This window comes from Aphelocoma coerulescens, chromosome 5, assembly GCF_041296385.1.
Source record: "Aphelocoma coerulescens isolate FSJ_1873_10779 chromosome 5, UR_Acoe_1.0, whole genome shotgun sequence".
NCBI lineage: Eukaryota > Metazoa > Chordata > Aves > Passeriformes > Corvidae > Aphelocoma > Aphelocoma coerulescens.
In genome coordinates, this window is record NC_091019.1 from 20,728,985 (window position 1) to 20,961,663 (window position 232,679).

General features: G+C 40.7%; 2 protein-coding genes and 1 long non-coding RNA gene across 9 annotated transcripts; all 3 read right to left on the reverse strand.

Annotated features, from left to right (window-relative positions):
- Positions 1 to 20,254: 20,254 nt before the first annotated feature.
- Positions 20,255 to 60,440, reverse strand: LOC138111369 (uncharacterized). Of its 4 annotated transcripts, none has more exons than XR_011151351.1 (4): positions 60,209 to 60,440; positions 44,520 to 44,605; positions 42,042 to 42,106; positions 20,255 to 21,685 (listed from the first exon to the last, which is right to left on the reverse strand). It is a non-coding gene; the product is annotated as an uncharacterized lncRNA (long non-coding RNA). The 4 variants fall into 4 exon arrangements; XR_011151352.1 differs by having other exon boundaries at positions 44,520 to 44,609; XR_011151353.1 differs by lacking the exon at positions 20,255 to 21,685 and adding an exon at positions 34,916 to 38,201.
- Positions 60,441 to 71,339: 10,899 nt separating this feature from the next.
- Positions 71,340 to 117,461, reverse strand: LOC138111368 (mucin-5B). 4 transcript variants are annotated; one of them, XM_069016988.1, is made up of 51 exons: positions 117,294 to 117,461; positions 115,921 to 116,071; positions 113,642 to 113,734; positions 113,200 to 113,398; positions 111,293 to 111,548; positions 109,781 to 109,895; positions 108,368 to 108,455; positions 107,351 to 107,484; positions 106,715 to 106,940; positions 105,782 to 105,907; positions 104,960 to 105,077; positions 103,625 to 103,763; positions 102,929 to 103,030; positions 102,660 to 102,729; positions 102,289 to 102,426; positions 101,565 to 101,729; positions 100,619 to 100,713; positions 98,991 to 99,117; positions 95,709 to 95,961; positions 94,673 to 94,725; positions 94,187 to 94,287; positions 93,733 to 93,884; positions 91,852 to 91,990; positions 91,082 to 91,192; positions 90,465 to 90,644; positions 89,861 to 90,097; positions 88,840 to 88,996; positions 88,498 to 88,626; positions 87,984 to 88,068; positions 87,740 to 87,777; positions 86,491 to 86,646; positions 85,578 to 85,643; positions 85,163 to 85,255; positions 84,289 to 84,530; positions 83,600 to 83,777; positions 83,055 to 83,305; positions 82,445 to 82,628; positions 81,729 to 81,921; positions 80,897 to 81,075; positions 79,912 to 79,981; positions 79,638 to 79,759; positions 79,231 to 79,262; positions 78,606 to 78,783; positions 77,895 to 77,999; positions 77,210 to 77,250; positions 76,482 to 76,604; positions 75,467 to 75,562; positions 74,083 to 74,211; positions 73,066 to 73,105; positions 72,268 to 72,391; positions 71,340 to 71,705 (listed from the first exon to the last, which is right to left on the reverse strand). In XM_069016988.1, exons 4-51 carry the CDS (start codon positions 113,279 to 113,281, stop codon positions 71,531 to 71,533), a joined length of 6,393 nt encoding a protein of 2,130 aa, XP_068873089.1. In that variant the 5' UTR covers positions 113,282 to 113,398; positions 113,642 to 113,734; positions 115,921 to 116,071; positions 117,294 to 117,461; the 3' UTR covers positions 71,340 to 71,530. The 4 variants fall into 4 exon arrangements, with proteins under 4 accessions (XP_068873089.1, XP_068873086.1, XP_068873087.1 ...); XM_069016985.1 differs by having other exon boundaries at positions 115,921 to 116,088; XM_069016986.1 differs by lacking the exon at positions 113,642 to 113,734 and having other exon boundaries at positions 115,921 to 116,088.
- A 5,101-nt stretch (positions 117,462 to 122,562) lies between these two features.
- MUC2 (mucin 2, oligomeric mucus/gel-forming) lies at positions 122,563 to 192,988 on the reverse strand. The gene is made up of 70 exons (XM_069018733.1): positions 192,919 to 192,988; positions 191,030 to 191,294; positions 188,449 to 188,563; positions 188,216 to 188,306; positions 187,729 to 187,838; positions 187,282 to 187,498; positions 186,719 to 186,844; positions 185,918 to 186,035; positions 185,457 to 185,595; positions 184,823 to 184,933; positions 183,746 to 183,815; positions 183,249 to 183,386; positions 182,545 to 182,709; positions 181,887 to 181,981; positions 180,860 to 180,990; positions 179,937 to 180,188; positions 179,019 to 179,071; positions 178,637 to 178,746; positions 178,087 to 178,238; positions 177,517 to 177,655; positions 176,862 to 176,972; positions 176,382 to 176,561; positions 175,164 to 175,403; positions 173,780 to 173,936; positions 172,482 to 172,610; positions 170,548 to 170,698; positions 169,768 to 169,811; positions 168,990 to 169,205; positions 168,616 to 168,645; positions 167,832 to 168,256; positions 164,055 to 164,352; positions 163,686 to 163,746; positions 162,674 to 162,990; positions 160,980 to 161,667; positions 159,820 to 159,996; positions 158,444 to 158,739; positions 156,803 to 157,417; positions 155,936 to 156,154; positions 154,462 to 154,599; positions 153,160 to 153,312; positions 151,356 to 152,013; positions 150,532 to 150,750; positions 148,915 to 149,195; positions 147,690 to 147,908; positions 146,216 to 146,353; positions 144,730 to 145,066; positions 143,452 to 143,750; positions 141,811 to 142,425; positions 140,985 to 141,161; positions 139,768 to 139,905; positions 138,453 to 138,638; positions 137,223 to 137,405; positions 134,856 to 136,159; positions 133,570 to 133,744; positions 132,764 to 133,011; positions 131,420 to 131,603; positions 131,093 to 131,297; positions 130,269 to 130,453; positions 129,575 to 129,641; positions 129,154 to 129,254; positions 128,958 to 128,989; positions 128,610 to 128,784; positions 127,891 to 127,995; positions 127,252 to 127,292; positions 126,503 to 126,625; positions 125,950 to 126,048; positions 125,159 to 125,287; positions 124,444 to 124,483; positions 124,035 to 124,164; positions 122,563 to 122,938 (listed from the first exon to the last, which is right to left on the reverse strand). The coding sequence occupies exons 1-70, from the start codon at positions 192,986 to 192,988 to the stop codon at positions 122,764 to 122,766; spliced, it is 14,280 nt and encodes a 4,759-aa protein (XP_068874834.1). The 3' UTR covers positions 122,563 to 122,763.
- Positions 192,989 to 232,679: the final 39,691 nt, after the last annotated feature.

Genomic DNA, 232,679 nt, shown 5'->3' on the forward strand with positions numbered 1-232,679 from the left:
TCAAGAAGTGAGCAAGAAGAATTTTTGCTTAGGTTTAGTCTTCCCAAATTCTTGTTTATTGTGGGATAAATACAGTTTAAGAGACTTCTGGGTGACTTTTGAACAGGAAGTTTGAGTGAATTACTTCACTTTTTAAAATTTTTCTCCCTAGGGCAAGTTATAATAATTAGCTTCTCAAAAAAAAAAACCTCAAAGAAGTTCCACCTGACAATTTTTTTTAATGAGTTTGCACCTGCCTATGTAACTACTTTGTTTGTGAAAATGGAGAAATCAAATGCTGTTCAAGGTTAGCATTTATCCCACTGGCCAGGCACAAGACAGGTATACACAATGAAAATCCTTCCATGTTGGCAAATCAGTAACATGGCCCTTTACTTGAGGGACTCCTCTTCTCAAATGGGCAATTTTAGGGTTATTTCAGCTGTTTCCCTTCTGAGTAAACATGATTTCAGCATTAAAATTAGTTGGATTCTACCTATGATGGAAAAAAATCCATGTGATTTCTAACCCTAGAGGCATTAAAAGACAGATATGCAAGAATATTCTTTGGAATATTCCTTATCTTAGGAGCAATGAGAGAGTGAAGAATGCTTTTTGAGTATATTGAAATAGCTATTTACAGCTATATTACTTTGGGGTATTAACCTTTTATAGTGTTTTATCTCGAGGTGTAGAGAAACACAGCCTTTCAGTAAGAGAGCAGATCCCATAATCCCACATGTGGTCAAACAGTTCCTGCAAGGGAGAAGATACTGGGATTGTTTCCTTATTCTTTGGAGTCATAACTATGTTTAAAATGGAATGAAGTTTAGTCATTAGAGAGGGACATTAGAGGAACATTGAAAGGATAGTGAAATACTTGTATAGGTTGCCTAGGAACACTGTCCAATTTCCATCACTAGTGGTTTATAAGAACAGGTTAGTAAAACACCTACATGAGAATGATCTGAGTGCTGTTGACAGTGCCCTGGGGCAAGGGAACAGACTAAATGTCTATTTGAAATTCTCTCAAATATAATTTTCTATTATGTTTTATGAAAAATTATCATGGAATCATAGAATCCTAGAATGGTTTGTGTTGGGAGGAACCTTAAAGATTACCCAGTTCCAACCTCCCTGCCATGGACAGGGACACCTTCCAGTAGACCAGGTTGCTCAGAGCCCCATCAAACCTGGTCTTGGAGCATCCACAACATCTCTGGGCAACCTGTTCCAGTATCTCACTCACCTCACAGAAAGGAATTTCTTCCTAATATCTAATAAAAACCTACTGGTAGGTTTGAGGAAGTAACTTCAACACTAAGAGAGAAATGAAAGGCACCTTTTTTTTTTTTTTGTAAGCAGCCAAAAAAAAGCAAGAAAATATGCTGGTTGTCCTGAACATTTTAAAAGTACAACTATTTAAATAAAGGTGACATAACAAAGCTAAACTGGAAGTTTTGAGAAAAGTGATTGTTTAGTTTTAGTCATGAGTTATACCTCTGGCAACTTCATTGATGTGCAAGTCTGTAGAATTTACCTTAGCATTATTTAACAAGGAAAGAAGGTGTCTACAAGATACTTGCATATACAGAAATATATGCAGTGAAAATTTAAGGAAGTACCATTGTCTCTAACGGTTATTATCAAAGTTCCAGGATGAAGATCTAGAAAAAATAAAAAATTTTAATGGATTTAAATGGTACATAATTGAAGTACTGATAGTATGGTAAACTCAGGTGGGTAACACACATAAGCTTATTATGAGATTATATTGGCGAGAAGAAAAATATACTTTATGAATCATCATATTGCTTACCACTAAAAATCAATTCACATGAACAGTTGCTATGCTGTGGTTTCATATACATTTCCTGCAACTGTGATCTCTGAGACATCCCAGTCTAAGGTTTACAGTTCAGTTTAACCCCTTTAACTGAGGTTTAGGGCACCATCAGAAGTGGTTCTCTATATCTCTATTTGTGACTGAAATTTTCAAATTTCATGTATGTCCTAATAAATTATCCTTACACTACTAAGTGGTTAATTCATTGACTAATTCTCTTGCCTTACTAAATTTATTATCTTGTGTTATTTCTTCTCAGAAATTGCTGTAAAATGTGTCAAAATGTATGAGTCTTGCAAAAATAATCTCAAATATTTATGATAGATTGATGTAGTAATATTATTAATTGTTCAAATAAATAATTCCCCTTCAGATTGTATTTTGCCTCCACTCACTGAATAGACATACACAGGTGACAGGGGAGAGAGTATTTTTTAAAAATGAGTTGGGAGTAACATGTCTGATTTTTGTACCTACTTATGATCAAATCCATACATTTGACTGCATAAACAGAAATATTAGTATGTTAGAAGAGTTTATGGATGTACCTATTTTTGACTTTTTTAACACAAAATAAAAGATTTTGCCATTGCCTTTGATCTGAAAACCCTGACATTTCTTTCTATAGCTTCTTTTCCTTTTTCACAGGATGATATTCCTACTCTCTGCATCTGCAATATTAAATTGAATGAAATATTTCAGTAAAAGAGTTGTTAGCATTTTCAGATCCATTCTTTTTAACCCTCTGTGATCAAATGCTACATGGTGGTGATGTTATTTACACGTCTTACTCATGATTTCTGAATCTCGTTCTTCTTAAGATAAAATGAGACCATCATATCTTATCTTCATTAGATTCTCACTGTAGGATGCAAATAAAATGTCAAAGCAAATTTGGTTAACTTTTGGGTGCAATAATGACTGAAATCAGTGTCTCCATTTATAGTTAAAAAAGACAGAATGGTGAACTCATAGAGACATGTAAAAGACTGTCTAGTCCACCTGGTGCCATACTGGAGTAGGGAGTATTCACTTCAAGGGAAGGATGAAAAACTGTGGAATTGACAGGAATTACAGCACTTCCTCTGTGTCAGTGCTAAAATGCAAGTTAACAAGGAGCTGTCTGCTGGACTCTTCTCTGGCTGGTCATTTGGCCACTTCTGAAGCCACGTTTAAGCTCCAGAACGATGCTGGGACACTTGGCATTGAATTCAGCTGAAGTACCATTCTGATTGCCCCTAAATTTTGACCTGTGCCAATTAAAATGCAGGATTTTTATCTGAAAGCTCCTATGGAAAAGTGAGGCAACTGATCAATTTCAGCTTAAAAGCTGTTCATTAACATTACAGGTGTCCTCTTAATTATGTGAAGATGAACTACATTTCAAACAGCTGCAGTAAGTGTTTCATAGTATGATACAATATAGTCTATCTAAAGTAAAGCTATAGTTAAAGACTAAAATAGGGATACAAATCCTTTAATGTTCTTTACTAGATCTTAGACAAATACAGAGCCATTGATTCATTCCTTTACTTCTAAATGCTTAGATAAAACTCACTGATTGAAAATCAAGTCACATTAATAACTGAGATTTTAAGCCATTTCATTACTATGAGTAGTTTTCCTTCTGTCTTTTAGCGTGTACATTGCCCAGGACCAACACATAATGTTTTAACCTCCAATGCAATCTTCTATGTTTCAGTATAAAACAAGTAATATGTAACATGATTAGTTACAGTCATTTAGAAGAACCCAAGGAAAGCATAACATTTTAAATCAGGCATTGGAGACTGACTAGCTGCAACACAAGAGGCTGGTTAACACTAATGTGACTAGGAAGTAAAAGATATTGAGTACAATATCTCTCATTTTATTTAACCATTATCCTCTGGGAAGCAAATCAGTCAGAGAACAACTAAGGGTACTGTATTAAGACATGCCACCTATGGAAAGTTAGTAAAGATACTGTGGAGATTAGTAAAGAGAAAAACAAAGTGCACCCTGTACCACGACAAGTACGAACATGGGGGCCAGAGAAGGGTTTCCATGTTGTCTAAACACATCCTGGATATTTCTATGTATAAAGGGGATAAACACTTAAGCCTCTTTACAGTTTGTAAACACAGACACCACAACCGTGCATGCCAATATTTGCAAGTGGTATTACAGACTAAAAAATAGATGTACACACACATACTTGAGGACGTATTTACATTGTGCAGTGGTGCGTGTTGCAGAGATCCCTCTGCTAGCAGCAGCCAAGGTAAATTCATAATAGGAAATAGTGTCACTGCACTGACATGAAGTTGCACCCAAGAGAATTTGCTTTTCTCTGAGGCACTGACACTGCAACATTGCGTTTGGGATCAGAGCCTTACCTAGAGCTATACCATGCCACAGGGTCATAGCAGCACTGTATAAAGCCAGCTGAAAGTTGGGGTCTGTTGTGTAGTGCCTTAGTGACCCAAATAAAAAAATCAGTCTGTAGAAGCGATTGGTGTTTGCAGGCTCTGAGAAATAAAAGGTATAACTAGTCAAAAAGTGGGTGAAATGGAGGTCTATGCTGAGCAGTATCTATAAACCCCCAAAGGAACCTGTTGGTGATGCACAACCTCAAAAAAATCTGTGCTAGTATCCTCTGGTGGACACAATTCTGCTGAATAACACTTTGTTTGTTTGTTTGCTTGCTTGTAATAATATAAACTACAGACTGTGTATAAGTGGAGACAGATATACATATATATACTATTACTACTAATGAGTTTTGTCAGAAGTTCTATTATTAGTGGAAGATGTATGGTTCTTTCTCCAACGGACCATTGAGAATATACCCTTACCTTAAATCTGCAGCAGACTTTCTTATTCCAAAAAAATGCATGGAGGAGATAATTAAATGCACACAAGGAAGGACAAACATGGAAAAAGAAACAAAATCCTTTGGTCCGTGTATTAGTCAAGATTCAGAGAAATTAACTAAATTTATAGCAGTGGTATAAAAGTTAGCAGAGACCTCTTTAGTATTTCAGTTCAAATATTGCCATTCACATTAATAATGTAATATTCTGTTCTGTCATCCTCCTTGAAGGGAGAACATGTTGCATGGGGGTATCTCTGGATGTGTGTTCAATCTCTATTGTAAAGTAACTTTTAAAAGTTCCTCTTCTATATTTAGCATTTCAGCTCATGAACTTGGATAATGGTACAGCATAAAAACTTAAAACTAATGGAAGATGTTGAACAAATGCAGGGAGGCACAAATTAGCCACAAATTGATTTCATTTGGAAATTTGAATAAGGTTTATAAACATCAAAGGACTGCTATAATTTCTTTAAGACCTTATTGCAGTGGCAGGGACAATAATCATAATCACTCTGGAGACAAACCTGATGCCCACTTATGTAGTTATTAATATGAGGCTTTATTGTGTTCATATTTTGTACCTATAGTTTTATTTTTATTTTAGAAAATTTTATGCCAAGCTTATATTTATTTTCGTAAAGTGTTATTAAGTTTTCAATGTCAAAGCACTAGGAGGTATTGATGTTAAGACCATCAGTGCAGTTCCATGAGATAGTTTTAAATGACATGGATGAAATATTAGGTTTCTTAGAGGGTTCTTGCTTTTTTTAATCAGAGCTTAGATAATGTCTTTTCAGTCATTTGTTCAATTATTTTTACCTATGTGTCCTAACACTTTGTTACTGTATGTTATTCAATCCTCGCTGAATACAGAGTCAGCAATTTCCTCAGTCACTTTCCTGTGGTGCCCATCACTGGAGTCCCTGAGAAGTTCATCACTAGTAGTGTATTGCTTTTGAAAATATGTTTTTAAGTACTTGGGACATAATATCTTTGTTGTACATATTGCTAAATAAGGCATGGTAATTTTGGGGGCAAACGGTCTAACACCCCTAGGACTAATTTTCAAAATACTGAACTTTATTTTGGTAGTTGCATGTTTAGCATGTGGTCTTCAGATAGAACTGTGAAGGTCCTACGGTTCTGCAGCTGAGATGTTGAAGTGTCCAGCATAGCATCTAGAAGAAAACAAATCACCAGGTGTAAAAATCCCAGTTTAAACAGATATGCACAGTATCAAAAAAGTACTATTGAAAATAAGGGAGAATCTGAATCCATTTCTACATGGTGCCATCTGTGTGCCATTTTCACTCAGAAGTGGTCAAATTCTCCAGATAGCGAGAGAGGACTGTGGACAACCATCATGCTCCCAGTGTGCTCTCACTGAACCTTGAATCCGGGTTCACCTACCTGCAGCAGGTGCCTGATGTGCACACAGTCCAGTGGAGAGCAGCAGGATCCAATCACAGACTCGGGGTTGTGTAATACTGCATACGCACAAAGATGGCACATTGCGACTTCTGATAGCCTGCACTCCCTGCTCACGTAAGTAACCCTTCCTCTGTCAGTCCGAGTAGGGAGAGGAGAACTACTCATGAGAAATTCTCATGGGCTCTGTGTTGTAAATTATCACAGACCATGGGTTTTAGATATATTCTCTAAATATGCATCATGGAGGTGACTAATTGGTCTTGCATGGTTTGCTAAGCTGAGCTGTCAGCCTCCTTATCACTTTGCAATGCTGAAGTATGATATAAAACAAGAATGCTGTCAAACTTGAGCAGCTAGACTTGTACTGTATTGAACACTCAGTACGTCAGTGGATGAATTGTCTGTTGATCTCTTTTATAGTCAGTTTTCGGCTTTATTGATCTGAGAACTATGAAAATCCTTATCTGCTTTGGTCCGTTGCTGCAAATGGCTGAAAACTGGTGTTGCATGTTCATGTTTTGAAAATAAGAATTGTATGGACTGAAATTTCTTACCATGAATGGAAATGTCTTGCAGTTAGGGATTCTGCCTTTTTCTGTTGCCATCACCAAGCAAACTTTATCCATGGTAGTCTGACCGTCAGTTTTCAGTAGGAGATTGATGTTGTAAGCTAGTAGTGATTGTTGCAGCTGTTCTCTAATTTTGAGTGTACATCTTCCAACTCTTCACCTCCTTCGAGTGTTAACAATATTTCTGATGAAATGGAGAGTCTGAATTATTAGTAATAAATTGAACAGAGAAAATCACATGTATATATCATATCTGAAACTGATTTTTGTGAGCTGCTGAAGTAAGAACACTGTCTATAATCATGCCAGATGTGTGTGTTAGTTCTAGTACGTGCTTATGGGCTGATGTCTTTATACAAGTATGGAGTACAAGAGCTATGAATCCTTTTATACAAAACAATAAGGCATAGTTATCTCTTGTTTATATTGCTCTTAATAAATTAGGAATGTTGTTAAAGTTTCTGGAAAGAGTTTTGGACACTGCACTAGATCAATTAAAATATGCAGTAATGAATGCATCAAATGCAGATCTGAACTGACAAGCTTATAATCTCTATGCAGTGGACGCTGAAGAGATTTGAAGAAAGCTTGTCCATTGTTGAACTAATTACATGACCATGAAAATGGATGGCAAAAATATTTCTGTAAAAAGCTGACTCCTGGAAATTGAAGGTGAAATAGAGTGACTTACTGAAATTGATCTCAGATTAATATTTTACACAAAGGGCTGTTTTCCACTATTAGCCTTATCAATGCAATAACATTTTTGATAGAGAAAATATTTTCATGAAATGAGGAGACTTTTTTCCTGTTTTCACAAGAATAAACAAATAAATTAGTCTCTACAATCGAAGAAAGAAATAGAAGAGTTTGACATATGTTTCATAGCAGGTAGTGGGCTCTTAAGCAAACACAAGTCTTCTGAAACAAACACAATCCAGAAGGCGGTTCATCTCATTTTGTGTTTCTGTCCAACAAGAACAGAAACAGGAAAAGTAAGTTTGCTTTTATGGTGTGGATCCTGAAGTTTTGGAACTCCTTTGTATGCTCATTTGTTCTCTCTGAATCATTCTTGCAAACAGGTGGGGAGCGCTTTCTTTTCTTGCAGGTTTTGGATTGAATTCAAGGCTCCAGGAAACCCAAGTCTCTTATGCCGGTATAATTTCAAAGCACTTCAGCATAACTCAGTTGGGCTGGACAGAAGGAAACCTGCATGTGAGTCCCATGCTTTGTCAATGATATTCCAAACACCACATTTCTTGACTCAAAGACTTAAAGCCATCAAGTGATTATTTTTGTTGAATCAGATTCCTCTATATCGCAGACTATGCTCTCACACACATTTTATCCCATACTTTCTTCACGTAACTTACCAATTTACATTTAGGGCAAATCATTTAGGCAAACATCCTTTCTTGGCTCAGACATTCCCAATGACAGAGTATTGCCTGCATCTGTTGAAAAGCTGTTTTAGTTGTTATATACTCAACACTGCTAAATGACAGTCTTACTTTCTAAGAGAAGACTCTAGGGGGGAAAGCCTACACTACATGCATCGGCAGCTGAAGCATTTCCCAGCTGAACACTAGGTTGGTTTGCTGAAAGATTTATGTCAAAAATTAGTTAGAATCAGTTTGACAGCCTTGTTTTTCATGCAGAATTTCAGTTCCCAGAAAATCAGTCCTGTTTCATCCCACACAAGTTAAGGTAGATCAGATTAAGAAAGAATACTGACTATAGGTAAAAAAAGTGAGAGAAGCCTTTCACTGTGTTAGGAATTGTTTGGGCTGCATGTAGCCAAAGTGTCTTGACCACATTGGAGCTGTAAAACAGTCACTTCAGCCTGTTCTCTAGTCTTTGTGGTGTATTTCAACTTTGCTGTAACTGCTGCATATCAAAAGGCTTCAATGATTTTTTTCTTTTACAATTTCTATAACACTTAGTAATTACCAAGCTGTTTATGCACATCATAGCTTGAAGCTCCATCAAGCTAGACCCTCGTCTGAACCAGCTTGTCATGGCTCACATTAATTCATTACATTTATACTGATTAGGGAGGCTGAGGAAATACAAGATGTTTCCTTAGCGCAATCACGTTCCCTTCTAGTGGTTCCAAGCTGAATTGTAAGTATCACTAGGAGTTCATAATACAAATTTTGTACATTTTCTCTCATGTAACATTGTAATATCGTAGATTCTTACATAGTAAAAAGAGGTTCCACTGTATCTGACCTATAAAATCTTGATATTCAATTAAACTTTTTCCACTGAAGGATTCCTTTGCAGATAATCACAAAACTTTTTATGCTGTTCTAAAAGCAAGGCCTTTTGTCAGTATACTCTCAACTCTTATGGAAGTAATGATTATCTCTGTGTTGTGCAATCCACTAAATTCAGTGGTCCTGGGAGATGATCCACCTTGATAAGCAATGTACTTTGACAATCTACTTTTACAGAAGCTAGGGGAAAATTCCTTGGGCTCAGAATGTGCATTTTTTTTAACTTCTAAAATGAGGAAAGCAGGCTTGGGGTTACTTTCCCTTTTTTCTTTCTTTTTTTTTCATGTGTGTGTTTTAAGTAAAAATGGGTATGTCTTAAGGTCCTAGCTTAGAAGTTTAAAAATCAGAGAAATTGAAGGGATGATGGTTAGTGCTGGTTCCCACCTTCGTAAATAAAGGGATAGAGTAGAAATGCCTGAAAAAGCTGGTCAGAGCCAGAATGGTACATGAGTAGGTAAATAAATGGGTCTAAGGATGCTTTCCCTGTATAAAGAGCACTGGCTGTTTTACACTGTGCAGTTACAACATATAAGATTAGCCAGGACAAATCCTATTAAAATCTTAAATACACAACAAGCCTAGCCACTGTCTAGGGCAGTGTACAACAGAGCTCAGTATTTAATAACAATGTCAGGTTAAGTGCAAAGAAAGGGTGGAGGCCAGAGCTATGGCATTGGTGAGGATTTTAAGTGCCCACACTCTGTGCATGAGTTCAATCACTCCTGCCTCAGCCATTCCCTGAAAACAAGTCATTTAAAACTCAGAGCCACATTTCATAGTGTCAAGACAGTATTTGTTGAAACACTGAAAGTCAGAAACAATGCTTTTGTTGGCAGCCTTCTTGTTGTGTGCTTATTCAAAGCAGGGAAGAAATGGTGTGATACAGAGTATTGGAGAAACAGCTCCAGGCAGATCTCCCCTGCATTACCTTTTCTCTTCATTCCAATAACTACAAAGAATAAAACTACTCATGATGGAACTGACACGACACTGTGTCCTGGTGGGTGTGCAGTGAATCTTCTTGTCCCCCTCCATGGGAATGTTGGGAGATTAAGGAGGAGAAGTGGAAGGAATGGTAGTTGTTGGTAGTATCCTGTACACTGGTAATGCTGCATCTTAAACTCGGCCACAATCCCAAACCAGATTTGCTTACAGCACACCGTTTCTTGAAGGCATTGCAACTCTGGTTAAGGTGAGCTAAAAGAGAACCATCTGGAAATGGAAGTGAGAGGGGCTGAGCTGAACAGGAGGTGTTATGGACAGACTGCTTCCTTCATGTGTCCCTACCCTCACCTGCAAGATCATTGAGCTTAAGGAGAAGGTTTACCCTCTACAATTAATAATGTATTTAGAGAGTTTTTCAGCTATCCAGATTAGTGCCAATTGGTCCTTACATCCTCAACATCTGGAGTCTGACTAGCATATCCTTGGCTGCATTATTTGAGAACAGCCATAAGTCTTTTTCTACTGCTAGCAGGAAATGTAACCATCGTAAGAGCCACTGGTAGTTACAAATTGAAGTCTGATTTAAGAATCTCTCTTATAAGGATGAAACTGCAGTAAAAATTCCTGGCAGCTGGCATGTGAAAGAATGTGCAGCAATGCTCTGGAAGCATAAGACCTGCAAGCCTACCTCATGTTAAACAGAAAGTTAAAGGATGCTGGTTTACAGGCCTGCTAACTGGATATTACAGCAAACTGTGTGCCACTTGCCTGGCTGGCTTCTGGCATCTAGTTTCCTCTGTAACTTCTCAATACTTGTTGCCCATCCAAGGTTGATATTATCAAGAAGTGGTATTATTAAAATCATGAACGAAACATTGAATGGATTTATGTCCACAACAGATACTGATTTCTATGTTTACACAAAGAACTACCATGATTTGGGATATTAGTATAATATATAATAATTACTTGCTATATTAATTTAATAAACTATTAATTTATAGAATTCTTATCTTAGAAGTTTCCCATTCTGTTAGGTATTAGTGCAAAATCTGTGCTGTTAGAATGTCAGTATTTTCTATTAGAGTGGAGAGCAGATTTTTATCATGACAGTATTTTTAAACAAAATACCGAGAAGTACACAGCCACAGAGAATACACAACATTGCCAAAAAGTTGTTCTGTCTGGCACCAAAACACTAAATTAACTTCAAGTCAAGCATCTGTGGAAACAAAGAATAGTCTGTTCAAACCATTCTCTAGGAGAACAAGAACTACAGCAAAGAATACCATGTTGTAGTTGGTTTCCACCCAGAAGTACATGCATAATACTAAGTTGTGCTCTGCAGAAAGGTGTCTGAAGGAAAATTTGTCATGTGCAGTAAGAACAAAGTAGAGAGCTCCCACTTTATTTTATCTGAGATTAATTCACAGCTTTCTCCTTATAGTAACCATACCACCCATAACCATACAGGTCCCAAATTTGGAATTCTTGTTCAGCCAAAATGTCTCATATGAAGACCTACAAGGTTAAATACATTTGTTTCCGCAATGACTGCAAAATACAAAATTTCACTTTCACCCGGAGAGGTCTCCTGGTTCATCTAATGTGGATAGAAGAGTCATTTTTTCCTGGTGGGTGTTGTTGTGTACTAAGGAGTTTAAAGATACTGAGCTGAGCACTAGCCTGCACGTATGAGGAGCATGCCAGTTTACACAGGTTTTCTGCAGATGTCAGACAGCACATTTTCCACAATGGAAGAGACAAATATTACTGTATCTGTTACAGGTCCTTGGAAACAACCCTGAATACCAAGAGCATCACTCTTGGCTGACTAAACAGGGAGCAACACACCTGAAAGGGCATGTTCTTATTGAGAGCTATGGTGCAGCAACAGCAGGAAATAAGCAGAGTCCTCAGAAATCTGTGTTGCCCTGCATGTCCCAGGTTTTTCCATACTTACATTCACTAAGATCAACACATTTCAGTCAGGAAATTTAAATCTATTTTAAACAAAACCACTAACGTCAGATTAAAACCTGGATTCTGAAGTATACTCTGTCTTTATCTGTAGCAGAACCTTCAACGGAACTAATGAAATATATTGACCCTACAGTCCCTGTAATTATTTATATCAAACATCTGCGCAATTAATCTGTGGCTTCTGATTGTTTGCTTGGTTGTTTGAGATCATGGATACCTGCAGTGTGTGACATCCTGTTGACAAGATCATTTTCATATCTTGGAAATGTAGTACTTTAAATTATGAAAATGTTCAAATTCCTTATTTGGCAGGGATTTGGTTGATGACTCCTGACTATGCCTGATAGCAGGGCTACAGGGAGGCAACAAGACTCCACAGCTGAGGAAAGGCAGAGTCTCTCTTTAGCTCTTTTTCTGTGCTGGCAAGTAGTGAAGTAGAGATTCAAGGAGCAAAGCTAATGTGAGAATGGAGAGAGGATGCTGAGGCAGTTTGGATGAAAGACTCCTTTGGGGCACAGAGAGGGAAAAGGCCATTTTTCTAGTTAGTTGAGTCAGAAAATAAGGGAGGAAGATTTTGACCCTTCTCATAATTAATCATAATTAATTATTTGCAAATACCAGTTAAAGAGGAAATTCTGCATTTGCATGAACTTAATAACTGATGGTTGTGGTTAGATGTACTTATTCTGACAATTATTTGTTTCAATCAAAAGCTTCCAGATCACATGTTTGTATCTGCCATTTTTGGGATTATACAATATGTCTACTTTTATTTCCCGGAATCACAGAATCAATTAGATTGGAAAAGACCTCTGAGATCACTGAGTCCAAGCTGCTTGTTTGTTTTTCCATATTTGTTCAAGGTGCCAGCTGGGAAGTGGCTTCTGGTAAGTTTAGAATGTAACACCTACCCTACCGTAGGAAAAACATTATGTTACATTTCTAACATGATCCTTACATTGGGGAAATGATTGAAAGGGATGGTTTTCACACTATGATGCTGTTTTGGGATTATGTAGGATAGTCAGGCTTAATGCTGTTCAAGAGGAAAACAGGACTCATCAGTTCAAGATCCAACCCAAAAGAAAACTAGGAGTCCAGCAGAGATTTCCAAGTCAAAAGGCGAATTGCCTGAAAATGCTATGTATGTCCACTCAGTTAAGGACAGGAATGCTGGAGTACTTCGTGTTTCACCTCTGTCTCTTGCTTTGTGTAGCAACAAGTAGTGCAAAGCATTGGAAGGAGAGCTCTAATCACCCAAATGTGAGGCAACAAGAAAAACTGCCTCAAGGTACATCAGCCCTGCCGATCTGTTGCTGAAGGAGAAAAAAACCCATCTGGGTCTCAAATAAGATTAACAGAGTATCAAACCTTAGATAAATGCTGTTTTCATATGAAAGCATAGAAATGCAATTTTTCATATGAATGGTGGGAAGAAAGTAGTTTTTTTTCATAACTCTTAAGATTTCTCATTTCATCTGCTCTTTGATTGTCTAGGTGAAGTAAAGAAAGCAGCGTCTTGGACCAGCTAATACTGCCTTTTTCTGCCAGGTCAGACCCTCTGGCTCCCTGTGAAGTTGTTTCCTGAGACATTTGCTGATTTCACTTAATATATCTTTTGATAACCAGATTTCCAGAGATATCTGACCACTGCAGTAGCTCTTCAGCCACCCAGACAACAGAGAGTAACCTTTGCAAAGCTGCTGCCTCTGAAGCCATCACTGGATTTTTACAGAGAGTGACTTAGAGGAAATTCTGTTGCCAGTATTTAATTTGTTTTTATATTATGTAATAATGTAAGACTTAAAAATAAGATGAAGATATTAATAACATACATGAATCCTTTGGGAAGACTGAAAAAGTCTTTTTTAAAGGAAAAAAAAAATTAAGTAAGTCAAACTAGGATCTAAGGTAAAGTTCAGTTAAACTTCAGTTAAAACTAAAGTGAGTTAGACCTGGTGGAGTAATTATTAGCCAGCTCAGTTTTTTTATAAATTGGTATAAACCTACTGACTTTGATTTACAAGCACATAGCATTAGGTTTGCATTCAGCCTGTTCTGTAGAAGGGAATGCTCATTATATCACTGTGTAGACCATTTTTAAACTAGATATAATGCTGTAAGTTGGACAGGAATCCTTTATCCCAAACTCAGTGTATGTGAACATCCAGCTAATAAAAGATCTGTATTTCTAGTAAATGAGATCCTTAAACGGGGGATCAAATTGGTCCCTTAAATGACATTTCAGAACCGAGGTTTTGCTACACTTCAGTCTCCAACTCTCTAAATACTTAAGTTAAAGCAAGGATTCTAGCTGGGTATCTATTCTTTCTTATCTATCCATGAAAATTTAGTTTAGGCTAATGAGAATAACATCTGTTACTCGAACACCCTTGACAGTCCTACAGTCTTCTAATACTGTTCTGGTACAAACTCTCCCTAAACCCCCAAAAATTTGACATAAATTTAAATAAATATTTGCATCAAATGTCACATGGGAAGCCATTGTTTGGATACACCTAACTGGAAAATTTCTATTCTGCTACAAAAAATTAACAGAAGTAAATACTTGGGTACTGTGAGCCAGCCCTCTTCCACTTACTTCAATGTAGCTCTCTTGACTGAATTATGATTTGGGTTCATGACGTGCTATAAGAGAGGAGCACAAGCCACTGGTGCTACCCTGGAAAAGAGATGTTAAACTGGAATTCTCTGCCCTCCACTGGGGTGACTCAGATGTACACTTGAACATTAACACTGAAACCATAATTTACATCATCCAAACACCTGAGAAAGTTTGGATCTGGATCACACTCTTTTCTCTTGCTTCTGGTTATGAACTGGGCTTTGCCTGTCCCACATTGCTGGCAGGCAAAGGTCTGTTAATTTATAATACATGGCTCAGACCATATGGCTAGTAAAAATGAAATGTTGGGAATTTAGGGGAGATGGTCCAGTACAGGAACAATGACTTAAGAAAAATAAAGGAGTTGGATGACCTAAAGCCAGTCTTGAGAAGGTTGCTGTGGAAGGTGGTATGAAGTCATGAACATATAAAGAGAAGCTGAACTGCTGACCTTATATATATTTCTAAGTACAAATATCTTGGTCTCAGACCAAACCTCTGCTCTGCTAGGTGTGTGATTTTGGGGCAAAATATTTCCACAGTGGTCTGCAACAAAAGAACAAAACAACACACAGTAAAACAGGCACACAAGTAATAATGTATAGGAAAAAAGTAAAAAGTGTGGAAGCAGGATATAGTGCAACATGCACAGAGTGCAACTCTTTGAGTAAATATTAGCAAAGAATTACTGCAGATATTCATCCAGGTCAAGGAAAGTGGATATGTGTGTGAAATCAGCTGATCTGTTCAGCCACTACACACCTGTTCTCTTAGAGACATTCCATGGACTGGAAGGACCAAGTGCAAGACTGAAATGCCAGAACACCCTGCCACAGCCCGTTCTGCTGGGCTCACAGCATTGCATAAGGCGATCATAAAAGGAGAACTTCATGAAACTGTGTGCAAGATGGAAATACCCTGCAGGAAAAACGTCTGCCCCCTCTGAACATTTACCTTCAAGATGTTACAGTTAAGGCTGGGACTAGGTCAAGGAAGGAAATGAGCTGCATTTTAAACCTCTGTACCCTCCAGTTATTTGTGTTCAGTCAGTCACCCACAGCTAATGTTTCTCCTTCTTTTATCTCTGTTATGACAGACCTGAGCAACACAAGACATATCATTTGTAGAAACAGCTCTTTAGGGCATGAGGAGGTCCATGAGAACCTCCTTCAAGATGTATCCACTGTATGGTGGAGCTGATGGCAGAGGCTCTCAGTCACTGCTTACACTGACAGCCACCATATATTGCTACTTCAGCAGTCATGGCAACAGAAAGCAGTGTTCATAGCAGAGAATGGTCTTGATAATGACCCTTTTAAATTATTTTTTTCCAACAATGCTCTTAAGAGCAGATTTGACAGTGCCACACACAGATCACCAGTTCTCAACCAGTTTGCAGAACCAATAGGAAAGAGGAGATTTGCAGCAGAAAACAATCACATCATAAACACTGCTGGTCTTCTCACTGTAGTCTGGGAAGTTTACCCCAGGCTTCCATGCATTTATGTTGTGTTTTGAGGATGAGAGCAGTGGGAAGAGTGTTGGGCTGAGGGGGAGACAGCCAGGGGGTGAGAGTGAGGAAGGAAGAAGTGACTGGGCTGGTAGGAGCAAGAGGAAAGAGAAGAACATGGTAGCAATGAAAAAGGCTGGAAACTAGCTGGTTTTATATTGGGGTGGAAAAGGAGACGTTCACCAGTGACCAGTCATCTCTGATAAAACCTTTTGATAGTAAAGACTGATTACAAGAATGGCTCATAAAGAAATAACTCGTCTCCACCTGTATACAGAGATACAGGCAGAGGTCACCTTTAAGTGTATGGGATCCTTGTTCTGCTCGGTGGCATTCTGAAATAATATATCAGTTCTAGGATTAAATAAGGATCCCTGTTCCATGTCAACACAGGTCTTTATTTTGCTATTAATCCTGTGTGCATGCAGATGGGTGATGGACCGCACACATCTCTGGGAGGAAGCTGAGATGGTTTACCTCTTTGGAATCTGCAGCAATCCCCAAGTAATGCTCCCAGGAACAAAAAGATGCTAGACCGTAACAGATGTAACACTCTCCAGTTAATTACTTCTGAAGTCCTTGGGATTTCATAGCTGGAAAACTAGAAGAGTTTCTCAGAGTTAAGAGTCTCATAGCCAGCAGCTCCTCCCAAAATTCAGATCCGGAGCCTAAAGCTATTGGACAAACCAGTTTTACCTTCCTGAGCATGCAGAGCTGTGTTGTATTTCTGTGTGTGCTGTGCAGAGGAGCAGAAGAAACACTTCAGCCCATTACCTGACACAGCATCCAGTGACAGGTTCCTGCCATCCTGGAGGTTGTGGAGCTCACCCATAACAGCTCCCCATCTGGGCAAAGTTTGGATTTTATGCATGCACCCAGTGAGGAGGGAAAGCTGCATCAAAAAGCTGCAGCCAAAACCAGAAGAGTTATGATGCCAGAGCAGCATGGACACCTCATAGATAATTATAATGGGATGAGGAATAGAGGAAAAAAGGGTAATCTATTTCTCAGAAACTGGTAAACCATTTTTAACATCTAATAAATCAAAAGCAAACCCATTTACTCTTCCCTCCGACACAATAATGTGTGAGCTCATATTCTCTATCTGGCCAATAAAAATATTACTAGTGCGTAGAAGGTTAAAGAGTAGTACTTCCCTTTAAAGAGAACATAGAAACAATATAAAAAAAGTAGAATACACATATATGAAACCCATAAATGTCACAATAAAGGGCTTGAGATAGGTATATGTATATCAGGAGAAATCAAGCAAGAAGCTCCTAAAAAAGGGGGACTTAAAAGAAGGAGGAGGAAAAAAATGTCAGGCACTAGCTGAGAAAACATCAAGCACAAAATTGCCTCTTTTTAAATAAATTAGAAAGAGAAATTCATAATTTTTAAAGGAAAAATGCACACTGTGGAAGGAAAAAGGGTAAAAAGAGAAGTAATATAGTTTAATTTGAAATAAATTCCTTTGGGAACAAGCCTAATGGAGGTGGTTTGTGAAAGACATTATTTTCATGCTAACAGGAAGCACAGAAATACTAGAAGCAAATATATAAAATAATGTTCAGGAGTAAATTTGATAGTTAAAATTATGATTCTTTTTCCTTTACAGACCTTCAAAATCCCTCGTTCCTCCAACCCTTTGAGCTGATTAACTTTGAAGTACATAGCTGTTTGAGGTTTGGAGTGTTTTTAAGATTCAATGCTATTATAATTTAGTGCAAGTACATGACAGTGATATGAATGCCCACTCCTGGTAGCTCTAACTGTAGTACTGTGTAACATTAAAAATGGACTTCAACACCCACTTGGAACTTAAATTCTCAACCTGCTGCTCATTTCATGTGCCTTGTAAGAGCAAAATCCCTTGGCTTTACTTTTGAGTTTGAACATGCGTTGTTCAAGGAAGCTTTTAGTTTGAGAGCATCTCTGGAAGTCCACTTTGTAGGTTGAAAAGAATGAATATTCTCTGTCAAGTCCAACTTGAGTTTCCCTCCTCATCAGTGGAACATACTATTCCTGCACTAGGATATGAACACAAAAACTTACTTCCTTTCAGTCAGGAAACCTCACCATTTTCTGTCTGAGCTGAACACTGAACAAGGAACTTCAAAAGAACCTAAACTCTCCCAGTGACTGGAACACCCTGATGTAATGATTCAACAGAGTCTTGGCTTCCATGACAGCTTAATAAGGTAAGTGCTTTAGATTATTTTTCAGGTATGATAGAAAAATGTACAATCCTTTGTTCACCTCTGTAACACTTTCCCCCTTATTCACTTTGAAGTAGGAACCACTGCTGCAAGAAAATTCATACAGTGAGCAGAAAACCACCTTTCCACCAGATATGTAGCAAAGATACGTAAGGGGTGTCAAATTAACATTTTCAGTACATTCTCCTCCCTGATCTTTTAGATGTTTATGAAAATGAGAATGGAAAGAAAAAAGTATTTTTTCTTGAGGTTTTTTCTTTTCATTTCCTTTGGAGTTGTGTTTTTTGAAAGTGCATTCACATTAGCTCACAAAGGCATTTTTATCTTTAAAACTGTTTCAGATGGGAAATCTTTTGATTGTTATTGCATAGTAAACTAAAAAAAAAGTAAGAGAAGCAGAATCTTTTCTTGCCCTGCATTTATTTCATGTCTTTTTATCTTGTCTCTGTCCTGGTGATGATATTACTCTGAAACCTGTGGTAAAATGCCAGGGTGAGAAAGAAGCTTAGCTCTTTGAAATGATTGTGGTTAAATTTGTGTTAAGCCCTCTGTGATCTGATAATGACAAATCTAACATGTAAACCTTTGCAGAGACATATACATTCAGGTAATCCATGTATTCGCAGACTTGAACAAATATTGACAGAAGTAACTTCATACTTCTGTGAGTAATGACCCACCACAGTGATGACAGATCACAGCCCTAACTAGAACTTGTGCATGAAAACACTGGATGTACAGAGCTTGGCTCCACTTCTCCAGCAGTATAATGCATTTTCCTCTTTTGCATTAAAATTGATCAAGACAAAGGAATGACACTGATCTTCCTGGGTCAGGTGTCAGAAGCTACTTCTGAATGCTGCTTTTTAATGGTGTTTGCTACAGAATGGTGTAACTTCAGGTGGAGCTCTGATACATGTTCCAGTCAGATTCTAGGTGGGCTGAATGATGTTCTGGGGGTGCCTCTCTCCACTCTCAGTAGAGGAGGACCATGAAACTCAGTGCTGGATTTAAGACACCCAGTTAAGTGCATTTCACACTCTGAGTTTTTCACCACCTTGGATTCTATTTTGGCTAGGATGCTACAGGCTGTGTGAGAGGTTTTGTTGGATCAGTGTAAACCAGCATGCCCACCTAAAAACTGCTTTTTGCAAAATAAGCCATCCAGTTTTATAGATGCTAGATATGAGGTGAGGTGAATAGTAGAGATATACTACATTGTGGAATTACTATTATTGCATTTTTGCTATACAGAGAAGTTTAAAAATGTAGCAGTTATATTTTTGTAATAGCAATGGTCTGAAGATATTTGTAATGCAAATCTTTTGGGTAATGACCTTAAAGTATAAAAACTCTTAGGTTTAATAGGTTACTCTTTAGCTGGTAGCAGTTTGGATACTTGCAGGTTCCTAAATTGCTTATAATATCACCCTGCTTTCAATCTGACTTTTCATTCTAGAGTTTGATGTTGAGTCCAAGATAAACCATATCATCATGGTTCAACAGAGGAAAAGAAAGGGAAACTGTTTTGTTATTTTTAGAAGAGAAACTGCCCTGCTACATGCTCACCAAGTACTCCTCCCTCAGTACATTTTGCGTGCCTGCTCGATGAGGAACCACAGGCTTTAGTGTTATCTGACTCTCCAAAGAGTGTATTTTGTAGGTGTGATGCCAATGTGCAGCTGTGCACATCTCAAAGCACGGGCCTTCTTGGTATATTCTGATCAATACAAGGGTTGCTACTGGAAGAACTGGACAGGAATATTATGCCAGGATAAATTTGCTAAAAAGATCTTCCTAGTGACCAGTCAGCTCCAAAAAAGAGCCATCTCTCCACCTCTATCTCTTCCCCCCAGTGAAAGAAGCAGCTTTCCATCTACTTCCTTGGCAGGCTCATTTGTGGCCTGCAAAGGACCTTAATGTCAAAACCAGTAAGGAAAGACACTGCAGGTTGATTTTCTCCCTTTTATATTTTCTCTTTCTTTTCACATCCAGATATTGGGTGAACATCTCCTCCAGGTGCATATTACCCTTTCCTTCTAAAAATAGAGAAGATATGCCTCGTTTTAATACATCTCTAATTATATTCCATAGCTTGCTAAAGCAAAGTTATAACTTTCATGATGACAGTGAATCAATTTCTCTACCCCGTGCAGGGTGGATATGAAGGCTAATGTCCTACCTATGCCATTGACTCAGGGTTGCTAAAGGAAGTCTTATGAAGGAAAGTATTCTCTTATCACTTGGCATTTCTGTCTTGCTAATCTGATTTCAAAGAAAAATTGTTTATAGGAGTTCCTGGTTCAGATCCTCCTCCTTGCTAAAGCTGATGTCAAAGCATGTGCAACAGTAACTGGATGAGCAAGTCAAGCTTGTTGAGTTCAGATCCAGAAATGCTAACAATTTACTGATTTAGCAGCTCTCAGATGCCAGTTAATAACCAGAGAAATAGGAACCCATTCAAAGTTATTGGGTCAGACAATCTGACTTCTTCCTGTACTGGTGCCAAAACCCAAGACTGGATGATGTCTCAACTCAACAAATCTCTGGGTCAGTTATTATTTTTATTTTATGTCCTTGGCTACATGAACTAATAAACAAACAGCCTGCATTTTCTCCCTGTTCAAACCCTCCCTTTACTTCCCATTGCTACTTACATGATTTTACTACCCACCCTGTGTCTCTTGCAGCATAGTCTGACCAAGCAGGTGCTATGGTGAACGAGGAATGCCACTCAGGTTACTTTTTGTGTGCCCATTCAGCCCCTTCCAGATAGGTGAGTATCAGCAGTGATAGCCTGTAATCAAACACATCATACTCTCTTGGCAAAATCATGGGAGTGAGCACAAGCTACCTGGTACCCTTCACATGATCAAATGACAGAGAAGGTGCTGAACCCACCACACTGAACATAATCGTTTGCATTTTTCAGATGTTTTCCTTGTGCCCCAAATCAAGCTTCCAGTTCAGGTTTTAAAAGTTTGTATTCCTGACAACATATAAAATGTAGTACAGGAACTGTGGTCACAAAATAAAAGACAGATGTTTTCATGTGTTTTCTGTTTTCTGGATATGTCTTTTAACCAGCTGTATAAAGTCATCTCTCTGACGTGTTGAGTCAACTTGTTCAAGTATTGACTTGGTGAAGTCAGTAATTAAGAGCCCATTCTTATTTAGTCCTAAGTAGCAAAGGCTTCTCTCTCATGATACTTTTAGAGACTCTACTGGTGATCCACCTGGGCATGCCCACCAACAGAAAGTTCCCATCACTCCAGGTTCGCAGAGAGGGGGACATGTTTTGGGAGACCACAAGATTCAATTCTGCATGGCTGGTGTCAGCACTCAGAGCCCATGGGGTCAGTTGTTCAGCTTGTCTGCACCCATGGCCAGTGGCAAACCAACATTCCTCAATGGTAGCATGGACTGCACATCAGTTCTCTGGAAAAAAAAAAAAAAAGAAAGGTGTCCACAGAGGTGGGCCACTTGCATCCTGTTGGCACAGTCCACATTCAAGGTTGTTCCTATTTGGCTCCATTCCCTTGAAGAGACGAGGAGCAGCTGTGCAGGAAGTAAGTGATAGCCATACCACCTAATGCTTAATGTACAAACAAGGGGTGAGCTGCACAGCCTAGATAAAGGCAGGCATGATAGTGCTGGAGTCAATTTACATCACTTGCATGACCCCATAACCCAAGTAAGGGCTGCCACAACTGGAAGGCAAGCTGGAGATGTCCCATAGCTGGGATCTATCTCCACAGCAGCCAATATTGCAGAGGTTTGTGAATGAAAACTCAAAACATCCATCTCTTAGGCAGCCGCCCTGCAGATTAAAAAATAAAAGGGGGCTGTTCTTGTCTGAAAAAAGAGGTATTCCAGTTTTCTACCAAAATATTAAAATATTTAACTTCCCTTAATTTCATTATAAAAAGTTTTTAAGCCCTTTTCCACTGATTAGTCTAAAAGAATTACATATGGGGTTGCTTATTGATTTTTCCATTTTCTGCTTATCAAAGACTGGAACACTGACTTTTATTATTTTATTGGTATAAGAGAAAGGAAAAGGTATTGCTTGTCAGCTTGCTTTCTGTGAATATTTATAATTTCATTTTACAAGCCTTGTTGATGTAGATGTAATTTATTTATGTTTTCATGGGATAAATATAGAAGACCATGGATACTATTGCAGTTCTGTCAAGGGCTACAGAAGGAGTTTCTCAGACTGTACAAGAAGTGGGCTTGTACTTGTGATGAGAATTAAAGCTCAGTGAGTGTGAGCCATTCACATACCTGCCCAACTCAAAGGGGATTTCAAAGCCCATGGAAACTCAACTGTTTCATGAACAGAGCAGATGTCTCACTTATGAGACATGAGTAGCTCTCTGTCATGAGCTCATGGTCTCACTGAACTGATGTTCCTCAGCATTTTATCTTCTTGCATCTGGAAGCAATGGGGACTCCCAGGCACAGCCTGATTTTGGATGTCCTTCTTTAGACCTCAGATGCAGGATTTAGTTACTTGAACACAGAGCAAATGAAAAAGACTTGTGCCCCTTTAAATGTTCTGGGATACTTGAGTGTCATGAACAGAGAATTTGTGTCCTTCTAGCTGCATCCCCAGGGGAGAATAGCAGGATGCCAAGTTTGATGCTGTAAATATTCCCCAGGAGGAGCTTGATTCCTTGCATTAACTTCAGAGGGAATATGGTCCTTCACCACAGATGTCTGTGTGGAACTCTGAAGCTGACTTTTGTGACCTTCACTGCTGCTGCAGAACAGGCCAGCCGGGAGAAGGCAGCTAGACTAGAACCTGGTGATGGCTACAACTGTGCAACTGAGCCAGACTCAACACTGCTAAGGCCTTCAGCAATGGTTTTACCCCTGCAAGGATTATTAACACAGGCTTCTGGTCAGGCAATGAGCTCGGAATTTACCTAAAATTCTCCAAAACCACACCCCTTGCTTTCCTGCTGGCATAAAGATGCTATCAAAAAAATCTGTGGGTTGAGTACCTCTCCAGTGGAATCTTCTGCATACAGCTTGAGTAACTTACCTAAAACATCTAGCTGCATTCACCTCCTTGCAAACCTGGGAATTAGGTCATTCTACGTGACTATCAAGAGCTGCCTTTCTGGAAGGAAATGTTGTGGTTTGATGGCAGTTGTCCAATAGGAAGCCACTGAACTGCAGCACAGGTTGAATAGTACTCCACAGCAGCTAGGAGATGGTGAGTTGCAGACAGTGGAGCTAAGGCTCGGATTTGCCTCAGTGTTGGAAGAAATAAGACTTTACATTTCAATATCAATTGTCTACGGTATTCACTATCTGCCCTTCATTACCAGGATAAACCCACGTAACCAGAGATTATCCAATTCTCATTTGGAAAACACACTGTATTTATTATCCCATATACATCAACTAAGTAAACTAATCTTCTTTAAAATTTATTACTACACTGGTCTTTAGTAGACAAAGTTACTCTGGTACAATGAACTCCTGTGCATATAGATACATCATGAAAACACAGCATCAATTTCCAGCTTTGCTTAAGTACCTTTGTAAGGTCAGCAAAGCTTTCAAATCTAAGAAGCAACATTCAAATTAAACTTTCAGCTTCTTAGTTGAGTAACCCTTTTTTTTATTGCACACAACCTTTCGAATCAGTAATGTCGGTGCTCATTTGAGCAGTGCTCTACTACCTGATCTCTTGAGGGCAGTATGCACAGAATGGGTCTAGCAGCAGTGAGGTGATAGTTGGGATTTTTTCTTGTCTAGGAGGGTAGAAATTTGTTCAGTGTTACCTTAAGCTGTTCAAACTCAGTAGCAGGAAGATCTTTGTTTCTCCTTCTCCTAAGACTATTTAGATTCTCTGATAATACAATTATGGATCTGAGGCACCTATGTTAAGTGTGAAAGCTTTCTTTGCAGCCTATTAGCTCCAGGGTATGGGATGGTCTTTTGCAGTTTTTCACCTTATTTGAAGCTAAAGCTTCACATCATTTTGTAAGGTACATTGGAAGGATTTTTTTCTTGCAAAATTTCAATGGACATAATTTGTTTAATATTTAAGATTTATTAATTTCCCATGTGAAATTATGCTTCCTGTTCTTCTGGTCATTCTTGTTGCAATACTGCTCAGAAGCATTTTCCAGCTACAGTTGCTCTTTTGTTGCTATCAGAATGAAGTAATTTCTCTGTCAGACATAATGTTTAATGCTTTCTCCATCGGGCATAATGTTTAATGCCATTTCTGGCATAGGACAAAACACCGCACTTGATGCAGCTGACCAGAGTATTGTGTTAAGTAACTAAGAGGGAAGAAAGGTGAGAGAAGCCACAGTCTCAGCACGCCTGGTAAACCAACTACTGATGGTTTGCAACAGGGCAGTGAAGCTGAGTCTCTGTGTGCTCTGTGGGCCAGGGATGCTGTACAGTGAAACCCAGCACACCTTAACAACAAACTGGGCACTTCTCCCCTCCAGGTTGAAATTCAAACCTGAAGGATGAGCATCCAAATACCACTACTACTGCATTAGACACCGATAAGTTGGACTTGGTGATCCCTACGGGTCCCTTCCAACTTCAGCTATTCCATAGGAAAAATGCCCTTTCTTTCTGCCTTCTACATTTGATTAATTCTATGTTTAAAAGCATTACTAGCAACTTGAAATTAAACAAAATATTTCTAAGATGTACACAAGATGCTTTGATCAGCTTAAAAGTTTTTGGTTTGGTTTAAAAACTAATTTCAGAAACAAATTTTTTTCCATGCTGAGCTCATGATCAGCTCTTTTAATAGAGTGCATTGTTTTCTGGGGCTTAAAACATTAGCAACAGGATGAGGGCACTAGTATGGAAGGATTTTTCAGGAATGGACTGTGCTAGGATTCTCCTAAGAGTTAGCCAAATTCCTTGGGTTTGTTTATGGATTCATTTTCTCTTAATTTATAGGAAAAGAAGGAAAAATAAAGAAAGTTAAGAAGGCACTGGTTTTCATGCAAGACTACAACACTGAAGAGTTAGGTACCTAAGAGTGGAAGAAAATCAAAGCTAAAGGCTTGCCAAAAGTTGTACAAGAATTCAGGTGTGAATCCTGGAATCATCACAGAGATCTCCAAAACAAGAAATCCACTTCTGACTGGCAGCTATTCTTAAGGTAAAAATTTTGTAAAACTGCAAAACACACAACTCAAAGTGTTCATTTTTCTTTACTTAATATGAGTTCATTGCCAGCTTAACTACACAGAGCTCAGTGCTCAGAGAATGCATTCCACTTAGCTAAATTAAAATCTTAGTTAGGGCAATTGAAAATGAAAAATTGGGCCCTCAGTTCAAAACCTCCCACAGCATTGCCAAGGCAACAATATCAAACCATGATAAGCAGAATTAGTCTGAACAGTAGGCACAGCTTAAAATGAGGTTACAACAGCTTTTTCTGAAGGTTGAAGGAAGACACAACACTTAGTAGTTGCCTGTAAGTAAACAGACCCTACACTACCTGCAATATCTTTAGCCTCTATAATGCATACCATGGCCTTTGTGCTAGATATCCTATTGACTCTGTGTGACTCACTTTTTATGACCTCACCAATGAGATAACACCCTCATTCGATAAAAGACTGTATCAATTAAGAAAAGCCCTACTGCCTGATAACCTGATTAAGAGCTGAGTACTCAGGGTGGTGGTGGTCTAATCAATTCTGGCTTCTTGTTGAGCAGCTTTATGGAATTATCCAGCCTTTGACAAACTTTTGTATGATGCTTACTGCATCTAAAGATAAATTACTCTTTATTTGTTCAATTTGCTGCAAGGTGGGGCCCATCTGCTTGTAGGAATCAGTTCTCTTAAGACTTGGTGTCAGAGAGTTCATTTTTCATTTGAGTGTCCCTAGGGCTTTCGTATTTTTACCATTTTTAGAAGCCAAAAAAAGAAAAAAAAAAAGAAGTAATGGAGATACTTCACTTTCAAGATCACAGATGTACGTGCTGGTTTATAAGTTCTCTGACCAGCAACATCAGTTATTTATATAAAATTTGAGAAAAATCCCCAAATCCGGGCTGGAGGCAAAGTTTTCCTTGTCTACATAATCCCGTAACAGTAGATCATAAAATACATGCATTCAATATTACCACAACATGGCCAAACCCTTCCTTCCCTCTGTGTAACTACTGTCACACATCACTATCACAAAGTAATGGAAAACTTGATACTGTTAGGGCTTACATTCCCTTTTCCATGGGTGGAAACACCTATGGGAAAATGCCATGTAGTTTACTTTATAGTTTGGTTCTCCTTTTGTTGCTCCCCTTTGGATTCTAATCTTTCACTAAGAGGGCCGTTAACAAAGTGCTGGGTAGGAAGGAGATGTGTCCCTTTCTTCTGTTTCAGTTTGAACAAGAAAAATGTCTGATAGTGCTGGTGTAGATAGCAGTGAGGTCTTGCTCCTTGGTAACCAGCAATGTTTTCTGCTGGCAGCAGGAGCTCCAGGCAGTGCTGGGAGCCCTTGGTGGAGCACTGGGGTGCAGGGTAAGTCTGCCTCCACCCTGTCTAGCATGCAGACAAACCAGAAAGCACTGTGTTATTCTTTTTTCATTTGTTTGTTTTGGCAGTTTGGGGTTTTCTTAGAGATTCAAGCCCATCAGTTTAAGACCTGTTGCTCAGCTGTTAGAGGTGACTTTTACCATTAGGATGACTACAGTTTTACTTCATGAGCTGAGATGAAGTTTCCTCTGGTAGCAACCTTTCACAACTTTAGATCTAGGTGATTCTCCCACTCTATTCTCATGAGACCCTACATGGAGTTCTGTGTCCAGGTTTGGGGACCTCAGCTCAAGAAAGACAAGGACCTGTTGGAACGAGTCCAGAGCAGAGCCACTAAGTTGATCACAGGATTGGAACACCTCTCCTAGGAACACAGGCTGAGAGAGACGGGGCTGTTCAGCCTGGAGAAGAGAAGGCTTTGGGAAGAGCGAAGAGCACCTTCCAGTACTTTAATGGGGCATACAAGAAAGCTGGAGAGGGACTTTCTATACAAGCAGATAATTGCAGGACAAGGACAATGGTTTTAAACTAAAAGAGGGCAGGTTTAGGTTAGATGTTAGGGGGAAATTCTTTACTCAGAGAGTGGTGAAGTACAGGAACAGGTTGCCCAGAGAGGTTGGGGTGCCCCATCCCTGGAAGTGTTCAAGACCGGTCAGATGGGACTTGGAGCAACCTGGTCTAGTGAGTGGTATCTCTGCCCATGGCTGTAACTAGATGATCTTTAAGGTCCCTTCCAATCAAACACATTCTATGATTCTATATTTTATTCCTCTGGGACATCTCAGCCATGCCTTACAATTAGCAGTTTAGAAACTTTCTGGAACATGAAAGACAGCAAGTAAATAAATCAATCATTAGGTATTTATGCACCAGACTATGCATAGGACCTGGGGGAAATGCCATAATGATGTGCCCTGCCCAGGATTGTACCAGGATGCAAGGACATATGGCAAGGAGACAATCCCATGCAGTTAGGACCAGGCATCTTGGAGATTATACTGATCATATCACATCATACCATATCATATCTAATAGACATATGTAATTATAGTCACATATATGGAAGGGCATGGAGGAATGTACTGGGAAGTACTGTAAAGAGGAAGACTTCCCCAATTAGCATGGTTACACTGATAAATTTATAGTCTGTTAGTGGTGGGAAGTCCTTCAGGTGTATCACAGTTCTGCATGAATCACAAGCTGCTTAATAGTGCATTGAAATGCAGTCCTGAGCCATGACTGGTAGAAGATGTGCTATCTGATTTATCCTGGGCAAAATGTCCAGGGGGGTGGTAGCACATTAAGTTAGATGAGCCATCCAGGGCATACCTTTCACTTGTTATCAGCTGTGTGTGATAAACTAACCCCTGAGACATTCCACTGTAAACTGAACTAGAATCATTCCAGACATAAAGACTTTCTTTTTGCAAGAAGTAAGTATCAGGGAAGAGTTGACATAGGACCTTGTTAGCAAGCAATGAGGGTCAATGTACATTTATAGGGAAAGCAGCAAACGGAAATCACAGACAACAGAGGCCTTTTTATTGGCTCTGAAATTAAGCAGTAGGGAAATGTTAATCAAAACTAGAGTTTTTGGAGTCCAGAAGCTGTGGAGATCACTACAAAACTATACACACTCTGTTCTTACCCTGCAGTTTTTTTCTCCTAGAAATGCTTTCACTTTTTTTTTCTTCCTCTGAAGTAATATGCCAGCTGTGCAAATGTTTGACCCTGTGAACATTCAAAAATTGATTTTGCTTTCTGGCTTTGCTGAGGACAAGCCAATTCCTGTCTGCAGAAACAGTGTTTTCCAGAAGTAGCAGTGAGTACACACAGACGTGCTCTTTGCTAAGGGCACTTGTCAAAGCCTTGTGAATGTATCCAGGAAAGAAATATTCCTGGTCAGTCAAAACACTCAAACCTTTACCATTAGGAGTTAGTAGAAAAGATCCATTCTTTAAATAATTACCATATCCCTTAGTTATATAGTTATGCAGTATATATTTAGCACTATATATAGTGCGTTCCCTAGAGTAAACATCTGCCTGTTCCCCAGAATGCTTTCTGGATCTTTGGCCAATTTCAATCAAACCTGGCAGATGAATAGATGTCTCAAGTTTATGTACGTTTCTGTAAAGCTAGAGAAATTAGTCAGCCAGGTAAAAGAAAGAAACTTTATTAGGATATCTCTGTTAAAGTCCTTCCACTTCAGGAAAAGCTTCAATATTAATTTACCCCTTATTGCACAGGGAACCAGCATGTGAGCTGAACATTAAAATGTTTATATGCTGGAAACAAGGCTTCATTGCCCCACACATACTAAAACATCTGACCTGATGGGTGGGTTTTGTGATGCCTAGTAAGAAGAATATACTGACTGAAATCTGGCACGTTCATAATTCCTTAGCTTGAAGGAATAACATTAGCATAGTTCAATTAAAATTCCATTTAGTGTAATTCAGTTAAAGTTTCAGTGGACCAAGAAGACAAAACCCTCTGGGAAATGAGTTTTTACTAGGTCCAATGCTTGTGGAACTACTGTTCCAAAATTTTTTTGCTCTGGAACTGAATGAATCCACTGTGGTTATCCCTCGTAGCACATTACTGGTCTGAGAGGGATGAATGACTCCCCTTTTAGCTGTAAAATTAGAGGTACTTTTTTAGAGAAGGTTGGAAAAAACCTCTAACATCAGCAAGTCCAACTGTCAACGCACCACCACGTTCACCACTAAACCGTGTCCTCCAGTGCCATATTCACAAGTTTTTTGAACACTTCCAGAGATGTTGACTCCACCACTTCCCTGGGCATCCTGTTCCTATGCTTGACAACCCTTGCTGTGAAGAAACTTTCCCTAATATCTAATCTAAACATCCCCTGGCGCAGCTTGAGGCCATTTCCTCTCCTCCTTTTATGTAATCATGTACTTTCCAATTGCTGTGAGTCATGAAGGCATTTTCAGCTCTACTGCCCTTTCTTCCCCATTCTTTGTTACCTCTGAGCCTGAGAGCATCCTGGTTGTCTGAAGTGGCTCTTTTTCTCTCTTTTGCCAACTGTGCACACCAGGATAATATTTTTGCTTGTCTGACTTTGAGAGCTTTGCTCACCTTCCTACTTTCAGGTCTTTTTCCTGGTACTTTTGCTGAACTGCTATTCCTCCTTTGTAAATTCTGCCTGGACTTTATGTTTTTCTCTATTTTTTGGCTAACTGTTGTTAATTCTTAATTTCAAAATTGTTTCTTCAGTGTTCAGTAAGTTCTTCTGCAGTTTTCTCTTTGGGTCACGAGGTTGGGACCTTTGCACAGAAGTTTGGTCTTTATTTGTGCAAGTCTCGATGCTTGTGGTAGAGGAGGAACAGCACAGAGGTTCTTTCAGCCCCTGCTGATCTCCTAGGCAGCTTGTCTCAGGTAAATCCATGAGCATAACTACCACGACCTTCATCCAAGCAAAAACCTGCCCAACACAGTGCTGTTCACAAAGGTCTCGCATCAGCCCTCCTTGTCTTTCTGCAAACTTGGGGTCTCCCTTCCTTCCCGGAGTTGTCTACAGCCATCCAGACAGTATTTTGTCTTTGTCACATGCTCACAGCCCAATCCCATGGGTGATCTCTGGTCAGTCTTTAGCCTTGTACACGTTACTGCCTGAAAGTCACATTGACCAGCATTTTCAGGAAATAGGGACAGCTCTGTCTTCCTCCTAGTGTACCGGAAATTATATTCCTCTCTGTCTGGAGTTTAGGCTTGAATGCCTGTAGGCAAAGAGGATTTACTTCCTCAGTCAAATTTTTGATGGAGAGTGGGCAGGAAGCAAGCACTTCTGTCTGCATGGCAGGTGGAAAAGGCAGCAAACAGACACACCTTCTCAAATGCACCATTTCCCTGGAGAAACTGGGAAAGCAGGCTGGGGAATTTTAGATTTTCATGCAATACTCTTTTCATTTGTGTTGTTCCTGGTATGACACCTACATTTCCCCCTTTACTCTCCTTTCCTTAATCCACATGCAAAGGTGAAAGAAAATCTGTTCATGAATGATTTATCAAAGTGCTACACAAGACTCAGTTCTTCTGGTGGATTTGTCAAGTAATGTGACACGTTGTATTATACTACATGAGTTATTGATCTTTGTCCAGTGCTCCTGGGGGGGGGCAGGGAGGGGGTGTTGGGTTGCTCTACCAGCAGTGTAAGTTTTACTGTACACTGACATGGGGATTCAAGAGTCTCTTCCTGGTTCTGCAAAGCTGTGCATTTGTAAAGGACACCTTCACCTTCAGAAGCCAAGAAGGAAGCCTCTAGTTGTGTTTCATTCACAACAAAAGGGGAAATAATGCAATTTATTTGTTTTCATTTAGCTGGGGGACTATTTCAATTCTGCAACTTCAGCATGGGTGATATCAGCTCTATCTCCTTCAGTTCTCTTCTGAGTCTCCAGTAAACTTACTAGTGTTCCAGGAGATCTTTCCAGATATGGTGTCCTGATTTTCTTTCAGAACCAGAGCTCCCTTGTCATTAGCACAGTAGAGAGCATACAGTCTGACAGCCTGTGGTGTTCAGAGGAGGGAAGGGGCAAATTGGGGGAATGGCCAGGGGTTGTTGGTCTTCCTGCTTTAGGAGAAAAGGCATGGAACAAAGCTTGCTGGGGAACACCTAACTGAGGACAAATAGGGAAATTCAGAGGCAGCTCAAAAGTTAAGAAAGCTGTTTCAAAACAGATTTGAATTGAAAGAAAAGGCCAAAACCTGGAGTGTCTGGATTGTGTCTTTCTCTTCCCAGAGCAGCTTCAAAATTCTGAAGTTTACAGTTTCAAAGAATGAGTCACAGGTCCCTCTACACACTTGGCTTCTTAAAATTGATCATGTTTCCTTCCATTTTCCTTTTTTTTTGGATTTTTTATAAGCTATGGCCTTTGTGAAAAAGGGTTTTTTCCTAAAAAAAGGATTGAGAAAGGTAAGCGAAAGTGTTAGTCTGGCCTTTCAAAAAAAGGACTGTCTACTTATCAAAAAATTAGGAAAGCTAATAGTGAAATGAGTTTTACTTTACGTAAAAGAGTTTCTGGTAGGAGGTGATTAATGCCATTTATCTTCTTAATGTAGTGAAGCCCAAGATTGTATTTGTCTCACTGACTTATACATAGCTGATGCCTCCCTGCTTTTGCATTCCAGGTGACTCACTTATTAAATAGTAATGTCCTTATTTATATTACTCCTCTCAACCTTTTATTTATCTGGAAGTTCGTTTAAGTGGGCAGCACATGCAAGTTACTAAGCAGAAAATAAGTTCAACAAATGAAAACTGCAAAAATTACAATCAAGAAGTAAAAAGAAAGAAAGATATATAAAACAGGAGTTAATATCCAGCATGCCTATGTGGATGCAATTCTGTAGCCTTTATCCAGTTGTCCTCTGACTTCATTTGCTTTGCCACAGTGAAATATGGGTTTCCTTGGTACATAGGAATCCTTGAGGTCCTTCCAGGCCTATATGGCCTTGCTACCTCATTCCTGTCTAAAAGGCAGACAAAATGGGCACGTCTTGAAGGAGGCACCTGAACAGGATATAGCTGTGATTGTTGTCAGCAACCCTCATTTTCACTAGGCTTACCTTGATTTTTAGTTAATGGAGGATATGGTCCACTAACTCCCTGATTTTAAATGTTTCACGGAGATATGCTCCATGTCAAAGTTTAACTCCCCACTGAGAGGTTTTGTCAGGGTTTGCTGCTGATGGAGAAACTATGTAATAGGAAAGTACAACCTCTTTCCTGGTTCTAAGACTATTAAGGTAAGTTTTAACCATGGCAATAAGAGGAAGAGATGTACAGGATCTAGAAAATATTGCATCTGTCTTAGAAGTTGTCTTGACTAAAGAGAAAGTCTGTAACACTGAGACAAGCAAGGGGAGTAACTCTGCCATCTACCCCTGCCATCAAATGTGCTCACAAGGCCATGCAGTTAAAGCATGTTGAAGTGCTACTGGACTATGTCTAGATGGGCAGAAAGAGACCAACTATTTATATTGGAACTTGGGAATACAAGCATCCCTGAAGAAACATTAGGAAGGTAGAATTTAAGGTAAATATAGGGGGAAAAGGAGAAATGTAAATGAGATTTCCTACCCATATTCCAAAAAATATGAAGATTTCAATGGACTGGATTTTTTTTGTTAGACTATTTTTTCAGGATGGATTTTCATTTTCTCACTATTTTTTTTCTTTTTAATCTCAGTGTCTTGATAGACTTGGATCTGTGTTTGTAATAAGCTCTATCCACAAAGATCCTATATGTTAGTTTGCATACTACATTAATTTCAGTCTATATGGCTTTGATCTGCATATTTTTAAGGCAATAGATTATGAAAGGGAATAATTTTTATCCATTAGCTCTCTAAATAAGGCATTGCTCAGATTTAAAGAAAACTGCTAGTGTCTCAAGGAGAAAGGAACCCTGAACTGAATCCAGAGTTAATTTTGGAGCTCACAGAGATTTCCTTCTTCACAGGGATTCAGTCTTCTACAGACTGGAATGGCCTGTCTCTCCTACCTACACTCTGACCTCCCTGGATCTTCTTCCCTCTCTGCACAGTTCATTCCTCTAGGGTACAAAATAACCTCTCCTCTTGGAATAAGAGGAGTTGGTGTTGGCAGACTCCACATACAGTTTTCTCAAGTGCTGGCAGTCCAGGAAACCCTGGATTAGCAATTTTTTGGGAGTTGCTGTGAAGCAGTTTTGGTAGGAGAACATTAAGAACACAATTACAAAGAGGTGCATCATACTAATTCCGGCAGCCAAGCCTGAAAATCCTGTAAGTTGTCTTTGGCAGCAAAAGGTCAAGTAGTGCCTTCCAAGGAAAGTGCAAGAAACCTCACAACAAACGACAGAAAGGAATATCTCACCATATTGTGGATATAGCTGGCACACAGCTGACCTATGTAAAGGAGCTTCAGTGACTTTCCAAACAGAGGAAAATACATAGATTTGAAGAAAATCCAAATGAGCAGTAGAGACACAGCGGTGACGAGCTTGCAGCAGGGGTTGGTAATTCTGGGGAAGGTCAGGATGAGGAGTGAGGGATGGAAGTGCAGCATGCTCTGCATAAACCTCTGTTTGTACCTCTAATGAACCAAGGGGACCCCTGATATTTTACCGAGGGCCTAGACTGAGCTAGCTTTGTCAGTCTCAGAAATAATTCTGCACTGTAGGGAACTAAACCTCTAGACTGGGACTAATACCTCATAATACTAATACTTTCCTGTAAGTAAACACGTTGGGTCAAAAGCACAGATATGCTACTGTCCATGTAAATGACATTTTATCAGCTTGCTTAAGTGCTGACTTTGCTTATAAAACACTTGAATTTATTGTATAATACAGTCAACTTTGAGAAACAGCTTGTAAATAAATGTTTCTGATGAAGACTGATAAGTCACTGAGCCACAAAATCATTTCTGTTTGCCAGTTAAGATTCAGTGGCCTGAAGAAAAAGTAGATAAGGAAAGATATTTGTTCTCTACAAATAGCTTCTTTTTACTATTGGTAGTTCACACATGTTTAAGATAAATGCCAGATAAACAGGGATAGTTTTTAATTTTTTCTACATAGTGCCCAAGGAAGGCAAACAATGACTTTAAGATTTTATGCTGCGTTTTTAACTGTATCACTTACATAAGAAAATGTTCCTGATGTGCAGAAACCGAAGCTTTTTTCTTTTTAATGCAAGATCTGAGAATCTCAGAAGAAGCCTTGAACATGATGATTTTCATTATGTAGTGCCTAGCTTGTTCATGGCTTTATTTTCAGTTGTTCTTATTACTCAGAAAGAACATTATAAATGAGAAAACAAGTAGTGCATTGAAGTAGGATCCAACAGTGTACACACAGTGGTACCCAGCCTACAATCAGCACATTCATTGTCGAGACATCAGGGTTCTCAACGTCTTGCATGAATCACCGGATAAACTGACATCCGTTTCCCTAGAGGCATGTCTACCCTGCTGTCACTCCAGCAGCAGCAAAGTGCAGGCATACCACAAAACCTGTGCCAAATGAATCTCAAATAGCCCATGCTGCTGCAGCTGATTTATGAAAGTATCTATTTTATTTTTTACGTAAGATAAAATCTCTAAGGATACGTGCTGTCACACTTAGACTCACTAAGCTGAGCCATCTGAAGACATTTCTGGCCTTATGGTTTCATGTATATCTCCTTTAGTCCAGAGAGGAAGATGGGCAGCTCTAGAAAATCATTCCCCTCTCTTGGGGTGAGCTGGACAGAGGAAGTGAGGTATTTATGAAGTCTTATATGCTCAAACTTCAGATCCCCAAAGTCAGGTAAAAAGACCCTTCCACAATGTGGTTGCTCTGCGTTTCTATCCATTTACTGTGCACTCACACATCACTCCAAATCAGGACTAAATTGGTTTTTCATGTGACATGAGCCCAAAAGGGCCCCCTTTGGTGTCCTCACTGAAGATCCTATAACAGTTCTGCAAAGAATAAATTCTGATGCAATGTTGAAGGCATGCACATCTGAAAGAAGAACTGTATCACACTCTAATACATCAGTACATGAATGTGGAAGGCAGTCAGCTGGTCTTGGAGAGGTATTTATTCACTGTATTAAACTTCTAAGTCTAATGGCCATAGAGCTGTGCAAACAGAAACCAGTAAGTGTTCAGGAGGCCTTGCTAAGAGCTGCACAATTGCTCAAACAGACAAAAGAAGGTGTGAGCCTTGAACGTGAGAATAAAATAAGTATACTGTGGTTTACCTTAATATCAGAACAGTCACATGGCTGCCTTTCAAGGAATAATACAGGAAATTAATCTTGCAGTACATTCATGTGGTAAGATTGAAATCTTTATAAATTGCACAGCAAAGATATTTTAGGATCAAATATCCTTTTAAGTCCAGCAGTATTTTTCAAGACACTCACAAAGTTAATATTTGACATTATGTTTCTAGTGATATTAGTACTATAAGTGGTGTAATTATAATGTTAACCAATAAAATACAGAACCAGTACAAACCCCTACAACACAACTAATCAAATAATTCTTTTCCCATACCTGCTATTCTTGCTTCTCTTAAGCAAAAAACATTGAATATGAGCAGAAAAAAGGTTGTGACATGATGTTACTACTGAAAGATTCTAGAGTATGAGAAATGCTTTAAATAGTTCCTATTACACTGTAATAAATATTGTGATTATATTGAAATATTATTTTAAAAACTGTTCTTTAACTCACCCATCATTAACATCACATAAATATATTTCTGTATCATTGACTTTAAATAGCTTGTATAGTCTGAAAGTTTAATTGAAATATGTAGATTTTACTCCACATTTCCCATGTTGATAATCTCTGATTTTTGCTAAAGTCAAGCCTTCCTGATCTCCCTAATTTTCAGTATGTACTGACACTGTGACCTTTAGCATGCACTTTAACATATGTGGGCTTTCATGACAATTGTTATTGGCCGTGTGCAGGTAAAATGTTTAACTTGGGAAGTTTAACATGTATAACTTTGTTTTTTGAGAAACTCATGATCAAGAATTCCAATCCAGAAATAAACTCTGACCATTTTAAAATAAATAGAATAGTATATTGTTTTCATGTAAATCTGAAACCCTTTGAAGGGATCCATCAGTGCCAGAGAACTGGCTAGGGAAATCCTGCTCCAGGTTTAGAAGCCCGAAAGTTGCTAAGTGAAAATAGCACTCTTGGATGTCATTTTAGTGAGTTACTGTGGCATCCTGGGAAAAGACTACTATTTTAAAAACATCATGTGCTAGCTTAAAAACTAAAGTTTTCCTGGCATTCTCAACTTTTTCTTCTTTTGATCAATTTGGTCAAAAGCTTTCATTTCATTCTTCATTAGCATTAACAGCTACACTGCAATTACTGGACCGATGTAATTCTGTATTTTCAGTACCTGGAGGTCTTAAATCTGTAACTAGGTGTATATATAGTATATAACAATTTGAAGTATTTGGGTTCTGGTGACAGCCATAGGCAAATATTCCTAGTTTCATTATATTTGTCGAAAACCAGACAGAAAGGAGCAAAGCAGTGAACAATATTATTCAAAGTTATTACACAGACTACCTACACTTGAAAGAAAATATAGACCTGCTGCTGTCACATTCTATCATTCTATATGCTGATCCTTTCCCTGCAGTCCTCCTTTTGGATACAAATTTTGGAGTTGTACGACCTAAGAAACAGAGCCATGCTGTCCATGTGGTCATTTCCTTCCTTTTGTTACCACTGGATGGAAGTCCAAGGAAAATTTTTATTGCTGTGTCAGCAGTGACCACCAGTTCCCAGTGAGATGCATTCCTAATGTTAGCAAAGTGACCACTTGTAATGTTCAAAATGCTCACATGGACATAGAAAAAAAAAAAAAAGACACTCGGCAATTGCACAAGATCTTTTTTTGTCTTACTAGAAAGGCTGTTATGTATTGACCAGAAAAACTCATTCCTCCCTTTCTATTAATTGTAATCTAACACCCCAGCAATACATGTCCTTAGGCAATAGGTTCAGCACCTCTGCAAGAACTTCATCCTTGAGACCTGCTACAATTCTTTTAAGTCAAAATCCCAAATCAAGGCAATGATAAGACAGTTTTAAAATAATATTACTTCTGTACTCTAGAGTTATGAAGCACTGGCAGGATAAAGCTGTAGCTTTTATTTAAACAACCTAAATACTTCTAATTGATTTTCAATTGAAACAGTCCCAGACAGCAGAACATGAAATGGCATCAGCTTGCAGCTCCCACATGAAAGGTGCTTTGCCTTCTACATCACCAAAACAAATGAGGAATGGAAAGTATTTGTTGAAGAAGGGATGAGGAGAGTGTGTTTCATCTGTGGGTCACGTTTGCTTGTCACACGAGGCTGAAGTGGATGCTGGGAGGGAGATGTCATATTACAGACAAAATATAGCCGTTAATCATTGTCACTGTGAGTCAAGGTACTGTCTGGAAACAAGGAGAGTCTGGAACAGATGCACCCACCAGGTGTACAAAGCACACGGCACAGAGCTGACTGCAGGCATCCTTTACTGGGCAGTCTCATTCCTTCTCTCTCCAGGAAGGGGTTTTGCACCATTCCTTTGTGCTACAAGCCAATTGATCCTGCAGGGATGGGGAAGCTCACTTGGTCATCTTCCAGGTAAGAAGACCCTTTGTATAGGTCAATGAAATTCATTGCCCAAGAGTGTACAAAGAGCTGGTGTTGGAGAAAAGCTTGTGGTTCCATCTTACACAGGCAAAGCAAAAACCTTCCATTGCTATCTTGCTTCCCTGCTCCTCACCCCTGCTGCTCTGTATGAGAGCCTTAAGCTTGCTGAGAAAACTGGGCATCAGCACCACACCTCACTGCTCAGCAGCTGCCACCCCTGTCTTGCTGCAGAACCTGCTGGAAAATACAGATTGCTGAAAGCCACAGGGCCCTTCTGGAGATTCAGCTGCACTATGGGCACTTTTGCTTCTCTACCTCTAAGGTCTTTTCCTACCCCACGTTGTGGTTTTCCATTTCACTTATGTACTGGGCTTGGGAACAGAAGGAGGAACAGAAAAGCAGAATACTGGACAAATGTACATTTAACTGAGTGTAAAACCCCACTGATTTCAACTGTCTACTGTATTGAATAACTTTTTTTCTTATTGCTTCAGGTTTTTATGTTGCAGTTAAGGGCATCCAGTGATGTACCATGGATCTATCTGCCTATTCATCTGCTGCTCCCAGACAACACTTGTAGCTGGTAGATGATTTCCATGGAATCTGGCAGGCATGTGATCCCAGAGGCCCCAGATTCCTGCAATCCCATGAAGCAACATTGTTTCTATTAAAAGAATGGCTAATACTGATCTGTAAGCTCAACCCTTGCTATCTATCAGAGAAGCCAGGTCTTCTTACTCCACATCTTACGGAACATGTTGGTTTTTCCCTCATGACCTTGCTTATTTTACTGAATTTTACATATATGTATTTTACATGGGTTTGATTGCTTGGTTTTGCTTCATGTTTGCTTTGTCTGTACATAGAAGTCACACACTTTTACCCGAACAGAAAATGTAGCATGGTTACAATGTGGGTGTTATACACGTAGAGTGTTCATGGTGTTTATTAAGGTGTTTATATAAGGGGAGCTACTCACAACAGAATGCAGTGCCTCCATCCTGCTGTAATCATGGTCACACTGGGGACTGTACTAATGCAGGAAAGACAAACCATGCCACAGGAGAATATGGCCCATTAGTTTTCTTAACTGAAGTGATGAGTATTTCTCTACGTGAACAGGCCCACAAGCCAGATAAACTGATTATTTATAAAAAGGGAAAATTATTTTACATACTTATGAATAATCAATTTTCACTTATGTAGATATTGCAGTAAAGTTTACTTGGGCAGTCACCATCTGTATATCTTGGATTTTTATCTGTATTGTATCTTTAATATTTACTTTTTATTGTGTGAACATATTTCCCATAATCCAAGAAAATCCTGAAAACACCATCAGTGTAGTCTGTGTTTCAGATTCCATGTGATGAAGCCATAATCACATTATAGACTTTTGGATATTTGTCAAAAATTCTTCATACTGGACTGATTTAATATGGAGCTTTACCAATTACTCTGTGCTGTTGGAAACCAAATGAGCCGTATTCAGACCTGGTGATCCATTGAGCTGGAAGTGCAGAAGGGAAATACAGCTTCTCCCTTGCTTCTCTGGCCAAGCATGACATTTAAAGGTTGTCATGCAGAGAGACTATCTTCCCTTTGGCACAGTGTTTATGCTCTTGACTCCCTCGTACCAAGAGACATTGTACCCATGCATGGAGGAACAAAATCATGAGGCTAAAAGTGCCTTAAAAAAAGGCAGGGGGTGAATGTGTAGATCTTTATCTTTAGTAATCATAACAAAGCTCCCTACATTGTGTTGCGTATTTTTATGTATTGAATGAAAAGGGTATGACGTAAAGAAGCACCTCCCAAAAGATCTGCAACTATGATAACAGTCTATGGATATGGCTAATATTTCTAGAACGCAATTAATTAGACAAAGCAAAAGAGGTGAACTTCATTTTATGCCCTGTTTGATATCTGCAGTGTTTGTATCAGATGCCCATGCTTCCTTTTGCAATGCCTGATCAGAAACAGGCTCTCTCAGAGTATTATTCACACAAATGATTCATAGCATTGTACTGAAAGGAAGGTGGATGTACTATATCATAGAAGTTGTGGTCTCAGGCCTCATGGAAAAGAGGTTCTGTACAGAGTGTAGTACTGCCAGACCCTCTCAAAGATTATACAATCTCATTAGACTTTTGTCCTGTTTCTATACAATCCAAGAAACTGGAATGAGCTGAAGCAGATAATTTATATGGAATTACCTAGTTTTTTTCTGATGATTTCTATTTCTTTTTTGATGATTAACCATATACACTAAAATATTATTTTCACAATAGGTAGAATCAAGCTTCCTCAGTGTTTGTGGACATACTCACATCTCCTTATATTTTTGACTAATTGAATTAAATCTTTATCATACTTTTGAGATTATCTCCAAAGGGGCTTAAACTGCTACTTCTTCAAACAGCAGTTTCTCCAGGGTAGTAGCCTTCTCTGGGTGTGTTTCAGACGCCTGGATTTCATCTAGGTCTTCACAGATGTTGATCAAAATTGACAGAAGAGAGAAACTCCTCTAACATAGATAATACTTCAGCATTCATTAACTTTAAAAAAAGAAACTTGTCTATTTGAATCCCTTTCTATCTTCCTGATACACAGCTAACAGGTCAATCTGTGTATAAATGTAGAGAGAGCAGCTGTTGGCTCCTTCTGGTTTAGTAACATATTAAAGGCACTGATCAATAAATAGCTGTGTAGCCAACAAATCAGCCAGGTGCAATCAGTTCACTGAGGTCAATGCACAGTAACTGGTTTTGGAGAAGGTGCCACTCAAGTAACTAAAGGTCTGAGGAACTGGGATATACAAATATATCTCCCTTGGGCCAAACACGAGCAGGCACAAAATTAATAGTGAAAACAGATCAGCATGGTTGTAAAGGAGGTTGCATCCAGTTACTTTTATCTGAGAAATAAAAATGAACAGACAAAAACCCCCAAACAAGAAAAGATCTTCCAAATTGAGGCAAATAAATAGATAGATAGATAAATAAAACAATGATAGGAGTAATTTGCCGAGGTGAAATAGGAACTGGTTGTTGTAAGATCTCAAACCAGTAAAAGATAGCCCTTATGGATGTAAATCTAATGGGATGTCCCCATAAAGCACTCAGAAGTGTACCAGACATGTATCAAAACCTGTTGAGCCACTCCAGTACAGTCACGTAAAGCTCATTTACAGTATCTCATCTGTGATTAGATTATGGTATGTCAATGTTTCCATGAATCTTGTTGTCTAGGTAAAAACAGTGAACCAGCAGCAAGGCCTCAGTAAATACTCATAGAGATTATATGGCAGTGTGTGTCGGTCAAAATGAATGCCAGTAATAGAGATTACGAAAAGGTCTTTAGAATGTAGTTTTGACCATATTGCTCTTTTTTCTTCCGGGGTCTCTAAGGTTTAATTACTTAATATAGTGAGGTAATATCTTTTATCTTCAAGATTATCTCTACATTCCTAGGTATACTTTTACTGTGTTGGTGGTACTTTAAAAATCTGGAACATTACTGCAGACTCTTAAGAGTAATTTGCCACGTAGCTGGTGGGTTTTTTCTAGTAAATAAGCAGATAAAATATGAGGAGTTTTGACTTTTAAACTAGCAAAAATCAGACAAGCAAGACAGAAGTGACCATTGGCTCATATCAGCTGAAAAATCAGCAATGTGCGTACAAAATCATGTACTTTCTCATTTGTTCCCATGGAAAATACAGCAAAAATCTTAGGCATGGCAATAGTCTTGATAAAAATGTCAATAAAATCAGTGGAAACACGCCACTTCACCTCACCGTGTTTTCAATCTGAGCCACTATGATAACTTTAAACCCACAAGGTTATTGAAGGGATTCTGCAGGTACAGAAACTTGAGAGCAAGACTTGAATATAGCAAAGATTTCTGATATTTTCCTTCTTTAGTTTCCAATGCCGGTGAGTACAACATCTGTGCATCCTTTACTTACCGGATACAGTCTTGTAGTACAAGCTTGGCCATTTTGCATGTTAATGACATCTTTCAGAGACCCTAAATGTGTGGCATAAACAATTCAGTAGATGACTTACCCACCTTTTATCCCAGCATAGACCACTGTTTCCCATCCATCATGCATAAAACTAGAAGATAGCCTTTTCCTGAAAGAAAAATTGTACAAATAAAAATTGATGATCAGAGGTAAATTCAGAAAGGAGAATTAGAACCACCACTAATCCTATGGTGGTCTGATTACAGCTTGGAGGAATGTTCATGGCCAGAAATCTTGCTTTAAATTTTCAACTAAACAGAGTACATCAATTATCCTCTGTTCTGAGTGTTTCTCTGTGCTCTGCTTTCCTATAGATGGAAATCACCTGTCCACACTGGATTCATAAAACAGCTTGTGAAGTTGCAGTGCATAAAAGGCCCTGAATGACTGGGCTGGTGTTATTACTGAGGAGGTGTCCTTGCTGGAAATGCAGAGAATGATGCAAGCTAGAGAGCTGATACTTTTATTTCAGTAGTTTTCGTTCTCATTCTGGTTCATTTTTACCCTAGCTGTCTAGCATTACAAATTAGCAAGATTAAGGGAGTGAAAAACCAGCATTTTTTTCTCTGTCTGTGTCAACAGTACAGGTTATTACCTGGGAAAAATTTCTGGAGGAAGACAGCACCTTGCTGCTTTGCCTAAACCTTAATCACTGCAAATACTGGGGTGACCCACTGAAAGCATTCAGTGAAGAATCTGTGTACGTGTGCTCTTACAGTTTTGCATAGTTTTGCTCTGTCAGTAAGGCTGCAGCTGTAGTTGAAGTTACGCTGTCCTTAATGTTGGCCTTGGGCCCCTATCTGCCTTTCATCTCAACACTGAGGTTTTTTACTTGACCCCACAGTGCAGCCTGACTGTGATGGGAGATCTGGTCACCTCTGGGTACCAGACTGACCCGTCTGCTGCTGACTTTCCAGCCAGTGTCTGTGTAGTTGGAGTCAGCCCACGTGTACAACTGAACAGAGAAAGCTGGTGGACAGGAATTGCACAGTTCCTTGTTCCTGGTTCCTGATCTCCCAGCATACCCTCTCTCACATTCTATGTGGAGTGGAGAAACATCTGGAGGAGGAGAACCAAGCACCTGCAGAGATCAGAAATGGATATGAGATGTCAAGGAGAGGCCCCTTTGGCATCGCCTGGCCCTTGGCAGGAATCTTTGGTACTGACATAAAAAATGCACAGATGTGCATTTCAGTGCAGGACACAGGATAGATACAGGATACAGAATATGGGATACAGGACCTGATGTAAAGGTGGGAGGGTGGCTGGTAGAAGGCAAAACAAACCAGCTCTGAACATCAGCAGAGACAACTTCTAAGTGATCTTCACTCTTTGACAATTGCAAAAAGGCTGCGCATTGAAGTCAGGTTCTAATCTACTTCCAAAATAGGACTGAATAGTTCTGGCACACAGATTGTTTGGAGTCTTGTGTTCATAAATCAGTGCATGCATCCTTAAAGAACGTAGTAAAAAAAACCAACTCTAGGGCACATAAGGTCTTTCCAAACATGTGACAGAGGAAGCAGCATCCTGTTGTCAGTGGTGCAAAATGAGAGAATTTGGTGAGCAGCAGCTCCTGGAGTTGATGGAAATGTGGCCTGCTGGAAGCTATGTTACCAAGAAAGCTGTGGAGGTACATGGAAAATTTAAAACAAAACTGATGAAGGTAGTGGAAAGACTCCTTGGGAATGTGATAGGTTTTGAAAGAAGACAACAAACAGTTTCTTTCATTATGTCCCTTCTTTTTTTTTCTAAAAAACCAGAGTGGAGTAGGTGGGGGCACTTACAGATTTTGCCTGTCTTTTCCAGTATTCCTTGCTTTTAACTCCCGGGCTCCCTGAATTCCTATTGTTCTAGACTCAAACCAGGCCTGCAACAGTATTAGCTTATGCCCTGCATTTTGATGAATCAGCCAGGCTATTCAAACATCTGCTCATGTAACTCGTAATCCAAAGTTACAAGTGATATTGCCACAAGTTAAATTTTGCATTTGGATAATGCCTTTCATCCAAAAGGATTCCTAAGAGAATTTTCCAGTACATGTCTGCCAGTAACATCATCGTTCCAACAGAACGAGGCCAGAGCAGCACATCAGATAATTTCTCATGCCTTGGGCAGAAATATGCAGAGATGCAAACTGCATGGCTCAGAAACCTCTCGAGAATTTCCATCTACCTAAAATTTCATAGCAGGGGAGATATCACAGCCAAAATGGTGCTTAAAGGGAAGTAAAAACTTAAAGGACATATTGACAGCTGATGTCCTCATCAAGATTAACCATCTGTATTTAGCCACTGTTACTGCTGCAAATAAGTTTTGTGCTTATCAGCTTGACCGCAAAGGTTAATTAAACTTCTTTCTGGATTTGATACCTTTCCAAAAACATGCAGAAAATGATTTGTAGAGGCTAGCCAGTTTGCTACAGGTAATGCTCCTATGCATTAAAAAAAAAGACAAATCAATCAGAGCACAGTGAATCTATCAGAAATCTGTCTAGAAAACAGGGAATAGGTTCCACTTACATAAAATTTCCTCATGTCAGAGACTATATGCTTGAAGTCGGGCTTGGCATCACTATTTCATGACAAGCCTCAGAGTCCTCTGGTGCCTGTCTTAAAGCAAACATAGCTGATGTTGAAAGAGCACACAAAAATCCCAACTTTCCATTCAATGCAGTGATAGCAGGATAAAGCTCTGAAGTTAATATGGAGCTGTCAATAAAATAAAGAGTGCTATGTAGTCAGAAGACCTCGTGGAAATGTTGGAGCAGATGTCTGCTTGTCACTACTGCTGCATAAGGGAGATGGCATAAATTCCAAATGTCACTGTGCCCTACTGTATTTTATTTCCTGAAAACAGTTACCTTGCCTCTTGAATATCCCATTAAAGGCAAAAATCTGAAATACTGCTTTCCTAGAGGAAACTCACCTGGAGGTCATAAATCAAGAAAACATTAAAAACCCAGCCTAGACAGAGCCTATCTCTTTTAAAGACATCCTATAATGAGAAACCGAGCAAAGGATACAGAAAAGGATGGGATATAGGTTTTCTGTGTACATCAACTTTGCTGAATCACACCAGTATCACCCCAATTCCAATTCAAATCTTTTTTTATACAAAGAAGTGTCACAACACCCTCTGAATCTTTGGCTAAATAAGTTATCCTCTTTTAACTTACTTAAATTAACTACTTCATAATTCTGACTTGAGTAACAGATATTCAAGAAAAGTCACATGCTAAAATACATGTATTTTACAGAAAAATATAGGAAGATTGAGCAGATCAGACAAGTCAAAGACCAGTGAAAAAAACATTCACTTATTGTATGTGTACAAGTGCATTTATGCACAAATTTGGTTTTCTCTTCATATACACAGAGATTTTGCACAAGGGACTGTCTCTATCTCTTATTATACAGAAAAACTATGAACATGATGTTTTAGTACAAGAAGGAATTACGTACATTTATAATGTTAGAAGATACTCAATATCACTGTCTAGATTGTCACTTCCCTTCAGTAATTTTTGTCCAGAGAGGTGCAGCAAGACATTTCTGATTTCATGTGTAGTCAGAAAACACCTACATGAGGTAAACCAATCTTTTTTTCTTTCTGAAAAATGACTGAAAATCAGAAATTTTGCTGGTTGTCTTCACATCAATGGCATTAACTGAGAGCACTTGAGAGCATGTGGGGATTTCTTTGGGGGTTTTTTTTGTTGTTTGTTTTTTTGTGGTTTGTTTGTTTCTGTCTTAACCTACACCAAAGCCATGAGTGTTTATTTCTGACTTTTGACTCTGGGTAGTTTTTGTGTATTTGTTTTGTTCATGTGTCAGTGCAATAAGCCAAATGCAACTGAACACTTCCACTTCCAAAGTGACTGAAATCCAGATCTGATTTACTTTATTACTTGAGCTCTTCCTTATCTTGTTGCAGGCAGCAGCTGGAGAGTTAGCTCTCTGATGAGACACTGCAGCAAACATTCAGTGTTTTACATAGATTCTCCCTGATTTATCCTTTGGTTTCCGTGGAGATCTATACGATCCTCATAGCTACCAAGTCTAGTTCTCTTCAGTGTGTGTAGGACAGACCTACAGGTTAACCCACGCAACTTCTATCCATTCAGCTGTATGCATATTAGGGAGAGTAAAACAAATCAAGGCACAAAATAAATATTAATTTAAAACATTTGTACTTTTTGGGTGAGATGTTCAAAGATGATGTCCACACGTCAGGTAGCTTCCTCGTAAAAACGGGAAGCTACAGAACACCACTAAGCTCTGTTACTCACTCTGCTGTACCTGGACAATCAGATAATGAGTTACTTGTTTTTCTAACATGAAAAGTTATTTTGTTACCTTGTTAAGTTAAAAGAATGTCTTTTTTAGATATAAACCATTTATTTTTCACACTGGGAGTCATAATGGTATTCTGCTTTTTACCAGGTACCATTGCAGAAGATCTAGTAGAAATTTGGAGCAAATGTGGTATTTAGTAGTAGCATAGTTTTAACCAAACTACTCAGTAAATAAAGAATACTAAAGGCAAAATCACTCAAAGGTCATGAACTGAGCTAATATCGAAAACGTTAATGAACATGCAATTGAAGCATTTTTTGTCTTGAAAAGGAAAAAAAAGGGAAATACTTTGCAAGACCATGTTAAATAAAATTACATTTTGAATCAAGAAAAGAAATATTTCAACAAGGTAAAAATACCACTTAGAGCAACAAAACATAGTATATTTTTGTGTCTCTAAGCTGTTATTTTTACTTGCTGAAGCATTTTAAATTGTTATAATTAACGTAAGTATTGCAATAATAACTGCATGTAAGTTATAATGGAATTATAACTAATGCAAGTTAGAGCACTTTTAGTAGCGCTAACACATTAATTTTTAGTTATGTTTTATGTTACGGAGAAATATTTATAAAAATATATAAGAACTATATTTAATACTAAGAGTAACATGTGCATGTTTGTATGCTTGCATTTGAGGGCATTTAAATAAATTGAAACTATCATACTATAACACATAAAGTGAAAACTGAGAAAACTACCCTTCTCCCACATCAAAGAACTTATTTTAAATCCACCTGGATGTTGCATATCCAGCTTATATTATGTTGGACTCTCAGCAGCAAAACTTGTCAGCAGTGCTGCTTATAAACTTTCATGGTTCAGAAGGTGTTGACAAAAGACAAATTACTGAAGAGGGACTCTGTTCATTTGTCAAGGAAAACTGAAGGATGAAGATACAAGTCTTTATCTGAAACCAAGTGAATAATACTCTGCATAGACAGCTGTTTTAGTAATTTGATTTTATGGCAAGCAAACAGTGCTTTCTTTAATGGGATTTATTAAGATTTATTTAACACAGCCTACCTTCTGCTTCCATGGAAGTGTCAATATTGCTAAAGCCTAATATTGTACAGACTTTACTACTCTCTTAACTGGCACTTTCCTGATCTTTGGTATTCACATATCCTGATAAGGCACCACTGAGGCATGGAACTTTCTGTAAATGCTTTATCTTTTCTCTCTTGTAATCTTGCTATGTTTGAGATAGATTCTGAAACTTGTTTATTGGTTTCATACAAATTTGCTATTTGCTCTTTGCTGCAATAAAAAACATCTGTGTTTTCCTGTTGGAAACTCAAGGAAAACCTTCTTGCGCAGTTATTGCGTTTCTGAGAGCACTAACGGGAATGCACAGGCATTTGGTAATTTCCTAAATGGGTTATTTTTCCTACATGATCAAGGTCATCATATTTTTTGCCAGATCTTTAATATCAATTTATTGCTTAGATTTTGTCTGTCCCATTTTCCCCCCAGTGCAAAGTGCACACACACACATACACAGGCAGAGTGGTCTTACCCTTCAGGTAAACTACACTGCCTTTCAGACTAATCAGCATCCCCTCAATGTTTTTGAATTAAATCTGCAAAATACAGTATCATCCAGAAATTTAACCTTTTCAGATTTTGTTCAATTCTATGCACTCCTTAACATCTGTAGGACTTGAACTTTTAACCCATTTATTTCAACTCATTCATTAACCCATTCACACATTTATGTTATCCGTTCTTTCAGCCCATTCATAACCCATTTACTTCACATAGCCTTCCAGCAGATCTTAGGGTACCTTTTCTTTTGTATTGCTACCTTCTATGAACTTCAATAGAAAACAGGATTGTGCCCGTTAGATAAAGAGAGATACTCTGGATACAGTTTTCAGCTACTCTGTAATGAGGGTTTTGCTGTTTTACCTTCCCCATCTTTGTGGAGTTGCTAGTCCTGCTCCATAGTGATGCTGTGACAGCTCCAGCACAAATTGAGACTGATATGAAGTAAGAAGCACCTTAGCCTTTAGGTTAATGGTTTTATAAAAATATTTGGAGAAATAATTTGCAACTAAATGGGCATTATTATCATGAGGAATGAGCATCTCAGTTCGCCTTAGCTAGCTCATCTGTCCCTGTTAAGCCATTGATATAATGGGCTTTCAAATTGCTTCCATGACAAGTCTCATTTGGCTGTAAACTGGATTGTTTTGAATCTAAGGAAGAGAACCTGTAAACATAAAATCAATGACTGCTGGCCATTCCAGTGGTGTCACATTTTTGTCAGGAGCCTGTTTATATCAGATTTTTAACCATCCTGACAAAAAATAAGTATGATTTATGGTCCTTTAACCCTGAGACTTGTCACGTAAGTAGCCACTGTGAAGCAAACAAAATGCTGTGCGCATTTTAACTACTTAGGCTTTGGGGAAGGGTTCCCTCCGGGAAAATGCAGCCTCCTCAAGCTACAATAGATCACGTTTCCTTCACTCCTGTTTCTCTAAAGCACGTGTCTGATGGATATTGATATAACAGTTGACCATTGTCCCTATTCTTACTCATCTCTAATCACTCTGGATCTGTTTCATCGATTTAGTCAAAGCAGACAGTTTAACACAGACTTGAGCAAATTTGTCTTACATAGGTGGCAGTGTCTCAGCAAAGGAAATCTTCTTGTCAAAGTACAGCTATGCAAACATACAACCATTGTTCACTACCGTGGAAATGTTATCTGACTATTCCCTTTTATTTATCTATGACTTCATCTCCCCCTAAGTAAAGTGATTTATATTTACCAGTGTGCATTTAATTTAGCATAACAATTTGGGGAACACGTAAAACTATACCAGCATTTTCTTAAGTTCTTCTTAATCAGGATGTCTTTAATCTAAGAAACAAAGTCAAGCAAAGAAGTGCTCTTCTGAAATAGTGGCTGAAAAAAAATCAACAAAATCCTAACATGTAAAGATGGTGGGTTATATATTGTTTTAGAAGTCCAACAGTTTAGTAGTACCCTATACTAATATTTCCCAAAGTTGATAGGAAAATCTGAACCATAAAGAATGGTTTCATTTCCCTGGATCTCATAATACTTAAAGGCTTTGTGAAAGGCTGGGAAACAGGTAGAGGATAAAAAAAAAGTAGGATAAAAATCCAGCAGCTGAATTTGGTGGGTGGATCATATATTTTAAAATAGGATTAGCCTCCATTAAGGGACACTTCATAGAGTAGCATGAAATACAGTATGAAGATACTTAACGTCCAGGCAACACCAACAAAGTAACCTAGGAAGTATAAGCTTAAGATGATGAATGGGATGGAGAGAGAGTTGGGAAGGAAATTCACAATGCAAAGTTCTTCATGGGATACAAGGAGGCTGGATGAACTGATGATAACCCCTGACATTTTGCAAAAATAAATATTCTTTATAATTAATTTCAGTCATAATACAGGAAGTTCCTATGTGTTTACAAGCACTTCCACTGTTCACCAGTCATGGTTAAGTGCCAACATGGAGGAATTTGGTCTTTATCATACTGAGGAATATGCGGCTCTCTGCTGCTGAGCTATTCTTGCAGTTCTGCTGAAGAAGGTCCTTTGACTTCCTACAGCCCCTGAACAGGTTTCCCTCCTGGTACCCTGCATTACATGTAACTACAACATGACTGTGGAGTCAGCTGATACACAAAATCACCAGAGGCAGTGAAGATGACAGAAGGGATCCTAATCCAGCTGTAGTCAGTGACGATCTTCCCCTTGACTCCGCCCTTGAAGTCCGAGGCTTTGTATTGAATGGACTGCTTCACTCAGGATGCTGAAACCACCCCCAGATACTGAAATATGGTCCTTCCTGGAAGCTCATGTCTGCTGGTTTGAGCCGTCTCCCATGAAATGCCACTGATCGCAAGAGCACACATGACAAGGGTGGTGCTAGGACTGAGCAGCTTTGCAGGGCTAAGAGTTGGAATCAGTTACTGCCTTCAGAAATCAAAGTAATATTTAACTTGACATTTGATGGCAGCACAACTGAACTCTGCTTCCCCAAGGTTATGGAAAGTTTCCTTGATCATGAAGTTACTAGCAGTTTTATGCTGTTGTTCCAATCATCCCTGAGAGTCCATAACCTCCAAGCAGACCAATCACAGGATTTGCTATATTTGATGGAATGTAACTGTAGGTTAGGCTGTGAGCTTTGCAGACAAGAGGGTTTACAAAGCATTCAGGTTCTCCAAGGAGCACACTGAAGGACTTTCAAAGTATCTGGAGAATAAATTGCAGGATAAAGACTGGTCAAATCTGGGGCATATTCCTGATGGGATCTCTCTCCATATCAGACCACCAACAGATTTTTAATGGGTTACAGGTAGGGAGGCTGAGAAACACTTTGTGCTCAAAGGCTGGAGCCCTGATAAGTATCTTTAAATGAGTATTCACGGCAAATTCTAGTTTTAATGGGTGTCAAAAGATTACCTGCCAATAAAACATGAAGCCCCTAAATGCATTCAGTCTGATGTGGTTACCAAAGTGAAATACTAAATTTAGAACCGGAGTCAGTGGAGAATAACACAAGGAGATTTGTGTCTCTAATTGGCTGAACTGCCTTGGTGGGGTATTGACTTGGTGGGCAACTAAAGACCTTAACTTGCTAATGCACTTAAATGGATGGAATTAGATAGTATAAGCCCAAAGTGACATTTGGGGTATTCAGGGTGTGACCTCATCTATACAGACTAAAACTTAAAGAGGATCCTTGGAACCAAAATCTAATTTGATGACCTGCTGCCTCTCCATCATACAGTGTAGTGCTACACCAACCAATCCTGTGCCCCAGCTCTTCCTCTTAGGTACCCACCTCATGTAAAAGTAGGAGAAAATGGAGCAAGAATCTACCTGTTAAAATACACCTGGCTCCACAAAATTTGTGACTGATGTCGGTATTATGTCAACCTATGATTACATAAGGTAGGCCAAGCAGCACGTTGTATTTTCTCATTAAATGAAGTTAAAATAGTGTTTCTGTGGAACTGAACTGCCAAGTACCTTCATGAAGAATGCAAGTACTTAGAAATAATCTTAGGTACCTTTGGGAAGAAGCAGTCATCTAGGGAAGACAAGGCAGGGGGTGGGAAAGAAAAGAGACTGAGAATGAGATCTTCCGATCCATAAGCACATGAAGACACTGTCATGTATTGTTTCCCACTGGGAAATCTGCATAACACTTCTACTGGTGATATTTCTTATTTCTGGACTCATCTCTTATTCTAGAGGTTGAGTTCTTCTCACAGATAGTTCTGCATAGCAGCTAACATTGTACAGACCAACTGGATAACAACTTTGTCAGAAGAAGGATTTAACAGGATAATACAGTGAATAACCATTTTTAGTGATTCGCTGTTAAGATTGCTTTTTCTATGTGTAATTCAAGGTGCTTTGGTTACCCTTCCTGACACTCACCCCTTTCAGCTTTGGTCAGTCACAGCCTACTGTCCTCCAGAGTTAGCAGAGCAGGAGGACTCAAGCTTATACATATCCATCCATCCAGCACACTTCTCTCTTCCCATTGCTACAGCTCCAGGATCAGGTGTTAAAATACCACAACTCCAGTCACAAGTGTTAAGTCTTCCCTGAATGGTACATCAGGAGGAAGACTAAATAACCTGGGAAGTTTCAGTTTACTTGGAATTGTTTGGAGTAAATTGCTAAGAATTTTTTTCTAAAGGTGTGACCAGGTTCTACCAATCCCAACTGCCTATAGCAGGAAAGGTTTTGACTTTCTTTTCTGTGTACGAACCATTAATCCAGAAAACAATGTCTCGATTCTTAACATCTCTCCCTCCTCTCAAGTTGCCTGTTACCATTTACTCTTCATTAACTCTTCCAGCTCTACAAATGCCGTAATCCTGGGGCTGTAACATTTCTGCTGTGAGCATGGGCTGTGAGGCCACGTGCTGCTCCTGCAATTGCATCACAAGCACATGATATAGGAAAGAATGAGTAGAGGAATGAAGATAAGCAGTGGGAGAGGCAATTCAAAAGGAGTTTAGGTTCTGCAATGCAAAGCCACATCCTCCTATTTTCTCTTTTAGACAAGTTCAGAATGCAGAATTTGAATGCCTTAAAGTTTGATTAGGTTTGGTTCCAGCATCTGGCTTGAAAAACACCTGAAGTCCTTCTGGTTTGCTTGAGAGAACAGGCTCTGGCCTTAGGCATAAGGAACAGTTTGTATGCACCTAGGACCTGTGTTTATTTAGTAACTGAAGATGGTGTGCAGTGAAAGCTATTCTAATTATTCTCCCTTTGAACTTCACGAGTTTTAAATCTTCTCCTTCACTTTCCTAGAGGTAAATCCCAGATGATATGAAAAACCAGTATCTGTCTCGTTCCAGAATCCTTATTCTTTTGCAAAAATGGAAGGGACCAAAATAAAAACAGGAATAGCCACTAGAGAATCGTAATCTGGGGGGAACGGGTGTGTCTTACATCATGTAAGGGTAACAACCATGCATGAAGTTAGTTAGGAAGGGCACTGGACCCTGACGAGCCTTTCACTTACAGTGTAGTTCTAAACATCCTTGCATGGGCCTTATTACACCAAAGATGAACAGGTCCCAACCAGGGCAGGGTCTTAATTCAAGAAGCAAATTTTAGCATCTCTTTCAATTTAGGACTAAATTCCACTGACATCACATAAAGGCTCATTCAACTGAGAACCACAAAAGTGATGTTTCAAGCTTTTTGTTTTCTCCATTTATATTTCAGTGACTCTGCTGTTTTTGCTCTGGTTTTCCTTTGAAAAGAATGTTACAGAAAATGGCAGCTCTGGTTATCAGCTGTGCTGATGCTGTTCTTGGCAATGAATGCAGGGAGACTGGAAAATGATTTTGTTGATGGAATTTCCTCAATACCTTTGGCATTAGACACAATGGAGTGAACATGACTTTGACGTAATAAATTCACTGGGATATTTGTTTAAGACCAACCCTCCATGACTCGAGCAAACCTCAATCAAGACGGTATGGGCTAGAAGCTCAGTAATTACCTTTTTTAAAGGAAAAATCTTGGGTTTTTTTCTGAAATTTACTTGGCTTTAGAATCTATAAAGGGAACACTGACAAAGGGTTTTTAATTATTAGGACAGACATGGTCCATCAAACACTCAATAGTTCTGATACAGTAACAGCAAAAATGTAATCAGCTTCCTGGTACCATGTGTTTTGAAGTCACAGACCTGCATGCTGTGACCCTTTCAGAAATGGAGAAACTCCTCTGTAAACCCAACATGAGGGTTTTTGTTTGGATTTAAATATCTCTCTATGTCCTCCTCTTACCTCCTGCTGCTTGCACTAAGCAGGAAAAGCAGCTACAATTCTCATTTCAAGAGATCAGCATAAAGAACTATCAGCTAGCAACTGGTCCAAGATCAGACTAAACGATGACTAAAATTTAATGATAACCAATTTTCACTTACTTTCCTTTTCCTGAAAATGGCTAGAGTTTGGAGCAGTGGAATTTTCCAAAAGCAGAACAAAAATCCCCCAAATGTGTGTGAGCGGTCTTACAATACTGAATGTCTGAGGATAGCAAAAGGAGCAAGAGCAAGTAAATTCTGTCCATTCAGAAGCCTCAATCAAGCTCAAATAAAATTTATTTGGAGGGCAGTGTGTCAATGATTAAAAGATCAGCTGCAGTAAAAATCCTGTACTTGCTGCAGTGAAGAGGCACAACCTTTAGTTCCCAAAGAAGCTGGACTTAGATGACACCCCAGAAAGACTGGCCAGACCTGTCCAGGTCCCATAGGGCCCACAGCATCCCACCACACATGTGCCCCCTCAAACTGGAATACCACGTCCCTGCCTCTCTGTTCTTCCCTACTCCGGCCTCCTCATGTTGCTTGATCCACACCTCTCTAAGGAAGAAGAAACCTGTTTAGACAGGAGAAATTCCCCAAGTTTCTCAGTGGCCACAAGTCCCACAAGATGTGAGCCAGTGTACAGCCAGCAGGTCCATGCCTTAGCTGCAGCTGTTCCACAGCAATTTCTATCTGCAGGCACCTGGGCTGGGGGACACACAAAGTACCAAATAAAAAAAAGGTGGGGGATGAGTCTCCATGCATGTTGTGAAGCTGGTAGCCAGATGTAATTTGGTGAGGGATAGAGATGGCCTACAGGACTCCCAGAACGTTAGCACTCCAAGTAATGCTGCTACTTGTACTGTTTACACCTGGAGCTGCCAGAAATTAATCCACGGCCTGAAAGAAGGTCCTCGGAAAATATTAAACAGTTTTCAGCTTCCACTTCCTTCCCTTCCTCTCCACTAAACACTCCTGCCTCATGCAAACAAGGCAGCTGGGATGCAGGAATCATTCTCAGAGTGCTCCCAACTGGCCAGGGAAAGGAGATCAGGCAATCTATGTAGGCTTTTGCAAAATCATTCAGGGTGCACTCCCCTCCCCTCCTCCCACCACGTTGATTTTTGTGCTATTTAAAGACAAAATGTGTTGACAAGTCTTAGCAAAACTGACTGGGATATCTGTAAATCCAGAGCACCCATTGGGCTGGAGATCCTGCAGAGCAGATGGTGATGCTGGTGGTGGTGATGAAAAAGCAGTGGTGGAGCTCTTTTGACTCCTTCTGGGAGAGAGGATGTGCCAAGAACATGTAATTGAGGGACAAAGGATAAAGCTAGTAATAACATCTCCATCTACCTGGGAAGTTTAGGGGCAAATGCACTCAGCATAGGGCCCAGATGCATCAGGCTGGGCACGACCTATTTCCCTGATAGGTGCACTCAGTGAAAACACTGGGCTGCATTTTTTTTTTTTTTTTTACTTGCAGCAAGTAAAAAATTTAACCAGATGCAGTAGAACGGAAAAAATGCCAACACTGCTTTAAAAGGCTGTAGGACATGGAATAAAGGGGGTTTCCCCTTGGCACACATGTGTTAGGAGCATTATGTAACCTTGTTTTGTAAGAAGCACCCTGATCTCCTGGCACTGAAAAAGACCCACATATGTTGACTGCAAAAACAGGAGAGTCAGGAATGTATTTATAAAGGAATGAGTCTTGGCAAAGTAAGCAAAGTGCAAACATCCCACACTTCCCAAATTATCTTTCTTTCCTACTTAATGCACTGTAAATGAAATTCAGTTGGACTTTGACATTGTGGACTGGATTCAATCCCATTTATATCGTGCATAGATAGGAACTGATGATAAAATTGTATTGTTTGAACAAATAGCTCACTTCCTTTGCAATAATTCTTACAATTGTTAACATATTAATAATTATAATAATGTGTTGCATTTATAATAGAGCCTTTCTTCACCAAGAATCCTAATGGTCTTATGAAATAAAAGGATTGTACTGTGTGTACGCTATCTTAACTGAAAACATATCTGACATCACAGTTCTGCCTGTAAATCATGCTTTAAAACATAAGGAGATTAACTTTCCTACCAATCTATCGCATTTTCAGTGCTTTTTTATTGTTAAACATGGTTCTGCTCGTTCCTCCACAGATGCTTTCCACCAAAATGAATGTGTGAGAAATCTGCAGCATTAGGCAACCTTCCCAGGGGAACACTACAATTGTTTTCACTGCTGCAGGCATTCTGGTTAATTTTGATTACCCTCGATTTTCAAGATAACAAGTAAAAAATCAGTGGTGAAAAAGAGACTCCTTAATGAACAAAATTAGTATTTCATTGGTTCTCTTCAGCCATTACTGCTGACAATCTTGGTGTGCAGAAATACAAGGTAAGGCCTCATTGCCCAGTCTTGAGTGAAGCAGGAAGGTGCATGCTGGTTTTAGTCAAGAAACATATGTGAGGTCAACCCTGAGAAAAACACTCTTAAAAGCAGATGCTGCTGCTTAATATTATTAGACTATAAATCCTGGAAACTTAGGTCAGATATCTCAATTTAAAAAAAAACCAACAAAAAAACCTTACATCTTCATGTAGATGAACTAATGAAAGTCCTTTTAATTCTTGATTCAATGGTTCAATAAACTCAGACAGCCTTGCAAGGCTCATATCAATACAAATGTAATATGAATGACTCCTCTTTCTCTTACTGCTGAAGCATCAAACACAGGCGCTTTGGAGGAATTTGTTGGACACTGGAAAGCAAAATGCTTTCCACCATGTATGGCCTATAGTCACTGAAATAGAGTGTTCCTTCACTGCCTTCACTGCCTCAGCTTTTCTGAGTGACGGGAATAAGAACACAGGATCAGTACTACCCTGAGAATGCTGAGAAATTATTAATCTTTTTCTCTCATAGGATCTTTGAGTCTGTTATTATTATTAATATTGCATTTAGCCAATACAGATAGTAGAAGTAGTCAATATTGGCACTGCTCACAAGCCCAGTGTCAAGATTTAATCAATTTCTAGTCTTATTGGTGTAGATTTTTTTTCTGGTCTAAGAGTTAAGTTTGCTAGTTGTACCTAGTTGTACCTACTGACCATTTTAATCATATGTAAAGATCAGAAAATGGGAAAAAGAGGAAGAATGTCAACCACTCATGCTGAAAAAAATGTCAGAGGAAGAAGTCAAACTGCATTTCTAAAAAAAACCCAGTCTGGAAACTGTTTTTCCAGTAAAAATAAAACAAACAAAACCAAAACCAAACCCAAACCTCGTGTTGGCCAAGAATGGAAAATGACCATTCCTTAGGTAAATGTTTGAATAGTAAAAAGAATGAGGGAAAGATGGTGACAACTAAAATGTTTTGTGCATGTGTGATACAACACGCTTTCTTTACAAGACAGGTGTAATAGCAGTGCAAGCTGTAGGAATGCCCTGCCCTGTGAGTCAACAGGCTGACAACATGGCATTTATTTGCCAGTTTAGAACAAGAAGCAGCAAATGGTTTGGCTACAGGAGATGGAACTACAGGGCTAAACAAACTAGAAGTGTGCATGCTGGAATTGATCCAGGGTGCCGGGGTGTTAGCATTTTGAGCTCTATGAAAAATACTATAAATACTGTATTGGTCACAAATTAGGCAGAATTTTAAATGTTGTCTAAGACTGCAAATTACTCACAGGCCTATACAGACCTAACAGCAGCAAACACTGTTTCAATTATTATCAGCTCTTGTAGGTTATCAGAAAGGATGTGGGTTTGTGATTGACGCTCTGTAGGGCCAATTGCACAACCCTAGCCTTCCAACCCTTCCTGCCTCTTTCGAACACCTCATTCCAGGACTTACACCCCGTCTGACTCTAATCCCAGTACTTTGCAGATGAAGGCAAATATGGGAAAAAAAGCTTACTGAAGCTGTAAAGACTGTCTTATTCTGAATTGGTTTTGTCTACAGACCTCTCACTTCCCAGATAAGAACAATTATCAGGAAGCCAATCAATGAGAAGCAGCACAGTTTAAATTTATACACACACCCTTAATCCAAATTCACTTCCATAAGCAGATAAGCTTTCCCTAAGTTCACTAATCAACCAGCACAAGTGGAGACAGCAAAATAGGAGGTGTGGTTTCACTTATTATTAAATTTAGTTTATTTTCAAGGATTTACATTTAATTTAAGTCAAAAGAAGAGTGAGAGAATTGCTCCCATGTTAATTTACATCAGAAATATTTCTTTTTTAACAGGCCAATGTTTGCTGATAAGGTCAGTCAAAAAAATAAACTAACAACCAAGGCATAAAATGGCTGCAAAATTATCATATACTTGTACCGCTCAGGACACTGGGTGATGTGCAATACATTTGATATTCTCAGAGCTAAACTCTGCAGTGCCTGCTGTAACGCTTGCCTCTGCAGAGACTCACCCTTGGTGAGTTATCAAAAGAAGCTAAATTCTTCTGAAAAACCAAGGAATCTTTAGTAACATCAGGATGAAAAAACATGACTGCAGCTAGTTTTAGCCTATATCTTAGGAGGTTTGTTGCACAGGAGCATTTCTGGGTTGTGAACCTGAGTTACAATTTAAGAAGGAGGAGATGGGTCCATTGTCTTTGCAACTAAGTTGCTTCCTTAATTCTGGGTCATTTTTACAGGAAAAGTCTACCCTAGGAGACCTGGGTTTGTCTCATTACTGCTTTATTATCATCTCCAATGAACGCACTGAAAGCCTTTTGCAGCCCTACCTTTTTGCAGTGCTGGCCCCTGTGATCTCCCACCATATGTGCTTTGAGCAACAGGCTGCAGGACTTCTCCAGACCCCATTTCCAGATGTAGATCATCTGCTGCTCCCCAGGTAGCTCCTGTCACACTAACATTGTGAATTTACCAAACTCATACATTTGTTCATGTTTGTCATGGAACTCACTGGTATGTGATGAAAAAGACTCAGGGCTGGACATGTAAAGGAAGAATGAAGATTCTAGTGCCTTTGAAGCTCTTCAAAAGCACTTGCTCAGTCACAGAACATGTAAATTTTGTCAAGTACTGCTTTGTCCTGCTTTCAGAAATGCAGTGACTTTAAATTGTAGCTGCTTCCTTGTAATTAACTAGGCACAAAAGCTGAACCCATGGAAATTGTACAGTAAACACTACTGCTTACTGGCATATGGGAAAGAACAATGAGGGCTCAGACTCCCAAGCTACAACATAAGAGCAGCACAATATATTGTATTTTGGGGTGATTCCATTGTGCTGGCATGTGATTTAGGGAGAAATATTTGCTTTTGCCAACACAGAAACAAATTTTCTCCTGCCATTATGTTAGGGCCCCTTTTCACCTCTCCTGTGTGGAGTATTTGCTGAAGTCTGTCTGGCCAGTTAAACAGGAGGTTGGCTGTGCTGCAGCACACTTGTGGAAAGCAATTAAATGATTTATTACCTCTATTGAAAATGGGTTTTGGAAAGCAAACATTGTTCAGTGCAGTATCACCACTAGTGACACACAGCAGTTTGCTTCTCTAATGTTTTCCTTTACGACCTCACGAAACATGGCAGAATACCACTGGAGTAACACTTGGTCCCACAGGATGTGTAATCCTGAGGAGAAAATGTGACTGAGATAGGACAAAGGAGGTGCAGTCAACTTTTCTGCAGTATGAACACCAAAGAGAGTCTGAATTTGTGACAGTGAATTTCAACCATGTGATTCACAAAACAGACAGTCTTACAAGCCTCCACAGCTCCCTGCCAGGCACAGCAATAAAAGCCAGGTTGATTTAACTTCAAGCTTTGAGACTGGCACATTCGTGATGAAGAAGGAGTCACAGATACAAAAAGGGGACATTCAGCAACATTACTGTAATTATAATAGAAATTATAAAGCTAGTGCTAAAAAGACAGTGTGGGAGCTGAGTAGGAAACACTAGTTGGGGACAGAAACTATGTTAAGTGCTCAGTCTGGCAAAGGTCCTGAACATGCCACTGCAGTTGTGATTTATGTCAAATCATGTACTGAAAGCAAGAGGACGAAGTTTAATTTGGCTCTCTGGACAGAAATACACCAACGGTCAGGAACAAGTTGTTCAAACAGGCAATATGGACTTCAGTGTGCACTGAAAGTATCAAGGTGGCCTCTTGACTCATGCCACTAAAACTCATGCATCTGGTTTACACATGAAATTTAGTATGACTCTCCAAGTGGAAAAGAGTTCTGAGATCACCAGATTCCCTTCTGATATCCAGAAACAATCATATCAGGTAATCTCTCATAAATTTATTGACCTCTAGGTTAAACCAAATAGGTTTTTTGCCTGTGCCATTTCCTAAGAAAAAATGTTACAGGCCCTTACACATTTGATGGCTTAAATAATATGCCTTATTTCACTTTAAGGAATACAAAGCAAATAGTTCTATAAAACCTGTTGATTGTTCTACCATTCTGGTATTGACTTTCTGGATATAGACGATATGTGCACAAAAATATGCAAATGGACTGCTTACCTTTCATCTGAGAAAGCTGTCAGCATCAGATCTATTTGGTTCTCTATAAACATTCAGTTTTACAGGCACATCACAGAAGGACTATGGTTGTAAGTAGGGATTAGGAGCACTATAATACAAAACACATGAAATAACAGGATTGATATACAATCAAACAGATGTTGTACTAATAAATCTAAAGCTTTACTGTAAACAGAAGAATAACTCTCTCTTCCCTCCATCTATTGTCTCACTAGAGTTCTGCTAACTTCAGTGCATTTTGTTCTGCCTTATATTGGCTTAAGTAAAAGCAGTAACACCTGCAACAACAACACAGGATTGTTTCAAATTGACTTAAAGGGTAACACAATCAGCAGTGCTTGATGAGGGATACTTTCTATATATGTATGTTACGCTAAAACTGATGGAAAGCTATCCAAAATAAGATGTTCAATAACTGATGATGTAAATGTATTGACAGAATATCATACCAATGTGAGGGCAATAGATTGGTGCAAGCAGACAGGGGGAAATGATTCTCAAAATACATTTAGGAAATCATAAATTCTATCTACAGATATAAAAGACCATTTAAGAATAGTTAATTTTATCCATAGTGATCATAAATAAAAGTCTCATAATGCTAAACATTCTGATATTTAATGAAATGGAAGACCATCATGTTATCTTCAGAACTGGCTTTAAAAAGAATTTTTTCCCATGTTTCCCTTGAATCCAAAAATAATCTCCAGTCAATCAGGAAAATGTTAACCTAGGATTGACATATGGTCAAACTGTGGTGCTTTTTTCTTAAAATGCAGTCTTTGTGGATGCAGTTTAGTCTAATATTCTATCAAAACATGAGAAAACATCTCAGTACTTTTAGGTGTAAGATAGACTTTTGACTTTTAATTTGTTCTGTTAATAGCTTCATTGTTTTAATTCTGATCTTTAGATATTGCAAAGGAAAGATTAAGACCTACCAGAGTGAATGAACTGGCACTTTATAAAGTTTCATTTCTGGAATGCTTACAATATTCTTGGTATTCGTCAAAAGCCAGAGCACAAAAAGTATTTTGAATACAGCATCATAGCAATCTAAGTTAAAGAATTTTTGAAAAATCATTTAATGGGTTTTTTCACCTTGCCAATTTGTCGTATTTTAAAATACTGCAAAGATTTCAGACCAAGGTTACTTTCTGACACAGTATTGCAAACCTATGCCCAAAGAAATCCAGGATTTATGTAAGAAGGAAAAAAAAAAGAAAAAAAAGATGCCGTGCTCAGTGTTTGTAGTGGGCCCTGGAGTAACAACATCACTGGATGAGAAAGACAGACTTGCAAAATGGTTTCTGTTCCAGTGATGTAATTATGCACAAGAATTTATAACAGCAGAAATTACTATAACTTGCGGTTACTTTGCTAATATTTTGTGGCACAAAAGCCTAGGGTATGGCTCTGCAAAAAGGCTGAGACCAGCTGCAAGGTAAACAACTAGAAAGCGAGTTTGTGTGTCCTGGCAGGTTAGAGCCACAAGCCCAGAAAACAAGCAAGGAGGATTTTTGGTGGTGGCAGGAGGTATGGAGTAGCTTCCTCAGCCTAAAAGGGGCGCAGAACACTGCCATGTTTTTCACTGATGTTTGCATTTATTAAAAAACAAACAAACAAAAAATCAAAGAAACTATTACAGATTTTCAGTTGGGTGAAAATAACTGCTGTTTGTTGTTTGATAAAGAGTGTGTCTCTGGAGAGGAGAAAACACGTAGAATCATACATTCATAGAGTGGCTTGGGTTGAAGGGACCTTCAAAGATGATCTAGTCCAACTCCCCTGTAAGGGCATCTTTCACTACACCAGGTGGCTCAAAGTGCTGTCTAACCTGACACTGCTGGTGATGGGGCATCCACAACTTCCTCAGGTAACTTGTTTTGATGTCTCACCACTGCTACTAAAAAAAAATTATTCTTTATCCCCAATTTAAACCTAATCTCTTTCAATTTAAAATTGTTGTCCCTTACCATGTCACTACAGTACCTGGTAAAAAGTCTTTCTATACCTTTCTTATCAGCCTCCTTTATATACTGAAAGGTTGCCATAAGGTCTCCCTGGAGCCTTCTCCAGGCCAAACAAACTCACCTGTCAGCCTCTCTTCATAGGAGAGGTGCTCCAGCCCTCTGGAACTAATAGGTCTGTGTCTTTCTTGTGCTGGGGACTCCAAAGCAGGATGCAGCACTCCAGGTGGGCTCTCACCAGAGTGGATGGAGTAGTGGGGGAGAATCACCTCCCTCAGCCTGCTGGTCACACCTCTTTTGATGCAGCCCAGGATGCAGTTGGCTGGCTGGGCTGCAAGGGCACATTGCCAGCTCACTTCCAAGTTTACATCCTCCAGTATCATTGAGTCCTTCTCTGCAGGGATAACTCACCATTAATTAACCACACAGTTTTCACAGATACCAGGAACTGCCCAGTACTTGTTGCAGCCTGAAGTAATCCCTCTCAAGGAAGGGGAGATGGCTCCTTTCCTGAGAGTGAATGCACAGATTTATCTGGGGGAAGATGTGGGAGGGCAAATGTGTACGGAGAGGGTATGAAAGACAGGAGCTGAGCCTGCAACAGGAGTGTAGACTGGGAGAGAAGGAGCAGGGCTTCCCTGCATCTGAGGGCAGACTCAAAGCCAGATCTGAGAGGTGAGAGAGAGAAGGAGCCTTCCCAGGGACCCTGAAGAGACCTGGTAATGCAGAGGTGCTGGCAGGGGCTGGACTGGGGGAAAGCACCTACTCTTCATAGCACAGCTGACAGGAGACCTATTTAAGCAAACCTTTTAAAATCAGATTCGCCCCAGAGCTCTGCACTCCCTCTCAGGGTCATCCTGCTGCAGATTATTATTCTGCACTCTAGTAAAATCCAGTTGGAAGATCTCTGGTGGGGTTTTTACTGCTTTTTTTTTTTTGGCAAGGGAGAGCCCTTTCTTCTTTAAAAACATTCCACTTCAGTGAACTGGCTGCCTAGGGATCCTGTCACACCACGTTTCTGTCACATCATAACACCACTTTCAATGTTTTCTTGTATCAAATGACAGGATGGGATTTTCAGAGGAAGCGAAGGCTTTTCTCACTTTTAGATTCTGCTGGTGTAAGCATATATTCTACTCTAAAGGACAGTACTGACCCATCTCAGGGCTCGAGCTGTAGTGCAGACGGGATACATAACTAATTTAGTTTTCTTTCAAAGAAAGCTGTGCACATGAAGCAGGACCTGCTGGTCCAGTCAGAATTCATTAGCAACAAAGATTACATGTTTCAATGTTTGCTCCCTTGTTTTGACTGCGGGAACAAGGAGAAACAGTTCTTAATTACTAATAATCCCTTGCATGTATTATTAACAGACTATTTTGTTCAAATAGTTGGAGCCTGCAGCGCTTTACAAGCTCCATGTACAGAGTAATTCATCTTTGCTGATGATAATGAAAAACTTTGTTATTTTTTATTTTGTTAGAAGAATCTTTCTCAGGCAAGGCAGCCCACTTTATGAGGGAAATAAAAACAAAAAATGTAGTTCAGTTTTAAAGCTGCAATAAAAAGCTGTGGTAAAAAAAAAAAGAGTCCTGAATTATCACATATTTATAAAATATAAGGTAGAAGAGAATCAGGCCCAAAGCTATTAGAAACTAGGGAATTCAAAGCGATAAAGTAGAATTGAAATAGAACTGTATTATGGAATCTTTCAGTATCTACAAGCAAGGATGATATTACACGACACTGTAGAACTGTTCATCAGATAAAATAACAACTCATTTGTATAGAACAGACAATTTTGTTATCAGAAGTGCTATGCCGTCCCACAACAAATATCAGTCAGGTAGCCCCAGGACAGAGTGCTAACCCTCATGCCCATGGTGCAAAGAAGCTCCTTTCAGTGAGTCATATTCTGCAGGGAAAAATCAACATCAAAAGCAAGCAGCTTAATTCATTAGTTATTAATAAAAACATGTCAGGAGAGTTGAGCACACTAGTGAGCATTGCTCTGAAAGCAAAACATGAGACTGCTGGGAAACCTTTGTTTGCTTTTTTCAACTTGATTGGGGTTTATTTTTCAGATGTTTTTCAAGTCATTGAGCTTGAGGGAAAGGTGAACTAATAGGCATAGCTTCTCCTTCTGGCAGAAATCTTTGCATGACCAGTAACTGAATAGTTATTCCATTAGGAAAGTGTAGATGTAGGATGAGAATGTGTTTGAAACTGATTTTCCTTTTATAATGGCTATAAGGATAATTATTATGATTTACTATCAACAGCACAACATAGGACACAAAAATGTCACCTAATCAACTACTTGCTCCTGGAAAGGCACAGGTGTCTCTAGGAAGATGTCCAGGCCAATTCTTTGGTGATGGAGAAGAAAAAACATCCACAGGAGCTACAAGAGCTATCCTGGTTCTCAGTAAACATACTCCAGACAAGAACTTCACCATACAGACCAGAATTGCAGGCTATAAAAATTCTTCAAAGGATTTTCCAAACTACTTATTTAGGAATAGTGTGATGAATTACAGCATTCCCTTAAAATTATCCTGGATCAACACCAAAGAAAGAGGGATTTATAGCATATATCACATACCCAGGAAATCTTTTCCATACCTAACCTGAAGTCTGAAAAAACAGAAAACATCTTCAAGAGCAAACAGGAAGTTTAAGTAGGCACGCTAGAACTAAACTGGGGTGCTTGGGGATGTTAAAGTTTGTGCACTGGTCCTTGAGAGAAACAGCCCTTGGGGAAAGGCTAATTCCAGGCCGTAAAGTAGCAGCTGGTATGCTTACAGTGCACTTTAGTAGCCTTTTGTTTATAGAACAATGCTCACTGCAGGTCAGATTAAACTCTGGTTTTAAGCCAGGTTTTTACGGCATTACAGGAAATAGATCAGTCAATACAGAATAATGTCCAGGTATGTAAAGAACTGAAGTCAAGATGCTGTAAAGGAGTGGAAATGGACTTGCCTCAAGATTCTCTTTGAATAGTAGTGTAGGGAGAGGTGGTGACATGAAACAAACCATTTCAGAGCTGGAACACGAAAGGGTTTAGGCACTTCTTCAGACACCTTCATACACTGAAGCTGAATTTAACTTATAAAACACATAGGAATGGCACCAAATTCACTGCTAATTTAGCCCAATTTTAAGCTCCCTTTGATTTGCTGGAGTCATGCCAAGGGACATTAATGTAGGTCAAAATATCACTCATTCAGTGTCAGAGTTGAGAATGAGATCAGTTACTAAAGACTACATTCAAAACACCAAAAAAAGAGCAAAGGGAAAATTCAGAATATGATGATAAATGTTAAAAGCAAGTGAGATTAAGCCCTTTACAAAGAAGCTATTATAAGCTATGGAACTATTCTCAGCATTAGTCTTAGCAAAAATCAGGGTGAAAGAGTTTTTCACTGGATGTACTGGTGGTTGAGATGTTCAAAGTAGGATATATAGTAGGCAGAATTTGCAGTAAATAGCTGGTTCTTCCTGTTAGAAATATATAACATTGGCATTTGGAATCAAATCCTTACATTGCTTAAAGGATTTAGATGAGGTAGGGCTGTATTTACCTCAGACTAGGAAGTCAAAAGAAGGAGAGGTAGGGAGACTTCCAGAGGAGGGCTGGGCTGAGGTAAGATGCACAGCAATTTTCAGTAACTACACAGCAAGAGTACAGCGCTTCAAGTCCTGATTTATACAGACTTCTTAGGTAAATGAGATGAACCTGCCCACTCAGTCTTTCTTGGTTTCTGGACTGGATGCTCTGGAGAATCTGTAGTTAAATAATTTTCTTTCCAACAAGAAGGATAGTTTAAAAACAGGCCTTTGCAGAAATCAAGCTCGAGTGAAACAGGGATATCTGTGACCTGAAGTGTAAATCCACGGTTACAGGAAGCCACTGGACAGACTGCATTTGAAATTTAAAACAATCATGAAATTAAAGGCAGGGAGTATCAATTAAACTGCTTTACAGACTACTGATGAAACTGGGCCTCCACATTTTTTAGACAAAAGTAAAGAGCTTAGGAAATTTCAACGTTATTGTGGCTCCGTAATCAGACTCTGGCCTACTCCTGACAGAAAGCCAATTACCCAGGCAGGCCTCCAATCATGTTGCTTTCCTGAGAGAGGCATTTTGATTGTCAAAGGATTAAATGGATGTGAGAATGGCCTTGTACAACGTAAACTGAGACTCTATTGTTGCCCTAAAGATACTGAATAATCAAATCCTTTGAAGTGTAAAAACAAGAAAGATTTTCACAACAGATACCTTTGTCTTGGTGTCTCTGGAAAATTGTCACAGTTCTTTCTCCTAAAGGATGTTTGGGATGCCAGATAGGTAGCAAATACCATGTTGTATATCACTGCAGGAAGGCTTTATGAACTTAAATGTTACAACCATATAAAAGAAACAATCATATAAAAGAAACAAAAGTCCTGCCTTTGTCGTTACCTTAGATCAGGAGGGAAATATAAACAAGGCCAAGAACATGTCTTTGAACATGTGAATCTGTAGAAGCATCAGGCACAGCTCTCAGACCACTCAATCCATATTCTCCCCCTGTACCTAAAAGATGATCCATCGAATTTGCCTGATTCTTTTCTTTTCTGGTTCATTACTAATCAGATAACTTTCCTGAGTGATATTTAGACAATTTTTTTTCATGTCTACCTTGCAACTTTCTAATTGTTAAGCCAGTACACTGAAACAAAGTAGGTGCAGCATTCTTTTAAACAATCCCTGCTGTATCAGAGGGCATTTACAGTTCACAGTCTTTGTTCTCAGCTCGAGATTCCAGATATCAGAATAGATTGATATTGATAAAGCACGCCATAGATAACACTACAGTTCAGATTCCACAGCCAGAGGATTGCTCAGTGGAGAACTAGGTCACAGAATAGCACCTCTTCCCAAATAAAAATTCAGAGTACAACCTGAATTTTCTTCTCCTCCTGGCAAATGCCAATAACTGATAACAAAAGCAAAAAAAAAAAAAAAGGTATTTAGCTAGACTGTATCAAAGCAGTGTTGTGAACTGGTCTTTTCAAGCCTCAAACCAATAGGCAAGTCAGAGTTCGTCTTACAATGGTAACTCAGACTCAGGGAACACCAGTAAAATGATAGTGTCTTAGGACTTGTTCACCTGACATGAGGCAGTATCTCTGACAAATATTTATTTTAGCAATATGTGATAGTACTTCCTGGTGTGTTGGCTCAGAACTGTTCAGCAAGTTGGGAGTACCATCCTGGCATGATAAGGAAAGAATGGCTACAGGCTGAAACCAGCTGAGCCCTGGCCCAACTGGCTCAGCTGAGCACTGGTTCTCCTGGGGTTACCCTACTGAAGTTTATGCTGGTTTAAAGAATTCATGCAAAAGGAAGAAACAGTACTTGGAGTCATGCCACTGATTTTTCTTGAGTTACGCCAGGGAAATGTTTGACTTGCAGAGACCAGTCAGTAACTGGAAGAGATGGCCTTGGGCTACAGAGGAAGGCTTGACCCTGCACACGTGAGAAGCAGCCACACAGCAACATCAGCAGGATCATGGTCAAATCAAGCTCTCACAGGCACGGTCACCTGTGTTTAGCTTTGCCCATTCTTGTAGGGAGCTTGTGGCAACAGCCTAAAGAAGGACACACAGACTTTAGCTGCAGACCAGTTTGCTCTGTGCAAGCAGCAGTGCTGCTGCTGCATGCAGACGCACAGGCACTGAGCAAGGAGGGCCAGCTTGTGAGCGGCTTGATCAAGCAGCCTCCATGCTGATTTTTGGTATGGTGGTGGGTGGGGAGATGTTTGAGCCATTGACTTGAGTGTTGTGTGTAGTTCTGGTCACCACAATATAAGGAAGATATTAAGCTATTAGAGAGGTGTGACGAGCCAATTTACTTTTTATTTGTCTCAACACTGATTATCAGAGACGTGTGGGGGATGGGTTTGCACATGTACCATGTCCACGAGGCAGCTAGGAGGAAAGCCTTGTCTCCGGGGGGGCTTTGCCTGCCAACCAGTCCATGTCACACAGGGGACAGACAGTCCGTAAGGGAGCTCCGTACCGGAGCCACCGTACCCTCCAGAGAGGCTTCTCCAATCAGATGGCGAAAGGCCTCCACCAATGGGCTGCCATGGAAGGTTGGACTGGGCCAATGGTCTCTTGTGAGCAGGCGGACTTTGGGAGGGACCGGGGGGCATAAAAAGTAACTGCGTCACAGGCCCCGGGGGATTTCGGGGCTTTTGGGCCTTCTATTTTTTTGACTCGGTGGCTTTTCGAACTTGCTTTTTGAGTGTGGGCTTTTGGCCTGGGGCTTTTTTGAGACTGTACTACTGCTTTGGCTCCATCCTGCTGAGGTTTGCTTTTTTTCCTAGTCCCAGCCTGCCTTTTGGCTCTCCTACCCTCGCTGGCTCTTGCTCGCCCTGTCCTGTCTCCCTGTATCCCTGACCGACGCCCTGCCTGCTTCGTCTCTGCGTCCTTGCCTGAGCCACTTGCGTCTAACCCTGTCTGCCTCCGAGCCAGCCCACCTCTGCCACCCTCACCGCGACCCTGTCCAGGTCTGCGGACCTCGTGCCCGAGCGCCTCCTCACCTCGTGTCCGGCCGCCCGTCGCCGCGGGAGCCGTCCCCAGGCAGGCAGCGTGCACAGCCCCCGCCTCGCGAACGTCAGCGGCACTCCCTGACCTCCTGTGGTAACGCTCTCCTGTCTCCCTCCCTCCCATCGTTTCCCATTTTCCTTAGTCTTGCTTTGTCTTTTCTAGCCCTCTTTAGTAGGGTAACTACTTTTTATTTTGTTTTTTTCATTACCAATAAACCGTTCTCACATACAATGTTTGTCTGTCACTTGACTTAATTTCGTTCCTGACCATCTATTTTTAAAAGAACTCCTCGCAGTTCCCCACGGTGGAACGGGACAAGAGGGTTCAAAGGAGGACAACAAAGGTGGTGAAAGGCCTTGAGAGGAAGCTGTATGAGGAGTGGCTGAGAGCACTTGGTCTGTTCAGCCTGGAGGAGACTGAGGGGAGACCTCCTTGCAGTTACAGCTTCCTCGTGAGGGGAAGAGGAGGGGCAGACTCTGATCTCTTCTCTGACCAGTGGCAGAACCCAAGGGAATGGCCTGAAGTTATGTCAGGGGAAGTTAAGGTTGGGGATTAGAAAAAATTCTTCACCCAGAGGGTGGCTGGGCACTGGAACAGGCTCCCCAGGGAAGTGTTCACAGCACTGAGCCTGACAGAGTCCTAGAAGTGTTTGGACAATGCTCTCGGACACATGGTGCGACTCCTGGGGATGTCCTGTACGTGGCCAGGAGCTGGATTCCATGATCCTTGTGGGTCCCTTCCAACTCAGCATATTCTGTGATTCTCTAATATTTTCTGACTGTCTTTTAGCTGAAGAAGCTGAAGTTCTCATTAAATAGGCTTTACCTTACTGGCAGCTAAGTAAAACTCCACACCTGGAAACAGAGGACCAAGGAGTTCTCTTTAAAACCTGGCCATAAGGGCTCTTAAGTAGTATCACATAGGCCAGTTAGATGCTGGACTGAGTAAATGGAGTGCCAGGTGTAACTGGGAATGAAGAAGGAGCAAGTGAGATTTCACATGATCAAAAGCATCCTGGAGATGGATATATGCCTTTGGTTCGAGCATTTCACTTGCCTGAAAAGCAAAATGCATTCCAAAAATGAGCAAGAAAGCATGCCTTTAAATCGATGCCATTCTCAGCTTCTGTATAAAGTCTCATCATCACTACAAGAGACAGGAGAATAGAAATCTCAAGACAGCTGGTATGATTAGATCATAGTTTATTTCCTTCTCCCACCTGAAGATAATGCACAGATGCAAAAGGTTTCTGATCCTGTTCCTGCTAAGTCATCTTGCTGACAGTTATTGATTTGCAGGGTTGGTTGACAGGTTGATTTGCATGAGTGTGTATATGACTGCTTACAGAGTCTGCTTACTATTCTGATGACAAAAGCACTCAACAATGACCTCTTCCCCATTAGGAAAACACAAGGAGGAAAGAAAGGAATGTGCTTTTTTTTTTGTGCACTGTTCTTGCATTGGAAAAGCATTTGTGCACTTGATTTGTATCAATAAAAACAGTTTTCTGGACTAAGGTGAAATTTATATGTGAGCCTCAGTGAAGCAATTGTGCCTTCCAAGGGAGCTACATTGCACTGACAGTTAACTGAATTATGTGGAGGTTCCTATAACTTACAATCAAAGTCAAGGATCCCCACAATTTTAAGATCAGTAACACCATAATGAAACAGTACATATCAAAGTAACCTGACATCTGCTGAAAGGATTTATTATGAAAAAGAAGCAAAGATTCCTTGGGGCTAAAGAGCTATAACACCTTAAAAACGGAAAGCTAAAGTATAATGCATTTCATGTCTACTTGGTCAGTTCCAAAGCATTTCCTTCAAAACAATTCCCAAAAAGCTTCCACAGCAGGCTGCAGGACACTAAGAAAGTCACAGTCTTCAGTTCTCTTTCAGGTCACAAAAAACAAATTGCTCAAATAACAGAACCCTCTGCCTTCCTTGTGTACTCTCAAGGTATTGTTGGATCATTTTGATCTGTGTCCACATGAAATACTGTCACCAATACCACTGGACATGGCAGCTGGGAGTCAATTACTTGTAACACGAACCACAGTCATGTAACCAGTAGTGAGACTGAACACAAAAACCCCAGTGAGATAAGGACTCCCAATAAGGGTGCAAATATATTAATTTTGTAGAGTACATGTAAGAACCATGTTTTTACACTCCCTGATACAGTGCTCACTGTGAAGAAGGAAAAAAAGTACCTTGACTTCCTCCAGTGACCCAGAGTCACAACCAAAGTAGATTCAGGACCACTGGGGAGAAGAACAGAAATGTGGCCCTGAGCCAAGTCCTGCCTTTGCCTGAACCGCAGCTGTGGAAGTGATTACTGTTTCTCTTCTAAGGGAAATGAAGTGATACATGTGGTTATGGTTTAAAAATGTGCACTTTCTTCAGGCAGGACTTTTGAAAGGCATCAGTTGTCTCTAGAGTGTCTTGTAATAACCTTGGTTTATACACCAGTGTGGGATTAAAGACATCAGCCACTTTGCCCCTTTAGCAGCATCACTGAAACAAGAGAGCAAGTCCTCTTTGAAATGCAGTTTATTCTACAAACATTTAGAGTAAAATCTTAGCTAATTTCCATAACTGCATATAATACCAGAAAGAAAAAGCGCTACTATGGTCATTTGAAGGTTACTCACAGCTATTTTCTGAACTACTCACTTGCTAGGGAAGGATTAAATGGGAGATGAAATGTTTCCTTTAGTTTATACTCATGTTATCCTTTTTGGGCATTTTGTTTCCACGCATCCACATTCATCTACGTACACATAGGTGAACTGGACTGTTTTATGGTCCGAGCAAACCAGTTCCACCTTCACTTTGTGACTTCTTTTTTCATGGCAGCAAGTGCATTTGTGTTCCATTTCACTGGCCTCAAAAGAATACCTATAGAAATGAGATTTTTCGTATCAGTCTGCTGCCTGTTGTCTTCCCAACCTGATCCATATTTGTGGCTCCAAATGCATGTACTACTAAGAAACAAAATTTCCTATCTATTTTTATGCTTATTCATAACAGCCTTTCCTCAGGATGCTATTGGCTATGCAGGGCCAGATCCTTTGACACCAGTGGGGAAAATCCCAGTAACTTCAGTGGATTTTGGATTAGGCCCATTCTAGCAAGACAGAGAAGAGCAATTCATGCAGAGAACAAAGGGGAGGAAAAAACTCCAGTAAACACCAGAGCGGTTCAAAAACCATACAAGGACATGTTTAATAGCATGTTTAATAAATTTAGCTGATGTCTTTCCCAAGGGATCTATTTTCCTGACTAAGATAAGGCACTCTATGAGGCTGAAGCCATTCCTAATGAGTGCTCTTTTGCACACACAGTTTCCCAACTGGGTCCTTTCAAACAGCAGGAAGGGGACAAACAGCTGCAGGCCACTGGTGACAAGAACCCAAGAAGACAAGGCACAGAGGAGGACAGAGAAAGGCTTCCTACTTACACAGAGTAGGTACTGCACATCCCTTCACAAAAGGGCACTGGGACAGGAGCAGCTGACTTGCAGTTGTCATGGATGATGTACTGCTCCTTCACATTGCGTTTGCATTTGTGTGGCAGGTCAATACCTGGCAGAAGAACACTTCTGTTAGACTTCTTCACACTGGGGAACAAATGTTTTGAAAGGTATTTGCTAGTAAACCAAGGATAGTTCATCCTAGTAAAACTTTTCACAGTTCAAATGCACAACCAAAACCACAAATGAGAGTGCAAAGAGGCATTAATTCAGCCAAACGATTCCCCACTGGTCAATGTGCTTTTCCATTTGTGGACTAGCTTTCGCAGGTAAAGATACTGTTGAATCAAGACCTAAAGGAGACATGAAGGTTTTAGGTTTTTCTAAAATGGCTATAAATCACATTTGTGGCTCTATAACAATATAGGATTTCTGAGTAGATGCTACAGAAAAAAAACCCCCAAACTTTTGTTTCTGTGCAATTTTGCAGGTGCAATAATACATAGAATGTTTTCTATAAGTTTTCTTATCAGGAGTATAGTTCAAGCTAACTGTACTTCGGTTATTTAAAAGCACAGAAAAGGAAATTTAAAAATGTTAGTGTTCCCATTGAAGAATGAGGCAGATTTTTAGTCTTGACTGTGAGGTACAGAACAGTTCTGCTACTGTAAAACTGTCTTTCAGTCTGTGGAAACTGCACGCTCTCAGTGCATGCAGAAACAGGGCTACAAGCAGGGAAGGACCAAACAGTATTGGAATAGAGAATCAGTGATTTAATGCACTCACATGTCTTACAACAGCCATCTGAAGACACCTCAACTGTCCCCTGTATTGAAAGTAACCAGAACAGTCAGTTCAGATGCATATAGTGCTAAGCAGAGAGTAGCAATGATGAGAGTTCAGTTACAGTCCCTCATTTCTAATCCACCCAAATTCCTCATCAGACCTATTTGTGTACCAATTATATATAAAGCTCCTTGGGGAAAAAAAAAAACAAAAAAAAAAAAAAAAAAAAAAAAAAAACAAAAAAAAAAAAAAAAACAAAAAAAAAAAAACACACACACAAAAAAAAAAAACCAACCAAACAAACAAATAATCTAGCAAGGAAGGGAGTGAATTTTCTTAGAATTATATATCATTCACAAGCCAGGTAAGATGCCCTGGAATACATGCCTAATCTTGTTTAGTTCCTATTGAAGCCAGCATAAAAACCCCAGTCTCAGAGAATCACAGCTGCCCCTGGAATTGAACAGCCTGACCTGTGCAGAGCCTGCCCCAGAGCTAATTCAAGTACATGGCTGTCCTAGTCCCTGCTTTGATCTGCTGTGAAGTCCCAAAATGCTTCTGAAAGTTACTGAAAACCACCAATAGCTGAAAGCCCAGATATGAATGTTACCCCTTGCTCATTCATGTTCCACTTCCTCACTTAATGGTACACCATATGTCAGAAGACACTTTGTTCATCAGTCCCCCAAGGATTCATGGTGAATTACCACTTGTTTAATGGCATTTTATAATGCTGATGTTTCTCAAGTGATAAAAGAGTCCCCTTCGCTGTTGCCCCAATACCCTTCTCTTTCAAGTTCTAGTGCTTATCCCACAACAGTGTAAATTGTGTGGGCTTGTTTGCAAATATTTTTGCTTTACTTCCACGTGACACATGGCTGAAAAAGCACATTTCCTTCAAACAAGGATGATCATACCAGAAAGATCAAGAAATACTCATTCAAAACAGCAAAGATAACTCCCAGGCCAGCATCAGGGCTTGTTCCAGAAGCCTTTTTCTGGCTGTAAAATACTTACTGGCACACAGTTTGCTTCTTCAAATGGTAGGCAGACCTTTATTGTACTAGTCAAGGAAAACTGGCCTGCTGATTCAGTGCATGTGTACTGAGTACAGTTGTCATATGGATCTTTATAACTCTTTCCAACCTGATAAAAACAGGGGGAAAAAAGAAAAGGGGAAAAAAAAGACAGTGGAGTATAGCAATAAAATTAGAAAAATGAAACAGTAATAAAGTCAATGAACTGTCAAAGACTGGGTTGTTCACACCACTCTGAAAGGGCTGAGATGCCTGCAACTCACATCTACAAATTATGTACCAAGCTCACCCACTACCAGTCTATGCAAAATCACTTCTGTGGCCACCCAGGGGGAAGGAATGAAAGAATGCCAGAATGAGCATAAAGGTATTAACAGAAATGCCAGAAGGTAGGTGTGTTAATGTTTGTGGGCTAAAATATATACAAAAGAAAAATAACTCTTTCAAAGGGTTTCAACAGTTTTCTTTTTTAATAGATGGAAGAAAATTAAAAAGAGTGAAAGAGAACAAAAGTCTTTGCAATAGAGGTTAATGGATAACTGCAAAGCCTACTCATGGAGAGATAAAAATTATATATTGGAATAGGAAAATATAGCTTGTAAGATAAATCATCAAGGAATGAAAGGATGAAATAAAAAAGATGAACACAAGAGCTGTCAGAGAAGCAATAGCATGTAAGGCAAGTCACTGGTTGAAACAGTATCATTAACCATACCCAGGAGTAGCAGGCTGTAGTAAAGCCAGAGAGTTAGAATCATGGAATCATAGAATCATTAAGGGTGGAAAAGACCTCCAAGATCATCAAGCCCTTCCTTTAAAGGCTCAGCTCATGTCTACACAATGCTATATTCACAGGACATGATGTATTAGCTGTGTGTGTTACCAAGTCACACTACACTCCAGCAGCTGTATCACTTGATTTCTGCCTCAGCAAATACAGAACCACTGGCAGCACAGTTATATCAGCTTGCTCACACTGTGTATCTCTGTATCTTCAGGGCAAAATAATGAAACTGCTTCAGATGGGAGCAGTGTGATGTGAAGCCAGCACATGTATCTCTGCAAGAGCAGCGTTATACAATGTCACCATCCCTTCCAAAGTCTTTCTTGCTATTTCATGTCAGGAGAAGTGGAGGTAACATGATTTTCATTCCTGCCAGAGAATATAATTGTCAACATAGTAGTACCTGTGAGATGCACACAGCAGGGAACAGCTACAGGGAGCATCTACATTTACTTTGGAAACACAGATATTTTACATCTCCTTGAGGTCCTCCCAGACTTGAAATGCATTACACTGGTTGAAAAGATGCTGAGGCCTTTTTGATAATTCAGGCTTGAGTGCACAGCAAGGGAATGCTTACCTCAATGGTCACATTGCCAAATGGAAAATTTGCCACACATGCCACTTGCTGGCACTGGCTGCAGCATTGACCCTTCTCTTCCACATAGCGAAAACCCTGTAGGAATAAGGTTTCCATTTATCCATGTTAACCAATGTCTTGTCCCTGAAGCATCTTTGGATCAAAGATACACTGAAGATGGCAGAGGAAATGAGCCAACCTTCTGGTTTCAATTCTGTTGCCTTTAGAAATCTGTTGGAACCATTTTATGCCTGACAATCAAAGCTGGTAATTTTTCTGCCTTATTGAATAGTGACTTCTGGGTACTTCAGTTGCCACGAAGACCCTTTCACTGACTATTCTTCTTCAGGCTAACACACAAAACAGGTCAAATAAATTAATTTAGCACATGATTACTTGCACAGTCTGGCACCACCGCTTGGTCTGATATCGTTATCTGCAAGAACTGTTGCTGTCAGACCTGTGAAGATTTTCTGTGCTGTGTTTTAGGTATCCATTGGTCTCCTGGTGAGTGTGGCTGGCTTCAGGATAAAGTGTAATGAAAGGTTTTGTCCATTTTTAACATTGGTTGTGCATTTGACTTTATCTGGGCATGAATGGAAAGGCAACCACCCTCCTTATATTCAGGAACAGATTGAACAACTTGAATGCTGATTCTCACAAGTACTGAGAAGTAGCTGAGTACTCCCCACCCACAAGTCCTGAAAGTGTCTGGAAACATATAAACCACTGTGCAGTTTCCTCACAATCTTCATTTTTGAGCTGACAATGGGCAATACCAACGGAGTGACACAAACATCTTTCAGCAGTCAGACTTTAACAGGTTTGCAATAATTTCCCCTCAGGGCACCTTTCCAAGAGTGACCTCTTAAATTTGCTAGAGCAAAAATAACCAGCACCCTAAAAAGGACTTACAAAACAATTAATAGAAGAGTCTGCTATGTTGCACTGAGAAAGCAGTTACTGTCCCTGTTTCCACTCAACAGCCATTGTCTGTGGTCAAGGAGGTGCTGACCTGCTGACAGGTGGTTTGGCATTGCACTGGAAGGCACTGGATGCGGTTGGTCTGTGTCACAGGATCCTGCTCATCCATGCACACGCAGTTCTCGCAAGAGCTTTTAGGCACCATTGCCCCTGGCTGGAAATATAGAGGAGAGAGAAAACCACGACAAGAATTCAGAGGGTTCAGAAATAAATGTCCCCCTGGCCTGTCAAAAAAATTAATGTCTATGAGATTTATTTTTGGAAGAATTTCCTGAAATTATTGTACTTCCAGACCTTTAAAACCTTACCATCAGCATCACAAAATGAACACAAGGCTGACACTCCCAAGTGTATCAATGATGTTAAATGATCTTTTAAATAAATTCTAAGCATCTATTTTTGCTCAGTTTGACCAAGCAATAATCTTATAACATTCAAAGAGATTTGTGTTCAATCACAGTTTTGACCCATCAACTCTAAAGCATAGGCAAGATCTCTTTTAGTAAGCAAGTTACTGGTCTCTAGCATTACCTATTCACTAACCTATTCCAGAATCACAGATTGCTTGGGGTTGGGAGGGACCTCTGCAAATCACCTAGTCCAATGCCCATTTCCAGTAGTATATAAGACTACTGGCAGGGAAGAATTACAGGCCATTCTAATCCTGCTTTTTGTATGAGTGTTGACAACAAGAACTTCAGAGAATTCTGACTCAGGCAGCATTAACTCATAGGAAGAAGTGTCTGTAAGAAGACCTACCTTAAATTCAACTCCTTCAGAAATACATACTCCTTTTGGTACTGTAAGAAAAAATATTGTAAAGGTTGTGCTAGGAATGATGCAGTTACTGTACTCATCTCTGAATTGTGAGTGATTTAGAGAAGTCAAAGAGTAGAGCTGAACTTAATAGCCCACATGAAAAGGGAAAAAAAAGCAGCTAGTACTGGTACTAGTTGTTATTCAGAAGCTCACATGTAGCATTTGCTTAGATGTTTTGTTTCAAGTGGGGATAATTCTACACGCTGGTATTTTTCATAAGGTAAAATTTATTTATCTCATGTTTTTTTTACCCATACTTGAAATTACTTGACCTTTTCTTTATTGTTAACCACTGTGCTGGTAACAAAGCCAATGGGCTTATGTGTGTGAATCTGGAAATATAATTTGGCAGCAGAGCTTCTGGATGGGTTCAGTTTAACCATTATTCTGTATGTGGTCAATAACTTACACTCACTGAATACTGGCTACAGAAAACCTGCACCAGTTACTCCAATTCCAAAAAAAAAAAAAAAAAAAAAAAAAAAAAAAAAAAAAAAAAAAGGAAAAAAAAAAAGCTGAATTGTAAAGGCTGAGAAAGGAAGAAGCTACCACCTCTGATTTTACCTCATTTAGAAAAATCAAATACTTCAAGGAATAAAACACCTTAAGGAAATGAAGTACTTACTACAGGAGAAGATAGGGCAACAACCATCCTCAGACATAGCAACCACTGGCTGGAAACCTAAGTCACATCCTGTTTTGTTGATAATGCAGGTTTTTATATCACATTCTGCAATAGACAGCAGAGATAAAATAAGCCAAAGCATCCCATCCAGCAGCATTACCTGCAGACAAAGCTTGAAAAAAACCATCCTATCACCATCACCAGGGTCCCCTATCCTTTGTCTTGAAATAGATACTGGGAATGGCCAGGGTTAGGAGCAGGCTACTCCTGTGCTATGGTGGGCATTTGGGACTGAGAGGGTGGAAATGCAAAGTTGAGAGCAAACATATATCAGGAACCTCCACAGGAAGCCTTAGGGAAGCCTGGAAGATGAACACATCCTCTCTTATTGGGTGGATCTCTGTGGAGAGATCACCCTCCTATCTCAGAAAGACAAGAGCCAAAGAATCCTGTGGAGCCACCTAGTGATCCCAGTGATCCATAGGGGATTTTCCAGTGTAAGTATCTGCCAGGTCATGGCACTCATTTAGAGTACAAATTACACCAGAGGAATTCTCTTCTGATAGCAAGAGGTCCTGGCATGTAGATGGAAGAAATTACCACTCCAGTGTACCTATGTGAATCTGGTACCTGTGGGGCACCACATCTCCCTTGGGGATTACTGCTGAAGGCACATGATGCCACATGATGACATGTGAATGATCCACTCACCACAGACTGTCTCTGTGCAGCACGGGTCTTCCAGCCGTGGTTTTATTTTGCGTACAAAGCCTTCTTTTGTGCAGTTGATAGGTGGAGATTTAGCACAAGGGCGGGGGAAGCAAGAGATGTTCAAGGTCGCTTCATCACAAGTACAGTATTGACAGTCATGCTCCCAAGCCTCCCTAGGCTGTAAAAATAAGAGGGATAGCAGTTCAGTGAGCAAAACCTGGAAGCATTATATCAATGAATGCCTGCTGCAAGACAGTGTAGGGCTGAGTAGACCTAATTTATTGTGTAGGAAAATTGCAGTTCAAATCCCAGAGGGAGAAGAAGGGAACAGTAAGAAAAAATTCCATTATTTGCCACCTTCCTTTGCAGGTTTATGTATTTCCAGGAGGAAAGCCTGATGGTTCTACCAGGAAACTGATTCCCAACAACTACTCCTTCTGTTTCTGTGCCTCAAGTGATTAAACACGTTCTGGAGTTAATAAAATCTTCTTGATTTTCTCCCCACTGTCATTGCAGTTCACTGGTTTTTAAGCTTAGAATTAAAAGAAACAACTCATGTGGTCATTTTTGTAGGAGGTCACAGAACCCAGATACAGTATAAAGACAGGGTTTTCCTTTCTTTTACCTGTTTCACTGAGCCATCTTGTGCAGTGCAACCTATAAAATGAATTAGATGTTATTTTAAAGGTAACTGAATCAGGGGAAACAACAGAAGCAGGAAAACAGGAACAGAATGAAAGTATTGAAATCTGAGAATCAGCCACAAAGAAAAAGAGAAATTCAGAGTGCAAAGTCACAGGATGTAAACCCAAAAACATCTTAAACATGCTACTCTTTGTTCTTTTGAAAGTTGCACCTTCTGCATGTAAGTGCAGGCAGAAACTCTCAATCGGGAATGCTTCCAGCCTCACTAGAACAGGTCAGTAACAAGGTCTCCCCCATTTCCTCTGTACCCAAAACAACCCCCTTAACTGCACTTCTAGTCAGGCTCTTAACCCCACTCCCCATAGCACCATTTATACTATTTCTTACCACAAACAGACACACAAATGCCATCATGATCATTCAGCAGAATTTTTCCATCAGGACAGTAGCATCCTTCAACAAACAGCGATGTGATATTTTGGGAGGGAAGGGTGTCCATAACAACTCCTCTACAGAATTAGGATATAAATGAGAATGAATGAGAGGCAAAACTGTAGCCCAGGGCAATCAAGACACCTAAATCCCAAGAGAATGTCAACTTCAAACTTCCCTGCCAGTTTTCACATTATGGACTTGAAAAACGCCTTAGGAAATGACCCACCTGCTGAAGCAAGTGTTTCTTTTTGCTTCCCCGCATGGCTTGTACACCTGATCCTGAGGACAGCTGGCCTCTGTGGAGCATTGCAACATACAAGTTAAAAAGCCCAGACCCATGTGTACCCTCCGATGCAGGGACACGAAGGGACAAAGCGTCCAGGCTACCACAGCAACCTCCCGGGTGTGCACAGCCGGGCAAGGGGGTCCCTGCAGCTCCAGCAAGAGGGGCGATGGGGCCAGCAACATGCAAGTGACAAGACCAGCAGTGCTCACTCCGACTCGTGGGGTGCCCCGAGCAGGGCAAAGCAGGCAGAGAGAAGCAGTGGGTTGCCATCTAGTGTCCAAGCGCTGGGGAACACACGGGACTCCTCGGCTGAGCTACTGTGGGCCTGGTTCCCTCTTGTTTTGCCCTAGTTCTGGACTGGATCAACCTCTTTGGTTTGTTCCTGCTTTTTCTCAGGTCCAGAGCAGAAGGTGAGGACAGAGCAGACCAGACTTGCTTCACGCTAGGGGGTGTTTTCCAGGCTCACCACACTGCCCTTTCCCAGGCTCACCACATTCCCATTCCCAGGCTCACTCGTCTCCCCAGGCTCACCGCAGTCCCATTCCCAGGCTCACTGCACTCTCATTCCCAGGCTCACCACAGTCCCATTCCCAGGCTCACCGCAGCCCCATTCCCAGGCTCACCGCAGCCCCATTCCCAGGCTCACCGCACTGCCCATTCCCAGGCTCACTGCACTCCCATTCCCAGGCTCATTGCACTCCCATTCCCAGGCTCACTGCAGTCCCATTCCCAGGCTCACTGCAGCCCCATTCCCAGGCTCACCGCACTGCCCATTCCCAGGCTCACCGCACTGCCCATTCCCAGGCTCACTGCACTCTCATTCCCAGGCTCACCACAGTCCCATTCCCAGGCTCACCGCAGCCGCATTCCCAGGCTCACTGCAGCCCCATTCCCAGGCTCACTGCACTCCCATTCCCAGGCTCACCACACTGCCCGCTCGCCAGCCTCCTCCAGTCCACGCAGACCCCGTGGAGCCCGCACAGGGACGCGTAGGTCTGCATGCTCTGGCACTCCGTGCTGGGGTGCTCCTCCGAGCACCCGCTGGCCACACATGCCTCGTAGTAGGGCTGAGGGGGGACCACACCATGGCACTCTGTCAGGGTCCTTTACAAAACAAGAAGAAAAACCTTGGGCTACTTCCAAGGAAGAATTCAACTCCGAGCCAAACCATCCCCCCTGCCCCAGGCAAAGCCTCAAGGTACAACTACAAAGTGTTCTCAGAGGCAATACACCCACACAGCTTAATAAAATATGAGTGTTACCTGCCATTCTTTACAATGCTTTGAAAGGAAACAATATTATGTTGGACTGCTACTTGCAAAGGCTCCTACACAGCTCATAGCTATAAGTCTATATGCTGATATTTTTATGTTAGCATGTTTGAAAATCCTGCTTTAAACCACAAAATTATTTTAAAAACAGACACACACATTTTCTAACTATATTTTGACTGCATTCCATATCATTCAGAGCTTTCAGGTACTGAATTATAGCTAGTTCCCACTTGGCCTCTCTAGAACTGACAGGCAGAGGGAGTGCCAAGAAGCAGACTCTATTAAAGGAGAACTGATTTTGCTGATGCAGCTGAAAAATATCTGCCAAGCTTAAGAACACACACATCAGTTCACTGCACCCAGTTTTACAAGGTATGCAAGACTTTATATTTTCTTCATATCCTAGAATCAGTTCACCCAAGACATTTAGTGAAGCACAAAATTATCTTGTGAACTTATTTTTACTTTTGGGAGTTGTCTTACCAGATGATTTTACACAGATTAGAAGGCACACAATGCTGATGATACTCAATTTTTGATGGTCGTGAGACACCAGGATTACAGAATCTGTTGGTAGGATATGGGACTTTCCAATCTAATGCCATCTCTTTGAAGGACTTGACAACCTCACCATTCCTCTTCATAGCATCATCAGACTTCTGGTTGGTGCAGGTACCTGATAGCAATATAAAAGTGACAGTTCAAGGACAATTGATGCTGATGAAGCTTCTTTTAGAGAAAGCCTGGGGGGAAGTTCTCCTCCTTGTGCAAAGGGAGCAACATGTGGGATCCTGGTAAGTTCACAAGAATAGTTTCTAGGAAGAGAAGGCTCAAAGAAACAGTTTGCCAGCTACTCATGAAAACCAGAATTGATGTGTTGGTTGATAGATTTCTCCTGGCGGTCAGAGTAACTGAGATGCACAGGACTCTCCAGATTTCCTACATTTCTATATGAAGTAGATATGATGAAAAGGAAGGGCTTAGAAAAATTCTGTGTCCATCCACCAACAGACTGTGAACAGAATGAAAGGATATGACTTAAAACTCCATTTCCTGATAGTGTCTTTCCATTAAATAAATTTATTAACATTTGTGAGAAATAGTGAAGTTGCAAGCATTTAGAGATTTTACAAGGTAATGAGAGAAAGAAGGAGGAAAATTCACTGCATTAATTTTTGTCAGCTGATGAAGACACTCACCACAGAGTCCCACGGTATTGTTATAAAACTTGCTGAAAGGGAGTTTTATGTAAAATGCAAGTCGACTGTAGGAGATGTAAACCTCTAATTGAGGTATTTCAATTATGGTGTAAAGGCCAGAACTGGTTATCCTGATACCATTCTTGGAAATGTCTGGGACAACTTTCTTATCATCAAACAAAATCTAAAAAGAAAAGAAACAAAAGGTTTTTATGGACACTCCTTCATTGAGTAAGGTACATGATAAGTGCAACTGGAAAGCAGGGCAGCAGAAATTCTGACCTTAGGTGAACCAAATCATGTCTATCACCGGCAGTCTATTAAGCAGTTGTCTAATATTGCTTTTTAATATGTTGCAATTTGTATTTGGATACTCATATCAGGACAAAACCCACAATTTTCAGTTATGTGATAATTTCCCAGAATTTTAGTATATACAGAGTTTTATTGACACAAAGCAAAAAAGAAAGAGAAGAAGCAAAGTAATTGCATTTCTTACCCATTCCATATTTTACAAGCTTAATTCTTTGTTGTGACAGGGCATTTAACAGTACAGTAATATAACTACAGCAAAATAATATTGAGAATTCATTCTAGCACAATACTTTACCAAGTTTGTTTCTTTTCCATGTTCCATTGCCTGTGTCAGAGTAACAACAGAGTTGGAGTAAAAAATGATAAGGGACATTGAACAAATTGCTCCACGAGTGGCAGCACAGTAGTAGTTGTCTATGTGAATCCAGAAGTTGTGAGAGTCAGGATGAATTGACTTCACAAGCACATAGGTGCAGTTTTCTTTAAAATGGTAGTATGCTCCATCAAAAGTCACATAATGCTCATTTCCCCATCCACTGCAAATACCTAGAAGACAGAATGACAGGCTTCAAGTTTGACTTTACTGAGCTTCCTGTAAGTACAAGCTGGTTTTAACCTTTTTACTCGCTTCCAGTCAGAGATGAAATATCCAGCTTGATACAGAAAAATTACCCTAGCAAGGACATCTGCTTTCAACAGCTGAAATTTCAGATGGCATTTCTGTTACATTGTATCTTACTGAATTGATATGAACATAATATAGGTGTTGACCAGATAGACTTATCTTTTTGAGGCCCTGCTGAACATAACATAAATTTCAGGAATTCTCCTGCAACTTACACTGACACTCAGAGACTTCACAGCAACCAGTTTCATCAGAGTGATTTGTGAATGGGAAACCATTGACACAGAATTTCAGTTGCTGAGGTGGGCAAGTCATGACAGACAATTTGACATTGTTTCCTTCTCCCAGGCAAGTGGCAGTATGGCAGTTTCCAAAATTCCATGTTTCATTAAACTATCAATGAAAAAAAAAAAAAAAAAAGAGGAGAGGCAAGTAACAAAGTAATGTAATAAAATCTTTAAAATCACACACAGCAACACATTCCATCCAGTTAATTGTCTAGCATGGCAATATTTGGTGTCTACTCTGGCTCTGGAAACCAGGCAATATGAACCATATAGGAATCAACAGAGCCTTGATATCTACTTTTTTTGGTATATATATTAAGGTCCTGACCACTTCTGGTGGTGGGACACTGCAAGATGTGGCTTCCTAGTCTTTGTTCAGCTTAGGTACCTCTGCCAACATACAGTCATTTAGGTGTTTCAGGTGAACAGAAGAATCTTCAACTTATTCTTTCAGTGGTGGTTTCTGCCATACTTCTAAATCATCTAATGCAGTCACACTAGTCCAGCTGTGGTGCTGGATACCAGCATCAGAGGAGAACACCAAATCTTGGCCTGCAGGCAATGCATGAATTGTGGAATGATGAATGATGAAACACATATTCTTCAAAAGCTCTCACCTTTCTGGGAGGGATGAGTGCAAGACAGTCACTCTCAGAAGTCCTTGTGGGAGCAGGAACTTGGTTTGTTACACCAGGAGCAGGTGTTGGTAGACAGGCTTCAGAATGTGGATCACATATCTTGAGGGTCTGAGAATGACCAGTTTTACACTCTGCCCAAATTAATTCAATCTGACATGATTTATTGCAGACAGAGTAAGCACAACGACCTGATACATTCACTGGCAGAGAAACATTTTCTCCTGCAAGGGCAAAACCCAAGTGTTAGTCCAAGGCCTGATCACAGAGCAGCTGCATACTCAGCCCTGCATTTTACTATCTGGGTCTGTACCCAAAAGCCATGCTCAGGGGACTGTCTGTGTGCAGCTCCTGGCATTCAGGGGCTGAACTGGAGAGCAGTTAATCCAAATGGCTGAAGACTAATCTGAAATTCTGCTCTTAGATACATTAGAAGGAATTGAAAATGAGTACAAGAAGAGACAATACTGAATACATCATGGAGTGCATCTGGTCTTCACAAACACCAGGAGGTAGGGGAAGCAGGACATACTAATAGATGAAGGGTCTTTCCTCCTCCATTTTTGGATTATTACTGTGAGTTACAAGCTCATGTTCAGCAGTTTGGGATTCACAGCTCTGCTGATATCAGCAACTGCTATAAGTTTCTTTACACCAGGGGTGTTCAAACCAGAACAAAGTTATTGGATGTGGGACAGTTGTAGTTCTGAAGGTGTTAGCTACAGTTCAAAGATGCAACAACTTCTGGTAATGTCTAACTGTGACAGGCAGAATGAGCACTTGCTGAAGCACTTTCATCTATCAGTACATCTTTCCATGTCAATGGTGCAGAAAAGAAAATTGCATGGTTTCTTACCCATTTGTATCAATTGTCCGTTGTCATTGCAGAAGCAGGGAGTGGCTACCTCTGATGAGGGAGGTGCAGATGTTACATATTGCATATGTGGTTCTGTGGGAAATCAAATCAATTTATATTAAAATCCTCCACTACTCTACTTTCAAACTCTATGACATCTCTTACATTCTCTACAACCACTGAAAAGAGAAAAAAAAAAATCTATTTTTTTGCCCCTACTACATTCTGTACACATCCACACTCAAAACATCCTCTGTATTTATAAACACTCTCTCTATTACACGGTATGGTGCTGTAATAGTACACACACACACTCCCACTTGTATGTATTTTTTCTATATAGAATACAATAAAAGCCCCTTCTACTGTCACTTATTCATTCCAATTTAACATTTCTAGTCCTGCAGTACTTCACCTGACTTTGGAGAGGTGATTTCCAGTGGCACTCCATTTGGATTTTTAATACTTTCTTTTAAAGAAACTGTTGGTTTAAATAGAGACAGATCAATGCTTAGACATTACCAGTAGACATTTTACTATGCCACCTACAGTCTGCTTTCAATAATCCTTCCTTTTCTAGGTATTACTCCACTGTACTTATTCCACTTGTTAACATTTTCAGTAAATACCAAACACACAGGCTCACCATCAAGTATTTAGCTCTTCCAATCACGAGTAGAGAAGCTAACTTTTACTTTTCCTTGTTGCCCCTGTATAATTTGCTACCAGGATAATAAATTTTTTTTAGCTGCTTATTTTTATTTGTAATAATTATGTGGCAAATTTCCCACTCTCTTTTATCTCTTTTTGATTCCTATTTTCTGCTTTTTCACATTCCATTCACTACGGAAAATCCCTTTTGAACAGGAGTTAACTGCCAGGAAGCTTTATTTTCATATTCCAGTGACCCATATGAGACTCACTTATTCCAATGCAGAAAACAGTACAATAAGAACCATAGTCTGTTATAGATGATAAGATGGAGAAAAACAAGATTTAGAAATATGAAATATTGAGACTAACAACACCAGGGTGTCGAATGTGATATGCTCAAGCTTATTGTAAAAGTTGTAGTGAAAAATCTCTGAATCTTTCTATTGTCTCTTAGCCTCACTGACAGTAAGGTCAGCAAGAATCTCTAAAAGTTACACTTTTGGTCCTCCCCACAAGACCCACAAGCTCTGATCCCTCAGTTTTGAAACTTCAAAAGTCTTAAATTCTGTTCTTATCCTAGACATGCAGTAAGAGTCTTTTTCCAAGATGGATAAATCTTATTACCATTACAGACTTCCACAGAATCACCACCAAGCCTCTTATCAATCTAGTACCTTTAGCTGGTGTAGGTGGAGTTCTGCAGGGGGTTAGGGTTTTAATGATCTGTCCATTAGGGCCACAGACAACTTCACCACACTCGGTCCCATACACGTGGCTGTACACAGTTTCATTTAAGGTATAGGTCTTCCCATTGTGGCAGCAAAGGCAAACTGAGGCACCAAAAGAGAAAATGCCATGGCAACAGAGAACACTTGCAATATAAATACAAATTAAAAGCAAGCTAAACACTGCATTTACCCTTCTGAAGCTCACACAACATCAGACATTAATTACCTGGCTGAAAAACTTTCTCAGTGAGAAGCTGCGCTGGGAGTCTGTCTCATTTATTTAAAGTGTGTTGGATTTTTCTGGTTGCTGGTGTTTCTTGGAGTCAGCTTGCATAGAGGAATAACTGGCTGGTAAAAGCATGAGAACTGGTACTGCCCTAACCCAGCATGGAGCACAGGAGAACTCCCCCTGGGCAGGGAATGTGACCGGGATTACTGCCTTTCTGAATTACAAAACACTGGCTCAGGAGGTGTTGCACAACTGTTTCCATCTGTGAATGAGGAGCATGAAGTGGTACAAAATTTCATTTAAATATATGAGAAGCTCTCCAGATTTTGGAGACTGTATATGTAAGAACCAAAGGAAGTATATCTACTACTGTAACAAAATCAGCAAAATTGAAAATGTGTTGTGTACTGGGTCATCCTGCATTTTGGGATGTGATTTCTCCCAGATATGGGAACGAACTGATACTCTACCTTAGCCAAATGTGTCCTTTAGGCACACAAACATGTATCTAATAAGCTGTCTTAGCTTATTCTATGAAATTACTGGTCAAGAAACGGCACTTCTACAAAATTTTCCTTGTTCTAAAAGTACTTATTAAGAGAGATACCACGAATGGCCTGGTACAGACTATCTATCTATCTATCTATCTATCTATCTATCTATCTATCTATCTATCTATCTATCTTCACTGACTATCAAGGAAAAGTGGAAAAGTGGAGAAGTATTTCCCTGCATAAGATGAATTCCACATATCATACCTCTCTCCTTCCTCCATATGATTATCCTTTAGATAGTTCTTGGGGTCAAAGGCTGCATTTTTCTTATCAAACTATATCTGCACTGCTGTGCATCCACCTATTAAACCACCTATCTGGACTCCTATTATCAATACATTTGCAGTAATGTGATATTGGGTTGTTTCAGTCCTGCCATTGCTCAGTGCTTGGTGAGAGTGGTGAAAGTTACCTTTGGAGTCTTCAGTGCATAGTTTCTCTTTGGGGTCACTGAAAAGAAAGAGTAAAAAAGAATTGTTTTATTGAAATGAATTAGTATATGGAATAACAATGTCTGCAATTGCACCTACTTTTACAAAAAAGCCTACTCCTGGAGGACTTAATGGTAATTGCCACTGCCTATAAACATTAACAAAACACTTCCTAATTTGTCCTTTCCGGCCCTATTCTACCTTTCTTACCATCAACGGACCTACCATGAAGTGCAGTTGGGGAGGGAGACACACTCCCTGCTCTCCTCATCAAAATATGGCTTGTCAGGACTACACTCTGGGTAACAGCCTGGAAAATTAAACAAAGCATTCTTAGCCTGGGTAACATAGATACAGGAAGGTACATAAATACCTCTACCAAATACAGATTTGATCCCCAAATGAATGTGATTCCAGTATGAATGTTCTTTTTACTACCGATTATTTCCCAAGTCCTCTTTTTACCTCTCTCCCCAAAGTTTTAATTTACTCCGTTTGTCAACAGATAATTATTCTTTGCAAATTTATATTGAATGGTGTTTTATCTCTCCATATATTTAAAGGCAACAGGCAAATGGTGCTATGAATGGCACCATCGCATGGGGAATTACCAAGGCATGGTCAATGAGCTTCTGGGACAGATGGGATAACCTTTCAGTCACCTTGATGCTTAAGACGTTTCACACCAGACTAGCAGCTGCAACTCCCATAAACTGCATTAAAGTCAAGGAGGAACTACCTTCTAAACTGTACAGCAAGTTCCCACATTTCCCTTGTGGGTTCCTGCAGGTCCTTAGACAAGGGGCTCCACAGGGTTTATAGAACCACTCATGTTTATCAGGTGGATTGTAATAATCGCAGAACACAGCTGGAACAGAAGAATAAAAAACCTTTAGGCCTCAGACACTGGGCAGGGACTATTTTTAAATCTTGTTTAAAAGATTTTAATAAGATAAACATGATAAAAAGAGCTTGTTCAGTCACATATGCATAGTGTTTTAAGTGTTCTGCTCTTCTTTATCCCGTGTGCCCGAGCACAAGGAGCACTGCTGTCTGTGTGCGTTTTCAGCGCAGTACTTACGGCAAATGGCAGGGGTTCTCCAGTTGATACAGACACCAGCTCTGCTGCAGCTCCTCGAGTAAGCAGCAACTGAGGTACAAAAACACTCACAGTCTCCCACACTGTCACAGCCACAGAAGTCAGACACACAAGATTCATAATATGGAATTGGGTTCACCTGTCAAAACAGCGACAGATCTGTCACCACAGCTGTATCTGCTGCACTGCGCTTAATGAGGGAAAGGGCTCTGAATTTCTGTCATGCACTGGCAGTTTGTCACAGACTGGGATTGTCATGAGGGAGCCATGATATTTTACAACAGGTAGTTTTCTATTTTCACCTGCCTGGTAGAACTGGACTCCAAATCTTCCCATTCTCATATGTGTAATGCTGCCACTTACACTCAAAATGTCTTCCCAGTGACTGAACTACTTTGTTTTGGCTTAGCACAACTACACAGCGTGTTCACTCTCCAACTGAGAGACAGTGGTTAAATGAGTATAAAAGGAAATCCTTTTCCCACTGAACTTCATGTCTCTTGTGTTTTAACCATTGCCAACATAAACTAACCAAGGAAATTAAGCCAAGTTTGTTTTTAAAATTGTTTCTTAAAGTGCAGTGAAGCTTTGTACAGACATTCTAATTAAGAAGAGTAGCTTTTTTTCTGTTTACGTTAATTAAATTTGTGACTAAAATAAACCAAATAATTAGTTTCTTTAGATAACTTGAATGAACTTCCCAAGGATGACCATACAAACAGTCCTAGACTAACTTATCTCTACATTTCACAGATACCTAAATTTCTGCTTCTGGTGGTCAACTATTATGCTCTTTATCTTCACTTGTTCAAAACAGGCACTGCTGTTTCCTCAATACTGGGCAACAGGATTTAACTGGCATAGCTGTGAAGTGAGGTTTTGAGAGAGGTAGCCTTGTACTAGTGTGTAGTAGCCTAGAATAGTAAAAATATGCTGCAAATGTGCTGCAAAATAGCAACAAATATCTAATGGGAAATTATTGAGGATGAGAGAACAGGATTACCTTACTGTGACAGGCTTCAAAGATGTTACTCTTAATGATGCTGCAGTGCTTCTGTCCCAGGGCAGACTTGAAAGGCTGATCTGCACACAGGTCCGTCATGTTTATATTTGAGCAGGTGCTTGTTATTTTCCAGCTGTTTCCAAACTCCTGGATGCTCATTTCCATGGACTGCCCTCTGGTTGTGAAGTCATTCCTTGAGCGGCCATCAAAGTCCCCACAAAGACCACAGACTTTTCCCTGTGTAATTTGTGTAGGCACAGTAAATGGTTTGGTTATTTTGCGTGCAGCTCACTCTTTGACAGAAATAAACTACAGAACCTGTAAAGGCAAAATAGCTGCAAGTTTCTAAATAGACATTAAAAAATGGCTTAGAAAAAGCTGGTCTTCAAGTGACAAAACCACTCTTAATGTGTTTCCAGTACTTCTAGCCCCAAATATTTTGGAGTGTTTCATACTGACTGAACAGTGCAAAATATGGCCTGCTTGCTGCTTCTTCTTGCCCACTAAACCAAACTTTTTTTGAAGCCCTGCTTTTCTGGGGCTCCAGTTCTGGATGCATAACTCTGAGTTTGAAATCATAACTGCCAGTCCGTCCCATACTTACCTGGAAAGATGGTGCCACATGAACAACAACAGTAGTCTTTTGGTCCCACATGAAATTCATCCCTTGATTAGTTTCAATTACAATATAACCTCCTCTGAGGTCCACTTTGTAATTTTTCTCAGCTCCTGGATCAGTGGCTATCTCCTGAATTCTTCCTTCCAAGAGCCTTATTTCACTGCTCTACAAAGGAACACATACATTGCATGGAAGGAAATCAAACAGAAAACTTAATGCAACAGCACTGGCACTCTGCCTCTTGTTGTCTTATTTTTCTGTCATCTTCACACTCTATCTTGGTTCACTGCCAGATGTGTGAGCCACAGTCACAGATGCCCAGAGCCTACTGTCACAGATGCAAACACACACACACACACAAAAGCACATGCATAGAGTGCTGTTGACTCCTTGCATCTTTCCCCTCATCCACAGAAGTGTTCAATCTATGTTAACATCAAATACCTAAACCTTTCCCAAATTCCCTGCCTTTGCTTGCTGGCTGTTTGGCTTCCTTATAGGTACTCTCTAGCAGCAACTGAGCTGGAATCTAAGAAGATGATACAGTAATTACTAGAAAATGAAGACTACAGCTCCTTGGTTATAACCAGTTCTAGACAAACCTCAAAAATCAATGTGATCTTTAGGGAGCAGATGGAGTGTGACTTCCCACAGGCGTTGTTCTGAATCACAATCCGGAAGGTGCCAGCATCCATATTATTAGGGCAAAAATCCTTAGAAAAACAGATAACATTCTATTAGATCTTGTCAGGCACCTAGACCAGTCATAAGCATTTTCAGGAGCTCTAAATGAATGACTTGCTGATCAGACTTCTTTATTCACCAAAACTCTAGGAATTTTAGAAGAATCTGGTGGAAGATGACCTGGTGGCAGGTTCATACTTGACGAGGATTTTCAAAAACCAAAACTAAGGGCTTGTCATGGCAGCAGTCCAAAGAGGTAAAAATGTGTTTTATTAAAATTAGCAAAACCAACTGTAATTTGGGGATGACAAAATGTCTCACTGAGTGCTGTCCCATTACATGCAATTATTATGCATGAGGCTCACACGTTAACCTCTGTGTGCTTCTGTCACAACAAAAATAATGTCAGTCTTGGGTGGCTGAGAAAAACACTTCTCAACGCCACACCAATTCCTTTCCCTTGAAAATGATGAACACAGTGCCCTCTTGTGTCACTTCTGAGGGTCAGTTTGTTTTGTTTTACGTGGAAAAGCTCACTCTATCAGCTCTAGGTACAAGAGGAGGGGAGCAGGCTCTGCTCATCAGTGTTGGCATTTTTGCATAGGAATGCCTTTTAATTACCCAGACTGGAGCCTACAGTGTAAGCTGTGAAAAGCATATGGATGGGAAAGTGAAAATAAACTGATACCTGAGCTAGGATATAGTCACAGTCACCCAGGAAATCAAACTTCTCCCCATCAAAGCTCATGTAATGCCCGTTTCCATACACAGTGCAGGTTCCCTTGCAGGGATTGTCCGTGCAGTTCCACTGCCTTTTGTTGCAGGTGCTGGGAGGCAAAATGCAAAGAATCACAATGTTTGCATGAAACATGGGCTTTCCTTAACCCCAAACAGGAGCAGAATAATTAAGTCTTCTTGTTTGCAGTGCCTTTTCAACTGTTCTGAGATCATGCCATGAGATGCCACATCAATCAGAAAGGTCATGTTTACTACCCAGACACACTTATTCTGTTATTTCCTTCAAATAGATTTTAAATAATTGAGTCCTGGCAGCAGACAGTGGGGGTTTAGGAGACAAATTCAAGGTGAAGAACTGAATGTTTCAACCATTTCTGAATAATAATCTGTGAGGAATCATGTTGCAGTTCTGTTACAGTCATGTGAACAAATATTATCTCTGTCTTTCCTGGAGTTTGGCTGAGATGGAGAGAATTTTTTCCCTCAGCAGCCCTCATGGTGCTGTGCTTTGCATTGGCACCTAGAAAGGTGTTGGTAACACCCCGGTGTATTGGCTACTGCTGAGCAGCACTCCCACAGCATCACTGCTGTCTCTGCAGCATTCTCCCCCTCACCAGTAGGCTGTGGGGGGGACAAGGTTTTGGAAGGGGACAGAGACAGGATAGCTGTCCCCAAATGGCCAAAGGGATACTCCAAACCATGTGATGTCTGCTCAGCAATAAAAGCTAAGGGAATAGGGTGGTTGGGGTGGGAACAGAGTGGCAATTGTTAAATTTGTTTTCTGAAGCCCTACTCCTTGGAAAGTGGGCTGGACATCACCTGCTGATGGGAAGTAGGGAATAAATATTTTGTTTTCCTTTTCTTCTGCACACAGTCTTTGCTTTTGCTTTGTTAAACCATCTTTATTTCAACCCATGAGTTTTTTCCATCTTATTTTGTCCTCAGCCTTGTTCTGCTTAGGAAAGTAGTGATAGAACAGCTAGGTGGCCACCTAATGTCCAGCCAAACTCAACCCACCACACTTTGACAAACCTTACCTCTAGTTCAGGAGGACTGTATACAGAAAATTTAGTTGTTACAGCCCTGACGCAGAGACTGCATTTTCTTTCCCATGTGTGTCCTCTTTTCATAAGAAAACTAAGCCCTCACTGCAATAAAACTTCTTAATAGCAACTTCTGTGATAGCAACAACTGCTTATCAGGTTTTGACTTCACATGTTAAACTTGATTGCCTGTACCAATGGTGCTTAGACCAAAGTGTTTCTAGCTCTTCTTTTCTGTGCATCCATTTGGCAGAACTATATAGTCTCATCCTTGTTAAATAGTGGATAAAGATTCAATGCATTTTACCCACCATGATCAGTAATAACAGTGAAATCTATGGCAGCATTATTGGAGCAACTAGAGTATTAATTTATCCTGAGAACTATGCATCTGGAAGCACTGCATGTCTCAAGGGAGGACCATGGCAATTGCTCTTTGAACAAATTCAGTCGTTTTTCAGGGTTCAGCTGTGTGCAACAGACACAGACTCAATTCCCCCTTATTGAATGGGCAGCTGCAGACCAACCAGGGTAAAGCTGGTGTTTCTGAAGCTGGTGGGAAAGCAGAAAAGGATGGAAATGGTTTGACAGAAGATATTAGTGCTTGTTCTCCCCAAGGGCAGGCTCATGCAGCATGGTGCAGAGAAATACTTCCCCTTTTATTTTTACTAGCAGCCCAGTGGCTGTCACGATGAAGAGGAAGGCTTCAAAGTGCAGGCTGCCCCACGGGTGCATTATGGACAGACAATTTTAACTGTTATGAAACAAACCTCCCTGGGATAACGTACCATGTGTTGCAGTCCACTTTGATGGTTTCCCCGGGTTTATAAAAGTGTCCTCCATGGACACATGGACATTGATCTTTGGGAATACATCCTCCACTGCCATCCAATACCAGTCCATCAGGACACATGCAGCCAGAAACACATTCTGTGACATACTGCACGTTTGAAGATACAAGAAAAGACAATTTGTTAGTGCACAGAAAGAACAGGGAACCAGCAGAGGTGTGCTAGCTCTGGATGCGAAAGTTTTGGATTTGTTTAGAACTCCTTAATTGCAAGCTAGTGGCAATCATGCTACAAATATCTCATGGGTACAGTGTTAGCTACAGCTGCTGTGTTATCAGTGAAGCAGTTGGTGTGTGCCCAGCATAGCATGTTCCCATCAGTGCTTGGTAAGGGCAATCCTACATGCCCAGCCATGCTGTCCTGTGCCCCTGCTGGGAGGTGAATTCCTTACACAGTGCATGTCCTGCGTCTTGCAGCTTTTCTGACACTCTGATCCGGTCGCTCCGGGACCTGCAGAGCTGCAGTTGAAGTAATACATAGGAGCTGGGCAATCTGCAGTAGGAGAAAACATTTCAGGAAGGTAATTTAGAGAGAGCAATAAGGATGCCATCAGCAATTGCAAAACCAGCCAGAGGATTTCAGAGGGAAGCAGGTGTCTATCATTTAAAGTTTCTAATAGTTTTGCTTCTGCCCAATAACAGTGCAAGGAGAAGAAGGCAGATAACTTATAAGTTTTGGGAAATATCCTCATCTTCTAAAGAGTCTAGTAAGTCTGGTGACATTTTACAAAGACAAATGTTATCAATAACTAACACATTTCAGGGAGAATGAAAAAATGTGCAGAATACTAAAATGTTACAGAAAGTGAGAGATAACACAGAAAAACATTATAAATACTGGCTGACACCATAATGCCATTATTTAACAAAAATCTCACCTTTTACCAAGACAGTTTCTCCAATGCAGTCTAATCTTCCTTGAATGCATTTGCTAAAGAGATTCCATAAAACAAAACACATCAGCTCTTTGCACGTTTCTCCCTCACTAGAGAGAAAGGCACTGCAAAGCTTCACTTGTCACATGAATAACAAATTCCTATCAAAATGAATATTTGGTACAGCTATCAGTTTCACAGACATAAATTATCATACCCAGAAGGAAGATTAAAAGACCCAACTCTTAAATACTCTTCCTTCATATGCCACAGGTTTATTGTGTGTTTTCCCTAAATCAAGTTTTTCTAAGCATCCATTTTCCACTCCATGAGATAAGACTAATACTTTCTTATATAAGAGATCTCTTAAATTACTAAATGAATATGTGATTACAAAATAGGCTAGAATCCTCAGCTGGAAGACAGACAGAGAATATATAAACATCTAAAGATATTAAAATAGCCTTCCCCTGGCAGTGGTTTGCATTGCTGCCCTAAACTAGTTGAAAATGCAAACAATGACAATTGTTTTTCACTGCAAATGTAAGTTAATTGTGTCATTTTTAGTACTTCCCCCAAATTTTTCTCTCTCTCTCTCTCTTCAAAAAAACCAGTTTAAAAACTGAAATTTGGGTGGTTTTTTTCCTGGACCATTTTTATTTTTTAAATAGTCTGCAGGATGGTGTGGTGGTTTTCACTTCCTGTTTTCATTCCAAAGCCTGAAACTCCTCCAAGCCTTCTGTTTTCTAGAAAGCTTGCTCCCACTGTTTATGGATATTTTTTTACAGAAAAATGAACTTTGCGTAGAGATAGATTACAAATATTGTTCTACTTAACATGTTTTCAGGTTCTTATTTGCTAGCAACCTTAACCTTTGTTGTGGCTGCACTTCCTGCCAGGGGAAGACAAAATCTAGGAGAAATTTGTCATGATTCCTAACTGAAAAATGATGCCATTCATGGATTGGGGCAGAGACTTCCCCTACAAGCCCTGATGTCCCCAGGCACCGAGCAGCCTTTGCGTCATCAGAGCAACTCACCACATGAGTTTGTCCTCTTGGAAGGAGTTGCCAGGCTGAACAATCTTGCCTTTGTAGTAGCAGGGACAGTCATCTGGAGCTACACATTCCTCCTCATCGTTCAGGTAGGTGCCTGCAGGGCAAGCACAGCCCTCCATAGGCGCGATCTGAACCTTGCACAGCGGGTCAGGTTCATCCAGCGAGCGGCAAGACTGGTTACAGTGCTTCACACTATAGTTATAAACCATAGTCTCAGGACACTCCTCAGAGGGATCTTTGCAAGAGAAATAAAAGGGATGTATGGCCTTCTTTGTGCAATCATCTCTCATGATTTTAGTATGTCTTTCTGCACACTGGTAGCCATAAATGTGCTTTTATCAAACTACCAGACCTTGTCTCCCAGGGATCTGGGGGAATCTACTTGCATAGCCTGAACTATATGACACTGAATACTGAAATACTCAGCAGGGTGAATCTTTTTGTAATTTCCACAATTTACATTTCTATCTTATGCCAAGAACTGAAACCAGTAACTTCTGACTTGTTAAAATTTTATTTTCTGACCTTTACTGATTTCTTTGGCTGGGAATAACTTGAGAAATGACTGTATTTAATAAGAGAAAAATTTTGACATTAAATGGCATTGACAAGGAACTCTGCTAATCATTTGATGCTACCAAAGAAAGGGTGTTTCAGTTCTCACAGATATCTTGAGGAAAACTCTTGTTGTCATCCTCTAGGGAAATGAGAAACAACAGTTTCTAAGATCTTTGGATGAACCAAACAAGTAAATACCAAAATCTAAAGAGCTCAACTAACCCTGTAAGACAGTAAAAATCTGATTTATTTTCACAGGCTGACAGTATGCACCACCACCAAAGCTGTGTCATAAAATCTGCAATACTACAGATCCATTGGGATGACATCAAATTTTGTCAGGCAACATCACCCACATTAAGGCTCCATTTTTCAAGAAAGTCTGGTATCCAGATTCCTTTGAAATTCAATGAGAACTGGAGATCTAGTCATCTTGGGTCTCTTTCCAGTTCTGCAGATTTAACCCCACAGCTGTTTTTCAGACATACACAAATGCACTAGAAGGTCCAGGGGAGCTGATCATGGGCACCTGTGCTAATCAGCCTTCCAGCAATGCTAAGAACTTATCAGCAATAGGTTCCATGCTTAAATAAAACTCTCTATGGTTTTCCAGTCCATGACCATGGCACGCTTTCTTAGATTAGTTAGTGTGCTAGGCTTGTGTTCACATTCAAAACCAGCACCTGTACCACAATAAACCAGTTGGATTTCTGGTCCTAGCTGGAGCAAACACGTGTAAATCAGGCAAGCCATATTCTCCTATTTTATAAGCATTCTTTGAAGATACAGCAAGTGGTATTTGTAAGTCAAAATAGGCCATAAAAAAGATATTAATAAAGATGTTGAATATGAATTTACATGTGTCTCAATTGTTAGCTATTAATACAACAAAATAACGTGTCTACTTTCTCCCTTTAAATTTTCATAGAGGAAGAAGATCACTTTTGATTGAAGTGAGATCTGGTAAGAGAAATGTTACTTGATTGTAGTGCTCATGGTCACAGGAGTGACACACATCTTGGATGACAACAACTGGAGGCATGAGTGCAGAGAACACGAGCATTCCAAAGATACCTTCAAGCTAGCTTGCACAGGGAGCACTAGAAATGCAGTGCCACGACTTAGCAAAGACTGCTCGCCCCAGTGATCTGCTGGGCAACCAGCAACTCCAGTGGTGGTTCATGCTTCTGCTAAAGAGTGTGTAACAGGTGTGCACAGTTAGCTAGCAGGGTTTGCTTGTTTCACACACCCTACTGACTGCAGTGCAGACATCTGCTTAGGATACAACCTGCCTTGGATGCTGCCTGCAGAGTGGCTGCAGCTTCAGAAGCTGGAACAGTTTTTCCAACCCCCGCAATGGGACAGAACACAGAGTGAACATTGTGGCCCATTTACTCTTTCACTCATGAACAGTTCAACCTTCACTCTTATCACAGTCATGTTCCCAAAAGATTATTTCTTCTTAAATAAGTCCTAAAATGATTGTGCTGATTAAGCCCTTAGCATTTTTTCTCAAGGTTACTGCACTATTTGAGTCAATATTACCTCCTGTGCCTTAAGAACACAGATTTCAGCCAAACCTATGCTGTGAACTAGTCTTGATTTGCCATAAAAAATGTCAGTAATTCTATGTTGGGAACAAAGCTTTCAATAAACAGTGGCTGTGTCTAGTGCATAACTCTGCAGGGTTCTAGGACAACTTACTGTGGACTATACTGTGTTCCTTTGAACTATTTCGGCACAGGTTTGTGAAATTGTTCTTACCACAGTCTTAAATGCCTTTGAAAATGCATCATCCTAGTTACATTGTTTGCCTCTATTAACTTACTCAGCTGGCCTCTAAGTCAGGCAATTAAATAGACCATAGCTGCATCAAGCTCCAAAAATATAATCACTGTTATGTTGTCTATTCAGATGTGCTATTAGTCAAGAAACCCATATATCTATTTTCATGTTGATACAGGAAAATCTCACTTGAACTATCTGACCATCAATGACAAACTGGAAATTTTGAAGCAAAATTCAGAATCCAAGATAGTGAGTTTTATTCTCAGGTCTTATGCCATCTTATAATAAATTCTGGCAATGCCAAAGGAAAATACATACGTATGTGGACTCTGAACTCAGGATTTGGTGACAATGTGTATGTCCAGGAAACTTCTGTTCATTTTTTAGATAATCCTGAGCTGAAAATGCCTTTAAAGATTTTCACATTCTCAGATATCACCAATATATATTTATTAAAATACATCACTATTTTCCTGCAAGATGCAAAAATGCAGTTAATGAGAGTGATGTCATTTGTATTGTCTGAGACAAGAGGACTGAATATACTGTAAAAAAGGTATTGGAATTAAAATACATGGGGAAGCCCATGTGTTCAAAAGTAAACTAATTGCTAACTAAACCTAAACTAAAACTAACCCTAACTTCTGGTTTGATTTGACTAATATACCTTGTACTGTTTTGCTTCTCTGAGTACTGAATTCACCTAAGCTTTTATACAAGGAACATGCACTGTAAGAGCATGAAGTGACCATTAACTGATTTTGGAAGGATGAAGAATTTTATAGAATAAATGCTTATTTTTTTTTTCAGAGACTCTCTAATTTGATGACTAAAGACAAAAGATACTGACTGCCACAAACAGGGCTATACTGAAGCTGTTCCCCCATATCCCTGCCCAAGGAATTTCAGTTCACATACCACAGACACCCTGCCTCCAGCCCTGCAGGGACATGCCTGCTGAAGCACAGTCTCTGGAGTAAGTAGAGAGCACACTGCACAGTGCAACTTCACTCTTCTCAGCATTGCAGGTGTCATACATGCATTTCTAAAGGACAAAAAAAAGATGTGGGTATTATTATGTCCAGCTCATGGAAGAAACAAAGAAACATGTAGCAATTCAAAAGCAGTCAACCAGTATCTTTTTAAAAAGGTATCATTACCAATGGAAATATCTCTAAGAGAAAATGTATGCTAATAAATACTACGCAAATGTGAGAAATAGCAAATCAGTTACAGAAACTGCAATGATATTATGTCTAGCACTCATTAATAGATGAATAATAAGAAAGATGAGGGCACCTATAGTTCATTAAAACACTAAGAAATGTCTATACCAGCCTCCCATGAAGATGTACAATCTAGGACCTATATTGTCAAAATATATCAGATGAAAATATTGCACAGTGATGATTGGCACATGTGTACCTATCTAGTGAGCAAATAAGATACACCCAATTACATGACAGGTGCATGACAGCAGATGGTTTCTAGAGAGCCAGTCATATGTAACGACATTTTAAGAACTAGTTACGTAAGTATGGCTGGGATTTAAAGCTTCAGTTCTTTTAACTGTGTGAGCTGTACAAAAGAGCACAGACACAGCCAGTCACTCTAGAGCAGTAGGATCATACTGCATAGACAGTGACTTATCCTGCCATTACTGATGCTGTGGAAGAGGCTTTCATGAACCATAGTTTAAAATATAATGAGATCAGCAGGAGTAGCAGATATATCTATAAGAAACTGGTTATTACTTTTCCTTAATTGAAAATCGCAAAATCCTATTTTATTTACAGTTTACATGAATTCTCAAGTACGTGTATTTTCCTCTGTGAGAGGTAACACATAAGCCATATTTCCAAAGGTACCTGAAGACATACTACATTCTAGGCAAAATTTCAGGCTCAGGTATTTTCTCAGTAATTTGTATCACACACACACACACACACCCTGAATGAAGTTTCTGTGTTTTTGCAGGAACTTCTTTACCATCCACATAAATGTGGCAACTCTCTAGCTCAGCCAGCTTCCTCAGAGCATTATAGAGCTGTACACCAAGAGAACATGTGGGCAACTTCAGGCATTCAAAATACAAGGAGACCAACACAATTCCACAGTAATAAATGAGATATAAACAATGTAAATACATCGTCTCTCCCCAGATGGGAGTTTTGAACCAAGTCAGAGGAAATCTATGGCGCTGGTAAAACTCTCAGCTCAATTTGACACAGAAACACTGATTCTGCTTGTCAAAGAGTGAACAGTTTTCACTCTTTGAAACTTTGAAATATTGAACTGATTTTTTTCATTTTGCTTCTGGGTCATGCAACAGATGCCAGTGATGACAGTCAATTATTTACACGGCTGTAGCCAGAAAGGCCCATCTTGGCACAAACTCTCATTTTATTATTTTTCTAATCAGCATCAGTGAATTTCTTTGTGACCAGTCACTACTGTAACCTATTTCAATTCCCTAGGCCAGACTACCTTCACGGGGGATCAGTCTCTGGACTAGATTAAATGACCCATTTGGACCATTGCCTTACCTTGATGTACACAGAAGGGTCTACAACAGAATGGCAGGCAGCAAACACACTGCTTGTATTGGACAGAAGAGCACACCAGTGCTGGGCAAATTTTTCTGAAGTGGGAAAAAATACCGTTGTCCATAGTCACTTAAACCACATTACTGTCTTAATTAATATTCTTATCAGGTATCACATTGTACTAGAATGTCCTGAAGTGTTTAGATAATGCTGGATAGAAATACAGGTCATTAACATATTAAAGCAATAAGCATAGTTGGATGGACCAACCATCTTCCTAGAAGAAAGGTTTCACTTTCCAAGTATTAACATTATTACTGCAGCTGGATTTGCAGAACATATACAAACCTCCGCATTTTCACTGTTTTTCATCAAAGTTTCCTAATTTTTTACAATCAGGTAATTCCTTATAGTCAAGGGATAATATCAAGCATGTAATAATCAGTGAGCTGTGTGGCTATGAGCTGCAGCTTTAATTACATGTGGCAATACCTAGGAGAGGTCAGTCCAAATCCTATATATATCCAAATCCAGGCAAAGTGAGAAATCAGAGAGGACACCTAGTATAGTGCAATGCTTGCTTAACTCAGCACTGACAATAACTTCTTCCTCTGGACCTCAGCACAGCTGTAGCAACCTAGACTGGATGAAGAACTTGCCCAAATAATGGCAACCAAGTATGCTCTGCCTTAAATTTCTCTCACTGATGCTGTGTGTGCTTTTCAAGTCATCAGTGAATGTGTTCGCTCTTTCTCCAGTAGTGCTGTCTTTTTGCTTTGAAAGCAAAGCTATCATCTTAAAGACCTTCAGAACACAATGTTTTCTCTCTAGTAATAACCTCAAAGGCAGAGGGTTTTGATGTTTATGAGATTTCTAAAGCTTTTTTGATTATCCATCATATGAAAATTATTTTGCACTGATAAACCAGGGATGAAAAGCCTGGTACCTTTATCCACACTGTTTGAACAAGGATCTTCAAAGCTGTCCTCAACATCAAAACAGCTGGCTCTAGTTTTCCACGAGTTACCAAAAGCAGAAGCTGAATCTTCCACTGCTCCAGTGACTGTTCTGAAGTCATCAGTCTGGATGTTATTGAAATTGCCACAAAGACCTTGTGTGGGAGGCAAAAAAAGAAAAAGGCAAAAGAAAAGAAGAAATCGCGAGATGCATGAAAAAAAAATGGCTTCTAGATGAACACTCTTAGGTCGATAATGCACCTTGCCTGAGAGAAACCCATTTTCCTTCAGAAACTTCCTGATGTTCCCACAAATCAGATAGGACCCTGTATTTAGAGTGTAATTCTTATTTTTCTGCATTACAGTAGCACTTAGTGATAGCACAGGGATTGGAACTGCTTAAATGTGCTTCAGTAAACACTGGCAGACAGAGAATATCATCCCCAAAGGCTTAAAAACAAAGGAAATGGCAAAAGAAAAACAAAATGGGTCACAGAGACAGGGTGTAATCCCATTGTGCAGATAGGAAACAGAAGCACAAAATCTTAAATGGTGTAAACAGGAGATTGGTGGCAAAACCAAGAACATAGTCTGCATTTCACAAATCTCTGATGAAGGCCTGTTTAAACAGATGGAGTCTAAAAGATCTGCACACACTAAACATCACAGAAATTTTCTTCAGCACATTGAAGGGTTTAGCCTTATGTGTCCTACCAGATGTGCGATTCTGAAAAGAATGATCGACTGTTATGGAGAGCTGCATTACAGGTTTCATTTGCACTCGAATCTGCACTCCAGCTGAGCTCAAGATTTTGATGAAAAATGTAGATTGTCTGAAGATGGTGATGCCATCTAAAGAAGAGAAAAAGAAAAAATGTTGTATGCACTTGCAAATCTTTATGAAGCTGAGTAAACAGGAACTTCCATTTGCCAGTGCATCCAATAACACAGGGATTCCCAAGGAATCCCAGACCTACTATCCACCTAAAAATGAGTAGGGTCGTGTTCTTTCAGAGAAACGAGAGGAAATCCCTCTGCAAATAGATGTATGCTACACTGTGGAAGGTGTGAAGAAGGGCGTTTACCTTTGCTTGCAGGCAGCTTCACAATGAAATTGTTCATATAGATATTTCCACAGGAACATATTTTTATAGTCTGCAGGGAAAGGAAAAAAGCCCATAGTAGTGAATGCATATGATGTGAGACAGACAAGAGCAACCTGACAAGATTCATTAAGCATTAAGGAGTAATGTCTTGAAAACCTCATCACCCCTCAGTGTTCAGACACCATACAGGAAGGTAGGGAAGATAGAAGTGACCTACTACGTATCGCTAATTAAAGTCAGTTACTCACAGTTCTTCCTAGTGTGACCAATACATTCTTTAGGCAAGTCATTGTCCTTGAAGTCCCACACTGAACGATCTCCCCAATCACCACAACTGTGTCATCAGTGTTCTGAGAAGACATGAAAAAGGTATGTGCAGACATTGTTAGCATGTTACAGGATGGGAGCTAGAAGAGAAAAAGGTATCACTGAAAGGCTAAGATGGAGCAATAAAAGAACTGGGGTATTTGATCTCTAACTGCAAACTGTTAATTTCATTGCCAAAATGAATAATTTTCACTAATTTTTCTTTGCACTCTGCTTCCTTGTGATCAGCCTGTGTGGATTTCATTTGCAAGCATTCCCAAGGAATTGAATTTTTTTGCAGAAATTTTGGCTCATCCACTTCCTTCTGACAGGCACACAGGAAGAAAACTTCAGAAGAAATGCTTGAATCAATGCTAATGCATTCATTAAGAACATTATTTAATTAAAAAAAAAAAGTACAACTATGTTGAAGCTGCAAACGTTGAAGCTAAGCATTAGCAATTGACTTGCAATCCATTTCAAATTCAAAAATTTACGAGGTTTAAGACTGAGCATGTGTTGAAGTGCTTTGCTGGATTGGTGCCATTTAGTTAAATTAAGTCATATAAAGCTCTAGCATAGTTTAACGCCTCGTGTTACTCAGGAGATTTAGGAGTGAAAAGAGAAGTTGCTCATACCTTAGCTAAGACATAATGACAGTTGCCATGAAAGTTGAATCTCTTATTATCAAATGTTGTTATATGGAATCCTCCATCTATGTGGCAACTTCCAGAGCAGGGCAGAGAGATACAGCTCCAGTGGCCTCCTTTGCAAGTACTGTGCAAAACCCAAAAAGCAGCAGTTAGAATAAACACCGGTTCAAGGGAGCAAAGGTGATACATCATTTGAATCTGCACAGATGCAGCCTCTTTGTCTTTTTAGCTCGTTATCTTGGCTTTTTATAAAAACCTGGTGGGTGGAAGCCTTTGTATTAGGCCCTAAAGTGTGATGGTTGAATTCATCTCAGTGAGAAAGTTAACTGCACTGGGCTTTGAGCTGGCTCCCTCACAGACACACTGGGATGGGAAAGCAAGAAATGGTTTTCAGAGCCTAAATTGTTTACTTGATTTTTTTTAAAGAAAGAAAGAACCCTTCAAGCAGGATCTTGCAACATCTTGTGTTACTGATACAACTGTTCAGCAGCTAATTGTGGAGGACCTGGGATAATGAGCAATTCTCACACCTGTGCACACAAGAAGAAAACAGCCCAGCTATGTAGGCTTGGGCTTCGAGAGATGTAAGTGAGGACCTGCCAAGATGGGAACTACCCAAAGCCCATTAAGTTCAATTACTCAAAATTTCTGGGATTTGAGGAGCATTTCCTCAAAATGCAGGTTATATTAATCCAAAGAGGTTTGTAGAACATTTGTCCATACCACATTTTATTTGTCCCTATAGTAAAGCTTTACCTGATGGTCAAAAAATGATGTTGTGTCACAGGAGCTCAGATAACACATACAAAGTAAGAAATAAAACTGTTGTGAGAGTAATATACCTAAGGTCTTATCACCTTTCACTAGTGCAGAATGGAGATGGGTTCAAGCTGCCAGTTTTTTTTCTAAATCAAGTCATTCTTAAAGATCAGGACTTCTGAGATCTGGCCTTTAAGTAGCCTTGTGGAGATCCAGATGTTTTTGGAAATGCCACTTATTAACATGGTATGACTTCTCACCTCACTCTAGTGGCCCAACTCTCTGAATTAATCACTGAAGAGTCTCATTTTTCTACATTCTGAAATGCTGAGCTCAGTTTTCAAAAGCAGTTTCAAGTGAGGGTGGGTAATAACTATGTGTGGTCGAGGGATACCTCTAAGTTTTCCTACACTGTTGAAATTCAAAGCAAGGTTTTGAATAGTTATTTAAGACAAATGTCAGGAAAAGATAAAAAAAAAAAAAAAAAAAGGAGGAAAGTACAGAATGCAACTCATTAATGTATTGGAATAAATGCTTCTGCAATCAAGACCACAACAGTACCAGTTCTGGCAGGGAGTGGAATAAGTTCCTCCAGATGAGTAGACTTTGCCTTGAAATGTACAGGGGCAGCTGTCTCTGGGGATGCACTTCTTGCTGCTGAGGTCATCAAGGATTGTTCCTGTTCAGACACATTGGCTAGTTAATATTTCTTTGGTGTGTCTGGGAAACACCAGCAAGGAAGATTAGAGTAAAGAAAAAATTCTGGAGTATTCAGCATTTCTTAAAATGAATGGGACAATTTTAAAGGAAAACACCACACCAGGCCCTTTCAGATGTTAATGGATAGGAAATATTTCTCAAAAGAGTTCAAATGAAAGCAATGCAAAACTCAACATTTCCTGTTAAAAAAATTTTTCACTGTGAGCAGGATTATCAAGTGCCAGATTGCAAGGGTGTGAGCCAGTTTCCATCCTTTTCTAATAGTGAATCTAACAGAAATCAGAACCTCATCTTAGACTATTTCATGTGCAAATTTATACATGCACATACCTTGAAATGCATTTATGTTTTGTGCCACTTAAACTACAGCAAGATTTAGTGTCATAACAGGGAGGCCTCTCAACAGACAGCTTCATCTGCATGCTTACTGTCTAGAGAACACCTCTTTCCACATCTGCACCATATTTTTCCTGTCTAGTCCTTAGAAGTCTTTCCCTCTCCTCCTCCAGTGTCAGGTTCTTGAATCTTTAGAGATCTAGCTCTTCCAAGAAGAATGTTGTTAAATTATGCTAGAAGAAACAGTTTATTTGTTGTGTGAAAGGGAACAACCTCCCTTTTTGTCCCTTGATGTGTGAGATCATGGGCAGAAGTGAGCTGCCTTACCAGGAGGACAGAAACAGCCATCTGTACATGGGGCTTTACAAATCTTGCTCCTTTCTGGATCTGCACATGTGTCAGCACAGGAGTTTCCACATTCCATGTACTCCATGTTGTTTGGGCATTCCTGATCTGCAAGACCAAACCAAAATGGAGTATGTTAATGATGTATTTATAAGATCTCTCGAATTGTTTTGTCACTACCCAACTCCTTCTTCCTCCTTTCCTCCATATCTTGTTTGCAAGCCCTTCTATCCAGATATGTCATGTTTGTTTAACCTCTTAAAGGAACTTTTTATGGCCACTTTTACTTTATCTTTTGGACAAAACTGTGCTGCTGGGAAATATGAGCTATTTCACATTACTAGCTCAAGGTTGGCTGAGGTCATAATACAAGCAAAGAACACCAGAATCATTTGGGGAGTCATAACAGTTTATTTTTGCCTGAAGCATCAGTCCTTCTGGCATTAATTTGCTATCCCAATCCACACCAGTAGTCTGGGTGAACTACCTGTAGCCTTCCGCCTGGATTTACAGAGATTTCCTCCTCAGTAACTGGACTACTGAGTATGAAAACTCAGGGTGATGTTAGTACAAACATATTGCACTTCTCAGTAGCTACTTCTGTCTAGTTGTCAACATGTTGAAACAAGGCTCTTTATGAGTTAAGTGTACATGGTAAATTTCAAAAAAAAAAAAAAAAGAACAGGAGAAAACCTAGTGGTAAGAAGGAGTTGGGCAATATCAAGGTATAGTTCTGATTTAAGAGCAAAATCAAGTTAAATTTGTAGAAGCTTTTCCATTAACAATATTCTGTCAAAGAACTTTCACAGATTGATTCAAGGTAGTTACCAGAGCTCCTAGCTTTGCTCTGCTGGGATCAGAATACTTGTGTAAATGTCTAAGCTGAAAGAAATCTCCAGAGCAGCAGCTACTTACAGCAGAGTTCTTTGGTCCTCCATTCCCCAGGGTCTCCCTTCCTCAGGACGCAGTCTCGAGAGTACTGATTTAAAGTGCTGCATATGCAGCTGGAAACCAAATCAGAGTGAGAAGAATTAACTGCACAGTGGCACATATCCTCAGCACAGGTCTCTATGTAGTCATCAAAGGCAACCACTCGGGGGCAATTTCCAAAACGGGACATAAGTTTCTTGCATGGTTTTTTCTGTTAAAAAAAAAAAAAAAAAAAAAAAAAAAAAGGGAAAGAAAAGCAATACTTGACATTTTACCACCTTTTAGGTTTTTGAATATACACCCCAAGTCTTGATGACACAATTCCAGGGTCACAGAATACTTCAGGTTGAAAGGGATCTCAGGAGATTATCCAGTCTAGCTTTCTGCCATGAGGTCCTTTGCCGTGGACTGGAAGCTGTCATTCAGTCGGGCATTTTCCCACTATCTATTTCTTTAACACTGTAATAGGATATTCTTTCAGCTATAAGATCATAATTTTGCTCAAATTCATGTGTAGAGTTGTGAAAAATACAGTTTAGTGCATGCTCTAAGACTTGTTTTAACAGTCTCTTCAACACTGTAGGTCGGGGGGGCTTGTACTTCTTGGTCCCACACACTTACATATATGCTGCATCTATTGTCTTTCCTCCTGGGATGTCTTCCAGTGTGGTCATCTGGGCTCACATCAGCACACTTTTGTGAGGGATCCTCTACTTTGTGGAAGTTCCCAAACTGTCTTGGATGCATTTTATACCCTGCAAAAATCCCCAGATGCATTTCAGTAACTTCCTGCAATTCTTTAGATCAGTTAATGGGCTATAAAAATGCACTTACTCTTTGGGCTCAAAGGCAGTATGCACTTCATGAAATGCCCAAACTTAACCAGCATCCATACTATAGAGAATGACAGCCTGATATAACTTCTGTTGAGCTAGAGTCAGGAATCTGGCACAATTGTATCGAGGCCTGCTGTCAGCATGGGCATTTAAAATCACACGAGACTCTTGACCTTTCTGTTGCTTCTCATAATTTCCAAAGACTTCTCTTTGTTATGGGTGTGTTTGATCTTACAGACTTTTCTGTTTGCATGTGTAATAGTCATGCAGGTATTACATAATGGGATGCTGTTATAACTTTGGCCTAAGTCCTGCAGCTGATATTCCAGGATGAAGGTTTCTTTCCACCCATATAACCTGCTGCAGGATTATAGCCTTAGCTATTTGCAATATCTGAAGGTGTCAGTGGATGGCACCACAGTTTCTTCAAAGATACTTTGTGTTTTCTCTGATGCTTTCTTTTCATTATAGAGGCAAAAATAATCACACATAGAATGATTCAAATGGAAGAACTCGTGCATTTCCTTAAAGTATGTTATTGTCAATGGGGATCCTGGCAATGTTGCTGCATGATAGCCAAGCAATTAATTTGGGTCAAAAAAGTTGGAGGCTCTTACAAATATGAAAAGAGCAGAAAATCCCAAATCATCTCATAACCTCTTAAAATACATCTACTGTATATGGAAATGTTCATGTGCCTGTCAAGAGATCTGAAACTCTGCTCAGAGAAAACAGATAACAAGTTTCATGCCATGTATAAGGAGGTCTGTTCTGGATGGAATATGCTGTATTTATGACCTACCATCCAAAATCAAATCATTCTTCTGATTGCCATCATAGTTCCCACATAGACCACATATTTTCTCTTTATATGTTTCTTCCAGGTCCAACTACGAAACAGGAAACAGAATTTAAAGGCTTTTCCCCACATCAGCAGCACTTGTTACAAAGTGATTCACAACAGGAAAGCACAGTGGCAGAAGTTCTCATTCCCACTTTGTAAGCAGTCTTCTTTTCTGCTACAAATCTCTCATAAAACTTATCTGCAGACAGATTGAATTCAAATGGGAAGATAATCCTCCAGCAATTGTCACTCCTACCCACTAAAGAGGTAACTGAAGCATGTTAAATACTGGATTAAGCCCTGGACTGGTGTCTCCCAGCATAGAGACACTGGTATACAGACATTTGGTACATCTTGCAGGGTACTGCAGCTCCTCTCTGGGCAGGTCAGATAACTGGGCTCTAATGCTGGATGCTGTAAAGAAGCAGCTTCTGGTTAACTTTTAGCCATATCTAATGGGGTTTCTAGTCCATAGGGTGAACGGAAAATCATATAGCTCTTCTAGGGGTGGGTCTGCCCAGCATTATTTGTTTTGCCCATATTTAGTGGAAATAAACAGCCAGGTTAGCACACTATTGCCTTTCTAGATAAAACTATTGCACCTTATCACTCCTACATGCTTGGGGGACAGTATTGGTCCCACTCAGGTCCACTAAAAAAAGGCAGTGCTTTTCCTACAGTTGTGTCCACTCTACAGTAATGTACAGGTACTGCCTCTAACACTTTATGTATTAATTAGTATACAGGAAGAGAGAAAGAAAATACTTTAATAAATCAGAATTTCAGTATCACATGATTACTTCCTGATATTTTTTCTCTCTATTCACCTTTTACCCTCCCTCTATCTCTCTGAATGACAAAACATGACACACAACTTGCATTTAGTTAATCTCAGTCCTGAATGTGAAGGATAAGTGTTCACACAGAAAAGTGTTAATGTACTGTTGCAGAAGAGAATATTGTAGGGTACATGTTTAGCGGAGAATTCCCACATAGCATGGCTTTGGAATGAAAGAGGCCAAGATCTGAATTGGTCACAAAGATTAGTGTCCCACACGATGTGCACAAGACAGAGTAGCAAGAGCTGGTGGGCTGTGTTGCTGCTGCTGCCCCATGGAGCAGGGAACTAACTGCAGATGTATTATATCCAGGTTTTGTCACATAAAATTAGCTGGAAAGGCCATGGGGTTGTGCCTTCATGCCCCTGCCTCATTAAACTATTACCTAACTTGGTATTTGTCTATCAGCTTATGGATAGAGTGATACCTCCCTCCCACAATTTCATATATCAACACAGTGCCTGCATCCAGCCCTGCTTTTCATCACTGATGAGATTCACCAGGAGGAAAATAACTAACTGGCTGTTCATACTAGGAGAGTGTCAGCCCAGTTCCACTTGAGTGTCAGGCCCAGCTTCGAAGTGACTTGGAAGTAAGTACAGGTGTCCTCAATCAGGATGCTCTTCAAGCTGAAAGGCATGGCAATCCTGGAAATTCGAGGGAACAAAACAGATTGCAGTGAAAAAAAGAGTGATGAAATCCTCAGAGATAAACAGGAAGGAAAACTAGAGTTAAAAGGAACTAAGACATGGGAACACTCTTTGCAAGGTCAGCCTTCGTCTACACAATGCATTACATTGTCCATTGTGTCCTTTTACCAACCTTAACCCACAACACAACGTATTTTGTCTCTTGTCAATACTACATCAGCCACCTGACTGATAGAAAGCAGCCAAACCCAAGGACCTAAGCCAAAGGTTTATAAACAGCAAGATGCCAATATTGGAAAATGGCCCTCCACATGAGGACACTGCAGGTTATCATCATCCTTCCAGGACTTCCTTGACGTTTGGGATTCACAAACAGCTCTGTTCTGTTACTCATGTACTGATGCAACTCAGACCTACAGTACTTTTCCATCTTACCAAGACAATTACCATTCATTTTGCAACAGCCTAGAAACTTAGAAATTCAGAAAATGGCTAGAAGATAGGAGATTTCTTGCCCCTTTGATTTAGGAACAACATATGGGCTTTGGTGCTATAATTACATGGAGTGGTGCTATTTTATATTTGGTTGTTTCTAGAAGGCTGTCAAGATAGTCCATATGTTTGCAATTTTCTCTCCAAAAAGACTGTGAGGGGTTTTCCCAGAGTCGAAGGTTGCCTATGCCCTTCATAGTTATATGCTAGGAGCAGGACTCTGCACTTCTCATGAGGACTGCCCTTAACATCGTGCCCAACTTTCAGCTATTGTTGCATATGATTTTTACTTATGGAATATTTTTATCCTTCTCTTTGCAGTTTCCTTTGTGGTTAATTTTGAATTGGAAGTAAAGGTGTGGGTTTTGACTTCTAAAAATTCTGCCTTTTTTTGTAAGAAGATCCCAGGGCAAGTTGTGATCTGCAAAGCAGTACAATTTTCTAGACTAATCTATCTGGAAACAGAAAACTATTCCTAAAAGAACCATCTGTTCCTGAACAGCAACATACAACAGTAGGGTTAGTACCACAGAAATAATGTTTTGAGAAAAACCACTGAGCTTCTACAAAATCTAAACTTTTTTATAAATAAAATGTTGGGGTTTATGTACTTTCTTCCATCCCTCCCTCTCAAATCAAAGCGACATCAAGGAAACCTTAAAATACCTTCTGTTTTCATAGCATACACATTGCTCTCTGCTTAACTTGTTGGTGTTGGTCCCTGGGAGATGTAGTTTTGTTTAAATGCTTCTTGCCTCCTCCACCACTATGAGGGGGACTCTTCACAATACCCTGTTCAAAGAGCTATGAACACCTCATACACAGCCACTGCTTTCCAGCCAGACCACCCAACACATAGTGATAAAAATGCAGCACAAAACAACAGTACAGTCTTTACTCACTTCTTCCCGTTCACTGTGATTCCTGTCTCCTTCACCTCCAGGACCACTCCATCAATGGTGACAGTGAAGTAGATCAGGAAGCTGTTCTTGGCACTGCGCCTGATCTGAATGTTAAAGTCCTGGTAGCTGTCATTGCAGTGCGAAGCGAAGATGTATGTGCAGGTTCCAGGAAAAGTAAACTTTACATGGTCAAATGTATGGAAGTGGAAATTCCCCCAGGTGGCACATTCACTCCTACTGACAGTAGAGACCTGGACTAAAGGAAACATCATAGTAGAGGAGCTTAGAAATTCTCCCCATATGAGGCGCTTACCCTTTTTTGCTTGAAAAACATTAAAGGGGTGATTTTCAAAGGCAAAAATGATAACTCCTGGAATATGCAAGCCTGTGGGAAGAAGTTTCATCTCACTGAACTTTTGAAGTCCATGACTTTTGAAGTCCAGAGATACCTGCAATGTGAGCAGATTAGCCCAGCCTCCTTTGAAGTTAACAGTGAGAAGCAGAAGAGGTTCAGCTTTCTCATCTTACATATCTGCCTAGAAAGAAGATGCTGAAAAACACAGGCATCTCTCTGTTGTCTAGAAAGGCTGTGTCTATATTTATGCTGTAGACATATTTACACTGTAGATATCTAAAGTGAAGTGAGGAGAGTCCCATTCTGGATGTCTAAATCTCATTTAACTCAGGCAAGACTTTGGTCCAAAGTCTTGTATTGAGTCCTTTGCAGGAGAAACCACAGCTGGCATGACTTTACAGCAAAGTGGCAGCTGCTAGTCTCAGTGGTTGAGGCCGCTACCAGCTTCAGCTGTTGGCTAAGAGATACTTGGTTTTTCTTCTCAACCAAAACTCACTTTTTGTACCTCTGTCAAAGGTATAGACACATACTCCAAGTGCATATAAGACATTACTTCAGAAAGCAGTTTTTACACCACTGGGCTTCACAAAGGAAACATGAATCACCTTGAATTAAATTGTATATGCTTGCTATTAAATGCTTTTAACATTTCTTCTAGGCCCATCTGAAATAGTGACAAATGCAAACGGGAAAGTTCTTTGTGTTGTTCAGGTAGCATGTTCAGGAATATCAACATAGCAACATCCACCACAGATCAAATGAAAACCAGTTATTGATTTACTCAGTGAACACTAAAATATTATTAAATATTCCTGCCTAAGAATCAGCAGGGGAGAACTGAGAAATTGGGATCCTTATGTTATAAATGTGCAGCCCAAACTCAAGTGCCCAGTAAGTCCTTGCAGAAACAGCTTTACAAGGGGACTGCTACTTGTCATAGGTGGTTGCAGCACTGGAGTAGGGCAATTTAGCACTTTTCTACACAGTAGAGAGAGCAAGTGAGAAAGTTTGGCTGTTATGGAAGTGAAATTGCTGGAATTATTAAGGCAGCAATAACTGGTACATCAACTGTTTGTGTATTAAGCAGTTGGGAAAAGCGTAAGACATTAAAAATCAAACCAGGAGCTAGCAGTACAGCAGACTACAAAAAATGTGATTACTGCTAATGCAGCATTTCATGGTGGTCAATCAAGCCTAGCTGGTAGTATGGTAAGTACTTCTATGAAGAATATGTGTGAAATGTGTTGAAAAGGGTGTCACCATATTTTTGTTTTAATTTTTTTTTTGGTGCAAACTGCATTCAGAGGGTCTCCTCTTTAAAATTAGTCACTTGGGACATAAAACAGTTGATACACTACCTAGTAATAAAAGAAAAAAAGTAAAATACATAAATGGTTGACAATAAGGATAAAAATGTACAATGTTTAACAGTATCTGGCATGTCTACAGCCCTTACATGAATATGTTACACATTTTCATTTGTCAACTCTATTTCTCACCTATGGAGAGCGATATGAGAGCGAGTAATGCAAGAATTAGATTCTTTTCTTACCTATCTGAACTGGTTCTTTGCCCTTGCAAAAACTCCAAATTAGGCAGAAGATCCAAAATGATCTCCCGGTTTTTATTTCCATCTTGCCATGAAGTCGTAACTTGAAAATCCTTTCAGGGAAGTGTTTTTTCTTGGCTTATAGGCAGATTTTTATAGTCCAGGAGTTTGGCATGAGAACAAAACATTGATGGCAGGGTCCCTGAAAGGTGGAGCTTCATTAAAATTTCTTTTAGTCATTCATTATTAGCACCCAGAAACCTCCTCTCTGTCAGACAGGACAGGTATCCAGTTCTTTCTTGCTTTATGGGGACAGAGAGCTGTCTGTTTCTAATTTCCTCTTTTGAAAATAGGTCCCCTCACCCTCTTCCTATAGTTGTTATTTCTTTGGCAGCAATAGTTTTTATTTTTTATGACATCTGATTAGTTACAAGCAATCACTGACCTCTTTCAGAGTTTTTCTCTGTCTTGCACATCAGCAGAGTCCCCCAGCACAAGAAAATGTGTTTGTTCCCTCTACTAGCTTTAATGGCGACTTCTAAACGGAGCAAAAAGTATTATCAGGTCAACGCATAATGCATGGCTTATTTAGAGCAAAATCTTTTGGCAGGAGGGCACTGTCCTTTAAGAAGTGTATCCAAAATATTTTAGAAAAAGAGGACAGATTTACTGCTTCAATAGACCAGGAAAAAATCAAAAGTGCAAAAATTCTCACCTCAACTGTACAAATGGGATTTAATCACACCAGTTAGTCATGGGGAGTTAATTTATTCTTAATGCACACAGAGGTGGTGGATTCTCCAAACATTGTGCCCAAGGGAGTAGTGCCCAAGTCCCATCACAGTGTAGACCACAGTTCATTCCTGCACCACCTAAATTATGCTGCTGCAAAAGGGTCCCTTGGTGTTCTCAAAGTACTTTAACACCCTACCACATACCCATAAAAAATCCAGTGAGCTGCACAGTCCATTGTAGGACATCCTGTCAGAGATTTTGATTTCAGTAATTTTAGAGTCCCTTCTAGAGATTTACTTGCTTTGTTGACACAAACTGAGCTTGCATTTCTTCACCTCATCCATGCTGTTGGGGAACTGCTCCTGACAAGAGAGGAAGCTTCTCACCTAGTCCCAGCAAAGCAAACACAGATAACAGACATTCCCACACTTCTAGCTGCTCCTTTTGGGAATACACTAAAGCTAGAGTGATTGCCAGAACTAAGTGGGCACAAATACAGTTTAAGGTGGACATAGGTTTCCCCCTTGTTGCAAGGCCTCAGGTCAAGCCTGCCCATGCACTGGGGAATATGAATGCCTTTTATCTGGTTGGTGGGCAGCAAGCTGGCCCTTGGGAACAGGGTCTTGCTCACTGCTTTACCAAGATTTGTGCTATTACCACAGTGGAGTGTCCCGAAGCTGGCCCACTGCTCCCTTCAGCTGCTGCCCTACACAGGTACAAGGTGCTTTGCAGAATTGCAGGTGACAGCGTCTGCCAGGTGAAGATTTGCTGCTGCCCTTGCTCTAAAGAAAACCCTGCACCAGCATGCGAGAGCATTGTGCAGGACATGAAACATGAGTTCGTGTTGCCCCTTTGCCACTGTCCGTGTCCCATTAATTCCATTGTCAGTCGCACTTGAGGCAGGGCGCTACTGGAAGGTAAAGTCTGTTCTTGAAGCCCTGCCATTTTGGCCAGAATACAGAACCAACAGTCTTTATGGCACTGGTGATGGAAGTCATGGACTGCTGCTGCTTCTCCTTTTAATCACAATGCATCTTCCCTCCCGGTCTCTGTCCAAATCCAAAGTAAACTAGGAGAATATCTAGCAGATAAACCTAACCAGGAAAATATAACATTGGAGATATGAGGATGATCTGAAATTGAATACAGTGCAATAGCAACACTCAGATTCAGCAGATTCTCATGATAATTTTCAAACTGAGTTCTTGTTCAGGCCACAGGACAGGGCTAATGGCAGGTGTGGGGAAGGGCTGTGAAGCCCGGGAGGAAAAGCACATAGGTCAGTAGACCACAGATATAGACTAAGAAAGCTTAGTTGGACGTAAAAGTGGATAACTGAAAGATATTAATTTTCCAAAATCGAAGTTAGTGTCAAAATCCAAAAGCAGAACTCCACTGAGATAAAGTCAATGTTTTTTTCAATCGCTATCCTCTTCCTTTCCAATTCCCACCCAGGCAATCAAAGCAGCTATTTCATTCATTTTGGTATGAGAGTAGAAGGAAGAATCAGATTCTAGGAGTATGATTCCTAACTCTGGAGGAAAACCCCTTTATTCCCACTGAGCTGCACAAAAGCAGCAGGAACCATGTATTAACCACTTGCCAAAGATACCCTTCAGGTTGGACTAGTCCTTTGATGACATACTGATGTTGGCCTCTGCAGCTTCCAGTCCTTCGTGTTCTACATATGGGGTGATTCAAGGGAATGCAAGGATGGGCAGGAGGAATGAGCTAAGGCATGATTTCCCCCTGTAAGCCCCACTTAGCACTCGGGGGCCTGGGAAGAACATGAACAGCACATGTTAAAACTGTTCAAGGAAGAGATAGAATAAAAAAAGATTCATTGAACCAACATCCACTTATGCTCTATTCAGCAGAGACAGTTGTATCAGTCATCTGGGATCCTCCCCTGAGAAAAGCAAGAGCAAAATTCTATTCAGAGAAATAGGAAACCCAGTGCTCTTGCTCTGTACCTAGCCATTTTCTTACCTCTGCTTGTCTGCTCTGTCATTTGTGCCATTCCTTTGCCATTTCTTGGGGAGGAGAGTTTCTGTCAATGACTAACCAGAGCTGCTGCTTCTGGCTTCTCCACAGATACTGCGGGCTACGCTCCTTAGAAATCACTGGTTGCTTCAATCCTCTGCAATGATTTCAGGGCTATTGACAGGGGAAGGATGCTCGCATTCAAATGAAGTTTTTATATTCAAGCGTGGAAACACTGAGGTTTTCAGAAGAAATACATGGAAGCTTTTCAGAAGGAAATGCAGACTGACAGGGAGCTTACAGACTGTGTTGACCACTTACCACTGAATCATTGCTATTGGCACGCAAGTTATAACTATTCCCCCTGCAGTGACATACTGGGATTAATAACTCTTCCCTTTATTGGACCCTGCAGGATAAGAGGCCTTCCCTCTTCTGCAGCTGTATTAGCAAGAAGAACAATTCCTCTTGGCCCCTTTACAGCCCATTTCATGGATCATTTGCCATTAAAGGGTATGTGATTTTAGTAAATACAATAGGTAAATATTAACTCAGCTTCTTTATCACCACTGACTCACAGAAGATAAGCCATCATGAAGCTGATGTAATACACCAGTGACTCACAAAAGTACTTTTCTTGCTACAAACTTGGTAAAAGACACACTCAAATAGGAGGCATCTGGTGCATTAATGCCCTTCATAGCCAGCTACTGTACTGAAATCTAGCAGCTGCATTTGTATCATATCCATCAGTCAAAAGGTGATTCCATACATACTGTAAAGAGTTATGGCCATCCTGGGTCAGTCCAAGCACTGGGGAGGTTTAGCTTGGAAATCCTCTAACAATCCAGTTCATTTCAGGCAAAACTGGTACTGCTTCTTGAAATGAGTATCCACTATAAGATGGTGTTTTACAAGCACTGCCTGGATAATAACTCTAGAGAAATTATGTGTACTTTGTAAAAAAAATAATGTTAGCTAGGAAAACATTACATTTGGTGTCAGGCAATTTGTGCCAATAATCCACATGATAAAACACATCCAAAGTGAATTTGGCAAAATACTTTACATAACTGGTAGTTATAACGATCACTTGTATATTCTAAATTGCCAGTAGAATTAAAGAACAACATGAATTATCCTTTTCAATCCTTTGCATGATATCACAGAATTTAGGAAAGTTACTTTAAAGATTTAGTTGATCCATCAGATTTCTATCTACCACACAGTTTGAAACAGATGTCATTAAGTATAAGGTGGTCTGTAGCAAGTAGTGGGAAAGGAGGGAATGGATATCTGTCATTAATTGTCCATTAAAATACATGAAGAATGCCTTCAGTATTTTAATTTTGGTAGGAGGTGGTTGGATGTTTTCTTACCTTTTGCCTTAGAATGGACACAAAGCTCCTTAACCTCTCATCTTGCCATAGGGCTCCTTGACTTTTCATGAACAAATCAAGATTAGTTATTCCTGTTTGCAAAGAATGAGTTCAGCTGCTCTTTTTTGTTTTTCTTTAAGAAGATGTAGATCTTTCAAAATCCATGTACAAGGAGTAATGACATGGCTGATTGGTGTTCGTGCACACAGGTCTCTTTGACCTATTGGCACTTCCTCACGTAAGAGAGACTCCTTGCATAGAAAATCATCTCGTCAGGAGGTTGGGCCCTTGAGATTTTCTACTTGAAAGGTTTTTCTTTAAGCAACCTTCCTGGTGGAAAAATATGGGGTAGCAGAACAAAGGGAAGCATATGAATTTTCTGCTTTAATAATTAGAACTGTATGGGGTTTAGGCTAGAGCAGATTCTACCTCTTTATTAAAAAAGCAGTTTCTTATTTCCTGGGTGCCAAGATAATTCAGAAGAAACCACTGCATGCTTAATACTGAAGTCTCTATAACCTTGAAATTACATGAAATTACATACCCAGTAACCATGTCCAGCATGACTGAAGGTTACTGCAAGCCAAAAGAAAAGCTAAGACATGAGGCAGAGAACAAGTTAAGGTGGGAAGCTACACAACCTTAGCTGTGGTTGGGTTTGTTTTTTTTTCTGAATTGGACTTAAACTGTGTCCCTGTTAATCCAGTCTAAAACTCTGTCAGACTATTTCTACCGGACTCCTGAGACTGAGATCCTTCCGGCATGAACTGTAATATTTTGCGGTAGCAGCTAAGTTCTCTGTCATTCAAGTTTCAGAGATTGCCCTGCCTTGAACAAAGTAGCCACTAAAACCAAAGCAGTTTTGTAGGTGGCTGAATACCAATTTTCTTCTAAATTTGAATGTTTACCCAGAGAGAGGAAAACCAAGGCAAAGGGGACAGTTTTCCCAGGCCTCTGCTTAGCATGTTGTGGAAGGTAGAATTAGCCACCCAAGAACTACCTGCCCTTACAGCTTGCTCAGACTCTCTGTATTTTTAAGGAGAACAATGATCATACAGATTCCATAGATTCTGCCAAAAAAGGGCAAGAAGTGCTCAGCTACACTAGTCCAAAGGGACAGGCTATTGAAATTTAACTGCTGTGTCAGGTCACAGGCACTGTGTAAAGCCACATTCCTTGACCACTGTTCCTGTTGCCTTTTGTTACTGCTTAAAATAAAGCTGCATGGAGCACATGTGCTCCTTCTCCGCACCAGCTCTGCCATACTTTCTCTCTGCTTGAGTTTTCTCAAAGTCTTGGGGTAATGAAAGCATCACAATGGTGGTTTTCACTGTTCTAGAGACTAGTTTGTGAAAAGAATTCAAGCATTTCACATAAGAAAGCTGAAAAACTGGAACATTAAAGGAACATTTGAACATAACAGATTTTAGAAGGGTGACACTGAAAAAGAACTTACTGGCTTTTCCATATTAGTGATGGAAATACGGCTTAGGTAGCCTGCTTGGACCTGTTTGGACCTAAGTCTGGGAGGTTGCCAGTTAAGAACACAGCTGTTTGTGGTAGCCTGAAAAGATTGAGTTAATTTTGCAAATTGGGCCCTGGAAGAGGGCTGCTCAACTTTAAGAACTTGTTTTGCCTTAAAATACCCCCATGCCCCTCAAAGCTTCTGCTGGGAGATTAATGTCAGAATTTGTATATCAATGTTACAGTTATTTAAATGTATTTCAGTTTTTGTCAGACCTAAAATTCACAAGAATTTTCTTTCCTATGATCTCAGAGTTTTTAATTCTATTTCTGTCTTTTCCCGGTGTCTGAGTTTGCTTTTCTAGACAAGTGCAACAGTCTATAACAAGCACAGTAACTGCACGATTATTTACTTAGGGCTTTGCCTTTGCTGAAGTCCTTTCACTGGGGTTTATGTGCAGAGTTGCATGTGCTCAGTTCAGTGAAGTGTGGTTTAGCAAAGTACACTCAAACGGTAAACATACTGAAAATTTTATCTTACCTTTCCTCTCCCACAGCACAAAATGATACTATTATAGAACATAGATCAGAAAGCAAGGTAGTTATTAGATCAAAAACCCCTACTCTATATTATTTTGGAAAGAATTCTTCTTGGTTTGCATGTGGCTTTTTCCCTCTTTCTGAATCCCATCTGCCTCACCTCAGATAGCAGCAGTGATTTTTCCATATTCCTAACAAGTATTTTCCTTTCTGCCCCTGATGTTCTCAAAACACTTGTCCAGTAATGCTTCATAAAACAACTGTGCTCACTTTATCAGCAAATCTTCCATGAACTCCTTTTTAAATGCAGATGGAATTTCTCACTGTGTTGCTGAACAGTCCCTGTGAACAACACTGAGTTTCCAGTGCATCTCCAGGTAACAAGAAAATAGTTTGAGATTTGAACTATCTTGGAGAAGAAGACTACAACTGGGAATGAAACCCATGTGTTCTTGGACAGCAGGAGCTGGGACCTTGGGTTTTGGTGCCTTCAAAGGCTATTTGGTTGGAAGTCCTACTTGTCTTCCAAGAAGGCTTCCCCATTTTTCAAGGCAAAACTAGAACTGTTAAGTACTGGGAGAGGAAGAAAAAGAAACAAACCAAAAAGAAACTCCTTACCACCCGTGAAAGTGGGAGGCTAGACAGAAAGTCTAGAGGAGATGAACACAGGACTCAGGCATGGAGACAAGATGTGGGCTCTTGCTACTGCTCCCTTTTTGCTACAGTCCAGGAGACAAGGCAATTCCTGGAGAGTAGAGTCATTCTTTGAGGACAGAGACAAGCCCATTCCTTTCCAGCACTAATATTTTTTATGAAGCTGCCAGGGTCCTGCCTGGAAGACAATGGGAGCAGAAGGTTCCACAATCTCCTGAGTTCCTAATGGGCTGACATCACCCTTTCAGAGAGGGTGATGAGAGATATTTCTTCAGTTTTTTCCTGGGTTTTCCAGAACTTGTGGCCTGCAGACCCAATAGTTCTTGCTTAAGAAACAAAATGCTTCCTGGGATGAGACAATACAGATCTCAATTTAATTCCAAGATTGTTGTGGAGGGGAGAAAAAGTGCTGCTCACTGTCACTACTACTCTTTGTAGGGATACACAGTTAAGGCTTCTTTCCTTCCTTTCTCTCCCAAGTACTATTGGTGGATTTCTTCACTGGAGAAAGTTTAATCTGTTCGATTTTGTCATCTAGTTCCACTGGAAACGCAGGTGCAAACTGAACCGCAAAGTTCTGAGGTGACTAAGAGTGCAGAAAGGGGTGGAGGTTTGACATGTACAGTGTGACCCATAACGGCCAAGCACTTGTAAGTAAGAATTCTGTGACAGCGTGTGCTTGTGAACCTGCTTATGGGCAGCACTGACCCAGCACCAAAACTGAGAGGGCTGCCATAACCCAGGGCACTGTGACAAACAACACCTCATGGGTGCATGTAAATTTCTGTCAGGATAATTCCTGTCCACTGCTTACTAAGAGCATCTAAATGTCTGTGGGGAAAGATCAGCATTCATTCTTCTGAGATAAAACCCTCTACGTGATGACACAGAAACTCCCTTTCAAGGCAGCTTGCTTTTTTGGTATGAAGTGACTTTACATTCTTAGCCGTAGACTGCCCTGCAGTGGTGAAGGCGAAATCTGCAGCTTTACTGACTAATTCAGGATCTTTAAACTTTCTCACTAAAAAGTAGTTTGCCCATCACTAAAAGGGACAGAAGGAGCCCGTGCAAACTACAGACCAAATGAAAAATAAATGAAGCAAGGAAGATTTTATATTTCAATGTAAATACAGTGTGCAGCAAAATGCCACTTCTGCCTAGTAATATTTTATCTCTTTTTCATAGGAAACAAGGCAGATTTGATCACACCATGTATCCATCTCCGGAATTTATTTGCTGACTTCAGCCAAATTTAACTGCAAAAATGAAAATCTCAAGGACAGCTAAATTTCAACAGATTTTGAGGAAAGCCGTTTTTGCAAAAGGCTCAAGGAAACATATGGTTCCAGTGTCAGGACAGAAATTGTTGGATAACAAAGAATCCACAGAGGAGAGTGACTTTGTAAGTGACCTGGGAGAAAACTCTCAGTCACATCTTACAATGAACGTAGAGATAGAAATCCTTAGAAACCCATAATAAAGCAGAAACTGGGCTTCATTAGTTCTGCAGCTTGCTCTGTAAACTGACAAAACTTCCTTCTTGTTAGATCAGCTACCTCTCCAGCTCCAGAGAAATCTGCTCTCCAATCATAGTATTGTAATGATGAAAAAAATCTGGAGTTTCACTTTCTGAACATTCTTATCAGTCTTATAAAAAGGCAAAAATTTTATCCGCCTTTTAACCTGCAGCACAATTGATAGGCTACTAGTAGCAAAAAATGGTGCCACCAATCCTTTAGATAGCAAAGATGCCAGTATTGAGGTTGGCTATTGCCAGTAAAGATTTCATTAATGGAGACAGAATAAAACCAAAAGCATTTTTTTTCACTGCAACAGGTGTGGTTTACCCTCATTGTACTCTAGGATGATTCAAGAGAAATGAACATCTTCCAGTTACCTGCTTCAGCTCCCCTTACAATAAGATAAACAGGCACTCCTTTAGATATGTCCTTTGTTGTGAGACAAATTAATATCAAAAACGGCTTTTGCTTTCCATTTTCTGCAGAGGAAACCTAGGATTACTAGCTTAGTGATGGGCATCTGTTTTGCAAATGTTGGAATTTGGAGAGCTCTTACTACAGGAGTAATTATACATCCTGAAAGCACTGTGAGTGAACTTCACATGGCTGAGGAACTACAGTTTTAGTGAAAATACATATTTGCGATGAACTGAGACAGTTCTAACATGCAGAGCCCTGCTAAAATAACATCTGGTGCTGAACTAGAAGTTTCTCCGAGTCATCTGAATCATTGCATGATGATTATTCATTTTTGGCTTTGTTCTGGCAGACATTATCATCTTCTCTCCCACCTTACACACTGGGTCTTCTGAACAGCACAATCTTATCAGTTTTTAAGGAGCCAGGAGTAGATATCCCAAAAAATTTAGGAAATCACTTGACTTCCTATAACTTGTAAAAGAACTTTTCTTCTCTCTTCAAACTCAAACTCATCAAGAGAGTACAAGAATAAGTACAAAAGCCATGCTTTTTGAAATGTGCTTTTAATCAGAGAGAGAAAATAAGCAGATTTGAAAAGGACCCAAGAGGCTGTGCACTTGGAAGAACACAAATTTGTGTTCTTATTTTGTGCACAAATAAATAGGGCACTGGTCAAATTATTCAGAGAACAAACAGGATACAGTTACTGGGAAAAGTAAAGTTCAAAAGTAGTCAAGGAAGTTAAAAATGGTTCATAGTCCTTTCAGTCAATGATACCAGGGGGTTTTTGCCTTCATTTTGATGTTAAGCTGATGGCTCTCTTGATCCGGTTCAGAGTGCTCGCCTTGTCATTTTCTTCGTTGTTCTGCAGCTCATTGCTGTGGGTTTGTGCATTCGGTGTCTTGACAGCTGCAGCTTTCCACGTAGATGTATTTATATGACATTGAGTGCCCACCAGGGCATTTCAGTACCACGTGCTTCTCAGTGGTGCTTGTTTCTCTGCAGCAGGAGCAGCTGTGGTCCATAGAATTGGCCTCAGCAGAGTATCTGTTAACACCGAAAATGGCAACGTTACTCTGTGTTAGAAGCCAACAGGAGAGGGTGAAAGCAGGTACAGAATTCCTGTGAGAAGAGCCACAGCTGTGGCTAATGGAAGTGCTAAGCTCATCTGACAGAACAGTGATTAAAAAATGTATATCCCAATCAGGGCAGTGTTAGCAGGAAGGGGAAGCAGCAGCTCTTTCTGTTTCCATCTCACAGCAAAGTATTTTTTGCAGCTTTGTGTTCATCAGCTTCCTAAGCACCTTTCCTAAGCTGAAGAACCTGTCAATATCAGGCTATAAACTGACAAAATCCATCTTTTTCTTGTATTTGTGTGTAGAAGCAACCACAGCAAGACCCTAAGATGATCAGGAATTTCAAACTACTAATAAACTCCCTAGCTAATCAGAGTTCCATGTGATACTAAAGATCAGTTTTCACCCATGTAAGGTGCACTGTGGCAGACTCAGTGAGTGACAGTTTCTTTGGTGAGCTAGAGTTGTGTTTTTCCAGTGTTTTAGTAGCTCACTACCTAGTGTCTTACTAACCACTTCCCTTATAGCCACTTTTTTGTATATTCTCTCAGAGAAAAATGTACAATCAAAATACTCTACTAACACCATACCTAAAGCATTCATTTTCTCATTTCTTTACTGTATAAAAATCATGCATGTTTGAATCTTCCTTTAAAAAGAAGTATATGTGCATTTCATTTTAGATGTTAACTTTTGAGAAGCAGCTTTTCCACTTAAAATCTTGAAGTCTGGCTGCTCTCTGGGCTCATTCCCATTACAGGAAATAATCCATGTTCTTCTGTGATGATTCCTAGCCAAGGTGGTCTGACACAAAGCCAGCTCTTAATGGATGAATAGGCGTTATCACAGCTGTCTGAATCCCTAGGCAATTTAATACACTTTTCTGCTTCGTATTAAGACAAATCAACCAGTCAGTCCCAGATTCCATGGCTTTATGTCCGTGATTTGGGGAGCAGATAGTTCCAGGTCTTCTACCATTCTGTAGTCTACCTATTTATTGTTCCTTTTATATAAACAAGCTCAGTGCCACCAGGACTTAAATCTCATTGTCTTGTGAGTTTACTTACAGTGAGAAGGTTCCACATGTTCCTTCACATTCTGACAACTCAACTCTGTCCACGGAGCGGCAGCCTTTGTAGATGATAAAGTCTTCTCTCTGGCGCACAGAGCACGGTGTTTGGCTGTCCACAGGGGCACCTACATGGAAAGAGCAGAAAATTCTTTCAGTGAAATAGCTCCAGAAGTCCCTCACACCTCAGAATTCCCTGGGCTTCCCTAGCGCACTGAAAGAATTGCCTTAAGTGGTCTTTCTGCTTCACTTGAAACTTCTCCAGAGTGATCAGACAGTGAAAGCTTGGAATGACAAATATAAATTAAAAAATACCTATTTAAATACAAATATATCTGGAAAATGCGTTGATTTAAGGAGACAATTCATTCTCTGTATTGTTGATTCAGATACACTGGCATACTTACAGGTTTTGCAACAACCGTTAGGTAAGAATGAGATAGTTCCCTGAAAGAGAAAAGAAACAGAAAAAAATTACATTATTTTATTTTTCTATGTTAAATAGGCATTAAGGTCAAAAACTGAGGAGAGCAGTTCCTCAGTGGCTGGAAATAACCAGTGAAAAGTGTAGCATTGATCTAAATAAGCAAAGAAAACAGTCTCTTCCTGACTTTAAATCTATCAGTTTACAAAGGATTGTGAAAATAAAAACAATTCTTTGAAGGAAGTCTACAGTTAACATCATGCAACTTTTCCTCAGAAACAATTCCAGCAAATACTTTCTGAGTCCTCTGTATTTGAATGGGCACTGTGCATGGTGTTACTGGCGGCCTACTGACTGAACAGCTTGTGTTTCTGTAACACTCAAGGAAACTGCTTCTTGCTGAGACAGGACCCCAAACAAAGCAGTTAGCAAAGATTCAGTATCTTGGTGCTGACCAGTATTTTGGCTACTGAGAGACAGCTATGACTTATAAGCCTTGAATTCTCACCCAGGTATCTTATTTTATACACTCTATAGGGCTGTGCATGGATGCATCTGGAACTTTCACCCTTAGGACTAAGAAAATATCATGAAAGGTTATCAGAGCTAAATTTTACTTTCGTTGTTAGTTAGATGGCTGAACTAAACTGAAGTAATCTATGTATCAAGTAGAGAGTGAATTTTCCATTTTTACTTACAGGTTTGCAGCTCTCCTCATTGAATGCGGGACAGGTAATCTCAGATGTGGAAGCGATAAGTTGGTTGTGGATATCTACACAGCTATAAATGGTGCAGTTGTTGCCAGGATCATTTTTAAAGTCTCCAGGCTGCAAGTGAAATGTAAAGTGTAGTAAGGAAAGCTGAAGGGAGCTCAGACAGAAATTTCCTTGCCCTCTGATGATGACTTTCATCTTGTTTCCCAGTCAATTATTTTTAGGTTAACAGCCACTTGAGATACAGATCATGACATGGATTGCAGTATGCCATACATGGGGAAAATCTTCACTTTTACATGGGATTTTCCTTGAGAAAGAAAAACGTCTGTAAAGTACATAGCGTACTTTAACAAAATCATCCATGCCAATGGATTTTGCCTTCAAAAAGCTAGACTGTTTTACGATAATTAAGAACAACCCTAAATCTTCATCCTACAGGGACAAACAGAATTGTTTCATATGCAGGCTTTAATAGTGTTTTTCAGCATACAGAAATCAAATGACACAGAAAAGCCCAAGCTTCCAGACACTGGAAGAAAACCCCTTCCAATGGTATTGGATATCTCATTCCAGGATGGGCCTTCCAGATAATTTTATTTCATTATATCTACCTTCAGGTCAAAAAATTGTAGCTAGGTTTTGCTTTAGATGAGATTTTGATCTTTCAGGTGGAAACTTACACTAAAGCCTTGTCTCTGGCAAGGAGATGTTCCCTTTCTGAAAGAGGGAACTTTACAGATTTGGTGGAAACATAAGACATAGAGCATACTTACACTCAAGATGAGTTCAGAATTGTCTGCTGTGTGTATAATGCACTTAGTCTGCACACATTTTCCACAGCATTCACCATTCACTGGTTTAAGTTCATAGCCCTAGAAATTAAAATTAGTTAAAAACAAGGCACGATGATAGATGAATTTTTGAGAAATAAATGAGAACATACTAATCCATTAATTGATTACACTTCAAAGTGCACTCTAGATTTGTGGCTTTCTATGTTCCAAACTAACAGAAGACAAGTAATAAAAGCAGGTTATAAATGGAATAAATTAATGCACTACAATAAATATGGATAATAACTAAATACCACTCCACAACATTGTCTACAGAAATTTCTCAGCTAATCCTGCCATTGTGAACTGAATGCTTTCAGTTACACAGTCAATGTCAGGCACTAGATTGCTCAAAGAACAGCTGATATCCGTGCTGGAGTTGGTCTCTGGGTTTCAACTCCCTGTCCTTTGCTTAATACCACTCATTGATCAAACTGATTTTCACATATATGGGTATTTTGGGGTCTTTTGTTTCTTTAAGCTTGCCACTTACTGGTTGACAGTATGTGTTGCAGGGGACATGTTCACAGGAGATGATATTCAGTTGAGTGCTGATGTTAACATCATTTGTGCAGAAGCAATTCTGACACTTGTCAACAAAGACTGAGGAGTTGGGCTACAAATTTTAAGAAAAAGAATCACGTATTAAGGAGATAGTATGTGTTTGACAGATATTTATTAATTTTTTAAAAATCTATAAATCTAGCAATGGAAAAGAAAAAAATCATGAAGACAACTGGATAGCTATTTGCCTAGCCATTTATGGAGACAACATTTTAAATACTGAATGTAATTTAATGTATGTCTTTACTGAAGTCCTGTATAGCAATGAGAAGCTCTGATATTAAAAGAACAGGTACAATTACTAGACCCAAGAGAATTTATTGGAAATCTAGGTTTGGTTAGAATAATACTTACTTACATATATTTTAATTTTTGAAAACAGGGTATTAAAACTGCAGTAATGTGCTGATAGTAAATGTGGACTGACTTTTTTAAATGCCAGAACACTTAACCCAAATTCCTCTCTGATACTGACATACATGCAGCCCTTCAATTTCTTTCCTACACAGGAAACTTCAGAAAAGATTTAGGCTTTGTGAAATTGATAAACTCCTGATAGAAATTAGACAATTTCTAAAATACTGATCTTACTGGATAAACCTCTTCATAGCACTTCTGATCAAGTATACTAACTGATCTTTAAAGCATTTTTAGAAGACTATTGAAACAGAAACTTACCAAGAACTCAGCATTCCCGTGTACACAAACCCCCTTGGGAACTGTTAATAAGAAAGGAGTTAGATATTTAGACAGGAAAAAAGAATAAAAAATGTCTTTACCCCACTCTAACCAAACTCATTTCTTCCACAATGAATCACAATTCATATGATTATTCCCCAGTTCTGGTAGCAGACAGGACATGTATAAATTATAAAAACTAATGCTGCATGTGCAAAAAGGGACAAAGATTTGTCCCAGTATGTGCAGTCCAGTTCATAGCCAAGAATGTCCACTTAACAGATACAAGTACTTCCTTGTTTCAGTTACCAAGAACTGTAAATCTGTCTTCTACTGGAGATGCTTCTAGGGACTTTTTGCTAGATTAAGCTGAGATCAGCATCCCAGTTAATTCTGTAGCTGTTCTTATGTGTAATTATAATCAGGAAAATTGAACTTGAGCCACCTGAGCTATATCCCCTTTCCTAGCTGTCATAACTATAGCACTAATAACCAATTTTAATAGTAATGAATTTGTAGAATCTGACTGTGTTTAATACCTCTTTCCATAGGCTATTGCATACAGTCTTATTAAGTGTCATGCTAAATTATGTAATAAATATAAGGCTAATAATTGTAATGTATTTCCAAGGGACTTACCACATTGGTACACAGGACAGCACTGACCACTGGGAATATAAGAATGAACTTCAAATCCCAGTGAGCACTTGGGGGCTTTAGCTGTGCAGAAGCTTGTATTGCATTCTGAGAAAAAAAAAAAAAAAGAAAAAAAATAAGCCAGAAAGTACACTAAATCACAGCTAGTAGAAATAAGCACCTATCAAAGCATTTAGGATGAACTTTCCATTGCTAGGAAACAGTCCAGATTCTCTTCAAAGAAACAAACTGCAGATAGGAAACACATTTTTCTTTGTAAATCCAGGCACTGGATATGGGGTACTGTATTAATTTATTAATTTTTTTCTACTGTGCAATTATCCTGTGTTAATAAAGTATCACCATTATATGCAAAGAAGTAGGGAACAACTCCTACTCTCTCCAGGATTTTAGGCAATTGCTGGAAAATGAAAATCGACAGAGAATTCAGTATCTGCATTTTGCTTAAATAAAATGTGGCCCTGAACTCAGAACTATAGCTTGAGTTATGTTGAGTACCATAACTGTAAATTCAGTTATACTGAATCATTGCAATATTAAAATGTATTTTCCCTAGCACTGGGACAGTTGATTTTAAAAAGCATAAGGAAAGATACTATTTTGTGACTTCCTGCAGATCTCTGGTACTAAGGTAGTTCAGTCTCTTTTCCTTTCTATTTCCAAGAGGTATAGAAAGACTAGAAACAAAAGTATAAACTCACTGCAAGTGAAAAGAGGGCAGCAGGGGTCTTTAGGATTGACTTCCTGGACCTCATAGAAGCCTTCTCCATCACAAGTGACCTTCTTTTGGTCACATTCATGAGGCTTACATACAATGCCATGTTCACCTTCCAGGCAAATACAGTCCTGACAGTCCATTGTAAACCTTTCTCCAAACTGTCATTGAAAAACAATAAAATGAGTGATTGCATGGTAACCAATTAAAAGGAACAGGAGTAAAATCAGGAACACAAAGTTGGGAGATGACAAAACAAGATCACACTGTGGAGACCACTCTCCTCTCCCCACCCAAGCTTCTACTTGAAATACAAAAGCATACAGCATCATACCTCTCTCGGTATCATATCCACTCCAACACAGCCTGGGAAAATACCAAAATAAATTTCCATTACCAGTCACATAACAGGAGGCATCTCTACTATACATCATATGAGCACTGCATACAGTCAAATCTATGTTGCATAAACAAGAAGGAAACAACAAAGAAGAAACAAACATGCATCCAAGGGAAACAGTAAAACTCACCACAGGTTTTCACGCAGACATCCACACCGGAGTCATACAGCATGGTTCCATTAGGACAGAAACAGCCTTCTGCTTGTTTAGTTGATGTGTCATTCTGTCTTCTGTGAGACAAAATGTTCAGAGGAACACCATTAACCTCGTAGGCACATAAACATTAGGATTATGCCAAATAACCTTTCACTGAAAATACAGTGGCAAATGATCTGCTCATTCGTGATTGGGGATTGTCGGTGTTTGTGTTTGATAAAGCCAAACACCAGAAACAGTTCAGGCACCCAGATTTAAGATCAACAGAACAGTGCTAATAAATTTGACAGTCAGTTTAAGGCATGAGAGGAGGTTGATTTTGCTCATTCACCTGAGCATTAGATATGACTGAACAGTTGTACAAGCTATAACTAACTGTGAAGGAATTTTTTACCTTGATTTGCAGGTCATCTCTTTAATAGGACCACATGCTCTGTACTCTTTACCTGGGGGACATTCATGAGCTGAAATGGAAGAATAAAAAGGAGGAACAGCTCAGTGACAATATCATATAAAAGCCCCATGACCTTATGTTAAGAATTTAAACACTGGTTACTCCTTTTCCTATGTATGTATGGCAATCTTGAGAAGCAAAAAGAAAAAAATCCCAGATATCCGACTCATGTCTCTAACTGGAATAATTTTGTGCAATTTAGCCATATAGTACTGTAGTTTACACTGAGGTGATAAAGCCAAGAGTCTACATCTTGATTACAATTTTTTCCCATTATTTCAGTCTCTTTTGCTCAAGTTCTCAAAGGGGAATGTATTCCTACCCTTTGTGCTCTTACTACAGATGAAAACTAATGCACCAAATAGAGAGTGATCTGCTGATGCCTGCAAAGCACAGAACTGTCTATATACAAAAAAGTATGTACTGATACAGATGTTTCTGGCACAGTCAATACATGTATATTTTTGCAGGTCCATTTAACATTTCCATTGTTAAAAATGTTACCTGCAAAATTACTTAAGGAAACCAGCTGGTGTGATTTGTTGGTGTCTTCATTACTCTGAAAGCAGTATGACATTATTGCTGAAACAGTTCCACGTGATCTTCCTTAACAGTTCAAGAAGAATGGCCAGATACTTACAGCATACACCGTTGGTGTGCTTTCTCCAGTCAATGCATGCACCTTGATCAGCACAGGTGGCAGCGTAGACCTGCAGACTTGAGCATTCCAGGTCTAGGTTGGGAAGTACACAGCTATCAAAAACACAGGCTGCATAGTACTTGTCAGGCTGGACAAATGCATGGCATGGCTCGAACACACTAGAAACAGAAATATTTATCATTATTAGTTACTGAATGATCCATACATTTTTCAATGTGCTTAACACGTTATGATGTGGCAACAGTGGATGTGGGAGATTAAGAACACGTGGATGTGGACTATTGATGAGAGATTTGTGTTAAGAGCATTTATCCAGATTGTAATCTTTCAACATATCTTAAAGTATTCTTCCTTCACCTACAAAACACTTAGACATCAACATTTTGAGTCCGGGAGCTGTATATTATTGGGTGCAACCATGTGTTATCCCTTTAAAGAGATTTTGATTTTTTTTGTTTTTCAGTTCTGACATGGTGTTCTAAAAAAATAAGACCTCTGTTTTCAGTTGGACTCTGTTTTCTGCTAAGTAAACGTGGGAAAAGGCAAGAACATGAAACAAGGGAGGGCAGAGAGTGTAGAAGAATGTGGGAACATAAACAAAGGTTAATGTGGCAACCAGAGGGTTGAAAGAAACTGTCAGCAAAAAATAAAAATCAGGAAAAGTAAAAGAGTGGAAGCAACCCATAAAGATACAAGAAAAGGAGCAATAGTTAGAAAATCTTTTCACTGATGAATTAATCCTAAAATTTCCATTTAAATCAAAGACCAAAGGCTTGCAAAACCAAGAGGAATGTTACCTTCCCAAAAGAAGTTCACAGATGGAAGATTCTTTGCAAGGCTGTGTTGGTGTTGTGCTAGGTGAACCTGTAGGAACTAGGCCTGGAGAGCACTGTGGTTTGGAAGGATCAACAACTTGCCAATGATCTGCCATGGTTTCACAGTTCTCTGCAATGTCTCCATTTGGCAACATGCAGTCATCTGCGGTGTTGTTATTGCAAGTACCTAAGGGCGGTAAGGTGAGAAAGAATTCACTCACAGATTTGTTAGGAAATTCCATTAATCTTTGCAGCAGGACTGTCATCGTGGTTTTCTGAGAGTCCAAAAATTAGAAGAGTAAGCCTTACCACACTGTCCCTGGGTGTTGTTACCAAACAGACTGTAGGGCATTCTGATAGAAAAGGACAAGCCATTGTAAGTCACATTCATTTTCAGCTCAGGAATTTCCACAACACGATTTATGCCTGACTCATAGATGCTCACACCAAACTTCTTGTAAGGCAAAGCCACAAGCTGGTTGTTTACTGTCACCTAATAAATAAAGGAAAATAGAAAAGAGGCATATGTTTAGTTTGACTTTTCAAAACAGTTGACTGTTCCTTTGCTTTGCAGAGAGAATGCAAAGGTAAATAATATCCTTTTAATTTGTAACAAGTGTTCCTGTGTTTCCTTTGTTACTGGAAAGTCAAACTTTTCTTCTCTGAGCCACAGAAAACCTATCAACCTCGGACAAATGAGGCTAAAAATTCAAGGTTTAAACCAGATAAATCCTAACATTCAGCAGACTTATTAGGGTGACTATGGCATCAAGGACTCCTCATGAAAGTGGAATATAAAATTCTCTTAAATTCTTATGGTATAACGTTTTAGGCACAAAGGGAACATTTTCTTGGCATAAAGAGAACATGCTTGTAGGAAAATTAAATAAAAGAAATAAGACTGAAACTGTATTATTTATTTAAAAAAATAAGCCATGATATACCTGTGAAACTAACACTACTACTTTTCCTCATCAATGGGAGATTTCTTTGCTTTAGAGAAAAAAAAGAGATCTAAATGTTGTAAATTTTCAACAATATGTTGCAACCTAACTTGTAATATTCTCACACAGTAATGTACAAAAATAAACCAAACAAACAGCACAAAGCTATAAAAAGCCCCAAACACTTCTCACCAATTTTGAAGCCCAAAACCTGTGACATCACATTTATCAATGGAATACACATATAAGTGCCTTATTCTGAAAAATTAAAAAGGCCACACAAGTCAAAGCTACTAATGGTACTTTTAAAAAATGCTTCAGGCCAGCACTTTATTGTTATGTCTACCTTACAGTATCTCCTCCCATTCCACATAATTTTCCTTTGTTACATTAATGTTAATTATAAATTAACTTATTTTATATCCTTAACTCTTAACAATTTGTCCACACTTGTATATTTAGGAGAGATCTGCAAAGATTTGAGATTAAAAAGACAAGAAGTCGTAGAATTTTTTCCCCCATATTCAGAGCCAAAAAATGCTTTGCAGTAGTCCTTTGAAGTCCTTTGAAGCAGTCCAATTTTATAATCTAAACTGTTACTGAATCTAAAAGACAGATTAATTTTTTCCCAAACTTTGTGAGTATAATTATCCTGTTGATACAGAATTAATATCTGAATCAAGAAATCAATGGTAACATTCTCTAGTACCTCTACTTGTAGAGTATTTGGTTGTGCTGTTCTCAGCCTCACTTCCTGAGTCTCATGTCTCACGATGAGTGTTCGAGGACAGGACACTACATCCCGTGCATCACAATAGTAGTTATCAATGTAGACACCAAAGTTGTCAACTTTCTTATTGATCTCTTCCACAAGGACATATGTACAATTCCCTTGATAGCTGTAGTATAATCCATCAAAAGTCATGTAATGGGGATCTCCCCAGCCAGTGCAGTAGCCTAAAAAACCATACAGCTAAGTTAGGCTCTTATGGCAACATATCAAATCATACCAGACTACAAGCAAAATCTGTAGTTATGGGAAACATCTCACTGAAATTTGGGCATTTTAATTTTAATAAAGTATATATGTCAATGCATGAGCTCATTAGCCAGAAGTCATCAATAAAAACCACTTCCACTTTCAATGCACAGTTCATCTGACATTAATGACAGACAGCTGAGAATAAGATTAACTGTACCATAGATATATCTTTACCAATCATCTGAACAAAGAATATATATAGGCTTCTAGCCTATAGATGTCTCCATCTGGACATTTAAATCCTACTTTGGGAGACCAATTTACTCTAACACAACAGTTATGTAGAGATAATGGCAACTTAACCAAATCCCTCAATTAGCTAAAAAGAATCAGCAAAGCATTCTAAACTAACCAACACTAGAAGACTGGGTCACAGTCTTCTGCACGATACTTGTTCCCTGATAAATATTATTGGTCTTGACAGTAGTATTGTTCCCTCAGGAGATTAAATATTCAACAAAATATATACTTACAATCACACTCCCAGTGCCAACAGCATCCATCCTCATCAATGACTGGCACAGGAGAAAGTCCATTGGTGCATGTGGGTTTTGGAGGTGGATTGCAGATTACTGGAATCACCTGGACAACGTTGTCTTCTACACATATTGCCTTAATGCATTCACAGAGCCACCATGAGTCACCTTCCTGTGTTTGAAAAGAGAGGAGAAGGGAGAAGACAGAGACAAACCTTAGGAAGCAATGAGACTAACAACAGTTATGCCTGAATATCTTCTGCCGGTTTTTAAAATGCCATATGTTTATTGACAATTCTTTCCCCACCGGAAATCTGAAAATAGGATGGAAGTGCATCAGTCAGCACTATCTGGATCTGCAAGATGAGCTAGGAAAACTGAGAGCTGCTAAGTGAAAAGCATTGTTTACAAAAGTCGAGCCAGTAAACTGATATGGGAATCACCTTTTGCATCACCTAGACACCCTCTCTAATCAACAGTGAGAGATGCTGATCAATATGAATGGCCAAAATATGATCAATTCCCTTCCATGAATGCCTAGAACAGATTAACAGCTAAAGCTACAGTGAACACCAACTGTTTGGGGAGAAATGTCCAAGGCACTGTGATTGTATGCATTTTTTTATATCTTCTACCAGTTTTTTCAGCCATGAATAATTTTTATTCCTGCAGACCTACTGAGCAAGTTGGTAGGCATCTGAGCTGTGAGGAGGCTTTAGAAATGTACAGGACACTAACTTGTCTGTGTCAGAGGTGGAGGGTTCAAAAAAAAAGAACTCTGAGTCAAATTTCACAAGCATTTAAATGCAGTGATCTGTTTCACAGTTCTCTCCTGAAACCAGACTGTGAACAAGCATGACTCATTCCAAACTCAGACAAGTGCAGCCCTGTGGATTTTTGTTGGGCTGCAATGTAAACACACAAACAACTTTTACCCACTCTGGACTTATTCAAAAGCAGAAATAGAAAAGACAGCTTAGCACCACTTAGTTCTTGGTTTCCTTTTCATCAGAGCTATACTACAATAAAGACAAAAACTGAATTGTGATCTAGCTCCTTGCAGAAAGCTCTTTAAAAGCTATCCTTGAAGAGCTAATAGCAGTACATAAGCTATCAACCCAAATATCATTGGAAGTCCTGCTGATGCCCAAGAAAACTAAAGAAATAGAACAGACTGATACTTCCTTTCCTATCCAGATTAATGCCTATTCGTATGTTACTAACATTGAAGTTATGTGTCTAGTTTCCATCCAAAGCAGAATGAAAGCACGAAATCTACTCACCTCATAAGATTCATTAGGGAAAATAGTACAAGTTTTTTTAGGAGTGGTTGGTATTAGACCTGTAGTTGAACTTGAGCCATTAACTGGAGGAGTTGCACTGTGTGTAGAACTTCCTGTAGTGGTGACTGCACTTGATGTTGCAGTAGGCCCAGATGTAGTAGTTGAGCCAGGGGGAAGGGTTTTGAAGGTGGTGGAGGTGGTGGTTGCACTGATTGTGATAAAACTGCTAGAGGTGGTTCCTGAAGTGGTGGTAAAGCTTTCTGTTTGAGTAGTACCCGAGGTGGTGGGGAACACAGGGCTGGTTGATACTGATGGCAGAGATACAGTAGAGCTGGCCGTAGACTCTGGAGAGGATGGTCCTGAAGTTGTGGTGGTAGTGACAGGAGGTGATGTTGTTGGAGTAGTAACAGTTGCAGAGGTTGTCATTGGGGTACTTATTTCTGTTCCTACTGTGGTGGTGTGGGGAGTGGACACTGAGGGTGTGGGGCCTGAAGTGGTGGTCTTGGGGGTCAATCCTGTTCCAGGGAGTGGGGTTGTTGATACTGATGATGGTGTGACAGGAGTGCTGCCTGGTCCTGAGGATGTGGTGGTATGTAATCCTGTTGAAGGGCTTGGGATCCTGGTGGTAGTGGTCTCATGGACAGGTGTTTCTGTTACTGGTGTGGTGCTGGTGGACACTGAGGGTGTGGGGCCTGAAGTGGTGGTCTTGGGGGTCAATCCTGTTCCAGGGAATGGGGTTGTTGATACTGATGATGGTGTGACAGGAGTGCTGCCTGGTCCTGAGGATGTGGTGGTATGTAATCCTGTTGAAGGGCTTGAGATCCTGGTGGTAGTGGTCTCATGGACAGGTGTTTCTGTTACTGGTGTGGTGCTGGTGGACACTGAGGGTGTGGGGCCTGAAGTGGTGGTCTTGGGGGTCAATCCTGTTCCAGGGAATGGGGTTGTTGATACTGATGATGGTGTGACAGGAGTGCTGCCTGGTCCTGAGGATGTGGTGGTATGTAATCCTGTTGAAGGGCTTGAGATCCTGGTGGTAGTGGTCTCGTGGACAGGTGTTTCTGTTACTGGTGTGGTGCTGGTGGATCTTGAGGGTGTGGGGCCTGAAGTGGTGGTCTTGGGGGTCGATCCTGTTTCAGTGACTTCAGAGGTGGTAGCTGTCACTGGGCTTGTTGACACTGGTGATGTGGACTGTTGACTAGTGGTGCTTGCAGTAAACGCTGTACTTATTTCTGTCGTTCTTGTTGTTGGCAGTGGGGTAGCTGAAGGAGTAACTGGAGTGCCTGTCTCTGATTCTGGTGTACCCTCTTTAAGACAGGGAGAAAACAGAGTATTTTAAGTAGGGAAATTGCATTTTCTTCCTAATGTCATCTCATTTTCTACTAAGCATAAGTAGTTCAACAAGCCTAAGCATAGGGTCTTTAGATAGAAATAAAACAGAAATTGTTTTATTAACAGTTTTTGCATCACTGAGGGATTATTAACAAAATCTCCTACATCTTGCATAGGAGACGTTGATATAAACACTTAGTCAACAATTAGTGTCAGAGGCAACATCTTCTGCAATGTTAAAACTTTATACTGCAGAGAAGAGTTCAGCAGTCCTAGATCCAGGGGAATCCACTGAGTAGATCAGTGAACTCTGGTTAGCTATGTATTGCTGTCATACTACATTCTATGGAAAGACCATTATTCCCTGTGCTGCTTCATGTGGCATGTTCATACCATCCTTGATTATGCTCAGAGTCATTTGATTCTACAGAAACTGAGCAGTTGCTGGAGTAGTATGTGTTCCATTTCTAATGCCCAAGCCTTTAAGACTACTCACCCACAAGCTATTTTGGGATGCTACGAACCCCAAATTCACTTTTCTGCTTTTTCACATGGCCAGTTTTCATTATGGTTGCTAATGGAGACTCCTTTAAAATAGTTTTTGATTAGGATGTTAAAAAGTGTTCATGATTCTCACAGGCCAGCCTCAGAGCCATCTGTGCTTTTATAGCATAGTATAAGTGACACATGGTAGAGAGAGAAGCACTGTGTACATAATAGGAGTGAGTAACAATACTAGAGGAATTAAGATGCACTGGTTCTGCCCACACAGCCCACAAGGACAGTCCTTCAATGAAAACTATTTCACATTTGGGTGAGGACAGGCAAACTCCTTCATATACTTCATGTACTTTAACAGAGGCAGATCAACTGGATACAGTAGGGGATATGGCATTGCTGCTGAAAGGTTAGCTGGGATATTTTTGAAATATAATCAAAACTACATTAGTGCAGAGTATAGAAACTAAAATACATGTTAAGCTGCCAATAAACCCTGCTTTCTAAAACGAACAAAGGACATGAAACCCTGGGAATTACTTATTGGTTCTGTGGGTGGAACTTCTGGGGTTCTGGTGATAATATTTTCAGGAGTTCTGATGGTAATTGGTGATCCAGTAACAGTGGTCGTTGTGCTCGTAGGGCTGGTGGTGGTGGTGCGAGTCTCCGGTGGCGAGGGTGTGGTTGTTGATTTTGGTGTGCTCAGTGTGGATGGAGGTGTGCCTGTTAGAGCAGGGACAGAGAAAACAGACAAAGGCACAAAGGCATGAGTGGGACTCAATAGGAACTGAACAGAAACTGCACATGAGGCAGCTGCCACAGACATAGACAGGTCAGCCCACCCATAGCACAACAAAGGTCCCTAGCACCTTTCTGACCCGGGGAAGCAGAATATTTGAAATCCATGCACAGAAACTATCATGACCCTTCTCTCCTAGCAAAGAGACTGGGGATGGTGCTGGAAGGTGCTTCTCACCAAATCAGAGAGACCTATCAATAGGTAAGAGATGAGGAGGAGCAATGCTTTCAATCTGGCTGGGGCCAGATTTCTATCTCTGCTTCATTACCTAGAACACCTCACTAAATCCTGGGGTAAGAGCTGAGATGGGAAGCTGTGACCAGGGAAGGAAGCATGCACAGGAATATGTGGTTTTCCCAATGTCACCCTGATAAAGGACATCCCAGCATACTAGTGGATCTGGTCACCCAAAGGCCACAATTCACAGCAAGATGTAGTATGCAGAATGAAACTCCTCCCAAAACCCTGGCAGGGGAATCCTTCTTCCTACATCTATAACCACTGAAAAGTTTTAGCACTGACGGGGCAAAGAAACGGGAGAGAGGGAAGAATGTCTACACAGCCATGTCCAAACAGTGCCTAAAATGCCAGTGCCAAAAACACCAAAGCAATGCTACAATTACAGATCATGCCTCCAATGACTACATTCTGGCCAGCTGAAGGACGAGGTCCAGAAGCAAAAAAGGCAAGACTTTCCAACAGTTCCATATCTGCTTAAGCTAGGAAACAGCACAAAATTTCTCCTTGTAGCCTATTGTGTCAGGGAAGCCAAGACCTTTTCCCCAGAACCACAAAACCTTGCTCCTTCTTAAACAGCCAGATAAAGGCAAGTTTTAAGCAAAGGCTGTTCCACAGTTGCCCTGCAATTACACCTGTCCCCGATCCCAGTGAGAGGCACAATTTGAGGTGCTCATGTAGCTTCAGGGCAATCACAGGAAGGGAACAAACAACAGCACAGGCCAGAGATTTACCTGGAGTTGGTAGGGTGATGGTGTACGTTGGTATTGGTGAGGATGTGCTTGAAGTAGTTGACGTGGGTGTTGGTGATCCAATAACAGTGGTCGTTGTGCTCGTAGGGCTGGTGGTGGTGGTGCGAGTCTCCGGTGGCGAGGGTGTGGTTGTTGATTTTGGTGTGCTCAGTGTGGATGGAGGTGTGCCTGTTAGAGCAGGGACAGAGAAAACAGACAAAGGCACAAAGGCATGAGTGGGACTCAATAGGAACTGAACAGGAGCTGTGCATGAGGCAGCTGCCACAGACATAGACAGGTCAGACCACCCTTAGCACAGCACCAGCCCTTCCTTTCTGGCCAGGGGAAGCAGAATATTTGAAATCCATGCACATACAGGATCACAGCCTTTCCCTCTGAGCAAAGAGATGGTGATGGAAGATGCTTCTCAACAAATCAGAGAGACCTACCAATAGGTAAGAGATGAGGAAAAGTAATGCTTTCAGTCTGCCTGGGGCTTTCTATCTCTGCCTCATTACCTGAAGACCTTGCTAAATCCTGGGGTAAGAGCTGAGATGGGAAGCTGTGATCAGGGAAGAAGCATGCACATGACTGTGTTCCTGCCTGATTGGCATGTGATTCCCCTTTGTTTCAATGTCATCCTGATGCAGGACTTCCCTGGGCACTAGTGGATCTCACTAGCTGAAGTGTCAGCCAAAGACCAAAAGTTCACAGCAAGGGGCAGTCTGCAGAGTGAAAGTGTTCCCAAAAAGGCTGGCAGGAGAATCCTTCCTTCTTACATGTCTTACAGCTGACTAACACTGAGAGGGCATAGGAGGAAGAGAAAGGGAGGAAAGTCTACACAGCTGAACCCAAACAGAGCCTGATATGCCACTGCCACAAGACCAAGCCCCACTCCAATTGCACTCCATGGGTCCAGTGACTACATTCTGGCCAGCTGAAGGACATGTTCCAATAGCAGCAAAAGCAACATTTCCCATCACTTCAGCATCTGTCTAAGCTGGGAACCAGCTTGAAATACCCCCTTGAAGAACTGTTGAGTCAGGAAAGACAAGACCTTCTCCCAGGGACCTCTAAATCCTTGTTCCTTATGAAATAGCCAGCCCAAGGACCAGATTTGGCCACAGGACTTTTCCTTGGGTGCCCAAAAGTTACATCCATCCTTGATCCCATACAGAGACACATATGGAGGTGTTCATGGGCCTTCACTACTCCCACAGCAAGGCCAGAAATGACAACAGAACCAGAGAATTTCTTGTCGATTCTGTACTTGGGGGCACAGGGGTTTTGGTGAGAATTATTGCTTTTGGGAACATACTTCCAGGACTTGGGGTGGGTGTCGGTGATCCAGTAACAGTGGTCGTTGTGCTCGTAGGGCTGGTGGTGGTGGTGCGAGTCTCCGGTGGCGAGGGTGTGCTTGTCGATTTTGGTGTGCTCAGTGTGGATGGAGGTGTGCCTGTTAGAGCAGGGACAGAGAAAACAGACAAAGGCACAAAGGCATGAGTGGGACTCAATAGGAACTGAACAGAAGCTGTGCATGAGGCAGCTGCCACAGACATAGACAGGTCAGCCCACCCTTAGCACAACAAAGGTCCCTAGCACTAGCGCTTCCTTTCTGGGCCCAGAAAGGTGACTACTTGACATCCATGCACAGAGACAGTCATGGCCCTCCTTGCCTAGTGAAGAGATTAGGCATGGTGCTGGAAGGGTGCTTCTCACCAAATCAGAGAGACCTATCAATAGGTAAGGAATTAGGAGCAGCAATGCTTTCAATCTGGCTGGGGCTTTTTATCTCTGCCTCATTACCTAGAACACATCACTAAATCCTGGAGTAAGAGCTGCGAGCAGAATATGTGGTCCAGTAATGAAGCATGTCCGGGAATATCTTTCTGCCTGATTGACATGTGGTTTTCCCAATGTCACCCTGATAAAGGACATCCCAGCGTACTAGTGGGTCTGGTCACCCAAAGGCCACAATCCACAGCAAGATGTAGTATGCAGAGCGAAACTTCTCCCAAAAGCCTGGCAGAGGAATCCTTCCTTCCTCCCTATATCTATAATCTCTGAAAACCATTAGCATAGACAGGGCAAAGGAGTAGGAGAGAAAGGGAAGAACGTCTGTAAAGCTGTTCCCAAAGTGTGTCTAAAATTCTAATGTCACTAACTTAAGACCCATTCCAACTGCACATCCTGAGTCCAGTGACTACATTCTGCCCAGCTAAAGGATGAGGTCCAACAGTAGCAAAGCAAGATTTCCCACCAGTTAAGCATTTGTCTAAGCTGGGCACTAGGATGAGAAGCCTCCTTGGAGACTGTTGAATCAGGGAAGCCAAGCTCTTCTCCTAATGACCTCAGAATTCTTGTTCCTTCTGAAATAGCCAGACCAAAAGGCGAGCTTTGGGCACAAGACATTTCCGGGAATGCCAGTAGTTATCGCCCCCATCCTCAATCCCAGAGAGCCTCAAATGGAAGTGCTCACACACCTTCATTACAACCACACGAAGGGACATAGGAGAGCACAAAACATAAAAGTACCTGGAGTTGGTAGGGTGGTGGTGTATGTTGGTGTTGGTGAGGATGTGCTTGAAGTAGTTGAGGTGGGTGTTGGTGATCCAGTAACAGTTGTTGTTGTGCTCGAAGGGCTGGTGGTGGTGGGAGTCTGCGGTGACGAGGGAGTAGTTGTCGATTTTGGTGTGCTTGGTGTAGGTGGGGCTGTTAGAAAGAGCAGGGAAAGAGAAAACAGACAAAGGCACAAAGGCATGAGTGCGACTCAACAGGAACTGAACAGAAGCTGTGCATGAGGCAGCTGCCACAGACATAGACAGGTCAGCCCACCCTTAGCACAACAAAGGTCCCTAGCACCAGCCCTTCCTTTCTGCCCTCAGAAAGCAGAATCTTTGAAATCCATCCACACACAGGGTCATGGCCCTCCTTGCCTGGAGAAGACACTGGGGATGGTGCTGGAAGGTGCTTCTCACAAAATCAGGGAGACCTACCTATATGGAAGAGATGAGGAGTAATGCTTTCCATCTACCAGGGATTTTCCATCTCTGCCTCATTACCTGAACACCTTGCTAACTCATGGAGTGAGAGCTGAGATGGTAATCTGTGGTCAGGGAAGGATGTATGTACAGTACCAAGAGGATCAATATCTTGACAGGAGAGGAGGACATAGAAACCTGTATCCTTGCTCCTTCTGAAACAACCTGCCCAAGGGTGACCTTTGGGCAAAGGCCATTTCAGGGGACACACAGCAATTAGTCCAATCTCAGATCGCATACAGAGGCACAAAAGGAGGTGATCACAGACCTTCAATACCCCACAGCAAGGAAACACATGAGAGCACAGATCAGAAGAGTACCTGGAGTTGGAAGGGTGGTGGTGTATGTTGGCGTGGGCGTGGATGTGCTTGAAGTAGTTGAAATGGGTGTTGTTGAGACAGGAACAGTCGTTGTAGTCTGTGGAGTGGTGCTGGTAGGGGTGGTGGTGCTGGGGGGCAGTGGGGTGGTGGTGGTGGTGGTGGTAGGGGTGGTACTGCTGGGAGTCTTCTCTGCTGTTGGCGTTGGAGCGGTTGTTGATATTGTTGTAGAGGACACAGCGCTCGTTGTGGATGAAGGTGTGGAAGTTGAGGTGCTCGTGGTGCTTGGAGTTGGAAGACACTCTGGTCTGTTGGGGGTGCAGCAGATACTGATCTCGTAGTTGAGGCACACTGGCATCGGTATGATACCTCCTATCTGCTGATCTTTATTGTTACAGATGAGCCCTACGTTAACATTACATTCCACTTTCTGCCCTAAATCTGCAATGGAAGTGTTAGGGAATTTCTCTGCTCGGCATGAAATATTCTCAGCTTTCGCGCAGATCCAGGAGGGGTTGTTCTTCAAAATGTTCTCAAAGGTTTCGTAGTCACCACTGTTCCTGTCAGAACCATCTGGGTAACTCACATCGATCCAGTCCGTCCAGACGCAGTCACAGGCTGGGAGGTGACAACAAGATGGACAATTAGAAACAGACAGGTCAGAGACGACAATCCAGGGCACCAGCTCATACACAGGTGGTGCTCTGGGCACCCCCTGCACCCAACAGTGCCCCTCAGGCACTCAGCCAACACTGGCCACAAGAAAGCTCAGTGGTGTGGCCAGGCCTCCCCTTCTTGGCCCTACAAACCACTCCAGGCCCAAATCGGGACGCAGGCACTGACGAGTTACGCGTGTGCCCTCCACAGATGGGTCACATTGCTTTGTATGGACTCTCGTGTGCAAAAAAACACTCACATAAAACCCCCACAGGAGGCAGAGACCAACTGAGCAGAGACTCCTGCCACTCTCTCAGCTTCCTGGGCCATGCACACCACCTCACTATCTCACGGAGAACTCAACCACTGGGATGGCACCCAACCACAGGGAAAGCAGGCACAGGATGCACGCTGCTGATAAAGCCTCAGCTGCTTCCCAGCAGCACACAGATAGGTGGAGACAAGCGCCAATGGGAACACTGGTAGAATCCAGCTGCCCCAGAGCCTGTGTCCGTGGAAAGGGACAATCTGCATTCTGAAACCTTTCCCCAAACTCTGCCAGGGAGAGCCTTGGAAGCATCCTACAGCCCAAACCCCTGATAAGTAGCAGCAATGGCCACAGAGACAAAACAGGAGAGAAAGAGAAAAAATTTGTACAGCTGTGCCCAAACAGAGCCTGAAATGCTACTGCCACAAACTTTAGCCCCACTCCAACTGCACTCCATGGGTCCAGTGACTACATTCTGGCCAGCTGAAGGACACGGTCCAATAGCAGCAAAAACAACATTCCCATCACTTCAGTATCTGTCTAAGCTGGGATTCAGCTCGAAATACCCCCTTGAAGCACTGTTGAGTCAGGGAAGACAAGGCCTTCTCCCAGGGACCTCTAAATCCTTGTTCCTTATAAACAGCCAACCTGAAGACTGGTTTGGGCCACAGGACTTTTCCTGGGGTGCCCAAAAGTTACATCCATCCTTGATCCCATACAGAGACACATATGGAGGTGTTCAAGGGCCTTCACTACTCCCACAGCAAGGCCAGAAATGACAACAGGACCAGAGAATTTCTTGTCGATTCTGTACTTGGGGGCACAGGGGTTTTGGTGAGAATTATTGCTTTTGGGAACATACTTCCAGGACTTGGGGTGGGTGTTGGTGATCCAGTAACAGTGGTCGTTGTGCTCGTAGGGCTGGTGGTGGTTGTGGTGGTTGTGGTTGTGGTGGGAGTCTGCGGTGATGCGGAAGTGGTTGTCAATTCTTGTGTAGGGGGTGCTGTGCTCGGTGTGCCTGTTAGAAAGAGCAGGGACAGAGAAAACAGACAAAGGCACAAAGGCATGAGTGCGACTCAATGTGAACTGAACAGAAGCTGTGCATGAGGCAGCTGCCAGACATAGACAGATCTGCCCACCCTTAGCACAACAAAGGTCCCTAGCACCAGCCCTTCCTTTCTGGCCTCAGAAAGCAGAACCCTTGACATCCATGCCCGGAGACAGTCACGTCCCTCCTTTCCTTGTGAAGAGACTGGCATTGATTCTGGAAAGTGCTTCCCACAAAATCAGAGAGACCAAGTAAGAGATTAGGAGGAGTAATGTTTTGGATCTGGCTAGGGCTTTCTATCTCTGCCTCAATAACTGAACACGTCACTAAATCCTGTGGCAAGAGCTGAGAGGGAAATGTATGTTTCGAGAGTGAAGCACACACAGGAATATGTTCCTTCCTCATTATCATAAGAGTGCCACTGATTCAATGTCAGCCCTCTGAGGGGCTTCCCAGAGGATTAGTGCATATCATCAGCCAAAGACCACACTTCACAGGAAGTGACATTCTGCAGAGTGAAATGATTCCCAAAAGCCTGTCACAGGAATCCTTGCTTCCTACATCTATAAACACTGGCATCCACTAGCACTGACATTGAAAAGGAGAAGAAAGTGGTAAAGAAAGTCTGTAATATTTTTCCCAGAAAGCACCTGAAATTACAGTGTCACAAGAATAATACCCACTGCAATTGCACATCTTAAGTCCAGTGACTACATTCCTGACAGATGAAAGACAAGGTCCAACAAGAACACAAGATTTCCCATCAATTTAGCATCTCTCTCTAAGTATAGCAGGAATACTAGCATGAAATACCTTTTCAGACCCTTGTTGAGTAACAGAAGTCTAGAGCTTCTCACCAGGACCCCTGAATTCTCATCACTTTTGAAACAGCCAGCTCAAGCGCCAGCTTTGGGCAAAGGACATTTCATGGGATGCACAGAAGTTATACCCATCCCCAATTCCACACTGAGGCACAAATGGAGGTGCTAACAGATCGTCATTACTCCCAAAGCAAGGGGATACAAGATCAGACAAGGCAGAAGTACCTGGAGTTGATAGGGTTGTTGTATATTCCGATATGGGCGTGGATGTGCTTGAAGTAGTTGAGGAGGTTGTTGATGAGCCAGTAACAGTCGTTGTTGTCTTTGCGGTGCTGATGCTGGTGGTGGTGCTGGGTGGCATCGTGGTGCTGGCAGTAATGATGGGAATTTCAGTGGGTGTTGGAGTGGGACTGGTTGTCAGTTCTGGTGTAGGGGATGCTGTGTTTGGAGTCTTCGTAGGTGGGGCTGTTAGAAACAGCAGGGACAGAGAAAACAAAGGCACAAAGGCATGAGTGCAACTCAACAGGAACTGAACAGAAGCTGTGCATGAGGCAGCTGCCACAGACATAGACAGGTCAGCCCACCCTTAGCACAGCAAAGATCCCTAGCACCAGCCCTTCCTTTCCGGCCCCAGAAAGCAGAATCTTTGACATCCATGCACAGAGACGGTCATGGACCTCCTCTCCAAGCAAAGAGACTGGGGATGGTGCTGGAAAATGCTTCTCAACAAATCAGAGAGACCTACCAATAGGTAAGAGATGAGGAAAAGTAATGCTTTCAGTCTGCCTGGGGCTTTCTATCTCTGCCTCATTACCTGAAGACCTTGCTAAATCCTGGGGTAAGAGCTGAGATGGGAAGCTGTGATCAGGGAAGAAGCATGCACATGACTGTGTTCCTGCCTGATTGGCATGTGATTCCCCTTTGTTTCAATGTCATCCTGATGCAGGACTTCCCTGGGCACTAGTGGATCTCACTAGCTGAAGTGTCAGCCAAAGACCAAAAGTTCACAGCAAGGGGCAGTCTGCAGAGTGAAAGTGTTCCCAAAAAGGCTGGCAGGAGAATCCTTCCTTCTTACATGTCTTACAGCTGACTAACACTGAGAGGGCATAGGAGGAAGAGAAAGGGAGGAAAGTCTACACAGCTGAACCCAAACAGAGCCTGATATGCCACTGCCACAAGACCAAGCCCCACTCCAATTGCACTCCATGGGTCCAGTGACTACATTCTGGCCAGCTGAAGGACATGTTCCAACAGCTGCAAAAGCAACATTTCCCATCACTTCAGCATCTGTCTAAGCTGGGAACCAGCTTGAAATACCCCCTTGAAGAACTGTTGAGTCAGGAAAGACAAGACCTTCTCCCAGGGACCTCTAAATCCTTGTTCCTTATGAAATAGCCAGCCCAAGGACCAGATTTGGCCACAGGACTTTTCCTTGGGTGCCCAAAAGTTACATCCATCCTTGATCCCATACAGAGACACATATGGAGGTGTTCATGGGCCTTCACTACTCCCACAGCAAGGCCAGAAATGACAACAGGACCAGAGAATTTCTTGTCGATTCTGTACTTGGGGGCACAGGGGTTTTGGTGAGAATTATTGCTTTTGGGAACATACTTCCAGGACTTGGGGTGGGTGTCGGTGATCCAGTAACAGTGGTCGTTGTGCTCGTAGGGCTGGTGGTGGTGGTGCGAGTCTCCGGTGGCGAGGGTGTGGTTGTTGATTTTGGTGTGCTCAGTGTGGATGGAGGTGTGCCTGTTAGAGCAGGGACAGAGAAAACAGACAAAGGCACAAAGGCATGAGTGGGACTCAATAGGAACTGAACAGAAGCTGTGCATGAGGCAGCTGCCAGACATAGACAGGTCAGCCCACCCATAGCACAACAAAGCTCCCTAGCACCAGCCCTTCCTTTCTGGCCCCAGAAAGGAGAATCTTTGAAATCCATGCTCAGAGACAGTCATGGCCCTCCTTGCCTAGTGAAAATACTTGGGATGGTGCTGGAAGATGCCTCTCACCAAATCAGAGAGACCTACCAGTAGGGAAGAGATGAGGAGGAGCCATGCTTTTCATCTGGCTGGGGCTTTTTATCTCTGCCTCATTACCTAGAAGCCCTGAGTACATCCTGGGGTATGAGCTGAGATGCAAAATTCTGGTGAGGGAAGGAAGCATGCCCAGGAATGAGAGCACAAACAGGACAGGAGAAGTGGAGGTGCCATTGGAGGTTTAAGTTGGACATTAGGGGGCATTTCTCCACAGAACAAATGATTAGACACTGCAATGGACTGCCCAGAGAGGTGGCAGAGCCGCAGTACCTTGTGGCTTTTAAGACAAAACTGGATGTAGCACTTAGTGCCTTGGTCTAGTTGACGCGGTGGTGTTCAGGCAAAGGTTGGACTTGATGATCTCAGAGATCTTTCCCAACCTAACTGATTCTGTGAATATATTCCTGCCTGATTGTCATGTGATGTCCCTGTGGTTCAATGAAGGCCTGATGAATGACTTCCCTGGGCACTAGTGAATCTCATCAAAGACCACAGTTCACAGCAAGGGGCAGTCTGCAGAGAGAAATTGTTCCCAAAAGCCTGGCAGGGGAATCCTTCCTTCCAACATCTATTACAACTGACAACTCTTAGCACTGACAGGACAAAGGAGAAGGAGAAAGGGAAAAAACTTGCCATAGCTGTGTCTAAATAGAGCCTGATATGCCACTGCCACTAGACCAAGCCCCACTCCAACTGAACTCCATGGCTCCAGTGATTCCGTTCTGGCCAGCAGAAGGATGAGGTCCAAAAGCAGTAAAAGCAACATTTCTCATCAGTTCAGCACCCTTCTAAGCTGGGCACCAGCATGAAATGAGTCCTTGGAGTCCTGTTGAATCAGGGAAGCCAAGACCTTCTCCCCATGACCCCTGAATTCTTGTTTCTTATGAAACAGCCAGCCCAAAACACCAGGTTTGGAACAGGCCATTTCCTGGAATACCCGGGAATTATACCCATCCCTGATCCCATACAGAGGCAAAAAAGGAGGTGCTTATGGACCTTGATTACTCCAGTAGCGAGGGAACATGTGAGAGCACAAAATGTAGAAGTACCTGGAGTTGGTAGGGTGGTGGTGTATGTTGGTGTGGGTGTGGATGTGCTTGGAGTAGTTGACACGGGTGTTGGTGATCCAGTAACAGTCGTCGTGCTCGGGGTGCTGATGCTGGTGGTGGTGCTGGGGGGTACTGTGGTGCTGCCAGTGATGATGGGAGTCTGCGGTGATGAGGGAGTGGTTGTCAATTCTTGTGTAGGGGGTGCTGTGCTCGGTGTGCCTGTTAGAAAGAGCAGGGACAGAGAAAACAGACAAAGGCACAAAGGCATGAGTGCGACTCAATGTGAACTGAACAGAAGCTGTGCATGAGGCAGCTGCCAGACACAGACAGATCAGCCCACCCATAGCACATGAAAGATCTGTATCAGTAGCCCTTCCTTTCTGGCCTCAGAAAGAACAATCCTTGACATCCATGCACAGAGAGGGTCACGGCCCTCCTCTCCTACCTAGGAGACGGAATGGTGATGGAAGGTGCTTCTTACAAAGTCAGAATGACCTATCAATAGGTAAGAAATGAGGAGCTGCAATGCTTTTGAACTTGCTGGGGCTTTCTATCTCTGCCTCATTACCTGAACACCTTGCTAAATCCTGGGGTAAGAGCTGAGATGGGAAGCTGTGATCAGGGAAGAAGCATGCACATGACTGTGTTCCTGCCTGATTGGCATGTGATTCCCCTTTGTTTCAATGTCATCCTGATGCAGGACTTCCCTGGGCACTAGTGGATCTCACTAGCTGAAGTGTCAGCCAAAGACCAAAAGTTCACAGCAAGGGGCAGTCTGCAGAGTGAAAGTGTTCCCAAAAAGGCTGGCAGGAGAATCCTTCCTTCTTACATGTCTTACAGCTGACTAACACTGAGAGGGCATAGGAGGAAGAGAAAGGGAGGAAAGTCTACACAGCTGAACCCAAACAGAGCCTGATATGCCACTGCCACAAGACCAAGCCCCACTCCAATTGCACTCCATGGGTCCAGTGACTACATTCTGGCCAGCTGAAGGACATGTTCCAACAGCTGCAAAAGCAACATTTCCCATCACTTCAGCATCTGTCTAAGCTGGGAACCAGCTTGAAATACCCCCTTGAAGAACTGTTGAGTCAGGAAAGACAAGACCTTCTCCCAGGGACCTCTAAATCCTTGTTCCTTATGAAATAGCCAGCCCAAGGACCAGATTTGGCCACAGGACTTTTCCTTGGGTGCCCAAAAGTTACATCCATCCTTGATCCCATACAGAGACAAATATGGAGGTGTTCATGGGCCTTCACTACTCCCACAGCAAGGCCAGAAATGACAACAGGACCAGAGAATTTCTTGTCGATTCTGTACTTGGGGGCACAGGGGTTTTGGTGAGAATTATTGCTTTTGGGAACATACTTCCAGGACTTGGGGTGGGTGTCGGTGATCCAGTAACAGTGGTCGTTGTGCTCGTAGGGCTGGTGGTGGTGGTGCGAGTCTCCGGTGGCGAGGGTGTGCTTGTCGATTTTGGTGTGCTCAGTGTGGATGGAGGTGTGCCTGTTAGAGCAGGGACAGAGAAAACAGACAAAGGCACAAAGGCATGAGTGGGACTCAATAGGAACTGAACAGAAGCTGTGCATGAGGCAGCTGCCAGACATAGACAGGTCAGCCCACCCTTAGCACAACAAAGCTCCCTAGCACCAGCCCTTCCTTTCTGGCCCCAGAAAGGAGACTCTTTGAAATCCATGCTCAGAGACAGTCATGGCCCTCCTTGCCTAGTGAAAATACTTGGGATGGTGCTGGAAGATGCCTCTCACCAAATCAGAGAGACCTACCAGTAGGGAAGAGATGAGGAGGAGCCATGCTTTTCATCTGGCTGGGGCTTTTTATCTCTGCCTCATTACCTAGAAGCCCTGAGTACATCCTGGGGTATGAGCTGAGATGCAAAATTCTGGTGAGGGAAGGAAGCATGCCCAGGAATGAGAGCACAAACAGGACAGGAGAAGTGGAGGTGCCATTGGAGGTTTAAGTTGGACATTAGGGGGCATTTCTCCACAGAACAAATGATTAGACACTGCAATGGACTGCCCAGAGAGGTGGCAGAGCCGCAGTACCTTGTGGCTTTTAAGACAAAACTGGATGTAGCACTTAGTGCCTTGGTCTAGTTGACGCGGTGGTGTTCAGGCAAAGGTTGGACTTGATGATCTCAGAGATCTTTCCCAACCTAACTGATTCTGTGAATATATTCCTGCCTGATTGTCATGTGATGTCCCTGTGGTTCAATGAAGGCCTGATGAATGACTTCCCTGGGCACTAGTGAATCTCATCAAAGACCACAGTTCACAGCAAGGGGCAGTCTGCAGAGAGAAATTGTTCCCAAAAGCCTGGCAGGGGAATCCTTCCTTCCAACATCTATTACAACTGACAACTCTTAGCACTGACAGGACAAAGGAGAAGGAGAAAGGGAAAAAACTTGCCATAGCTGTGTCTAAATAGAGCCTGATATGCCACTGCCACTAGACCAAGCCCCACTCCAACTGAACTCCATGGCTCCAGTGATTCCGTTCTGGCCAGCAGAAGGATGAGGTCCAAAAGCAGTAAAAGCAACATTTCTCATCAGTTCAGCACCCTTCTAAGCTGGGCACCAGCATGAAATGAGTCCTTGGAGTCCTGTTGAATCAGGGAAGCCAAGACCTTCTCCCCATGACCCCTGAATTCTTGTTTCTTATGAAACAGCCAGCCCAAAACACCAGGTTTGGAACAGGCCATTTCCTGGAATACCCGGGAATTATACCCATCCCTGATCCCATACAGAGGCAAAAAAGGAGGTGCTTATGGACCTTGATTACTCCAGTAGCGAGGGAACATGTGAGAGCACAAAATGTAGAAGTACCTGGAGTTGGTAGGGTGGTGGTGTATGTTGGTGTGGGTGTGGATGTGCTTGGAGTAGTTGACACGGGTGTTGGTGATCCAGTAACAGTCGTCGTGCTCGGGGTGCTGATGCTGGTGGTGGTGCTGGGGGGTACTGTGGTGCTGCCAGTGATGATGGGAGTCTGCGGTGATGAGGGAGTGGTTGTCAATTCTTGTGTAGGGGGTGCTGTGCTCGGTGTGCCTGTTAGAAAGAGCAGGGACAGAGAAAACAGACAAAGGCACAAAGGCATGAGTGCGACTCAATGTGAACTGAACAGAAGCTGTGCATGAGGCAGCTGCCAGACACAGACAGATCAGCCCACCCATAGCACATGAAAGATCTGTATCAGTAGCCCTTCCTTTCTGGCCTCAGAAAGAACAATCCTTGACATCCATGCACAGAGAGGGTCACGGCCCTCCTCTCCTACCTAGGAGACGGAATGGTGATGGAAGGTGCTTCTTACAAAGTCAGAATGACCTATCAATAGGTAAGAAATGAGGAGCTGCAATGCTTTTGAACTTGCTGGGGCTTTCTATCTCTGCCTCATTACCTGAACACCTTGCTAACTCATGGAGTGAGAGCTGAGATGGTAATCTGTGGTCAGGGAAGGATGTATGTACAGTACCAAGAGGATCAATATCTTGACAGGAGAGGAGGACATAGACCCCTGTATCCTTACTCCTTCTGAAACAACCAGCCCAAGGGTGACCTTTAGGCAAAGGCCATTTCAGGGGACACACAGCAATTAGTCCAATCTCAGATCGCATACAGAGGCACAAAAGGAGGTGATCACAGACCTTCAATACCCCACAGCAAGGAAACACATGAGAGCACAGATCAGAAGAGTACCTGGAGTTGGAAGGGTGGTGGTGTATGTTGGCGTGGGCGTGGATGTGCTTGAAGTAGTTGAAATGGGTGTTGTTGAGACAGGAACAGTCGTTGTAGTCTGTGGAGTGGTGCTGGTAGGGGTGGTGGTGCTGGGGGGCAGTGGGGTGGTGGTGGTGGTGGTGGTAGGGGTGGTACTGCTGGGAGTCTTCTCTGCTGTTGGCGTTGGAGCGGTTGTTGATATTGTTGTAGAGGACACAGCGCTCGTTGTGGATGAAGGTGTGGAAGTTGAGGTGCTCGTGGTGCTTGGAGTTGGAAGACACTCTGGTCTGTTGGGGGTGCAGCAGATACTGATCTCGTAGTTGAGGCACACTGGCATCGGTATGATACCTCCTATCTGCTGATCTTTATTGTTACAGATGAGCCCTACGTTAACATTACATTCCACTTTCTGCCCTAAATCTGCAATGGAAGTGTTAGGGAATTTCTCTGCTCGGCATGAAATATTCTCAGCTTTCGCGCAGATCCAGGAGGGGTCGTTCTTCAAAATGTTCTCAAAGGTTTCGTAGTCACCACTGTTCCTGTCAGAACCATCTGGGTAACTCACATCGATCCAGTCCGTCCAGACGCAGTCACAGGCTGGGAGGTGACAACAAGATGGACAATTAGAAACAGACAGGTCAGAGACGACAATCCAGGGCACCAGCTCATACACAGGTGGTGCTCTGGGCACCCCCTGCACCCAACAGTGCCCCTCAGGCACTCAGCCAACACTGGCCACAAGAAAGCTCAGTGGTGTGGCCAGGCCTCCCCTGGCCCAAATCGGGACACAGGCACTGACGAGTTACGCGTGTGCCCCCCACAGATGGGTCACATTGCTTTGTATGGACTCTCGTGTGCAAAAAAACACTCACATAAAACCCCCACAGGAGGCAGAGACCAACTGAGCAGAGACTCCTGCCACTCTCTCAGCTTCCTGGGCCATGCACACCACCTCACTATCTCACGGAGAACTCAACCACTGGGATGGCACCCAACCACAGGGAAAGCAGGCACAGGATGCACGCTGCTGATAAAGCCTCAGCTGCTTCCCAGCAGCACACAGATAGGTGGAGACAAGCGCCAATGGGAACACTGGTAGAATCCAGCTGCCCCAGAGCCTGTGTCCGTGGAAAGGGACAATCTGCATTCTGAAACCTTTCCCCAAACTCTGCCAGGGAGAGCCTTGGAAGCATCCTACAGCCCAAACCCCTGATAAGTAGCAGCAATGGCCACAGAGACAAAACAGGAGAGAAAGAGAAAAAATTTGTACAGCTGTGCCCAAACAGAGCCTGAAATGCTACTGCCACAAACTTTAGCCCCTCTCCAACTGCACTCCATGGGTCCAGTGACTACATTCTGGCCAGCTGAAGGACACGGTCCAATAGCAGCAAAAACAACATTCCCATCACTTCAGTATCTGTCTAAGCTGGGATTCAGCTCGAAATACCCCCTTGAAGCACTGTTGAGTCAGGGAAGACAAGGCCTTCTCCCAGGGACCTCTAAATCCTTGTTCCTTATAAACAGCCAACCTGAAGACCGGTTTGGGCCACAGGACTTTTCCTTGGGTGCCCAAAAGTTACATCCATCCTTGATCCCATACAGAGACACATATGGAGGTGTTCATGGGCCTTCACTACTCCCACAGCAAGGCCAGAAATGACAACAGAACCAGAGAATTTCTTGTCGATTCTGTACTTGGGGGCACAGGGGTTTTGGTGAGAATTATTGCTTTTGGGAACATACTTCCAGGACTTGGGGTGGGTGTTGGTGATCCAGTAACAGTGGTCGTGCTCGTAGGGCTGGTGGTGGTTGTGGTGGTTGTGGTTGTGGTGGGAGTCTGCGGTGATGAGGGAGTGGTTGTCAATTCTTGTGTAGGGAGTGCTGTGCTCGGTGTGCCTGTTAGAAAGAGCAGGGACGGAGAAAACAGACAAAGGCACAAAGGCATGAGTGCGACTCAATGTGAACTGAACAGAAGCTGTGCATGAGGCAGCTGCCAGACACAGACAGATCAGCCCACCCATAGCACATGAAAGATCTGTATCAGTAGCCCTTCCTTTCTGGCCTCAGAAAGAACAATCCTTGACATCCATGCACAGAGAGGGTCACGGCCCTCCTCTCCTACCTAGGAGACGGAATGGTGATGGAAGGTGCTTCTTACAAAGTCAGAATGACCTATCAATAGGTAAGAAATGAGGAGCTGCAATGCTTTTGAACTTGCTGGGGCTTTCTATCTCTGCCTCATTACCTGAAGACCTTGCTAAATCCTGGGGTAAGAGCTGAGATGGGAAGCTGTGATCAGGGAAGAAGCATGCACATGACTGTGTTCCTGCCTGATTGGCATGTGATTCCCCTTTGTTTCAATGTCATCCTGATGTAGGACTTCCCTGGGCACTAGTGGATCTCACTAGCTGAAGTGTCAGCCAAAGACCAAAAGTTCACAGCAAGGGGCAGTCTGCAGAGTGAAAGTGTTCCCAAAAAGGCTGGCAGGAGAATCCTTCCTTCTTACATGTCTTACAGCTGACTAACACTGAGAGGGCATAGGAGGAAGAGAAAGGGAGGAAAGTCTACACAGCTGAACCCAAACAGAGCCTGATATGCCACTGCCACAAGACCAAGCCCCACTCCAATTGCACTCCATGGGTCCAGTGACTACATTCTGGCCAGCTGAAGGACATGTTCCAACAGCTGCAAAAGCAACATTTCCCATCACTTCAGCATCTGTCTAAGCTGGGAACCAGCTTGAAATACCCCCTTGAAGAACTGTTGAGTCAGGAAAGACAAGACCTTCTCCCAGGGACCTCTAAATCCTTGTTCCTTATGAAATAGCCAGCCCAAGGACCAGATTTGGCCACAGGACTTTTCCTTGGGTGCCCAAAAGTTACATCCATCCTTGATCCCATACAGAGACAAATATGGAGGTGTTCATGGGCCTTCACTACTCCCACAGCAAGGCCAGAAATGACAACAGGACCAGAGAATTTCTTGTCGATTCTGTACTTGGGGGCACAGGGGTTTTGGTGAGAATTATTGCTTTTGGGAACATACTTCCAGGACTTGGGGTGGGTGTCGGTGATCCAGTAACAGTGGTCGTTGTGCTCGTAGGGCTGGTGGTGGTGGTGCGAGTCTCCGGTGGCGAGGGTGTGCTTGTCGATTTTGGTGTGCTCAGTGTGGATGGAGGTGTGCCTGTTAGAGCAGGGACAGAGAAAACAGACAAAGGCACAAAGGCATGAGTGCGACTCAATAGGAACTGAACAGAAGCTGTGCATGAGGCAGCTGCCAGACATAGACAGGTCAGCCCACCCTTAGCACAACAAAGCTCCCTAGCACCAGCCCTTCCTTTCTGGCCCCAGAAAGGAGACTCTTTGAAATCCATGCTCAGAGACAGTCATGGCCCTCCTTGCCTAGTGAAAATACTTGGGATGGTGCTGGAAGATGCCTCTCACCAAATCAGAGAGACCTACCAGTAGGGAAGAGATGAGGAGGAGCCATGCTTTTCATCTGGCTGGGGCTTTTTATCTCTGCCTCATTACCTAGAAGCCCTGAGTACATCCTGGGGTATGAGCTGAGATGCAAAATTCTGGTGAGGGAAGGAAGCATGCCCAGGAATGAGAGCACAAACAGGACAGGAGAAGTGGAGGTGCCATTGGAGGTTTAAGTTGGACATTAGGGGGCATTTCTCCACAGAACAAATGATTAGACACTGCAATGGACTGCCCAGAGAGGTGGCAGAGCCGCAGTACCTTGTGGCTTTTAAGACAAAACTGGATGTAGCACTTAGTGCCTTGGTCTAGTTGACGCGGTGGTGTTCAGGCAAAGGTTGGACTTGATGATCTCAGAGATCTTTCCCAACCTAACTGATTCTGTGAATATATTCCTGCCTGATTGTCATGTGATGTCCCTGTGGTTCAATGAAGGCCTGATGAATGACTTCCCTGGGCACTAGTGAATCTCATCAAAGACCACAGTTCACAGCAAGGGGCAGTCTGCAGAGAGAAATTGTTCCCAAAAGCCTGGCAGGGGAATCCTTCCTTCCAACATCTATTACAACTGACAACTCTTAGCACTGACAGGACAAAGGAGAAGGAGAAAGGGAAAAAACTTGCCATAGCTGTGTCTAAATAGAGCCTGATATGCCACTGCCACTAGACCAAGCCCCACTCCAACTGAACTCCATGGCTCCAGTGATTCCGTTCTGGCCAGCAGAAGGATGAGGTCCAAAAGCAGTAAAAGCAACATTTCTCATCAGTTCAGCACCCTTCTAAGCTGGGCACCAGCATGAAATGAGTCCTTGGAGTCCTGTTGAATCAGGGAAGCCAAGACCTTCTCCCCATGACCCCTGAATTCTTGTTTCTTATGAAACAGCCAGCCCAAAACACCAGGTTTGGAACAGGCCATTTCCTGGAATACCCGGGAATTATACCCATCCCTGATCCCATACAGAGGCAAAAAAGGAGGTGCTTATGGACCTTGATTACTCCAGTAGCGAGGGAACATGTGAGAGCACAAAATGTAGAAGTACCTGGAGTTGGTAGGGTGGTGGTGTATGTTGGTGTGGGTGTGGATGTGCTTGGAGTAGTTGACACGGGTGTTGGTGATCCAGTAACAGTCGTCGTGCTCGGGGTGCTGATGCTGGTGGTGGTGCTGGGGGGTACTGTGGTGCTGCCAGTGATGATGGGAGTCTGCGGTGATGAGGGAGTGGTTGTCAATTCTTGTGTAGGGGGTGCTGTGCTCGGTGTGCCTGTTAGAAAGAGCAGGGACAGAGAAAACAGACAAAGGCACAAAGGCATGAGTGCGACTCAATGTGAACTGAACAGAAGCTGTGCATGAGGCAGCTGCCAGACACAGACAGATCAGCCCACCCATAGCACATGAAAGATCTGTATCAGTAGCCCTTCCTTTCTGGCCTCAGAAAGAACAATCCTTGACATCCATGCACAGAGAGGGTCACGGCCCTCCTCTCCTACCTAGGAGACGGAATGGTGATGGAAGGTGCTTCTTACAAAGTCAGAATGACCTATCAATAGGTAAGAAATGAGGAGCTGCAATGCTTTTGAACTTGCTGGGGCTTTCTATCTCTGCCTCATTACCTGAACACCTTGCTAACTCATGGAGTGAGAGCTGAGATGGTAATCTGTGGTCAGGGAAGGATGTATGTACAGTACCAAGAGGATCAATATCTTGACAGGAGAGGAGGACATAGACCCCTGTATCCTTACTCCTTCTGAAACAACCAGCCCAAGGGTGACCTTTAGGCAAAGGCCATTTCAGGGGACACACAGCAATTAGTCCAATCTCAGATCGCATACAGAGGCACAAAAGGAGGTGATCACAGACCTTCAATACCCCACAGCAAGGAAACACATGAGAGCACAGATCAGAAGAGTACCTGGAGTTGGAAGGGTGGTGGTGTATGTTGGCGTGGGCGTGGATGTGCTTGAAGTAGTTGAAATGGGTGTTGTTGAGACAGGAACAGTCGTTGTAGTCTGTGGAGTGGTGCTGGTAGGGGTGGTGGTGCTGGGGGGCAGTGGGGTGGTGGTGGTGGTGGTGGTAGGGGTGGTACTGCTGGGAGTCTTCTCTGCTGTTGGCGTTGGAGCGGTTGTTGATATTGTTGTAGAGGACACAGCGCTCGTTGTGGATGAAGGTGTGGAAGTTGAGGTGCTCGTGGTGCTTGGAGTTGGAAGACACTCTGGTCTGTTGGGGGTGCAGCAGATACTGATCTCGTAGTTGAGGCACACTGGCATCGGTATGATACCTCCTATCTGCTGATCTTTATTGTTACAGATGAGCCCTACGTTAACATTACATTCCACTTTCTGCCCTAAATCTGCAATGGAAGTGTTAGGGAATTTCTCTGCTCGGCATGAAATATTCTCAGCTTTCGCGCAGATCCAGGAGGGGTCGTTCTTCAAAATGTTCTCAAAGGTTTCGTAGTCACCACTGTTCCTGTCAGAACCATCTGGGTAACTCACATCGATCCAGTCCGTCCAGACGCAGTCACAGGCTGGGAGGTGACAACAAGATGGACAATTAGAAACAGACAGGTCAGAGACGACAATCCAGGGCACCAGCTCATACACAGGTGGTGCTCTGGGCACCCCCTGCACCCAACAGTGCCCCTCAGGCACTCAGCCAACACTGGCCACAAGAAAGCTCAGTGGTGTGGCCAGGCCTCCCCTTCTTGGCCCTACAAACCACTCCAGGCCCAAATCGGGACGCAGGCACTGACGAGTTACGCGTGTGCCCTCCACAGATGGGTCACATTGCTTTGTATGGACTCTCGTGTGCAAAAAAACACTCACATAAAACCCCCACAGGAGGCAGAGACCAACTGAGCAGAGACTCCTGCCACTCTCTCAGCTTCCTGGGCCATGCACACCACCTCACTATCTCACGGAGAACTCAACCACTGGGATGGCACCCAACCACAGGGAAAGCAGGCACAGGATGCACGCTGCTGATAAAGCCTCAGCTGCTTCCCAGCAGCACACAGATAGGTGGAGACAAGCGCCAATGGGAACACTGGTAGAATCCAGCTGCCCCAGAGCCTGTGTCCGTGGAAAGGGACAATCTGCATTCTGAAACCTTTCCCCAAACTCTGCCAGGGAGAGCCTTGGAAGCATCCTACAGCCCAAACCCCTGATAAGTAGCAGCAATGGCCACAGAGACAAAACAGGAGAGAAAGAGAAAAAATTTGTACAGCTGTGCCCAAACAGAGCCTGAAATGCTACTGCCACAAACTTTAGCCCCTCTCCAACTGCACTCCATGGGTCCAGTGACTACATTCTGGCCAGCTGAAGGACACGGTCCAATAGCAGCAAAAACAACATTCCCATCACTTCAGTATCTGTCTAAGCTGGGATTCAGCTCGAAATACCCCCTTGAAGCACTGTTGAGTCAGGGAAGACAAGGCCTTCTCTCAGGGACCTCTAAATCCTTGTTCCATATAAACAGCCAACCTGAAGACCGGTTTGGGCCACAGGACTTTTCCTTGGGTGCCCAAAAGTTACATCCATCCTTGATCCCATACAGAGACACATATGGAGGTGTTCATGGGCCTTCACTACTCCCACAGCAAGGCCAGAAATGACAACAGAACCAGAGAATTTCTTGTTGATTCTGTACTTGGGGGCACAGGGGTTTTGGTGAGAATTATTGCTTTTGGGAACATACTTCCAGGACTTGGGGTGGGTGTTGGTGATCCAGTAACAGTGGTCGTGCTCGTAGGGCTGGTGGTGGTTGTGGTGGTTGTGGTTGTGGTGGGAGTCTGCGGTGATGCGGAAGTGGTTGTCAATTCTTGTGTAGGGGGTGCTGTGCTCGGTGTGCCTGTTAGAAAGAGCAGGGACAGAGAAAACAGACAAAGGCACAAAGGCATGAGTGCGACTCAATGTGAACTGAACAGAAGCTGTGCATGAGGCAGCTGCCAGACATAGACAGATCAGCCCGCCCATAGCACATGAAAGATCTGTATCAGTAGCCCTTCCTTTCTGGCCTCAGAAAGCAGAATCCTTGAAATCCATGCACAGAAAAGGTGATGGCCCACCTCTCCTAGCAAAAAGACTGGGCATGGTTCTGGAAGGTGCTTCTCACAAAATCAGAGAGACCTACCAATAGGGAAGAGATTAGGAGGAATAATGCTTTCAATCTGGCTGGAGCTTTCTATCTCTGCCTCATTACCCAAACACCTCACAAATCCCTGAAGCAAGGGCTGTGACGGGAATCCGTGGGCAGAGATGGAAGTGGGAAGAGGTATAAGTTCCTGCCTGACTGTCATGAAATTTCCCTGTGGTGGAATGTCAGCCTGATGAAGGGCTTCCCAGAGTTCTAGCAGATGGCATCAGCAAAAGTCTACAGTTCATAGCAAGTGGCATTCTTCAGCACAAAACTGTTTCCAAAAGTCTCCCAAGGTAATCGTTGCTTCTAAGATCTAGAACAACTGGCATCCACTTGCACTGGATGCACTGATCTACTCCATGGCAAAGGAGGAGGAGAAAGGGAAGAAAGTCTGCCCAGCTGTTCCTAGAATGAGAGTCTCACAGACTATAGTCCCACTCCAATTGCCCTCCATGCATGGGTCCAGTGACTACATTCTGGCCAGCTGAAGGACACAGTCCAACAGCAGCAAAAGCAACATTTCCCATCAGTTCAGCATCTGTCTAAGCTGGGCACCAGCATGAAATTTCTCACGTTGAGTCAGGGAAGACAAGACCTTCACCCTAGGACCCCTAAATCCTTGTTCTTTGAAACCAGCCAGTCAAAAGGCCAGCTTTCAGCACAGCCACTTCAGGGGATGCACAGTAATTACTCCCATCTGCAATCCCATGGGGACACACTAAAGGAGGCGTGAAGGCACCCTCATTTCTTCCATAGCAAAGGAACACATGAGAGCACAGATCAGAAGAGTACCTGGAGTTGGAAGGGTGGTGGTGTATGTTGGCGTGGGCGTGGATGTGCTTGAAGTAGTTGAAATGGGTGTTGTTGAGACAGGAACAGTCGTTGTAGTCTGTGGAGTGGTGCTGGTAGTTGTGGGAGTCTCTGCTGAGAAGGGAGTCGTCGATTTTGGTGTGCTTGGTGTAGGTGGGGCTGGTAGAAAGGGCAGGGAAAGAGAAAACAGACAAAGGCACAAAGGCATGAGTGCAACTCAATAGGAAGCTGTGCATGAGGCAGCTGCCACAGACATAGAAAGGTCTGCCCACCCTTAGCACAGCAAAGGTCCCTAGCACCTGCCCTCCCTTTCTGGCCCCAGAAAGCAGAATCCTTGAAATCCATGCACAGAAAAGGTGATGGCCCACCTCTCCTAGCAAAAAGACTGGGCATGGTTCTGGAAGGTGCTTCTCACAAAATCAGAGAGACCTACCAATAGGGAAGAGATTAGGAGGAATAATGCTTTCAATCTGGCTGGAGCTTTCTATCTCTGCCTCATTACCCAAACACCTCACAAATCCCTGAAGCAAGGGCTGTGACGGGAATCCGTGGGCAGAGATGGAAGTGGGAAGAGGTATAAGTTCCTGCCTGACTGTCATGAAATTTCCCTGTGGTGGAATGTCAGCCTGATGAAGGGCTTCCCAGAGTTCTAGCAGATGGCATCAGCAAAAGTCTACAGTTCATAGCAAGTGGCATTCTTCAGCACAAAACTGTTTCCAAAAGTCTCCCAAGGTAATCGTTGCTTCTAAGATCTAGAACAACTGGCATCCACTTGCACTGACATGGCAAAGGAGGAGGAGAAAGGGAAGAAAGTCTGCTCAGCTGTTCCTAGAATGAGAGTCTCACAGACTATAGTCCCACTCCAATTGCCCTCCATGCATGGGTCCAGTGACTACATTCTGGCCAGCTGAAGGACACAGTCCAACAGCAGCAAAAGCAACATTTCCCATCAGTTCAGCATCTGTCTAAGCTGGGCACCAGCATGAAATTTCTCACGTTGAGTCAGGGAAGACAAGACCTTCACCCTAGGACCCCTAAATCCTTGTTCTTTGAAACCAGCCAGTCAAAAGGCCAGCTTTCAGCACAGCCACTTCAGGGGATGCACAGTAATTACTCCCATCTGCAATCCCATGGGGACACACTAAAGGAGGCGTGAAGGCACCCTCATTTCTTCCATAGCAAAGGAACACATGAGAGCACAGATCAGAAGAGTACCTGGAGTTGGAAGGGTGGTGGTGTATGTTGGCGTGGGCGTGGATGTGCTTGAAGTAGTTGAAATGGGTGTTGTTGAGACAGGAACAGTCGTTGTAGTCTGTGGAGTGGTGCTGGTAGGGGTGGTGGTGCTGGGGGGCAGTGGGGTGGTGGTGGTGGTGGTGGTAGGGGTGGTACTGCTGGGAGTCTTCTCTGCTGTTGGCGTTGGAGCGGTTGTTGATATTGTTGTAGAGGACACAGCGCTCGTTGTGGATGAAGGTGTGGAAGTTGAGGTGCTCGTGGTGCTTGGAGTTGGAAGACACTCTGGTCTGTTGGGGGTGCAGCAGATACTGATCTCGTAGTTGAGGCACACTGGCATCGGTATGATACCTCCTATCTGCTGATCTTTATTGTTACAGATGAGCCCTACGTTAACATTACATTCCACTTTCTGCCCTAAATCTGCAATGGAAGTGTTAGGGAATTTCTCTGCTCGGCATGAAATATTCTCAGCTTTCGCACAGATCCAGGAGGGGTTGTTCTTCAAAATGTTCTCAAAGGTTTCGTAGTCACCACTGTTCCTGTCAGAACCATCTGGGTAACTCACATCGATCCAGTCCGTCCAGATGCAGTCACAGGCTGGGAGGTGACAACAAGATGGACAATTAGAAACAGACAGGTCAGAGACGACAATCCAGGGCACCAGCTCATACACAGGTGGTGCTCTGGGCACCCCCTGCACCCAACAGTGCCCCTCAGGCACTCAGCCAACACTGGCCACAAGAAAGCTCAGTGGTGTGGCCAGGCCTCCCCTTCTTGGCCCTACAAACCACTCCAGGCCCAAATCGGGACACAGGCACTGACGAGTTACGCGTGTGCCCCCCACAGATGGGTCACATTGCTTTGTATGGACTCTCGTGTGCAAAAAAACACTCACATAAAACCCCCACAGGAGGCAGAGACCAACTGAGCAGAGACTCCTGCCACTCTCTCAGCTTCCTGGGCCATGCACACCACCTCACTATCTCACGGAGAACTCAACCACTGGGATGGCACCCAACCACAGGGAAAGCAGGCACAGGATGCACGCTGCTGATAAAGCCTCAGCTGCTTCCCAGCAGCACACAGATAGGTGGAGACAAGCGCCAATGGGAACACTGGTAGAATCCAGCTGCCCCAGAGCCTGTGTCCGTGGAAAGGGACAATCTGCATTCTGAAACCTTTCCCCAGACTCTGCCAGGGAGAGCCTTGGAAGCATCCTACAGCCCAAACCCCTGATAAGTAGCAGCAATGGCCACAGAGACAAAACAGGAGAGAAAGAGAAAAAATTTGTACAGCTGTGCCCAAACAGAGCCTGAAATGCTACTGCCACAAGACCAAGCCCCACTCCAACTGCACTCCATGGGTCCAGTGACTACATTCTGGCCAGCTGAAGGACACGGTCCAATAGCAGCAAAAACAACATTCCCATCACTTCAGTATCTGTCTAAGCTGGGATTCAGCTCGAAATACCCCCTTGAAGCACTGTTGAGTCAGGGAAGACAAGGCCTTCTCTCAGGGACCTCTAAATCCTTGTTCCTTATAAACAGCCAACCTGAAGACTGGTTTGGGCCACAGGACTTTTCCTGGGGTGCCCAAAAGTTACATCCATCCTTGATCCCATACAGACACATATGGAGGTGTTCATGGGCCTTCACTACTCCCACAGCAAGGCCAGAAATGACAACAGAACCAGAGAATTTCTTGTCGATTCTGTACTTGGGGGCACAGGGGTTTTGGTGAGAATTATTGCTTTTGGGAACATACTTCCAGGACTTGGGGTGGGTGTTGGTGATCCAGTAACAGTGGTCGTTGTGCTCGTAGGGCTGGTGGTGGTTGTGGTGGTTGTGGTTGTGGTGGGAGTCTGCGGTGATGCGGAAGTGGTTGTCAATTCTTGTGTAGGGGGTGCTGTGCTCGGTGTGCCTGTTAGAAAGAGCAGGGACAGAGAAAACAGACAAAGGCACAAAGGCATGAGTGCGACTCAATGTGAACTGAACAGAAGCTGTGCATGAGGCAGCTGCCAGACATAGACAGATCAGCCCGCCCATAGCACATGAAAGATCTGTATCAGTAGCCCTTCCTTTCTGGCCTCAGAAAGCAGAATCCTTGAAATCCATGCACAGAAAAGGTGATGGCCCACCTCTCCTAGCAAAAAGACTGGGCATGGTTCTGGAAGGTGCTTCTCACAAAATCAGAGAGACCTACCAATAGGGAAGAGATTAGGAGGAATAATGCTTTCAATCTGGCTGGAGCTTTCTATCTCTGCCTCATTACCCAAACACCTCACAAATCCCTGAAGCAAGGGCTGTGACGGGAATCCGTGGGCAGAGATGGAAGTGGGAAGAGGTATAAGTTCCTGCCTGACTGTCATGAAATTTCCCTGTGGTGGAATGTCAGCCTGATGAAGGGCTTCCCAGAGTTCTAGCAGATGGCATCAGCAAAAGTCTACAGTTCATAGCAAGTGGCATTCTTCAGCACAAAACTGTTTCCAAAAGTCTCCCAAGGTAATCGTTGCTTCTAAGATCTAGAACAACTGGCATCCACTTGCACTGACATGGCAAAGGAGGAGGAGAAAGGGAAGAAAGTCTGCTCAGCTGTTCCTAGAATGAGAGTCTCACAGACTATAGTCCCACTCCAATTGCCCTCCATGCATGGGTCCAGTGACTACATTCTGGCCAGCTGAAGGACACAGTCCAACAGCAGCAAAAGCAACATTTCCCATCAGTTCAGCATCTGTCTAAGCTGGGCACCAGCATGAAATTTCTCACGTTGAGTCAGGGAAGACAAGACCTTCACCCTAGGACCCCTAAATCCTTGTTCTTTGAAACCAGCCAGTCAAAAGGCCAGCTTTCAGCACAGCCACTTCAGGGGATGCACAGTAATTACTCCCATCTGCAATCCCATGGGGACACACTAAAGGAGGCGTGAAGGCACCCTCATTTCTTCCATAGCAAAGGAACACATGAGAGCACAGATCAGAAGAGTACCTGGAGTTGGAAGGGTGGTGGTGTATGTTGGCGTGGGCGTGGATGTGCTTGAAGTAGTTGAAATGGGTGTTGTTGAGACAGGAACAGTCGTTGTAGTCTGCGGAGTGGTGCTGGTAGGGGTGGTGGTGCTGGGGGGCAGTGGGGTGGTGGTGGTGGTGGTGGTAGGGGTGGTACTGCTGGGAGTCTTCTCTGCTGTTGGCGTTGGAGCGGTTGTTGATATTGTTGTAGAGGACACAGCGCTCGTTGTGGATGAAGGTGTGGAAGTTGAGGTGCTCGTGGTGCTTGGAGTTGGAAGACACTCTGGTCTGTTGGGGGTGCAGCAGATACTGATCTCGTAGTTGAGGCACACTGGCATCGGTATGATACCTCCTATCTGCTGATCTTTATTGTTACAGATGAGCCCTACGTTAACATTACATTCCACTTTCTGCCCTAAATCTGCAATGGAAGTGTTAGGGAATTTCTCTGCTCGGCATGAAATATTCTCAGCTTTCGCACAGATCCAGGAGGGGTCGTTCTTCAAAATGTTCTCAAAGGTTTCGTAGTCACCACTGTTCCTGTCAGAACCATCTGGGTAACTCACATCGATCCAGTCCGTCCAGACGCAGTCACAGGCTGGGAGGTGACAACAAGATGGACAATTAGAAACAGACAGGTCAGAGACGACAATCCAGGGCACCAGCTCATACACAGGTGGTGCTCTGGGCACCCCCTGCACCCAACGGTGCCCCTCAGGCACTCAGCCAACACTGGCCACAAGAAAGCTCAGTGGTGTGGCCAGGCCTCCCCTGGCCCAAATCGGGACACAGGCACTGACGAGTTACGCGTGTGCCCCCCACAGATGGGTCACATTGCTTTGTATGGACTCTCGTGTGCAAAAAAACACTCACATAAAACCCCCACAGGAGGCAGAGACCAACTGAGCAGAGACTCCTGCCACTCTCTCAGCTTCCTGGGCCATGCACACCACCTCACTATCTCACGGAGAACTCAACCACTGGGATGGCACCCAACCACAGGGAAAGCAGGCACAGGATGCACGCTGCTGATAAAGCCTCAGCTGCTTCCCAGCAGCACACAGATAGGTGGAGACAAGCGCCAATGGGAACACTGGTAGAATCCAGCTGCCCCAGAGCCTGTGTCCGTGGAAAGGGACAATCTGCATTCTGAAACCTTTCCCCAAACTCTGCCAGGGAGAGCCTTGGAAGCATCCTACAGCCCAAACCCCTGATAAGTAGCAGCAATGGCCACAGAGACAAAACAGGAGAGAAAGAGAAAAAATTTGTACAGCTGTGCCCAAACAGAGCCTGATATGCTACTGCCACAAGACCAAGCCCCACTCCAACTGCACTCCATGGGTCCAGTGACTACATTCTGGCCAGCTGAAGGACACGGTCCAATAGCAGCAAAAACAACATTCCCATCACTTCAGTATCTGTCTAAGCTGGGATTCAGCTCGAAATACCCCCCTGAAGCACTGTTGAGTCAGGGAAGACAAGGCCTTCTCTCAGGGACCTCTAAATCCTTGTTCCTTATAAACAGCCAACCTGAAGACTGGTTTGGGCCACAGGACTTTTCCTGGGGTGCCCAAAAGTTACATCCATCCTTGATCCCATACAGACACATATGGAGGTGTTCATGGGCCTTCACTACTCCCACAGCAAGGCCAGAAATGACAACAGAACCAGAGAATTTCTTGTCGATTCTGTACTTGGGGGCACAGGGGTTTTGGTGAGAATTATTGCTTTTGGGAACATACTTCCAGGACTTGGGGTGGGTGTTGGTGATCCAGTAACAGTGGTCGTTGTGCTCGTAGGGCTGGTGGTGGTTGTGGTGGTTGTGGTTGTGGTGGGAGTCTGCGGTGATGCGGAAGTGGTTGTCAATTCTTGTGTAGGGGGTGCTGTGCTCGGTGTGCCTGTTAGAAAGAGCAGGGACAGAGAAAACAGACAAAGGCACAAAGGCATGAGTGCGACTCAATGTGAACTGAACAGAAGCTGTGCATGAGGCAGCTGCCAGACATAGACAGATCAGCCCGCCCATAGCACATGAAAGATCTGTATCAGTAGCCCTTCCTTTCTGGCCTCAGAAAGCAGAATCCTTGAAATCCATGCACAGAAAAGGTGATGGCCCACCTCTCCTAGCAAAAAGACTGGGCATGGTTCTGGAAGGTGCTTCTCACAAAATCAGAGAGACCTACCAATAGGGAAGAGATTAGGAGGAATAATGCTTTCAATCTGGCTGGAGCTTTCTATCTCTGCCTCATTACCCAAACACCTCACAAATCCCTGAAGCAAGGGCTGTGACGGGAATCCGTGGGCAGAGATGGAAGTGGGAAGAGGTATAAGTTCCTGCCTGACTGTCATGAAATTTCCCTGTGGTGGAATGTCAGCCTGATGAAGGGCTTCCCAGAGTTCTAGCAGATGGCATCAGCAAAAGTCTACAGTTCATAGCAAGTGGCATTCTTCAGCACAAAACTGTTTCCAAAAGTCTCCCAAGGTAATCGTTGCTTCTAAGATCTAGAACAACTGGCATCCACTTGCACTGGATGCACTGATCTACTCCATGGCAAAGGAGGAGGAGAAAGGGAAGAAAGTCTGCCCAGCTGTTCCTAGAATGAGAGTCTCACAGACTATAGTCCCACTCCAATTGCCCTCCATGCATGGGTCCAGTGACTACATTCTGGCCAGCTGAAGGACACAGTCCAACAGCAGCAAAAGCAACATTTCCCATCAGTTCAGCATCTGTCTAAGCTGGGCACCAGCATGAAATTTCTCACGTTGAGTCAGGGAAGACAAGACCTTCACCCTAGGACCCCTAAATCCTTGTTCTTTGAAACCAGCCAGTCAAAAGGCCAGCTTTCAGCACAGCCACTTCAGGGGATGCACAGTAATTACTCCCATCTGCAATCCCATGGGGACACACTAAAGGAGGCGTGAAGGCACCCTCATTTCTTCCATAGCAAAGGAACACATGAGAGCACAGATCAGAAGAGTACCTGGAGTTGGAAGGGTGGTGGTGTATGTTGGCGTGGGCGTGGATGTGCTTGAAGTAGTTGAAATGGGTGTTGTTGAGACAGGAACAGTCGTTGTAGTCTGTGGAGTGGTGCTGGTAGTTGTGGGAGTCTCTGCTGAGAAGGGAGTCGTCGATTTTGGTGTGCTTGGTGTAGGTGGGGCTGGTAGAAAGGGCAGGGAAAGAGAAAACAGACAAAGGCACAAAGGCATGAGTGCAACTCAATAGGAAGCTGTGCATGAGGCAGCTGCCACAGACATAGAAAGGTCTGCCCACCCTTAGCACAGCAAAGGTCCCTAGCACCTGCCCTCCCTTTCTGGCCCCAGAAAGCAGAATCCTTGACATCCATGCACAGAGACGGTCATGGCCCTCCTTTCCTAGTGAAGAGATTAGGCATGGTGCTGGAAGGTGCCTCTGACAAGATCAGAAAGATCACGTCAGCCTGAAGAAGGAAGCCTGCACAGCCCCACCCAGAAAATGCCTCTAGCAACAGGAGTTTGAAGCATGGCCTCTCTTTTCTCACACAGCAGGTCCTTCTGGGAATATTGTCTCCAGCAAAAACTTAAAACTCCAAATCCTCCTAAGTAAGACTTCCTTCCAGATCAACGTTTTCTGTGCCTGTGACCTGCCTTTATTAGCCAGCACTTTTATTTCTCCAATCACAAAGTAAGATGACAGAGTATTTTTCTGTTAAATACCTGTAGATGTTGAAGTTACTGGAGAGGGAACCGATGGTGTATGCTCACTTGTTGTGGAATGGATGTGTACAGGCGTGGTGGTAATTTCTGTTGAAGTCCTGGTTGTAGTGGTGGTGGGTATTGTTATCTTGGTCGTGGTTGAAGCTGGAGTGTGTGGTATAGTAGGTGTAATTGTAGGCCCACAAGGAATTTCCTGCCACTCACAACAGTTTACTCTGATTTCATAATTATAGCAAAGTTGCCACATAGTTACATCTTGCTCATCATTTTTACAGATTAATCCATATGTAACATTACACTCTACTTTCTGACCAAGTTCTTCTAAGCTCACATCAGGTTTATCCTTAGCCCTGCATTCAATTTGTTCAGGAGCTGTACATATTTTGTTTCCATGGTTTCTTATTTCATCATATGTTTCATAGTCACCACCACCTTCTTCAGGTTTACTAACATCAAACCACTCAGTCCAATCACAGATTAGTCCAAAACATGGAGCTGCAAGAAAAGACAGAGATTTCAGAGTTTACAGAGAACATCCTGAGAAGATCCATTTTTTATTTTCTTCCATTCAGGACTAGAGAAGTGCATTGCAATTCGTCATCTTTCCAAAGAAAAGAGTTCTAAAATCAGTTCTATATTACCAGGTCTTCATACCGGAAGTTTTGCATCAAAGTAAAATCACCAAGTGGAAGCCTATAAAGGTCCTTCTCTCTCTACTAATGACACTTTTGAAATTATAAAAAACTATTCCTTTTTGTTTAAAATATGTTTTTCTGTAGTAATTGTCTTTAATTTACTCTCTTTAAATATTCATTTGACATTTTTAACAACTTTGGTTTGTATTTGTAACTTACTTGTAGTTACTGGATGGCTTGTAGTGGTAACTGAAATAGAACAAAAAAGAGATTATCATTTCAAAAGAAATAAAATAGTATATATTTTTTCTGACACTCTTGACAATACTTCTACTATCCCATTAGGATATTGAAAAGCTAGCATGGTTTTTCAGAAATAGGAAGGCACCCTGTACATTTATATTTAAAATTTCTTTCATAAGAAATAAATCAACTCAAAATGCTAAAAGTCTTTCTTAGTGTGGTGTGATAAAACAATCCATAAATATTGCTCTATCTGTGTCAACTATAATCCCATATAACTGTACATTCTGTATTTAAAATACTTTCCTTAAAGAAAGCAATTTTTAGATCACATCCGTATTAATGATTACCTGTGGTGGTGGTGGTGATGGTGGTGGTGGTAAGAGTACTGGCAGGGAAGGGGGTTGAAATGGTTGTAGGTGAAGATGTTGGACAAGGATAGACATCACCAGGAACTACAGAACCATTTTCTGCACAAATGTACGTTATACACATGTCGCCATCCTGTACTTGTCCCACAATAGCACCCACTTCATAACTCGTTCCATTGATGACACAAGGACACCCTGCAAGAAAGAGCTTTACTGTGCAATTTTTCTACTACCATGTAAGAAGCAGAGACAAAATACTTATGGACAAGAGAGCATTTACATGAGTCATGCATGTTTTTCAGAGATGTACCTGGAACTTAGATCTACTATATTGTGCTAATTTAGATTTAAAGCAATGTTAGAACATATTTAATCAAGTCCTGCATAAAATGCTTGGTGGTGCAGACTTAGAAAGTATGTTTTAAAATGTTCTGAGAGAAATAATAATTGCAATTTACTATCTGACACTTTTATATAATAACTACATGTTCAGGAAGTGCAACCTCTTGTAGCAAAATCCATTCGTTTGGATATGGGACATGGGGAGAAAGAAGGAAGGGACATGAGAAAAAGGTTGAGCCAGAAGTACTAACAGCAAGGTTCAACAAAAGTGCTGCCAAATTTTCTTCAGTCACAACTTCCACTAGCACAGGAAAGAATTATTCTAAATCAATACTAAGTCTATTGTAGAGTCAGACATAGCAGCTCTATGCATTTTTTTTCTTTTTGTTTCCAGAAAAACCCAAACGTTATTTACCTGGGAGTGGTTTACACTCTATGGATCCTGAGGGGACACAGATACTAAAAGAAAAATTTTTAAAAATTAGAATGTTGCTGATGTTTTGTGACACCAGTTAGCAGAGTCAAGAGCACAGAAACATAGATATTTATCATCTGATCTTCATTCACACTACTGGATATTTTTCTGGGCATATTTTCTAGTATTACCCACCATTTTTCTTTTAAACTAAGTCACTACTTTTAGTACAACATCTTAAAACTGCCATGAAACACTTTGTGTTGCAAGTTGCAATACTGCAGTAACAACTGTTTTGCAGAGTGAGCTTACAGCTAGATCAGATTATTCTCTGGTCACCATGTGGAGCCAGAGGTGTAAGTGCTATCATTGCTAACACTCTAAGCATGAACAGTTGGGGCTCAACTATCTCTTTCAGGGCAAGAGTATTTCAGATTACAGTGATTTTGAAGTCCCAGCTCTAAGTGAGAATGCAAGGCAGAGTAGCCCCTCTCTTCCCAAAGAGTCGTGAGAATCTACAGGGTGTTTTAGAAGTTCATCCAGGTTTCCTGCCATTATATCATTTATGACAGTTGACAGGTATAATTAGTGAATTTGCTAATACACTTATTGTAATAACACTACCAACCTGAAATCTGGATTATTATGGGTTTGGAAAATTATGAAATGCAAGAATATACCAGCTCTTCAGCTGAAGTTGCATCTGAGGCCCAGTAAAATAAATAGGGGCTCAGCATACACAAATTATTTCCTGAATTAATGCAAGTAATTTTTATATACCATATTGTACAGTTTTCTTCTGTGGGTACTTCTTGCCCAGGGGGTATATGGATTCCACCTTCAATGTAACACCCACATTTATCTTCAGTCACACATTCCTTTGTCTCTTCATTATAAATAGGCTTGTCCATAGGGCATCTGGGGTAGCAACCTATTGATGACAGGTAGAACAGAATACAGGATGAAGAAAAAGTACAACAAGTTAACTCAGTGATATGTTACCTTCTGAAGGTAAATTATTCTCATTGAATCAAGCATAGTGAAAGAAATCTAAAACTTCCCACTCAAATCAATCTGTGGACAATTAGTCTTTCCAAAAGACTTAAACAGTTTTCATTGATAATACTGGGGTGAGGAGGATTAAGTAAGAGGTTTTTTTATGAAAACTAGTGATGTTTCTTTTTCTTAGTTCAATACCTTGGAAAAATCCCTAATTTATACTCCTTTCCATGGGCAGCTAGTAATTTTATGACAAAGAAACACCCCAATTCTTGTATAGATCACTATATCAAGAAAACTTTCATGAGGAACATGGAAGCAGATTCACTAACAAACATGTTTTTCACTACACTTCTTGGAACATTAGACCTTGTTTATATACCTTAAATACACCAGGTATCTCTATCTCAAACAAATAATTTATCTGTGTTTTTCCTTACCTTCGGGCAGTGATCCAAACCTCACTGCAAGGGATTAATCGACTGTCAATTCTCATTCCACTTTTCATGTAAATACACTTAAAAATATTATTCTGTTATTATTATTATATCTCCTTCCTCCAAATAAACTCCTATTAAGTCCAATTATTAATGACATGAAGTCCTGTTTATACTGTACTGGCGTTCTAAATAGCCTTTAAACCGAAGCACCACGTAATTAACTGGTACTTAAAAGTCACTTTACACTGCCAGACTGTACTTAAGATGTCCTCACAAAAATAGGTGTGCTCTGTATTTCTATTGAAATTAAACAACAAAAATAATTCAGAAAGACAATTGTATATATAATAATCTGCCTTTTGACACATCCCAAGCCTTTCTAATAATATAAGACAATTTATTTTAAAACACAGAGGTTTATTGGGTTTTTTAAAAATATTTTGGTTCAGGATTTTTGTTGATTTTTTTAGTAAGGGTTTTTGGTGGTGTTTTGTTTTCTTTTGTTTCTCTTGAGTTTTGGTTTGTTTGAGTTTTTTCTTTTAATTTTTTTACCAGCAGTTCAAAGCAAAGTGAAACTCAAGGCATTTCTTGCCAATCCCTAAACTGCGCTTCCAGTCCAGACCAAAAAGGCTATATGGCTGAAAATATGGCTTTTTTCTCCAGCTTTACCATGTGGTAAACCAGAAAATACTTGTAAAGTCCTTCACATTCTTGGATCATTACAGTCCCTTTCATGTGAAATTCCTGTTCCATTATCAACCACAAGGACTGTCACCCACTAATTTCGCATCTACAAATGAAATAGAATCTCCATTAAGAATCTAATCTATAGCTGCATCAGTGTGTCTGCTATGAAAGATATTTATCTTCCAGGTAGGTGAATGTTGCACATTCATCTAGTAAAGGCAAGATGATCTGATGCTTAAAAAATGATAACTTTAAAAACCCCCAACTATCAGTGACTTGCTTCTTTGCCATATCAAAAATTTTCCTTTTGAAACACTTTAGCATGGGATTCAAAATAACCATGATGTAATTATACTGCATGTTTTGGGATATTATCCAAGCAGAGACCTAGTTTTATGTAACTATCACCCATTGATGTTAATAAATAATAAATTACATTATAGGAAACGTTTATGTAAGACTGGAGGCAAATTCAACACATCGGATTTAGGAACATCTCATCAAATTCACTGACTAGTCCACAATTATTAAAAGATACCTGAACAAAGTTATACAAAGCACAATATAAAATGGCAAGGAATTTATTACCTTCCAGTAATGGTATTGTAAAGTTGGTGCTGACATTATTGATCATCCTGCAGGTTGTGATATTACTGCCACAAGGCTCATAGTGCCAGTCACACTCATTGCGAGGGTTGTAGTAGTCACAGAATATTGCTGATGAGAAAAGAGAGAAGCTGGTTAAAAACAAGGTTGCCAGAATGCAGTTCTGAGCAGGCCTTTAAAGGCACAAGCTACATGAGTCTAAAAGTTAAGCCAGCCAAATTTCTCTTGAGGTACAAGACCTGGACTTTCGCCTACTCTGCTTAAACTTAGGATACATCAAAACACTGCTGCCCAAAATTTTCATTCTAAATATTCCAGCCACTGAGTAAAAATGCTTCAAATAATAAAGAAAAAAAAATTTTTAAATTATTTTGGTTTAAAATTAAGGGTATATTTCTGAGAGTATTTTTCTTCCATAGCTACTAGCAAACTCCTAAATATTTTTCCATTTTATACAAAATAGTTCCATCTTGCTGTATCACATAAGCTGAGAGTCCAAGAGGAAGCATATGAGACATTACGAATACAACTTAAATTCAGCTTAGATAGCTACAGAGAGAGGAAGGAGCTTTTGTAACTAATATATCAGAGATGAATGAAACTTAAATTTTTTTTTCACTGGCTTCTTACACTTAAAAACTCAAATTAATCCAAATTCTGAATCTGACTGAATTTTTAAAATTAAAAAAATATTAATTTCTGCTACTTAGAATCTCAAAATTTTGACTTGAGCAATTTTTGGGTAATATTAATTTAAATGTTATTTACATTAATTTATGACGTACTGGTATGAATATTAGCACCACTAATAGACACTACTTAACATACACAACACTGATTAGGTTCAGTGCTACAGCACAGGAGTGCTATATACTTTTTGCTAAAATCAAATTCTGAATAATTTGAAGAACTGAGAGAGAAGAAAGATAACAGAGGAAGAGAGGAAGAGAAGAGAAGAGAAGAGAAGAGAAGAGAAGAGAAGAGAAGAGAAGAGAAGAGAAGAGAAGAGAAGAGAAGAGAAGAGAAGAGAAGAGAAGAGAAGAGAAGAGAAGAGAAGAGAAGAGAAGAGAAGAGAAGAGAAGAGAAGAGAAGAGAAGAGAAGGCTGAATAAAAGACAACTGAAATACACAAATTTACTAGCCCTGTTTTCTCCCTGATATGCTGAGAAAATAGATTTCACTGAGTAGCCAGCATGACCTTGCAGTGACTGTACTAATGATTTATTTGACTGCTTTCTGACAGCAGCTAGAAAGGTAGAGTTATGTTTATCTGTTACTCACGGCAGATATCAGGAGTTCTCCAGAAAACACAGGCCTCAGCCTTGATACACTCCTGGGCATATGCAGCAACTGCAGAGCAGAAGCACTCGCAATCTCCACCGCTGTCACAAGAGCAGGCATCATGAACACAAGCTTCATAGAAAGGAAGTGGGTTCACCTGTCAGGGGAAGAAGTAATGCCTCAGTTCATCTCCAAATTAGTTTTCAAACTAATACATTTGAGGGCTCTTGATATATGGGAATTAAGCTGGGCAGGAATGAGCCTAAGAGTGTCTAAGAGTTACCAAATCACAAACAAACATTTGCAGGCTTGAAGCTGCTCAATATATTTTAGGGAATAATAGACTTAAAATAATACAGCTCCTTCAAAAGTTGCTACGACTGAAAAAAAAAGTTTGAGTCCTTGGCAGTGCCCCCATTTTCTAACAGAGTTCCATTTTAGTGCTCTCAAAACCAAGTTGAACTGATGCCAGTGAAATCTTATCTTTCACTAAGCTCTGCCAAGCAAATGGTGAACAATGTTAGAAAGACTACATTCACAGCAAATAGGAAGCATATAATTTTATGCCTGTCAGTTTTTGGAGTTTATCCAATGACATATTAAAAAAAGCTTTTTTTTTTTTGTTTGAGACTGCAAGAGGAGAAACTTAGACTGGATTTTTGCTGCTGAAGTAAACCACGTGGAAACATATAATAAAGTAAATTAATACTTGTTTGTAACTTTTCCACCGTGAGTTAAGAAAGAACTGTTGTTAAGATTACCGTACTTCAGAAAAGAGATGAGAAATTAAGAGGAGTGCTCTCTGTGTGCTGTACTCTAGAAGCTGTGGGCTGTCACAGTGTTTGCTGTGGCAATTTGGAGGCACAGTACCAGCAGCTGTCTGTCTAAACTATGTGATGTCGGTGGTCTCCAAAAAGATCCTTTCATGGGTTGAATACTACAAGAAGTAGTAGCCTCTTCAACAGCCACCTTTCAAGTTTAGTATGAATTTCCATCAGGAGATGGGTCTGAGGATTAAGTACTTATATATGCAGTACTCATAATACTGTCTCTCAACAAGAGATGGTGCAACTGCAGCAAACACAGACCTGTTCAGGCTACATTTCTGAAGCTAACTTGCAGAGCAGTAGCAGTGAAACCATGGTGATGAATATGAGCTTGTACAGCCGGGGCTGCCACCACCACTGACAGTCCCATTGAGACTCAGACTACTTTGACTAAGGCCATGTGAAACGTGCTGACATTGTACACCTGTAGCTGTACTGAAGACTTAATTGAAGATCACTCTATTTAACCATATCTTCATTCATTTCTGATGGTCTTTTTGGTTCTGCATTATCAGAAATTCACTGTGCTGTCCCATCACCTACTGTCTTCTACAAACCTTGGAGTGACAAATTTTGAAGACTTCGCTCTGGATGATGCTGCATTCTTTCTCTGCCCAGGACTTCCGGTGTGGTTTCAGATCACAGGGCTTAATCTCTTGAGTGACATCTGGGCACATGGGAGACTGTTTCCAGGAATTTCCAAAATTCAGAGAATTAGACTCCTGCAGTCCACTCCTTGTTGTAAAGTCATTGTTTGCCTTGTCATCAAAGTTGCCACACAGACCGCACACTTTGCCCTGGAAAATAAAATTGAGTTTTTAAATATACCATGGAAGTGAGAAACAGGCTCAGGTAAAGTAAGAGCAAAACATTGACATGAAAAATGACAAATGGTTGTCTGTGTAAAATATGACTTTCCTCTTTACTGTCAAATCATTTGTACAGAAAATAAATCTTTATTTGTCCATCCTCAGAAAACTATTCAGCTGCCATATCTTCCCTCCCTGAAGTCAATTATATCTAGTGTATTTCCATATCTCTGTCACTATATCTAACTTAAAACATTAAAGGGTGCCCAAGCCTCTTACAGCTGAGAAGATTCAATTTATTCTCCATTCTTCTCAATTTATCATAACTCACCTATTAATATAAGCCTGAGGTAATTCATTTTTGCTCAAAGCTGGTTTTATTAAAAGTTTTTAACATAATGAGCACCGTTTCTTCATTCATGGAAAAGAAATGACAGGGACCCATTTTTCTTGAAAGAAAATGTATCAATCTGCCCTCAACAGTGAATTTTTGGTAGTGTTATTTAAGGTCCACCAGTCCCCTCAAGAAATGGTACGTCACTGTTTGCACAATGCCTCAATACTCTCCAATTCAGCATGCTGATTTTCAGGAAGCAGTACCATGGCCATACATTGCATAGGGAGTTTGGTTTTAACAGAGGGCTGAGATTGCATGTGGGTTTCCAAGCACATAAGCGGTCAGTCCATATTTCCTAAATTACTCTGAATGATTGACTAACAATACTCACAAACCCAAGAGTGCCTGAGATGTTTATCTCTATTGCAATAACATCCTATGCATTCTGTGCAATGCATTGTGATAGACTGTAAGAAACCCCAGAAGCACTTCTGCAAGCTGTGATAATGCAAGCTAATCATCAGTGCACAGAGGATATAGGAATTAGACATGGAGTCAGAATAAAAGAACATTTATGTTTCCTTGTCTATTCATAATACTACTTCAGAAAAAGACAGACAGGCACTAACTTTGTAATCAGGGCTCAGCTTGATGAAAACAGTAGTCTTCTTGTCCCAGATCAGCATCACACCATTGCTAGCCTCAATCACCAGGTACAGGCCGACTGTCCTGTTCCAATACTGCACATCATCACCAACATCTCGCTGAATTTCTTTGTAGTCTTTGTTCTCCAATTTCAGTTCAGTTTTCTGAAAGATAAAAAGAGAAGTATTGTAACACTAACTTCTATGATGAGACAAAATATTAGACACTCGTAACAATGCAACTCATTCTGAAACCAATAGCTCAAACTCTGGGATCCAAGATGGCAGAGAGTGGTGTAGCACTTCTGTTTGAGAGAGCTTTCATCACCTGAGAACCTACACCTTTACAGAATAATTTGACAGGGCCTCTGATGTTTGTTACAGGTGCTTTTAGGGGAGTGACTTTGGAGCAATACTTTTTTGGTAATACTTGACTACTGATATGTACTGACTATCATTACTCACCCCTAGGAACATTTTGATAGCCTTTGAGCAGGTGACTCCTGTAGTTCCACAAGGGACATTCTCTGTGATGATACTGAATGAGCCGCTGGAATTTTTGTCTCCACAAAAGTCCTATTGAAAATGAGAAAAAAAGGAAGATGACAAAATTAGGTAGAATATTTCATTTTAGTTAAATTTCATAATAATTGCAATAATTTAAATCTTCACAGTGTATAAATAGTTACTGCTCCTTCAAATGTGAGATCCTACATAAATGTATTTTTACAGAGTCATATACACATACTTCTATTCACACATATAAACAGTACATACAGTCTCAGCCTGGGAAAAGGAGTGGGACAAAAAAACAAAATGAGGAACATATCTTTAAATAGAAGTTTGAAGTTTCTAGGCTTAGAATTTGGATTTATTTCACAAATGATAGTTAGCTCTCACTATAACATAGTTCTGTTGCATATAATTTATGATATCTATATCTGAAAAAAAAAAAGCCACAGCTTGCCTGCACTGAAAATTTATCACACAACTTATCCTGGCAGAATGTGTTAACACCTCAGGAACAGTGATGGCAGGCAATAAGGAATGACAAAACCAAAGAGTAAAGTAGATTTTCAAGGCAATCAAATTCCATTTCAGCCCTCCCGATGAGCATTACCTGAGTAGCCACATATTCACAGCTCCCATCAAAGTCATAGAATTTCCCATCAAAAGTGTTGTAATGGCCACTTCCATATATCATACAAGTCCCATAGCACACGTTATCAGTGCATTTCCAAATCCCTTTCTGGCAGGTACTAGAAAAGAGCAGAAAAGTTGAATTTTCAGATTTCATCAAGAGTGTGCAGCTTGAAAAACTGCAGAACAAACCAAGCAGCTGCCTGATATAACTTGATAATGTGCAAAATATCCAAGCCTCAACTTCAATTGTTTGGCCTGTTTTTAAGCCTGTAATGGTTTTCCTCTGTTCAGCTACAATCTTTAGATCTGATAGTATTTGTGTTTAAATGAGTGAGTTTTCCTAGCAAGAGGTGCCCACTGAAAACAGAGGTAACTACTACCCCCATATTTTCAGCAGAATCTGTATTTTCTCAGATAGCAATAAGTATTCCTAAAAATTGATGCTACTTCCAGTTTTTGCAGCCACTGTAGTACATAACCCTAGACGGGAACTATTAATATGCTGCATGGAATATATTCTAGAAGATAATATAAAATTGTAACTCACCAGGTGTTGCAGTCCACTTTTATCTTCCCTCCAGTAGAATACCAGTCGTTATTATGACTGCATGGGCAGTCCTTTTGTTCAACACAGCCTCCTCTGCCATCATCAAATAGACCTTGAGGACACACACAGCCTGAGACACACTCTGTCTGGAACTAAGGAATATAAGGAGAAATGGTTACCTTAGGATAAAGCACTGCATCTTAATTCCATTTCTTCACAAGCCCTCTTTAAAAACTGCATTTGCAACCACACAGCCTAATATTGATTAGTTTTATAAGGTTCTTTTTTAATAGGTTTCTAATATTTTTCTTTTCTTTTTCACTTGGAAATTATGACTCTAAAGACCCAGTAGAAAGAAATAGGAGAGGGAAACCATAAGGAGAATTATAATGAAAATGGCAACAGATTAATATCATTGGGGGGGAAAAAGAGCAGCTTAAACCAAAGAGAAATAAACTGTTAGTTACAACTGTATTTGCTGTGTAGCACCATGTCATACAAAGAATACAGAATAAAGAAAGCATGACACAAAGAGAAGCTGAATACATACATGATCAATTTGAGGAGTATGACAGCTAAGTTGTACAGGTGTTTGCGAAGTCCACTTTGAGGATTCATTGCAGTCAAAGTATGTCTTGTTAGAAGAACATTCTGTTTCACCTGAAAGGTACATTGTTGCTTTAGATCAATCAAGAAAAGGCAAAAGAAATGTGAGTGAAAGATGGTAGTTTCTGAGAGAGAAATCTCAGTCTATCCTTATGAAAAAAATAGGCTCAGTGAAGAGAGAACAAAGTGAAAATGTGCTACTGTTTTACATAAAGAGAAAAAAACCACACAAAGTAAGTAAGTGGAAAATTCAAAAGGGAAGTAGGTTTGGGTTGAGAGATTGGTTATGGGTTTTATTCTAGTTTTGTTTATAGAATGCCACTTACTTCTCATTCGTATTTTCACTGAAGTGCACTGGATCTTTGCATTTCGGCAAACACTAAAAAAGTGAAGTAAGTAGAAATTAAAAAAAAAAAAAAAAAAGCAAGCTAAATATCTGCAATTTAAGTCTAAGGATTTGTTTATATAAATTTGAGAGTATTTATCAAAGATGTCCTGCATAATTTATACTGAAATTTCAGGGTCAATTCTATTGAATCACACTCATGAATTTTTCGTTGGAGAAAAAGTGTAGCAAGATTTTAGGCATAACGCACAGAAAGGTTATGTTTTAAGGAATGACAGCTATTCTATAAATCCTTAATACTATGTTTTATGACAACTCAGGAAATAGATAATAATGAAACAAATAATGATAATTTAAGTCAAAGCCTCCATTTGGATACACAGTGTATTTTCATGCCTATTCAACTCATATGCTGCAAATTTGTTGACTTATATGCTTCTTCTTCTGGATGAGAGAAGGCATTTCACTGTTCATGGCAAAATATAACAGAAACATGAATGTTGTTTTCAAAAGCCTATGACACAGTAAATATATATCAAAGGGACTTTCCTCCAGTGGAAAACACAAACAATCTGTGTCTACTAGAAAAGGAAACAGGACGTCTAGCTGGCCTTTTATCTTCCTTTCACCCTTCTGTTTAACAAAGCCTCATTAACAGTGAAGCTTCAGAATGACATTTATCTGGGAAGGCCAGTACTCACACCTCCAAAGCAAGCTGCTCTTCCCAGTTATTGATAAATTGCATTGCAACAGGATAATGCTTTGCTCAGCACAGAGATGTTGTGAAATGCATTACAAATACTCATTAAAGTACAAAAAAAGCTAAGCACCTTACACCTAATAAGCAATTTTTTTAAGGGCTTTTTCCCCACAAACAAAAAGCCAAAATAAAACATACCAGCGTTCTCCATCTTTTGTGAAATACTGGCCAGGTTCCAGGTATGATCCCTTGTAATAACATGGGCACTGGGAGATGGGCACACACTCATCCTGGTTATCCAAGTATGTATTGGATGGGCAGCCACAGCCATCCACAGGAGCAAAGTCTTGCAAGCAGTACTTTTCGCCATCAGCAAGGGAACGACAGGTTTGCTGGCACTTTGTAAGATTGTAAAGGAAGACTTGATTTCCTGGGCAAGAAGATGCTTCACTACCTGGAGGGAAAAAACCCAAACTGATAAATAAGGGATGCAGGATGGACAATTTGGCCTTGACATTTCCATTTTGGTTTCTTTGGCTGTGTCGAATGTAATGATAAAAACATTCCCTTAGCTCTGATTAAAGTACAAAAATATCAGAAGTCACAAGTAACACTGACCTAACTTTACCTTTAACTTCAACTTTAAGTTGAAGACTTATTTTTAACTGCTACTAATGGTTTCTACTTTCATACCCCTACTTGTTTCACATACTGATAATCAGATAGAGAGCACAAGACAATAAACTCTTAGTCTCAAACATACTGAACTGTTGATGAAAAGCAAGAATAATGAGAAACAAAGACATTGATAAACAAATGAATAGTAAAAGCCTTGATGGCTGGGATTCCATTAGTAAATTGAATGATATTAGCTAAACTGAGGAAAGAAGGTTAAAGTTAAAAATATTGCCTTCTACTTTTAAGTTTGTCATGGTCAAATTATATCTGAAGAATATAACATGAATTAATAAACATTATAAGCATTGTCTCTTTTAGGTCCATTAGACAATTTCTAAGGTACTCCAAATCCCTTAACATTGAGATAACTGACAACCAAATCCAGAGAGAGCCTGCTTACTTCTCATGGTTAATTTTTTCCACAGGGATTACTGATCCACTACTTACTGCAGACACTCTTTCTCCAGCCTCCCAGTATGATCCCTTTGAAAGCACAGGCTCTTGAGTAAGAGGACAGGGCAGCACACAAACATTCCTCATTGTCTTCACAGAGGCAGGTGTCATATTTACATTTCTGAAAAAAAGAACAAAAGAATCAATAAGTCCACAGGAAATCAATGGGCAATTGCAACTTGGTTGCTACAAAATGTCCTGTCTGCTTTTCCTGATGTTGTTTGTACTAATTCCCATGACCAGAGAACAATGGAAGGAATGGACAAAGACCAGAGACTTAAAATGCTGCTTCATGTCATACACAATGAAAATATTTGGATGCTTATTCTAACCTAAGCCAAGCCTCTAGAACCTTTAAAAAGTCACCAGCTTCCCAAGAACAGCTTTTTCAAAAGATACTGATACCATTCGTTCTCAGTTACTAATTAGAAATGCAGAGATCCACAAAAACTATAAATCATAAAGGCAAAATATTAACCAAGTCTATGAGGACCTTCACAACATTTGAGTTCACACTGACTTCCAAGTATAAGCAATGATTTTGGAATTCCTTTTCCTCAGGTAAGCCTCATTTACTGCTCAACAGAGGTGAGCATGGGGGAAAAAATGGAGACTGGCATGAAAATGATTTGGTGTTACATTCTAACAAATACATGGAAACATTTTTCCCCCAACTTTATAGAAACTAATGTTTAAGGGCACATTTAAACTGTGCACATCTGCATCTCTTGAATCTTCTTTTCAATCCAAATATCCAAGCCAATAAAAAAATACATTAAACAAAAAATGCAAGAAAGAAAAACCTCAAATGTACATTTTTCTTGAGCAGCAGCCCATAAGGATCTCATCATGGGAGGTACTTTGGATGCTATGCTGCTTGAATCAGTCAGTACAAAAACTTCAGCAGCTCTTATGGACAAGCTACTCAGAGATGTCTCAAATGTTCAAACAACAATAAATGTCTACAGTTAACCATCTGAAATAATGCAGTACTAAAAGAGTGCAAAATTACAATACCTTATAGTATTCTGAAGGATCAATGACTAAGTGACATCTTGCAAAAGGACCCTTTGGGTTTCTCAGCAAAGAACACCAATGCTCAGCATAATTTGCTGCAAAAAGAAAAAGAAATTCATCACATTTCCTTATCTTTCTTGTGCCATGTCTAGTTATGTTGATACATAAATGCAGTGCAGCAATACAAACGAGAGAACTGTGTGCATTTTGGGGAGTGGAGAAACTACATGCAATCAGCATACATGTATTTCTATTCCTTGATTCACAGACATGCAATCATAAGATCAAAATTTGCACTGTACTTTTGCAACTTGTTTACATGAAATTGTGACAGCTCTTTCCATTTGGGGACCATAAAGCTAAGTTAAACATAAGGATAACTAATTAGGACATACAAGCTGTCTTTGCAGATAATACAAGTTAATGACTTTTTCCCAATCTTCCACCTTAGGATTCTTTTACAGTCACCCCTTAAACTTCAATTTTATGGGATATCAATGCTTGTATGTATACATACTTGCAGATATTAATTAATTTGACAGTCTTATAAAAAATCTTCAATGCCCTACTACGACTCTTACATGACTGTTGTAGTAATGCACAGCAGAAACTGCTCATCCTGGCAAAAGCCAACCATCTGACTTATTAATGTGCTTACCACTTTCAATGCTGAGACTGCAGGGGTCTTCCAGCTTTTCTACCTGGTCTGTGCAGGTGGACTGGGCTTTCCACGTGTTAGCAAAGGCAGATCCTGTAGCCTCAATCAGCCCACTGGTTGTTCTAAAGTCATCACCTTCCATTCCATTGAAGTTTCCACAAAGACCTATTCAAAAATAAGGTTAAAATTTTATACAATCAGTATTTATTGTCATACTAAAAGGTCAAAGGAAAGGGACAACTGATCACAAACACTAGAAACAGCTGATTATTCAACATCAATATTAATGCATACTATAAATACCGAAGTTTTGGAAGCCTTGCTTTTAATCTTTAACATCTTCAAGAATAGTCATCATGAAGATATCTATGCTTCAGGAGATTACTACCCTAACCTGTATTTTTTATGCTTTCTGATGATATTGAAACCACAAAAGGCACCAAAAAACAGGTTTTGTGGATAGTTAAAAATCAAACTGAGTACAAAAATAAGGAATATTCTAAGAAACACCTGTGTACTGGCACCAGAGTGACAGTTCATTTCAATATCAAAAAACATAAACACATTTCTAGTTTGCTTGAGTCGACTTTCAGTTTTCTCCTCGTGAATCAACAAGTAGCATGAATCATCACTCATATAAAGAATACATGACTATTCAGCTGTGAAACAGCATGGCTTTGCTTCCCCTTTCCATAGACACTTGCCTTGAAGTGTTCCTTTAACTGATTGATCCACAGTCACAAACAGCTGCATAACTCGAAATAGCTGGATCTGCATCTGAAGCCCAAAAGAAGTTTGTACAACAAAGTAGTTGGAAGATGGCTTGAATACTGAGAAGCTGGCTGAAAAACAAAACATGAACTGTTGTAGTAAAGACACACACAGGCTGCCAAAAGAAACACTTCTTACCAGATTCTAATGTATCACCTGTCATGAAAACTCTGAGACCAGGATCAAATTAATAGTTTTTTCTGTTAAAAGTCACTGGCCAACTAGATATGATGCTGGTCCTCACTAACTTAACAAGCTGATTATCTGTAATGACTGATCTCTGGGATCAGAACCAGATGGGCATGCCAACAACATGTAGCCAGATTTGGAAAGTGCTAAATACCTCTCTTCCACTTTTGCCTCTAAAAAATACACCCCTACATGAGAAGTCAGGTGTGTGACACTTGATATTCCAGGCTGTGTCCCTTACCTGACACATGAGGCACATTCACTGTCATCTCATTCAGTAGCACACTGCCATCTGATCTGAAAACCACCACCTGTGTAATGGCAAATGGAATTAATGAGCTTCCAGGAAAATAAACTAATACAAAGAAGATTAACAGGAAGGACATTTTACATGTTTAGACTGTGTCTAGAACTCCAAATTTTTGAAAGAAAGAATCTGTCTGAAAATTGAATGTGGCAGCAGCCCTATAAGGTACAAGTAAAGTTTTGTCTTGCTATCCATTATTTCTCTTACAGCTGCCTACAAGAATTCATAGCAGTAATGAAATGCAAAACTCATTTATATTGGACACTTTGGTTTCAGCAAGTAGAAGAAAATATTAGCTCTTCAGGATCTGTAGCAAGTTGTTATTCCTTATTAAAGCACATGCCACAGCTTCTGTAAAATGGTTTAGTATGATTCTGGTAAGAAATGGTAAGAAAGCAGTTTATTAAATTTCCTCATAAAATGCTAGTCTGTACATATAGAAACATAAAATTACTGGATTTTGATTTGGTTTTCTTATGTTCTAGTTACACTGGCAAGGACATGGAAGCCCATAAATATGTGAGGAAAATCATGTGTATATGTAGGTAAATTATGTATAGATACAGTCTATGTATTTTCATAAACAAAGAGAATACTAAAGTGAATATTTGAGAAGGTTGGATTGTACCAGCATTCAAAAACAGGATTTCTTCTGAAAAAGACTCAATTAGATCTATAAAGTTATAGCTGAATAAAGTAAAATACTATGAGGGGAAGAAGAATGGTACTCTTGCTTCGAGACACGTGGAATCCTGTGAGAATAATCATATTGCACAAAGCAGAGGAAGGAAGAGGGTGTAATGTCAGCTATTTTGAATTTCATCTCTTCTTAAGTTTAGGTCTATTTTGAATTTTTGAGGCAGAAACCTGAATTTCTGAGGATTCTTCAGCTTGTCTGAGGTGCCTTATCTGTCCACAATGATGACTCCAGAAGAAATAAGTATTTATCCACAGTAAGGGAAATATGCTAATTTTCAAAATATCTAGCAGAATTCACAGAACAACACTTACATTTTTTTTGTTATCCACTAACAGCACAACAGTCTTCAAGCAGGTCTGTTTCTCTGTGGAGCCACAGGGAGCCAGTTCTGCCAGGAGACCATAACTCTCGTTTGCAGTACCCTACAATCACAGGGAAATAAATGTCACTTAGTCAAATTAAAAATCTCATGAGATGATTTCCACAACAAAGACTAAATTCATCAGTTACAACAGCTTTCCTAGCTCAACAAGATTTTTGTCATTCTCTAGAACAGACACCAGGTATTTTAGGGACACATGAATGGAGCAGCTGCCTACCTTTTTTCCCTACCTGACTTTGACACTCAGAAATTGCTATTACAGAAGTGGCCAAGAACTTCTAATCCTGAGACCTTTTGATTTCTTATATACAAAGGACTCCACTGGATAATGACAGCATAGGTAGTCTTCTATCTCACTGCTTTAATCACCCATTGCAGTAAGTCCCAGGCTTCCCCCTAAGGCTATTACAGCTAATCCTAAATTTTCTAGTACAACTTTCAGCATTTCTGCTTCCCTCAGCCTATGGAAGTGGAATAGAACAATAATAACTCCCAGCTGATACATATCAGCCCACGGACACTTGTTTTACTCTACAAGAGAACAGTCCCACAGCACACAGTACCTTGGCCAACACATAATAGCAATCTCCATGGAAGGTGTATTTCTTCCCATCAAAGGTGGTAATATGGGAGCCTCCTTCCACTGAGCATAAGCCTGGACAGGGTAAATCTTTGCAGGTCCATCTGCCTGAATTACAGGTGCTATAAACAGACAAATAATACAAAAAATGCTTGTAGTTATTACAGGAGCTGAGAGCACTGAAAGTATCTGTATACCTAGCAAACATCAAGATATCCCCAGGTGTTTTAAAACTGTATGCTTGATCATTTCCTTGAGATTTTCCCTCTGACATATGCCACAGAATCAAGAAAACTTTTCAGAAATTTTGTTCTATAGACATGCAACATAAACATTAAATTCAGAGTGTTTTCAGGACATCTCCAAAGACCAAGTGGGAATTTGAAAAATGCAGACCCGTTTACAATCACTCAAAGAAAGGTGTATAACAACCAGGATCCTTACCATTCTTCACATTCTTTGGAAATGCTTTCTCCAGGTGCATATGTCTTTCCACCAAGTTTGCAGTGGCACTGGCTAACAGGGATGCAGCCTTTTTCACTGATATCATCATACACAGTTCCTATAAAATACAGCATTAACTACTCCAGCTCTTTTCCAAATAATCAATTTCCACAGAGGAAAAACTCTAATTTGTCACACAGGCTGAGTTTATCAAAATTATGAATACTATTTCTGCTTTTTATAATAAAAGACACATGGAAAGCACTTTTATTCAGCTTTGCAAATCCAAGTCTGTTCATTTATATAACTATACACAGGTAAAAAGGTTATTGCAAGCAGATAGGAACAATCTCAAAATGTCACATGTTTAGATTTTTAGTCCTTTTTGGCATACTGTGAAGACTATCACTATAATCTTCTTTCCTAAGGTTGAAAGCAAGCCCGAGAATTTCACTCACTGTCCCTCACTGCCACTCTTTGGGCAAATGATGTCCATTGCCTCAGAACTATTCAACCTAAAGAGCATGATTTACTTTATAGTATCAGAAGCCCACTTGCTGAGAATTAAAAAACAGTTTTATTACCCGTCATTGTGTTAATATGTTTGAACTATAAAATAATTAATTAATCAGTTATTACCTCCTTAGAAAATTTTACAATTATGTTCCTCCAGGGGGGAAAATAATGAGTAGCACTACTCATTTCTAACATATAATTTGACTGCATGTACTATTTTAGTATGACTTCCTTAGCCAGGGCTCTTAGTTTTGTCCCACTTGCAGCAGCTAGAATAACACTTGCCTTCAGGGCAGAAACAGCCATCCATGTAGTGCTCCTCACAAAGGCTGCTGATCTCCAAGTGTGAGCAAGTATCCATACAGGGTGAGCTGCTTTCTCTATAGACCATGGTAGCAGGACAGGTCTTGGCTGAAAGAATAAGAAAGACACCAGGAGTTACTTCAGTGTTAAGTCCACCATTTCTCAGAAACCACAGATCATACACCCTACTCCCTTCAAGTCAGTGGTGTCTCAAGCCAGACTCCACATGGCAAAGCATGTCCATCTGTTTCTGAACTGTTTTCCCTGGTTTTTACATTTACTTATTTTGGTTTCAAATAGATCAAATTATTCCCATCCCCTGCAGCATCAGATCTCAGTTTTTTAATGGGAACAGAATTTGCTGAAAAAGATTTCTTAATAGCAAGAATAATAGAAGAACAGGGAGAACTTCATAGTTTTTTGCACTACCGGTATGAAATTTATGATACATGCCAACAGTTTTGTAAAGAAGCAATGAATTTAAATTTCATAGTGCTACATCCATGAAACATTTGGATCTTTGTAAAATGTGTGTAGCTGCTTACGGCAAAAGTTCTGTGTTCTCCATTCTCCCGGGCGGCCGCCTGCGTGCGAACACTGGCGGGAATACTCGGAGATGGTGCTGCAGAGGCAGAAGGAGTCCTCCGTCCCATTACAGGCACACATGTCCTGCATGCAGGCTTGGATGTACATTTCCAAATTAAGGCGTAGCCGACAATCAGCAAATGTGGAGGAAGTCAGCAACCTCTGACACTCGTCACGCTGAGGAGGAAGAGGAATAACGTTTAAGAAATTTGCAAGCATGTGAGCTTCTGGACATTTCCTATCTTGCGAAAAAACCTGTTGTCTTCTGAACAGCTATTCAAGAAAGGAAAAAGTAACCATTTATCCTGGAAGGGACAGTCCTCCCAGCTCCTTGTAACTAACTCCCCATTGCACAAGGATGTCTCCATGTGCCCATGCAAATGAAGTTCACCACAAGAAATACTTACATGCTTATTACAGCTTGGAAGAGCCTGAGTTTCATCTGGATCTTCACATTTGGTATTGGGTTTGCTGATCTTCTGCAAATTCCCATATGTAATTGAGTTGTAGCTTACATCTATGAGAAAAAGAAAGAGAACTTGCTGAGCCCCAAAAATTGACAAGGAGCATATGATTCCTGGACCTCTACTGATCAAGGGAAACAGTTACTATGGCATCAAATAGGCCTGTTAGACACAGGTATCTGCTCTGAATGATGTCTAACTGTGCTTAAAAATGCAAAAGGGAAATAGGAAAAGAAGGCTAGTAAAGAACAAAAAGATTAATCTGGAGTAGAATAAATTTAGACCAGGAATGCAGCCCTGGAATGTAATGTTTAGTCTGGGGCAATCACAGAAACCTCTCAAGTGAAATTTGCTCTCCTGTGATGTTTCTATGCACAGTGTTTGTCAGCCTATCTTCTGTGACAAATGTCAGTATGGTGGGATGACTCACCTCCATCGATGAACTCATTGTAGATTGGAATTCCATTGTAATCCCCACAGAGACCACAGGTATGGTTATTAAATTTGTTGTCCAGCTCCACCTAAATAATGAAAAGAAAAAGCACAAAAGAATTTTTTTTCCTTTTTTCCCCTCTTTTTTTTTTTTTCTTTTTCCTACTGAGATAGAGAAATATCCCAGGAAACCCAGGAAATACCAATAAAAAATACTTTGAACATACATACCATCAGGGCATCCTGCTGGTTCCACATCAGAACCATGCCTAATTTGGCATAAATCTTGGTGTAAATCTCACCACTCTCAATGAGGACACCAGAGCTGTAGTAAGGTGTCTTCACACTAGGAAGAAAATCACAGACTTTGCATTAGTTAGGAAACACAAGGGCTGACATGAATGTCTGTAATAAGCCAAGTACCCCAAGGAATAGAGAAACTAGTCTGACTACCTCATCCTAACTGCACAGGATGCCTTGTTTTAATGAGGCATAAAGTCATCTGTCTCTGACACTTGGGACAATAACTCATTGCAGAAACTCATTTAAAAGGGAAAGCAATTTTGGAGGAAAAGCCTACCTAACACTTCAGGCTCCTTAATTTAAAAAAATCAAAATGTCAGATGTCTTCAAATTAATCAAAGGAAAATCCATCATCATTGTGGTATTAACAGAGGATATGCACTCACTAATAATTTATGTCAATGAAAGAAGCTACAACATAAATTAAAGCTTTTCTTTACCAAAATATCTCATAGCCATTTCAGAGAGAATGAATGTTCCATTGCAAGGAACTGCCTCCTTAAGAGACAGTTCAGAAAGCACAGGCAGATACAAGGACTGTCAACAAAATTTTGAAAAGAAAGGGGCATGTTAAGAGGAATTCAGTAGTTCTGTCAGTAGCTAGTTACTTAGTTTACAGTGGACAGGACTGAGCTTGTTAGTGGTGACAGAAGACACTTTGCAGAGGGCTGAGCATAAATACTTCTGTGTGATAACAATTCAATTCACCAGATCTCTTCCCAGTTTTTTTAGGTCTGTCTTACAAGTCAAACTGAATGGCTGAATTTCATTCAGCAATAAAGGGATTGTGGCAGGCAGCCTCATCCTATAAAATCTAGAGAACTAGCGTCTGTTCAAATAGAAGTAATGTAAACTGGAATCCAGTCAAAATAACTGGTTAATTTTCTACAGATTTGTCAATGTAATTGCTATCCATCAGGATTCATGCATGTGTATGCACATCTCTTAACTAGTCTCTTGACTGGGAGAGGTTTATCTCCTAATTTCCTGTCACTGGGGTTTTTTCAATTATTTACCTCCAGGCATTTTTAACATGGCCAAATGACTTACACATCTAATACCAGGTGCAAACTCACAGATCATTATTTCTACTTTTGACTGCATTGTTCATCAATAAACAATGAAGTCTTGAGAGACCATGTTTCTTGAGAGGGACCATAAAATGTTGGATGTCTTTTCAGCTTTCTGCTATCACAGCATGGAATATTTATCTCTTTTTCTAATAGTAGGACATTCAATCAATCTGTGCATCAGGTACCTGAAGGTTAATCCATACACTTTTCTACTTTACAGTTTTCACTTGAGTACTGTGAAATGCTATTTTATATGACAACTGACCATTTATAATTTCAAGATCAATATGGAAACTTAAAAAGTTCTACAAAAAAATAAAATCCCCATGTAGCAAAAGCCTGTTCAGAAGGGATCTGTTGTTTTATGAACACTATCTAAGAAAAAAAAAGGCCTGGTTTAAGAGAAACAGTTTTAAAAAGATTTCTAACTTGTTTTTCATGGAGTTCTTTTTAAGACTTGAGTACACAATAAAGAGTTTTTTCAATTTGAGGCAAGAATGCATTTTTTATAACTTTCTGTCATTTTGTTATGCATTCCGGTATGACCTTTGCAAATTAAATGTTACTTTCAATCTTTGAACATATTTTCATTACAGCGGCTTCCAAACTTTAGAGCAAAAGCTGAATTCTGGGCACAACTGTGTCCTACAATGACAATTAAAAAGTTCTCCTTTTTTTTCAATTATGCTAAAACGTAGTAATTAACTCATGAGTTGCTTCACTTGCTTCAGAGTATAAATGCACACACTAAAAGGATACATTAATGATAGGAAAGACTAGGTTAAGACATATACTTAGCATCGGTAATAGTGTCAGACTTGTCTCTTGTGTAACCATGTTACAGGAGGAGAAAAATAACACTGCTTAGTGTGAAAAAGTACATATTGCCACAGACAAATTAGTGTAAATTTTGACCTGTCTTGTATCTGTTAAACTCCCTTGAGGAATAGCCATCAGATCTTAAAGAGTTATTTACGAAGATCAGAAAAAATCCACCTGTCTTCTGTCACAAAATAAGAGGAAAAGACCCCAGAGAAATGCATTTCCTTTTCAAGGATTTGCTAGACCATCTGCTCAGGTAAACTCAAGGTGATGCCATGAAACAAATGAAGTTATGTCATTTTAAGCCAGTAAAAGATCTGGCTCATGAGCTGCACTGTTCCCTGCACAACTGGAAGAACAATTCACTCAAACCTATTCCTGACTTGCATTTAAACAATCCCTTATGCCACTGTAGGAATGACAATTAATACTAAAGCCCCTCCCCAAAGCAATTTTAATGCTGAATTTCAAAAGGCTTTTTGTTTGTTTGTTTGTGGAAATGCTTTGCAGCAGTTTCCACAATGGTATACAGACAGATGTGTAAAGAATCAATTGATCCTGCTTTTATCTTCCAGCACATTTCTCTGAAATACTCTTATACTAAAGGAACTTACATCCGCCCATCCACCACAACCAGGTTTGGTTTGAGGTAGACCATAATATCCTTGATTTTCATCAGAATATACTGGATCTCAGGGTGGCCATTGCTGTTGAGAGCACGCTGGATGTGGATAGAGAATTCCCTGTAAGCCTCTCGGCAGTCAGAAACAAAATTATACTCGCAAATGCCAGGGAATTGGTAGATGTCTCCATCAAAAGTTTTGAAATGGTTGTTTCCCCAAGTGCTGCAGACATAGTGGCCATGGTTTCTTGTCCTTCCTGTTAAATGATGAAAAAGAAATAGAGATGAAAAGAAGTGCAATAAACAATCTAGTGTGATAAAAGGTAAGTGTTCCATTTTACAGTAGAAACCACTTGCAATTATGTGGACAGTGATTCCATAGATTCCAAACCTGATCAAGTATCTCTCAGTTCAGCAGAAAATATGCAAATCTCTAATGGAAAAAAGAAATTAATAAATAATTCTGAGATCAGGGTATATCCTATAATCCTCACTGAGGTGAAGGAACTTATCTCCATGAGGTGGGGAAACTTAATACTGACCACTAACAAGTTGGTACATCAGTGCAACGGAGTTTCTGTGCCAAGCATATGATTGATTTTATTGTGAATCACAGTATTATTTTTATCAATATTAATTATTTCCAAGAACTATCACCTTCTCTGATGAAACATGTACTAGAAACAAAACAGGTAGGAAACCAAGAAAGTACTACCTACTCTGGAAGGCAAATAGCTTAAAGGTTATGAAAGTGCTTGTGCACAACAGGAGATTTCATGGAATTATTTGTTTTCCTAAAAGCAGTAGTGATTTCTACTACTGCAAAACAGAAATTTTTCAGAAGACAGGTCAGAAAATAACCATGGTACGAGAGAAAAGAAGTCTTTGCAATAGCAAAATATGAAGATGATTTTTTCCTTTTCCTGCCATCTATACCAACAAATAATACAAATTAACACAATATCTGGTAAATCTCCAGATACTGTAGATTAGGGGCGAATCATAAAAGATGAGCATCCTTGGGAATCTTGGTATGTCTCTCATCTTCACAAGGTTTTCTTGCAGCATTTAACATGAGAAAGCAAAACTGCTAAGGAAACCTTTAGGTTACTGTACTTTGATGGTACCAATCATACCAGGTACATCCAGGCAAGCTGGAACACTTTCCTCCCCAGAAGGAAGGCTGCACAGAGATCCTGCCAGAGCTTACAACTGGGAGACCAAATGCAAGGTGATGCTTTTCTCCCATTGCTGAATCCAAGATGCAGCAGACCAAGCTCAATAGCCCAAACCTGATTGCTGGATAAAATTCATCACCTATTCCCCTAAAAAGCAGTTTTCAGTAAGAGTGCTCCATTCCATCACTTCAAAGTTGATAGCAAATACAGTAAGTTAGAGCTCTTATATAAGATTAATAATGTCCTAAATGACAAAATTAGCTTTTTTCAATGTTATTACATTTATTTTCGAAGAACAATTTATGTTGTTCCAAAGTAACAGTAGACACAATCATCCCCTTCCTTCATTGCTTTAACAATGAACCTCTCAAACTCCTACAGTTGCTTTCTGCCAAGTAGTTGCCATACCTAGTAAAGACTCAATGCATGGAAACAAAAGTAACATTGAAAATATTTTCCAAGCACATCAAACTAGAAATCAATGCAGTAGATATAGGCACTGATCCCTCCAAAGGAAGTAGTATCTCCCGATTTTGTCTGAGCCATGCAGCCTCAATATTTGAAAGCGTAAGCAATTTAAGGCATCCTAAAACTCTAGAGCATTATCTAAATGCACTGCCTCATTCTAGCTCCCCAGCGCTATTTTAATTCTTTCCCTCTTTTCCAGGAGGCAATCTGCTACCTTTTCATCTCTAGAGCTTACCTTTTTTTATTTCACTAGCAGAAGAAAGAGCCAGCCAGAGTAGAAGGAGGCTGGCTGCTCTTAGCCCCATGGTGGCTAAGGTGGGTGAATGGGAGCTCCACTGAAAGCTCGGCTTTTTATAATACCCACTGAGGCAATTAATTCTATCACAGGGGAGGAGATTCAAAAGGAGGAGGCAAGAGGAGGGGTAAAAAACAGGTACAATATTTACAGAAGATAAGAAGTAAACAGACAATTATTTTTCACCATAAATGAAGGAATTCAGCATACAGGAAACGGTATAATATTGATTTAGTAATCGTGCAAACTTTTATTGCTCTGTTTCATCTACAGGATGCTGTGCTTTTAAATCCTTCAAATGCTCACACCAAGTTTAACCTTCAGTAACTCCTATAAACAAATAATGAATTTTTGGGGTGGCTGAACAAAGAAATCCCTTGAAGAACTTTTAAGGGGAGACCCTAAAATAAAGGCTTCAAAACCAGAGAAGTTTTCATTTTTCCATCAACACATAGAATGATTTCTGTAAAAATTAAGAGATGCTTGTGAAGCTCCTTGTAGTTAATAGTAACCCTTACAAATAAAAACGGCACATCATGCGTTGTAAAATAATTTTGCAGGCAATTATTGAATTCCTTAAATTTGTAAAGCTCTTGGGAACATCTAAACCAAAATACTGCCCATACTGCATATTGTGCCCAAAACATAATTGAGACAGGGTTGCAAGGTAAGTTCAAGGAATTTACAGTAAAAGAGGTGCTCTTTCAAACATTGTCATGGCACAACAGAAAATCCATCAAAGTTGTAGATTCTCACATCATATTAAGCCTTAGAGAAAAAGTTTTTAAAAAAGGGAAAATGGGAAAACATTACTGTCCTTAATCCCCCTAAATATTCCTGCTCATTCTTGCTTACTTTCCACATAAATGATAAATTTACAGTCTGCTGTCCCACATCAGGTCCTACAAAAGCTATAGGGTCAGCTTTGCTTCATGCAGAGAAAGATGGAGAGGGTCCCCGGGAGAAGAAGAAAGAAAACAGAAGACAGAACCAGGAACCAGTTCAGAATGCTGCTTCAGAAATACAAGATTTCCACATGCACTTTATTTTGTGGTGAAAAGTTCCTTTGAGAGGGTGTTTCTGCAACTCTCTTCAGAAGACAAAACACAGGCTCCTTTAGGCAAAGGAGATCTTTTAACACATCTGCTTCATAGCAGTAGCAGGGTTTACTTCTTAAAGCTCCCATACCAGGCTCTAGATCTCCTCATCAAAAGATTTTCAATGCAGAGTCCAGAAATCTCTAATCCTCTTGATCGTTTAGAGTATTTCTTACTTTCATTGATCATATTACAAGTAGAACTTCTATATTTTTCAAAACATCAAGGAGACTTTTTACTTAGCCCTTTTGACTGCTCTAGTCAACTAGAAACATCCTTTTAACATAAAAGCATATTCTTTAGCTGCTATTTTCATTGATTTAATAATTTTATCTCAACTATAGCCTAGATTCTATCTGAACATCTTCTTTTTTTCCCTCCATACATCTCAAAAGGTTTTAGATTTTCTCCTTTCTTTATTTGAGAATACAAATTTGTACTTTTCTTACCCTTACATTGTGTATCACACAACAATCCTGACTGAAATTGAGTAGTAGCCCTTTTCTCCCTTATGAATCTATCACTGGAAGAATATAATTTTATTTTCCTTCTTGGAAAATAAAAATAAACCGAGTAATAATCAGTTAGAACCAACCATTCATAAAAAACAAAGCAACACGGTCTACACAGATCTTTCCTCAGTGGCTATTTTAGCAGACCTAGCTTCTTATGATACCTCAGAGACATCTCCAAATTTGGCATTTTCTGTCTTTTATGCCACCAAAACTCTTAGTTTGGAATTTTTAAAAAAAAAAATATTTAGGAGATTCCCAAAGGACTGTATTTTGAGCTTTTCTTTTCCTCCCTGTGTTTTTCTAGGTAATCTCCTGTCTAGACCTACTATTGCCTCAGTAAAAAAGAGTTTCCATGGCTTAATTCCTATACAGTCTTTGCAAACTGTAACAGCAACTCCATGTACACAGCAAACCTGACCCCTTTTCAGATTAAATTGGATGTGTATGCTGACAGGTGTAAGTTGGAAACCTGCATATTTTCCATTCAGGTTTCTTTGCCACAAAACTTCTAGATCTGGAACCAGTCTCATCTATTTCTTGGGACTGGGAAAGATAATCATCCTTCAGCTGAAGTTGCACCATCCCTCAGTTCAATATGCTGGTATTTTTACAATTTTAATATCTTCTGTGCAGGAGAAGAGCTATTTTTAGCCAAGCACCTCTAAATTTTAGTGACTGATTTACTCTGTTCCAGCTTTGTCCTGCCTGTACAGGGAGCATGATTCCTTCTTGAGCTATGAAGTTACACAGGACTATTTTCCTTCTGCGGTCTTTGCTTCTCAGAGTGACCAACAACTTCCCATTGTCCCTTCTTCTGACATATATGTGGCTTGCTGTGACATCTCAAACTGCAGAATAAGGGACATCAACATGTATTTAAGCACTGAGACCACTCTTACAGAATTTGCACTTGAGCTTACATGGCTGTGATGATCTGAAGAGAAGTAAATACAGATCCTTATCTTCCAAAGTATTCCTAGCTATTTGTACTTTTGCTAGCATTAGAAGGTCTCCTAAACTATACTGTCTCTGTTTCCTTATTGCCAGAAGGGTAATGATCCTGTCTACCAGCTGCTTTATATGTCTTTCAGAAATAATCAGTCTTTCAGGTAGAAATCATAGCCTGGTTTATTTCTTGCTCAGCTACCTTAGAACTTTTTGGACTACACATTTTAATCCAGAAGAACCTTACTGGTAATGCACAGATAACATCCATATGTATGCATTAATTTATCTACCATAAATTGCTTGACAACCTGAAGTAATGTATCATTTTGTAACAAAGGTAATTCCACTTTATTATTTATTATTATTGATTATTATTTATTATTTATTATTTATTATTTATTATTTATTATTTATTATTATCATTTTTGCCTAAGCTTACATAAGTTATCTAGATCTGAGCTGACCTTTCTGTGGAACTTCATGCCATTCCTTCCTTCTAGTCACCTCAATCAGAATTCACCTTCCTCTTTCCGATATCAGGTGTTCAGGTGCTTTTATTACCAAAGATATTACTTATAATTCTGCATGGTATCACTGTGCAAGTGGCACCAGAACTAGTGACGAGAAGAAGGATTTTCATACTTAGGTTCCACAGCTGAGTTTTAACAGAGATGTTTTTTTTAAAAGTTCCTGAAGCCACGAGTAGCAATACAGCTTCCCATAAGCTTTCACTATGTGTCTGACCTAGGAGCCCCCACATCAGTGCTACAAAAGTCATTGTTAAAATCCAAAATGTAAAAAAGAAAAGTTGGTTGCATGGCAACTGTGTTTGTTATAGCAGCAGACGCAGAAAGAGAGATAAAAGATGTGTTTTGAGTCATAGTTATGTCAATGCATTGTTTCCCTATGCTTAAACTTTTATGAGACTATTTCCAATCGTTCCATCAGCATAGCTAACCTTTAATGTTCATTTATTTACAGTGTAAATTTATTTTTCAATATACTTGTTGTTAACAAGACAATCTACACGGAAGATTACCTTCATTCTGAATCACACTGCAGAAGAAAAGGGCCTATATATAATTTATATAACTTCAAGATAAAATTCAGCAGAGACCTGACTGGGTTTCTTGTTTTAGGAAGAATAAACAATTTTCCAAGAATGTGGGGTCTGTTTCTATTGGTTAACATACCAAGAGGAAATCTAATTGCAGTCTTACCACAGCAATCACAGGACAAGCACCTCAAAAAGTACAATTACACTTGGTGACTGAGTTCTTTCCCATATCTGCTTTTGTAGTCCTGACTTGTTGATCACAGGCTGCCAAACCAAGAAGCAATGTTCTATCAGTAATGTTGTTCTGGAGAAGTGGCCATAGGAGTTTGTTCTGCTACTCTTCTGCCTGCCAGAATTTCACCAGAGGACACAAAGCCTTACACATGACCATACAACTGCACAATATACACATCACTCCTTTTGTTTCAAGCACAGAGGTGGGTTCTTGGAACTCCTTTGGCAGCCATTCTAAAATAGCTTTGGTAAAAACTAGTCAGATTATGAATTCAGAGATGTATCATACACAGTCACTTTACTTCTTTGACTGAGACATTTAAGCCCTCTATAGCACACCTTGACAAAAACTTAAGCAACAGAGACAGGCAGCAGAAGGCTGACAAGTGCATGAAAGAATGTTAAAGCATTGACATAAAAGTAATGAGGACAAATTTCATTTTGACGTGCATGCTGTTAAGAGATTAATCCAAAATTATCAACACAAAAGGAGCCAATATTTAGATGGGTGTAAAACTGATACAGAATTACTGAAATTATTAATTATTTTTATATAATTAAAGAATTAGAAACAAGTGGCAAAAAGCATGCCTATATCTAATCCATTGCTCTCCCAAATTTCCTAATGGGGAGCCACTACTTACTATTTTTATGGAAAGAACTTTAACACACAGAATGTCCACTTAAATGTGTTCAACAGTCAAGGTTTTATTTAAGGTAGTGTTACAAAAAAACCACATAATTTTGATTGAGCCTGGGTCCCTTCTGGAATCAGGCTAGTATCATGAAATTAACTATCATATCATTTTACCCTAAGGGATTCGGTATCTGACTGCACTAATCTCAGCTCTATCTCTAATTTCATCACTGTGACCTTGAGCAGCCTTTGGGTTATGGGCATTACTTTTCATTCCAACAAATACAACAGTGTAAGTTATCTGCTGGTGCTGGCTGGAGTATAATGTTCTCACATGCCCTTCTTTAAGTAGTTCGGCATAGAAATTTTAAGAATAGCCTCCATTTTCCACTCATAGTACTTCCTTCTGTGGAAGACAGCAGCTCGTCCTCTGAATCTAAAGTTACAAAACATTTCCTTCTCTTCCAGTCAGGTGCAAGTGGGGATAAACATGTGACACACAATTACTGAAGATGAGGAAGGGATGTAGGAAATAATAACTTTGACTAGTAAGCCTTCCTACTGACACTTCGCTTCTAGAAAATTTTAGTCTGCAAAAAGCCTCAGCACAGCAGCTTCTATATCAATACACAAGGAAAAATACTTGGCAATTTAAAATAATATTAGAATAGTTCTCCTTTGCTCAAGCATCTGTGGGATTTACTACAGGGAAATGGACTGAGCCAAGAAGAAATGGCATGGAAAAGGCATCAAGAGAATTACACTTCACACACCTTACTCTGGTAATACACATACCATACTCTGGTAATTTTACCCCAGGGAAGTGGGATTTTTCAAATCTTTTATTTTCTCTGTAGGAAAAACTGGGAAAAGAAATATTGGCAAAAATCTGAAAATACAGCTCACTAAGATGCTAGAAAATATTCCAGACAAAACTTGAGTACCTAAACCTGTACTCTCTCAATGAAGCTCACATATGTAGGAGAGATTAGAGAGAATTTGAACAAGAAACGAAGTGAGCATACTTATTTTAATTGCAGATTTCCTCTACTAATATTTTCTACCACCTTCTTGTCTCAGAATTCCTATTGACACTGAAGGTGGAACTGAAGTAAATTTGCATTTACTTAATATTTTTATACAGGAAATCAGACTCACTGTCAAAAAAAAATTGGAGAGCAAACCCTTCACTCTCTCTTTCCTTTTTGCAGCAGCATATTGATATTGCCTCCAAGTCAACATTTGCTATGAGTTATCTTTTAGCTTTCAAAACAAGAATTTTTGAAAGACACTCCAAATATTACTGCTCAACACAGTATATTCTTGTATTTATCAGCCTAGTCACTTGGCTGATAGACTAAACTTTTCCCATTTTTCCCAACTCTTAATGGAATGGCTTTGTTTATGGCACATGGTCAACAGCTCTACTGAAGTGATAGATTTTCATAAGTTTAAGATTTAATATCAAATAGCTGAGATAAACAATATTCTGAGCCGTGGTAAAGCTATGGTGATGGTTCCACAGGACATTATGAAAAGTTAAGTTCACTTGAAGTAAAAATTGCTAAGAATCTTTAGTCTTCCTCTTCTTAGCACAAATATTACAAGCCTGCTGGTACAATTTGCTGTGCTTGCAAAAGTATAGCAAACTTGCCACAGTTATGGTAAAGTTTAACTTTTTTCTGTTATGTAAGTCAGCAGTTACGTAGTTAATAGTGCCTTCTGTATTGTAGGTCAGGGAATAACTACGTCAAACGCGAGAATCCGTCTGACTTGTATCCAAGCCTTCCAGCTGCCATGCACATTTCCTAACATTATTTTATAACTGACACTGGAATAATCAAAAAGAGAATATAGTCAATACAGCACTTTATCACAGCAACATTGTGAATATAACAATGTATATTGAAGAACACTCTGAGAGCTGATGAATTAGACAACCTGAGAAAAATTTTCCTTTACACATTTCCATGATATTTTGCACTATTCGTGTTTTGTTTTCCATGCACTTTCAAAATTTGAATCAGTTTACTCTCAAGGTGTCTTTTGAAAGGGGAGAAAAGGAAAGCAAAACTAAAAAATAGTTTGGAGCATTCCTTCATGCTTCTCCTTTTCAGTTGCTGCTTTTTCAAATGTCAACTCTCAGAAGTCAATCATCTGCACTATAAAATGCCAGTCGTGAGATTGACAGTCCATGCCATCCACTCCATTACATCTACTAGGTCTACCTACATTCAAATTTTGTAAGGGCTGGGTAAAAAATGTTTGGAAAAAAAATCTGACTATAACTTCAAATTGTGGGTAATTAATGTTCAAAAGAGCTGTTACCCAGAGCACCAGAGTATCTGAGTTTTGATATATGCACCTCCACAAAACTCCTGTCCCAATATGTATAGCACATCCAGCATTCTGAACAAGGAGATGCCTGCATCAGGCAAAAGGAAAATCTTTGGAAAAAAATCAGCCTGGAGAAGAGAAAACTCTGGAGAGACCTTAAAGCACCTTCCAGTACTGAAAGGGAACCTACAAGAAAGCTGGAGAGTGACTTTTTACAAGGGCACATAGTGATAGGACAAGAGGGAATGACTTTAAGCTGAAGGAGGGTAGATTTAGATTAGATATTAGAAAGAAATTCATTATTTTGAGGGGGGTGAGAAACTGGGTGAGAAACTGGGGCAGGTTGCCCAGGTAAGCTGTGGATTCCCCATCTCTGAACATGTTCCAAGCCAGGTTAAATGGCAACCTTTGATCAACCTGGTCTAGTGGGAGTTGTCCCTGCCCAAGGTAGGAGGGCTGTAAGTAAATGATATCTAAGGTCCCTTCCAACCCAAACCATTCTATGATTCTATAATTTCCTGTGAGAATTCAGTTAGACTAGATGTTTATTGTAGGTCCCTTATAACTGCTCAATTCTGTCTTAATACCTGAATCCCTGAGTTCCAAGGCTCTCTCCTCATTTTGAAACACTTCAGTTTTGCACAGAATACTTTCCTTTTTCACATTTCTAAAGACCAGGAAAGCAGGGGTGAGCATGACTCTACAATGCAGAAATTAGAGGCAATTACTGATGAGAGAAGGGAGGAGAGATGTGATCTCATTCAATCCAAACATTTGATAGAAAATATAGCTCATGGGAATAGAAACTTTGGTATGGATGTAAGCCCAAATTTTTAAGGTCACTTACAATTTTGTTTCTCGTATTATGCAAAGAGAAAGATTATAAAAAGAAAAAAGCTGAGTTCTTATCTCATCCTAGAAAGTAAAACTTAGCTGAACATACCACAATAGAACACTGCTGATGTGAACGAGCATGAAGAACATGGATAACAGAGTACAATCCCCTTTCTTTACCCAGTCTGAAGAACAGTTATTTTTCTGGCAATGCTTACGTAGGTTAGAAACATTATAGAGGAAAAAGTATTTCATAACAACTCTGTAAGAGATGTTTGCTGTAGACAAATACCTTAATAAAAATGTTAAATCAAAAGCAGATTCAGCAGATGTGATAATATCTTCTCTGTACTTTCCCAAGACAGAGACCAGACTAAAGTTTCCAGTTCAGAACAGTACTTCACCAATGTTACATTAAGTGTTGCTGTGGTCCAGCAAACCTGTAATTAGACAGAAAGAATATTTATTTTTCCAGCTGTGATGGGTTCAGCTTGGCTGACTGCAAACCCTCAGCCAGCAGCTCTCACTCCCCCTCCTCAACAGGATGTTTCTCCCTCCTCTCTCTAAGGAGCATTTTATCCTTTTTTAAATACACAGCATTTTATCCTTTTTTAAACATAATTCCAAATACATAAATCTATTTCCAAGCCACCAGTGTGGCTGATGGGCTCAGCTGTCTGCTGTGGTAGGTCTGGAGCCAGCTGGCAGTGGCTGTGTCTGGCACAGGGCTGTCCAAATCTCTTCCTACAGAGGCCCCCCTGCAGCTCCCTTGCTACCAAAATCTTACCATGTAAACCCACACACCTGTACATAAATTAATACAGAAATATTTCTTTACCATCTCAGAGAGCCATATGATCAATAAAAGATCTTTTTCTAGTATTTTATCCCAGGCTGAACATGCTTGTCTGTAAACTAACAATGCAAATAGGTATTTACTCTGAAGGTATTGAATCCAAACGCTAAACACTTGTCTGACAAGAGAGAGATGTTCTTCTAAAAATCACCCATCATTCAGAAAAGGTGCTTAAAACAATAAAAATGATAAAAAAATGGTCAGAATTTAATATAGAGTTATTACAAAGTGCTCAACGTAGCTCAGGATATTACAGAAATGGAAAGACTGAGACAGGCATGTGTGCTCTTGAAGAAGACTATTATAATAAAATAAAATATAAATTTTATTAAATTTCTGGGCATCACCTGATAAATTATTGTCTTCTGTTACTGTTACAAGCATTTGGAAGTAAACTTTTCCTTTTCTTTGCAAGAAATTTATGGGAATACAGATATGTCAAAGCAAAGCCTGTTCTTCAACTCTTTCACTTCATTCCCTAAATTTGGTGGGTTTTTTTTTGGTTTTGTCATCAAAGGAATGTTTCAGATTAAGTCATCCAAATCAAAGCAAAAAATATTCCTGAATTGACTGATGTTGTACTGGATTTTATTTTGCTACTACTTATACAAATGATAGTATTTATTATACACAAACCTACATCAAACACACAGAATATGAGTGGAAATACAGATTACAAAACATGGATTATCCAAGTTTTAATAGGAGCTACTGTGTAGCCGCCCTAGAAAAAACTTCTTCTTTGGTTGAAACTGCCATTTTCATGTCATGACCCTGGACTTGTTAGGTCTCTTTCATGTAAGCTAGTATGTGAAACTGAGCCAAAATAAACTGCAAACACAAAAAGAATAATTTTTAACTGAGGGGACAGTGTTCTTGAAAAGTACATTCACTTCATCCTATATTGGGATGACAAGATGACATTTTCATGAAAGGTGCAGGCAATAATTCAGTAATTTGGAACTAACAGAATTTAGTTTTATGAAGCTAAACAGTATTTATATAATCCTGTTATCTTGACTCCGATTATATAAATAGTATTAAAGTAGGACAGCAAACAAAGCACACCTGGATGAACTTGGAAGTGATTGATGCTTAACTTATGTAATTTACCTTCATAATAAACACTCTAATTGACTAAGGAGGCGTATCCTCTTTGTGTGATTACTGAGAAACTCCCATACAATCTGGCAACTCCCATTTCACAAAGTAAATGTAAAAAATATAAAAGGAGTCTGATGTGAACAGAAGATTAGTGCATACTACTGAGTCATGAGCATGAGTTAGGTAAGACTGCATGCACAGTCTACATGAGACTTAAGAAAAAGCTTTCTAGTTTGATTAGTTGGAAGAGAGCAAAATAGTGACAAGAATACATAGTGAAAATTGAAAGAATAGAAGACTTCAGTTTCTAACTCTCTACACATTCCATGTCAGGTATTTGCATTCAATCCAAGACTTGTATGTCAGAACAAGAATTGCCTAAATACTGTCATTTGAATTAAAAAAAAAAAAAAAGCTCTTCATATCTTTCATTACCACGATTCATTTTCTCATTTATTATTACCCCCCATGTAGTAATCAAATGCATCTCACAAAAGCTACTTCCTATCTGGAACTCGGTCAATACAAAAATCACTAAATAACATGAGTAAAAATTTGTGAAAGAACAGTAAAAATCAAAAGCTATTATAAAAAAAAAAAAGAAAAAAGAAAAAGAAGTTCAGTACTGTAAAATACCATGATCCAACAGGAAAGCAGGACAACCTTACATTAATGGTTACTTGGCAAGACAAAATGCCAGCACTTCAAATGCATCCCTCCCTTTTTTTCTTCTTCCTCCAGCTTTACATTGATGAGCACGAAGCCATATAGTCTGGAATATCCATTTGGTCAGCTGGGGTCAGCTGTCCTGGCTGTGTCCCCTCACAACTCCTCGTGCACCCCCAGCCTCCTCGCTGATGGGGTGAGGAGCATAAAAGACCTGGACTCTGTGTAACCCCTGCTCAGGGATAACTAAAACATCCCTGTGTTATCAACTGTTTTCAGCACAGATCCTAAACATAGCCCCATGCCAGCTACTATCAAGAAAATTCAGTCTATCCCAGCCAAAACCAGCACAATTTCCTGGGAACCTTTATCCTGATTCTGTGGAAAACCTAATGAAAAGATTCACAAGATCATGAGCATTGCTTGTCACAAACATATTTCAGTGAGACACACAGCCTGATCTCTCTATGCCTCCCCAGTTCCATGACTGAGTTTGCAGCCTTCTCTGTAACATCTCACAGAGGCACAGTGTTAGAAAGGACAATCAGATCTAGAGCATCTACATGCCCAACACCTCTATCCATATGTTACACACCAAAATCAGTAAGTTGACAAAGCTTTCTGTTACAAGTTAAAGGCTTGTCTTTGTGGGATGTAAATTGTTCAGCTACTGAAACAGCAGGGTCAAGGAGGCATTTTTAGCTAAAGTTACTTTTTTGCTGGGTAGATTCTCAAATTATACAGCAATATATTTATAGCAATCTTTATTTATTTTTCTTTAATTGCTAGGGGATGGGGTTGTTTGGGGAGACTTTTGTTTTGTTTTTCTTGCCTGGATGCCATGATGATTTTTTGCCTTTTCTTTTATACCCCTTTTATACACCTTTTTACAACTTCTGTATTCTTAGTGTTTTTTAGCCTACATTCTTAGACTTATTTGTCAAGCTAGGAGACTAAACATTTTAGGAGCCTTGTAGCTAGGGATCAGAAAGCCCCAGACACCAAGGTTCTCTCCAGAACACATTTTGTCAACTAAAATAGAACCATCCAAGGGAAGGTTCCTTGGGGAGGGGGGCTCACTCAAGCCTCTCCTTGGGGAATCTTTGATAGATATGCTAATTAGTAAGACCTATAATGTTATACCTGATCTATTGTGGATGTGCATTGCGGTGTGCATTTCGGCGCATTCCACCTGGACGTGGTGCACCTAAGGATCCTTAAAATGATACAGAGGTAAAATCCCTTTTTCCCATCTAACCATGTTTGATTCTTGATTTTAAGACCAGGAAAAGGCATCAGCCCATGTACATTAGCTAAGAACAAGATTTTCAGTAAGGCAGAGACTACCAGAGCTACAATGCTGGAAATCTGAGTATCAAGCACAGAGAACTGGGTTGGCAACATGTTTTTGTGGAGACTTGTCTGCTATAGGTAGGAATGGAGATATGAGATGCTTTAATAGTGCTTTAATGTACATAATTCAACACCTATAGGAGTAATAAAGCCACTAATATCAGATTAATATTTAACTCTAAAAATGAGAAATGCCCATGAACAAATAAATCAAAATAAGGCGTGATCTCATAGCTGATTGCAGGCACCATGTTAAAGACTCAAACAGTTCAATAGTGCAAACCAAAACAGACCAAAAAGGACTAGGAATGAGAACAAAAACCAGCATGGCCAAACATAGCACTAAGAGAGGCAAAATAACATACCAGTAAAAAATTAAAGAAAAAGGAGATTTTATAATAAATTGATAAACTGAACAGTAAACAAACTTCCAAGACTGGATGGCATTCCTCAAGTGTTCTAAAGACGCTCAAGAACAAAACTGCTAAATTTCAACAGTACTTGGAGGACAAGCTTCCATGGGTAGTCACCTCCTGGATTATCAACTTTTCTAGACATCTAAGCAAAGTGTAGGAAAGTCATTTGTCACAATAGACAGAAATAACTGATGGGCTCTGTCAAGGTTTAACAGCGGTGAACTGTGAAGTTACACAATTTGTTAAGAGCCAAGATTATCCAGGAGAGCCAAAATTAAACTGAAAGAGAACTGCAGAACATTTCACAGCCTACAATGTTGAAAAGGAAAAAAAAAAACAATAAATGAAAGTCAGTGACTACCTGTATAAAATGTGAATTCAAAAAAAAGAATTCCAGTGTGTCCATGCTCTCTTCCCATCCTTCCTTCTTATACACTGTCTTCTTATAGACTGTCTTCCTTCCTACAGACACATAAAGGGCACAGTGTTAGTTATCAGCTCTCAGGAAAAATACCTTGAAACCAACATGACAAGTATCAAGTAATACCCCCTAAGTGACCAGTCACATTCAAAATGTTCATAAAGTGCTATTAAAGGCTATATTCTATATTGCATTCACGGAGGGAAATTTAAAAACAAAAACAAAAACAACAAAAAAAACCAACAAAATTCTTATTCTGGTCATTCCATTCCAAAAATCATATTTTCTTACTATAAAAGGTCAGAATGCTCACCTGTAAAGTTCTAGTGATGATCTATTAACCACTTATAAGGACCTTGGATGTCTTCAGATGCCTCTCATTAGTTGATTATGAACAGCTATGGACACGGATGACTACGGCTGTCTGTATTCTCCTACACCACTTTTTCCATTGCCAAGTGTATATTTTACATAAGAAGTGCCACTGAGTGTGGGTTACACCATTAAAAATCAGTGATTTTCAGAACTAGAGCCAGAACTAGATGATGGTGGTAGGAATATGAATGTATATGAAAGGAAATGTGTATGTGTGTAAGCACTGGAAGAAGTGGCAGAACCAAGATTGAAAGAACAGCCCAAAATTATGACTAAGAACACGGTTTCCGAGACGGTGCTACCAGGGATAAAGTGGAATTGTGTCGTTTACATCCCAAAAAAGAGGGCCTGAACTCTGCTAAGACCACAGCACAGATGACTTGACAGTGGAAGACCTGCATCCTGAAATCAGGAGGATGAAAATAAGTAGTAGCATGTCACATATTCCATTCCTTTTCTGTTAGTTCAGCAAGGAAACAGATTAAAGACATATAACTTCAATGGGGGAAAACAGACAATAAGCAGTAATTAGATCTAAGATTTCAGAAAGCTGAAATAAGCCATATTCTGTGGCAAATGATCGTGTCTTAACAGCCAGAGTCTACAAAAGGATACACAGATCTGTAAAAAGTAGATTGTCACCACCAATCAAGGAAAAACAGTAAATGCAATGGACATTGACAGCAATGTCTCTTGTCCTCTACTTTGCACACCAACAATCCTGGCCAAACCTGGTAAAGCTTGGCAACCCAAGCTCAATGCTTGCAGATATGTGGGTGTGAAAGGGCAATTGAGTGAAATTCAGGAGAGAAGGAATGAAGAGGATAAAATAAACTCATTTAGAAGTTTTGTAAATAAGAATACCTCTTCTTTCCCAAAAGATTCCACACATAGTTTTATTACAAATATTTTCTTACAGGGGATATGCCAGTGATTACTAACTGATTGGGCAGGGTGGGGAAGGGCATGAGTTATGAAGGTCATTTTTATATTTGATACAGAAGCAGAAAGAGAAGCATAATCATGCACATCCTCCATATTATTTACTCACTACCTAAAGCTAAACTACACCTTCAGATTCAGTTTTGAGTTTCTTATGCTCACTGTGTTTTTCCTCATACTTGGAATATGCTTCCTAGAATAAACATTTGAACTCCTTACTTGAGGTGCTAAAAAAGCAGCTAAGTGGGGCATAGTTCCTTTGGGCATTATTTCTGATATGTCTTATCTGATATACATCTTTCACTTCTGATTAAGAGTTTATAAATATGGTGCAATTTACTTCTACTTACTGGCAGCTCTGACTTACAGGACAAACAAACATACAGTTAATGACTGACTATCAAGGGAAAGAGGAAATCAAGCAGGTTTATGCCTGGTAAATCTCGCTAATCATATGCTACTGATCATCCTCTGAATATACAACCACCAACATATCCACGGAAAGTTTCTTTTTATTGCAAATTATTTATACATTTCTGTCATCCTTGTTACATATCCCCTACCTTTTGCCCTGGCCATGGTGCTGAACACTAACACGAGCTTGGGCAAATCATGGACTCAGAATGGGTGGGTTGGAAGAGACTTCAAAGATCATATACTTCTAATACCCCTGCCATGGACAGGAATACCTTTCACTGGACAAGGTTATTTAGAGCCCCATCCAGCCTTGCCTTGAATACCTCCGGGGATGGGAAGTCCCCATCCTATCTAAGCAACCTGCTTCAGTGCCTCACTGCCCTCATAGTAAAAAATCTTTCCTAACATGTAATATAAACCCACCGTCCTTCAAGTTAAGGCCATTCCCTCTTGTTCTATAACTACATATCCTTGTGAATAGTCCCACCCCAGTCTTCTTCTAAGGCCCCTTTACATACTGGAAGGCTGCTATCAGGTGAGTGCAGTCCAGTCCCATAGTTGTGTCTGGCTTGAGAACTCACAGACAAGGTGAATACCGTCCAGAAAGAATCTCTAGTCAGCAAATCATTTTTTCAAACTCCCTTAAAAGGTTTTTGCATTTTGGGGATGGGGGTGGTTTTTCTTCCAAGGTGTGTGTTTTCAAGAGTCCATTTCAGCATCTTTGAAAAAAAAAAATTGTGAGAAAATAAAGAACCAGTTCTTTTGAACATCTAACTGTTCTGTATATAGACTGCTAAGCAGACACTCTGTTCTCACAGCCTTATCTTCTTTCTCTCTGTCTCCTGACTACTGCCTCTGCTTCTGCCTTTTCCTATGCTGCATGAATAATCAAAAGAGCACTGACCTCCTCCTAACATGTAACCAACATCTTCCCTAAAGTAGGATGGGATTTTGTGTCTACAGCTACTACAGTGATTCCCATTCACACAGTGATTTCTGCTCAGTTGTAAACAATGTTCTGTGCAGGAAAAAAAAAAGGCTGAATTTCTTTTTGAGATTTAAAGAAGAAACATATTATCTAGGAAGGGAAAAATACACCAATATTCAGCACTTTCTCTCAGGATTGGACTTGTGAAATAGAAGCCCCAGTTAGCCCCACAATTAGAACACTAACTAATCCTCTCACTCTGAAGGCTTAACTACTTATTTCTGTCTCTTCCATCTTCGCAGAGAGATGTTACATAATACATGGGTACCTGGTAGTTTCTTTTACAGAGTTCATTTCTTAGACAAGACTTGTCCTCTCACCTCTATTTACCTACTTTATTTAAATGCATCCTTTTTACAAACCACACTGCTTATGTACACAATCTTATAGACACTGGTGCCTTCTTACCTAAGAGTTACTCCAAACTGTTGGAAAAAAAGACTGTCTGACAAATAAAAGCCACTTTAAGAAAGACTGAATATAAAACTACATTTGATCAATTAAAAAACATACTTTTATTTCCTGTCAAAGAATACAGACAAATGTGATTGAAAGGTATTCTGTAATTTATCTGAATGTGGAGGCACGTAGCTCTATTTATCATCTCTGCTTTTTACTGAAGTTACTTTCTGAAGTATACTTTTTATTTTCTTAAATCTAGATGCAAGTTACTCAAATGATGGCATTTCCAGAAGCTCCCACTGCATAGTCTCCTTCTCTTATTTTTGAACTCCAGAGAAAATTTGTATTCCATTTCTTGACATCTATAGGCTTTGGGTAAGTGTGAGCAAGTGTTAAATTTCCCTTGGTAACTATCTACTGCTCTAATTTTTCCTTATTCATGAGTTAATCATGGTGGTACAATGAATAGTTATGCCTTTCTTAAATGTATGGCCATCTTTAGGGTGTAATAAACATACATGTTTTGACAGTAGCAAATGACATATATTGTTAATAACTGCAGTGCAGTAGATTTTCAGGGACAATCTAATATTCCCCATCAAAAGGTAGAGGAAATAAGATAATGAATGAACTACAACAGGATAATTATTATGAGAAAAAACCCCAAACATATACGACATATAGACTGACCCATTTGGTACCATTAATACCGAGTATCTTCTAGCACTTTATATTGATCTCAATTTTTAAAGCAACAATTGAGTGGCAGGCAGGGTTTAAGAGGCAATAACTAAGAGCACATCATTACAGCTTAGTCTTTTCCTCTAATATGCCATCTTAAAGTCATAGTTAATTCACCACATACCCAGTTTGAAAACAAAACCTTCAAAAATAACTGCAGCTTTAAACAGGTCAGACATAAAAGTAAGAATGATTGGGAAAAGGGTAAAAGAGTAATACTGAGAAGGGAAAAAGGGTAAAAGATAAATACATAAGCAAAAGCACAAAGACTGAAAGATTTGCACAGTACCATACACTTTAGACCATTGATTTTCTTAATTGTTAACAGCATTTAGATTTTTTTTGCATCTTGAACAGAAATTGAAAAACAACTGAGATAATGGTACTGAGATTAAATCACTACAGCTTTAGTAGTATGCATATCAAAGTACTGTGTTCTTTCTAGTGTCTATAGGCAGGCATTCATCTGACTCAAATCATAATCAAATGCATCAGTAATTCCTGTATTTTTTCATTAGTGCCAGTGGTCAATCTGCACCAACAAAGCTGAGATGAGACAGGGTGTTGAAGCACAAACAGGCACTGACTGTGTTATATCAACTATGTGGTTATATTAAATGCTTTATAGCCTGAAGTGTTGACACTTTTTCTATTCCTTAAGTACTGAAGTAGTATTTCAAATAAAAAATGCATACTCCACACCATGTTTTAGTGCATACACTTCAGAACAGTGAAAATTAGAAAATAATTACCATCTCTGTGCACTGAGTGTTCTTTTAATCTCACAAATACAGCTGCTGCTTGTACATCTATCTCACCAAACACTGTAACTCTATCCTAAACAAAGGATTTCTGCCCTTCAGAACTGCATTGTAATAAGCTGCACTACCACGCAGCTCAAGTGAATGATATTTTATTAATCACAACACAGATACATACTTTCAATTTATTGGACATAACATGCTTATTTTTCATTTACTGGATTTGTGGAGGAAAGCATGTCTAATTTCTTTTGGTACGGAAAACTCAGACTAGCTTTGGGGAACAACAAGGAAGAGAAGCTGAATGTTCTGAAGAAGTAGCTTTAAATTCTCCAGACGCTCTAAATGCTGTAATCCTGAGATTCTGAAAATGAAAACTCTTTCTACAACAGAGAAAGAACAGCACTCATTAAAGAGCTGCCTGGCCCAAGATAAACACACAGTAAAGACACTCATTATTTAATCTCCGCCCAGTTTCCAAAAGGAACAAACAATACACGTTCCAGGAGGAGCTGAAGAATTAACGACAGCTGCTCGCCACAGCTGATAAAAAATAACAATGATGAGAGTGCCTGTATGTGGAGTTTGCACCCATCTTTACGTTTGTGACTTGACTTATGGCAAGTTCCTGGTTCAAGGAAAGGAAGTTCCGGTTTTGTAAACAAGTGCTCTTCTTAAAACTTTGAATATAGGATTTTATTACCCATTTCCTAAGACAACCAGCCTCTTCCTGTAACTTTAATAAAGACAGTCCTCATATGTGCTAATATGTCGTGTTTGTATGCAGCAGAGCAGATCAACAAATTTTGACTGTGACCATAGGTAAAGCGCCACATATTCTGTTGCACAGGGTATTTTGTTGCAATCATCACACTGAAATGAAGTGACTGTTAAAGCATCTGGATTGAATGCAGGACTACAAACAGAATTTTAAAACATGAAGGAAAAAAAAAAAGCCCAAACAGTATTGTTTAGCTTATGTTTACTAGTATAATGAATTGCCCACTTAAATATATCTCACTTTAATGCCTAAGTATATTTATTTTCCTACAAAGAACATTCAAAGATCCAGCTCTTCCATTCTGTAGCAGTAGCATAGATCAGTCCACTCACACATGAATGTGTTGTGCTTAGCACTGAATAACCTCTCCTTCAATTATATTCTTCAACTCAAAGATTTTTTAATTCAGTGTTAAAGTCAATGGCATTCATGCAGGGATAACATTGTCATTATAAATGTGAATTTGTTAACATTATGGCAACTATCACCACAGTGTAAAAAATTACTTTCTACATTCCAAATAATGGTGCAAAAATCTTATCTTTTTAGAACAAACTAACTTACCCAAGTTGGAGTAAATGCAGTATTTCGGTTAGATCTAGCTAATCCAGTTTAGCTGTTGTGGCCAAGACTGACAGCTGAGAAATTGCATAAAACATTGAGGATGAATACAGCAAGAGAAGAAAGCTGGAAATCTAAAGCCATGTAAGGAGCTGTGGTATAAATATCCGTAACAAAAATACAGCGTATTTTGAAACTTCTCACATTTTATATAAAAAGAGCATTTGTCATTTGGAGTAGTACCTTTTTTGGCAACAACAGATTCTCTTGACAAGCCATACACTGATTCTACCATTTTGTTCCACCCCTTTCAAAAAAACAAAAACTAGTTGTGTCCATTTAAAATCATTCTTAAATAGAACTTGGCTTGAGATAGCTTAATAGAGAATTCAAATTCTGAGTGTTTGCATGCAATGTAATTAAATACCCACGAAAAAGGGTCAGAGTAAAATAAAACTGTTCCACAGCTATGGCTGTGTTGAAGTCCCACTCAGGTGGAACACAGTTGTTTTTAACCATCTGAAAATGTAATGGTAAACACAGAAATTTAATATGATTAAGAAATGCATTCAAGTAGCTATAGAAACTAAGAAAGTTATTTCAGATTTGTTTTCATCAATCACAATGTTGATGGGTTCACAGTCACAATAATCAGAAGGCATTAGATACAATAAACTCTGTAAGCCTTGTGGTCAGGGTTTCTCACTTCCAAGCTAACTGGGATCCCTTTTTCCTATCAGATCTCCTTCTGGTTGACTTGTTGACTTATTCACAGTTATTTAGCCTCAGCAGGAATGGAGGGATATCCACCACAACATTCCACAATTTTGATGGTGAAGACACTCCCAAAGTTTATGTTTAAACCTTCTCAGGCTGCAGCAGAAAATAGGAGTATTGGCTATGCAAGGATTTCAATTGCAGTGTCAGTTCACAGAGGTACACGATATTGTCCTCTGACCAAATTACAGAAAGTTCAGGGATAGGGTTTTTAATAACTCTTTTAGTCTAACTTTAATTTGCTCAAGTCCCATGTACTCCACATGGCAGAACAAAAGACTCTCCAAAACACAGAGAAATAAGGGTATTTTTAATTTAATAAAAGAGCCCATAAGATTAGATTAAAGGAAGTAACCTAGGTTACAGAAAAGTCTGCCCTAGAATCCAGGGCATCCAAGTTCCTGTTAGTCCCTTCCTTCTCACCTCCCAGTTCATTACCTTTCTGCTCACTTTACCGCACCCCTTTATCTCCCCAAATTAACTGTACATGCTTTAGCTTCCTGCTTCAACTCCAATACATGCTCCTATTGTTGGTCCTCCAAAGACCAACCACCGTCCTGCGGAGCCTAGGGATGAAATGGTAGGAGACAGCTTTGTCCCTCAACTACATCCAAGGAGCCTCCTCTTCTGCTTTCCCTTCCTGTTGTTACAAAACTGAGTATATGAAGAAGCAATGGAAATTCTGATCCAGTTTCAACCATGTGGGGCAGGGCAGATTAGCTTTAGTTTTCTGCATTAATCCTCTTTTCTTCTGCAGGAGATTTGACAAATACTTTCTCTGCAGTAGACACTTGCCTAAAGACCAGTCTGTTCATTAGCAGCATGTCAGATATGCTGTGTCATGTGCAGCAACCCTAACCAGTTGCTTCTCCTGGGAGACAAGGAAGGAGGAAAGCTTTCTATTCAAACAATGTCACGCAACAGCTGCAATCTGAGATCTCTCAGTATCTGTCCACACTGGCATCAGCATAGGCCTAAACTAGAGAGGGTTTTCTGCAAATTCTTGCCATGTTTCCTTCCTCATCCTTCTCTGAACTTAAGTAGAATTTACTACAACTTGGCCTTTAATTGCCAAAACCCGAGGAAGTCAGAATGATTTCTCTCTAGACACCTGTGCTATTTACATTCACCACCTTATCATACAGATAAGGTTTCTACATTATAAAAGCTACTGCCTCCTCTAGTCCACAGCATTTGATATCCAACACTTAACTAATGTCTGGGCATCAGACACATCATTTGTTTGCACAGACAAGAAATTTATAATATTCCATTTCTGACCAAAATGCACCTTGCTTCATCCTGCAGTTGTTGAAGATGATCAACATCAGCAATACTGTTCTTCTGAGAGAATGGTATAGTATCACACACCCTTCAGAGCCCCTCTGTGGTTACTCATGAAAAAGCATTCCCATAGCCTTCAAAAGGCTTGGGCTTTTAACCATCAGCATCCTGCAATATACATGAAGTCTGCAAAATTAAGCAAGGTCAAAACAGGAAATTTTCTCCATCTGTCTCCTCAGGATCAGCAGTTTTATGAAAAGAGGAAAAAGAGTATAATTTATTTTGTGTTCAGAAGACAAAAAGCAGCAAAGCCAAATGGTACTGTATTAAAGCAAATATATTTCAGATAAGGAGAAAAGGCTGTTTGATCTATTTTATCCTTTTCTTTTGAATAGCGGTATTATACATTTTCCTTTCAATGTTTCTCAGGATCTGCTAGTCAGAATTTCAGATGTCCTCAGGTGAAACAGTTCTCTGGTGCATTCACAGTTGGTGGTGAGGGTTTGGGATTGGTTGGGGGTTTTTGCTTTGTTTTGGTTTGGAGTTTGGTTTTGGTTTTTTGGTTTGGTTTTTTTTTTAACTTTTCCTGCATTTCCAGTATTTGCACTGAGTTAATACTTAATATCTGGGGAAATAAGCAGAATGGGGTTATAAAACTGATCCAAGAAATGAGTTAAAGACAAAGTTATTTTACGAAGAGGCAGTGGCTTGACAGAAAAGATTTAAAATCTGAGCCTTGTGAACTAAAGTGAAGCCAGTCTCGAGAAGTTTCCCTCAAACTGAGGAGTATGAATTGCTCTTCCAAGCTAAACTAAGAGAACTCATAGGAATAACCTGCCAGATATGGCATCAGATTATTAAAAGTGTCAGAGAGACATTAGTGTTTTTTCTCTGTCTTTCTAGACAATGCCCCAGGTCAGGGGTATCGAAGGAGTACACATTTCAAAAACACAGAAAAATGTGCCAACTGGCACTGAATCAGTGTCTTGTTCTGGTGTCCCCATCCTTGTAAAGCAGCAACATAGTCCCAACATTCCTAGACAGTATTTTACGACATTCATTCATGAACTAGGCATTAAAAGACATATGAACAAGATGTGAGGAAGGCTGTCTCCTCCTGTTGGTTCTACTGTTGAGACCTCTGACTGAGATTAGAGGACCTGAAAATTTTGTTTATTATGAAGGTGGCAATGAAAAGGACCTCCTGGATTACAACAAAGGCATAAATTTATTCCCTGTTTCATAAGAAAAAAATATTTTAACATTGTTTCACCGATTAATTAAATTATAATGAAGACCACATCATTAATGTTTTATTAAACTTCTTTATTAAGATAAGGCCAATGGGCACTTGAAAGGAAAACTTCCTATGTAGATGGTTTTCTGATTCAAACCTTCATAAAACTCATGGACCACACAAAGAAATAATTGCCTCGGTGTGGTAAAGATATGGCCAAGATCAATGAATCAAACATGGGGGGCAAAAAGTATTTGTAACTCATTAAGGGAATACAGCAGCTTTATGAAGAAAGCATCAGAAGCGGCCTGTCCTCGTCCTCTGCCAGCAGATGGCAACATTACTTCTCATTAGGGAAAGGGATCAAGGGAAAAGATCTGTGTCATCAACAAAAGCTGTGGCCACTGTGTAGATATTTTTGCTCTTTTCTTTTCACATAAAAATAGAATGCTTTGCCTAAGGTGCCATGTGCATGTTCCAGTGGAGAGCAGCAGATAAAAGTAACCATCTGACCACACCAGGAGGCTGAGAGAAAGAGACAGAAAATACTGAATCTCCCTGTAATGGCACACTACAGATCTGGTAGTTTATGCCTGTGAAAAAGGTTCATAGAGAGAATTTACAGAAAGAGGTCTGCATCTAATTCAAACCCCATATAAAGTGATAGATACTGAATAATTATTTTTCATGTTTTTGCATACAGAAACTACTTTGAATCCTTTTTTTCTTTAAATTCCCCTGTGCAGATGGACTCAGGCCCTGAATTACAATGTTTTTAAACAATTCTATTTCTGCAAAGAGATGGCAAGTGATGCAAAAATTCATGAATAATCCTGTAAGACGTAACTACAACCCTTGATAATACATAATGGTATGAAGCTGTGTCAAGGCAAGTTCAGACTGGATGGACATTAGGAAAAGGGTCTTCACCCAGAGGGTGGTTGGGCACTGGAACAGATTCCTCATAATGACAGAGAAAGAGTAAGAAATATACTATTTTTTTTCTTGTATCTCCACAAATTTTGCATGCAGATTTTAAAATCCAGTGCCTCAACTGCTTTATTTATTTTCAGCAACCCCCACATCCACAGACCATCAGCTGACATTTTTTCATGAGATCCTTAGAGTTTCAGTGCTTTATCTGATATCTCAATAACGACAACATAGGTTTACCAAGCCAAACATTGGGAATAACTGATGTGTTGCTAGGCATGTAACCTCACAATATTGCTGCAATACTCAGGAGCTGTTCCACAGCATTGCTTAAATACCAAACATACATTTCTGCTTCTTAGTCCCCTCCATTTCCAAGAACAGAATGCAGTGGAGATCATCACCCCTTTTACTACCTTGTGCTTAATTTTTCTCTGTCATAGACTGATGAGAGAAATTACTGGAAACAAGACTGTGAAAATACTCAAAGACATCCTAAAATGACTGATTAACAGCACTGAGTTTGTTCAAATGCTTGGTTAAGAGGTGTTAAGGTCTCGGCCTTAAAAATTCTCTGGAAGACAGAATAAGAGCAAACTACTAAGCCAATAAAATGGACCTGGGAGAACTATGATTTTATGCCACACTCTTCAGAAAAGCATTTTATAATAATGCTTGTATCAAATCTAATTTGATCTGATACAAACTAACAGAGAGTTCTGTTTTTCAGCACTGAAATAATTTCCCAACTGTACCATAGAGAAAAAGTCACATTCATGCATTGCAGCTGAAGTACTGTGCTTCCACAGCTGGGTGCACACAGCTGCAATGAAACTTTTTGTTTACTATGTCTCAACATTGGGTGGGGCCAATAAATTAAACTAATACCAGGGAAATTATACTTTTTTTTAAATTAGCTCCTTAATTACCTTTTTTTTTCCTTTAAAAGTGGGTATGTATATGAATATACACACATATTCCTGCAGAGGTGTTCAACAAAACCCATTTACATACTTTTATCCATATATCTGGAATTTGTCCAACAGTACTACATCCACTGCTTTCACTTTTGGCATATCAGGATAACTACCGAGACAGAAAATATTAGAAAGTATATTTCTCTCTAGGAATAACTCTTGTATTCTAAAATTATTATTTACCCACTACTGAAGCACAGTTAGACCTGGTATGAAGTGTAGAAGCTATTTAAGCAACAATACAAAACGATTCTGGCAATAACATGAAAATGTACAGTCATCTGCAGAAAATTAGCCTGACTGAAGAATATGGAACCCAGAAGATGGAACCCTATTAGCCTTTTTTTTTAATCACTACAGTGGGACACGAATTTAACACTCAGAGATAAAAACATGTTATTTGTGATGTTTAAAGATATCCCAGGCCAAAGGTGCTCGAGCAATCAGTTCCATCTGTCTCCGCATACCAGAAGGGGAAATCTGCAGCTCTCTCACAGACTCCCGGCTGCAGAGACCCGCCCAGACTCCCAGCCCGAGCTCTCCCGCAGCCAACCCTGGTTTCTCTCGGCAAACGGAGAGGACCCGCTGTGCAGGTGGGGACGGGAGCTGGGGCTTCCAGCCCTGCTGAATAGGAACTCGAAGTCTCTCAGCGGCGGCGCCGGGTGCGGGGATCTTCAGGCGTAGCCCATACCCAGGGTGACTCACTGGGACGGGCTGTGCTCGGCTCCCTGACTCACTGCGGCACCGGCTCTGCTGCAGCAGCCGCTTCCAGCTCCCTCTGCGACAGGGATCGCTCCGCAGCTTTTCAGTCACGACTTCTCCATTGTGCTCTCTCACTTCTCCCCCCCACGCCATTGGCAAAGTACAGATGCTAGACGGCAGGATAAATTGAGTTAGTGAAGCTGCAGTAGTTGAATGATGGAAAGGGCAGGTGAAAAGTAATTTATACAGTATTGTAATTTATACAGTAAATCCTACAATTTATGTGTTATTTTATGCTAATATGGTTTATATTGCATTGCCTAGGAACATGATTTTCAAAGATCAGCTGATGTTGGCAAGTGCACTGAATTGCTAAAATTATGATCTTATTTCTACACTGTAAAATTAAGAAGAAGGAAGTTGTTCTCAGCTTGGCACCCAGTCTCCAAGAACACAGGTCAAGCACCAGTGTCACATAATGCATCAGGACTCAAATCAGGCAGCTACCTACTTTGTTTTGCACATTTCTGTCTCAACAGATATGAAGAAAGTGAGCACATGGAGTGAATGAAGATGGATAAAAAGGTTGACAGGAAGAAGACAAATAGCAAAAGCATCACTGTGGACAGAAGCCTCTGTCACAGCAGAGGATTAGCTATGTCAGCCATCTGGGGATGAAGTTGGGTAGTGGGAAGAGGAGGAGCTTGAAATGGTAATTCTAAGTGACTCTGATTAGAATACCTCAATTTTCTAAAGAAAAGGGAAATTCCTTTCCTATGAACCATTTCTAGAGGCAGTTTAGTACAGAGCTCTCTCTCCCTCTCGAGCAGTAATGCCAACAAACTTTGCAATCAGGGATGAGTCACTTCTCCATTTTCTGCTGCAGCAAAACTAACACCATTTGCCATCCCAGCCTTGTGACAAATTGCAAGCAGCAGACAGCCTTTATACTGTGTTCCAAAGATGAAACTATTTGAATAAACATCAAGCAGTAGTATTCTGTTAAAAATCACTGGCAACATATGATGGGGCTGAAAAAATAGAGACATTGCACAGGAAATGGAAAATAAGAAGGACCTTTCCCTGGTAGGAATTTGTTGACCAAAGAAAGGGGGAAAGGACAGGAAGCCTGCAAACAGTAATACCAGTCTGTCTTCATTATCATGTTTGCTCCCTTTATTCCTGGGCAAGCCCAAAGAATACAGACCCAAACTTGTTCCCATAGGAGGGTGACAGCTACCAGTCTCATGCCCTGTGTGACCTCTAATTAGATCCTCTGTCAGCCAACTGTGCTGTCCAAATTCCAGAATACAGAAAAAAGAAAGGGCAATAGACCAGTCTGTGACCTCTGAAAATTTGCTATTTACTTTTCTGCATTAATGCGCTCTTCTACACGAGCTGCTGGTTTCCCATTGGCTTTTCACTGCATATATTCTAACACACTTCAAAGTGGGCACTCCAAACAAGACCCCACGAACCACTTCATTGTGAAGCATGCACCATGATCCAGGTCACTCACAATAAACCAACCTGAGGGCACTGTAACTTATTAACCAACTTTCTCTCCTGGCATTGTTCACAGTTCTACAGCCACAGAACTGCCGGGAGCCTGTTGCAATCCCCAGCAACCAGCCTATCTCAGGAAGTTACTCATGGGTATTACCAGGAGGGAAAGCTGGTTTATGCAGAGTTCTTTGAAATTACAGCATGGGTTCAAGTATGGCCTACTACTGATCCAAAATTAAGCTTTGCAGACACTTCCCATATAATAATTTATCTTTCATATTCAGTGCCATGAGACACCTCATTGGTCTTCCTTGAGAATTCATGATATAATTTGTTTCCTTTAAACTATAGTATTTAAGTCAATCCAGTGCATTTTTGCCCTCAATATATGGAAGAATAATGACGACTGGAAGATTTAAAATTTCTCCTTCTACCTGACACAGTGGGCAGAAATACAGAGTAACAGTTTCCCTGGAGAGGCAAATACATCTCAGGAAGAAAAAAAAGAAGACATTGAACTGAAAGATAATAAACCTGGTTGTGAAAATCTTGTGATGCTACCATAGTGGTTAAAGGTGAGACTGACTTTGCTCCAAAACAGGAAAGAAGTGCTAATCCCAGAGGGAAGTGAGCACAGTGTTTGGTCTCTGGAATCATGACATGCCTGTAACAGCAATACAATGACAATTCCAAAAGGGCAGGAACTCTACTTCCAGCCAATGAAGTTATAATTAATACCCATGAGAAAATTAGAAGCAATGTCAGCACACAAAACTGACTCAGAGAGTCAGTGTAGAAGGCAGCCACACAGCTGATCTTGAATGAAGATCGAAAGAAAATGACATAAAGACAATTTTCTACCACACTTCTGCATGTGCTGCTTTCCCTGGCATGTAACAGGCTGAAGTCACAGATACCAGGACTATTTAAATAACACAGAACAAGATAATCTATTACACACACCTATCTGGAATCAGTTTTCCCTTTCTTTTTGTCAGCCAGTAAAATCTGCCATGACAGAAAAACCAGCAAGATAAGTGCGCTGACTTGATTACACAAGCAATTTCTTAAAATGTAGCCCTGAGAAACCTGACATTTCAATTTTCTGAGGTTAGGATTGGGGGGGAGAAGGGGGGAATGCACATGGAAGTAAACACTGCCTCCATTTAGATTAATTCATAGTGGAAAAAAATGTGTGCAAACACATATTCCAAGTGATAGGCTTCAGGTTTTCAGCACTGAGATCTGTAAGCATTTAGTACTTCTGTTTTTGCAAAGGTCTGTAATGAGCACAGCATTACAGCCATGAACCTCCCTTGAACCCTGCTAATGAACCTCCCTAGTCTAGTGTTATGCCAAGTCCATTAGGACAGACAATTTAATTCTTTTTAAGCTGCACCCAAGTATGTGTGAAATTATAATAATGCTAGTGACAGTGTAACGCAGGTAATTACAGAATTACTCCTGGGTTTAAATGACAGCATAACATAAAATTTCTGAGCTATGGTTTTTGCAGGGCCTAACAGAGATCTATTTCAACCTCCCAGATGAATGCCGTATCCCAGAAGCTAGAGGGCCGTGATCTTTCGCATTTGCTTTATTTCCCTTCCATGAATCTTGCTGCACTGTGTCCCAGCATCAATAAGACTGTAAAAAGGAGAATTTCTGCACAGACTAGAAGGCAGTTTAATGGCAATCACTGCACCCTGCTGAAACATAAAAAGATATAGGTTTGTACTCCCACAGACTGAGGAGGGAACAGAACTCTCTGATTAGCTTATTAGAGAAGACAGGAGTTCCTCAGATTTGTTTTCAGCCAAAAATCATTTGGTAGGCAGAAAATATTCAAGAAGCACACTGAGAATTTATCTAATGCCAACATATGTACAGTCTGGCAATTGCAAATGACAAATGTTCCCATCAGTAAAAAAACCAACAGTTATTCCATGCCCCAGAACAGATTGCCTGGTATTGCTTTGACACTATGAATAGTCATTCTGCTCATCTATTAGGGATAGTTACAGTGACTGGAGAAAATTATCTTTTCTGTCTGTTCCTGCATTCCTTTCATTATTCCTAGATTTCTATCACATAGAGAATAACATACGATGTGGATTACTGACCATATTAAGGAGCAAACAAGAATAACAGGATATTGTTACTTCTATTATTTGGAATTAAAATCTTGTTTAGCTGAGCTGAAGTTAACACCAAAATGGTTTCTAGTCAATAGATAATAGCACAGTTCTTAGTAGCTGACAGAAATATACAGTCTACATTTTCCAGATGCTGTAAACTACCTTTTAAAAATACACTAAAAATGCAGAGTATCTTGCTTGATTCAAACTAAACGTCCTCCATTTATTCCATGCACATGCTACAGACTGAGAAGTGTTAACACCCATCTGTGATCTGTCTTCTAGGTGCAGTAAAACTGCTCATTAACCTGAGTTTGGGAGTTCCTTGCTGTGAATGCCTTCCCCTGCATTCCCAGCTCTGATAAATGAGCAGGTTATTTGTTGATCTGCTGTACTGCTTGGCAGGGGAGAGCCCGTTCCCTTTTTCCACAGAAGCATGCCACATAGAGTGTGCTCACTCAAACTCTACACACAGCAAGAGTTTGTCCATAAAACTTTTATCACTATGAAAACAAATCCAGTTCCTGTATTTTTGTTTTTAATTTTTTCTGTACATTAAATCAGACTTTGTGGGCTAGATGGCCTGGCTGGTGAGGGAAAATTAAAGAACCTTATCACATTGGACTCCAAGATTACTGAATGTTTACTATCTGTTAAAGCAACAGAAATAAACACATGAGGACGAGGTTAAACCCCTGTCTCAATATCAGCTCCAGATACCAAGTGTTGTTCTTAAGCTCTTGAAATGTCAAATAGAAATTACCCATGAGACTACTAGCATATTTAAAAAAAAACCCCCAAGCAGTATTTCTAGCTGACATGCTTCATGCAGTCTACATCTTGTAACAAAACCCTTAATTTATGAACAGGCAGCTCCTCAATAAATAAGACACTATTATTTTATGATAAAAATATATAAAGATATTTATTTTAAATTCAATCAGATGTTGGTAGTGAAATAGGCATCCCACTCCTGTGTATCTTTTTAGCATAAGTAGATATCAAAGTACACAATTTATATTCTGAAGTATTTTCTTATTGTTTATTGGCATTCTAGCCTCAGCGTCTTGTATTTGTGGTGGTTTATAATTTTGGCTTGATATTGACTGGGTTTTTTTCTGTATGGTTGGAAGATTTTTCATTACTTTTTAAAGTTACCTGTCTCATTCACTACAGTATTCTAAAGATGTTTGCTAAACATTTCAAAAATAGAAATTTCTAAGATTTAAACAGAGGAAAAAGTTTATTAAGTAAGGTCATTCTCTTACCAACACCTTCGGCAAATTTGGATCCTTTGTTTCTTATATTTGCCACTTCCTCCTTTATGATCACCATTGTCTCATCTTTGCTATAACCTTAGTTCTCCTTTTACAGCAGTGGGAAATCCCACTGGATGATGCTCACTTTGAGAAGGTATTGGATTTGGGAGAGAAAATTGTGTGCAGCTGGATTTTGTCTTGGTGAGTCCCTCCTCTGGTGCACTCCAACCATGTGACCTATCCTACCATGTCTTCATGATGCCAATGAGGTGACAGTTCTGTAACTACTCTAAGACTTTTAACTTCTGCTTGTTCCCCTTGCTGCATTCAGTGTCCAGGCCTTCCAGAGCAGCACCCAGGAATGCTGATTCCTCAGAACAGGCAAGACAGCTGCTATGCTACAACTGCTCTGCAGGCACTTTCTTCTTCACGTGTCCAAGCTCGAGGTTCCACAGCAGCTCTGCTTTGTTGATTGTTTTGCCACTTCAGTTTCCACCACTTGGGGTTTTGGCTTGCCAACACTCTCTCTGACTTACTTAGTTGATTTCTGAGGAATAAATCCCTCTCCATTGTTTCTAGTTTAAATTTCACTCAGTCAGCTGGATCCTGTCTCTTACAAGTAGCTCTGGACCCTCAAAGAGGGTCCCATGGTCATACACACTGAAGCCCTGCTCCCAACACCAGCTGTACAACTAGTTGTTAACCTGAGAGATCTGAGTCATCCTCAGACCCTTCCCCTCAGTGACAGAACCAAGGAGAACACCACCTCCATCCCCAAAGTCTTCATCACTGCCCCACTGCCCTTCAGCCATGCCTGAGACTTCTCAGGTTGCCCTTGCTCAGGCAGTATTTTTGGCTGGGGTCTCAGAGAAGTGCCATTTGATCACTTCCTCATCCTTTCAGATTCTTCACAGCTCATGGACCTCCTCCCACAGCTCTTTCACCTGGAAGCACAGCTCCTCAATGATTTCACAGCTCTGGACAGGCCAGAAGACTAAGCGCCCCAGGCCCAGGCACTCCAGGCTGCCTCAGACTTGAGAAGCTGCATCCTCCTTTGGAAGTTCTGTCTGGGTCCAAAAGTCCAATAGCAAAGAGACAGTTACTCCAAAACTCGAATTTGGATGTAAACCAGGCCTTGAGTCATTGCTCTTAAGTTTTCTTTTAAAAATGCCAGATAAAGAAACACAAGGATATTAAGAAGGCATTTGGTAAAATCATCATTAAAGATCACACTAAATATCAAAAATCTTACAAAAAGAGAAGGAAAATAGAGCCTTTCACTGAAATTGAGTATTTGCTTTTCTTAAAAATAATTACAGCAAAAAGAAAAAAAAAATTCCTGTCCCTCACAGGTCTTTGTTTCCTTTTCCACATAATTAACAATAGATAATTTTAAATTAATTGAGGCAAATTCAATTTTTTGGTGTTGAGATTTCTACAAGTAACTTACCTGCTCATGTACAAGCAGGCATTCAGAAAAATCCAAGCACCTATCACTAGGCACACCTGCTCCTGCCAACAGCATACACAAAACCTCTTGCTTACTACTTATCAGGACTGTACCAGTCATGTTCGTGCAGTTTTCACATCAACAAATATAAATATCTATATGAATAGATGTATTTTTACAAATAGTTAAATGTTACTGTGTGTCACCTGTGTAAATCCAGGGAATGATTCCTACGAAGCAGCCGATTTTGCCTATGTATGTCAGGTCCAATTTTTTTCCTGTTATGTGTCAAGCCAAAAGGGAAAACCTGTGAACCTTTTTTCTAAATAATTAATTTGTGTGCGGATCAAAGAAGAATTTTTCGGCTTTCAAACTCAGAAATGCCCAAATCACTTTGCACAATTGCATATAAAATATGGGCAGTGCTGTTACTGTGCTGTCAAATCTGACAGCCATTCTGTCTGTACTCAGCAATATATCAAACACCATCCAAATGCAGCCATACAAATGTCACCTCTTGTCAGTGGAACTTTATAAATGAAGCAATATTAATCAATTAAGGGACAGTAGAGTGCATGCAGAAGCAGCCAAGTCAACCTGAGGATTACAATAGGGAGTTCTGGGTGGGCAATCAAGTTTAAACTGCAGAACTGCCAAGGCACACGGATTCTCTGTATGATAAAGCGGATTTCCGGTCACACGCTGAGGGAAACCCAAGGACTTTTGCCCATGGACAGACAAGAGTAAATTTTGCTGTTACACCATTCATCTATTATATGCTACTATACCATTTACCAAATCTTTTTACTTCTGCTTAAATAGATTTCTGTGATTAGATATGAGGGAGATCACCTACACATTTCCACTCTGAATTTCTGAAGGTAGCATTTTCATATGAAATATCATGACATGGAGTGATATCCCTCTCCCAGGCTGCTTGGGAAGGGAGAGTCCTGTCCAAGCCTCTCAAGCAGAAATGAAGACCCCCACACACACAAGCTAAAGTCAATCTGAAGAGTCACTGATACCATTTTAATTACCTATTTATCTAGTACCAAATAGACCAGTAGAGTAAAAATACATCTTGCCCACATTTTATGTACTTGCTATGCTTAATGCAAGGATTTTCTTTCTAAATTATCTTGTTTGTCATTATCAGACTTCCTATACCTGCAGTTTTAGGAGTTTCTTTCACAGAGGGGAAGCAACTATACAATATTACATACTCCTCAGAGGGGATGCTTTTCAGAGGGGGCAATGCACACCAGATCAGTTTCTTTCCACCCTTCATATACTGTACGGGTTTTTAAGTTGTGTACTGCTCTAATGATGCCAACTTTTTGTTATAAACCAGCCCCAAAGAAACATGATAACCATTCATAAATGTTGTTCAGAATGACTGTCATCCTCCTTACCTTCAAAGGGGCCAAAGCTCAACATGGTCAGCACTTCCTCAAAGTTTTTATCCCAGAGGAAGATGTAGGAATTACCTTCCAGCACCACAAAGTTGTTCTCAGGAGAAATGGCTGCAGTTCTGTGGTACCTACTCAGTCTGCACAAAGGCCCTCACAGCCAACACTGCAAAGCCAAATGGAGTAGGTGACAGAAACAGAGCACTCAGAGAAGATGGCTTCTTGATCAAGGTTTGTCTTTGGCATGGATAAAGCAGCTAGTCACTCAGACTGACAGCTTTTAAAGGTGAATAAAACAGCGAAAAACCCATATCTAATTTTCTGTAGCACAGACTGGTACAAAGGATGTGTCAGTCTGTGCTGGTGAATGGTTGTTAAGGGTACCCTGAGAGACACAGGTCCTGCTATAAACCCTTGTCAGCCAAATGATCAGTAAAGGCAGATCCCGTTCCAGTGCTATCTCTGTCTCTCACAGTATCCTCACCTTTAGATTGGCACAAATAATTTTTTTCCTGCCTGGCAGAACAGTGTTTACCACACTCTGTTTAGGAAGTATGAAGGATCAGTACCAGTGGTAGTAGGCGTTAATAAAGGAAGTGGGGAGCAGTAGAGATTGAACGATAGCTCCCTACCCTAAAGCAGAAGCCTTGCTCTGCAGCTCAGGGAAAGGCCGGAAACCAGATCTTGCAAATTAGTGATTGCATTTTAGGCCTTGCAGGAAAAGCTCACCTTAAAACAGAAACAGCCTCTGCATCCCACGATTTCAGTCATGGAATCCAGCTAGGGTCGGTAGGAGACCTGTAGGTCTGAACCTTCTACAGAATGCTGTTTACCATTTCAGAGTGCCTTGGAAGATTCTCTGCGTTGGGCTAGAGACACCAATGTTTCTCCTCATCGCCTCCCAGTGACTCCAGTCCTTCTGCCTGGAGATTGCACAGCAGGCGGTAGCAGAGAGCATGGTCCAGAACTAAGGGAGGCCTTGGCACAGGAAAGCAATGAGGAGAGGAGACATCTGGGGGAGGATTGCTGGGATCTTGGCCAGAAGTCATGTCCTCAGACAGCAGGAAGGAAAGATCAGTAGAGTACAAAGCAATTAGCTTTGGCTCTTTGAATAACTAACGGTTACTAAGAGTAATGATTCTATTTAAGGAACTGCTTTTGTTATACTTACTGGAGAATACAGAGATAATTGACAGGAGGCATGCAAACAATTCAGAGCAACTTCATATAATTCCTGACATTTTTTGAATTTTGGAGATGCTGGTATTTTAAGCAATACTTAATAAATCAAAATAGTCTGCTAAGCCACAGGAAGAGATTTTTAGGGGTTACGTTTCTTCAGTATCAAACTGACTTTTAGCAAGATTTCTTTGCAAGTAATTGTTTCAAACTATTTGGAACAATTGATAGACAAGGTGAGATCCTCATACTTCCTCTAAGGGAAGGTCACAGGGAACTAGAGGTTGGTCAGTCTCACCTCAATACCAGGGAAGGTGATGGAGCACCCAATCCTGGAACACATATTAAGGGACATGAAGGACAAGGAAGTTCATCAGAAGCAGCCAGCACTGATTTACCAGTGGGTAAATCTTGGGTAACAGATCCAACTCAAGTCTCTTTTGCCTGTGACAGCAACTGGTGAGTGATCTCTCGCTGTCCTTAACCCATGAGCCTTTTGTTTTGTTTTCTCTACCTTGTCCAGTTGAGGAGGGGAGTGATAGAGCACCTGACATCCAGCCAAGGTCAACCCACCACAAGTTCTTATTTCAGATAAGCAACACTTCTCTCTGAAAACTGTCCAATAATTTCAGCATTTGCCATGAAGAAATACTGCCAAAAGATGTCATGCAACCATTTTCCCCACATATGCTTTGCTTCAGAGGATTCAATTTTGTCCTTCAAACAAAATCTATAGAAATATCCTTTAGATACTGTAGGTACAAGATGAGATAAACTTGGCTGTTAGACCAACAGTGCAAAAAAAAACGCATATGGAACTTGCAGAGATATCACAATCTGGTATCAACATCATCACTGAATGTAAATACTAAGTAGTGACTCACTGACTGCTACCAATATGTAAACATACTGTATCTGTTGATTGCGTAGTTAAAGTCCTGGAAACTCAGTTAAGAGTAAACATTTTAAATTTTACTGGACTTCTTGATAGAAAAATTATTCTGGAGATTATTGACCTACTCAGAAACCTGGTTTTCAGAGGTACCAAAGTCCCTGTTGACTCTCTTAGATTTAAAACAAAAATTCTTATAGCTAGCAAAAATTAAAAATAAACAAACAAGTACTCTTCCCCCACAAAAAAAATAATAATAATTTTAAAGTTTTTTTAAAAATCCCTTTATTTTATTTCCTGCTTATGGCCTAGAACTCATGCACTAATCCTCTTAGCATGTTAAATTTAAATTGCATCAAAAAGATTGTGGCTTTGATACCTCAGTGGTAACTGGATTTTTATTTGAATAAACTACATCCAAAAAATTGAAGAACATGAAGACTAAAGTTTCGACAATCAAAACAGACCAAATCAGTGCTAAAGCTGAGTTCAGTTTAATATACTGCATGTACATAAAAGACCTTTGTGTTTTATTAGTACTGAGACAGAAAACAGACCCAGGTCTGAAACAAACTCCATTAAGTCTACACAGGCCAGCATCACTGATAGACATCTATACTTTGATATTAAAAAATATTTTGGCATTGCCCAATAGCTGCCATTCCCACTTTGCTACCCAGTCCCACCACACATTCCTTGAACCACTTCCAGTAAGTGCCCCCTGAGAGTCAGTGAGAGTGGTGGGTTCAGGGAGCTCTGACGGACTGAGCACAGGCATTGTGGATCACAGGAGATCACTGACTCCAAAAGAGGTGTCTGGGGGATACTCCAGCAGGCTGTGGCTGCAGGGGGGTTTCAGAGCACGGCTTCCTTGGCCTGCGGACAGCAAAGAGCCACGCTCACCCTTCAGTAGTCAGCAACTTCCTCCAGTGACTGGAGAAGGAAACTCATGTTTAGGCAGCTCTCTATCTTCTCACAAAACATAAATTCTCCTGACGTACTAGAACAGGAGGTAGATTTTAGCACTATTAGTATCCCAGCTCGTTCAGGCTCACTCTGGTATTTGCATGAGTGAAAGGTCACAAAACACAGTACCTGACAAACCGCATCAGCCCACCTCCCTACTCAATTTTTTCAAAGTACAAGAGACACTACACAGTCTGTCGATTTGCCTGCAATTTAACATTTATTTTATAAATGCTCAAAAAAGAGCAGCCGAGTAGCAGAGGAGAAAGCTGCCGCCTTCTCCCCTTCACCAGCTGCCTCTTGCATGAAGGCACTTCCCTGCAAGCAGCTGGGCATGCGCATGGAAGGGAAGGGTTTGGAAGTAGATGGGAAGAGGGTTTTAGCTGTGCTCAATGGAAAGTGAGGGAGACGAATGAGGTTGGAGTCCTGAGAACTCACAGGGAGCTGTGCACAGGCCATGGAGGTTTGCTGAGGGGAAAATGTGCCCAAGTTCAAAGGCTGTGCTGTGAGGATCTTGTGGGTTTGTGTTTACAATCTTCTCCCATTTTTTCCCCTTTTGTTTCTAAATGAAAACCACTCTGAATCTTATGGTTTAAAATGGTAATTTTTCTAGTCTGCTTTTCAGGAAAACTCACCTTTATTGAGAAGGTCGCTTTAAGTCCTTCACAAAGTCTGGGTCCACTTTCCTCAGCGCAGTGTTGAAGGCTTAGGTGCAGCTGATTTTGGTTAAATCCTGAGGCCAGGAGGTAAAAACACTCCAATTGCCAAATATAGCCCTCTATTGAGGAGTTCATTCAGTGCAGGTAGCTCGGTGAGCAGCTGTAGTGAGGGCTGAGCTCTGTGGCGAGAGCGGCAAGGGGCTGTGAAGTGCCGAGCCTTTGCACAACAAAGGGCCCGAGGACTTGTGGCCCAGGCGGGGACACTCAGGGACACAGCAGGAGCTGATGGCTCTGCTGGAAGAGCCCAGACTGTCTGGGTGCACGGACTGTGAGGGTAAAAGCCCCGCAAATCTTTTATTGGGCACCAGCGAGCACCAGCTTGAGTTGGTAATTGTGTTGCTGTGGGACGATTAAGTCCTTCTAAGGATCCAGACATCCGGGACTCTGCTGTGGGAAGCCCAGGCCTGAGCCAGTAAGGAAACCCTGTCTGACTGTGTGAGTGTGGGGTGTGCAGGGAGCCAAGAGGGGCACCCGTGGGGTCACTGGAGCTCCTGCTGTGCGGGGGTCCTAGCTCATGTGGTGAGTGTGATACTGCTGGAGTAGCTCCTGAATGGTTGGACAGGAAAGCTTCCTTAAAAATCCTATGAGTCACAAGCAATTGCTGTAGGATGGGAAATGTTACAGCTGATGTTTGCAATGACACTAAATTCGTAAGTTGTTTCAAGTAAGACTACACTATCAGGAAGCTAGGGCTTTTTTCTTCTCAAAGGAGCCTATGAATTGTCTAGAATAGCTAGAGTGTTTGCATAATTTTCCAGAGAAATGCTGAAAAATTATGTGAGTCACTGCACCTTGGGATCCAATTCTATGGTTTATCCTTTTCTGTGTGTTTGCAGTAGTTCTGAGTTGCTGGATGCAGCTTCTGGCTAACAGTTCTGCTTTGTGTGGTAGCTGGGTCTGCTGCATTCTGCAAAGCTGAAGAGATCAGCTATTCTCTTTCAGGAGAGCCTGCCCTGAAGGCATTTCATTTTCAATTAATGGGTTAAAATAGTTTGAGCTCACCAGATGGTTTTAATCAGGCATCCCCTTAATGCCTACATAAACCTGTATTGCTGTTGGGACTTTGAGAGTCATCTTCAAGACTTGAGTCTGTCTGAATAGGCCAGAAGAGCATAGTCATTATAGATTTTCATGGTTAATGAATGATCAGTGTTTAGTATAATGTTCAATAGCATGGGGTTGGGGGTTCCAAAAGGAAGAGTTAACTAGTAATTGGAGAGAGAGAGAGAGAGAGATGTTCTTTAGCACTGTATTTCACTTCATACCAACCACAAACAAGCTACTACAGCTATAATTATAGGGCTGGGTTTGGTGGGGTTGTGTTTTGGTTTGGTTTTTTTCATTCCACTGAGGAATTGTTCTGTGTCTGCATATGCATATTTTTTTGAGTTAGAGATAATGCTACTGAGTATCAGGCTTTAATGCTTCAGGCCCATCTAGCTAGGGTAATGTCACACGTGAAAATATCACAGATATGACCAACCAAAAGTCCTGGTTTGTCACATTAGAAAGGATAGAATCACATCTCAGTAACTTACTAATTTTGGATGCTTCTTCCTAATTATGGATGGGTATTCACAGAACTTCAGTGTCAGAGAGGTAGGGAAGAATTTCAGCATTTTTTGAAAAATGAAAATAGAAGCCTGTTAATAATTGAGGAATCAAAATGTGTACAAGCCTAATGCTTGGATTTTGACTCTAGGGCACTGGGAGCTGAGTTTACCTGATCTGCTCTCAGGTGAATGACGTATAGCTCAAAACTTTTTAAAGTTGCTCAGAAGTTTTTTTCTTAGATGATCATAAAGTAAGGTTATCAACAAAGTATGGTGCCATATGTAAGATCACAAGTCACAGATGCTTCATAACTGCCTTGTAATTTCCACTAACTCTTATGCTGTTACTCTGTTTTTGTATTGCTACACTAGATACAGTGAGAACAGTACCATTTGTGTGGGGGAATCAGACAAAAGTTCCCTGGTTCAGTGAGATCTTCCACTCAGTAGCAATCTTTAGCTGCGAGTCTCATGGTATATTACTGGTCTTTATGTGGATCATCACTGCTGTCAGATCCAGAACAAGTTACCCTGATGATCTTTTATGTCTCCCAAGTCTGCAGAAGACAGCTGGGGAAACCATTATGTTTCTTTTTTTTAATCTATTTTCTTCAATAATACGGACATTTTAGATGCTGGTACTTAGCAGTACATACTTTAGTAATGATGAGAGTACTTAACAGGGCATGCTTTAGTAATGATGAGAGTTTCTTATCCTTCCCTCCTTGCCAGTAGCCATGAATGAACATTTCCTTTGGCAGAACCAATAGCCTGACTTCTCTAAATCCAGATGATTCAAAATGGGCCAGATACTTGAAAAGGCAGCATGAAAAGAACAGATGTTGCATCTTCACTAAAAATAAGCAATCCAAAAGCCAGAGTCAACTTCCACTTGTGTATTCTTATATTTGAATCCACTAAAGAACATGGTTGTAAATATTTCAAAACCTCAGATGCTCAAGGATATTCTGATGTGGTGAATCATGCTTACGTCATTGTTGAGATATCTGTTGAGTTTGGTGCTTGCTAATGAGAATTTTAAGCATGTTCATTTAACTACCTTCTGCTGATCCTTTAGGATTTAATTTAGCAAGTAGACACTATTAAAGTGCTAAATCTTGAACAACACACACAATATTATGTTCACATCTAGTTAAAAAAAATGTTGAGAATTACAGCCTTAATGATACAACTCAGTGTTACAGTAGAGACAGCAGTGTCTGAAGTGTTTTGCTGCTTTTGTCTGTAAAACTGGAAAAAACTTTCATGCAGGGATAGGTTTATAACAATAAGTGTGCCTTCAGCAGTCCAGTAGATCCCCTATAGGACTTACTGTTAGGAAACAAATTGTGGAAGAATGATCATATAAATTATTAGTGTTCTCAACCCAGATTGTCAAGAGAAATGGAGATGGTTATCTTGTATGCTCCAAGACAAAGTTCCTTGCAAGTAAGAATCCATTGTCAGGGTTTATCCCCAGCTTCTAACCAAGTACCACAAAGCTGCTCACCCACTTCCCCCTGCCTCTTCTGTGCCGTGGGATGGGTAGGAGAGTCAGGGAGGGGAAAAAAGACCCACAAACACATGGGTTGAGATAACGGTAATTTAATAAATGAAACAAAATAAAATATAATAGTACTAATTATAAAAAGTGAATACTGATGCTACATTACATTAATGATTAATAATAAAACTCTGGGGAAAAACCCAACCAAATAAGTGATGCACAATACAATTGCTCACTATCCAATGCCCACCCTATCCTCAAACAACAGTGGTACTCTTCTAGATAACTCACTTCAGTTTATATTCTGAATATGATGTTCTATGGTGTGGAACATCCCTTTGGCCAGTTCAGGTCAGCTGTCCTCCAGCTTCTTGTGTACCTCCTCACTGGCACAGTGTGAGAAATTGAAAAGTCCTTGACTGAGGGTAAGCACTACTTAGCAACATCCAAAACATTTGTCTGTTATCAACATTGTTCTCATCCTAACTCCAAAACACAGCACTGTACCAGCTACTAAGGAGAAAACTAGCTCTATCCCAGCCAAACCCATGATGCAGGTTGCCTTAGCTGAGTTTCTTGGTGTATCATGGAATTGCCACATGCAGTTGTAGAAAACAGTAGAAAGCCTCCATCTCCTAACAGCAGCTGCTCCACTGCTCTTAGATGTGAGGGGAAAGGTCATTCAGGTTTAGCCATTATAAAAACTGCTGAAAAACACCATTTTCTCTCTTACCTGCATTCATCATCATTGCAAACAGAACAAAATA

Excerpts from the sequence above, each read along its gene's own strand:
- LOC138111368 (XM_069016988.1), bottom strand. The coding sequence starts at position 113,281 with ATGGAAATAAAAACCGGGAGATCATTTTGGATCTTCTGCCTAATTTGG. Across the intron at positions 108,456-109,780 it reads ACTGGGCTGACACTCTCCTA|TTGGACCTGGAAGAAACATA; the intron begins GTATGAACAGCC and ends CCTGTTTCGTAG. Across the intron at positions 102,427-102,659 it reads GAAGCTGCCTGCAAGCAAAG|ATGGCATCACCATCTTCAGA; the intron begins GTAAACGCCCTT and ends TCTCTTCTTTAG.
- MUC2 (XM_069018733.1), bottom strand. The coding sequence starts at position 192,988 with ATGGGGCTAAGAGCAGCCAGCCTCCTTCTACTCTGGCTGGCTCTTTCT. Across the intron at positions 182,710-183,248 it reads AGTTAAAGGAACACTTCAAG|GTCTTTGTGGAAACTTCAAT; the intron begins GCAAGTGTCTAT and ends ATTTTTGAATAG. Across the intron at positions 172,611-173,779 it reads GAGAACTCCTGATATCTGCC|CAATATTCTGTGACTACTAC; the intron begins GTGAGTAACAGA and ends TTTTCTCATCAG.